General features: G+C 37.4%; 4 protein-coding genes, 2 long non-coding RNA genes and 1 pseudogene across 14 annotated transcripts; 3 read left to right on the top strand and 4 right to left on the bottom strand.

Annotated features, from left to right (window-relative positions):
* Positions 1–87396: 87396 nt before the first annotated feature.
* Positions 87397–187288, top strand: RBL15 (RHOMBOID-like protein 15). Of its 4 annotated transcripts, none has more exons than XM_082892076.1 (13): positions 87397–87526; positions 122578–122743; positions 148796–149099; positions 149365–149397; positions 149502–149593; positions 149715–149788; positions 158906–159000; positions 159083–159152; positions 169471–169646; positions 186320–186377; positions 186485–186541; positions 186834–186908; positions 187025–187288. In XM_082892076.1, the coding sequence occupies exons 1-13, from the start codon at positions 87503–87505 to the stop codon at positions 187028–187030; spliced, it is 1230 nt and encodes a 409-aa protein (XP_082748202.1). In that variant the 5' UTR covers positions 87397–87502; the 3' UTR covers positions 187031–187288. The 4 variants fall into 4 exon arrangements, with proteins under 4 accessions (XP_082748202.1, XP_082748204.1, XP_082748201.1 ...); XM_082892075.1 differs by lacking the exon at positions 87397–87526 and adding an exon at positions 120318–120508; XM_082892078.1 differs by lacking the exons at positions 186320–186377; positions 186485–186541; positions 186834–186908; positions 187025–187288 and adding an exon at positions 176249–176455 and having other exon boundaries at positions 87421–87526.
* On the bottom strand, positions 98985–101112 carry LOC145801272 (uncharacterized). Its single transcript, XR_014342476.1, has 3 exons — positions 100984–101112; positions 100016–100068; positions 98985–99250 (listed from the first exon to the last, which is right to left on the bottom strand). It is a non-coding gene; the product is annotated as an uncharacterized LOC145801272 (long non-coding RNA).
* LOC145801270 (uncharacterized) lies at positions 106173–107644 on the bottom strand. The gene is made up of 3 exons (XR_014342471.1): positions 107081–107644; positions 106816–106887; positions 106173–106332 (listed from the first exon to the last, which is right to left on the bottom strand). It is a non-coding gene; the product is annotated as an uncharacterized LOC145801270 (long non-coding RNA).
* A 15699-nt stretch (positions 187289–202987) lies between the features above and the next one.
* On the bottom strand, positions 202988–225080 carry LOC114318322 (uncharacterized). 5 transcript variants are annotated; one of them, XM_082892069.1, is made up of 10 exons: positions 224891–225080; positions 223822–223874; positions 222689–222752; positions 212120–212182; positions 208126–208472; positions 207894–208030; positions 206350–206702; positions 205047–205143; positions 204673–204960; positions 202988–204299 (listed from the first exon to the last, which is right to left on the bottom strand). In XM_082892069.1, exons 5-10 carry the CDS (start codon positions 208268–208270, stop codon positions 203322–203324), a joined length of 1998 nt encoding a protein of 665 aa, XP_082748195.1. In that variant the 5' UTR covers positions 208271–208472; positions 212120–212182; positions 222689–222752; positions 223822–223874; positions 224891–225080; the 3' UTR covers positions 202988–203321. The 5 variants fall into 5 exon arrangements, with proteins under 5 accessions (XP_082748195.1, XP_082748198.1, XP_082748199.1 ...); XM_082892072.1 differs by lacking the exons at positions 222689–222752; positions 223822–223874; positions 224891–225080 and adding an exon at positions 209442–209626 and having other exon boundaries at positions 212120–212177; XM_082892073.1 differs by lacking the exons at positions 212120–212182; positions 222689–222752; positions 223822–223874; positions 224891–225080 and adding exons at positions 209442–209626; positions 209800–209885.
* On the top strand, positions 210538–221149 carry LOC145800639 (putative thimet oligopeptidase). The gene is given in 13 exon segments (XM_082890355.1): positions 210538–210661; positions 210791–210912; positions 211135–211190; positions 211684–211794; positions 213341–213584; positions 213766–213846; positions 214528–214605; positions 218902–218994; positions 219490–219814; positions 219903–220023; positions 220130–220199; positions 220669–220773; positions 220984–221149. Coding segments are annotated over 13 exon segments (1581 nt in total). The 3' UTR covers positions 221035–221149.
* A 27026-nt stretch (positions 225081–252106) lies between the features above and the next one.
* On the bottom strand, positions 252107–262242 carry LOC114314582 (uncharacterized; annotated as a pseudogene). Its single transcript, XR_014342475.1, has 5 exons — positions 261953–262242; positions 261724–261860; positions 260475–260827; positions 252638–252734; positions 252107–252551 (listed from the first exon to the last, which is right to left on the bottom strand). The product of XR_014342475.1 is annotated as an uncharacterized LOC114314582 (transcript).
* Positions 262243–268469: 6227 nt separating this feature from the next.
* Positions 268470–273880, top strand: LOC114318338 (putative thimet oligopeptidase). The gene is made up of 8 exons (XM_082890354.1): positions 268470–268490; positions 271768–271860; positions 272356–272436; positions 272518–272680; positions 272770–272800; positions 272996–273065; positions 273536–273619; positions 273830–273880. Exons 1-8 carry the CDS (start codon positions 268470–268472, stop codon positions 273878–273880), a joined length of 594 nt encoding a protein of 197 aa, XP_082746480.1.
* Positions 273881–288358: the final 14478 nt, after the last annotated feature.

Below are 288358 nucleotides of genomic sequence, written 5' to 3'. Positions count from 1 at the left end.
TTGAGCCTTGGCCTCATCTGTCTTGAGTTTTGCAGCCCCCGCCTTTCTCAGCAGAGCCCCTGTTAAGGTGCTTACCTCCATTTGAGCGGAGCATAACCCCCTCAGCAGTTCAGCCTCATTGAATCTGGCTGCTGAGCGTAAGGCTGTGTCTTCCACAATCCCCACAAGGTGATCTGCTCCTGCCCTGGCAGGGCCCTCTTCTCCCTCTAGTCGCCCAGCCACTGCGCAAGCGTGGTATATCGCAGTCGTCAGACTGACCCCCTCTCCTTGGGGCGCAAGACCGCCTTGGGACTGTTCTCCTCCCCTTGGCTCAGGGCCTGTTGCCCCACCTTCTGCTTGCCCTTCGGGGGCGACTTTCGCGACCCCTGAGGCGATCACCACTGCTGGGGCGACCTCCACAACCTCCAATGCTAGGGTGACCTCCACCACTTCTTGGCCAGCCACCCTTCCTGGGGTCTCCTCCACTGCCCCCTTCTCTGCCTCCTTGACCATAGGGGTGTCTTCCCCCCCAGCCTTCGCCTTCTTCGATCCAGGCGTATCTGCAGCCCCCTTAGGGGCACTCATCTTCTTCTTTTTCTTCTTCTTCTTCTTCTTCAGAGCCTCCCCTTCCTTGTTCGCTTGCTACTTCACAGGATCTACTGGGGGCGGTCGTGGCACAAAACTGCCTAAGTCCTTCCCCCCGAGCGGCTTGGGGCGCTGTCGGATCCTCTCCCGCACGATCGGTTTAAGCGGTCGGTCTTCCTGTGCCTTCTTAAATTTCGTGGCCTTGGCCAGCATGGCCCTATCCTCAGCCTCCTGCACTTTCCTCCTTGCCTCCAGTTCAGCTCGCCCCACATCTCCCCCGCTCGGCTGAGGACCCAACCCCGCTGCAAACAAGGCTGAAGGTTGAACGAGTTCGTCCCACCTGATCCCCTCCTTCTCCCGCCACGCCTTCGCTCTCTTTATTCTCTCCTCTGCTGCTGCTCCCAGCTTTGGCTCCACAGACTTGGTGGGCACTTTCCAAATGGTGCGCACTCTAACCCCTCCACTGGCGAACACATAGAACCACCGTGGTCTCCACCCCTTGATTGATGACGGCAGCCCCGCCACCAGCCCTTTCCTTGCTGCTGCCTGCAGAGTGACCCAAGTCTCTTGCTGCCCCGAGGCCTTGTAACATACGAAGAATTCGTCTACTATCATGGTCGCCCCTTCGTTCGCCTTCGGCCGCGCACTTGCACAGGCCAGTACGATCTTCTACGCATTGGGTATTAGTTGGCTTGGCGCTACCTCCAAATGATTCAGGACATCTACCACCACCTGCGGTCGGGGCAGCCTCAATCCTCCCTTCAATGCTTCCTCATAAAGGGCAAACTCCACTGGCCTGATGTCGGATGGCCTCTCCGTCGACATCGGCAACAATAACTCTATTTCAGCAGGCATCTGGTATTTTTCGCGAATAGCCTCCAAATCCGCTGCAATAACCGTTGATTTGTCAGCCTTCCTGTGCCAGTGATCCGGTTCCACCTGGTTGATTAGCTTCGGAGCTGCCATTATGGTGGAGACATGAGATCGTACCACTGGCTCACCCACCCTCTCCGTTTGCCTCTCCGTCCTATACAGCTCCGCTAACTCCACTGCATCGTTATCACCAAGCGGATCCACCCTGGTATTCGCAGCTTCTTCTTGGGCCATTTCTATGGTATGTTTGTGAATCGCTTCAGATGCGGGTACAAGGAAATCGAAAAAGTGTTGCAGAGGTGTATCGTGAGCAACAAAGGAGTTAACACTTAGGATGTTTTGATTTTTTGCAAACAAGTAGGTAAATCTAATAATCCCAAAAGCCCAAGGCTTACCCGTATTCTAAGGGTCACAATTAATTTTTGCTAGTTTGAAAATTTTTCAAAACATTCGCCAAAACTGTCTTTTCAACACCCATAATGACCTATCATTTCATTTCTGATCCAACGCCTAATCTCCCCCCCTCCCCGCGGGATGTTGCCACGTGTACGACCACGATCCACTGTCTCCTCCCCTTACCCTGTCTTTTCCACTTCAAATCACCACGTGACACGCCGCCTCTCGAGCCCCACGCCCCTCCACCTCACCCTTTGCGGTCGACCATCCTCGTGGTCGACCTTCCCACTCGGTCACCCCTCGCGGTCGGCCCTCCTTGTGGTCGACCCCCCCACTCGGCCAACCTTCACGCTCGGCCCTCTTCGTGGTCTGCCCTCTCACTCGGTCACCCCTCGCGCTCAGTCCTCCTCGTGGTCGCCCCTCCCACTCGGCCAACCGTCGCGGTCGGCCCTCTTCACACTCGGCCCTCCTCGTGGTCGACCCTCCCACTCGACCAACCTTCGCGGTCGGCCCTCCTCGTGGTCGGCCCTTCCACTCGGTCACCCTGCACGATTGGAGCACCTCCAGGTCGGTTCACCCTCTCGGTCACCCCTGCCAGTCGACCTCCATCCTGCCAATCCCTAACACCCTCATCTTTTTCATTAGTATTCCCTTCGTTGGACTAAAGCTGCACTCGAGAATGGGGGACTACTGACGTGTATAAGCCCATAAAGGCCATGAATCACTATAAACGACCCAAGCCCATCACTTGGAGCCCAATACATAACCCAGCTGGTGAGGTCCAGAATAGATGGAATCCAACATGGCATAAAGAGCCAATGACATTCAGACACATGGCAGGTGAAGGGCGAGCCACATCAGCAGACAAAAATCTGCAAAGTTATTGCCACTGCACATCACCATTAATGCAGCCCATCACAGCATTTATTACGACAATACCTCTCCGTTGGAACAGGACCCCCTTACCCTGAACAAGATAAGCTACAGTATAGACTTTCGGCGAAGAGGGCAGGTCGGAAGGGACAGCGAAATGATTATCAAAGGATATAAGCAAACGTTGAAGATAAGAAGAAGATTAAGCTTCCTACCTCTGATCTCTCTCTACACCCTACTTCTCTTTCTGACTTGTTTGTTGGAGGGTTCGCTGGGGGACTACCCCGTTCCCTGTTGGACTTGTTTGCAGGTTATTCGGTGGGCTTGATCATTTGGACGTGGGCCTGAGGAGCGTGGACCTGTCCGATCCATTCACTGGAACAAACTGTATCATCAAAATATATATTGGATTAATCACTCGTATACCCATCAACAATTAGTACATATGAGTTTATCCCCTTCAAGATTTTGTATATTTTTTACTACTTCAACTACATTATTTTCCATCCTTCTAAAAAAGGGCGTTTGTATGATTTTTATTTTATTGACTCTCAATATTTCTACAATATATATGACATGGTCACCAATTATTTTACCTGATACGTAATAGCATCAAAATTTATTTATTTGAAAAAAAAAAATGCGTTATAACATGTTAACCAGTCATATCATGGAAACAAACAACAAAAATAAATAAATAAATAAGTAAAAGCTAAAAAGTAAATCAGACTACCACCTAATAACCACACTATTCCACTTAAGAGTGTATAAAATATCGCTCAATTTGCTAAAATCGCTCAATCTTCACCGATTCATTTATTAATTGTGAATTAAATTTTGAAATTTATAATACGTCTTTGAAATCGCTCCATTTCACTATAGTTATACATATATTTTTTTAACCTTTAATGAAATATCAAAATAAAAATGAGTGTGAAAGAGATTGAAAATGTGAAATTTGTTATAAATTAATAGTTATATATATATATATATATATATATATAATATTATACAAATTATTGTTATACATTATAGAAATGCTTGATAACTGTTTAAGAATATTATATTATTCAATCAACTAGTAAATTGAAACTGCCCTAAATTATTCAAATCACGATTTGATTATTTGTTAATTTGACATTTACGATTTGATTTATAATTTTACTTTCAAACCGTCCTACTCACATTGTGCACAGCCTAAGTTCACCAACCACTTCTTTGACTTTTAACAGGGGAAATTACATAAACATCATTCTACAAGTTTATATAAGAGTTTAAGAGCACTAACCATTTGTTTGCTAGTTATGGTCCAAAATACCATTATAATCTTAAAAATCCTAATCTTACGCGTTATTTCTCTCTCATGTGGCTTTTTGTCACTGTTTGTTTTGGAAGAACACTAATATAGAAAATTGTATTTATTGGAATAATCTCCTGTGTAAAATAAATAATTTAAAACAAATCAAGCAAAAATAAATAAATTACTTACAAAATTTATTACTAATACAACTTTTAGATCAAGTCGAGTGTATGATACTCTGTTCTTAAAATAGATTCGCACTGCTACGATACTTACGGATAAATAGCGTCTATTTCCCAAGATACAATGATCTTCACAAATTGTAGTAGCACTCCAAACAATTTATACGGTAAACCAAACTTGTGTTCTATACTCTCCAATATTTCTCAAAAAAACGACAATGAAGAATAATGCAAAGAGAGAGCAAAACCGGGAAGATAAAATGAAATTTTTAGATCTAAAATCTGTTGGAATGTTGTAGTATTTATAGGCAGATTGGTGACTTTCAGATCTATCTGAACAGGTGCAAAAAGAACTGAGCAGATCTGTTATTTGAATTGAAAAGGTAGGTTTTTGAATTGAACAGATACAAACTATTTTAAACAGATAACTGCTGCAATTTTAAATCTGTGTACCTGCTGGCAGTTTTGAGCATTTTCAAATAGTTAATCTGTTGGAAATTTTGGACTGGAGAAGGCACACATTTGGACAAAAAATTTGAATTCAAAATTAGCACAAAATTTGAATTAATTTCACTCAGAAAAATTAATTTTCCTACAAGAAATTTTGAAAAAATTCAAGATAAATTTTGTCCAAAAATTAATATTAGAATCGACCCACAACCCACGCTAGCGCCCGGCACGACTCGGATTGGTTGGACGGACGATGGCGGCGGCGTGCGCGCATGTGTGGTGGTTTGAGCTAAGGTTCACTTTGTCCATAACTCTTCCATTCTACAAACTTAGGGTGCCCCTCGAAACTCAACCCAAGTGTTGCTACCTAGAACTTATATACACACATAAGTTCTTTTAAATTTTCAAGGTGGGATAACGATTTCAAGGAAACCCACAATTTACTAATTTGAGATGAGTTAATATGCGCTAGTTTTTTTTTATTGTTTTACACTGGTTAAAAATATTATGTTTGAAATAAATTTTGATTTTTTTTATAATTGATTTGATGATTAAAAAAAAAAGAAAGTAAAATGATTATGATTTGAATGTAACATTTTATCTTAATAATAAAATTAGTTTGTTTTGTCTTTATTAGTTAATTTAGTCAAAATAATTTATGCCAAATAAGGCCTTAATTACCCAATTTATTATTGTTATTATTCTTTAATAACTGGATTTTTCCTTTAATATTACTGAGTTGAATTTAAATTTTAATAATTTATTATTATACACTATTAGTTTATTTAAAATAAAATTTGTTTATATTTGTTTGTTTATTTGTTTTTTTTTTTCGTTTTTTTTTTTAATTTTTAAATTTTTTTTTTTTTATGCAGCCAAAACTAACCGGACAGCCTGCATTGATGCACAACTCCCACGACACACGGAGACAAGAATTTGGGTAACAGACAAATTACCAGGCGTGGCTTTGCATGTGAGCTCAGTTGTTGCAAAACCGACGACGTGAACCTCTTCAAGCTCTTTCCTTCGCCATTTACGGCTCTCTAACGTTGCGATTGGTTGAAAGATTTGAGGAGAAATTTTTTAAAAAAAAAGAAAAAATTAAATAAAATATAAATAAAATATATTTATATTTTACTTAATTTCACATACATTTTTTCTTTTCTTTTTCAAATATCTTCCTAAATCTCTCAATCAAATACAATATAAAAGAAACATGTTAATTATTATAGTTAATTTTGTCTTATTTTATTCTTTTTAATAGCCTAGTTCCACAATAGATTGATATTTTAATAAAATTCTTTTAAATTAGTTACATTTGAGAAGTTTTGAAAGATATTTTAAACCATTTGTGCAGATAAATAAGAGTAGCGTTGAAATATATAAATAAAAAATTAATTAGGTAAAATAAAAAATATACATTTTTTATACTTTAACTAGTAAAAATTGAAGAATAGCATAGGAGTTGCTCTTACACTATTAGTTTATGAAGTTTAAAGTGCTATTTTCATTCTTGTAATTTAAATTTTATATTTTTAATTTTAGGATAAATTACAATTCTCCATGAGATTTTCTAACAATTATAAGAATTTCTCATGTGATTTCAATAATTATAGAAATTTTTCTTACTTTTAAAACTATTATTAAGACTACCACGGTTAATCTTATGTTAATTCATTTAATAGAATACACTGATCTCATGTATTATAAGTAAAAAAAACTCAAGATTATACTTATATATTGAAATAGTAAATATTACTTATCCCTCCTGAGGCTTAAATTAACAAAGACCCATGCATTATTTTAGTAATGGTGAACAAAACTATTAAATTTTATACAATATTAAAAAAATTCTAAATTGTTAAAATATTATAAAAATATTTAACCCAAAGAAATATAATTTTCATTGATAAAATACTTTAAAGGAAATCATATCTCTAAATTTAATATTATTATACATAATACCTTAGTAATTTCACATCAAATTTATTTCACAACATAAAATTATCATTTGAACTAACGTATTTATTGTTTGAACTTCTTTTTTTTTTTTAAAAAAAAAAGAAGTTAAAACAAATTAACCTCTTTGTTTTTTATTTTTTAAACAAAGTGAACTCCTTGGATCCATGGAGGAATCCTTGAATATTGCATATATTTGTAATTTGGTCATTATTTTACTCTATAATTTGGATATGTTTTTAATGCTATATGCTTTATGTGATGTCTCAGGTCTTGGACTTGATTGGTATTGAGTAGTAAGATAGTGTGCATTACTTTCGGCATTTTGTTTATCGTTTTGGGTCATTGAGGTTTCTTTTATTCCCTTACTTAACCTCTCTTAACTTTGTGGGGTTAAAAATTTTGAGTTTTGAGTATTGGAACTTGTATTGGAATGTAAAATTAATTTCTGAGTTTTCTGGGTAAAACTGCTCGCACGGATTTGGCAACCACTCGAGCGCATTCACGCAGGGATTTCTGGATTTTCTGGGCAGAAAATCGCTCATGTGAATTCTGTATTCCACTTGAGCAGATTTTGGGAAAATTTATGGGTTCTTCTCTGGAGCAAACCGCCTGTAGAGGCATTAGAATCCGCTCGTGCGGATTGGGATTCCACTCACGCGGAATTCAAACTACTCGTGCAGATTTCGGCGCGTCTGTCTAAAATTTTGTGCTCTTTTCCTCAAAGCTGATGCCAAAAACGTGTTTGACTCACTTTTTCACTTCTCTCTCTCTCTCTCTCTCTATATATATATACATATATATATATATATATATATATATATATATTCATCTTTTCTCCCCTTTCTCTCTATAAACACACCTAAATCCAAACTTCTCTCTAAGATTTAGCACAAATCTTCAAGAATTTGAGGGGGCATTTTACACCAAATCAAAGAAGGTGACGAGGGCTACCTTTACACCAATTGAATCGAGTTTTCATTGTCGTTGAGTCTTAGGATTTTCATCTCCTTCCCCTTCCAAGCTTGAGGTAGGGATAATCTTTGAGTTATATATATGTTTTTGCAAGTCTATGCTTGTTTGGTATATTTCATACATGTTTGGATCATGATTTTGGGTTGATGAACCCTAGATGATATAAAAAGTGGATTTTCTCTAATTTTTTTTCCCAAGCTTTTGAAAGTATGAGTTATGTTTTAAAGTGTGGGTGTTGTTTTGGAAAAATCTTTTCAAAAATTGAACAAAAATCTAGTTTTGGTGGAAACCCTAGAATTTGGAGATTTGGGGAAAAAGTTGAGATATTGTGAAATTTATGCTCAATGAATTGTTATGTGAAGAAATGATGGAGAAATTTCTATAATTATATCAAATGAGGAAATTTCATGCAGGAATGAAAATTGTTGATTTTGAAGCTTATTGTTGGTTTGTCTAGGAAACCAAGTTTAGAAAATGATGATTAATATGTGGAGAATACATGTATGTTGTTATTGTTATATTATCTCTTGAAAATATATTATGATGTTATATTGATAAGAGATATGGGAATTTGATCACAATGGGGGATTGTGTGGTGTAATTGAAAAAAAAAATGGAATTATATTAATGCATTTTTGCATTTTGTATTGTCATTCTATTTAATCATTGTTGAAATTGATTTTGAATCTTGCATTGGAAAATTATTGCTTTGAGAAAGGAATTATTTTTTGAAACAAGATCATTTTGATTTGTTTTGGGATAAATACGTTGATAAGTCCGAATAGGGGTGTAGTTGATATTGGTTAAGTTGGGTTGAGTATCCATTGCGAAAAACTGAAAACATGCGCGGAAGAGGTACCTGTAGACACTCCATTTTTTACCGCTCTTACGGCTCAGGCACCATCACTTGCACACCCAATGATGAATGTGTATGCTTGTCAAGTGCTCGAAAGTCTTCAACAAAATGCCACAGCTCTGAGCCTCAAAACCCTACAAACCTTGTGCCTTGTTTTTTGCACCAAAACCTCAGGCTTTCAAACCTAAGAAACTTGGGACCTACAGGCCCATTTGGGTGGGCTGCCGACGACCCTTTTTGGCTGTCGGGCACCCTTATGCCTTGTCGACCAGAATTGATGGCCTGCCGGCCACAAGTGGTTTTTACAGATATTTTCTGCCAGCTGTGCCAATTGTTTGCACAGATGCTTGCATGTGCTCCCATATGTATAGATGGGTGTTTCTGAGGGAGTGGCTTATTTTTTTTATAAATATAGGACCTCCTCTCCCATTTTTGGCGGTTAGAAAAATTGGAGCAAAAATTCCCCCCTCTCTCTCTCTCTACAATTCTCTTTCTTTCTTGAAATTTCGTAGCTTTTTGGAAGCTTTTGCCTATACACTCTAAATCAAACCTTACTATCTTTGAGTTGAGGTACTTTTGGGCCTAGTTTGAGCTCTTGAGGGTGTGTTTTCCTTGATTTGTTGCCTAGAATTGGTTCTCCTCTTCAAGAGATATAAAGCTTTGCTTCTCTTCTTGCTTTATTTACTCTTTTTCCTACTATTTTTTCACTATTTTTGGGCTATATAAACTCTGTATTTTTTGGCTGAAATTTGTGGTTTAAGGCCAATAAGGGTTGAGGGGTGGTCCACTATTCTTCATACCTTGCTTTTAAGGCCTTTACCCTTGTGTTTCCCACCTTTTACATTATCTTCTTTTGAGTTTTTAAATACTGATTTTCAGAGTTATTTCAGTGGCTAAAAGCATGTTTTGAAGTCTAAAATTGAAGGAGTTAACCTCCATTCCTTGTGTCTTGTTCACTAGCCTAGTATGCTCCATGTTTTAGCTTATTATTTTAGCTTTTGTTAGTTTAATTCCAGCATGTTTTAGGACTTATCTAGCATTGTTTTAAAATTGTTTTTGAGTGTTCATTGCATTTGAGCCTTGTATTGTATGTTTGTAGTTTAATTGTCCTCATAGGTTTGGTGGTTTAGGCCTTAGCTACCATTCTATTTGAATTGATATTGTTTATTTATGGCTTTCCATACTTGTGATCACTCTTAATCACTTCTGCAACCTCCCACCTTTTTTGACTTTTGCTTTGCTTTGAGATTTGTTTCAAACCTATTGTTCTTTTAAGCTTGAGATTGAGATTGACATGGTTAATAGTTTAATCCCTTCTAGGGATTCATTATCAATGGCATGACATCGCTCTCATGCCTTAAGCCAACTCTTGGTTTGACACTTCTTTCCATTAGAGGACTTAAACTCACTTTTGGACTTAATTGATTAAAGAATTGAAAGGTAACTAAAATGGAGTAATAAAATTGGTGACTAAAAAAATGTGCAAGATAATAATTTGGTTGGGTTCAATCGGACGTTAATTGAATCCTTGAGTCTTGGGTCGTTTCATACTCATTAGTGATGAAAACGTTTCTAGATTCATTGTCAACTACTTCCTTTGATCATTCATAATAGGGAGGTGGTTTTGAGAGTCTTGCTTTGTTGCATTCATTAAACTTGCACCCTTTTGTTCATATGTCATCATGCAATGAAATTGCACTTGTTGATGGTTTGTGAACCGAGTTTACTACTCCTTTAAGCTGTTCAAATGATAAGGAGAGATAAACTGTGCAAACAAACCCTTGAGAATACCCTGTTCCTGCTCTGTTTGTTCTCTGTTACAGCAGGAGAATCCAGTCATCAGTCGTTGGCAAGCCACTATTGCCACCTTTTGTGGGCGGCAGGCCACCGGTGTAAAATCCAACAGTGTACCTTTAAAGCAAAACAGAGTTGTTTTGAGTTAAAAAAAATAGTGCAAATATTCTACTGTGCAACAGAGATATCTGGCAACAGGACATTGGTCTTTTCGGGTGGAAATCCGTGCATGCATGAGCACTTCTCATTTCTCGAGGCAGAGTAATTAGAATAATTCATTTAGTACTTTTTTCTTATTTCACTAGTTAATTTGTAATTAATTAGTTTGTTTTGATTTGTAATGAATTAATTAGGTAGTTCATTATCTTAGTTCTAATTTGTTGTAATAATTAGTTAAGTAGCTTACCTAATTTATTCATTTCGGTTTGTAATAGTTAATTAATTAGCTTAGCTTTAATTAGATAGCTAGTTTATTCATTCGTACCCTCCTGTGCGAGGGCGCAATGTTGAAATTCAAAAAACAATTCTAGGGACCATTAGGCCATGTTTGTTTAGGCGGACTGGATTAGCATTCCCATGACTAATAATCCTAGGATTACGAATCCGTTGGATTATGCATCCTATCTTAACTAAGAGCTCGTTTGTTTTGAAGGATAACTCATGGGATTGGACTATTAATTCGGAGGGATTAATAGTCCGTTGTTTGGTATGGATTTTTTGGTCCGGATTAATAATCCCTCCGGACTATTAATCCGGAATTCACTGGCTTATTGTATCCCTGGGGGGGGCCTAGGACAGAATCTATGGGATAATGTATCCCATGGGATTGGCTAGCTTTATTACATCTTTGACCCTCTCATCTTTCTCTTAGCTTGTCCAAATTCAAAATTTTACTCTGTATGAAAGTAAAACTATACTCTGTATGAAAGTAAAATTTTACTCTGTATAAAAGTAAAATTTTACATTCTGAAACTAAAAGTAAAATTTTGCTATGTATTAAAGTAAAATTTTACATTCTGAAACTAAAAGTAAAATTTTACTCTGTATAAAAGTAAAATTTTACATTCTGAAACTAAAAGTAAAATTTTACTCTGTATAAAAGTAAAATTTTACTCTGAATAAGAGTAAAATATTACACTCTGAAACTAAAAGTAAAATTTTACATTCTAAAACTAAAAGTAAAATTTTACTCTGTATGAAAGTAAAATTTTACTCTGTATGAAAGTAAAATTTTACATTCTGAAACTAAAAGTAAAATTTTACTCTGTATGAAAGTAAAATTTTACTCTGAATAAGAGTAAAATGTTACACTCTGAAACTAAAAGTAAAATTTTACTCTGTATAAAAGTAAAATTTTACATTCTGAAACTAAAAGTAAAATTTTACTCTGTATGAAAGTAAAATTTTACTCTGTATTAAAGTAAAATTTTACTCTGTATTAAAGTAAAAATTTTACATTCTGAAACTAAAAGTAAAATTTTACTCTGTATAAAAGTAAAATTTTACTCTGAATAAGAGTAAAATATTACACTCTGAAACTAAAAGTAAAATTTTACATTCTAAAACTAAAAGTAAAATTTTACTCTGTATGAAAGTAAAATTTTACTCTGTATGAAAGTAAAATTTTACATTCTGAAACTAAAAGTAAAATTTTACTCTGTATGAAAGTAAAATTTTACTCTGAATAAGAGTAAAATGTTACACTCTGAAACTAAAAGTAAAATTTTACTCTGTATAAAAGTAAAATTTTACATTCTGAAACTAAAAGTAAAATTTTACTCTGTATGAAAGTAAAATTTTACTCTGTATTAAAGTAAAATTTTACTCTGTATTAAAGTAAAAATTTTACATTCTGAAACTAAAAGTAAAATTTTACTCTGTATGAAAGAAAAATTTTACTCTGTATAAAAGTAAAATTTTACATTCTGAAACTAAAAGTAAAATTTTACTCTGTATGAAAGTAAAATTTTACTCTGAATAAGAGTAAAATATTACACTCTGAAACTAAAAGTAAAATTTTACATTCTGAAACTAAAAGTAAAATTTTACTCTGTATGAAAGTAAAATTTTACTCTGAATACGAGTAAAATATTACACTCTGAAACTAAAAGTAAAATTTTATATTCTGAAACTAAAAGTAAAATTTTACTCTCTATGAAAGTAAACTTTTACTCTGTATGAAAGTAAAATTTTACACTCTGAAACTAAAAGTAAAATTTTACTCTGTATGAAAGTAAAATTTTACTCTGAATAAGAGTAAAATATTACACTCTGAAACTAAAAGTAAAATTTTACTCTGTATAAAAGTAAAATTTTAGATTTAATATTCTTATTATTTAGTAAGTAATTCAAAAGGGCAAAATAGTCTTTTGAACATTTATCCTTCTCCATAATATCCCAAACAAACATGGGATTCAATAGAATAGTCCAATCCAGACCTCTAATCCCATGACTAAACAAACATAGAATACAAATCTAGTCCGACCAAATAGTCCAGGGACAATGTATCCCAAGACTAACAGTCCGATGGATTACAATCCCTCCTTATCCAGTCCGTCCAAACAAACGCACCCTAATAGTCAAGTTTAAAATAATTAGTCCGTACTTCAATTGTTTAACCAAACATCGGATTAATAATTTTATTGGACTATTAGTCCAATCCTAAGCTCATGTCCATCCAAACAAACATAGCCTTAGTGTAATGAATAAATTACATTGGTGGTGAAATTCCACTTTGATACCTCTAATTTTGTAAGTGATTTTTTTCTATTTAAGATTCTCATGGTATATAGTGGAGGCATCGGATTGAAACAAAATTTCAAATTGAAACTAGGAGAACCAAAGTGAAAGTTCACTGGCAGTGGAGGGACCAATAGTGTAATTTACCTATTTATTAAATTATATATATATATATATATAATGTGCTTTTTTATTGTAAAATTTTAAAATGTTTTTCACAATTATTTTATTTTTTAAATTGATCTTGATTCGATATATTTAAAAATTAAAATATTAGAAATTTATTAAAGACAAAAGAATTCGAAGACACAAAATCAGAAATAAATTTAAAAAATTAAAACAAGCAGGATGGTGGTGTTGATTGGGTGCTACTTAGGAATTTCTATTTTAATAGCTTTTATTATTATTTTTTTGAAAAAATTGATATCTTTAGAAAATATTAAAACGTTATTTTTCTGATAAGTTGATTTATTTATTTATTTATTGGTGTCTTTACCCAAGATCTCATTACATCATAATAAGAATAAGTTGATATTAAAGATCCACAATTTAAAATATGATAATATTAGGGATATTAAATTTTCTATCAAATAAATGATCAAATGTCTCGCATGAGTGTGAGGTTTGTAATTGTGCGGATCCCACATACTCATGTGAGACATTTGATCATTTATTTGTTAGAAAATTTGAGATCTATAAAATTTTCTTTTAAAATATGACAAAGGAATTAGATCTTATATGACAAATCAAAATTTGATAACTAATTTATTATAAATTGTTGGAATTTGGGTTGAATTTTGACCCGACTCATTACTCATGGAGCGTCCACATGAGTTGTTGATAATTCACATATTTAATAAATAAAATAATTAAGATATTATCTTTTGGGAGATGTTTGAGTTGTGAGAGATTACAACTCCACCCCTATCAAGAGAGAATCTTTATATATTTGATACGGAGAAAAACAATTATATTATATGTATTAATGGTGTGTGAGCTTACTTGAAAATCTCTTCCAAAAAAATTTCTCTCTGTTCTTCTCTCTTAGGTAGCCATAGTTAAAGCTAAGAATTTGAAATGTGGATATAATATTGAAAAAGACTAACAGTTTCTCAATTGACAAAAAAAAATTTCAGACGAGACTCGTAATTATAGGCAATATGACTACTCGCAGATTTTCCTTCATGAATAAAATTAGCAAAGAATTTTGTTATAGGTCTCGGTCACTCTTTTCTCAAGAAAGGATTTGGAAGTGCAAGTGAGTGTGCGTCGCTCTTTTCCTATATCTATATATATATAAGAGACGTTTAGCTGCTTGAGATTTTTTTTTTCTCCCCTCTAATTTTACCTTTTTATTTTAAATAATTTATTAATATTGACTTATATGTTGAGTGAAATTTTTTTCATAATTTCACAAACATTCTTGGTCAATTATACAATAGGTTTTTTCGTAATTATGTAAACATTCTTGGTCAATTATGAAACATAAATATTTTACTTTTTGATAAATTACAAATACATTCATAAAGTTTGTTTAAAATATGAATTGGTCCTATAATATTAGAAAGTACGACTATCGCTTGTTATAAATTTTAATTTAATACAATACACAAGGAAAAAAAATATATTATTCTCCTATGTAATAATAAATTATCAAAATTATTTATTGAAAAATATTTCTCATATCATTAAAAAATGTTAATTGACTCAATGATTTATTTATTAACAAAAGGGTTAATTGAAATTTTTTTTACTTATCATTAAAAATTGTTAATTTACTTAATGATTTACTTATTAATAAAATTGATCATTCACTACAAGAAAAAGCACCTTTGGCGACTAAATTTTTAATCGCCAAAAATCGATTTTTTAGTTTCCCCGACTAAATTTTTTAGTCGCCGGATTTGTCGCGAAAACACGGTCGGGGAAGGTATTGGCAACTAAAAAACTTTTAGTCGCCAAAAACGAAGTCTGTAGCGACTAAAACTTTGGTCGCCAAAGCTCAATTATATTTTTTAAATTATACATTTGACGACTAAATTTTTGGTTGCCAATAGTGAATTATTTTTTTTTTAATTTATACATTTGCCGACTATTTTTTTCGTCGCCAATACTCAAGCTTTTGGCGACCACACATTTTAGTCGCCAAAAGCTTATTTCAGAAAAAAAAAAATAATTTAGTCCCCAAAAGTCCATTTTCAGTCGCCAAAAGTCGACTTTTTAGTTTCCCTGACTAAATTTTTTAGTCGCCGGATTTGTCGTGAAAACACGGTCGGGGAAGGTATTGGCGACTAAAAAACTTTTAGTCGCCAAAAACGAAGTCTGTAGCGACTAAAACTTTGGTCGCCAAAGCTCAATTATATTTTTTAAATTATACATTTGGCGACTAAATTTTTAGCTGCCAATAGTGAATTATTTTTTTTTAATTTATACATTTGCCGACTATTTTTTTCGTCGCCAATACTCAAGCTTTTGGCGACCACACATTTTAGTCGCCAAAAGCTTATTTCAGAAAAAAAAAATAATTACCCTCTACTCTTCCAAAGTTTCAAACCACTAACCTCTCACATTCTAAACCTTTAGTACCACACTCTCTCCACTATGCCACTACAACACCACATGAATATATATGCAACATATATTATTTATATAATATATTGACCCGTATTAATATAAAACTATATATATATATATATACATAATTATTTTTATTCAATATAATTTATGTAAAAAATAAATTATTTACTAAAAAAAATAGGAGACCACTTTTGGCGACTAAAATAGATTTAGTCGCCAATTCTATACCTTTTGGCTACTAATTATTTTTCAGTCGCTAAAAAAATAAATTCCCGCTTAAAACCTCTACTTTTGGCGACTAAACTGAATTTTAGTCGCCAAAACCCTCCACTTTGGGCGACTAAACTGAATTTTAGTCGCCAATTGTTGACTTTTAGCTACAAAATTTTTTTTAGTAGCCAAAAAGCTTCACTTTTGGCTACGAAATTTTTTTTGTCCGTAAAACACGTATAATTGGCGACCAAACTATTTTTTAGTCGTCAAAACCTATACTTTTGGCTACCAAATGTTTTTAGTCGCCAAAAATCTTTACTTTTGGCTACTAAAATTTTTTTAGTAGCTAAAACCCATATAATCGGCGACTAAACTGATTTTTAGTCACCAATAACTATACATTTGGCTACTAAACTGTTTTAGTAGCTAATTCCATTTTAGTCGCCAATTCTGCTACTTTCAGCGACGAAAATTTGAATTTTAGTTGCCAATTCTGCTTTTTCTTGTAGTGATTTGTTATGCGAGTATGATTTATATATTAATAAAATTAGTCATTTGTATATATATGTATTTTCTTGTGCTCCTTTATTAGTTGAGTGACTTATCTTAGTTGTTTTTTTAGATAAAAGAATTATTTTAATATTTGTTTTATATTTATCTGTTGAGAAAAATTACACACCATAATGTTTTTTTTTTATAGATTCGAAAGAAATGTTAAAGACTCATAAATTCACCAAAAATAATATAATAATAGAATTGGAATCGACATCATTGGATATATAACAAATCAAAAAATATACATATCATACCACATAATTCTATATATATCTAATAATTTATTCTATTCAATTTCATATAACAATATTTAAATTTTTTTAAAATTATCAAAATGTAATTAAATTTAAACATACTATAATAATAGCTCTGCCATGCATGGACCTATGTAAACTAGTATAAATATAGAAACATAAGGTGAAAGATCATAGAAGATCTGAGGAGGATGGGCATGGAGAGAAAGACTTTCAGTTTCTTCCTGTTGTTGCTTATTCTCTTGTCATCTCGTAAAGACTCAGTCTCTCTCTTTCTACATGTTTAATCTTTTTTTCTTTTCTTTCTTTCCTATGTAGTGTACGTAGTGTAGTCTAAGAAGGATTCCATATGATATTATTAACTTTTCATAAGACGATTTGGAATTTCATTTCAATATAATAGAATATATAATTGATCATCACTAGATAGGCTTCTAGTTCTTCATAAATGCGTATTTCACTACATTTACATTTAGACTATGTTTGGATAATAGATATGAATAAAAGGTTTAGAAAAAAAAAAGGAAAAAAAAAAAAGAAAAAAAGAGAGAGAGGATGTGAATGAAATATGTAAGTTAAATAATTTTTTTTTCTTCATTTCTCCTTTTAAATTTTTATCAAAATCCATGATCTAAATACAGCTGCACTGGAAAAACAACCTACATATCTTGCTTTGTATTTTGTTTTGTTTCGGTTATTTTATTTGAAAAGCAGATGAGGGGAAGATTATGGAAGCAGTAGAGGGGAGAATTTGTGAGTCAAAGAGCCATGGGTTCAAGGGTCCGTGTGTGAGGGACCACAATTGTGCTCTGGTTTGAAGGAACGAAGGTTTTTCTGGTGGCAAATGCAGAGGCGTCCGTCACCGGTGCTTCTGCACCAAGCTATGTTGATTGATGCAATGCAACGCCTTGTCTCGTCTCGTCTACTACATAGACACCAACCAAAACAAATAAATATCTCTACTCTACCCTTTGGGGGGAGGAGAGAAAGCTAGCCTATAGCTAGGCTGTTTTGTTTGTTAAATCTCTTGTCTACTCTATGCAGGACTGTAACAGCTGTAGGAACAATCTTCTGTGTAAATAAAATAACTTGAAACCAATTCAAACAAAATAAATAAATAATATATCAGATTTATTTATCGAACCGAATTAAAATTAAGACCAAGTCGAGTGTGTGACACTCTGTCCTTAAGACAGATTCGCCCCGCTATGGTACTTACGGTTGAGTGGCGTCTATCTCCCAGGATACAATGATCTTCACAAATTGTAGTAGTACTCCAAACAACTTGTTCGGCGAACCAAACCTGTGTTCTAACTCTCTGAATATTTTTCCTAAAATTATAAATGAAGAATAAAAACAAATGCAGTATTTTTTTTTGGACAGCAAAAGGACCATAAACAGACTGAATTTTTCCCCGGGTTGAAAACTGTTGGACAGGTTGAATATAAATAAGGCCGAACCGATGTGAAACACACCTGAAACTCAAGCCGAACAGGTGCAACATTTCAAACAAATACCCAGCGTTTGAAAAATGAACCTCAATATTCAAATAGTGATTTGTCCGTTAGTGGACAAATAAAGAAACTGAGGCAACTTAACTTTATTTAATCCATTTCAAATATATATAAATATATATAACTAATGAAATAGTTAAATAAATAAATAAATAAATAAAGAGGTACAAACTTTTAGGAAACATTTAAGGAACCTAAAAATTTAAATTTAGAATTAAATTAAATTCTAAAATTACACATCTTAAAAAACCACTTAGGAACTCAAAATTTGAATTTAGAATTAAATTAAATTCCCACAATAATTTTTATTGAAAAAATTCAAAAGAATTTTATCTAAAAAATTAATGTTAAACCCGAAAACGACGTCAACTACCCATTCACTCATAAATGGTTTTGATGTTCTGTCTTCACCACTTCACCTCTTCGGACCCACCCCAAAAAACGTTTGGGGTCCACCCAAAAATGGGCTCAAAATTATGCCTATATAAAACCATTTTCCAACAATCCCCCACATGAATGGAATTTGACGGAGAGAAAATGCAACAACATGATCTAAATACAGAGAGTACAGAAATTGAAAATATTCTGCAAAGGATAGGTAGCTTTTGGCTTTGAACCTTCCCTTGTGAGACACTATCGGATTTACTAGCTAACCAGTGAACATGATGTCTTGAACTGTTCAGCCGTTTGTGTAAACCAAGACAATAGAACTCACACAGTATATTCCCAGACACAGTTTAGTTCTCACTATTGTGTTCATTTTGGCCCTGAACAACCTGGTCTTCATGAGTGCTTTAGAGAATTGTAGCCCTGAACAACCTGGTCTTCATAGAACCGGCCCAGTTCGTACTCATATAGGTAATTCTTATGAAAAGTATCCTGCCATACTCCACTAGGTTTACCTAGATATAAGAATCATTAAAAGTATTACTTAACCTAAATCGCTGCAGACATCACTTATTTCATCATAGAAATGGGTAGGAGTTGGACTCCACAGTGATCCTTCTGAGTCAATCACAACTCGGTTGTCCCTTTGAACCTAGATCTTGGGATCTCCAGCCAACTAGGTTGGGTTGCCGTTGTGGTAACTCTTATTTAATAGGCTTTAATCCCATTCCCCTCGATGAATTCTCAACTAACTCTCTTGCTAACCCTTTGGTTAGTGGATCCACTATGTTGTCTTTAGACTTAACATATTCTATGGAAATAATTCCATTAGAGAGTAGTTGTCTTACGGTGTTATGTCGACGACGAATGTGTCGTGACTTACCGTTATACATATGACTCTGTGCTCTACCAATTGCTAATTGACTATCACAATGTATGCATATAGCAGGCACCGGTTTTGGCCATATTGGAATATCTTCAAGGAAGTGGCGAAGCCATTCTGCCTCTTCCCCTGCTTTGTCTAAGGCTATGAATTCAGATTCCATAGTAGACCTAGCAATACAAGTCTGTTTGGAAGATTTCCAAGATACAGCCGCCCCACCAAGAGTAAAGACATACCCACTGGTCGACTTCGAGTCTCTAGTATCCGATATCCAATTTGCATCACAGTATCCTTCAAGTACTGCTGGATATCTAGTATAATTCAGCCCAATGTTACGAGTAAATCGGAGATATCTTAGAACCCTTATCATTGCTTTCCAGTGTTCTACTCCCAGATTACTCGTATATCTACTTAATTTACTTACTGCATAAGCTATATCTGGGCGGGTGCAGTTCATCAAGTACATTAAGCTTCCAATAATTTGGGCATACTCTAATTGAGAAATACTTTCCTGTACATTTTTAGAAAGATACAAATTAACATCTACAGGAGTTCTAGCAAGATGATCATCATCTTTGCTGAATTTGTCAAGTATTTTTCTCAATGTAATGAGATTGTGACAAAGCATATCCTTCTGATGTTTTGGTAATTTTCATACCAAGTATTACATCAGCAATGCCCATGTCCTTCATGTCAAAATGTTTATTCAACATTTTCTTGGTAGTTTTAATCATGTCATTATTACTACCAATGATGAGCATATCATCTACATAAAGACATACAATGACATAACCTTTATCTGTGTTTTTAATATAAACACATTTGTCACACTCATTAATTTTAAATCCATTTGACATCATTGCCTTGTCAAATTTCTCATGCCATTGCTTTGGCGCTTGTTTTAAACCATATAATGATTTAACCAATTTACACACTTTCTTTTCTTTCCCTGGAACAGAAAACCCTTCTGGTTGTTCCATGTAAATTTCTTCATTTAACTCACCATTTAAGAAAGCAGTTTTAACATCCATTTGATGAATTTCTAGATTGTATAGAGATGCAATGGCAATTAGCATTCTAATGGATGTGATTCTAGTAACCGGTGAGTATGTGTCAAAGTAATCTAGACCTTCTTTCTGTCTAAAACCTTTGACTACAAGTCTTGCCTTGTATTTATCTATTGATCCATCCGCTTTCAATTTTCTTTTGAAAATCCACTTGTACTCAAGAGGTTTACAACCTGGTGGCAAGTCCACTAATTCCCAAGTGTGATTTTGCAAGATGGATTCAACTTCACTGTTGACAGCTTCTTTCCATAAAGGAGCTTCAGGACTGGACATAGCCTCTTTAAAAGTTAAAGGCTCATTTTCTAACAAATATGTTAGAAAATCTGGACCAAAAGATTTTGAGGTTCTAGCACGTTTACTACGCCTAAGTTCCTCTTCCTCATTTTGATCTAACTCTTGTTCTTGATCATGTTCTTGATCCTGACTAGTAATAGCATCAAAAGATCTTTTATTAGTACTAGTCTCTTATCCAATCTTCTTTGGAAATACATGTTCAAAGAAAGATGCATTCCGAGATTCAATAATAGTATTTACATGCATTTCGGAATGTTCTGATTTATGAATCAAAAACCGATATGCACTACTATTCTTGGCATAACCGATGAAAATGCAATCAATGGTCTTAGGACCTATCTTAGTCTTTTTAGGACTAGGAATAGCCACTTTAGCCAAACACCCCCACACTTTTAAGTATTTGTAGGATGGTACTCTTCTATGCCACAATTCGTAAGGTGTTTGATTCACTTTCTTTCAGGGTACTTTATTAAGTATATAATTAGCAGAAAGTATTGCTTCCCCCCACAAGTTCTGAGGTAATCCAGAACTTATTAACATGGCATTCATCATTTCTTTTAAAGTCCTATTTTTCCTTTCAGCAATTCCATTTTGCTGAGGAGAGTAAGGAGCTGTGGTTTGATGAATTATTCCATGTTCTTTACAAAATTCACCAAAAGGTGATTCATATTCACCACCTCTATCACTTCTAAGTTTCTTGATTTTCTTACCAAGTTGATTTTCAACTTCATTCTTATATTGAATGAAAGTTTCCAAAGCTTCATCCTTGGTTCGAATTAAATAAATATAACTATATCTAGTATAGTCATCTATAAAAGTGATTACATACTTTTTCCCACCTCTAGTTTGAATTGATTTAAAATCACAAATGTCACTATGAATTAATTCAAGTGGTTCCGTACTTCTTTCAATTGAATGAAAAGGAGTTTTAGATAATTTTGCCTCAACGCAAACTTCACATTTATGATTTGAATCAATGTTAAATTTAGGTAAACATTCCATATTAATTAATCTACGCAAAGATCCATAATTAACATGTCCTAGTCTACCATGCCATAAATTTGAAGACTCAAGCAAGTAAGAAGAAGATGTAGTATTATTAATAACTGAGGGTACAACGGTCATTACATTTAACTTGAAAAGGCCATCAGACAAGTAACCTTTTCCTACATACATCCCATTCTTAGCAAGTACAAATTTATCACTTTCAAATACTAGCCTAAACCCATTCTTACTCAACAAAGATCCGGAAACAAGATTCTTGCGAATGTCCGGTACATGCAGCACATTGTTGAGGGTGAGTTCCTTTCCAGATGTCATCTTGAGTACAATCTTTCCTTGTCCTTCAACTTTGGAAGTTGAGGAGTTGCCCATAAAGAGTTGTTCATCATTATCCATTGAAGAATAAGATGTGAACATCTTTTTGTCGGCACAGATATGGCGAGTAGCACCAGTGTCCACCCACCATTCTTTAGGATTTCCGACAAGATTTTCCTCGGAAACAACTGTAGAAAGATTGATGTCATCGACACCATTGGAAATATTATCCACTTCGGTCATGTGGGCTTGAGCAGGCTTCTTGCTTGTTCTTCTTTTGTTTTTGCCTTTGCTACGGCAATCTTTGGCCCGATGTCCCTCTTTGTCACAGATGTAACATTTGCCATTAAACTTGTACTTTTTATTATCCCCCCCTTTAGAGCCTTGTGATGAACTTTCTCCAGAAGACTTTCGTTTCTTGGTTTTTGAAGCATGTTCCAGCACATTTGCCTTAGACTCCATAGGAAGCTTACCAGCCCGCTTTTCAGAATTGCGGTTGTCCTCCTCAATCCTCAAACGCACAATTAACTCATCCATAGAAATTTCTTTGCGCTTATGTTTGAGGTAGTTCTTGAATTCCTTCCAGCCTTTTGGTAATTTTTCAATTAAGGCTGCAACTTGAAAGGATTCACTAAGAGACATACCTTCTGCGTGAATGTCATGCAGAATGAGTTGGAAATCTTGAGCTTGGCTGATCACAGTTTTTGAATCAACCATTACAAAATCTAAGAATTTGCCAACCACAAATTTCTTTGAGCCGGCATCTTCCGTTTTGTACTTTTTCTCCAACGATTCCCAAAGTTCCTTTGCTGTTTTGATTGGACTGTAGACGTTGTACAATGTGTTGTCAAGTCCGTTCAAGACGTAATTCCGGCAAAGGAAATCGGCATGTTTCCAGGCATCAACCGCAGCAACCACTTGCCGATCGGTTTCATCCTCTTTCAGGATAGGAGCATCATCACGGAGGAAACGAGCCAGGTTCAGAGTTGTAAGATAGAACAACATTTTCTGTTGCCATCTTTTAAAATCAGTTCCTAAGAACTTCTCTGACTTTTCACCGTGATTTACCGGTACTGTTACAACAGGAGAGGGGGTTGGCGTCATTGCAGCCACCACAGTAGTACTTGTTTGGGCATTTGTTTCAGTAGCCATCAATTCTAATATATAAAACAAAATTATAATTAGAATTTACACTACACAGAAAATTAAACCAAATTCATAGAATTAAATTCTGTAAAAATAAAAGAAACAAGAATGTAACTTTTATTTTTCAATTAATTTGAAAATAAAATAAAATTTTATTTAAACAAATTAATTCCACACAGAAAATTAAATTCTGTAAAAATAAAAGAAATAAAAACTATAACTTTTATTTTTTCAATTAATTTGGAAATAAAATAAAATTTTATTTAACCAAAATAAAATAACACTTACAGAAATTAAATTTCTATAATACTTCAATAATTAAAATACTGAAACAGAATTTTAATTAAAGAAAACTCATAAAATAATTTCTAAAAACCAAAATTAGTTTTCTGACAAAATTCCACAAAAATATATTCTGAATTGTTAATGACACCAGTATCGTACTACTAGTTGTTGTCAAAGAAAAGAGACAGTATATTACTACTATCTGTCAAATAGCATATAATCACTATTTGTTTTTCCAACCAGAATATTATTTTGTAAATTCACAGAAAATAATTTTTCTTCCGAAATTATTTACGAAGAATGAAAAAGGGAAACAAACGAAAAATTCTGTAAACAGAATAATTCGATTCTGTCTTAAGATTGTAGGAACAATCTTCTGTGTAAATAAAATAATTTGAAACCAATTCAAACAAAATAAATAAATAACATACCAGATTTATTTATCGAACCGAATTAAAATTAAGACCAAGTCGAGTGTGTGACACTCTGTCCTTAAGACAGATTCGCCCCGCTATGGTACTTACGGTTGAGTGGCGTCTATCTCCCAGGATACAATGATCTTCACAAATTGTAGTAGTACTCCAAACAACTTGTTCGGCGAACCAAACCTGTGTTCTAACTCTCTGAATATTTTTCCTAAAATTATAAATGAAGAATAAAAACAAATGCAGTATTTTTTTTTGGACAGCAAAAGGACCATAAACAGACTGAATTTTTCCCCGGGTTGAAAACTGTTGGACAGGTTGAATATAAATAAGGCCGAACCGATGTGAAACACACCTGAAACTCAAGCCGAACAGGTGCAACATTTCAAACAAATACCCAGCGTTTGAAAAATGAACCTCAATATTCAAATAGTGATTTGTCCGTTAGTGGACAAATAAAGAAACTGAGGCAACTTAACTTTATTTAATCCATTTCAAATATATATAAATATATATAACTAATGAAATAGTTAAATAAATAAATAAATAAAGAGGTACAAACTTTTAGGAAACATTTAAGGAACTTAAAAATTTAAATTTAGAATTAAATTAAATTCTAAAATTACACATCTTAAAAAACCACTTAGGAACTCAAAATTTGAATTTAGAATTAAATTAAATTCCCACAATAATTTTTATTGAAAAAATTCAAAAGAATTTTATCTAAAAAATTAATGTTAAACCCGAAAACGACGTCAACTACCCATTTACTCATAAATGGTTTTGACGTTCTGTCTTCACCACTTCACCTCTTCGGACCCACCCCAAAAGACGTTTGGGGTCCACCCAAAAATGGACTCAAAATTATACCTATATAAAACCATTTTCCAACAACAGCTAGGGTGTTTGTTTAGTTTAGTCAAAACTCCAGTCAGGTCATTTCAGTCTTTGAATTTACCACTTTCAAATCCAAGTTGAACTAGTAGAGCTTTGGATAATGGTGGTGGTTTTCGTTTTAGTATTTGCTTTAATAATAATAATTAAGAAACGGATGGGAGAACTTACAGATCTTTCTATAATGCTATTATTGTGATGTGAATTGAGTTTTGCTATGCTAGTTTTATTTCTAATTTTAAAGCAGAAAAATGTTTGGTGGTTTGAATTTGTGTGGTCTGAATGGTTTGAATGTGTCAAAATAATGTTGTTTTACATCTAAAATGACGTTGTTTTGACACATTCAAACCATTCAAGCCAAGAAAATTCAAACCACCTAACATTAAAAATTCGGACCACCTAACATTGTTGTTTAAAGCATGAAAACCGAGCTACCATCTCATAATTTGTCAAGATGCTTTACTTGAACAAATTTCATCTTCAAATCGTCAGCCACTATTTATTTATTTATTATTTTTAATTATCTAAAAAATAAAATTGTCATTTGATTTCAGACAAAGTCACTTTACTATCATATATGGATGAAATTAGTAGGGGAGGCCAAGGGGCTAACGAGCCCCCTAAATTTTTCAAAAAATTGCAATCACATTTTCTAATTTATATGAATATTTATTTACTTAATGTATATAAAATAAGGACAATATCAGATAAGTCATAAGTCATATTTTTCTAATGAAATTTTTATTGGGTATTAACATTATGATGATGAAGGAGTTGATTTATGTGTTAATAGAATTTAATGGGAATTTCATTAGAAAAATAAGATTTATTTGATATTTTTCTTATAAAATAAACTTTTTAATAGTTATTAAATATATATATATATATATATATATATTGGATTAATTACCCACATACCCATCAACTATTAGTGCATATGAGTTTATCCCCTTCATTTAAGATTTTGTATATTTTTAACTACTTCAACTATATTATTTTCCATCCTTCTAAAAAAAGGCGTTCGTATGATTTTTATTTTATTGACTCTCAATATTTCTACAATATATATGACATGGTCACCAATTATTTTGCATGATACGTAGTAGCATCAAAATTTATTTATTTGAAAAAAAAAGAATTAGAAGTTATAACATATCAACCAGTCATATCGTGGAACAAACAACAAAAATAAATAAATAAATAAAAGCTAAAAATAAATCAGACTACATCCTAATAACCACACTATTCCACTTAAAGAGCGTATAAAATATCGCTAAATTTGTTAAAATTGTTCAATCCTCACTAATCCATTTACGTCGATTAAATTTTAAAGTTTATAATCTGTCTTTAAAATCATTCCATTTCGCTATAGTTATACATATATTTTTTTAACCTCTAATGAAATATCAAAGTAAAAAAGATGTAAAAGAGATTTAAAATATGAAATTTGTTATAAATTAATTGTTATATATATGAAAAATATTATACAAATTAGTACTATATATTATAGAATGCTTGATAATTGTTTAAGAATATTATATTATTCAATCAACTAGCAAATTGAAACCATCCTAAACCATTCAAATTACGGTTTGATTATTTGTCAATCTGTCATTTACGATTTGGTTTATAATTTTAGTTTCAAATCGGCTAAATTACATCGTGCACACCCTAATTCCACCAATCACTTCTTTGATTTCTAATAGGGGAAATTACATAAAATCAAGCTACAAGTTTATGTTAGAATTTAAGGACACCAGCAATTTGTTTGCTAGTTATGATCCAAAATACTATCATAATGTTAAAAATCCTAAGCTTTCACGTTATTTCTCTCATAACGATGTTTGTCTCTCATGTGACTTTTTGTCACCCTGTGTTTTGGAGGAACACTAACATAAAAATTTGTATTATCCTTATTCTTCTGAAAAAATATTATTACAAATCTTTAAAAATATATATATATATATATAACTCTTTAATAGCTTGGAAAAGCAGCTAACATTCTGTCCAAATTTCTACTCGAAGCAAGCCGTTGCGAACTTCGCACTGCATTGCTATGAGGCATGCCCTTAGCTTCAATCGGATACATGACTTGGACTACCATCATGCAATTTGTGTGTTTTCTATTACAACTTAGCCCTTGTTTTGAGATGAGTTCATTTAGGTTAGTTTTTTTGACAATTTTACAGTGGCTAAAAATATTATGTATGAAATAAATTTTGATTTTTTTTATAATTAATTTGATGATTATGAGAAAAAAATAAAATAATTATAATTTGAATGTAACATTTTATCTTATTGATTAAATTAGGTTATTTTGTCTTTATTAGTTAATTTGGTCAAAATAGTTCATGTCAAACAATGTCTTAACTATCTAATTTATTATTGTTTTTATTTTTATTTTTAGTAACTGAATTTTTCCTATTATTTAATATTAGTGAGTTGAATTTAAATTTTAATAATTTACTATTATACACTATATTAGTTTATTAAAAAAATTATTTCCTTGGTTAGGTTTTTTAAAAAACACTTTTTTAGAAAATTTTACTTTCTTGTTTTTCTTGTTTTTTTGTTTTTACTGAATTTTTTAATATTGTAAGAATTTTTTTTGGTACTTTTTAGACATAGCTAACATAAATATACCTAAAAAATAAAAAATTTGTGAAAAAAAAACATTTTAAAAATTCACTAAATACCAAAAATACAAAAAAAAAAATGAGAATTCAGTACATTTTTTGTGTTTTTATGTATTTTTAAAATTTTTAAAATATTTTTTCACAATTTTTTTACTTTTCTGATACATCTAAGTAAGGTGCATCTAAAAAACTAAAAAAAAATTAAAAATTTAAAAATATTCACTAAAAACAAAAAAATACAAAAACTAAACACACTGATTTGTATTTGTTTTTTTTTTTTTTTCAAAAAAAAATTATTATGCAGCCAAGACTAACCGGACAGCCTGCACTGATGCACAACTTCCCGTGACACATGGAGACAAGAATTTGGGTAACAGACAAAGAGAAATGATTTTTTCCCCGAAAAATCATTCCCCCGAATCTAAAGAAATCGAAGGCAAGAGAGAGAGAGGAAGAAAGAGAGAGGAGAGGAGAGAGGGAAACAGAGGGAGCGAAGAGAGAAGAGGGAATAGAGAGAGAGAGAGAGAGGGCCCCTCCTTCGCCACCGCCGCTGCCGATCGATGATAGATCAACCGGCCGATCGTCACAGCCCGCCGCAGACCGCCGTAGCCTCCGGCCCCGCCTCTGCCTCCAGCCCGATTTTGTTGGCCCCATCCCCTCAAGTTCTTCTTCTTCTTCTTCTCCTTCTTCTTCCTCCTTCTTCCTCTAATTTTTTTCTTTTGAAAAAAAAAAAAATAAATAAATTCAAAAACGACGTCATTTTTTGAATTCGGGGAGCTCAAATTCGAGCTACCGATCACTACTCAACAGACAAATTACCAGACGTGGCATTGCACGTGAGCTCACTTCTTGCAAAACCGACGACGTGAACCTCTTCATGCTCTTTCCTTCGCCATTTACTATATTAGAGCCTTAGAGGCTTTTTAAAAGTGGTGATACTGGTTGCTTTAGATGGAACGGGTCAGACTGATCCACGCTTCTCAAGTCGTTGTCGAAGCGTCGAGCTCACAGAGAAACTTACACAAGAGTTCAACGGGGAACGGGGAGTCCCTCAACGAACCCTCCGACGATCAAATTAGAATAGGGAGAGGGTGATGCAATATAGAGATGGGGTTAGAGAACTTAACATTTTCTTTGTCTTAGGAGCCTACTTATATCCTTTACTCATCATTTCCTTGTTCACTCCGGGCTGACATGTTGGCCGAAAGTCTATATTCTAGCTTGCCTTGTTCATGGTGAAGCTGTTCCGTTCTGACGTGAAGGGTTCTCGTAATAAATGCTGCAGAGAAGCTCATTAATGGTTGATGTGTGGTGCAATAACTCTGCAGGATCTTTATTTGCTTATGTGGCTGGCTCTTTACTTGCCAAGTGTTTAGATGTCATTGGTGCTTGGTGTAACGTTAGGTTTTAGGAATGTTGGGCTTTAGTATTTGAATCATGGATTGAGCCTTAAATGGTGGGTCATATCCTTTATGGGCTTATCCATGTCAGTAGTCCCCCATTCTCAAGTACCGTTTTAGTCCAACGAAGGGAATAAGGAAGTAAACAGGGGTGGTGAGATGTCGACAAAAAGAGGACCGACCGGGAGGTGGGCCGACCGCGAAGGGTGGTCAAGCAGAAAGACCGACCGTGAGGAGGGCCGACCACGAAGGGTGGCTGAGAGGATGGGCCGACCGTGAGGAAGGCCGACCGCGAAAGGTGGCCGAGCAGAGAGACCTACCGCGACTAGGGCCGACCGCAAAGGGTGGCCGAGCGAAGGGACCTACCACGAGGATGGCCGATCACGAAGGGTGGCCGAGGAGAGGGGCCGACCGTGAGGAGGGTCGACCACGAAGGGTGGCCGAGGAGATGGGCCAGCCGTGAGGAGGGCCAACCGCAAAAGGTGGCCGAGAGAAGGGACTGACCGTGACTAGGGCCGACCGCGAAGGATAGCCGAGTGGAGGGACCTACCGCGAGGAGGGCCAACTACGAAGGGTGGCCGAGGAGAGGGGGAAGTGGCGGTGTGCGGGGCTCGAGGAACGGCGGGGCACGTGGTGAAGTGAAGTGGAATAAACAGGGGAGGAGAAGAGAGTAGTGAATCGTGGTCGTACACGTGGCAGTATCCTTGAATGGGGGGAAGTGACGCGTTAGTAAGAAGTGAAGGGACAGGGTGATATAAGGCAGTGAAAAGGCAGGGGCGGGAGTTTTTTGAAATTGTTCAAACTGGCGAAATTTAACCTTGACCCTTGGAATATAAGGAAACCGTGGACATTTGGGGTTATCCGCTTTACCTACCTTTTTGCAAAAAACCAATACGTCCCAAAAATAAACTCATTTGTTTCGAGTGATACTCCTCTGCAACATTTTGCAAATTTCCTCGTACCAGCCCTTGAAACTATACGCAGATACATAGGAGAGATGGCTCGAGATGAAGTGCCCACCATGAGACTAGATTCATTGGGGGACGACGACACGGTGTAGTTGGCGGAGCAATACAAGGTAGAGAAGCGGGCATGAAATGAGGCGGACCCCGCGGGACGACCCCGTCCGTCCATGCTAATAGCGGCTGTGATGCCAATTAGTCAAGTAGAATCGGACCATTGGCACACGAAAGCCGACAAATCGACGTTTACAGCGGAGGAGTTGGAGGTGGTGCGTGAGAAGTATCAGATTCCCGCAGAGATAGAGTTAAAATTGCCGATGTCGAAAGAGAGGCCATCTGACGCCCGACCGATGGAGCTTGCCCTTTATGAAGAGGCGTTAAAGGTGGGTTTGAGGTTACCGCTCCCACAGATAGTAGTAGATGTGCCAAACCGGCTGGGGGTGGCGCCGAGTCAGCTGATGCCTAATACGTAGAAAATATTAATAGCTTGCGTGAGTGCGTGGCCACGGGCGAATGAGAGGGCTGCGATGACAATGGATGAGTTTTTCGCCTACTACAAGGCTTCGGGCCAACAAAAAACTTAGGTAGCTTTATAGGTGGTGGCAGGTAAGGGCCTGGTGGCGGGGTTGCCCTCGTCAGCGAAAAGTTGGAGGCCACGGTGGTTTTACGTGTCAGCAAATGGGGGGTGAGAGTGCACACAATGTAGAGGGTTCCAACCAAGTCAGTGGAGCCAAGGCTGGAGGGAGAGGCAGAGGAGAGGGTGAAGAAGGTGAATACGTAGAGGGAGAAGGAGGGCGCCAAGTGGGACGATTTTGTTCAGCCCTTAGCCTTGTTTGCCTCGAGGTTGGGACCGCAGCCGACCGGCGGGGACCTTGCGCCTGCAGAATTAGAGGCAATGAGGAAGAAGCAAGAGGCGGAGGATAGAACGACCTTCGCCAAGGCTGATAAATACAAAAAGTCCGAGTTAGGCCGTCTGCCTAAACCGGTGATGAGGGAGCGAATCCGACAGCGCCCCAAGCCACTGGGGGATAAGGACTTGGGCGGTTTTGAGCCACTACCGCCTCCAGTGGATCCATTGAAGGAAAAAAACAAGAATGAGGTGGAGGTTGTGTTAAAGAAGAAGAAGAAGAAGAGGGCAGAGAAAGGGGGAGAAAAGGCCAGTGTTGAAAAGGATAAAGGAGGAAATGGCCCCAGAGGTGACCCCAGAGGTGGAGTTAGGGGAAACAATGAAGGGGGTAGAAGGTGGCACAACTGGGTCCTAACAGGGGGCGGAGCAACCGCCCAAGGAGGGTCTTATGCCTCAAGGAGAATGAGGGGAGGCCAGGTTGAAGACCGCCATATACTATGTGCGAGTAGCGTCTGGTTGATTGGTGGGAGAAGAAGGAGAATCCAGAACTGCCGCAGACCAGATCTTGGGAGTAGTGGAGGATGCGGCCGTGCACTCGATGGCGAGGTTTACAGAGGCCAAATTGCTAAGGGGACTCTGCTCAGCCCAGATAGAGGCGACGACTTTGGTAGAGGCCTTGCTGAGCAAAGTGGCGTGTGCAAAAGGGGAGGTAAAGCCACTGAAGGCCCAGCTAGGGGAGGTGAAGGCGCAACTGGAAAGTTTAAGGGCGGAGACAAGGGGTTGGAGGAAAACCGCGAGAAGTGAGTGTGCTAAGGGGCTGGAGTATGTCCAGAAGGCAAAGCAGATGGAAGTGCTGGCGATGGTGCAGGGCCATGTGGCAGAGTGTGCTAGTGCTAAGCTCCGCGCGACCAAGTCAGAGCTAGAAACGGAACGCCGCAAGGTGGTATCATTGGGGTTCGAGCTGGTGGATGAGAAAAAGCAACTAGAGTTGGTTCGACAAGCCTACATCACCGCCAATGAGAGGTGGGAGGAGGCAATGACCAATAATGAGGATCTGCGAGCTCAGTCGTTGAAGGAAAATGAAGAAGCAGATCAACGGATTGTTGAATTGGAGAAGGCGCTGGTAGAGGAAAGGGCCAGACTGGCGTCTGAGAGAGCGGCATACCCCGACCTGTGCAAGGCAGTGGTGGAGCAATTCAAAGAGTCTTCTGAATTCCAGCTAGCCATCGATGCCGCAGTTTCCAGGGGCTTAGCAAGGGAGGGGGATAGGGGGGCTGGGCCATTGGGAGCGGCCACTGGAAGTAGGAGTGAAGAAGAAGTGATCCAGAGCTTCCAGCGGTCGGACTTCTACAAGTATGAGATGGCTGAATTTTGGGACAGCGGCTGGAAGACCTTTAAACATAAAGCGGAGGAGCTGTTCCCAGACGTGGACTTCATCCGCGTGAAGATAGACGAAGACGATGTTTCCTAGACCCCCTTGGACGAGGGGATTGAGGAGGAGGACCTGGTCTCTAGTGAGGAGGAGTGATCTATGTAGAAAATTGTACTTTTGTTGTTTTGTTTTGTGTTTATTTGTTTCTTTTTTTTTTTTTTGTAATTTCTGCAACAAGTTGTATGTAACTGTAAATTTTATGAATAAAACAACGAGTTTTCTGTTGTATCATTGGTCTCCTTATTTCTTCTGGGTTGTAAAAATAATGAAAATGGCAGAGCAGAATTTAATGAAGAATGGTTGCAAAAGTAAGACGTGTGTATGAATTGTGAAACTTGTTAGTAGGTTGTGATGTAAAAATTTTACAAATGGGCAATAAGTTTGACTTGTGAGAAAACTATGGTGCACAAAATGTCAAAAGTGAGCGCGCATGAGAATGTTAAGAGTGTTAGAAAGGAAAAGTAAGCTTGGACGACTATGGGTTTGGATTTTAAATGAATTAGAACTGTAAAGTTAAAATTGTCAAGAATGTTAAAAGACATCGTAGTATGGACTTGGATTTGAACTGAATATGGTAACCATGCTGTAACATGAAATTACGAAAATGGACCGACTGACCTCTTCATTCGTGCTCAGTCTGGCTGAGGCTTTAATTAACTCAGTCTGGCTGAGTCCTTCATGCTTAGTCTGGCTGAGGCTTTAATTAACTCAGTATAGCTGAGCCCTTCGAGCTCAGTCTGGCTGAGGCTTTGATTAACTCAGTCTGGCTGAGCCCTTCGTGCTCAGTCTGGTTGAGGCTTTGATTAACTCTGTCTGGCTGAGCCCTTCATGCTCAGTCTGATTGAGGCTTTAATTAACTCTGTTGAACAAGTCATTATTAAAGCACAACACAGATAGCGGAGATACAATGTCATTGTCATTTAAGGTGTAGCCTATTGATCAGAAATTTACATCATGTATGAAAAGGACAAAAATAACCAAGTGTGTAGAGTGTCATACAACAATTGATCAATACAACAATAGGACATGGCACTTTACTGGAAGTAACGCTTCAAGTGTTCGGCGTTCCACGAGTGTAAAAGGTCTCGGCCTTCCATGTCTTGGAGTCGGTAAGTGCCTGGGCGAGATCTAGCCTTAACAATGTAAGGTCCTTTCCACTTGGCTGCCAGCTTGCCCTCGGCAGGATTTTTGGTGGCGAGAGTTGCTTCGCGCAACACTAGGTCCCCAACGGCGAACTCCCTCGGTCGAACTTTGCGATTATAGTGTGCTCTCATTTTCTGTTGATACGAGGTCCGTCTGACAGCAGTGGTCTCTCAGAGCTCTTCGATCAGGTCTAAGTTAACCCGACATAATTCTTCGGTGAGTTCAGGATTCGGGTTCAATTCCCATAGACGGCGCCAACTGATGATACTGGTTGCTCCAGAAGGAACGGGTCGGACTGATTCACGCTTCCCAAGTCATTGATGAAGCGTCGAGCTCGCAGAGAAACCTGCACAAGAGTTCAACGGGGAACGGGGAGTCCCCCAGCGAACCCTCTGACGATCAAGTTAGAATAGGGAGAGGATGATGGAATGTAGAGATGGGGTTAGAGAACTTAACATTTTCTTTGTCTTAGGAGCCTGCTTATATCCTTTGCTCATCATTTCCTTATCCACTCCGAGCTGACATGTTGGCTGAAAGTCTATGTTCTAGCTTGCCTTGTTCATGGTGAGGCTGTTCCATTCCGACGTGAAGGGTTATCGTAATAAATACTGCAGAGAACCTCATTAATGGCTGATGTATGGTGCAATAACTCTACAGGATCTTTGTCTGCCGATGTGGCTGGCTCTTTACTTGCCAAGTGTTTAGATGTATTGGTGCTTTGTGTAACGTTAGGTTTTAGGAATGTTGGGCTTTAGTATTTGAATCATGAATTGGGCCTTAAGTGGTGGGCCATATCTTTTATGGGCTTACCCATGTCAAAAAGAAACATGTTGGTTATTATAGTTAATTTTATCTTATTTTATTCTTTTTAATAGCCTAGTTCCACAATAGATTGATATTTTAATAAAAATTTTCTAAATTAGTTACATCTGAGGAGTTTTAGAAGACATTTTACACCATTTGTGTGAATAGATGAGAGTAGCGTTTGAGTATATAAATGAAAAATTAGTTAGATAAAATAAAAAATATATACATTTTTATACTTTAACTAGTAAAAAATGAATAGTAGCATTGTAATTGCTCTTATACTATGTGGGAGCCGAATAAATGCAATTCAAACTGGTCCTGACCTTTGGGCCATATAAGGTCAAAGCCCGATGGGCTAGTGATAGGTTGCCGAATAGTCATGGAGACCCATATGAGACCGAGCATTCAAGCCATATACAAAAGCCGAGTAGCCTAGGGAAAACGGAAGGGTCCTGTTGGGCCAAACTGTTGGCCCATCTCATAAAAGCATAATGACAAGAAAGAGATTATAAAAGGAGGAGATGAGCCTCAAAATCGAGGGAGAAAAGAAAAGAGAAGAGAAAGAATTTAGATCCTAAGAAAGATAAAATATCAACTATCAAAACATATAACTGACTAAATCGTCAGAATGTTATTTCCAGCATCACCGACCGAAATTGTTTATCTATTTCAGGTAACATCGAAATGATCTTTCAGGCTTGTCTGGATCTAAGGAGTATTTTCGAAATCCACTTCACCACAATTGGCGTCATCTGTGGGAACACTCAAACTCGTCAATAGCAAAACCAGTGCGGGATCATTCGCTTATCGATGACGATGTTGTACCTGGAATAGTCTTCGGTCTGGCAAACACTCTTGCGCGAAGATCCTTGAACTTTGACCTAGTAACTCCTATGCCTTCAACCTTAGTGGAGGACACCATGTAGATGTTGATAGTCCAAGCAAGACAAAATGAATAGCGGCTGGATAATATAGCAGCTAATAACGAACGTCTACACCAGGAGTTGGCAAAGTCCCAACAGAATACATCTTATAAAGACCGAAGCCGATCACTGGAGAAGAAAATTACGAAACAATGACGGCATCGAGAACATGACATTAACAGTACGTTAGAATCATCACCTGAAGAGCCCAGAAAAAGGGCCGAATGGGTACTTTCAGCTCATCCGAAGGAAGTCCTTATGTTCAGTGTGGGCATAAGAAATGAGGCGACGATTCGAAGTTAAACAACAAACACGATCCTTTTGTGTGATGTATTGCCAAAGCTATCTTACATAAAAAAGTTCAAATCACTCACGTTTACTCTATATGATGGCAATTCGGATCTTACAGGCCACATTCATCACTACAAACAAGCAATGACATTACATGCAGATGATGAAGCACTCATGTGCCGAATATTTCCGAACAGCTTAGGACCGAGATTCATCACTAATGAGATCCAGCCAAAGCAAGCAAATTCGCTATGGGCAATGAAAATCAAGCCAGATGAAACTTTGCGTAAATATTCAACACGCTATTGGGAGTGCTTTAACCTGGTCGATGATGACAGTAATGATTCCATGGCCATCACTGCTTTTAAGCTAGGGTTGCACCCTGACAGCCCACTCGAAAATTCATTAACTAGACGACCTCCCAAGACAGTCTGGGACTTGATGAAGAAAGTTAAAAAGTATGGCAAAGTGGAAGATGATGCAATCTGAATGAAGGTTGGCCAATAAGTCGTGGAAACGGCAATACCTGGGGTGTAAAAATAGCCGGCCCGCGGGCGGCCCGAAGCTCGCACCATGGCTCGAGGTGAACCCGATCCGTTTCAGTCTAGTTAGGCCCAGGCTCGAGCCTAGTCCAGTACCTTGGGCCTAGGCCTTCCATTTTTGGCCCAGCCCGAAGTCCGCCCATGGCTCGAGGTGAGCCCGACCCATTTCGGTCTAGTTAGGCCTGGGCTCGAGCCCAATCTAGTACCTTTGGCCTGGGCCTTCCATTTTTGGCCCAGCTTGGCCTGTTGGCCCGACCCAACCCAAAAAATTTCAAGCCCTGCAGCCAGCCCAGCCTGACCTTCTCTCTACCAATGGTCAAATTTCAAAAAATAAAAATAAAAGACAACTTGCAACAGTCAAATAATTAAAAAAATAAAAAATATAAACAAATAAAATAAATAAAAGATTGATCTTGCCAAAATTTAAAAAATAAAAAAAAAATTATTAATATTATTATTTTATTAATTTAATATATTTATACATCACTTAATACATTCCTTAACATATTCATTACACCACCACCCACTTTGTAAAATCAACAAATTCATAACACACCTTAACACACATTTTTAGGCCCCATTTTTAGCACTTTTTGTCATATAACACACTATTTTTTAGTCACTCCATTGTGGATGCTCTTGCAATGAATGAATTGAAATATATATATATATATATATAAATTCAAATGGTTAGTTGGTGTGCATTGTACTAGCCTGCTTGCTCCGCCCTTAGCCTACTCTGTTCATTGTTGCATCTCAATCTCATTAATCACTCAAGTCTTCATTCAATGAATGAAAAATAATAAAAATAAATAAATAAATTTCAAAATGGTCATAAATTAGTAGAAACGGTAAAAATTCAAACAATCATAAAAATTCAAACATCCTATGACAAACGGTAATATATATATATATATTCATAAATTTATTTCACTCTTTCAAACTACTATAAATATCTTTCATTTTTCAAAATAAATCTCACAAATAATTCTCTCTCTCTCTCTCTCTCTCTCTCTCTCTCTCTTTCTTAAACTCTCTCAATCTCTCTCAACTCTCAATTAATTTTGAAGTGCCATCCCTAAGTGACAATTGCAATTGTGCAACAAGAAACTTTTATCAGAAGAAGCTAATTTCTGTATTGCATTCGCTAGTTGGTAATATTAATTAGTTTAATTAAATTTATTAGCTACTCATTTTTTTTTATTAATTATTTGTGCACATATATTAATTATTATTTTTTACTCATTGCATTTACACATTATTTAAATTAATTGTTAATTCTTATATATTATTTTACTTACATTATTATGGATCCTAATATTCCTAATATTTATGTCGATGTTGATATATATACTACACAACATGAATCTGTTGATTCTTCTTCTAATATTCCTCTTCCAATAGTTGAATCATCATCTAGGAGCAGGAGTAGTAGTGTTTGGGAACATTTTGAAAAAATATCTATAAATAATCCTAATGGTACAGTTACATTTAAAGCAAAATGTAAATATTATGCACATTTACTTAGTGATGCATCTGCAGGGGATACTAGTCATCTAAAAATGCACGCTACAAACATTTACAAAGTCAACAACTTGATATTCGAAAATTAAATGTAATTAGGGACTTCATCGACTGGTAATTTGTAAAAATTTAAATATGATCTTATACGTACACAAAATTCTGTAGTTAATTATATTATTAAAAAAGAACAACCTTTCACTACTAGTGAATGTCCGCGATTTTATCGAAATGATTCACGAAAGTTTTGCACCGTAATATCAAAGTTTTTCAAGAAATACTACTAGAAACAAGATTTTAGAGAAATTTGAGGATGTTAGGAGTGAATTATTTGACATATTTAAGAATTTGAATAGAAGAATTTGTTTAACATTTGATCTGTTGTCAAATAATGGTTTTGAATATCAATGTACATTTTATTGATAATGATTGAAAATTAAATAAAAGAATTATTTCATTTAAATTAATTGAATTTTCATACATTGGTTATTCGCTTGGTGTAGAAATAAAAAATGTATTATATGAGTGGGTTTTACAAAATAAAATATTTACAATTAGTTTAAATAATGTAGCATATTATAATCAAACTATACCCCATTTAAAATGAACTTTACAATTACTTGTTGATGATGATTTATTTCATGTTCATTGTTGTGTCCATATTTTAAATTTGATTCTTACAGAAGCTATACATGTATACAAGACTTCTGTACTTGTAATAAAAAATGTAATTGTTTTTATTATGTCTTTTGCTAATCAAATTTCAGAATATAGAAAAATTCGTTAACGAGAAACTATGTCATTTAGAAAATTAATTTTAGGTGTAGATAGTAGGTGGAATTCAACATATAATATGTTAAAAATAGCTTATAAACAAAGAAGAGCAATAGATTTTTTTTTTTTTGTAACAACATCAATAGGAGGAGTACTGACTCCCACAAAACTTAATTGGCACCAAGTAGCCTTGTATAAAGATTTTTTTTAAGTTTTCGATACTTCAACAAAATTATTTTCTTATATATATATATATATATTACTACTTCACTATTTGTTTTACATATACTAGCAGAAATAATTAAAGTTTTCGTAAAATATATAAGTAATGAACATTATATAACCATTATTACTTCAATGAAAGTAAAATTTGATAAATATTTTGATTATTTACCTCATCTATTAGGTTTAGCCATAATAATTGATCCTAGGTGTAAAGAAATTGGTTTACAAGAATTTTTAGAGTGTCTTTTCATTGATCAAACACAGTTTGCCCCTATTATGTAAACATGCAACAGATTATTTGAAGAATACAGGGCAACTACATCTGTAAATACACCAACACACACTACACTAGCAGTCTCATCTCGAGGCGGGAGATTAAGTGTTTTTTCAGCAATAAAAAGTAGACGAATATCTCAACATACAAGTGTAAGTAGTTCTGAACTACAACGTTATTTGGAAAACCCATCAATGGATGATTCTGATGATTTTGACATTTTGGAATAGTGGAAACAAAATGAAACTATGTGGCCTGTGGTTCCAAAGATGTTCCCGTGATATACTAACCGTTTCTATTTCTACAGTTGCTTCAGAAATAATTTTTAGTGCAGGTACACGGGTGCTAAGCGATTACCAGAGCAGGCTTTTGCCCCAAATGGTTGAGGCACTAATGATATGCAGAGATCATATGCATATGCTTACAAGAAGACAAAATTATAGTGACAATAAGCGAATTCAAAATGATTTGGATGACATCCTCGGGCAAAGCAACTGAACTGTCTGTCTCCTCCGATAATTGATCAACAATTTGTTTTGTACTATTTCATTTCATTTCATTTTTCCTTTTTCATTTTTCATTTTTCATTTTTTATTTTTTGTTTTTTGTATTAGATTATTGAGGTAGAGTATAATGCAAATGATTGGTAGGCTAGTAGGTGTCAACCTAGTTAGGATGTACTTGACCTATAGTGATGCAATTGCTCTACATCATCAATAATCTACACCTATTTTATTTAATAATATCAATTTTTGTAATATTTTATTTTATTTTGAAATAAAAATTATTCATTCAATAAATGTAATATAAATAATTTAATATTGTAATATTGAAAGTTTCATTTTTATATATATAAAATTATTCATTTCGAAAAAAAAAATTACATAATTGCATATTTTTTTAGTTATAAGTTCATAATTAAAAAAATATAGGTCATACATAATTAAATTTAAATATCACCATGAAACATAACAAAACAAAACATCTCACTAATCTAAACTAAAATACTCTAGTATAATTTTTCTTTCATTTTTTATTCCTAATAAAAATGAAAATAAAAAAGGCCCGACTAGGCCCAGCCCGCAGCCCAGGGCCTATGGCCCAGGCCCTAGGCCTTAGGCCCGGTTATGAGTGAGCTTGGGCTTGGGCCCCATTTTTTGGCCCATGGGCGGCCCTACCAGCTAGCTAAAAAGGAAGGAGTTCGCAAGGCTCAGCCCATTCGAGCCCGGGCTCGAGCCGGGCCATTATTACGTCCCTAGCAATACCTACTCTAGTATAACCATTGAGTATTGTGCCTCCAGAAAGAACGAGAAGTCCGGACTCAAGAGGTCAACCAAGAAGGGACAGTCGTCGAGAATCTTGTCAGCAGAGTGAACAATATTAGGTGGAAGGCAGGAGCCTAAGGCAATCAGACAAGAAATACGTGGAACTATCGGAGTTGATCAATAAGATCCTGTCCAAAATCCAGCCCCTACTGTTCTTCAAATAGCCGGCTAAGATGATCGGACCTCTTGACACGAGACGTAAGGATCGGAGGTGTGAGTACCACAAAGATCATGGACATGAGACTGATAAATGCTATACCTTAAAGGATCACCTGGAAGAATTAGGCTAAGATGGCCGACTGCGTGAATATGTCAGCATCAAAAATAGTCTGTCAAACACAGTGGCCCTAAGCCCAGATTCGCCTCCACTCGGCGTAATCCGTATGATATATAGCTTACTGCATCCAAACAGGGTAAACACAACCTAGCTACAAGAGTCAACCCCACCTAAGCCACACATGTTGGCCAAATGGCCTTGACTGATGAACGAGATTAGTTTCTCTAATGCCGACCTCGAAAGAGTGACCCTCCCACACGATGATACCCTTGTGATTAAATTACGAGTGACTAAGTTCGCCATCGAATGCGTCCTGATTGATCAAGAAAGCACTTCTAAGATAATGTATTATAGGACCTTCCACAAACTTGGCCTCAATGATTCAAATCTTTACCTAGCTGATTATCCTCTATTCAGCTTCAACGCCAATCCTGAGTACCCCTTGGGAAGATTACATTACCAGTGAGTGCATCTACCAAAACACTGGATGTGGAATTCCTGGTCGTTAAGCTTCCATCACCTTACAACATGATCGTGGGATGAACCTGGCTGCATGCGATGTAAGCCATACCAAGCACTTACCATCAGCTTTTTCGTTTCCCAACTCAGCATGGAATCAACCAGATTCATGGCTCTCATAAAGCATCAAAGGATTGTTATTTTATCACTTCAGTGAAGAAGCCTAGGGAACTGGAAGTAAACTCAATCAAAGTCTTTGACTGAAAGAGCCTGGAGGATGTAGGTAAGACCCCAGCCTAGAAGGCAACAGAGGAGTTGGGCCGAATCAACATCAATGATAACCTAGAAAAGTTTTTCCTGGTCGGCACCTGTCTTAGTACAGCCGAGCAACAAGAGTTGGTCTTCTTTTTGCTCGCCAACATCAATATTTTTGCATGAACACCTTATGAGATGCCAAGGGTGGACCCCGATGTAGCCATGTGCAGCTTGCATATTGACCTGAAAACCAAACTAGTGGTTCAGAAGAGCCATCGATCGGCTACAAAGCATACCTCGACCATAAGTGACGAAGTGGACAAACTCTTGGAAGCTGGGACAATTCGGGAGGTAACCTATCCTACATGGTTGTCCAACACAGTGGTAGTGAAGAAAAAAAAAATGGATCATGGCGTGTTTATATGGACTTCACTGATCTAAACAAAGTCTGTCTCATGGATTGCTTCATTCTGCCTTGACTTGACCAACTCGTAGATGCAAGCACCCAACATCAGCAAATAAGCTTTCTAGATGTTTATCAGGGCTATCACCAAATTTCCATGGATCTTGCTATGCCCTTTAGACTGAAAAAATACTGGGGCAACATATCAACGACTGGTCACCACCGTGTTCAAAGAACAAATTGGTCGAACCATGGAAGTGTACATCGACGATATGATCGTAACATCCAAAGAGAAAAATGCCCACCTAGCTGACTTAGCAGCGACCTTCGGTATCCTCTAGAAATACAAAATAAAGCTCAGCGCTTCAAAGTGTGCATTTGGTATCGGCTCCAAAAAATTTCTCGGTTATATCGTACATCATCGTGGGATAGAGGCCAATCCAAAGCAAACAAAGGCCATCCTAGAACTCGGCTCACCAGAATCAGCTAAGGGGTATAGAAATTGATGGGGATGCCTGCAGCTGTTAATAGGTTCATCAGCCGTTCGTCGAACCAATGTAAACCATTTTTTCACACACTTTAGTAGGTAAAAGCATTTGAATGGACCCTCGAATGCCAGGCTGCTCTGGACGAATTGAAAACATACCTCAGCTTTGTCCCACTTTTGGCAACACCATCTCCAAGCGATGTGCTCATTCTGTATCTGGTAGTGTCCGAGTAAACAGTAAACGTCATGTCACTAAAGGAGGAACTCGGCGAACAGAAGCCTATCTTCTATATTAGCAAGGTAATGGTAGATGCTGAGACTTGATACTTACCCCTGGCTCTTGTAATAGCTACCAGGAAACTGATGCATTATTTTCACGCTCATACTATCGAAGTACCGACCAATTTTCCTTTTCGTTTAGTACTCCGTAGTGCAGAGTCGTCAGGGCGAGTGTCAAAATAGGCATTAGAGCTCGGCCAATATGATCTTCAGTTTTCAACAAGAATGGCCATTAAAGAGCAAGCGTTGGCCAACTTTGTTGCCGAATTCATAAGGTGCCATGACGAACCAGATCTTGATCGTTCTGCTTTCAGACCTTAGCAAAACTAGAGAACGTATGTTAGGGATATATGGCAGATGTATTGTGATGGGTCATCTAATCGGTGTGGCAGTGGAGCAGGAGTCATAATTATGACACCTGAGGGAGTAATACTCGAATAATCGGTCAAATTGGGTTTTGACGCCTCAAACAATGAGGCCGAATATGAGGATCTGATAATCGGCCTTCGAAACGCATTATGACTGAGAGCAACGTGGTTACAGGTTTTCTGCGATTCTAAATTGGTCATCAACCAATTAAAAGGGGAGTATGCAGCCAAGAATGATCGCATGGCAGCCTATATGAAGTTGGTGAGCTCTTTACTTGCGAAATTTAACAATCATGAACTGAATCAGATTACCAGTGACCAAAACATACACGTAGATGCTCTTGTCTATTTGGCTTCAGCTATAAACTCAGAAATTAAGCGAACTATTAAAACGGGCTTCATTCTAAAACCAAGCATCAACATCCCTAATCCCACTGTTGTGAATGCCATCGAAGCCGAGTTAGATGTATCCAATTATTGCGTTTCTCTCTTCAGAACAGCTGCCAAAGGACAAAAAGGATGCCCACAAGCTGTGAAACAAAGCTTTGCGATATTACTTGGCCCCCATAACAAACTTTATAAGAAATCTCTCTGGACCTTATTTGGAATGTGTATATCCAGATCTAGTTGAAGATTTCTTAGCTAAGATACATTAAGGCAACTGTGGTGCCCATACTGAAGGACTGTCCTTGGCCCATCGAGCCGTTACTCAGGGATACTGGTGGTCAACTGTACGAATCGATGCCGAGACCTACGTAAAGAAATGTGAACAAGGCCAAAAGATCTCCCCTTTGACCTATTTGCCCACCGAATAATTGAATTCGGTGACCAGTCCTTGGTCCTTTACTCAATGGGGCCTGGACATAGTCGGCTCGTTGCCAAGGGCACTAGGAAACAAATGGTAATTGTTGCAACAGATTATTTCACAAAATGGGTCGAGACCAAACCATTGTGTAGACACCCCATTTTGACCGCCCTTAAGACTTGGGCACCTCATGTTGAACACTCAATGATGAATTATTTTGCTATACAAATCGTTCAATTTCTTTAGCAAAAGGCTTCAGTTTCAAGCTTTAAAACCTAAACCTTGTACCCCCCTTTGGACCAAAACCTAATTTTTTCTAACCTGACCACTCAAAGACCTGCTGGCCAACAAGTGGCCGGCAGACCATTTTTAGTTGGCTAGTTGTCGCCATTCATGACTGGCCGGCCATGTTTCCCGACAAACAAATATTTTTGGCTGCCAGCTGTCCCCAAGTGCATGTCTTGCACCTGCTGTCTCATTACAGATATTTCTAACATGAGGACCTGTTTTTCTATAAATACATGACCTCGCCTCATGGTTTTGGGTTAGAAAAATTCTCTAAGTGCCTATAGCTTGCTCAACACACTACCTCTCTCTCTTTCAATGTACATACACTTCCTAAGCTTAAATTTAAGGCCTCCTGCTGAGATTCTTGAACACAAATTTCAGCTCTTGAGAGTGTTCAACTTATGGTTTGTGAACTAGAAGAGCATCCTTTCTTTAAAAGGTAATCTCTGAGCTTTTGTACCATCTTTTTCTATTTCTTTTCTTTGATTTTTCACATTGTTTTTTAGAGTTTTTTAAGCTTAAAAATGTGATTTTAAGTCACAAAAAAGAGGAGGGGCTAGCCACCTTCTTTGGCTTGCTTACTAGGCTTATTTCCTTCCAATTTTGTTTAAGTTTTCTAGCATTTTCAAAATGATTTTCAGCACTGATTTGTGCTATTTAGGGGTTGTTTAGTGTGTTTATTTAGTTTATGCTTTGAATACTATGCCTGTGTTGTTGTAAGTCCTCATGGATTTGGGTGTTTAGGTCATAGCCACCAATCTATTTGAGTTGATAGCTTTCTTTATATAGTTTTCATGCAAATATTCACACTTGTAATAATCACCTTTGCATAATCATCTCTGCAATCTCACTCCTTTCTTTATGTCTTTGATTAAGAGTTTTATCAAATAAAAGATTGTTGATCAAGGCATAAGAAAGAGACCTTCTATGCTTAATGGTTTAATCTCTTCAGAGGTTTATTACCATGGCATTACATCTCTCTTATGCTAAGCATAACCTCTTGTTTGACATTTCTCTTTACCACCGGTGTATTTACTTCTAAGGGACTAACTTGCTAGTTTAGACCCTTGGAAATCATAAAGGAAGGTTTTATTATAGCTTGTTATTGGGTTTGGATTTAGGGTCATTATCGCTTTTTTCGAGTTTGACTCCGAATTCATTATCGCTCGTAAATGAGTTTGATTCCTCCTTTATAATTTCTCTCGTAAAAAAAGGCTTGAAAAGCTCATTTCTCAGGTTAAGTCAATGCTTGATACTCTTTATCATTTTTTGGACTTAGTGGACGTAATTATCACTTTTGAATAAAAAAGGGAAAGAAAAGATAAGAATTGGAAAGGAAATGTAAAAAGAGGCTAATAAAATTGGAGTAAAAAAGGTAATAAAATTGAGTCGGGTTCAATCGGACGTTATATTGAACCTATTACGTCTTGACTCGTTTCATACTCATTAGTGATGTTTAATGATTCAAGAAGCAATGTCTACCTCTTCCCTTGAGGTAACTCCATGATAGGGAGGAGATGTTGTTGGTCTTTCATTTCCTTTTATTGAGCTTTTATCCTATCGATTCTGAGATCATCACGCAACAAACTTGCGAAATTGATGATTTGTGAACCGAATCTCCTCCTCCCTTGATCACCTTCATAATAGGGAAGGGCAGAGAGGACAAACATCTCCGAGAAACACTCTGTTTTGCTTTGTGACGCCCCGGTTCTACACCATTGGTTGCAGTCAAGGGAGAGTCACTAATGAGTCCTATGGTCAATAACCAGTAAGATCCCAGATTGCCGGAGGAGTCAGATTAGCCTCCCTTCTAAGTCCAACTTTCTTAGGCAGCGCACTACCCTTTTGACAGATCTTAAGAGGTATTGACACAAGGTCTCATAAGCAACGATAAGGTTCATACATAGAATATAAATACATAACAACCACAATTATACTTGATTCAAAAGATTGTTCCATTACATTACATCCCAAAAAGAAAGTTTTAAACTTCAAATGAGTCTTACAAAATATCCAAAAGGCAACTTCTAATATTCTAGGATAGCCAAAAGTCTTCAAAGGTTTTAGGTTCGACGTCTCCAGCTATGAGTTCCTCTTCGTCACCTGGCATGATACGCCGTGAGCTTTGAATGCCCAGTAAACACACACACACACCCGTCCCTTTTTTCCAGTCCAATACACAATCACAATTATAACATCAAGTAGTAAAGAATGGTATTCAAATAAATAAGTAAAGAGTTAGGTCAGATGTTAGTAAACTAGAAATCCCCCAAAGAGATTTCGTCCTCCCAACCACAAGAATCGGACGCGGATTATTCGGTATGCCACCTCTTTTGCTGCTTTGTTGCAGAACTAACCTCGGATGCCTACCAACGGTTATATACCGCGTAGCGCCAACCGCAGGGCCTCAAAAGAGACGGTAAAAATAGGGCCTTGCCCGAATCCCTCCTTACACCAAGCTACCTAGGGTCCGAATACAACCGCTCCATTCAAGGGTTCCGAAAACCACTCGCACAAGACTTTAACTTTCGAATAGGGAACGCATCCCAACAGTCCATATATCACATTTTCTCATCTTTTCATTACTCAAGTGTTCGAAAACCCAATACCCACCCAATTAGGTTTCCCGTTGAATTAGGTGTTTTAAGTCAAGGTTAGTTCAACTAAACGATAAAATAAAATTCACAAAAGCATGCCTCCTCAAGATAAGAAGATAAATGACATAACATACCCATACAACATTATGCCAAGATATGATAATAAGCCATTAAACATTTTCACGAATACAAGGGTATAAAACATCCAAACATAACAAATTTCCAGATTTAACATCACATGAAGGTTAATATGGAAGGACTACTTAGGTTCATCCACCGGACTCGGTTTTCCTATGATTCGTAGAGAATTTGATCTAGTTCCTAGAACATTTTTCGGAAATGGGATTGCTTTTCCCGATTTTAAGTTATTTAGGAAATAGTCCAGCACTGTTCCAGAATCTGTCCAGAATCTGCCCAGATCTATCGACTGTTACGAAAACTTGATTTTCTTGCAAACCACTCAATGTTTTTCGATGAAACCAATTTTAGTTGAAAGCTAACTCCTTAAGGAAGGTTTTGACATAAAATAGAGGTTCAGAATATTTTTGTACATTTTTATGGAATTTTTGAAAGTTGACTGAAAAAAACAGGTTTTAAGGTAGAGTGCCCAAAACAAGGAAATTTATAAAAAGGGGGTTCCACCATGGGAAAGTTTCATTTCTTTTGTGAGGAAAATATGCTAACTATCACATGTTTAACTCAGAAAATTTTTTTGAAAGAGTGCCCTTGAAAAGTTGAGAGATTTGTACAAAAAGAAGATGGTTTGTGCCAAAATGAGGAAAATACAAGAGAGATGGAAACAATACTCAAATCTTGGTATTTTTAACATAAGAATGTGATAATAATAGATCTGAAACATCACTTAAAATCTTTAAAAGGACATGCATTGGAAAAGAAAATGAAGAGAAGGTTGTGTTGGTGGCTTACCTTCTAGCTTTGCACAAGAAAATCTCTTCTTATTCCCTCTCCTCCTCTAGACTCCTCTTCCTTTCTCTCCTCTCTCTCTCTAACCAAAATGTGTGTGTGAGTGAGTGTGTTGTGTGAGTTTGTAAGCTAGGGGGTGTGGTATATATATAGGCAAATAGGGGGTAAAAGGACATAAAAGCCCTTTAGTTGGAATTGGATGGAAAGTTAGGATTTTGCTTGAATTCTAAAGGAATGGAAGGGACTTAGGAGGTGTGTTCCATTGGTTTAGGCCACATCTAGTTGTAATAAAACTAATTCTTGGATTTTGTATCCTAGGTAGGTCACTAGGTTGTATACTTTCCTAGAATCTCATGATTGTATTTCTTGGAATTTGATTTCTCACATTCTCCAAGGAAGGGCAACCATAGGGAAGTGTGGAGGGCAAAGTCTTTATTATTTTATGTCCTAGGGTACACTCTTCAAGATGTATACATATATTTATATTACATGATTGATGGTACTTCAAGGTACAAGGTACAAGTACTAGTTTTGGGGTAAGTTTAGAATTTAAATAAAGAAGTGAGGGTTTGGGATTAAACTCATGTATTGGAACCTTACTTATGTATAATTAAATTAAATTAGGCTAAGGAACCTAATTAGGCTAGGATATTCTGGTTCAGATAAAAATTAAAAATGCTAACTGACAAGATTCGAAATAATTTAAGAAACTCAGGAGCTTTAAGGAAATAATTCCAATACATTTTTCCGGGGCTTCACATTAAATGTAATGAAATGAGGAGGATTAGAACCTTAATCATGTATTTAATTATGATCTAGTTAGGTCTAGGACTAATGTAAATATCTTCTAGTTAGAAGTACACACATATATATAGCAAATCTTTATAGATACCAAAGTTATTATTGCTCCAAGATTTCAAGAGATTTTAAAGTACAATGATTATAGTCTAGGGGGGGTATGATGGCTAGCCATGTGATGGTGAATTGATGGACATGTTATATATATATTTTTGTACAAATCTTGGAAATTGTAAAATATATTATTAAAAAAGATTTAAGTGTATATATATAAATATATAATAGTACTTGTTTGGGGTCAATTTGTGATTTAATAAAAAATGTGCGGGCTTGGGTTCAATTAAAGTATCTATTTTAAGTGTAAAATAATTCAGTTTGTATTATCTTGCTTTGAATTTAAAGGTAAATAACCGAACGATGACTGTAAAAATTGAAAGTTAAGGTTTAGAGCGATTAATCTAAAATTTGAGAGTTAAGTAATTAATATTAGGGTGTTAGAAGTGATTTCTAAGCTTCCAGGATCGATTAGGGTTTGTACGGATTCGCCTGTGATGCGTTTTCAGTCCTAGGGCTTAATTTGTGATTAATCGACGAACTAAGGGCTTTATTATAATAATTCAAAATTTAGGGATCTAATAAGGTTTAAAAAAAAAGTCAAGGGCCTCACAACCTATCCCCTTTAAATAAATTTCGTCCTCGAAATTGTTGTGGGAAATTATGTCCTAGTGCTGGCAACGTGTTTTTAAATCATTCAGATCATCTTCTCTTTTTATGCTATTCTTCGTTCTGTCTAGAGTCGCCATTGGTCTTTCTAATAATAGCGTCTTGAATCGAATTCCTCCCTGATTAATGACTAAGGAGATAAGCTAATCTCCGAGCTTCTTGAATTGTTGACTACAAGGGTAATGACGCTGCTGTTGCTGCTTCCGCGTGAGGGCTTGTTTTGCCAATTTCTTGATGTGGCGATCTACACTTCCCATTGTGTTGGTTGATTTGTTGCATCATTAGTCTATCCCCCTTAAATAATAAATGCATTCTGTTGGATGGGTAAGAAATGTGCTGACTTAGTGAGGCGGTCCACTATTACCCATATAGCATCGCGCCCTCTAGGTGACTTAGGCAACCCTGTCACAAAATCCATCGTCATGTATTCCCACTTCCATTCGACTATCAGTAGAGGTTGCAACATTCCTCCTGGTTTTTGATGTTCCGCCTTTTTTTGTTGGCATGTCAGACATCATGCTACAAATTTAGCCACTTCCATCTTCATCCATTCCACCAATATTGCCTCTTCAAATCTTGGTTCATTTTAGTCCCTCTTGGATGTACCGCAGATGCAGAATGATGGCATTCCTTCAGTACCTTTTCTCTAAATAACTCGTCGCTTGGTACAAGCAATCTGCCTTGGTATCTAAAACTCCCATCGGGGTGAATTACCCAACCGGGCATGGGTTCTCCTGACTCCAGACGTCCCTTGATGTAGGCTACCTCTTGATCATGCTTCTGGGCCTCCACGACCTCATTCATCAACTTAGGCATCACCTTCTGCGTATCAAGACATGCTTTTGTAATTTGGGATTCCACTTGAATCCTAAACTCATTGAGTGTCTTAACCATATCCTATCCCTTGACGGAGATCTTAGCCAACATCCCTTTGCTCTTACGACTTAGAGCATCTGCTACTACATTGGCCTTACCGGGGTGATATGAGAAAGTGAACTGGAAATCCTCAAATACTCCATTCATCGTCTCTGTCTCAAGTTAAGGTCCTTCTGTGTGAATAGATACTTCAGACTCTTGTGATCAGTGAAAATCTCAAATTGTTCCCCATACAGGTAATGTTGCCATTGCTTTAGGGCAAAAACTACGGCTGCTAGCTCCAAGTTATGTGTGGGGTAGTTGCGCTCGTGAGGTTTTAACTGCCTGGATCCATAGGCGACCACCTTTCCATTTTGCATGAGCGCACAACCTAATCCTTCTTTAGACGCATCGCAATACACAGTGTAACCCTCTTCTCGTTCTAGGATGGTCAAAATTGGTGCACTAGTTAACCTCTTCTTTAGTTCTTGGAAGGATTTTTTTGTCCCACTCACACATTACTCATTTTTTTGTCAAACGAGTCATTGGTTTAGCTAGTTTGGAGAAATCTTGGATGAACCTCCGGTAATAACCGGCCAATCCTAAGAAGCTGCGGATTTCTAACACGATTTTTAGTTGTCTCCAATCTAATACTGCCTCCACCTTGGTTGGATCTACCGCAATCCCATTCCTTGATACCATGTGTCCTAAGAATTTTACTTCATTTAACCAGGATTCACATTTACTCGCCTTGGCATATAGTCGATTATCCTTAAGAACTTGGAGGATAGTCCTTAAATGTTGCTCATGCTCTTCTTCAGACCTTGAATATACCAAGATGTCATCAATGAATACTACTACAAACTGGTCAAGTATAGTCTAAAGATCTTATTCATCAAACACATGAATACTGCCGGTGCATTAGTTAGTCCGAAGGGCATTACTACAAACTCATAGTGGCCACATCTAGTACGAAAGTCAGTTTTTGGTATATCCTCCTCCTTGACTCGTAGTTGATGGTAACCTGACCTGAGATCGATCTTTGAATAGCACCTTGAGCCTCTAAGTTGGTCAAAAGATCATCAATCCTCGGGAATGGGTATTGGTTTTTAATTATGACTCGATTGAGTTGACGATAATCGATGCATAGCCTCAACAACCCATCTTTCTTTTTAGCAAACAACACGGGTGCTCCTTATGGCAAAGTACTTGGCCTAACGAATCCTTTCTTGAGCAATTCCTGTAGTTGTGTCTTCAATTCTTGTAGTTCTGCTGGTGCCATGCGATACGGAGCCATGGATATTGAAGTAGTTCCAGGTTGTAGCTCGATGCCAAAGTCTACTTCTCGGGTTGGTGGCAATCCTGGTAACTCCATAGGAAATACATCTGCATAATCGCATACTATGCGCGGAAGTTCTATTTCCCCTCGACCTTCCTCATTTAAAATCAGGCTTGCTATCCTACCGGCAAGTTGATCGCGCCACTGCGCCCGATGTTTTGTTGAAACCATGGGGTCTTGTCTATCCCCCTTAAACTGGAAACATGTTCCATCTTATGTATGAGCTACCACTTTCTTCTGTCGACAGTCGATCACTACTCGGTGGGCGGACAACCAGTCCATGCCCAAGATGATATCGAAGTCCAACATTTCCATGACACGAAGGTCGCAAGTTAAGCATAGGTTCGACATTCCAATTTTACAATCTTTACAGATCAATCCTACCCGAGTGCATCCTCCCATAGGTGACATTACACTTAAGGCAGTTTCTAAAGGTTCACATTCAAGTTCTAATGACTTAGCACAAGCAGAGGATATGAAAGAATGTGATGCACCAGTATCAAATAAAACATGCACCCAAGAATTGTGTAGTACTAAATTACAGACGGGTCCGCTTCTTCCTCTTGCAAGGCGAAGATTCTGCCGGTTGCTCATTTCTGGTCCTTTATGAAGTTGGGTCTCCTTTCCACAAGCTCCAAGTCCTCTTGGATTCTACCTCCCTTCATTTTGAGGTCAATGTTGTGCCGATTATTTCCACAAAGATGGTAAGACTCTTCCAAAATTTGATTCTTGATAGGGTTCAGGGTTTTAGCCACGCTTGCTAGTCCATTCTTAAGGTTTCAATTTCCTGGTACCTCATTTCTATTGTTGCTTGCAAGCTTATGCTATTACTTGTCTTGAAGTATGGTCCACCATTTGTTTTTCTATGAATGAGGTGAGGTGTAAGCCAAATTCTAACTACAGAGGCAATTCCTTATAGGTAAGCAACTAATCTTAAGTTAGAGTTTGATTATCCTAGGGTGTTCACACAGCACAACTTCATGTACATAATAAGATCCACAAAATTGAATTGAAGTGGAGATGAAGAATACGAAGCAGTTATGGTGATAACATCAGGATTGTCTGAGATATGGATGAATGGTATGATGTTATGGTTTCAAACTTCAATGTGATCAAGGTTATAGATGTGGTGACTAAACTAGATATTTAACTTGAAACTGCGTTGGCCATTCGTGTTTCAAACTGAATATCCAAGATTCATCACTGAGCAAAGAAAATGAAATTATTTACAAGAAGCCTTGAGCTAAACAAAATATTCAAGGGTCAAGGAGGTCAAATTTACAAATAGTGGTATATAAAACAAGACTAGATGGACAAGACTAAGTTTTGGGAAAGGGTGACATTGAATAAAGGCTACGAATACAAGATGAGGGTACGACAATCGATAGAAGACGCGTAGAACTAATAGTACCCCCCTACTGCGCGATGAGGCCGCACTCAAAGTTAAAACCATTTCACGATCCTGAAATAGGCCCTTATGAGTTGATGGTTGCGTGCCAGAAATTCGAAGAAATTTCCTAAGATAGGTCAAGAAATATTCTATTTTCGATGTCCTTGATAGAATAGGTAGTATAATAATATAACATAGTCTGGGCAAGGTAGTCTCTAACCGCAGGTCGAAACGCGTGGGTAAGGGTTGAACCTAGGCTCTGATACCATATTGTGACGCCCCGGTTCTACACCATTGGTTGCAGTCAAGGGAGAGTCACTAATGAGTCCTATGGTCAATAACCAGTAAGATCCCAGATTGCTGGAGGAGTCAGATTAGCCTCCCTTCTAAGTCCAACTTTCTTAGGCAGCGCACTACCCTTTTGACAGATCTTAAAAGGTATTGACACAAGGTCTCATAAGCAACGATAAGGTTCATACATAGAATATAAATACATAACAACCACAATTATACTTGATTCAAAAGATTGTTCCATTACATTACATCCCAAAAAGAAAGTTTTAAACTTCAAATGAGTCTTACAAAATATCCAAAAGGAAACGTCTAATATTCTAGGATAGCCAAAAGTCTTCAAAGGTTTTAGGTTCGACGTCTCCAGCTATGAGTTCCTCTTCGTCACCTGGCATGATATGCCGTGAGCTTTGAATGCCCAGTAAACACACACACACACACCGTCCCTTTTTTCCAGTCCAATACATAATCACAATTATAACATCAAGTAGTAAAGAATGGTATTCAAATAAATAAGTAAAGAGTTAGGTCAGATGTTAGTAAACTAGAAATCCCCCAAAGAGATTTCGTCCTCCCAACCACAAGAATCGGACGCGGATTATTCGGTATGCCCCCTCTTTTGCTGCTTTGTTGCAGAACTAACCTCAGATGCCTACCAACGGTTATATACCGCGTAGCGCCAACCGCAGGGCCTCAAAAGAGACGGTAAAAATAGGGCCTTGCCCGAATCCCTCCTTACACCAAGCTACCTAGGGTCCGAATACAACCACTCCGTTCAAGGGTTCCGAAAACCACTCGCACAAGACTTTAACTTTCGAATAGGGAACGCATCCCAACAGTCCATATATCACATTTTCTCATCTTTTCATTACTCAAGTGTTCGAAAACCCAATACCCACCCAATTAGGTTTCCCGTTGAATTAGGTGTTTTAAGTCAAGGTTAGTTCAACTAAACGATAAAATAAAATTCACAAAAGCATGCCTCCTCAAGATAAGAAGATAAATGACATAACATACCCATACAACATTATGCCAAGATATGATAATAAGCCATTAAACATTTTCACGAATACAAGGGTATAAAACATCCAAACATAACAAATTTCTAGATTTAACATCACATGAAGGTTAATATGGAAGGACTACTTAGGTTCATCCACCGGACTCGGTTTTCCTATGGTTCGTAGAGAATTTGATCTAGTTCCTAGAACATTTTTCGAAAATGGGATTGCTTTTCCCGATTTTAAGTTATTTAGGAAATAGTCCAGCACTGTTCCAGAATCTGTCCAGAATCTGCCCAGATCTGTCGACTGTTACGAAAACTTGATTTTCTTGCAAACCACTCAATGTTTTTTGATGAAACCAATTTTAGTTGAACGCTAACTCCTTAAGGAAGGGTTTTACATAAAATAGAGGTTCAGAAAATTTTTGTACATTTTTCTGGAATTTTTGAAAGTTGACTGAAAAAAACAGGTTTTAAGGTAGAGTGCCCAAAACAAGGAAATTTATAAAAAGGGGGTTCCACCATGGGAAAGTTTCATTTATTTTGTGAGGAAAATATGCTAACTATCACATGTTTAACTGATAAAATTTGTTTGAAAGAGTGCCCTTGAAAAGTTGAGAGATTTGTACAAAAAGAAGATGGTTTGTGCCAAAATGAGGAAAATACAAGAGAGATGGAAACAATACTCAAATCTTGGTATTTTTAACATAAGAACATGATAATAACAGATCTGAAACATCACTTAAAATCTTTAAAAGGACATGCATTAGAAAAGAAAATGAAGAGAAGGTTGTGTTGGTGGCTTACCTTTTAGCTTTGCACAAGAAAATCTCTTCTTATTCCCTCTCCTCCTCTAGACTCCTCTTCCTTTCTCTCCTCTCTCTCTCTAACCAAAATGTGTGTGTGAGTGAGTGTGTTGTGTGAGTTTGTAAGCTAGGGGGTGTGGTATATATATAGGCAAATAGGGGGTAAAAGGACATAAAAGCCCTTTAGTTGGAATTGGATGGAAAGTTAGGATTTTGCTTGAATTCTAAAGGAATGGAAGGGACTTAGGAGGTGTGTTCCATTGGTTTAGGCCACATCTAGTTGTAATAAAACTAATTCTTGGATTTTGTATCCTAGGTAGGTCACTAGGTTGTATACTTTCCTAGAATCTCATGATGGTATTTCTTGGAATTTGATTTCTCACATTCTCCAAGGAAGGGCAACCATAGGGAAGTGTGGAGGGCAAAGTCTTTATTATTTTATGTCCTAGGGTACACTCTTCAAGATGTATACATATATTTATATTACATGATTGATGGTACTTCAAGGTACAAGGTACAAGTACTAATTTTGGGGTAAGTTTAGAATTTAAATAAAGAAGTGAGGGCTTGGAATTAAACTCATGTATTGGAACCTTACTTATGTATAATTAAATTAAATTAGGCTAAGGAACCTAATTAGGCTAGGATATTCTTGTTCCGATAAAAATTAAAAATGCTAACTGACAAGATTCGAAATAATTTAAGAAACTCAGGAGCTTTAAAGAAATAATTCCAATACATTTTTCTGGGGCTTCACATTAAATGTAATGAAATGAGGAGGATTAGAACCTTAATCATGTATTTAATTATGATCTAGTTAGGTCTAGGACTAATGTAAATATCTTCTAGTTAGAAGTACACACATATATATAGCAAATCTTTATAGGTACCGAAGTTATTATTGCTCCATGATTTCAAGAGATTTTAAAGTACAATGATTATAGTCTAGGGGGGGTATGATGGCTAGCCATGTGATGGTGAATTGATGGACATGTTATATATATATTTTTGTACAAATCTTGGAAATTGTAAAATATATTATTAAAAAAGATTTAAGAGTATATATATAAATATATAATAGTACTTGTTTGGGGTCAATTTGTGATTTAATAAAAAATGTACGGGCTTGGGTTCAATTAAAGTATCTATTTTAAGTGTAAAATAATTCAGTTTGTATTATCTTGCTTTGAATTTAAAGGTAAATAACCGAACGATGACTGTAAAAATCGAAAGTTAAGGTTTAGAGTGATTAATCTAAAATTTGAGAGTTAAGTAATTAATATTAGAGTGTTAGAAGTGATTTCTAAGCTTCCAGGATCGATTAGGGTTTGTACGGATTCGCCTGTGATGCGTTTTCAGTCCTAGGGCTTAATTTGCGATTAATCGACGAACTAAGGGCTTTATTATAATAATTCAAAATTTAGGGACCTAATAAGGTTTTTAAAAAAAAAGTCAGGGGCCTCACATGCTTTGTTTCAACTCTGTTGCAGCAGGGTAATCCCCAGAAAACAGTAGCCGGCCGGCCGACCACCATTCTGTACGGCCAACCACTTCTCAAGGCCAGCCAGCCACCCATTTTTGTATAGGCAGTGGCATTTTTGTGGTAGAATAGAGAAGAACTTGAGGCAAAAACAAAATAATTTTCTGACTGCCAACAAAGCAGAATCTGGCAGTAAACAAAAAGGTTTCTAAGAGGATGTTCTCCGTTGTGCGCATGAGGCTCCTCGCCTTCCGTTCGATTAAATTAGCGCTTTAATATTAGTATAGTGTAATTAATTAGTTGGCTTCATTTGAATTTGTAATCGCTAGTTGATTTAGTTAATTCATTTGGTGTTGTAATAATTGGTTTAAATTAAGACATTCATTCATGCGAGGGCAAATTTATAACGCTTGTAGTATTTTGTATGTCTTTCAACCCCCATTCTTTCTCCCTTTTATTTACTTCCTTATTATGGTTTCATATAGTATCATATTTTTGGTCTCATATCATTACCATGACTTGCATCCATTTTTGTATACATTAGGATTTGGCTCATCGCACTTGATAAACATCGATTATTTCTTGCTTGAATACATGCGCTACCATATGCCTTAAATTGATCCATATGTCATGTTAATAAACCAAATCCGATAGTTACATTTTGTATGTGTTGCATTAGTCACTTGCATATTAGAGCATGCATTGTTCTAATTATTTTCTTCCATTTGGCTTGCCTCAATTGAGTACTAGGTAAGTATTTCTTGTTTTAGCATATTGCATGTGTGTTTGTGTTGCCATATCAAGCATACTACCATGAGGCTAAGTGCTTATTCGATATATCTCTTTGAATGCCGGTGGATAAAGGCTATTTTGCTTAAGTTGAGATGATTTTGATTAAATGTACATATGAGCTCGCTTTTTCAAGTAGCACAGATTAAAAATTCTTTTCAAACGAACATGAAATCAAAGCATTCCAAAGTGGGTGACGTAGTCTATACTTGTGTGCCTCACATAGTAAGTTAGCATAATAATCAGAACAAAAGCATATAATGTACATAAAAATCACATCATGATTAATTGAGGCCAATCTTTGATCGGGTGAGTGTGGTGCTCAATTCATGACCTTATTATCTCATACCTAAGTTCCAGAGCCAAGATACTTTGGTTATGACAGACAAGTGGCCTTTGGCACGAGTCACGGGTTTCCTAAATTTCCTAAAAATATTTAGGTGACGACTTTGAAATCTAGCAATGTAGTCCATTTCTAGCATCTTTGATGATTAATAAATTTTCTAAAGATTTTTCAGATTTGGACTCTTATTTGAGTTTTTCTATTTCACATTGCACTTGTGAAACCAGATTCAGAACCATGGGAGTCTGAATTGTAGGGTTATCGTATCTGAGGAGACTAAACCCCTCCGAGGAGCACGAAAAACCAGCTACACAATGGCATACATACGGGATGTGGATGTTAAATGTTTTGTATGAAGAAGTATTATTACCCGATTCGGCATATCTAGAGCACTTATTTTTTATAATGGAACTCAGTTTGATTGCGGCGTATATCGGGAATTATGTGACTTGTATGGTATATGGCCCTATTTCTCCTCTCTGGCTTATCCACAAAGCAACGGTCAAGTAACAGTCTCTAATAAGGTGGTCCTAGATGGTATTAAGAAGCGTTTGGAAAAAGCCAAAGGCAAATCGGTTGAGGAATTACCGAGTGTACGACGGGCTCATCGCACCACCCCAAGACGATCTACTGGGGAGAAATCGTTCGCTTTTTGTTTTGGCACTAAAGCCATCATCCCTTTGGAAAATGGCTTGCCAACCCTTAAATCGAAAGCTTTTGATACTAGTCGAAATGACATGATACTGGCCTTGCATCTAAATTTACTTGAGGAACGCCAGTACTAGGCCCTCGTAACTATGGGATGGTATTAGCAACAACTTGCCAGGTCATATAATCAGTGAGTGTAGCTACGTCGATACACCCTTGGAGAGCTAGTCCTTAAGAAAGTATTACCCACAACCAAGGATCCTGCCAATAGTAAACTCGACCCCAGCTGGGACGGCCCCTATCAAATTGATTCAATTGCTGGCGCAAGGGCGTACCGACTCTTAGACATGAACGACAAAAGATTGCCCAGATCGTGGAATTTGACTCATTTACACAAGTTTTACTATTAATGTGTTCCTTAACGATATCTTTCTTAACCCAGCTGCACATTTGGTTTCATTGCTCTAACTTGCATGTATAACATCTTTGAGCAATACAACTCACCATATCACTTCGCATCATTTTCTTTTTGAATGACGTTTCTTTTTTCAACTTGTTGATCACCCTTCGTGCTCGGCATGATTGGCCACAAGCCTCCAGATTTGGAGCATCCTTCGTGCTCGACACGATTGGCCACAAGTTTCCAAATTCGAAGCGCCCTCATGTTCGACACAATTAGCCATAAGCCTCCAAATTCAGAGAGCCTTTCGTACTTGGCATGATTGGCTAAAAGCCTATAGTTGGAAAGATTGTTTGGAATGAACAAACAATTAAATGCCTATACTTGGAATGGCTTGTTTTTATTAAAAGAAAATATCATTACAACTTCAGCCGAATTACAATTACAATTACAGTTTTATTTTTCCAAATAGATTAAAAACATGGGATTTTGAGCCTTTAGGCTTTCTCAAAGTTCGATGCCTCCTCTTTATCATCTGTCTTCTCGGCATCATAGACTCTAAACGGCATTACAAAATTTTGGTATAAGGAAGATGCCGAATCCACCCTGCTGCTTTCAGGGCTTGGATCCATCAGTGTTTAAAACCATGGTTCTTACATCAGCAAAAGTCATCTATCAACTTTTCTCTTGTCCTTTCAATACCAATTGTTCAGCCTTCAAAGAATCCTTGTTGTAAGCTCTGGTCTCTATTACTTCCTTAGCGAAAATATTAGCAGCGCCACGATTGGCTATTGCATGGTCTATTAGACGTCATGTGACTGCATCTCTCACAATTGAGTCTGTCGCCCCTGCTGACTAGACCTTAGCCGCCTTGGCTTTCTGCGCTTCATTTTTCGATCGCTCCTTTGCTACGTCCAGTCGGCGTTTTAGATTCCGAATCCAGCCATCTTTATGCTGTATCTCTTTCTAAGCAGCGCTAAGGCGCATGCCGACTTCATATGAACTATAAAGTCCCTTGATCGCTCTATGGATTCCCCCCCTGAAGACTTCATAGTCGCCTCGATTAAACATTGATTGCTGAACTTCCAGCGGGAAAATTTGCCGCGTAAACTCAACCGCTATGTTTGGATCACGGACAATTGAGTCGGCCTCAATCATGGGTTGGTTCCTAATAAGGACTAAAAAGCTTAAGGGACGCGGCGTTTTGCTCAGCTCATTTTGCACAGGAATCTACACACTAGCAGCACGTGTGTTTCCTTTTTTCTAACCCATATTAATGGGTGACCTACTTCGATGCCTAGGTAATCGACGTCTCTTCACTCCTCTGACACCACATTTCCTGTTCATATCGAATCAACTCTACGATGTATTTCTATATCTAGCTCTGCCAAACTCTTCTCCTCTCCTCTGCTGTTAAAGAATAACTTTCCCGACATATGACCTTGCTCACCTCGACGACGAAACAAGCCCCTCAACTCACTAAAAACTAGCATGACTTTTTTCGCGAATGTCTCTTCGTCATTCGTGCAGTATCTATTTAAAGACCTTAGGCCATAAATGCATGGTTACACTATTCATTACTTACCGATGCACCCTTCATGATGCGCCTATGGTCGTCGTTGGCCCTGTATTTACTCGGCTCCGTATGTCTACGTCTCAACTGGGGCAAGGGTAGACCTATGAATTTATTCAGCATGGTTCATATTGTTATCAGTTACTTGGCTTTGTACGTCTATGTCTCAACTGGGGCAAAGGCAGATATATGAATCTATTCGGCATCATTGATGAACATCCACACATGAGGCCAAAGTGCTATATTATACCCCACTTGAGAACATGGTTTGCATTGTTATCAGTTATTCAGCTTTGTACGTCTATGTCTCAACTGGGGTATGGGCAGATATATGAATCTACTTGACACCTTGATGAACATCCAATACGAGGCCGAAGTGCCATATTATATGAATCTACTCGACACCATTGATAAGCATCCAGATGAACATCTACATATGAGGTCGAAGTGCCATATTATACCCCACATGAGAAAATGGTTTGCATTGTTATCATTTATTTAGCTTTGTGCGTCTACGTCTCAACTGGGGCAGAGATAGATATATGAATCTACTCGGCACCATTGATGAACATCCAAATATGAAGCCGAAGTGCCGTATTATATGAATCTACTGGGCACCATTGATGAATGTTCAAATGGGGATGTACCGACTTTACGCTTCAGTCCTTTGCCAACTTGACTATCGGCGCAATGTCCCAAGAGACATCTCATTTACTCAAAGTAACAAACTGCAGGTTATAGGAAGCATGCAAGAAGATTATTGAAAAATACTTGAACAACTGTATTCACACAACATTATCTATATTCAATAGGAACATTTTCATTGATAAATTGAATGAGTACAAGTATTTCACTTTATACCTGAAAACGTACCTATTACAACATTTGCTAAAAACAAAACAAAAACAAACAACTAAGACATAATGCAATAGGCACACAAAAAACAAACAAAATTTCGCTTAGTTACAAAATAAGGTTAGTTCCCATCGGGCCCATCGCTCCATTCGACTTCAGGTTTCCTTAGGGTCTGATTCCAATGGCTCCACTTCTAGTTGCTCATATGGAATTGGTACATCAAGCGTCACCTTTGCAGCCACCAAAGCTTTGAGCCAGCCATGTTTAAAGCCTTAATTTTTGAATTTCAAGGCTTCATCAACGTACTTCTCCATGGTTGACATTTCTCTAGTATCAAATGCTTTGAATGACTCTGATTCTGCTTGCTCCTTCGCCTTATTAGCCACCTGGAGATCAGCCCTAAGTTTTTCTATCTGTTCTTTCGCCGTTGCCAGAACGACGTCAGTTATACTGGCCCTTTCTTCAGCAGCCCTTCGAAGTAGGTCCACATGTTCTTTTTCTCCTCTTCGGCAACAACCTTTGCATGATCTTCATCAGCCCTCATTGCCTTGGCCTCGGCTTTTTTGGTCGCCACCGCCAAGTCGGCAATAGCTAACTTGGTCTTCATCTTCTCTATTTCCATTGTCGCCTTGAGCGAGTCGATTAATTCCACGGCATCATGACGATGACCTCCAATTTCGGTGATCCGTTCTGCCACCTAAAGCAAAAGTGAAAAGGCAAGTGTAAGTATGCATACAACAGAAGTGGTAATATAGTACACTTAACACTTAAGTCAAGTGAGCACTTTAAACAAATGCAACTCACCAAAATAGCCGATTGATCCGCCAGGGCAATCAAAATTACATCAGGCTCTGCGCGAAATGCTACCTTATTTGCATGGTAAGTAATTGCCGACACAACACTCAGCGCAACAAAAGGATCCTTAGAGGCCAAAGCACCAGTTGGGACTAGAGCACCCTTTATTCTCGGTTATATCATAAATGGTGCAGAAAGATCAAGAGAAGGAGAAACTCTTGGCCGTTTATCTGTCGGTTGCTTTGTCGATTTGACGGTGACCTCTGAGGATTCAGCTAGTTGTTTTGCCCCCTTGGTTCAGTTTATGTTTCTTCAATTGTTGATTCCTGGAGTTTGGCCATTTCTTCAACAATCAAGTCAGTAATAATTGACTGATCAACCACTGGAGGAACCTCCTCACTTCCACTAGCACCCATCGTTCTCTTCTTTGCCGTCATCTTTTCAGTATTCATGTGCCTCACAAATTGGGCAAGTGATTCGCCGACCATATTTTTAGATCATGACCTAGGCAAATCCTCCAGGTCAATAAAAATGTGCTCTTCTCGGGAGGACAAGTTTGTTCGGCTGAATGAAGGTAGGCTATTTATTACGTCAAGACCGATTTGGGTGAAAGCTAGACTAACTTCTCTAGTTAGCTCTTGTTCTTCTTCTAGGTGGACATCTAATTCGGTGGAGACATCTGAATCAACACGATCTGGTTAGACCTCTTCAATACCCTATTCGACGTCTCATTCGCCTTGTGCACTGATTTCGCCTCCTCGTTCGCCAGTTAGAGACCCTCTGAGACCAATATCTCTAAGGTTGGAAAGGCTAAGGAATATCAGTGTCGTGAGTTGCTGTTTGCAATAAAAGACCTATTCGGCCACCTGGTTCACCCTTCCATCTAGGCATTGGGTCAAGGCACTCTTCTTCTTTGCCGAATTCTTAATTGCCTTGAATAGCGACCATGACATCGTCAACCCTCTTGCCAAAGCTGGCAAGCATCGTTACTAAGTGGTGCTCTATATCCTTAGCTCTTAAAAAATATCGGCCTTGCTGACTAGATGATTTGGTAAAGACATAACAGTGCCGCACCACAGGAATTCCTAGGTTGGGCTCAAGTCGGCGGTTTAGTTCGATTACACCCATTATTATTTGATAGAAGTTTATGTCATGTTGGGAGGGCATCAAACCCCAGTAATGAAGAACGGATCTAAGAAAGGGGTGGAGGGGGAAACGGACTCCACCCTCAGTGATTGATAGTAAAGGAAAAACAATCGTGTTCGCGTTTGCTCTTTCCAAATAAACACATCATCCCCAACAAGGGTCAGTCGAACATCATCTGAGATTGAGAAATGACGGCGAAAAGAGGTGACTCGATCCTCAGAAAGGAGAGCTTTTAAGTATTTCGCCATGGCAGCAAAATGGGAAGGCCAGAATGAAAGCATGAAGAAATAGGAGATGAGTGGATTGAAACTATTCAAGAAAAAATAAAGGAAGAGGCTTAGAAGACTTATAGAGTAAGATGAAAGAGACACGAGCTACGGATGGCAGAATAAACACGAGGAATGTTGAAGATGAGGAGTTGCAAAGATGAACCAAGTATAAAGATCTTTCAGAAAAATAGAAGGGCGGAGAGTTTCAAATCACATTAAATGAATGACAAGCACGAAGGGGTGGGAAGCTGCAATCGTTTCATATCATATCTCTGACATGTCAACAATGAAAGGGGCGCGTGCGCCATATCCTCGAATTTCAAGGCGACTTGTAACTTTTAGCCGAACGAGATTCAATCAGTGGCCGAGAATGCCAACTACCCCAGATCGTCGAATACTCGGGGGGCAATTGTGGAAGCTGAATAAATGTAATTCAAACTAGTCCTGTCCATTAAGTCGTACAAGGTCAAAGCCCAATGGGATAGGGGTAAGTTGCTGAATAGTCATAGAGGCCCATATGAGATTGAGCATTCAGGCCATATGCAAAAGCCAAGTAGCCCAGGGGAAACAGAAGGGTCCTGTTGGGCTAAACTCCTGGCCCATCCAATAGAAGCATGACGACAAAGAAAAGACTATAAAAGGAGGAGAGGAGCCTCAAAATCGGGAGAGAAAAGAAAAAGAGAAGAGAATGAACTTAGACCCCAAGAAAGATAAAATATCAACTACCCAAACATATAACTGACTAAACCGTCAGAATGTTATTTCTGACATCACCGGCTGGAGTTGTTTATTTATTTCAGGTAACATCGAAAGGATCTTTCAGGCTCGTCTGGATCTGAGGAGTATTTCCAAAATCCACTTCACAGCACACTATTAGTTTCTGAAGTTTAAAGTGTTATTTTCATTTTTTTTAATTTAAATTTTATATTTTTAATTTTAGGATAAATTACACTTACCTTCCATGAGATTTCTAACAATTATATGAATCTCTCATGTGATTTCAATAATTATAGAAACTTTTCTTATTTTTGAAGCTATTATTAAGACTACCCACCATTAATCTTATGTTAATTCATTTAATAGAATACACTTAAGTCATGTATTATAAGTAAAAAGTCTCAAGATTGTCTTTATATATTCAAATAGTAAATTTTACTTACCTCTCCCGAGGTTTAAATTAACAAAGACTCATGCATTATTTTAGTAATGTTGAACAAAATTATTAAATTTTATACAATATTAAAAAAATTCTAACTTGTTAAAATATTATAAAAATATTTAACCCAAAAAAATATAATTTTCATTGACAAAATACTTAAAAAGAAACCATATCTCAAAAATTAATATTATTATAGATAATACCTTAGTAATTTCATATTAGATTTATTTCAGAACATAAAATTTATCATTTGAACTAATGTATTTTTTTCTTTTTCTTTATTTTTATTAAAAAAAAAGTTAAACAAATTAACTTCTATATTTTTTATTTTTTATTTTTTAAACAAAGTGAACACCTTGGATACATAGAGGAATCCTTGAATATTGCATATATTTGTAATTTGGTCATTAGTTTACTCTATAATTTGGATATGTTTTCAATACTATATGCTTTACTCTATAATGTAAGAGAATCTTAAATCTCTCGTATTCGGTTCATCAATATAGATAAATCTATACTAACAATAAAAAAAAATTAGAGATTAACGTATTATGTATTATATGTATTATTAAAACCTAACTTAGATCAATAAATGTGTTTAAAAAATAAATAAAAATTTAATGTATTGTAAAAAAGGAGTCATTACTCATTTCATTACCAAGAATCAAATCCCTTATATGACAAGCATATATATAGTAGAATAACTACACACTGAGAGACCTTATACTAAATTAAATAAAATCATTTATTTGAAAATTACAAAACAAAATATAAAAGATATCAATTTATATTTTTTAAAAATAAAATCAATTTATATTTTATGCATAGAAATAATTAGTAATAAAAAATTTATTCAAAAAATACCTATTTTGAGATATTAGAGTTTGAATAAAATTTTGAAAAGATATATTTTTTTAATAAAAAATTTTAAAAATACATATAGGTATTTGATTTTTTATTTTTATTTTTATGAATACTTATTTTGAGAAATTAGAGATTGAATAAAAATTTAAAGATACATATAGGTATTTAATTATTTTTATTTTTTTTTTTGTTTTTTTGTTTTTTGGGTATGAAAAATACCTATTTGGAGAAATTAGAGTTTTTATAAAATTTTAAAAATACTTATATTTAATTTTAAAAAAAAATCTTAAAAATACATATTGCTATTTTGAACTTTGTTTATGAAACATACTTATTTTGAGAAATAATTAGTAATAAATTTTTTTTGAATTGGTAAAGGTAAAAATATAGAGAAGATGAGAGGAGTAAATTACAATTACATCCTGTAAGTTTTCTAACAATTAAAGGAAGCTCCCATGTGGTTTCATGCTTAGACCAGAGGGTAATATGGTCATTTTATAAACCCAAGTAACGTCATTTGTGCTAATTTAACGGATTGGGGAAATCTTGATAATGTTAACAAAAACAAGAGAGGTTTCTATAATTATTAAAACCATAAGAGAAGTCTCTCTAATTGTCAAAAACCTCAAGGGAGGAAAGGGTAATTTACCTTTAATTTTATTATAGTATGATCCACATGTTATATGTCATTAATATTTTAAACAAAAAAATCACGCAAAAAATTAGATAGATCAAAGTAAAACTTCAAACAAAATTATAAGGACAGTAAGTGCAAGTGAATCTTGTTCTCCCTATCCATGAAAATGGTGTTCGCGAATAGGAACAACAAGAAACCCCGAACATACTAGGCAATGAGAGATGACATGCTGGCGAACACGTAAGTCATCCTAGAACCACTAATAGTGTGCAAGTTCGGTAGTGGTACGAATAGGGGCCAATCCGAGGAGATATCACAGAGCATCTGCCAGATGTGTAAATATCATATCAAATGGAATGGGCTCCCCACCAACTGCTAGCCCTGTTAACATAGATAAGTCCTCAGGGCATGACCGGTCGTGGCCTACAAAGCCTTAGCTCAAAGCATACGCAAGCCTAAACATGAAACCATAATCATATAAAATAAAAGCAATAGTTGACATAAATAAGCCAAAATACAATCTAATCATATTTCACAAGTGTAACCTAGGCAAAACCATTCCCGACCAACTCCATTTATATACCAAGTGAGACACAAACAACCAATGCAACAAAATAATCCTAAATGAATCTCAACCAAAATGTATGCACAAAATCGGCATAACTAGCTAAAAATAAATATAAAAAAATGTTCTAGAGGTATATTAGGGCATGTAAAGAGGTTTTGCCCTCAGTTGGGTGGCACTCCTGGTGCGTCCGGTTCGAGACAGACATAAAGCCATCAACCTGCCCAGTTAGTATTGGCCTCGAAGGCTAACCAAAGAGCTTTTTCGGCTCAGTCAGTGCATCAGACTTATGCTCCAAGGGTTGAGCAGGTAGAGTAGAGACCTATAGGACGTGTGTATGTTGTTACCACACCGGACTTAGTGCTAGCGCCTTCAGTTGTGAGAGGTACTTTCTTGTTATGCAATTCTATTGCCAATGTGTTGATTGATATGGGTGCATCTCATTCTTTTATCTCGTCTGTATTTGCATCGGCATTGGAGTTAGAAGTAGCTCAATTAACATCTCTACTCAAGGTAGAATCACCAGTAGGTGGTGAAGTTATTTTAGATTAGGGGTGTCGGGGTTGTGATATAGAGGTTGCCGGTCGCCAACTTCCTTTTTCATTTGTATATTGATTGATATGTCGAGCTTTGATGCCATCCTGGGCATGGATTGGTTGTCCTCGTAATAGGCCATCATAGATTGTTACTGTTAGAGGGTCACTGTATGCACCTCGAGTAGCGATTGTTTTGATTTTCTGGGGGATTGAGCTAGTAGAGTTTTGTCGTCGGTGTGTGATCCACATGGTCGGAGTGAGCTTAGTTGTCTTCTTGCAACCTTCTTGGGTAGTGAGTGTGATGAAGTCCGAGTTGATTTGCTAAGGGTAGTTTGTGAATACTCGGATGTTTTTCCAGAGAATTTCACTAGTTTACCACCTTACTATGAGATTGAGTTCTCTATTGACTTAGTGCCTGACACGACACCAATTTCTATGGCACCGTATAGGTTTGCAGTCACTGAGTTAAGTGAGTTGAAGATTCAACTCTAAGAATTGTTAGATAAGGGTTTTATTCGCCCTAGTACATTGCCTTAGAGAGCACCGACTCTCTTTGCTAAGAAAAAGGATGGCACGTTGCGACTTTGTATTGATTACCGAAAGTTGAACTAGGTAACTGTTAAGAACAAGTACCCATTGCCTCATATAGATGATTTGTTTGACCAATTGAAAGGGTCTTGTTTCTTTTCTAAGATAGACTTGAGATTGGGTTATCACTAATTGAGAGTGAAGGGGAAGGATATCTAGAAAACGACATTCCGTACGCGGTATGGCCATTAGAAATTCCTAGTGATGCCTTTTGGGCTAACCAATGCACCGGCTTTGTTTATGAATTTGATGAATCGGATCTTTCGTGAGTTCCTTGACCATTTTGTGGTTGTTTTCATTGATGACATCTTGATTTACTCACCCTCTGATGAGGAGCACGAGGAACACTTGCAGGCTGTACTTGAGTTGCTTAAAGCCCACAAGTTGTATGCTAAGTTCAGGAAGTGTGAGTTCTGGTTGAAAAAAGTGAAGTTCCTAGGCCATGTGGTATCTAAGGAAGGAGTGACTGTAGATTTTTCCAAAATAGAGGCAGTACAAGATTGGGAACAACCTAAGAACGCCTTTGAGATTCGTAGTTTCTTGGAGTTAGCCAGGTATTACCAGCGATTTGCGAACGATTTCTCTAGATTAGCCTCACCATTGACTAGGCTTACAAGGAAAACATCCCCTGAGAATGCTCTGTTTCTACTCTATTTGTTTTCTATTGCAGCAGGAGAAACCCAACATTAGTGGCCGGCAGGCCACCTTTACTGTGACAAGCCACTATCAGTGGGCGGCCGGCTACCATTTCTGGTCTGCCGGTTACCTTTTTCAGGCAGGCAGTACCATTTTTTTTACATAGCAGAGTAGAGGCAGAGGTGAAAAATAATGCAGAGGCGTTCTCGGAGGAGAAATTCATGTCATGCATAAGCCATTTCCTTGCTCCTCGGGGCCCGTTAGATTTGTTTTTGTCGATAGTAGTATGGTGTTAGGGAGCTTGTAATTAATTACTTAGTTAATTAATTCCGTTAATTAGTTAGAGTGTGTTGTAATTACTAATTAGCTAGAATAGTTAGTTAAATTCGTTGTTGTAATAATTAGTTAAGCAGCTTAGCTAATTCATTCATTCGAACCCTCTTGCATGAGGGCAAATATGTAATAATGCATGTATGTCTTCCAACCTCACATCTTTCTCTCTTTTATTTACCTGCTTCTGATGGATAGTTTAGAGTATCACATTTCGTTTAGCCTTTTCCATGATTCGCATCCATGCGTCTTGCATGCATGAGGTTCGGCTCCTCATTCTAATAAGCATTGTCATTTAAATACTTCTTTGAAAACGTGCTTAAAACTACATACTATCAAATTGATTCATATGCTATGCTAGTAGCCGGACTTCTAATTGCATATTGCATGTGTTGCATTAGGCATATTTCATTAGTTAGGATCATTCATTTTTTCAACTATTTTCTCTTTTTTGGCTCACCTCGGGAATTAGGGTAAGCTTTACTGCTTTAACATATCGCATGAGTGTGATTGTTGCTATGTCGAGCATGATTACCATGATTCTAAGTGCTTAAATGCTATATCTATCTGAATACCTATGGATGAAGGCTGATTGCTTAAATTAGGATAATTTGAGTAATGTGTATATGAGGTCGCTTTTTCAAGTGGTACATATTCGAAACAATTTTCAAGCAAACATGAAAATCAAAATGTTCTAACTTTTGCAAATTAGTCTATACTTGTGTGCAACACATAGTAAAATAGCCTAAAAACCGGAACAAGAGCATATAATGTAAATAAGAATCATATCATGATTAGTAGAGGCCGATCTTTGATCAGGCGAGTGGGGTGCTCAATTCATGACATTTCCCTCTTGTACGTAAGTTCCCGAGCTGAGACACTTTCGTGATAACGGATAAGTGGCCTTTGGCACGAGTCCCAGGTTTCCTAAATTTCGCAAAAATATTTAGGTGGCTACTTTGTAATCTAGCAAAATAGTCCATTTTTGACATTTTGATTCAAAATCAATTTCCAAAAGATTTGCTGAATTTAGACTCTTTTGTGTTTATCTATTTCACGTTGCACTTGTGAGATCAGATTCAGAACTACGGGAGTCCAAACTGTAGGGCTATCGTATCCGAAAGAAGCACAAAAAACAAGCTATACTCTCTAAAACTCATATTTTACCTTTAAATGCACCTTGATCCATTGATCTCTACACCTTAGTTCCTTTGATAAAAAGGTAGAGCTTATCTAGAGTTTCCATTTGATAAAAGCAAAGTTTGTTTTCGGCTTCGTCGAGTTTCAACCCTTGTTCTTCTTCGTCCTTGTCTTTGATGTAGGGATTTCCCCATACTTTAGTATAATTTTTAACTTAGTTATTTGCTTTTCAAAATAAGATTGTGATTTGTGAATTTTTCGATAAACCTAGGGTTTGGTTTTGAAATCAAAAGAGGGGTTTTCAAAATGGTTTCTTAGAAACGATTGTAAGGTTGTAAAAGTGGTTGAGTTGTCATAATGTGGTGAATTTTATCCTTGGAATTGATTTATAAATAAAGGGGATTTTGCCTAAAATATGAATATTTGATTTTGTAAAGAGAAAGTGGAAATGATGTTGGATTTTATGAAATTGGAATGATGATGATGATGATGATGATGATGATGATGATGGTGGTGGAGTTAGATATGCATTATCACTTCCATCTTGAAATTTTGGAAAGTGTATCTTTGTTGGAATTATCTATCTGTTTTGGGCTATCGGTGGAGGATAGGTGTGATTGTTGTAGAAATTGTATGAGAATTAGGAGAATTGAAACTAATTTCACATCCATTTGCATTGAGCATCGTGCATACTTAACACATTAAAAATGTATAATATTTTGAGAAAAATAGGTGAATACCTTGGTGAATCTGGGTAGGGGGTGTGGTTATGGCATTATTGTTGGCCTGTGTGTCCTTGATAAAAGTCTAAAAACCCCTGCGATTGGATGCCGAGTCTTTCGGTTAGTACCAATAAAAATGGCAATTGGTAGTGCTTGTATAACCTATTTGTAGACACGTACGTAGAGATTCCTAGTATTGTATCCACTACCCTGTTTTCTATTTTAAAGAAACTGATTTCATGAATTGTGATATAATCTAGCATTGTATGGTCTTTGGAAAGAGATGTAAACCATTTTGACATGAGCATCGCGTATGCATTTACCTTATAGCTTTGTTAAGATCCATACACTATCTTAGAGTATCTCTACTGGGCTTTGGCTCACCCTATGTGGAAAACCATTTTTGGGTGCTAATGATATGTCTCTGTCAAGGTCGTAGCTTAGGAGGACTTGGAGCCAAGAGCTTCTTTTGTTATTGTTGTAATTATTTTTGTTCAAGCCTTGGGCTTTATTTGTATTGAGTTTCCAACTCACTTTTGTTGTAACTAAGTATCATCTTGGAAAGTTGTAGCCAAAAGAGCATTACTTTATTTGTCTAACTTTTATTTCATATTGTTTACTTATGGCACATGCTATAGATTCAGGATTAAGACTTATGAATGTATAACTGCGTGTGTTACCTTTTGTACAATGGAAACATGTGAATGGAAGGATACTATATTCAGAATTGTGTTGTTATTTAATAATTGTTATGGGTTGAATTATTGTTATATTTTTGGGGCGTTACAACTTGGTATCAGAGCTATCGGGTTTGAATACTTTTGGGTCTTGGGATGTGGTTTTTGCCACAATGGGTTATCTCGCTAGTTAAAATTAGAAATAACCTGGTATGCTTTGTGATAGCATGCTTATGTGACTAAGTGGGTATGGAATTTAATTTCTAAGATATTGATTGGGTCTACGAGTTTCTAGAAGTCCTGTTAGAAGAACACTTGATCACTGCTATTTCTAAATGGAACTCTGGCAAAGTCACGGGATGATTATTTTCTAGAAAGGAAATTTGTATGTGTTTATGTGACTACGTGCTTTTGTGGAGTGAATTTGCCCACCACATTAGGATATGAGTGAGTTAGCTTCGGCACATTTATGTATGTGCTAATCTCTTGTGTTATCTTCATTAGGATGTCAGGACATGGACGTGGTGGTGGTAGGCGTGGTAGGCCTAGACGGCAGGAGGTGCCGTTACCAGATGATATTCCTGCACAAGAGGAAGGGGTTGGTTAGGCTAATGTGACCATAGTAGCTGGTCAGCAAGCCATGGGCACTTTGGCTCGTGAAATGGGTGGAGCTTTACGGGAATCCATGGATATTCTCAAAGCTGAGAATCAAGTCCAAGCCCACGTTGCTGAGATGGCCGTCATTTCTGAAGAGGGAGTTCTTCCAGTCTAATCCGGATGAGTTTTTGGGGGATTCAAAAGAGCCACTGAAAGCAAATGAGTGGCTAAAGCAGTGAAGACATTCGAGATGCTTGGCATCAAGGATGATGGGCTAAGAGTGACCTTGGCATCCTTCCAACTAAAAGGAGATGCGAGTTAGTGGTGAAAGTACATGCGTGGGTGAACAAGGGTTACTTGGGAGGCCTTTGTCAATGCCTTCCAGGATAAGTTTTTAACTCCTCCTGCTAGGGAGAAATTGAGAGAGCAGTTTCTGAAGCTTAAGCAGCTTAACACGCCAGTGGCCGAGGTTTGAGGCTACCTTTACTAGTTTATCGAGGTTTGCACCGAAACTCGTCGCAATGGAGGAACGTCATTGTTTGGAGTTTGAGAAGAGGTTGAGGACCGGACTCCTTTTCAAGGTGGCCACATCCATGATTAAGGATTACAAACGTCTTGTAGAGGTGGCGGCTCACTTAGAGACCGTGATTCAAACTGGGGATAAAAGGAAAAGGGGCTCCAAGCAAAGGAGTTAGGAGGTTCAGGGGAGACTTGGGACAACAAGAGACAGAGGGGTTCCACCCCACAGCAGTTCTAGGAAGCTCAGTCTAGATCCACTTTTCTGGTGCTGAGTTCGGGTTATGGGAGAGGTGGTCAGGGAGGGATCACTTGTTTCAACTGTGGTCAGCTAGGCCACAAGTCTATAGTTTGCCTCAAGAGAGGAGGAGGGCAACAGTTTGCATCGTCTGTGACTCGTCCTTAGAGCCAGAGTTAGGGGAGAGGACAGCCGCCTACTTGTTATCAGTGTGGGCAGTTGGGGCACTTGAGAAGGTTTTGCCCTCAGGCATGTGGCACATCTGGTGCGTCTGGCTTGAGGTAGACACAGAGCCATTAGCCTACACCAGCTTAGGCCTTGAGGCCAATCAAGAAGCCTCTTCAACTAAGTTAGTGTATCAGACTTATGCTTTGAGGGGTAAGCAGGTAGAGCAAAGACCCACGGGGCGTGTGTATGCTGTTACCACCCCAGATTTGTTGCCAGCACCTTCGATAGTGAGAGATAACTTCTTGTTGCGTAATTCTATTGTTAATGTATTGATTGATACTGGTGCTTCACATTCTTTTATTTCGTTTGCATTCGCATCGAAATTGGGGTTAGAAATGGCTCAGTTAGCATCTCCAATTAGGGTAGAGTCACTTGTTGGTGGTGAGGTTGCATTAGACCAAGGGTGCCGAGGTTGTGAGATAGAGGTTGCCAGTCGCTGACTTTCTTTTGCTTTTGTATTAATTGATATGTTGACTTTTGACGTCATTTTGGGCATATATTGGTTGTTATCCTATCGAGCCATTATAGACTATTACCATTAGAGAGTTACGGTATGCACCTCGAGTGGTATTTGTTTTATTTCTTGGGAGACTAAGTCGATAGAGCCTTGTTGCCAGTGTGTGCTCCATGTGGTCGGGGCGAGCTTAATCTTCTTCTTGCTACTTTCTTGAGTGTTGAGAGTGATATGGTCCGAGTTGAGTTGCCGAGGGTAATTTGTGAATACCCGGACATCTTCCCCGAAGATCTCACTAGTTTGCCACCTCACCGTGAGATTGAGTTCTCTATTAACTTAGCGCCTGGCACGGCACCGATTTCCATGGCTCTGTATAGATTTGCACTCGCTGAGTTGAAGATTCAACTCCAAGAATTGCTAAATAAGGGCTTTATCTGCCCTAGTACTTCACCTTAGAGAGCACCGACTTCCTTTGCCAAGAAGAAGGATGGAACCTTGTGACTTTGTATTGATTACAGAAAATTGAACTGGGTAACTGTTAAGAACAAGTACCCACTACCTTATATAGATGACTTGTTTGACCAGTTGAAAGGGTCTTGTTCCTTTTCTAAGATAAACTTGAGATCAGGTTATCGCCAATTGAGAGTGAAGGAGGAGGATATCCAGAAAATGGCATTCCGTTCGCGATATGGCCATTATGAGTTCTTAGTGATACCTTTTGGGTTAACCAACGCACCGGCTTTGTTTTATGGATTTGATGAATCAAATCTTTCATAACTTCTTAGACCATTTTGTGGTTGTCTTTGTTGACAACATTTTAATCTACTCACACTCTGAGGAGGAACACAGGAAACACTTGCGGATTATACTTAAGTTGCTTAGAGCCCACAAATTGTATGCTATGTTTGGAAAATGTGAGTTCTGGTTGAAGGAGGCAAAATTCTTAAGCCGTGTGGTATTTGGGGAAGGGGTAACCGTAGACTCTTCTAAGATAGAGGGAGTGCAAGATTGGAAAAAACCTAAGAATGCCTTTGAGATTCGAAGTTTCTTAGGGTTAGCCGGGTATTACCATCATTTTGTAAAGGATTTCTCCAGATTAGCCTAACTATTGACTAGACTGACAAGGAAGAAAATTAAGTTTGTGTGGAATGAGATTTGTGAGAATTCATTTCAAGAGCTTCAAGTTAGACTTAACACTGCTCCAGTGTTTATTATTCCGGAGAGAGGTTTGGGCTCTTCAGTGTATTGTGATACGTCTCAGGAAGGTTTGGGTTATGTCTTGACGCAAGAGGGGAAAGTACTAGCTTATGGCTCACATCAATTGAAAACACATGAGAGAAACTATCCTACGCACCACTTAGAACTAGCAACAGTGATTTTTGCTTTGAAAATCTAAAGACATTATCTTTATGGTGAAAGGTTTGAGGTATTTTTGGATTATAAGAGTCTGAAGTATCTGTTCTCACATAAAAATTTGAATCTGAGAAGGTAGATGGAATTTATGGAGGATTACGACTTTGAATTGCATTATCATCTCGAGAAGGCCAATGTAGTGGCCGATGCCTTCAGTAGGAAGTCCATTAGTAGTGTAGCTAGTATTGCCAGCAGGAAATGAGAGATATTGGCGAGTTTGATTTGCATATTGACGAGTCCGTTGAGTCTACAACTTTGTTTACTATGATTGTATAACCTACACTTGTGGGCCGAGTTATAGAAGCACATCGGGGTGATCACGAGGTAGAAATCCTCCCAGAGAAGATATCTAGTGGGAAGATTGAGAAGGGCTTGAACATGTATTCTGACTCGATTGTTAGATATCTTAACCATCTTTTCGTGCCAAAGTCTTTTAAAAAGGAGGTACTCTAAGAGTTTCACCATTCGCGCCTTATAGTACATCCGGGAGGCATAAAGATATATCACGACCTTAGTAGTTAGTTTTGGTGGAAAGGAATGAACAGAGACGTAGCCTTGTTTGTTTCGAGGTGCCTTATTTGTCAACATGTGAAGGTCGAGCATTAGAGATCTGCGGGTTTGTTGCAACCCTTGCCTATAGCCAAATTGAAGTGGGAGTATGTCACGATGGATTTTGTTGTAGGTCTTCCAAGAACTCAACGGGGTAACGATGCCGTGTGGGTGATAGTCGATTGGTAAACTAAGTCGGCACATTTTGTAACTATGCGCACGAGTGACTCGGTAGATTACCTTGCCAACCTTTATGTTAGGGACATAGTTTAACTTCATGGGGTGTAGCTGGTTTTTCGTGCTCCTCGGAGGGGTTAATCTCCTTAAGTACAATAGCCCTATAGTTCGGACTCTCGTAGTTTTGAATTTGGTTTTACAAGTGCAATGTGAAATAGAAAAAATAAATGAGTGTCCAAATCCGACAAATCTTAGAAAATCCACTAATCATCAGAGATGCCAAAAATGGACTGCATTACCAGATTTCAGAGTCGCCACCTAAATATTTTTGAAAAATTTAGGAAACCCGTGACTCGTACCAAAGGCCACTTGTCCGTCATAACCAAACTGTCTTGGCTCGGGAACTTAGGTATGAGAGGGGAAGGTTATAAATTGAGCACCCCGCCCACCCAATCAAAGATCGGCCTCTACTAATCATGATGCGAATTTTATAGACATTATCTACTCATGTTCTGATTATTAATAATGCTAACATTACTATGTGAAGCAAACAAGTATGGACCACGTCATTTACTTTGGAATGCTTTGATTTCACGTTTGTTTGAAAAGTGTTTTGAATACATGCAACTCAAAGGAAAAGTTAGCTCATATGTAAAATAATCAAAGTTATTCCGACTTAAGGGAAACAGCCTTCATCCGCAGGCATTCAAAGAGATATTTCAAGTAAGCGAGTAACCTTATGGTAGTATGCTTGACATGGCAACACAAATAAACATGTAATATGCTAAAGCAATGCTTACCTAGTACTCAACCGAGGCAAGCCAAAGAAAAGAATATAGTTAGAAAAATACATGATCCTATATGCAAAATGGCTAATGCAACACATATAAGAATGCAACTATCAGGTTCGGCTTATTACATGTCATATGGATTAACTCAAAGCACATGGTAACACACGTATTCAAGCAAGTAGGAAATGACAATGATATTCAAAAATGATGAATCGAACCTTAATGCATGCAATAATAGATGCAAAGCATGGCAATGATATGTAACAAATGATACTATATACAACCACGGTAAGAATGTAAGTAAAAGGGAGAAAGAAATGAGAATTGAAAGACATACAAATATTACAAATTTGCCATCGCACAAGAGGGTTCGAATGGCCTAATTAACTAATTATTACAATCCCAAATGAATGAAAACACAATACAAATATCAAAGCTACTACGCTAATAGACTTGAATGAGCAGCAAGTCACATGCACACAAGCGAGAACATCCTCCAGAAACCTCTTTGTTTGCTGTCGGAACCTACTCTGTTTACAGTCAGAAAATTGTTTTATTTTGGCCTCAAGATCTGTTCTGTTCTACTGCAAAATCACCATTGCCGTATAAAAAATGGTGGTCGGCTAGCCTGATGAAGTGGTCAGCCGTATAGAATGATGGCCGGCCGACTACTGTTTCTGTGGAATTCCCTGCTGCAGCAGAACTGGAATAGACCAAAATAGAGGGTTTCCGAAAGCTGTTTATCCTTCCTGCTCCCTCCTATCATGAGGATTTTCAAGGAGAAAGTAGATTTGCTTCCCAAATCATCAATCATTGCAAAACAAAACAATTTTATTCTCCTTACCTCCTTCCTGTCATGAAATTGGTCAAGGAAAAGATAGGCATACTTAACTCATAAATCATCAAGTCACAATATAGTACATGATGATCATACAGCAACCAAAATGAACAAAAATATTAACTCAAAAAGTGTTGTTAACTCATCTCTCTACTCATGGAATAAGGATGAAATATCCCTTTCCATGCTTCAAAGTGGAACTAAGAGAGAGTTTTCAACACTTCTTGATAAAGAGCTATTTAGGAGTAATAAAACAAGTAAGGGAATAAAACAAAAAATAAACTATCTATTAAAACTTAAACACACAACTAGCCAAAGTTGTTAATAACTCCTCTTTTCATGGAACAATAATGAGACATCCATTTTCATGTGTTGAAAAAGATCGATAAGAGAGTTTTTCAACACTTTGAACACAGAAGCTACTACCTAGCTTCAAGGTAAACAACAATAATATAAAAGCAAGAAATTTACACTAGATAAGTAAACTTGTGGCGGGGTGGCTAAGCCTAAGCTCTAATCCTCCCATGACCACAAGGTTCCAAGAGACATAATGAAAGCTAAAAATGATTAACTCAATGGATTGGCCGCTACATCCTAAACACACCAAATTCGAGAGGACATACAACAACATAAATATGATATTTAAAGCATAGGAAGTAAGAGCACAAGTAGTACAGAGGACTAGGACCCTTTTGTAAGCCCATATTCAATTCATATCACACATAAACAACCCAAAAATAATACTAAAAAGGTACTAAAATTTACCAAAAAAAGTGAAAAGAAAGCAAACAAAAAAAATGAAAGAAAAATAAAGGGGTGCACAACTAGTGAGCTAGCCAATGAAAGGGTGGCTAGCTCACTCACTTTTAACAAAGCTTTAATAACATTTTAAGCTTAAAAAAAACTCTGAAATCACTATGTAAATACAAGAAAAAGAGAGAGAAAAGATGATGGAAGAGTTCAAAGATCACCTCTTGAAAGAGACGAAGAGCTTCCTAGTTCACAAACTACAAACTAAACACTCTCAAGGAGCTGAAATTGTGTTCAAGAATCTCAACAAAAGCTTCAAGTTTAAGCTTGTAAGGTGTATGTATATTGCAAGAGGGTAGAGAAGATGGTTGGTCAAGCTTTGGGCTCTTGGGGAATTTTTCTTACCCCAAACCATGAAGGGGGGTGTTGTATTTATAGAAAAATAACTTCTCACGTCGAAAATATCTGTAAAAGAGACAACTGGTCCAAAGCATGTGCTTGGGAGCATCTAGCAGCTGTAAAATATCTACTTCATTGAACATGGCCGGCTGGCCAATGAATGTACGGCTGGCCCAAAAAAGTGGCATGTCGGTCACTTTTTGGTCTTGCTACCATTGAGAGCTAGCCGGGCCTAAATACCCACGGTCGGGTCCTAATTTTTGAAAAGAGGTTTTTTAGGGTCTAAAATATTTTGGTCAAAATGGAGTGTAAGGTTGGGATTAGAAGTTCAAAATTGAATTCTTTTGTTGAAGATTCGAAAGATTTACACAGTATAACATTTCATCATCGAGCATTTAGAGTGAAGTGCCCAAGTCTTAAGAGCGGTCAAAATGGGGTGTCTACAGTTGTCCTTCTTTGACAGAACTCGAAGTCATGAAATGACGTGAGTAAATGTTAAAGCCCAAAGACGACCCATTTGAAGAGGCCGTAAGACTTGGGCAAACAAACAAAATGCGAATGCAATTGGTTGAACCCGAGGGTTGCCTACATATCCCTTTGCAAGGAATTAAACTAGCGTAGTTCTGGGATATAATGCAAATGATACACAATCTAATGCATCAATCAAAACCACGAGCAGTGATTACCACACAAATATCATAAGGGAATGGGGGTGCAAATCAAATTACGTTTTATATAGAAAATAACTAGGCACGAGCCAAATGACGCCTAACAAAGGCTAAGTGCCTACACCCTCAATACTGACCTCAGCGCAGCATGGGTGCTTACACATAACAAAACCATGTTTTAACACAAAAGAAGTGTGAGCACATGCAAAACTAGGTCTTTCGTAGAAAGAGTACAAGCGATTGGGTGGTATGATATAGGTGAGGAATGATTTGCTTGGTAATGATCTACTAGAAAATAACAATGCTGGGAAATAATAATGCAATGGGATAATAATGATCCTAAATGCGTTTACGCGAAAATGACGAATGCAACAAGATAGAGTACGATGTAATAGATGTAATGGATAAAATGGATAAAAATGGATAGGTTAACATACTCCAACCACGTTGGAATCATGAGAGGATGAAGAACAAGCACCACGCTCAAATAGTGTGAAGATGAAGAGACTCCAACCACGCTAGAATTGTGAGAAGAGGAAGAACACTCTAACTATGCTGAAATCGTAAGAAAAGGTTCTGAACAGCTCAAGATCGTGTTCCTACATGCCGAGAGATAAAAACTGCCCGGGAACGCGTCTCACATGTCTCGAGAAAACTGTTTAGGATACTCTAACTACGCTGAAATCGTAAAGAAAAGGAAATGAAAAAAAAAACGCTCAAGGTCGTGTTCCTGCACGCCCTAAGATACTCTAACTATGATGAAATCGTGAGAAAAGGAAATGAAAAAACTACTCAGGTTTGTGTTCTTGCACACCCTAAGATACTCTAAACACGCTGAAATCGTGAGAAGAGAAAATGAAAAAATCACTCAAGGTCGTGTTCCTGCATACCCTGAGATACTCTAGCCACGCTAAAATCGTGAGAAGAGGAAATGAAAAAACTGCTTACGGTCGTGTTCCTGCACGTCTTGAGATACTCGAACCACGCTGAAATTATGAGAAGAGGAAAAACAAGTGATGATGTGATAGATGCAAAGAGTATGATGAGATTGTGCGATAGATGTACATGAACGATCTAATCATGCGATAGATGCATGATAACGGTTTAATTGTGTGATAGATGCATGATAACGATTTGATCGTGTGATAGATGCCCAATAACGATTTGGTATGTGTGACATGCAATGTAGTGGATGATATTTAGGAAATGCAATAAACAAACAAAGTGGCGCTTTAGAAAGCACCTCACGGGGTGAGTGGCAATGAACCGCTTCACTCGGACAAGAATCTCCCCTTTTGTGTTTTTCTATCTTCTACCTTTAATTCACAATTCAAAGGTCCTCAAATGTTGACAAGAAGTAAAATTTGCACACGGAAGCCACGGATGCTGCTTTTCTCCATGATCATACTTACAACTTTTCATATTCTCTAATGACGTGACAGACCAGGTTGATTCAATATCCAGAATTAAGGCGTATACAAGCTACCTCAACCTATGGGGTTGCCATACATATTTCAAGCCGATACACCCCTGGGTATTTAAACTAGACTTTAGTCTTGGAAATTCTGAACTTTTATGTTCTAGGCATCGCCATTCGAACTCTAGTTTCCACTGTCGTAATTGGTCTTCAAAGAACTCATTACAAACACAACCAAGACTTCTCGGTGGGGAATGGTATTCAAGAAGAGCACTTTTGATCACCATTCTGACTAAGCAGGCTTGAGCTCAAGGTCGAGGTACACTCATACTTCGAAGAAATGGCGAGACCTAAGAAGGCGCATCCGGAATGTAGTTTCGAAATTTGCTGAAGTTGAAACAAACTCAAATGCTCTAATTTTCCCTTTTCGCTTTTGTTTTGTAGTCCAAAACCTATGTAGCTTCAAATAGGTCCTTGTTTTTTTTTTTGTTCTCTTCCTTCATCGGGTTTGGACCTAACAGTTTATGAAAAAAAGAATTATGTTTTGCACATCACGTTGGGAATGGCACAACACTCTAAGCACAAAAATGATTTATTTTAAAAATGAAACCGAGAATGAGTTCCTAACTGGGTATTGAGCCTATGACCGGCCAAAATACAAAATATGGCTCAACAAAGGAAAAACAAAGCAAAAACGACCTAAACACACCTATTTACACCCATCAAAATCAAAATGACTCAACACAAGAATCAAAACAAACAAAACAACAACAAACACAACACTTGGATGTTTGCTTCTGGCAAGAGACCTCTCAATTCACGGTGAGCCGGTTTCTTTAGGTATTGTTTCCGACCCTTTCTCATTTATGATTCCCACATCACTAGGGTACTTAATCTCTGTTTTCTTTAAAAAGTCATTTCCTAACTTTTTCTCTCAGCGCACATCTCTTTATTCTTTAATCTCTCTTATTGTTTTATCTCTTTCCAGGTATGGCTGATGGATAAGCTGGAAGTTGTGGACCCTATGAGGGGGTCAAATATCCAGCTTTATTTCTAGTTCGTGCTTCGTACTTGGCAAGATACCTCACTGCTTGGAGGAGGAAAGAGTTTTTGGTCACTACAGCTAACTTCAGTTGTGGCCTTCCTGGCAAGTGTGTTGACAATGGGAAAAAGACAGAAAACTTGACTCGACTATGCCCCTTGTTCGTCACTTTGACCATATTTTTTTGTTTTGGCAAAAATAATTTTGACCAACATGAGAGTTTAGATTAACATGCTTATTCTACTTTTTTGTTTTGAAATTATGTAAGTCAAGCTGTAAGCACTAAAAATTTTCCTTTTTTGGGTCCAAGAAATGTTTTGGTTTTGGAAAAAATGGAATAAGTTTCAAGAAAAGTAGTCAACGTCACTAAAAATCCTAAAAAATTATTTTTGCAAATGGCCACTACCTGACCAACGTGGAATTAACTCTCAAGATGCACGATCTTAAATCTGAACTTGATATGTCTTGCAGCTGCATCTTTTAATAGAATAGGATAATCGAATTTGAACAAAGATGGGCTAATTTGGCTATGGATAGGATAGCCAAGTTGAATAAGGATAAGCCAATCAAATGGAGGAGACAAGCAGGCTGAAATGGTTGAGGCCGAACTTCAGGATGAAGTTGTCTATGTATCCCAAAGATGGGAATCAAGCCTTACGTAGTTCCCGGGTAAAATGCACTCGGGTATTAACTCTCTCTCCTTTTGCGCTCTAACTTTTGCCAAAGTCACCCTTTTGGTTTTTCGACCTTGCACACTCTATTTTTTCTTTTTCTTTCTTCTTTTTTTTTTCATTTTTTATTTTTTTTTCTTGCTCTAACTTTTGCCTAGGTCGCCCTTTCGGGTTCTCGGCCCAACGAGCCTCTCAAGGATAGAAAATTTAACTTGTCCATGTTGATTAGTTGTGAGATCTCTAAGCCATTTGAATCCATGAGAACAAATGCTATTCCTAACCAAATAATCTCTGATGATGTAAGGGCCCATCCAATTGGGTCTGAATTTACCCCTAGTGTGGTAGATAGGAACTCGATTGTCATTCAGCAATAAATTTTCTTCTCTCAGATTCTAGGATTTGGCTTTCTTGTTAGTCTCCATTGGCTTGAGAAATGACCCATTTTTGAATCTCTAATCACATCTGACATTTTTTGCCTATAGTTCAAGAGCTGCTTCTAATCCAGTTATGTAAGCTTCTTTTGATCACATCCGACCTTATTGCCTCTAATTCAAAGGTTGCTTCCAATCCGGCCAGCAAGCCTCATATTGTGATTGATCGTTGAACATTTTGAATTAAGGTTTGAAAGCAAAAGGGTTGAGTCTCAAGGCCGAGAGTAATCCTATGTTATCAATCTCAAGATCGATTCTAGGCATGTCTTTATGGGACCACGCAAAAATATTTTTGAAATATTTTAATAAAGCGATACGTCGCTCGTGCTCCTCTGAAGACAACGCAGAACCAATCTGGACCAAGCTAGGATCCTTCTCAATACCCACATTAACAGACATGATCTCATTCATTAAGGGCTTAGCATACCCCTTTTCCTCTTAGTCGATCAAATTTTACAAATCCTGAGAAATTCCTCCCTATTTGATTTCACCACATTTTTGGAAATAGTTTTAAAAAACTTTGGTCAATGCAATAATTTAAAGGCACAGAGAAATATGTGAAAAGTACTACAATTTTATTCAGAACTTCTGGCTCAACTAGATAGAAACAGACTCAAAAGAAAGAGTGAAAAGACAAACAAAAACAAGACAATGATGTCTGAGTTAACACTCCCAAAATCACCAAACTTTGATGCAACAAGACTGACTCAACACCCAATTCAGAAAATAAAATAAAAAACATTCTCAATTTGTTGAAATCAGTGCGTGCCAACACCATACCTGGAGTAAAATGCATGCCATCAGTAGGTGGTTCATTCCCGATCACAGAACCAGTCACATTATCTCCCAAGTTCAATGATTCAGTGCCGATAGACTTTGTAAGACCTAGTGAGGTGATGACCTTGTTGTCAATCAGGTCTTGAACTTCATGGTGAAGACAAAAACAACGGTGTCATGGCCAGGTTGTTATGGAAGGCGCAATACTAGGCAGCATCATGCCTGGCTGGAAGGCGATTATGGAGAGGCAGAGGGTTAAGGGGTTTGAGATGGCCTTGTCCTATGAGAATTTGGAGAGTTTTGGGCAAGGTCATGTAAAAGGGATTGAAGATGCGACCACCAGTCTTGGAAGTATTAACAGAGGGGTCGGCAGGGGTTGACTAGGTTTAGAGACCTCCTCCTACAAATGTAGGATTGGAACTAAAAAGGGTGTTTCTAGTACGGTATCCTTTTTCATGGCTTACCCCCTAGTTTAAAATGTCCCCAACTTGAGCAACAAAAGTGTCATCCACAGTCTTTGCAACAACTACAAGCACTTGCTGTTTGTTCAACCCTTTGACCTTTAAAGTCTCAGTAGCCCACCGAAGATGTGCATAGGGATCAATACTTGCCCCAACCTTGTCTTGCTACTTACTTCAATTTTGCCAAGGGATTGGGTGGCTATATGGGAGCGAGGCCCATTTGTTGTTAGCATGTCATTATCCAGACCTGAGATAGCTTCAGGTTGGCCATTTCCAACTGTAGCTCACCCCAAGATTAGGGAGCTTTTTGACGTGAAATTCCTAGCATGTGATGTAGTCGATAATGGAGCCAAGATCCAAAAGGCTAAATCTAGCACAATTCTCTAAAGATCTTTAATCATGCTCAATAGCTCAGAAGTAGTGGGTTCGGCCATTGGTGCCTATGGTGTATTTGATGAGATTTGAGATGATTGGGGTTCAAGTGCATCCATCATACACAAGTCTGTGCTTTTTGGAATGAATATCTCAAGCTTGGGTAAATGGGCTAGGGTAATGTGTATGCTGGGATTGTAAGTGGATGGCAATGTATGGATTAGGTTGATGTGTGGAGGTAATGGGTTAGTAGTGGTATGAGGTCTTTTTGGGGGAGCTATGATCTCGTAGTCAATAAGATCTTGAATCTTATGAAGGAGACGAATGCAACGGTTTGTATCATGACTAGGTTGTTGATGATAGGCACAGTATTTAGCGGGGTCATGACTTAGGACTAGGGGTTTTAGGAGCTCTAGGTGCCCTTTTCCTTGTAGAATTTTCAAGGCTTGAGAGAGATCCATGTAAAAAGGATGGAAATTTTAGGCTTGGGGCCAAATTGAAGTGGTTGGCTTTAGGCTATTACCAGCAAAAAGGTTTTTGATGGAACTGGTGGCAGTGTTTACTTCTAAGAATTTTGCAGCTGTGCTACCATTGGTAGTAGCATTGGAACTGCGAGCAACAATTTTCTTTATAGGCTCATTACCTTCCACAATGATCCCTTGTCTGATGGTATCCTCGATTTGAATCCCAATTTCATGGAGGTCTTTAAAGTTGAATAGTGGGAGGATTATCATTTTCTGCAGTAGTCTTTTAAATTTCTAACAATTATACAGACTTGTTCTTTCTTTGGAGGCCTGTTTGCCATCATAGCCGCCTTTGCTTTCCATTGAGTAACAAACTCTAAAAAGCCCTCCTTTGGTTCTTGACGCATTGTCTCAAGATCATGAGTTGTGACCTCGATTTGTGTGTTATAAGAATATTGGACAATAAAAGATTCAGCCAACTCCTCCCAGCTCTATTTCACAGAGTCCTCTAATTTAGCGTACTAGATGGCAGCTATGCCAGACATGGTCCTGCCAAATAGTGACAACTTCTGAATTTTGGTCAAACCCATTGGTCTCATAATATCGGAAAAAAGGCGCAGATGCACCATTGGATCTCCAAAGCCATCGAAACAGTTAATATGCGGCATTTTGAACTACTTCGACAAAGTAACAGCAGACTTAGTACACCCATCCTCAATATCCGGAATAGCGGTAACCCCGTATGCCTTCTTGAATAGTTTTTGAAGTTTGTTAACTTTGAGTAGGGTTGGTTCGAACTCGAACTCAAACGGTGCCTTAGTTTGGTAAACTGGAGCTCTAGACATATGAACCGGGATCGGATCTGCCTAGATAGGAAGAATAGAAACCCCTTTGGGCGATAAATCCTTAGTTGTAGTAGCATTGGCAGTGGTACTGGGCATATGAGTAGCCACGTTAGGTGTATGAGAAATAGAAGCCACAGACGGCTGCTGTTGATGTTGTTGCAACCTATTCGTGACCTCAATTTGACGGGCCAGGTCATGCTAGAACGAGCCAACAGATTGCTACAATGGATTAGTAAGTCCTCTAGATTTGATGATGGATATTGTGACATTCCAAGAATAGGTGACTGTGCTTGGGGTGAACTGAATATAGGTGATCTGAGGGGTGATTGCCAAAACAACAAAACTGGTGAACCCCATTTGACCTTTCTTCGCCTTGTAATTGGTGACACTGAAGCAAATATTGGATGCCTCTGAACTAAATCTCTGACCTGACAAAATTTATTAACATGAGTCCAAAGCACCTAGGGGATGTTAGAGCCTTTTGAAGCTATGGTTACTACTTAGCAAAAGAGAAGACATACAACACCTCAGCCTAATTTCACTAGAATAGATATGATCACAGTTGAAGGACTATACTCTCCACTGAATTCTCCCCCACAAATTAATATAATTGAACCCACACGATATGAAGCACCCATGTACAGATCCACTACAAAGAACATAGAAGATAAAGAGAGCAAAAACACCCCTATAAGGAGGTAGGGTTACCCTGTCCTAGTTTTGGCATGATCTAGAGTTTCACTACTTCAAACAAGTGGTTTCATAATATCTCGCATGAGGGCGAGCATCTTGTCCTATGTTGGAACAATCACTAGTGCTTACTACATGCGCTAGGACAATTGGTCAAAAGGGATACCTCAACAAGGTTACTTAATATACCTCCCACACCTAACACCAAAAAGTGAAAGGAGGATCAAACGGTACAGCGGTAACCCAGATCTAAGGGTTGTGTTCCCAACATGACATTGCCTACGTCCAACCAGCCTTTTGGCAAGCTTTTGGCAAGCCTCAGGCAAGTCATCCAAGATATCAGATGGTAAACACAATGACTTATAAGCACCATACAAATGTAATGCAATGAACATATATATGTAAATAAAATATCACATTATGAAGTCCAAGTCAAGTTCTCTAAATCCCCAACAGAGTTACCAGAAACTGTAACTGGTTATTTGCATTCCTCGGAGGGGTTAATCTCCTCAGTATGATAACCCTACAATTTGAATTCCCGTGATTCTAAATCTAGTTTCACAAGTGCAATGTGAAACAGAAAAATAAATAAGAGTCCAAATCCGACAAATCTTAGAAAATCCATTAATCATCAAAGATGCCAGAAATGGACTGCATTGCCAAATTTCAAAGTTGTTACCTAAACATTTTGGAAAAATTTAGGAAATCTGTGACTCGTGCCAAAGGCCACTTGTTCGTCATAACCAAAGTGTCTCAGCTCGGGAACTTAGGTATAAGAGGGGAAGGTCATGAATTGAGCACTCCACCCACTCGATCACAGATCGGCCTCTACTAATCATTATGTGAATTTTATAGACATTATATCATCATGTTCTGATTATTAATAATGCTAACATTATTATGTGAAGCAAACTAGTATAGACCACGTCACTTACTTTGGAATGCTTTGATTTCATGTTTGTTTGAAAAGCGTTTTGAATACGTGCAACTCAAAGGAAAAGTTAGCTCATATGTACAATAATCAAAGTTATTCCAACTTAAGTGAAATAGCCTTCATCCGCAGGCATTCAAAGAGATATTTCAAGTAAGCGAGTAGCCTTATGGTAGTATGCTTGACATGACAAACACAAACACACATGCAATATACTAAAGCAAAAATGCTCACCTAGTATTTAACCGAGACAAATCAAAGAAAAGAATATAGTTAGAAAAATACATGATCCTATATGCAAAATGGCTAATGCAACACATACAAGAATGCAACTACCAGGTTCAGCTTATTATATGTCATATGGATTAACTCAAAGCACGTGGTAATGCACGTTTTCAAATAAGTTAAGAAATGACAATGATATTAAAAAATGATGAACCGAACCTTAATGCATGCAAAAATGGATGCAAAGCATGTCAATGATATGAAACGAAAACATGATACTACATACAACCACGGTAAGCATGTAAGTAAAAGAGAGAAAGAAATGAGAATCGGAAGACATACAAATATTACAAATTTTCCATCGCACAAGAGGGTCCGAATGACCTAATTAACTAATTATTACAAACTCAAATGAATGAACTAATTAATTAACTAATTATTACACAATACAAATACCAAAGCTACTAATCTAATGGACTTGAATGAGCGGTGAGTGTTTGTTCGGGTTTTCACTTGTTTTAGTGATTTTGTTTTTCATATTTTAGTTAATATATATATATATATATATTTATATTTTAAAACTTTTTCGATGTATATAATCATAATGTATCTATAAAATAAAATAAAATAAAAATTGACTAAAATATTAAAAAAAATTCAATAAAAACAAACGAAACCATTTAAAAATAATTTATGAGAATTGTAACCAAACACATTTTTTCTAACAAGATCAGGGTAGAAAATTGCTAGGAACCCATTCTTACGGATCCCAAATTTACTTTGAGTGTGTTTGTGTGGTGGATATTGAATTGATGAAATGTGGGATTCATACATAAAATAAATATGAGCCATTGATTTTTTATCTTTTTTATTTTCATAAATAAATTCTGAATTGATAAAAGTAGATTTGTAATATTGTTGATCAGGGTTGGATAAGGTACGGTAAGGTCGAGTTGGGCTAGATTAGATCGTGTAGGTATGTACAAGGAAGAAAGAACTAGAACCCCAAAGAAAAAAAAAACAAGACAAATGCACATTATCCGATTCGGTAGTTGGGCCCGAGTCTAAAACAAGATCCAGAGGGATCGAGAGAACCCCGAGAGAGATGTTATATGATGTTTGGCTACATATAACAACAAATTTGAGACATGTTCAAAGCACATAGTGAAGAAGACGCAGAGAAAAATGAGACCCAACATTGTTTCTGAGGTAAATCCTCTAAAGAACTATTTTATTCTTCATAAATTTTCACTTATGTATGTGTGTGTGTGTGTGTGTGTACACTCGAGCGAACCCACTTTTTCTCAGTCTTCCGCTCGAGCGACCGTCGAGTATCCATCGAGCAGAAAATTCATGCAACTAGTACTTTTGCAGAGTTTGTAGACTGCTTGAGCGATAGAAGTTGCGCTCAAGCAACCACCCTTATTTTGAACCCCCGCTCGAGTGAAGGAAACTACGCTTGAGCGGAGGCCCTATTTTCACAAAGTTTTGCCTAACTCTTTTAAGTGCATACTTGCATCCGCATGTCATTTCAAGTACTCTGAGGTACCAATTAAGCTCATAAAAACATGGAATGAGTTGGAAACACATGAGAAAAATTTAATTAAAGCAAAATGGTTATCGAATGGTACTCCAATTGTATTTTTGTTATGTGTTTTGTATAGGTGAACGTCCAAGGCCTAGTGACAACGTAACCTACTGTGAGTAATAACTCTATAAAGATATGTTCAAGTTATATTTATTTTTGAAAATGTTATTGTTACCGAAATTGATATATGAATGATTGATTGGCTTATTGAATCAAATTGTTTATTAAACACTAGTTTCTTATGAATGAATGAAGTTCCCTTATGAGAGTGTATTCGTGACATCCTTTAGTGAGGCCCTTACCTGGGGGATATAATACCATGGCCCATTGCTTAATAAGCCCTTGCCTAGGGGATATAACACCATGGCCCATTGCTTAATAGGCCCTCGCCTGGGGGATATAATACCATCGCCCATTGATAAAGAGGCCCTACCTGGGGGAAATTAATACCATGGCCCATTAGCCCTCGCTTGAGAGGGAAACAATACCATGGCCCATTGGATATTTGAAACACAGAGATCTCTGATGTTAGACCTTCATGGTCACATTGAATATTGAACATTGATTTACCGTTGAGGTCCCATTGTTGATGATAAATGGTTACTCTATTGGATGTGCCACATGAATTGAATGAAATGGTTATTAATGTTAAGATTGACTAGAAATGTGAAACTGATATTCGTGATGGCATTGAACTTTATTCATATAATCTCTTTATTCTGTTATTACTCATTAGGCGTTAGCTCACTATTTATGTGTATATATGTAGGTGAGCAAGATAGGCATCAAGGATAGAGAGTGCCTCGGAGGCACCTAGTGGTCAACCTTTTGTGGAGCTCCTATGATGGAGCCAACTTGGACTCATGTGGAGCCAAGCAAAGTCTAAACCCCTTTTTTGATTTTAAACTCTTGGTTTGGTTTTTGGATAAGGGTTTTGCTTATGTAAGACTTGACAAGTTTGTAATTATGGACTGAATGTTGTTGTTTTCTTTTTTCTTTTAAATCTTTTGTGGTGTATGCACTTACCTATAGAACGGTTACAGTGTTCATGCGAACTCTTTTCATATATGCACAGCTCAATGTATTATTTCTGTATTTTAATTTGTTTCCGCTAAGCCCCATAATTCATGTTAATTTGATTTTGTTAATAGAGGTCATAGGTAATCTAAGATTACTGGCCGGTAATGATGCTAAACCTATAGGGGCAGGTTTGGGTCGTGACAGAGTGGTATCAAAGCATGAGTTATATCTCACTCACTGGTACATTGAGCTATAGAGAGTCTAGAAGTGACTTTAGGATTGCATTCATGTGCATTTGAAATTTTGAGTGAGATGATTTCGTGATTACATATGTAATTGTGTGCATGAATGTATATTATGTTTGTCATAATACAAGTTTCATATAGAAAATGGTGAGAACAAGAGGTGATGAGCTAGAGGAAGCAACCCCCTCAAGATTGGATAGAATGGAACGAATGATGTAGGACATGGCTGAAGCCATAAAACAAAAACAACAGTGGCAACAACAGCAACAACTGCCACCTCCACCTCCAATGCCTATACCACCACCAGCCCTAGGGTGTCAGACGGGGGACTGCATTGTTTCTTTGACTAGAGAATTCAAAAAGATGAAGCCACCAGTGTTCCATGGCAGAATTGAACCGTTGAAGGCCGAAGCTTGGTTCTTAGGGATTGAGAAGTTGTTTGAAGTATTCCCATGTACTGAAGCTTAGAGGATACAACTAGCTACATTCACATTAGAAGATGATGCAAGGTGTTGGTGGATGTTGGTTCGAGATGAGAATAAGGATGTTACTTGGGCTTGTTTTCTAGAGATCTTTTACGAGAAATACTTCCCGCAATGTGTACGGGGACAGAAAAGTGTCTGAATTCATGGAACTCAAACAGGAAAACAAATCAGTAGCTAAGTATGAAACTCAGTTTGCAGAGTTAGCCGGTTTCGCACCTCACATGATAGATACAGACTACAAGAAAGCTAGACAATTTGAGGGAGGTTTACGTGACCCAATCCTAGACAGAGTCAATGTACTTAAATTACCAACATATGTGGATTTGCTTGATAGGGCACTAACAGCAGAGGGAAATGTGGCCAACCGTAAACAGAATTTTGAATGGAGGGGCATGAGACAGAATTTTAATAAGGGGACAACATCAACAAATAAGAAGTTGAACTCTGGAAATTCCAGTAATTCGGGGTCAACCCAAAGTGGCAACTCAGTACCTACTTGCACTATTTGTGGGAAGAAGCACCGGGGTGTTTGCTATCACACTACGGGGGCTTACTATGAGTGTGGAAAGATGGGGCATATGGCGAAAGATTGTATACAGTCATGTCAGGGTAGTAATCAAGGTGCCACAAAATTGATTGGATCAGTTCCCACAACAAAACCAGCTGCAACATCATCTACCACAATAAATGAACAGAGACAAGGAAGAGTCTTTGCATTGATCCCGGGGGGCACTCAAAATATTGAAATAGTAGTGTCAGGTCCATTTTGTGGCAAATCTGCGTATGCTTTAATTGATTTAGGGTCTACACATTCGTTTGTTTCTATGGTTTTTGCTAAATAGACCTATGGAAACATTGAGTTATATATTATGTGTTGCATCACCTACGGGGGAATCCATGTTATGTTCAACTATATTTGCTGTATGTGAATCATTTCTCGGGAATGCTATTTTGTATGCTGATTTGATACCTTTAGACATGAGACATTTTGATGTTGTTTTGGGTATGGATTGGCTAGATAAATACTATGCAACTATTGATTGTGCTTTGAAACGAGTGATGTTCCGACCTCTCGGACAAGATGAATTTTATTTTGAGAGAATAGGGGTAGTTTCACCACCATACCTTATATCTGCTATGAAAGCCCGAAAACTAATAATGAGTAAGGGTTGTCAAGGGTATTTGTGTAGTGTAATAACTGAACTAACCATGGACATTACTCTAGACAATATACCAGTGGTGAGAGATTTTCCCGATGTGTTTCCGGATGAATTATCTGGCCAACTTGTTGATAGAGAGATTAAGTTTACAATTGATGTAATACCAAGCACACAACCTATTTCTAAAACTTCCTACCTTATGTCCATTATTGAAATGAAAGAATTGAAGACTCAGTTGCAGGAATTGCTTGAGAAGTGATTTATTCGTCCAAGTACATCGCTGTTGGGAACGCCGGTTCTTTTTGTAAAGAAGAAAGATACGACCCTCAGATTATGTATAGATTACTGAGAACTCAATTAGGTAATGGTGAAGAATAAATATCCATTGCTGCATATTAATGATTTATTTGACCGGTTGCAGGGGGCTCGGGTATTTTCAAAAATTGACTTGAGATCAAGGTATCATCAATTGAAAGTGAGGGCTAAAGATATTGAAAAGATTGCTTTCTGCATTATGGGTTTTTAGTCATGCCTTTCGGAGTCACTAATGCGCCCGCAGCATTTATGGATTTGATAAACAAAATTTTCAAACCTTTTCTAGATGACTTTGTTATTATATTCATTGATGACATTTTGATTTATTCGAAAAGTAAAGATGAGCATGAACAACACTTGAGAATGACTCTTTAAACACTTAGGGAAAAGAAATTGTATGGAAAATTAAAGAAGTGTGAGTTTTGGCTTGATGAAATAATGTTTTTGGGGAATGTTATTAATAGAAATGGTATCTCAGTTGACCCTCAGAAAATCAAAGTGATTATTGATTGGCCTACTCCGACTAATGTAACAGAAGTTCATAGTTTTATGGGATTGGCTAGTTATTATCGAAGGTTTGTTAAAGACTTCTCAAAGATTGCGGTGCCATTGACTCAATTGACTCGAAAGGGGGAACCATTTGAATGGACCAACAAAGAGAATCTGCATTTCAAGAACTAAAGACAAGATTGACCACAGCTCCAATCCACACTATACCCTTAGGTACGGAAGGATTTAAGATTTATAATGATGCATCCTGTAAGGGTTTGGGTTGTGTTTTAATGCAGAATGGCAGGGTGATTGCTTATGCCTCCCGACAACTGAGACCACATGAGAAAAACTATACACATGAGAAAAACTATCTAACACACGACCTAAAACTTGCCGCAGTTGTGTTTGCATTGAAAATATGGCGTCACTACCTATATAGAACCAAATGTGAAGTGTACACTGATTATAAAAGTTTAACGTACCTTTTCACCCAAAAGGAGTCGAACATGCGTCAAAGGCGATGGCTAGAATTAATCAAGGACTATGATTTGCAAATCCATTATCATTCGGGCAAAGCCAATACTGTGGTAGATGCTCTTAGCAGATAAAATGTGGAGAATCTTGCCTGTTTACTCACAGATCAGAGAGAGAGTTGCTACTAGAGTTTGAAAAACTCAAAATTGAGGTGGTGCCGTTTGAATAAGATGGCTTGATAGCTGCAATGTCTGCACAGCCTGCCATTATTGAAGAAATCAAGCAAAAACAAACGAATGATGAGCTTTTGAAGAAGATTTGTGATAAGCTTGACACCAAGCCTAAACCGAGATTCATAATTAAAGACTCCGTGTTGAAATTTCAAGAGAGATTGTGTATTCCAAATGATGCAGATTTGAAAAGGAAAATTTTGGAGGAAGTTCACAAGTCAGTGTTTGCTATGCACCCACGAAACACCAAAATATATGAAGATTTGAAGTTAGTGTATTGGTGGCCCAACATGAAAAGAGTGATTGTCGACTTTAACTCTAAATGTTTACAATGCCAACAAGTAAAAGCGGAACATCAGAAACCAGTAGGGTTGCTTCAATCTCTTCCTATCCTGGAATGGAAATGGGAACATATCACCATGGACTTTGTTGTTGGCCTACCTCGAACGCTTAGAGGTATGGACTCTCTTTGGGTTATAGTTGATAGACTAACTAAGTCTGCTCATTTTCTTGCTGTAAAGACTTCTTTTACTGCATATAAACTTGTTACTATCTACATTAATGAAATTATTCGATTGCATGGGTTCTAGTGTCTCTTGTATCAGATAGGGATCCTAAATTTGTTTCTAGATTTTGGCATAGTCTATAGGATGCAATAGGAACATAATTGAGATTTAGTACAACATTTCATCCATAAACTGATGAGCAAACCGAGAGGGCTATTCAGACCTTAGAAGACATGCTTCGTAAGTGGCAGTTGGGAAACGCATTTGCCATTGGCCAAGTGTGCTTATAACAATTGTTTTCATGCTAGCATTAGCATGGCACCATATGAGGCACTATATAGAAGAAAGTGTAGATTGCCAATTTGTTGGACAGAGGTTGGTGATAGGGCTATTTATGGAACCAAACTTGTGCAAGAAACAATCAAAAAGATCAAAATCATTCAGCAAAGGCTTAAGACTGCACAAAGCTGACGGAAAAGTTATGCGGACTACCAAAGAAGAGACTTAGAATATGAATTGGGGATCATGTATTTATCAAAGTTACACCGATGAAAGGACAAATGAGATTTGGCAAGAAGGGAAAACTGACTCCTCGTTATGTTGGACCGTTTCAAATTCTTGAAAGGTTGGGTCCTATTGCTTACCGTATCGTTTTGCCACCTGGGATGGAACAAATGCATAATGTTTTCCATGTATCCATGCTTCATGGGTACCTTAGAGATCCGTTTCATGTGATTGACCGCCATTGGATTACTTTAGATGAGAATATGATTTATGAAGAACTATCCCTATGGTGAGATCATTGATCGACAAGTAAAGCAATTGAGAAACATTGATCGACAAGTAAAGCAATTGAGAAACAAAACTATCCCTATGGTGAAAACCAAGTGGAAAGAACATTATGGGAAAGAGGCCACTTAGGAAAAAGATGATGAGATACGGCAACGATATCCGCATTTATTTTAATTCGAAGGTAACTTAAGTTTGGAGGACCAAACTTTCTAAGGGGAAGAGACTGTGACAACCCCGGCCTCTGAACTATTATATTATATTTTTTCAATAAACTTAATTGCATGATTGTGTGTTTAATTATGTGATTATATACTTAATTTTGTAGTTATCTGTTATTACGTGGAATATCTGTTCACTTATCGACTTAGAATCAGAAATTGAAAGCCCAAACAATTTCACAAGCCAAAATTGACTAGCCCAATAGGCTAATTAGAATATTTAGAATTTTATGGCATCTTTGGGCAAATTTTTATTTGAACCAAAATAGTTAGAATAAAATAATTAAAATGAATTAAATTGAGTAGGATTGATCATCCATAAGCAAGCTTAATTAGCATTAGTTAATCACACCCTATATAAGACCCTAATTAAGTCTTGAGCTCATAATATAGACATATGGGCTGAGATCTTGAGAGTGAATGAAGGTGAGCTCAAGAATTCTAGAGAGAGGAAGGAGAATTTGAAGAAATTGTGGAGGACTAGGGGAATTACACTTGAATTCACACATTAGGTATGAAATCCATCCTAAATTCTTGGAATTGAGTCATGTAGAAACTAAGTTCATGGAGTTATAGGATCATTTGCTTGAAATTGAGTACGTTGAGCATGAATTACCATGAATATTATGAATTTGAGTTGAATTATGCACATGCATGCTTGATCTTTCATTTTGGAGTTAAGATTTCTTCAAATTCATACATGCATGAAGCTTAGGAGGCATGAACTTGAAGATCATCCATGGATTCATGCATTTCATGTCACTTTGTAGTGTTTTGAAAGGAAGAGGACTCAATCCATAACATGCATGGTTTCAACTTGATATTATAAGCTTGAATTTGGACAATTGGAGCATGATTTTGAATCAATGGTTTCAAATTGGAAGTGTTTCCATGTTATACAACGTTTTTCCAAGTTTTTGTACAAAAAATACAAGTTTTGGACCTTTGAATATCTAGTTTGGACTTCAAACACAATTCTAGAAATTCCATAATTCGACCAGTTCACTCAAGTGGGGAAAGCTTCGCTCGAGCGTAAAATTCATGCTCCCAGCATTTTTGCAGACATTTGCATAGTAGCTCGAGCGACAGAATGCACGCTCGAGCGAACCCACTTTTTCTCAGTCTTCCGCTCGAGCGACCATCAAGCGTCCATCGAGCAGAAAATTCATGTAACCAGTACTTTTGTAGAGTTTGCAGACCACTCAAGCGATAGAAGTTGCACTCGAGTAACCACCCTTATTTTTGAACCCCCGCTCGAGCGAAGGAAGCTACGCTCAAGCGGACACCCTATTTTTAGCAAGTTTTGCCTAACTCTTTTAAGTGCATACTTGCATCCTCATGTCATTTCAAGTATTCTTAGGTGCCAATTGAGCTCATAGAAACATGGAATGAGTTGGAAACACGTGAGGAAATTTTAATCAAAGCAGAATGGTTATCGAACAGTACACCAATTGCATTTTTGTTATGTGTTTTGTATAGGTGAACGTCTGAGGCCTAGTGACAATGTAACCCACTGTGAGTAATAACTCTATAAAGATATGTTCGAGTTATAATTATTTTTGAAAATGTTATTGTTACTAAAATTGATGTATGAATGACTTATTGATATATCAAATGGCTTATTGAATGTTGGTTTCTTATGAATGAATGAAGTTCCCTTCTAAAAGTGTATTCGTGGAATCTTATGAACGAATGAAGTTCCCTTCTAAAAGTGTATTCGTGGAATCTTTTAGTAAGGCCCTCGCCTGGGGGATATAATACCATGGCCCATTGATAAAGAGGCCCTGCTTGGGGGAAATTAATACCATGGCCCATTGGCCCTCGCCCGAGAGAAACAATACCATGGCCCATTGGATATTTGAAACACAAAGATCTCTAATGTTAGACCTTCGTGGTGACATTGAATATTGAACATTGATTTACCCTTGAGGTCCCATTGTTAATGATACATGGTTACTCTATTGGATGTGCCACATTAATTGAATGAAATGGTTAGTAATGTTAAGATTGACTAGAAATGTGAAACTGATATTCGTGATGGCATTGAACTTCATTCATATAATCTCTTTATTCTGTTATTACTCATTGGGCATTAACTCACTATTTATGTATGTATATATATATCTAGGTGAGAAAAATGGGCATCAAGGATAGAGAGTGCCTCGTAGTCACTAAGTTGTCAGCCTTTTGTGGAGCTCCTGTGAAGGAGCCAACTTGGACTCGTGTGGAGCCAAGCAAAATCTAAACCCCTTTTTGATTTTAAACTCTTGGTTTGGTTTTTGGATAAGGGTTTTGCTTATGTAAGACTTGACAAGTTCATAATTAAGGGTTGAATATTGTTGTTTTCTTTTTCTTTTCTTTTTTTAAAAAATCTTTTGTGGTGTATGCACTTACCTATAGAACGGTTGTGCAGTGTTCATGCGAACTCTTTTCATATATGCACAACTCAATAGACTACTTCTATATTTTAATTTGCTTACGCTAAGCCCCATAATTCATGTTAATTTGATTTTGTTAATAGAGGCCGTAGATAATCTAAGATTATTGGTCGGTCATGATGCTAAACTTATAGGGGCGGCTTTGGGTCGTGACAGTGAGTTATTATAAAAGTGAAAAACTCTTGTTATGCGATGTATGCACAACTCATTGAACAATCCTTGCAAGTTCTTCTTTGACATTTTGGCCCCCTATTATTAAATATGATTTGATTTTTATCTCAAGTCATAGGTAATCTCATGATTACTGGTCGGTTATGATCCTAATCCATAAGGGCGGGTTCGAGTCATGACACATACACTGTGTTAGAGTATATTTACTGGGCTTTGGCTCACTTTATATGGAAACCCATTTTTAGGTGCTGATGATATGCCTCCACCAAGGTAATAGCTTGTGAGGACTTGGAGCCAAGAGCTTCTATTTTTGTCATTTGTTGTATTTATTTTGTACAAGCCTAGGGTTTTATTTGTACTGAGTTTAAACTCACTTTTGTTGTAACCAACCACCGTCTTGAAAAAGTTGTAGGTAATAGGGCATTATATATCTGCTTAACTTTTGTTTCATATCTTTTGTTCATAACACGTGCTATAGATTCAGAGTTAGGGCTTATGAATGTATAAATGCATGTGTCACTCTTTTCTACACTTGAAGTATATGAATGAAAAGACTTTATTCTTGGATTATGGTGTTGTTTAATAAATCATTAGTCTCAGTTTATTGTAATGATTTCGGGGTGTTGAGCGTGCGCGCTCTCGCGCGCGCGCGCGCACACACACACACACACTACCTACTTATCTATTCGCAACGAGTGGCACACACTTGTCATAGTTGCAATCACCGTTCCCTAATGGAGTCACACCTTGGTATGTTAGATTGTTCATCACGAGTAACACATACTCACCACACTTTTGTTAGTTGTCGATCATAATTGGTACATACTTGTTTATCCCTTAGTTATTGTTTATAAGTGGAACATTTATCACATGTTGTGCTTTCCATACTTTATTTGCGGATGAGTATGATCAAGTGTTGGTTTTTCATACACTATCTATAGATGAGTATGATCAAGTGTCGATTTTCTATGCTTTGTCTAAGGATAAGCATGACCGAGTGTTAGTTTCCATGTCGCATTTGAGGATAAGCATGATTACGCATCAGTTTCCATGTTTCATTTGTGAATAAACGTGACGAGTTTTTGCTTCCCGTGTATTATTTACAGATAATCATGATTAGGTGTCAGATTATTTTTCATACTTTATTTACGGATAAGTATGATCAGGTATCTATTTCCATGCCTCATTTGAGGATGAGCATGACTAGGTGTCGGTTTCCATATTTCATTTGAGGATGAAACTGATTAATTTGTTATTTCCCCATGTTTTATTTGCGAATGATCATGACTAGGTGTCAAGCCATTTCTACTGAGTATTTACAGATGAGTTGATAAATGTCACATTTTTCTAACTATACTACAATGTACATGTTATCTCTAGTTGCTGTTTTTTCTATGTGCATTTTGCAAATGCACATGACCAGGTGTCGAATTGATCTCATTTCTCTCATTACCTAGATGAGGATGACAAGTATTATTCTCCATTGTCTTCAATTTCTTAGATGTATTGCATGCTTCGTGATTGTTTACATGTTTTTTTGCTAAGCACTCTACTCACGCACAAATATAGTTGTTGCACATCACTTGTCCCAGAACTATACTGACCTAATTCCTTATAATGACAATATGCATGCCTGTTTGTCACTGTTTTACGTCTTATGGTCCTACCAAATGGGTTGATCTTAGATATTTAACATTCACTCTCATTACCTATTACTGCTTGAGTTATATCAAAGAGGGACAACTGTAGACACTTCATTTTGATCGACCATAAAGATTTAGGCACTTGAATGCTTCCCGTTGGTGAAAGTGTTAAACTTTGACTTTAGAGATGTATTTGACATTCACTGTCGTTGTATCACCTTTTTATATCCAAAAAAACATAATTTTTCCAAAATGACCATTTTACTGCTGAAACTCGTTTTATTCAAAACCTAACATTTTGGCCTCTTTTAGAGGGAAAGGGATGGAGGTCTATTTAAGTTCGAGTTGATGAGTTTTTTCAAAAGTGTTAGCTGAATTGTTATAAAAAAACATAAATTAGGAGTTAATTAGGCTTTCTTAGACAACACATTAGCCAAGGAGTAGAACACTGGACTTAGGACAAAGTGGGCCAGTGGGTTGACCAACATAAAACTATATTTGAGAAGTCAACCTATACCAACATATCATTAGCCATGCATTGTATTCCTGACTACACAAAGGGCTAGGTGTAGTCTCACGTGTGTTTGATTGGGATAAACTCCTAGTTTGTTTGGGATTACTGATCAATTTAAGCGGGAGGTGCCGCAAGAAATAGATAAGGCAACCCTAGAACACCTAGGATTAAACCCTATGGTTTCTTATGCTTATAACTACACCCCATTGCTTCATTTTTTGAGGATCTTAAGAGTTTTGTTGAAATGCAAGTATAAAATGAGCTTGAAGCTTGATAGTTGTCACACCCCAAATCCGGGCATGACCGGCCGTGGCCCACAGGGACTTAGCCCAAGGCACACGTAAGCCTAAACACGAATCCAATCACATTGAACAACTGAACAATAGTCCAATAATAAATAACCAAAACTCAATCCAGACATGCCACAATTATAAATGGCAAAATCAACCGTAATCAAAAGCCATCCAAACTTATGGGATATAAACAACCCACATATCAAAAATAATCCTAAATGAACTTCGATAAGAATAAATATAAATATGCACAAACTTGACATAACACTCTAAACTAAAGGAATGCCCTAGAGGTCCATGCAATTGAGTCCCCGCTACGCCATGAGTCCACTCTAAGTCCTTCTAACACCTGGAAATGGTAAACAACTAAGTCAGCTGATAGCTCAGTGAGTAGCAACATGGATAGTAAATACAGTTTTGAAAACAGGGTTCAATTCCAAAATAAGATATATATCACAGAAACTAGATTGGCATACAGTTTGGTAAATACAATCTGTTTCAAAAAGAAGGTTCCACAATTCAACACTTAAAATACTCATATCTCACAAAAACATGATAAACGACATTTTTCACTTAAAACAGATTATAACATGAACACCAATAATTTTCTGGGTACCAATAAAAACAAATAATCTGCCACACATTTCTCAGGCTATAAGCCCCGTTGGATCCAATACCGAACTAAGAGTCATCCTCAGGGTGGCACCTGGGCCTTTTCTCAAAGACGATCCGATTGAAGGTCACCTAGTTGTTTTTAAAGGTCTTTTCCTTACAATCGTTGAGCACTAGAGTCATCACGGCCCAACCCGGATCTATTCCCTAGTGGCCAGAGTCACCACGCACAGTGGAATAATTTCCCTGGACTAAATACACACATGGTCCCAATAATCAATACACATCAGTTTCGCAAAACATGGTAGTTCATCATTATAAACATGAGACCAAAACAAATAGTTTACAGTATGCCAAGTTCACACATGTTTTAGAAATAATTTGATTCAATTGATACTATAATAATTTATCAAAGCAGTTTAGTCTTGAAACAACAATTTAATTTTCCAACAGTTCAGGGTAGGGGAACATTTATAAAAATATGTAGCATGAAACTACTCACCTGAAACGCAATAATATAATCCTCGAATAGAGTGTAAAAGTCCAACTAGTGGCCTGAACCAAGTATAAAAACTACACGTCACAACTAATTTAAAAATACTAAAAAAAATAGGAACTAAGTAACCTCAAACTAAAGCGCACTAACACGGCTCAACCCAACTCACCGTTACTCTTAAATATTACCTAAGTTCATATTATTCAAGGTCTAAAATCACCCAAGACATAGATTCCGATCGAAACTTAACTAAAAATAACTTTAAGATGAAACAGTGTTTTAAACAAGTTTTCCCAATCTATTCGCTAACTTTGAAAATTACAAAACCCACTCCACGCTATTCGAAAAATTCCAATAACCTTCAGATATGATCTAATATATCCTAAGTTTCAAACCCAATTGGTTTCACTTGATTTGCTTATCAAAATAATTTTCTACAATTTATTATATCCAAACAGGTTGTTTTCTGCAGCACTTTGAAGAAATTGACGGTTCTCTTAATATACAAGAGCAATCAATGCAAGGCCAAAAACATACGAAACTAGTCTCGTAACCGGTTCTAATGACACTAATTTGATAATTTTTGGATTTATACCCAAAGAGAACAACAATCCCGAATTTACTGTTTCGGACTGGTTTCCTGGACAGATTTGAATACCTCAATTCATATGGATTTCGACTCCCAAAAATTATGAAAAAATTCAGATATGCAATTCAATGTGTAATTGATCTACTGTAAAAATTTCAGATTAAAATTCATCCGTTTGATATGGTTTCTTGATTTTTAAAGTTAGCGATTATGTGCAGAATTTTTGGACTAAGATTCACACCGATTCTTTATACATGAATTTAACTCCTTAGATTTCTTAACAGCATATATATATACACAAAATACATACACCTACAATCTCTCCATCAATGAATTAAATAACAATATTATTAGGATAAAGAACAAAGAAAGAAGAGAAGAAAACCTAGGAAGCCACACAGCACAACACACCCAAAGCTCTCCTTCTTGGCTACAACAATAATCTTGATGATTGAAAAACCCCTCTCTTTTCTTCATAAACCCACGGCTGCTAGGGCTGCTAGTGTTGTGGAAAACAATTATAACAAGAGTTAGGGTTTGTGTTTATTTTATTTTATACTAGTGGTGGGCACACTTAGGTCAAATAGATAGATAAATATACAAAATACATATATAAGTTACATGCAATTCAAATGGTAAGAGTCTAACTTATTAATTTTGTGGTCTAGAGTTCAAGTCACACCTTCTTCTCTATTTTTTTTTAATAATAAATCTTGCTTCTCAATCAATGACTTTCACCATAAATTTATTTTAGGTTTAAAATTAATTAAAAGATCCTCCAATAATATTTAATTTGCACTTAAAGATTCATAATAAAATATATGAGATTTGTAAAATTATTATTTAATTATTTACTTAATTTTTATATTCGGGTTCTCACATTCTCCCCCACTAAAAAAAAAGTTTCGTCCTCGAAACTAACCTGAGTAAATCATGAGAATAGATGTGGGTACTTCTCGCGCATCTCGTCCTCGCGTTCCCAAGTCGCCTCTTCTACTAGATGATTATGCCACAGTACCTTAACCAATTTAATGACCTTTGTACACAACCTTTTCTCTTTCGAATCCAAAATCTGAATAGGTATCTCCACATACGAAAAATCCTCTCTAATCTGAAGCGGCTCATAATCTATCACATGCAACGGACTGTGCACATATTTCCTCAGCCTAGACACGTGAAACACATTATGCACTCCTGCCAACCTAGGGGGTAAAACAACACGGTACACAACTTCACTAACCTTCTCTAATACCTCAAATGGTCCAATGTATCTAGAACTCAACTTTCCTTCATTTCCAAACCTGATGACTCCTTTCCATGGTGATACTTTCAAGAATACCATATCCCCCACATGAAACTCTAAATCTCTCCTACGATGATCAACATAACTTTTTTGTTTACTCTGAGCAATCAATAATCTCTCTCTAATGGTGATAATTTTATGTGTAGCATCCTCCACCAAATCAAGTCCCAACATTTGCCTCTTACCAACCTCATACCAGCACAAATGAGACCTACACTTCCTCACATACAAAGCCTCATAAGGCGTTACTCCCAAACTAGAATGATAACTATTATTATACGCAAACTCCATGAGCGGCAAATAATCATCCCAATTACCTCTCCACTCCAAAGCATAAGCCCTCAACATATCCTCACGGATTTGAATAGTCTTCTCCAATACCCCATCTGTCTAAGGGTGATAAGCTGAACTAAAATTTAACCAAGTACCCATAACTGACTGTAACGCACCCCAAAACTTAGACACAAAACGAGGGTCCCGACCTGACACTATTGACACAGGTGCACCATGCAATCTAACAATCTCTTCACATAAAACTGTGCAAATCGAGCTAGAGAATAGTTCATCCGAACTGCAATAAAATGTGCTGACTTGGTTAATCTATCAACAACAACCCAAACTGCATCGTGATTACTACTAGTACAAGGTAAACCACACACAAAGTCCATGGTATCATGATCCCACTTCCACTCTGGTATAGGTAAGGGTTGTAGTTTCCCCGCAGGTTTCTAATATTCTACTTTAACTTGTTAACACACCAAACACTGAGCCACAAATTCTGCAATATCTCCCTTTATACCATTCCACCAAAAATGTTCATAAAGATCCCGATACATCTTAGTACTGCCAAGATGAATGCTATAACTATAACTAGAACTATGTGCCTCTACCATAATCTCCTTCCTCAAATCACAACCAACAAAAACACAAATTCGGTTACGGAATCTAAGCAACCCGTCATCACTAACCACAAAGTCTACATTCTTACCCTCTGTCATCTCTCCTTTAATACGCTCACACTGGTGGTCAATCTCCTGTGCTAAACGAATCCGTTCTCTAAAGGTTGGCTGAACTGTCAATTGACTACAATAAGCCCTATCACTAGGCGTAACAACCTCAAGCCTCAAACGTCTCATGTCTTCCACAAAACAACTCTCAATAGAAAAAGCTGCTACATCTCCAACTGCGACCTTCCTACTCAAGGCATCTGCTACCACATTTGCCTTCCCCGGATGATATAAAATATTCACATCGAAATCTTTTAGTAACTTAAGCCATCTTCTTTGCCTCAAATTTAGTTTCTTCTGTGTGAAAATATACTTCAAACTCTTATGATCAGTGTAAATCTCACATGACTCTCCATACAAATAATGTTGCCAGATGTTAAAAGTGAAAATCATTGCTACTAACTCCAAGTCGTGCGTAGGATAATTTCTCTCATGTACTTTCAACTATCGTGACGCATAAGCAATCGCCTTCCCATGTTGCATGAGCACACATCCTAAACCCTGTCGTGAAACATCACTATAAATCACAAAACTACCACCACCTGTACGAAAGGCAAGGATTGGAGCTAATATCAACCTTTGTTTAAACTCTTGGAAGCTACACTCACAATCATCATTCCACTCAAACTTTACCTCTTTCCTAGTGAGATTTATAAATGGCAAAGCAATACGGGAGAATCCTTCCACAAACTGCCTGTAATATCCAGCAAGCCCTAAAAAGCTACGTACCTCTGTCACAGAAGTAGGTCGTGGCCAATCAACAATTGCTGCCACTTTCGTGCTATCCACAAATACCCCATCTTTACTCACTACATGACCCAAAAAGGATACACTGCTCAACCAAAATTCACACTTCTTAAATTTTGCATACAGTCTCTTCTCCCTAAGGATCTAAAATGCTACCCTCAAATACTGCTCATGCTCCTCTTTACTCCTCGAATAAATTAGGATATCATCAATAAACACTACCACAAATTTTATCCAGTTGGGGTTTAAATACTCTGTTCATTAAATCCATGAATGTGGCTGGTGCATTTGTGAGACCAAAAGGTATCACCAAGAACTCATAATGCTTATAACGGGTTCTAAAAGCGGTCTTAGGAACATCCTCATCCCTTACTTTCAACTGGTGATAGCTTGACCTCAAGTCCATCTTAGAGAATATCTAAGCTCCCTGCAATTGGTCAAATAGGTCATCAATACATGGCAAAGGACACCTATTTCTCATTGTGACTTTGTTCGGTTCCCCATAATCAATACACAATCTCGTAGACCCATCATTCTTCTTCACGAACAACACATGTGCTCTCCAAGTTGAAACACTAGGCTTAATAAAACATTTCTCTAACAACTTCTATAACTAAGTTTGAAACTCCCTCAACTCCAATGGTGCCATTATATAGGGGACTTTAGAAATAAGTGTTGTGTTGGGACCAAGTTAATGAAAAATTCTACCTCGCGATCTAGAGGAAGTCCAGGTAGATCCTTTGGAAAAACATCAACACAATCACTCACTACAGGCAACTCCTCTAACTTCTATTCTGACAGTTCAATACTCACCACATAAGCTAAATAATCATTACACCCTTTACTTAACATTCGATTAGCCTAAAAGGAAGAAGTAAAACAGATAGAAGACCCTTTCCTATCCCCCTGGAAGAAAAACTCAAGTTGTCCCAGCATAGCAAAAACTACTCCCATTCTAAAACAATCAATAGAAGCATGATGCTTCGTCAACAAATCCATCTCCAAAATCACATCAAAATCCTTCATCTCTAAAGAAATCAAATCCACTAGAAAAATCCTACCATCCATCTTTATCTAACAAGATCTACAGACATCTCTTAACACTACTGTTTCTCCTAATGGATTACACACGGTAATACAAACATCAAAGGCTCACAAAGAATCAAAAATCCGTGTAAATATCTAGGTACCAACGCTTAACTTTCAAAATGAAATCAAGAAAGATTCAACACAAGTTTAAACAGAACTAACTTAACCAAACACTACTAAGGACTATAAGGACTCGGACCTCGTCTAAATGATGAAATGCAAGATATGTAACTCGATAAATCTACAGCTCTGATACCACAATTGTCTCACCCCAAATCCGGGCATGACCGGCCGTGGCCCACAAGGACTTAGCCCAAGGCACACGTAAGCCTAAACACGAATCCAATCACATTGAACAACTGAACAATAGTCCAATAATAAATAACCAAAACTCAATCCAGACATGCCACAATTATAAATGGCAAAATCAACCGTAATCAAAAGCCATCCAAACTTATGGGATATAAACAACCCACATATCAAAAATAATCCTAAATGAACTTCGATAAGAATAAATATAAATATGCACAAACTTGACATAACACTCTAAACTAAAGGAATGCCCTAGAGGTTCATGCAATTGAGTCCCCGCTACGCCATGAGTCCACTCAAAGTCCTTCTAACACCTGGAAATGGTAAACAACTAAGTCAGCTGATAGCTCAGTGAGTAGCAACATGGATAGTAAATACAGTTTTGAAAACAGGGTTCAATTCCAAAATAAGATATATATCACAGAAACTAGATTGGCATACAGTTTGGTAAATACAATCTGTTTCAAAAAGAAGGTTCCACAATTCAACACTTAAAATACTCATATCTCACAAGAACATGATAAACGACATTTTTCACTTAAAACAGATTATAACATGAACACCAATAATTTTCTGGGTACCAATAAAAACAAATAATCTGCCACACATTTCTCAGGCTATAAGCCCTGTTGGATCCAATACCGAACTAAGAGTCATCCTCAGGGTGGCACCTGGGCCTTTTCTCAAAGACGATCCGATTGAAGGTCACCTAGTTGTTTTTAAAGGTCTTTTCCTTACAATCGTTGAGCACTAGCACTACTAAAAAAAACACTTTTTGCGACCGTCACATGCCGTCGCAAATAATAAAAATACAGTCGCAAAAGACTTTTTGCGACGGCCTATGCGACCGCACAAGAGGGACGCAAATGTGGGGGTGGCAAATACTTTTTGCGACGGCAAAACAACGGTCGCAAATAATTTGCGCCCGCCCAAACTACTTTTTGCGACAACCATTTTGCCGTCGCAAAAAAATTAAAAAAATTAAAAGCACTTTTAGCGACCATAGTTCCACTGTCGCAAATAATTATTTATTAAAAAAAATCATATATGGATTTGCTACAACAAAAAAATCAATTACAACCACCAAACAATTTTTTGGAAATGAAAATAACAAAATTAACAAATTAATTAAATTTATAATATCCATTAACCATCCTTAAATACACTGTACTAAAAAATTCAAGTCTTCAAAAAAAAAAAAAAAAAAAAAAAGCAACATAATATTTGGCTCCCAACATCAACCGCTCGATCATATCAACTATTCCCTCAACAAAATCTGCAAAAACATAAATCAAACTTGACTTGAAAATTTAATGCACTCCAATGTGTTAGTTTAGCTTGAAATAATCAAAATAAAACTATGCCAGTGACCTCTCTCTATGGCAGATCAGTGATTTGCAACAAGAGTTTCAATTACCTTGAAAGCAACTACAGGCTTAACTATGGGATCACTTAATCATGGCGTTCGAAATTATATAACATCTACCCATATGCATAATCATGTGCCTATATTCCAAATAGCAGAAAAATCAAGAGAAAATTCAGATAACCTTCCATATTGTGAATACATATGGTCCTAAATTTCAAGGACTAGAAATATAAAAGAAAAACTAAGACAACTGTCAATCATTTTTTTTTTTTTTCCCGCATAGTTTGAGATCATGAAGCATTTGTTAAGTAACATTCTGAAAAGCACTGTAACACAGGCAAATAAATAGGAAAACGGAAAACAGGTAGAAAGTTTGAATTACAAACATACCTGCAGGGTCTGATGAATCAACAATAATTGCATCATACTTTCCTTTAGGTACATTCCGTAAAAATTCAACAGCTGCCACAAAAATGAAAAGAAGATCAACAAGAAAGTCTAGCTATATAATCAGCTATACAATTAGGGGCGTTAATTACGTAAAATTATTAATAACCTAGATTAATGGATCCATATAAAATGGATAATAAGATTTCAGATGCACATATTCACTAAACTGCAAGTAAAAAATAATTAGAACATCTTTTCCACATACCATCAGCAATATGCAGTTGCACACGAGGATCCTCAAAGCCAAACAGTGGGGAATATGGGCACCTATAGACCCTGTTCCTCGACAACAATCCCTAAGGAAGAAGTCTCGTCACACTTCCACTGTACTCCTCAAACCTCAAACCTCTTGGTAGATTGATAATCAAAGAGAGTATATTTTTTTCACCATAACAATCATGTGTAGTTGGACATTTAACTTCAAATGTATCTCTAAGTACATATGCCTATTAAAGTTCAACTAGAATAAAAGAAAAGAAAAAAAGAAGCTGCTATGGATTCAAAAGGTTCCTCACACTTAATTGCATTATAATTTCAATAATCTAAGTATAGCTATATGTCATTTGAAATTAAATTTGAATAAAAATAGAAACAGTAAACTCATCATGAACTATGGAACCCATGATTTATGAAAATTACAGTTTTGGTTTTGGGGGGATTGAATTGAACAAAGGGTAAGATAAGTTATCATCTCCTGATAGACACATTCATCTTTCTCAGTCAACTGAACAATGACATCAAGCACAAGAACTTTCCCATATGTTGAGGACTGCAAATAAAGAACCAGTATCAGCAGGAAATTCATAAATAAGACAATAAATGGCAGAAAAACAGAAAGCAAGTCATCACTACAAAGACAATCTACTGCATGGGAAAATAATATAATCCCAAAACTAAACAATCCTAGAATGCTAATCCAAACTAATCCAATTCGTCCAAAAAAAAAAACCTCACTGTCCAAGTGCATTGACCTCAGAAATTACCTCATAAATTCAATGATGTATTGATTGTTTAATGTAAAACCTTCATGAGAAATATATTCCCAAACAAGGTAAGCTCAACTTCCAAAGACAGTTTTCTCACTAGTGTTCTGAAGAAGAATTTACTAAGGCTACATTTCCCATTTTATAGATGGCCAGCATCTTGGCATGAAAACTGGTTATAACCTTCTCCTAAACCTTCACAAAAGATGACCATTTTTTTATCAGCAAAGCGCCAACTTACTTAAACCCTAACCCTACTCCAATGACTATGCCCAAGCAAATTCATAGACAGCACAAATTACTCAAATAGGACTCAGTTTCTTTAACCAAGATCCAACCCACCACCACCTCAGCAAACTAGAGCCTCTAACAGCATTTTCCAATAACCACTCCGGTCTAATGCTAAAGTTAAAAAACATTTCATCCCTAGCTTCTCAATAGTTAACTTTTTCCCACTTATTTAAGTCTATTTATCGTCTTGTAAACTGTACCCAAAAGCCTGCCGACACAAACTCCAAAAAATAAAATAAAACTATAAACATCACCTAACGGGGCAATAAGTGCCAAAGCTATGTGAATAACTGACCACCTCAGCAAACTATAAACATCACAAACAGAATTACCATCCCTACCAACAGTCACCAACATCAGACATTCAACCTTAATCTCCCCATGGACCTCATTGCTCCCATTACTCAAAAAAGGTACGATGCAACTAAAAATAGGTTCTAACTATTTCTAAAGCCGCATACAAGATTAATATTCAATCTAGGTTTTCCAACCCTCTTAATAAACAGCACAGATCAAGGACTAGGAGGAATAACCCAAATATAGATTTACATATATATCTATGCATACGCTTACAAGATCTAAGCCTCTAAAGATCCTGACAAAACTTATACAGATTAATTTACTTACGGGGATTTCTTTTCCACTCCTTTTCTAGGGACAGATCACTCTGTTCGTCATACAAAAAAAAGCAAAGCAACTGCTCCAAAGTCAAATCACATAGGATTTCTGTGCTTCAATTCCACGGATGTACTGTATTATTTGGGCCAATTGCTCCTTCAATATCAAACACTTAAACTGAGGTTAAACGAGAAAAAGAAATGACAACAGAAAAAAAAGGAGAAAAAATTTAGCTGTACAATGATCGGCAATCAAAATTCCAGAACCCCTTACCAGCACGAATGCTAACATCAGTCGCATTACACTGAGATAACCTGCTGCTCGGAAAAAGAACTAGTGCATATAATAACCATGAAGTTATGTACCAAAACTGCCCTTGATAACGACAATGCCTTGTGTTGGAGAGAATCATCACAAATGGCAGAAGCAGAAGCAACAGTTTCCGATCCTCTTGACTGCTCACAGCCATCATGTTAGAAGTTCACTCGGAATCTACAGACAATGATGAAAAAGCCACCACCATTGACAAAAGCAAAAACCAGAGCCAATCTAGCTAAAAAACAATGTCAACTCAAAAACCTATATGAACTCTCAGGCCGCAGAAATGTCATTCACTCGATCTCATTTCAACTAAAATCATCCTACACATCGCCATTTGAATCCTCAGAAGCAGCTTTGATTGCCTCAGCAGTCATGAGCGCAACCACAGCTTTGTGAATTGCCAGGTCTGCCCTGTAAAGCAATCTCTGAGCATTTTCCCTCTTGAGCTTAGCCATGTTAAGTGCATGTTGAGCTGCACCAGATGCGTCTCGCAACCTGAACTCATCAAGGTCTGAACCATCCAATTGTTCAACGCCATGCCTTAGAGAGCCCTCCGATTGATATTGAAAACCAGATCATACTTCTGAGCTTCATCAAACTAAATTGATATTGAAAACTGTAGAGAGAGCTTGAAATCAAAATTAAATGGAGCAATATAGAAATCACTACTGAGTTCTCCAATTAATGTTTATCATCTAAGTAAACCAAAATAAGACAGTAAACTTTACCTGAGTGCAAACCATAGTAAAGGCCTCACACTGAGTAGGGTTCACTTTCCCCTGAAATAGAGTGCTCAAACAAAATAAGATTTATCAAGTGGAGGAATAGGACTTCAATCCTAAAGCAGTGTGCAAACTATTGTCTTAATCTAGCTTAACTTAAATTCTTTAGATTCTAAAATCTCTCTCCACAATTCTAGATTAAAGTTTACTCCTCTTATGTCATCAACTAAAACTATATTGTCTACAAATAATACGACATCCTCTTGAATGTTCCTAATGGATTCATTTATAACTAACGCAAAAAGAGATAAGAACTTAGATTAATTGAAAAAAAAAAGAGCCTAATTAGGTATCCAAAACACAAAGCAAAGCACTAATTCAACATAAACAATAAACAATTCATCACAACCAACAACACACAAGCCTAATTTATACTAAATTGAAGAAAAGAGACATCAGTGGAATGGCCAAAAACCTAATAGCCTAAATTGAAGGATACATATGCTGAGGCAATGTGTACTTTTCAAGAGATTGATTAAGAAGGCAAATGAGAAAGAGATGATGATGATCCTATTATTACCTCTAATGAAAGATTCAGCAGTGTTAGTTAACTCTCATCAAAGACCTCGTGCAAAACGAGTGAGAAAGAAAAATCCACGAAACATTAGTCAACAAACCCTCAGCTATTATTCCATCTTCTATTGATCTATAACACACTTAAAAATCCCCAAATTTGTCAAATTAAAATCAACAGTGACTCAATGCTTAACACAAAAACACACACACACATATATATATATATATAGATTGAAGCAAAATTGCAAACCAAAGAAATATGAGATTGTCGGAGTCGAAGAGTTCAAGATCTTGAGGAAGTCGAGGACGTCTACTTCGATTCTTGCTCGGACCTCAACAGAATAAATTCAATTTCAAACATTGATATTCACAACACATACATAATATATAGAGGTGCATATACATGTGTAGTAGAGGTGCTAATTTGAGAAGATCAAAGGAGAGAGAGCACGAGATTGAGAGAAAGAGAGAAAGCGAGATTGAGGGGGAGAGAGAGAGGGAGAGAGAGAGAGAGAGATTCATACCAGTCGTATTACTGTGAGACCGATAGAGAGAGAGAGAGAGCGAGAGAAAGAGAACAATCGGTGTCTGTGGAGGGGCTAGGGCAAGTATAAAGAAAAGGGGAAAATAAATAGAAGAAAATAAAGGGGTAAATTGATTATTTGCGACGGCTAATCAGATGGTCGCAAATTATACAGTAGCAAAAGGTCAGTTTTTTAGTAGTGGTAGGATCTTACATTGCTCAGGTCACCCATTTACTAGATCAACCGTCGTTGTAGTAACTTTGACACTTGATCAAAAAATATGAGAGAAAATCTTGCATCCACAATCAACAGTTGACTCATATTATGAGAGAAAATCCTGCATCCACAATCAACAGTCTACTCATATTTTGCGCTTTCCATCAACTGTTATATCACGATTATAAAAGAGAACTCCAAGTATATCCAAACATAATGGAACAATTTCAAGACAAGTTTTCCCTCATTTTAGTAGGATAGAAGTTAAACAAATGCTCGATCCCGGATCAATGGCTTTAGAGCTGACGTGGCCTGACTAAACTAAACAAGATGACATTGTCAAAGCAAAGGAAGTAAATATTATCTTTATAGATAATTTGCAAGCCGACTTTGCAAAAGAAACAAACTGTAATTTTCGAGGCTAACTCAACTTTTGTCCATATAGATGAAGAATATCTTCACCCAATGACAAGTTTGGCAAATGAATAAAGCCCCATTGAATAGCATTTTTAAAGTACTTTTCAGGTTTCATAAAAAGAAAGGCATTAAATCAGAGAACTCTGTTTAGCTATGGACTTTCCAAGAATCATGCAAGCAAAAGGCAAAAATGTTGATTTCATCACCTACCACCACCACTAGCAGCAAAGTTGTGTCACCATTTTCAAGCTTTAGAACCTCAAATTATAGAATTCTTATAAAAAAAAAAAAACAACAAAACCCAGAAACCACATCAACCCAAATCAAAACAAGCCATTTTTCAAACCTATATCTTCACCTTCGCAGATCTAGCTAAAAGCATCATATACAAAGTTCAGGTACTTTGTACGTCATTCATCAAAACCCATACTCAATTTTAAATTAAAGAAGAAATGAAGGTCAATATATATATATATAGTTTCAAATTTATAGATAACATTGAATTCATAAACAAAACAAAAAAAAATCAAACCAAGCTAATTCTGACCCAGTTGCTTGAATTGAGTATGGTTTAATATATATGTACCAATTAGTTCGGTTTTAGGATAATTTGATCAAATGATCGAAAATCTAAAATAAATAACAAATAAATATAGTTTTTTTTTGTTAGCATGACCAATTCAAAAGTCCAAATCTTAGATTTAATTTAACATAGCAAAAAATTCATTCAAATTTTCAGCAGGTATTAAAACAGACGAAAATTTTCAGCAGGTATTAAAACAGAGCACATGCTGATCCAATTACTATACATGCAAAACCACATAAATCTATCACCGATCATGACTATTGAACTTACAATAAAGATATATAGACAAAACTTAAAAGTAGATCAGAAAGATATGTGAATCTCAGTATAAATCAAAGTTACTTAGCAATGAATGAACACAGATATATATATATATATATAACAAATTTTCATGTACTGTTAGCTGCAAAGAGAAGAAAGTGTACATGCTTAAGATGAATCACAAACAATCTACCAATTCTTCCAACACAGATAGCTTATTCACTAAAAAAAAAATCAGGAAATCATAGCATTAAGGCCTAGTTAAAGAGATAACAGTATAAGTAAAATGAAGATTCAAAGGCCTCTCAAAGTCATCATATAATGGAAGTGCCTGATGCCAAATGGAACTTGTGCCGCCCATGTTAAATTAACATTTTCAAATCTAATGAGAGCATGTTGTATCAATTTGATTGCCTCATTCAAAAATGCCCAAAGGCTCAGTATATATTTATTTTTTAGTTAAGTATATTGAAGGCTTAATTTATTGCCAAGGGAATAATCATTTTCCCAAAAATTCCAACTAAACTGGTAGATACTAAGAAAAAAACAGCACACAAAAATGTTTCCTGCAAAATTCATGACATATTGACATGTTATTCAAGAACACAATTGGAACAAGAATTACATCCTCCCTGCTATGGAATTTCAAAATTAATTGCAATCCAAACAAACAGAGCTTCAACTTATCTCATCACCACCAAACAGAAACACAATTGAACTTTACTATCATAAACAAAAAGAACAAAAATGTAAAAGAAAAGAGAGACATAATAAAATTGAAAGTATAACATAAAAGCAACAAGCAGGTAAACAAAATTAAATTAAAATAAAATAAATCCAAATAATGTTACTCCAAATTCCCAGCAAAACAAAAAAAAAAATGTGAACTAAGCATCTACCAGAACGATCTCAAGTAGGCTAAGAATTTCTTATTTCATTAAAATTGAACAAAATTAAATTAAAGTATATGAGTAGTAATTGTAACACATTAGTGTAGAAAACACAGAATCATGCTTAAATCACATGGATCAAACTCCATTATGCGCAGAAAATTAATAATTTCAATTTCAATAAATATATATGCATAAAATGTTGCAAAATACAAAGAATATATATATATATATATAGAGAGAGAGAGAGAGAAAGGGGGGGAAAACATGCCAGAGATTAATCGAGAGAAATACCTAAAAATGTTGATTTTGTGTTGCCCTAGAGAGATTATTTTGGACAATCCAAGGGACAATCTGAGTGATAATGAATGAAAAATATAGATTTCAAAAGAACCATAAAGAGAGAGTAGGAGATTGAGAAACAGAGAGAGAAAACAAGATTAACAGAGACAAAGAGAGATATAGAACGAGATTGAGAGGTCGAGAGAGTTCGTAATGCCATTTCCTTGTTTAATCTCAAAAGTGAGCTGTGGAGAAGATGTTAAAGTTGGATTTGACGGTGAAGATAACAGAATCGGGGCTGGCATCTCGAGGTCTGAATGCGGATGATCTCTATTGGTTTCTGATCATCAAACCCTAGTAGCTCCGGCGTTGTTGTCTGTTGCTTCTCATCACAATCTTAGAGAGAGAGAGAGAGAGAGCGCGACCATGGCGAGCGAAAGTAACAGAGATCTCTGTTTGTGAATTGTCGAGAAAGTCACAGTGAAAAGGATTAGGGCATAGGAATAAGAAAAATGCAAAATAAATAGTAAAAGAAAAAAACCTACGGTGGCAAATATTATTTTTTGCGACGGTAAAATAATCCGTCGCAAAAAGCTAGTCGCAAAAAACCACTTTTCTAGTAGTGTAGAGTCATCACGGCCCAACCCGGATCTGTTCCCTAGTGGCCAGAGTCACCACGCACAGTGGAATAATTTCCCTGGACTAAATACACACATGGTCCCAATAATCAATACACATCAGTTTCGGAAAACATGGTAGTTCATCATTATAAACATGAGACCAAAACAAATAGTTTACAGTATGCCAAGTTCACACATGTTTTAGAAATAATTTGATTCAATTGATAATATAATAATTTATCAAAGCAGTTTAGTCTTGAAACAACAATTTAATTTTCCAACAGTTCAGGGTAGGGGAACATTTATAAAAATATGTAGCATGAAACTACTCACCTGAAACGCAATAATATAATCCTCGAATAGAGTGTAAAAGTCCAACTAGTGGCCTGAACCAAGTATAAAAACTACACGTCACAACTAATTTAAAAATACTAAAAAAAAATAGGAACTAAGTAACCTCAAACTAAAGCGCACTAGCACGGCTCAACCCAACTCACCGTTACTCTTAAATATTACCTAAGTTCATATTCTTCAAGGTCTAAAATCACCCAAGACATAGATTCCGATCGAAACTTAACTAAAAATAACTTTAAGATGAAACAGTGTTTTAAACAAGTTTTCCCAATCTATTCGCTAACTTTGAAAATTACAAAACCCACTCCACGCTATTCGAAAAATTCCAATAACCTTCAGATATGATCTAATATATCCTAAGTTTCAAACCCAATTGGTTTCACTTGGTTTGCTTATCAAAATAATTTTCTACAATTTATTATATCTAAACAGGTTGTTTTCTGCAGCACTTTGAAGAAATTGACGGTTCTCTTAATATACAAGAGCAATCAATGCAAGGCCAAAAACATACGAAACTAGTCTCGTAACCGGTTCTAATGACACTAATTTGATAATTTTTAGATTTATACCCAAAGAGAACAACAATCCCGAATTTACTGTTTCGGACTGGTTTCCTGGACAGATTTGAATACCTCAATTCATATGGATTTCGACTCCCAAAAATTATGAAAAAATTCAGATATGCAATTCAATGTGTAATTGATCTACTGTAAAAATTTCAGATTAAAATTCATCCGTTTGATATGATTTCTTGATTTTTAAAGTTAGCGATTATGTGCAGAATTTTTGGACTAAGATTCACACCGATTCTTTATACATGAATTTAACTCCTTAGATTTCTTAACAGCATATATATATACACAAAATACATACACCTACAATCTCTTCATCAATGAATTAAATAACAATATTATTAGGATAAAGAACAAAGAAAGAAGAGAAGAAAACCTAGGAAGCCACACAGCACAACACACCCAAAACTCTCCTTCTTGGCTACAACAATAATCTTGATGATTGAAAAACCCCTCTCTTTTCTTCATAAACCCACGGCTGCTAGGGCTGCTAGTGTTGTGGAAAACAATTATAACAAGAGTTAGGGTTTGTGTTTATTTTATTTTATACTAGTGGTGGGCACACTTAGGTCAAATAGATAGATAAATATACAAAATATATAGATAAGTTACATGCAATTCAAATGGTAAGAGTCTAACTTATTAATTTTGTGGTCTAGAGTTCAAGTCACACCTTCTTCTCTATTTTTTTTTTAATAATAAATCTTGCTTCTCAATCAATGACTTTCACTATAAATTTATTTTAGGTTTAAAATTAATTAAAAGATCCTCCAATAATATTTAATTTGCACTTAAAGATTCATAATAAAATATATGAGATTTGTAAAATTATTATTTAATTATTTACTTAATTTTTATATTCGGGTTCTCACAATAGTTGAACCAATTAGCCTCAAATCCAAGATTCCAAACCCTAATACAACAGCTAATCAGCAACCTAAAGTAGATCTAAGGTCAAAGCAAGTTGATCAAAACAATATTGAAGCTTGAGGGAAGCTTTCAAGCACGATTTTTCACATTTTTGGTTGTGTTCCTCGGTGTGATATTCAAACCCCAGGTACTGATCTTATTCTCTTTTAATTTCAAGTATTTGTGTCATGTTTTTCATGTTTGATTGTGGTTAGTTACTTCTCATGTTAGTTTACATGTTAGCATAACATCATGTAATTTCATGTTAGTTAGATTTAGTTGGCTCAACGCATGTTTGTTATTATATTTTAGAATGATAAAACAACTATAAATCATGCATATCAGCCTAGTAAATTCATACATATCAATTTAGGTTTTGTTTAACATTTTATATGTTAAGTGTTGGTTTTGATGAACATATTACCTAACCAGGTTATAGGATCATATTGTGTGCATCAATTGTCATGTTTGGGATAATTGTATACTATGTCATGTTTTTATTTGTCGTGGTGCTGAGGAGTACTAGGCGAGTCCTTCTCTTTTTATAGTATGTTGCTTGTTTGATGCATTGTTTTTCAACAATACAATTTATATGTTTTATGTGGTTTAATAATTTGTTTTGGATGTTTTATGATACTACTTATATTTATGATCATGTGTGTTTAAGCCATACTTTTGAGTAAGAAAATTAGTTTGTTTTTGTGAAAATCATTGATTTGTGTGGTTATATTCATGTGTCCAACTTAGACGATATCTTGTTTATTCAATTACCTAGTTGATAGTTTAGTAAATATTTTAGGGTTAATAATTGAGTTCATGAGAGTCAATTGAATCATAAAATCTCATAAAGTAATGGATTAGTATAGGCAAGTCAATTGATTGGGCGGAAAGGGTGCTCATTTAATGACCTTTCCCTTTCGTACCTAAACTCACGGACCAAGATTTTTGATTATGATAGGTTAGTGCCTATATGGTTTTTAGAGTCAAATACGTTTCTTAATTCCCTAGAAAAAGACTAAGTGTCAGCTCTTTTCTATGAATTGGTTTATTGTGTGGGATAAACGATTATGGGATAACCAATTCATTACCGTTATGCATCATATGATTCACACTCAATGTGGGATATAGATGGAAAAGTTTTGAGTTAGGCATGACATGTGGGTGCGTTGAAAGACATGGTATCCACAATAATTATAATTAAAGTAATATAAAATACTACAATGATAAAATAAGGTTTAAGTTGTTATAGAAATAAATTTTTAGACAGAAATCGTGAAATGAAAATATTTTTATTTATCAAAATTTAAAATAGAGACATCTAATAATTTAATATAATTATAAAATGTGGGTTCTCACACTACAGTTGAAAGGATATTTTCGTTATAAAGGTTTAGATTGGAAAAAAAAAAATAGTAGATGAAGGGGTTAAGTGTTTCAATTTTTAATAGAAAAATTTAGTGTAAATTTTTAAAAATAATTTCCAAGCAATGGTAAACTTTAGGGTTATTTACACGGAGACTCCCAACACTTGAGAAGTATACCTTTGACGCTCTAAACTGTCAAAGTATAAAAATGGATCCCCTAAATTATTGAGTAGTATCACTTTGACACTCTAAAAACTACAAAAGCATACAAATGGACCTCCTGGCGTGTTTCACTTTGACCCTTTCTATTACTACATTGTGAGTTAAACCAAGCGCTTCTAATATTTTTGAGATGAAAATTCCCTTTAACACTCTATATATTTACAATTCCATTATTATGGTTTTTTTTAATTTTTTTTAAGTATAAGTATTCATCCATTATTATTTTTTAAAATATTCTTATTATTTTTTAAATATCCTTTGTAAATATATTTTTGCAGAAAGAACATTTAAAAAAACAATAAAACAAAAAAGGGGAAAAAAATTGAGATGAAGTGTTGCTGGCCATGTAATATAGAGTGTTGTAGGGTATTTTCATCTAAAAAATGTCAAAATTTTGGTTTAACTCACGGTGCAATAACAGAATGGGTAAAAATGAAACACGATAATAGTTTAGGGAATCTAGTTGTACGCTTTTATAGTTTAGGGAGTTAAAATAATACTTCTCAATATTTTAGAGTGTCCATTTGTACGCTTTTTATAACTACTATTTCTCAATAGTTTGAGAGGTCTCTGTGTAAATAACCCTAAACTTTATAAACTTTAATAATTAAAATTTTAATTTTTTTCATAAATATATAATTATTTTGTGAAAATTCCGCTGAATTTTAATTTCTCAAATTTCAGTTAAGGATGGTAAAGTAATTCGTGACCATAGTTAACAGGATTAAAGTGTAATTTATCTAAAATAGTATGAACTGAATTTTTTTTGTGCTGCACAAACAGAATATTCACAATTTTTTCCCCCATGGAATTCACAATCTTTATTGGGAAAGAGCAAAGTAAGTAAAAACTCCAAGTAATTATTTTGTGTTCCGGAAATGTCACGGAAGAGCTTAAAGAATTACATAACTATATAAACAAATTAATAATGAAAAAAAAAAAAATGATACTATTGGATACATACATGGCCATGTGGTCCTCCTAACTATGTGATAATTTTATGTAAACTATGATTTCACATATTACTCTGCTTGATTTGATTTTTTAAAAATATTTTTTAAATGAGTTTTCATTTATTTTTAGTATTTTTTTAACATTTTAATCAATTCTTTATATTTTTTAGATGCATATAATTAGGATACATTTAAAATGTAAAATAAATTGGCTAAAATATTAAAAAAATCACTAAAAATATATGAAAATCTGAACGAAAATCTATATGTATTTTTGTTCTGATTTTCACTTGTTTTTAGTGATTTTGTTTTTCATATATTAGTTTTTTTTTTTTTTAATGTTTAGATGTATCTAATCTTAATGTATCTATAAAATAAAAAAATTGACTAACATATAAAAAAATTTCAATAAAAACAAATGAAATCGTTTAAAAATAATTTATGAGAATTGTAACCAAACACATTTTTTTTAACAAGATTAGGGTAGAAAATTGCTAGGAACTCACCTTTGCGGATCTTGAATTTACCCTGATGGTATGTTTGTTTGAACGGACTGGATAAAGGAGATTGTAATCCATTAGACTATTAGTCTTGGGATACATTATCCCCGGACTATTTAGTTGGACTGGATTTATATCCTATGTTTGTTTAGTCATGGGATTAGATGTTTAGATTGGACTATTTTTAGTGAATCAAATATTTGGTTGAACGGACTAGATAAGGATAAATGTTCAAAAGACTATTTTACCCTTGTAATTTATAATTTTTATTTAATATATAATTTTTTTAATTTATAATTTAACAACACTAAAAAAGTTTAATTTATAAGGCCATAATTTTTAATTTATTATTTTCAATTAAATTAAATTTATAATTTATATTTTTTATTTAATATATAATTTTAAATTAACAACACTAAAAAAAAAATTTTAATATATAAATTTAATTTTTTAACAACACTAAAAAAATTTAGTTTATAAGGACATAATTTTTAATTTATTATTTTTAATTAAATTAAATTTATAATTTATAATTTTTATTTATATTTAATATATAATTTTAAATTAACAATACTAAAAAAATAATTTTATTTAGTATATAAATTTAATTTTTTAACAACACTAAAAAAATTATAAGGCCATAATTTTAAATTTATTATTTTTAATTAAATTAAATTTATAATTTATATTTTTTTTAATATATAATTTTAAATTAACAACACTAAAAAAATAATTTATAAATGTTTAAAAGACTATTTTACACTTTTTCAATTATTTATTAAGTAATAGCATGATAGTAAAATACACATTTTACACATTAGTCCCATGGTATACCAATCCCATGAAAATAATCTCACCTTACCCCCTAGGATACAATAATTTCTCATATGAGGGACTAATAGTCCGGAGGAACTATTAATCCGAAGCAAAAAAATTGAACTAAACAATAGACTATTAGTTCAATTAGACTAATAGTCCAATCTAATGGAATAATTCCTCAAAACAAACACTCTGAGTGTGTTTGTATGGTGGATATTGAATTAATAAAATGTGAGATTTACACCTGAAATTAATTTGAGTTATTAATTATTTTTTTTGAATAAATTTTGAATTGATAAGGTTAGATTTGTAGTATTGTTGATCAGGGTCGGATAGGTTGCGGTAGGGTCGGGTCGGGTCAGGGTATGGCCAGGTGTGGTCGGGCTGGATTGGATCATGTAGGTACGTACAAGGACAAAAGCACTAGAACCACAAAAAAAAAAAAAAAAAAAAAAAAAAAACCCGATTCGGTTGTTGGGCCCGAGTCTAAAACAAGATCCAGAGGGATCGAGAAAAGCCCGAGAGACATGTTATATGATGTTTGGCTACACATAACAACCAATTTGAGACATGTTCAAAGCACACATAGCGAAGAAGACGCAGAGAAAAATGAGACCCAACATTGTTTCCGAGGTAAATCCTCTAAAGATCTGTTGTATTCTTCATAAATTTTCGCGCATATATATATATATGTGAGTGTGTATATAAGCAACAACACTACCACCAACAAATGGGGTTCACTATGTGAACTTCACACATCCAAATCTGATATTAGGGTTACTGATTTTGATGTGGGATATAGTTGAATAGATTTACGGTCTCGAGGGAATTTGAAACCCTAGCTTTTCACTTTTGATAAGTTGATTTCTTGGTTTCTTTGTCAGTACTTGGTTTTGTCATATATACAGAGGAATCCGGTTCATGATAACCTGATAATTACATTGAAATCTTTAATGGGTCGAGCGTGGTATGAATATGCATATAATGTTGAGTTTGTTTGTTTGAAGTGGTTGATTTGATTTTTCTTATTCACGGTAGGTGCAGGAAAATTTATTGGTAAATTACATTCGATCTCCTTGGCTGTTCAGAAAAAATCCCCGCAAATTTGGCATAATTACATTGGGTTTCCGTAATGTTTTATGTCATGTAACACATGACCCCATTTTAATCAGTAATTCATTATTCACATGGATAGAAAAATTTCCATCTCTTTTACATTAAAATATATATTTTATTTTCTTTATCATTGTGTTTTCTCTCTATTTGTATAATTTTTTGTTCCTTTAACTTTACTAAAAGGGATGTTGGTGTAATTATGCTAAAATTGTGGGGTTTGTTTTAGTTTCTTCAAATTTTAGAGGAGGTCAATGTAATTTATCCGAAATTTATTTAAGCAGTTAATGTTGCACATAGGTACGGTTTCTTACCAGCTAGCTTTGGGAGTGCCCTATATAGCGGAGATAAAGATGGGAGCTTCTGTTTCCACACAGGACGTTGTCTTAGTTCACACACTATTTGATTTGGATATCAACTTTCTAACAAAATTACATGGTTTGGAAATCAACTTCTAGACAACACCTTATAATTTGGCTGTATCTTTGGTTTGGAAGTTTATGGGATCCGAGAGAGAGAATATCTGTAATCAATCAATTATCATATATCAAAGTTAGTTACAAAATGGTCACAACTTCTCTAGATATAGGCTATCAATTAACTGTCCACTAACTAGTCACATGCTAGGCACATGATGTCCTAGGAACATTAGAATTTGATTTCCAAGCCATGTAGTTTTGTTTTGTTTGGAAATCAACTTCCGAATGAAAATTGTGTGAATTGAGAGAAAGTTGTGTGTGAAAATTGAAGCTTTCAATAAATTTATAATTGTGTTGATATATGATTGTAGAATTACTGTTAATGGTTTGGTCCAAACCTAAGAAGCATGGACACAGATACGGATGTGGACACGGACACGGGATACGGCGATTTCAAAAAAATAGGGGAACGGACATGGCGGGGACACGCTAATAAAATATGTTTTCATATATTTTTATTTGTTATCTACATTAATATTACATTCACAAACAATCAATATTAACAAAAATTAACTTTAATTCTATTTTTCTTAATAAAAAAAGCACTTTTAAATTAACACTTACAGTTATATCTTTTTTTATGGATAATCTATTAAGTATTTAAATCTAAGAAAAAAATAATTAACATTCAATATTCATCAAAAGCACTAAATAAAATGGGAAAAAAGACAACTTGGCAAGTGCCGAGTGTATCCCCGAAGTGCTCTTGGCATGTCTCTTGAAAATAAATTAATTAAATAATGGAACACGCCATGTGGTGTGTCCCATTCGTGTCCCCAAGTTGCCCATGTGTCCCCGAAGTGTCGACACGGATACGACACTCGTTTTGAAGTGTCGGTGCTTCATAGGTCCAAACAATAAAAAGAAAGGACAGGTGAATTATCATTTATAGCCTAGTAAAATTTTCTTTTTCAATACTCACTGCTTATAATGACCTCTGAATTGTAATCTCTCTCTCTTTCTCTCTCTCTCTCTCTCTCTCTCCCTCTCTCTCCATCTTAAAATGAAGAAAGGCATGCAAATTGAATAGGTAAAGTTTCTTTTTAACCGTATTCATTCCACTAATTATATCATCCTTGGTTATGGGTTGGACTTCCATGATCCGTATAGGCACGATTGCCTACTAGGTTGGGGCAATGGTGGGAAGGAATTCCGTTCCTTACTTCATCAGTGGTTATTGTTTGTGGGGCAATTTACTTGGTTTGTCTTTTAGTTGGATACGACTCCTTTGCTGAAGTGTGCTTCTGGCCCTCGGTAGTTATTTCGCGGTTTCAAGGTACATTATCTTAATTTTTATGCATTCTTATCAAAAGAGGAAAAACATTTAATTGCATTTATGTTTTTATCAACTTAAGGTTGTAGTCAATAGTCAATAAAATCTTCTTGTTGCTCTTTACAAATTGTATGCTTGAGGAATTTAGGACACTCTTCAATAAAGTAAAATAGTTTCATATCAACAATTTGGACGTGTTTCTAAAGATGTATGTCTTTAGCCCGGTTTTCTTTTCTTGGTTAAAATTTTTGTTGTTTCCTCCCTCCCATCTAATTTATAACACATTTGCTGATTTGTGTTTCATGAATTGTTTCCCCCGGTCACTCAAACATTTCCTTCTAAAATCTGAATTGTTTAAGTGCGCAAACTGTTGAATTCTATCCTTGTCACCATGCACAGATATCATCAATTTGTTTGTTTTCGAGTGTTATAGTTTTTTGATCTTTGTTGTTTTTCTTCGTTGTTGTTAATAAATGCATATGATACTTGCAATCAGATCGTTTTGGTATGTAGAAAGGGAATGTGATGTGATACATTACATTCCTTAAAATTTAGTATGGTAAAGGGTAAACTTGTATAGATTACCATCTTAGAATTCTTTTAACAATTAGGTATCAAATAAAATATAGTACAATGTGATGGAGTTAGAATTAGAATGGTTATTATCTAAGAAGCACAAACACTTCTAAAATGGTGGCATGTTGGTGGCGGACACCGACACTCGTCGACAAGGTTTTAAAAAGTGGCCGCAACCGTTACGTAATTGTGGTGGTTACCGCCACCCGTTACGGAGTGTGATTGAGATTCACAGGTGTGTCGGCCGTAGCGGCTGCCGTAGTGGTTGTAACGATGCCGTAAAAGCCTGTTACGCACTGTTACATAATGGTTCCAAACTCTTCTTTCGACAAAAAAAAAAAAAAAAAAAAAAAAATGAAAATGGGGAAAGAGGGATAGAGAGAGAAGAGGGAAGATAAAAGAGGGAAGATGGAGGAGCAAGAGATAGAGAGAGAGAAGAGGTAAGATGAAGAACATGTTATTGATTTGTTAAAGCTGTAAGACCTATGCTATTCTATTCAGCTGCTATCACTTAACTATTTTGTTTGTGTGTCTATCTATATATTGTTTGATAATAATAATAATAATAATAATAATAATAATAATAAGTGTGGTCATTATCTATTTGGCTTGATTAAAATATATATATATATATATTTACGCTCTTATTTATTCTCTTACTTTTGTCATTGTTTATCTTATATATAATAGTTAGTGATGATTTTTTGTATAATATAAAATCATTAATTATTAAAATAAAATATAAAAAACTCAGTTTATAGTGATTTAAAAATATGAAATATATTGGATCATACTTAAAAATTTACAAAAATTGATCAATATTTATTTTAAAACCCAATAAATATGATCATAGAAAAAAAATATGCGTATCGGTAAGTTTTTTTCAAATTGTGCTAAAAATAAAAAAATTCACGGTTCCAGTTACCGCAACCGTTACACTACAACCTTTACACCCCGCAACCGCACCACCGCCACCGGTACGGCGACCGCAACCGCTTTTCAGAACCTTGCTCGTTGAACACTTTCCCGACACATGTCCGACACTCATCCAAACCTGTAATATTTTAAAAAAAAAAAAAATTAGACTTTGACACTCTTTGGACACTTAGAGGACACACGTATCCATTGTTTAAACATGTGTCTATTAATTTAACACGCACAAAACTAATTAGAAGTTTAAACAAAATAACTTAAAATACAATAATAAAAGAAAAATAATATCAATATATAGAAATTAGTGTTATATTGTATTTATTTATTGTATTAAAATGATATATTCATATCATGACATAATAAATATATAAAATTATATGTTCTGTGCATGTTCCTCATGTGTCGTGTCTTGTAATTTTTGAGAATTGTCGTGTTGGCATGTCTGTGTCGTATTTGTGTCATGTCACGTGTCCGTGCTACTTAGGATATTATGTTTCTAGTGCCATAAGAGTTGTGTCTTTTATCCTATAAATAGGTGGTTAGGCCTCTTTATTATTTAGTTTATGATATTGTAGATTGAATAATTCTTATTTTCTTCAATTCAGATTCTTTGTTCCTATTTGTGTGACGATTGCATGAATTGGAATTCACTCGGTTCGTAGCTCAAACATGGTTGATAATTTGCAGTAGCACAACCCCTAATTTGCCTTATGTCTGTGTTTATCAAACACCTTGAATTTGATTCAAAACTTGTTGCGATTGCGATTCTAGTATGGGATCGACTTAGATTTAGTGCCTAAGATACTTTGCAGAGCTTAATAGATCTCTCGTTGACTTTGACTCCATCGCCAACTTTTGTGAATCGCCATAGCAATCAGTGTTTTAAAAGGTGCTTGCTTAGGTGTGAGGCACACCGAGGCACGCCTAAGGCACTTCAAACAACTTGAGGTGAGGGGTTGTAGGAAAGGTGCATCTAAAGTGCTTGAGGTGCGTGCCTTAGGCTTAGGCTTGAAGCGCACACCTCGTGTGCTTCATTTGAATTTTTGCTCTTGCCTTATTCTGTGTATAGCTATAGGAAATTACTACCCCTTTAATATACAATGCAAACACCAACTTTGAGCCGCAATTTTCATATAAAAAAGCCCTAGTCACTAAGCAAAAGCTCTGGAATTGCAATATGAATATATGATTTTGAGATTCCTTTAAATATAGTGAATTATGATAGTTTTGGGCTAATGATTGAAGCTATTGGGCAATTTAGTCCCGGTTTAAAATTAAAACTACTAAGTTACCATATGGTGCGAGTTTCTTATCTAAAAAAAAAAAAAATGATTCATTTCAATAAATTGATGAAGGTAGACAAATAGTATTGGGTGAAGGTTGATTGGTATTTTTGAAGATTTTTTATAATGTTAAATGTTATCTCTATGATTTTTGAAATTCTAGAAATATTTGCTTATGTTGAAAACTGTACTAATATTGAAATTTTACTTATCTTCTACAACTTATACATTGCTTTTGTGAAGCGGGCACCTCACCTTACGCCTTATGCCTCACGCTTAGGCTCCAGGAGACCTTAGTGCCTCGATAGTCCGAGAGCTTTTAGAACACTGATTGCGATCACCTAGATTTAGTTTTGAGATTTTGATTTTGTAAATCTGATTCATGACCTGAGAATACCTGTTTTGCAAGCATCGCTACTCTAGATCGACCTCAATCTAACATCATAGTTGAGTTGCGATCTCAATTCAATTGTTTCTTTGCCAAGATCCGAACTTGAATTGAACTCTAGGTTGAAGATTCGAACTTGATCCGACACCAAGTTGAAGATCTGAGACGCTCTGTTGAGATTTGAATTCAAATTAATCCTTTGGTTGAGATCCGAAACTGATGTGAAGCCCTAGATTTGATATCGCTAACTGAAGTCCTCTCTATGATTCAACAGTATGACTCGACCCGAAACCCAGATTTGGATCTTGGACATCAATCTGACTTCACAATGGGTGTGGAGATTTGATTTCGCATGCTTCCACTTGATCGGGGAGTGTTGCTTCAATCTCGACTTTAGTTTTGAGATCAACTTTTGATCGAACTGTTGCAACTGCGATCTAGCACTTTTTTAGTTCGATCTTGATTGAACCTCGGTTTTAAGTTTTTGTGACCCAATCTACTATGATTGGAATCTTCGATCTTGATTTGCTTTGTTTTCTTCTTGAGTTCAACTCTTTGTAGTTCACGTCTGTGGTTGATTTCGATTGTTGATTCTCTCATTTTGATTCAACTTTTTGGCTCTCGATTTGAGTCTTGGTGCAATGATTTGTGATTTCGATTGGAGTGGATCTTTGACTGGATTGTATCTCATGTTTGTTGGCTGGTTGATTTGGAACAAAGTGGCCTTTGATTCTTGTGTTCTGATTTTGTCTGAGGTTCGACTTGTTTGTCTTGGATGTGATTGACAATTGACTGTACTGGGTAGTGTTATCATTAATCAAGAGCTGATTTCATTGTGAGAATTGTTTCCTTTGCTTGGCCACTATTGTGTGTTTGTTGCAAACAAAAGTTTTCCCTTTTGGTTGATTTCAGCTTTGATTTGATGGCTCAATAGGGGTTAAAAGTGGATGATGTAGAGCATCTGCTACGAATTTGGAAGACAAAATTCCAGATGAATCCTTATTTGAAAGGAACAATGGTAAACCAAAATCAACGGAATGAGATTGAAGAGTTGAGTTCTCAAGTGGCTACCTTGGTTGGAAGAGTAAAATGCTTGCAACTTCTTTCCAAAGGTAGTAATGGTTCCAAGGATCATCAACTTGATGATTACTTTGGTGCTCCCCATAGGCGTAAAGCATACTCACATGGGTTTGATTCTAAGTGGAATGACAATGTCAAGGACTCTGTGTTTCCCTGAATTCCATGGAAACTGGTTGGTTTGGCATAAACTAAATAATACAAAAAGTCAAAAAGTCACTATCCTATTTAAGTCACATCATCTTATTTAAATCACATCACCTCTCTGACACATCACATCAAACCCAACCCATATAAGCTAATAAGTCAGAAAGTGTACTTTTTTAGAACGTCTCAAACCAACCATTCAGACGTGTTTGACGAATGGTTGAAACCCATAGAGTCATTTGAAATGTTATGCTATGCTAGAAGAAAGGAAGGTGAAATTGGTGTCTCGAAGCCTCAAGGGTAGTGCCTTTGATTGGTGGAAACACTTACTAGTTGGTAGGTAACGAAAAGGCAAAGGAAAGATTAGAGTAGGGGAAGATGAGAAAGAAGCTTTGTGACCTTTCACTCACATAGAATCCTTCTTGGGAGACGATCAACAAAGGAATAGTGCTTCCAAATTCGGGCATCGATACCAAGGCATCTTTGACTTTGGCCAACTCAACTATCCTATAACCATGTCCAAGATGGTCCTTGGACTAGTGTTGAAAGAGCAAGCCTTTTGATGGTGGAAGTCATAGGTTACTCTTTCATAAGGAGGTGGCTGTACCAAGCTATGATGTTGAAGCGTTCATCTTCAGTGAAGAAGATATGGAAGAAGATTTTGATCAAGAGCAAGGTTGGGATCAAGATGTTCCTGTCTTTGACAAGGAACAATGATATGATGAAGATGCTTCCATCTTTGATGAACCAATGAGTGGGGCGTTGGATTAGGATTAAGTTAATGTTCATGAATATGAAGAGAAAGTTGATGTTGTGAATACGGAGTTCCAATCTTTGGCCACTATGATGATGAAGATGATCTTGTAGGTGTCCTTTGAAGATGAAGAAAGCTTTTTAGATGAAGCAATTTTTGCTCTGCACATTGCTTCCCTTGAAGGAAGTAGTGGCAATCCCACCTTCTATCCCTTTCCTAGATTCCAAGAAAATTATAGTGGAGAGTCATGAAGTTGAGGTATCATGGGTGTTGGGTGATCTTTGCTTTCGAGAAATGCCTCTTATGCTATCTTCAAAGCCATATATTGCTTGACCCGGCTTCGTGAAGGAAGGATGCATTTATTTTGGGAATATGCAAGAAGAGTTATTTTGATGACATCTTGCTTCCAGAACAACATGCTACATGGGTGGTCTATCCACAACAACATGGCTTCAGTTGACATGCAAAAGTGAGAACTCATTTTGATGAAGGGATATTTGCTAGGGTGATCTTGAATAAGGACTTGTAACTGTCTTGTTCGCTGTTGTATGTCCATTATGCTTTCATAAGTCATTGTTTTGAGTCTTTTTGTTGATGTCGGTCTTGAGTTATTTTGTTGCAGTCACAACTTGAGGATAAGTTGTTCTCTTTAGAGGGGGAGTCTAGTGTAGTTATAATTAGTATGGTTGTTATATTTCTAGTGCCACAAGTGTGTGCTGTGTCTTTTATTTTATCCTATAAATTGGTAGTTAGGTCCGTCTAGTATTTAGTTTATGATATTTTAGATATTGAATATTTCAGAGCTTGAGAGCTCTTGTATTTCTAATTGAGATTTTTCTCTCTCTAATGAAATCCATTTCTTGATTTGGCTCTATCACAATTTACATATAATATATATATATATATATATTCAAATTGATAATGTAAAAACACATTTGTAAGAGTATTATGGCCCTTCCAAAACTCCAATCTTCCTAGATTTTAGTACATTATATTTGATTTTTTGGTAAATTACAATTTGCCCCTTTTATGTTTAGCCATTTTCCCACTTTGGCCCTTTCATTTCCCCCCCCCCCCTTCTCATTTTAGCCTTTCATGTTTCAAGTTTTTCCCTATTTACTTAAAAAGCTAACTTATGTCCAAATTAGACAGAAAATGACACATTGACAAGTATGTGGTATAAAAATATTTTATTATATATAATTTACATTTGACATTAACCCCGAACCCTAATATAATAATATATTTTTTATATCATGTGGTAGCTGATGTGGCATTTTTTTTAATCAAATTTTGAAAAGAAGTTAGCTTTAAGAGTAAATTGAGAAAAAATTGAAACATGAAGAGTAAATTGGGAAAAAATTGAAACATGACGGGCCAAAGTGAGGGGGGAAAAAACTTAAAAAGGCCGAAGTGAGAAAATGGTCAAACATAAAGGGGGCAAATAGTAATTTACCCTTGATTTTTTTTCCCTCGAAAGGAAACCTTCAAGGAAATAAATCGGAAACTTTTTTTAGATCATTTTGTGTAGCTAAATTCATCGTTTTAGAGCTGAAGTATACCATATTTCAAAATGTTCTTATGAAAACATAAATCACTAGGGTATTATTGTTTTCTCTAGTAGTGTTGATCAATGCTTTAATGAAGTAATAGTTACTTGCAGGAAAAAAATAAATTGTCAGAAGGTATAGAAAAAGTTGGCTTGTGTTGATTTACTAATATTTGTCTGACATATCTTTAATGTATCACATTTGAGATTTAGGAAATTGTTAGTTGCCAAAATTTGTATTTTGTGCTATGTTTTGGGTCAATTGGTTGGAAAGGAATGCTAGGTTTTCTAAGAAAGTGTGAAGGTCTTGGTGGATTATGGGATAAGATGTGTTGTTTGTCTAACTTTTGGGCTTTGTTCTCTCCTCCTTTCAAAGGGATTCTTTTGTTTTTAGTTTCTAGTGATTGGAGTGCTGGTTGTGATTTGGTAAATCTTTCTCATTTTGTTTGGACTTCTTGTCCTTCTTAATCCATACACACCTCTTTCCCTTTATAAAATAAAAAAAGTTTTATTGCTTTAAAATATATATATATATATATATTCTCCCCTCTTGTAGTTACCTCAAAATGTATGTTACATGGACCTATCAACAAGTGTAGGTGTGTGTCTAGGCGTCGAACCACTCCAAGCCCTAGATCTTAGGTATGGGGTTTTTTTTATATATCCCATACCCTTGGTCTTGTATCTGGTGGACATGGTTATTGTCACGATCCTAACCCGCCCCTATATGTTAGAGCGGTGACCGGCTAGTAATCATAGATTACTTACAGCCTAACGTGACAAAATACAAAATATTTAATATAATGGGGCCTAAAGCGGATGTAGACAAACAGTAATATAGTCCATTGATCAGTGCATAAATGATATAGACAAAACACACAACCATTTCATTGAACCAAAACTTAGATAATATACAATAAATACAAAGACAAACATTAATACATTAAGTACCAAAAACGTGACTTTACATAAGCTTGACAAAAGCAAATACAAAAGCCTCAACTCGGAGGCGCGACAACATAGGCTTCTCAAAAAGGAAGACTTCCAAGCTAACTCTATGGCTATTCTCCATGTTGCTCACCTACATACATATAGGGGAAGGGGTGAGCTAAAGCCCAATGAGTAATACTAGTATAAAGTGTTAGCATATTATATTAGCCGAAAGTGTTTGGCATATTATATTAGCCGAAAGTGAGTAGGGTCTGTAATCATTTTATTCCCTCAGGGATCATCTTGTAATTGTTTTTTGTAAACCCTAATCTTCATTTATAAATAAGGGGTGATCTTCTATCATACCCTAAGCTGGTTACCCAAGCTTCATGGTATCAGAGCTACACCTATAGGGTTAGGGTTCAAAAACGTACCTAGTTGGATCATCTACTGGGTCGATCTTCAGTCACTGTTGTCACGCTGCTTCGTCTTCATCAACCGGTTGGACCATCTGCTTCGTCTTCGTTCTTCGTTCGTCACGCTGCAATACTCTGCTCGTCGATCTCCTCAGCTCCTCAGCTCGTCGTCGTCTTCCTCAGCTCCTCAGCCCCTCTGCTCGTCACTCGTCCAGCTCCTCCAGACGTTCGTCACTCGTCTTCCTCACCCCTCATCGTCGTCGTCACTCATCCTCACTGTGGTATGATCTCAGACCTAGTGTATATATAAATAGATATATATATTAATATATATATAAAACTAGCCTGATATATATATATATTTATATTTATATATAAATCCATGTATATATACTGATATCAATTTATATATAAAAAAAAACAAACAAAAAAACAAACAAAAAAAAAAAACAAAAAAAAAAAAAACCGAAAAAAAAAAAAAAAAAAAAATGGTTTCTTAAATTTTGTTATATCTTTATAGTGGTCATTGTGCCTGTTATATCATTACCACCTTCCAGGTTTGTGATTGCTACTAGTTTTGTTGCGGGTTCGGTAGTATTGTCTCCATGACAGATTCCACCAGTGCGTCCCCTTCTTCTCAAACACCAAAGAGTGAAAGTCCCATTCTACCTACTACCATGACTGAGAACCCCAACCCTAGTCTGAAAATCACCACCTCTCTACTTAATGGTCAAAACTACCTAGCATGGTCTCAAAGCTTGACTATGTTTTTGAAGAGCAGAGGGAAGATGGGATATGTTGATGGCAGGATACAGGCACCTAGTACCACTGACTCAGGTTATGACCAATGGGAGATTACCAACTCTTTAATTATGAGTTGGCTTATCCATTCGATGGTTCCAGAACTTGGTGAGGGCTACTTATCTATGGAGACTGCCCAGGACGTTTGGGAGGCTGTGGCTGCTACCTATTCCCGCAAAGGGAATTTTTCACAGGCATTTGAGTTGCGCCGCTCTATTGAGAGCTCACTTCAGGGGGAGCAGACTGTTCTTCAGTACTTCACTTTCCTCACCAACGGCTGGAAACGCCTTGATCACCTGGAAGACTATAAGCCCGTTTGCCTTACTGATTCTGTCGGGTACAAGAAGTTCATCTCACGGGAACGGGTCTTTAAATTTTTGGCCGGCCTAAATGTAGAGTATGATCCAATTAGGGGTCGAGTTCTGAGTATGGATACTCTTCCTTCACTTCAGGAGGCCTTTTCTTATGTACAAAATGAGGAGAGTCGCCGGTCTGCTATGATGTCCCCTGTCTCTACTGACCGTTCCGCATTACTGTCTACTCCTCGAGATGGCCTCAGCCTGCCTCATCCGTCTGCTGCTAAGGAGTCTGTATTCTGTGATTATTGCAAGAAGCCGCGGCATACTCGTGAGACGTGTTGGAAGCTTCATGGGACTCCATCTGGGGGTCGCGGTGATCGGTCTGGTTCTCGAGGAGGTCGGTCAGGTCAATCTAGGGGCCGTAGTTCCTATTCCCGGGCTCATCAGTCTAGTGCCGTTGATACCCTTGATTCTAATTCTACTTCTGATACTGAGCTGGAGGATGCTTTGCGCCAATTGTTGGACCGCCGATCTTCTACTGCTCTCAGTACCGCTTCCTCGTCCTTTGCCCGCTCAGGTAACTTAGCATCTTCTCCTTGTGCTTTCCTGTGTCATCCATCTTTGCCGTGGATTATTGATTCTGGTGCCTCAGATCATATGTCTGGCTCCTCTGATCTTTTCTCTGTCTATAAGCCCTCTTCAGGTCAGGACAAAGTTAGGATTGCCGATGGAACTGTTTCTTCCATTTCTGGAAAAGGTTTAGTCCAAGTCACTCCTACCATACATCTATCTTCTGTTCTCCATGTTCCCAAGTTTTCTGTCAATCTGTTATCCTTAAGTCGTCTTACCCAGGATTTGAATTGTCGTGTGACGTTTTTTCCTGATCATTGTCTTTTTCAGGACCTTGTCACGGGGAGGACGATTGGCAGTGGTAGTGCATAAAATGGTCTCTACTTCCTAGATCAACCGGACAAACTTGCTTATTCTACCACTACGTCTTCTACTACCTCCGCTGATGTATGGCTATGGCATCGGCGTCTTGGGCATCCCTCATTTCATTTACTTAAGCATTTATTTCCTTCTAGTTTCGCAAATCATCATGTGTCTGACTTTCTTTGTGAGTCTTGTCAACTTGGAAAACAACATAGAGCTTCTTTTGCTCCCAGTTTGAATAAAAGCTTAGTTCCTTTTTCATTAATACATTCTGATGTTTGGGGTCCCTCTCGTGTTCTGTCTGTGAACGGTCATCGCTGGTTTGTTACATTTATTGATGTTTTTTCTCGTGCTACTTGGGTGTATCTCATGAAAGATAAGAGTGAGGTTTTCTCTGTGTTTCGCACTTTTCATAAGATGATTTGTACTCAGTTTGGGGCCACTATCAAAACATTTCGTTCTGATAATGGCGGGGAATACATCGCTTCTGGGTTAGGACAATATTTCTCTACTCATGGCATTATCCATCAGACCTCTTGCACCAATACCCCCCAACAAAATGGGGTAGCCGAACGCAAGAATCGGCATCTTCTTGACATGGCTCGGTGCATGTGTTTTTTTATGCATGTGCCTCGACTCTATTGGGGCGACGCTGTTCTCACCGCTGCCCATCTTATTAATCGTCTCCCTACCCAGGTCTTGGACAAACAGGCTCCGCTTCACGTCCTCCTCGGTTCTCAGTCCTTGTTTTCTATTCCTCCCAAAATATTTGGTTGTGTCTGTTTTGTCCATAATCACTCTCCCTCTCGTGGTAAGTTGGACCCTCGCTCCCTCAAGTGTGTTTTCCTTGGTTACTCTCCTACTCAAAAGGGGTATAAATGTTACCACCCTTCTTCTCGTAAGTGGTTTGTGTCCATGGATGTCACTTTCTTTGAATCTCAGTCCTATTTCTTGTCATCTCCGGTGTCACCGTCCTCATTTCCGGGGGAGCCTTGGTGTGAAGTGAGCCCTGTGCCTCATATGGAAGAACCAGTTGCTCTTGCACCACCCTCTACTACTGTGCTTCCTATGGTGGAACCAGTTGTTCGTGCACCTCCCTCTACTGAAACTATAGAACCCACTGTCACCAAGAATAAGGACGAGAATGTTTATGTCCGGGACATAGACAGAAAACAAGTTAACTGGATACACGGGACCGTTTCTGCTACTCCACTGCCATCTCCTGCTTCTGATGAGAGTCTAGGTAACTTTGAATCTCGTGAGACCATTGATCTTGATGTTCCTATTGCCAAGAGGAAGGGTGTGAGATCTTGTACTCAACATCCTATCTCACAATTTGTATCATACTCTCATTTGTCATCCTCATATAGAGCGTTTGTGTCCAATATTTCCTCTGTTAGCATTCCTAACCATTTTCAGGATGCTCTTGCTACCTCTGAGTGGAAACTAGCCATGATTGAGGAAATGAAAGCACTTAGGAAGAATGGCACTTGGGAATTGACTGAGTTACCTACGGGCAAACGACCTGTGGGATGTAAATGGGTATATACTGTGAAACACAAAGCAGATGGGTCTATTGAGCGTTACAAGGCAAGACTTGTGGCAAAAGGGTTTACTCAGACATATGGCATTGATTATCAGGAGACCTTCGCACCCGTGGCTAAAATGAATTCAGTCAGAGTACTTCTCTCTCTAGCAGCTAATCTAGATTGGCCGCTTTATCAGTTTGATGTCAAGAATGCTTTTCTCCATGGTGACCTCGAAGAAGAAGTATATATGGACATTCCTCCGGGTTTTGAGGATCATCAAACAGAAGGCAAAGTATGCAAACTTCGGAAGTCATTATATGGTCTCAAACAGTCTCCAAGGGCTTGGTTTGAGAGATTCACTCAGGCTATGTTGAAATTTGGCTTCAAACAAAGTCAGGCAGATCACACATTGTTTGTGAAACATTCCTCACGTGGTAAGACTACAGCACTTATTGTTTATGTAGATGACATAGTTCTTACAGGCAATGATAGTGGGGAAATACCTCTGTTGAAGAAATATTTAGCCAACGAGTTTGAAATCAAAGACTTGGGAAGCTTGAAGTATTTTCTGGGAATTGAAGTTGCTCGCTCTAAAGATGGGATATTTATCTCACAGAGAAAATATGTGCTTGACCTGTTGAAGGAAACTGGGATGCTTGGCTGCAAGGCATGTGCCACTCCACTGGAACCAAATCAGAAATTGGGGGATGCTGAAGGAGGAGAAGTTGTGGATAGGGGGAGCTATCAACGATTAGTGGGTAAGCTCATTTACCTATCTCACTCCCGTCCTGATATTGCTGTTGCTGTCAGTATAGTTAGTCAGTTTATGCATGCTTCTCATCAGATTCACTATGAGGCTGTCATGAGAATCTTGAGGTATTTGAAGTCTGCTCCTGGTAAGGGTCTGTATTTTTCAAAGTATGATCATCTTCGTGTAGAGGCCTATACAGATGCTGACTGGGCTGGGTCAGTAACTGATAGGAGATCAACTTCAGGGTATTGCACATTTGTTGGCGGTAACCTAGTTACTTGGAGGAGTAAGAAACAGAATGTGGTTGCCAGGTCAAGTGCAGAAGCTGAGTTTAGAGCTATGGCACAAGGTGTGTGTGAACTTTTATGGATCAAATTATTGTTAAGTGATCTAGGTATTGATCAGACGGACTCCATGCGGTTATACTGTGATAATAAGGCCGCCATCAACATCGCTCACAATCCCGTTCAACATGACAGGACAAAACATGTTGAGATTGATCGCCACTTCATTAAGGAGAAACTCACTAGTGGTACCATTTGTACTCCTTTTGTCCAGTCTGGTGAACAACTTGCTGACATTCTCACCAAGGGAATTGGGAATAAACCATTTCATGACATATTAGGCAAGCTGGGCATGAGAGATATCTTCGCACCAACTTGAGGGGGAGTGTTAGCATATTATATTAGCCGAAAGTGTTTGGCATATTATATTAGCCGAAAGTGAGTAGGGTCTGTAATCATTTTATTCCCTCAGGGATCATCTTGTAATTGTTTTTTGTAAACCCTAATCTTCATTTATAAATAAGGGGTGATCTTCTATCATACCCTAAGCTGGTTACCCAAGCTTCATAAAGAGGTTAGTGAATGATTTCCATCGCATAATTCGAAACATTTCAAACAATTTCATATCATATCACATATCAAAGATCATCGAATAGCTTATTTAAAACGTTCAGAATTAATTAGAATATGTGGTACATCCATTAGCACTAAGCAGAACAACCTTCTCAGTCCATAATATACGGAACGACCATTTAGGTCTAGAACAATCACAATAGATCGAAAACCGAACGGAGATCTCCAGAGGCCAAGCCATATAAACGTCCCCAAAGGCTAAGATTCGTTAGAGGATGCCACAATAGATAACCAAAATCGAAAAGCTCATTCATTCAATCCAAAATATCATTTCATAAAACACATCATATCATAATATTTAAGAAAATAACTTTTACGAACATATCTTTATAAAGACATTACTCACATATGGCTTGATTCCGAATATTTTCGTCAAAATTCCGACCTACACAGCACATAATTCCGATAAATCGAATATACATAATTAAATTAACTTCCATTTTTCTTTATTGATTCAGATTATTTAAAGTCGGTCTCTGTGTATCTTTTAATTTTCGATTACTCTTAATACACGCATAGGAATGTCTGGAAGGTCAAAAAAGTCGAAAGAAAAACAAATTATAAAACTCTATGTTCTGCACTTGCAGAAGCCCAAGCTGCACGTGCGGAAGGTTGTTGCATGCGGGCTGCACATGCAGTTATTTCAGTAGCTGTGGCTTTGTTTTGGGTCGACGGCCGCATGTGTGGGGCTCTCAGCCACACGTGCGGTTCTGGGCAAAGATGAGTAGTCCAAAAATTGAACATGTTTAAAGCTTCCAAACTCAATTTCGTTGCCAAAACTCTTGCAAAACTCATCCAATTTATGAAAATAATATGAAAACAAGATCAATCATCTATTAATTTGAATCAAAACTTCATTTAATTCAAGATTATATTCAAAATCATCAAGAACACAATGTTTTCAAAACTTTTTCTTTCTCTTCTTCAAAATACAAAATTGAATGACTCAATGTCTTTCAAAATTCATAATGCATGCAAACATACAACTCAAATATATTAAGGTTTCCAAACTCAAGCTCAATTTGAAGAAAAATTAAAATTATTTTCCATCTTTATTAATTTAGCTCATGATCTTCAATATACTCTTCAATTCATTCAAATTATAAAGTCTTGAACCTAGATTTCCTTTAATTCCAAGTAATAGATGGATTATTAACTTGAATTGAGCTAGAAATCCAGGCCTAGAGTCTTCAATTGATGAGTTTCTTTGATGATTTCCCTCAATTCTTCTTCTCTACACTTTCTCCCTTATTCTTCCGTAGGTTCTTTCTCTTCAAGTCTTAGTTGAGTTCTCCAGCAAATGAAATGAGCTCTCCCTTTCTATCTCGAAATTTCTAGAATATAAGCTCTCTCAACTCTTCTTTTATTTAATTAGATGAATGGGATTAATTATTTGGTAAGCTTGTATTAGTTTACTTAATCAACTCTGTCCTAATTAATTATGATTAATTCATTACTCAATTAATTCTTTTTAATCTAAATTAAGGCTTAATTAACCATTTTTAATTTATACTACTCACAATTAATTTTCAATTAACTTCTCATAAGGCTCTATACATTAGACTAAACTTATTAAGCTCGCCACTTAAGAATTTCTAAGTCTTCTAGGCATTCAATTTTTGATTCAAACACAATCTCCTAACAAATATCACACACTACACAAATCTCAACATATAATGTAATCAAAATTAAAAATTCCTACAATTAAGTGAATGCAAAAATGATATGCATGTCTTGGTTATCACAGTTTTACTAAGGAGAATTGAAGGGCCCATTTAATTCTACTGCCGAACATCAGCATTTGAGTCCCAATAGTCATGATTTTGTTAAAGGAATCGTTTTTGAGATTTGCACCTTTTTAAGACCGAACTTTACTTTAAAGAATTCAACAAATTTAGACAATCGTGGTGCCATTTTGTAACCCTACTGTGCCATGCAATGACTCCAAATATATTGTTGGGACAGTGAACAAAGAGGCAATCTCCATTTCAGATATGCTTGTTAGTTGTTGATTATGAATTTTCATTTTCTAGAGATGAATATTTCAACCGTAACATTTTCTCCAATCACACTAGGCACCAGCAGATGTACTTCAGCATTAACATGCTGTTATGGATTTATTTAGTGGTATGATCCTTCAGGAGTTGTGTGACGAACTATAGTCACACTAGACACCAGCAGATCTACTTCAGAAGTAACATGCTGTTATGGATGTATCGAGTGGTGAAAAGTTGGACAATAGTTTGTTGCCTTGTGGTAACTTGGGGTCACCCTGAAGTTGATTCCACAAATGATTCTCTTTCAATTACTAGAGTCGAGCTTGAATCAGGTGACTAAAGGAGAACAAGGGAGGTCCTCTCTTGGGTTGTCTTTCCCTTAGTGAAAAGGAGTTATGAAGGGCCTCTCGTAGTTCATGTCAATTTATTACATTTTATTATTATTTTTGCATTAGTAATTCCCTTTCCATTTTATTGATTTTTTGCCTTATTGGTAGCCATCCGAATGTGATTTATTTATTTTTTTTGCAAAGAATAAGAAAAAGAAGAATATTGAAAAGGTATAGATGTCTTTTTATAACTAGTGTTGAATAGCACTTCAGTCCAAAACCACATGAGGGGGTCTTTCGATATTTTTAAATGTGAGGGTGTTGAAAGTGCTCCGGAACCATACCACATGGGGTGTAGTGAATTTTCTTTTATCATATAATTTTGAGTTTTACCACCATACTACAAACAACATTTTATCATAAAGTTCTGAGTTTTGGCCATAAGACATCAGTTAAGGTAGCAGCTAGTGACCAATTTTTTGTTGGAAAATCCACTTGGGGTTTACGACTCCAATTTCATCTGTAGTCAATTTACTTGATTGGTCTAGACCATTTGCTTGTTTCAAAAGTGTTTAGGTCATGATAAATATACATTTTTGTATACGTTTTCCTCCTCCTTACTCTTTATCCCCTTTCTTAATAAATTTAGACCGTCACACCCCGGATTTCCCGAATCTGACCGACGAGGAATAATCATAAAGAATAAAAGAAAAGACAATATTAAACATAATCAAGGGATTCTCTCATAAATGTATATCTATATCTGTTACATGAGATTGTCCAATTACATACATTCTATATTCAACATCTACGTGGAGTGAATATACAGTATGTAAAGCAAAAGCAGTAATTAAAAACTATGTTACATGGACTCAAGTACGAGTATTGGGTGCGGGTGTGTATTCAAGCATCAAACCTGCATAAATTTAAATCTTAGGATCTTGGGGTTTGTATCCAAAATTGGATATGCGTACGAGAACACGTCATATGCACATATATATTGCATATTATATAATATTCTTGGATGGGATATTGTAAATTATGTAGAAATATACTAGAAATTAAATAGGATTCAGGAAAAATATGAAATTTCTGTATCTAATTCATGTGAGCCTAAAAATATTGCTTGACTAACAAATGTGAGTTTGTTCTTTTTCATGTATTGTCACAAATTAAAGGATCTGAGTATCTAAATTGGGTACAAGAGTCGAGCACATATCCCATACCCTTACTCATGTCATATCTGGTGGACACGGGTATCATGGGGGAAATAAAGAGTCCATGTAACATAGATTAAAAAGCTCTTAGGTGTACATCAAGTAAAAGGATTTAACCCTTACTAAAAAATGGCCCTCAGCCTACGGATCAAAAGAGCTCTCCTAGCTCATGCACATCCCAATGCCTCGCCTTAAGGTTGGGGCACGCCATCAACACTTGAAAAAGATTTCAGCCATGTAGGGTGAACATATAGTACATATACATAATCATGATGCTATAAATATGTATAAGATGCTCAAAATGTTTTGTTTAATTCAACATTTTCCATTACCATTAATTGTGTCCCAAGTTGCATTTTAATATCTTTCCTATACTATGACATGGAATTTTAATACACGTTACTATCACACCAACCTAATCTAATTTAGTTTTCTACATATGTGGAGTAACATACTATTATTGCGCTTATTGAATTTCTACACTTTCATAAAGGTCCATCCAAACCAGGAAAAAAGTAATATGCTAAGGGACGAACCTCGTTAGAGGATTCTCTTCTTAGGAGGTCGATCATTTGAATTGGAAGAAGGCAACGTAGATCCAATTGGACGTTAGCGCTTGGCGATTGTGGAGCGCGGGCAAGGTCTTCGTAGAGCGATTATCCTTTGCGGTTACGAGGTATGATGGTGCTGTGAAAAGTTTCGACGGGCCTCGCGGGAACCAGGTCGTCTGAAGTACTTGGGTCGTCTGATTGGTGGGCGTCGGAGTGGTGGTGTGGATTCGAAGAGAGGAGGATGGCAGGTCATTGGCTCAGATTGTGGCTACGACGGGTAGCAAACGTGAACAGATTTTTGTGCTAGAATCTAACTTTGAGGGTGGCTGGGAGGGGATTGCGTTAGTCATGGAGGGATTTGCTTTTGGGGATGGTTGGACCACACGACCGAAATGTCCCCCGAGTTTGTGTGTTTCTCAAGAGTGACTGTTGGCGCTTGACGGGGGGTGGAGTCGTGGGAGACGTTGTGGTTAAGGAAGGTACTGAAGGGGAGTGGTTTCAACAGTTGGACAGAGCAGTCGTAGGGAGGGTGGGGTTTCAGGGAGAAAACGGTTTGGACACTAGGGTTGTCACCGATTGGGTGCATCGCTGGTGGAAGTCGTCGGGTGAAGTAAAGGTTTTTCGAATTGGCGGTCAATTTTACCTATTTGTCTTTCGGTCGAGGCGAGAGGCGGAGGTGGTGGTGCGTCGGAGGTGGACAATTGCTCGTCACGACATGTTTCTCACCTGGTGGTCGCCAGATTCACTTTGTGCTGATGGAAGGGTATCGGTTTTGGTTCGAAGCAACTGGATACAGGTTTTGGGCCTCCCGATCCATCTTTGAGGCATTGAGATGTACTGAGCGATTGGAGATCGCTGCGGAGGCTTTATGGCAGTCGACGAGTCGATGGATTTGCTCAGCTGTGTTTGGCTGAAGGTTAGAGGCCTAATTAGTGGGATTCCATCTCAGATTTCAATTCAATGGCGTTCATGGTGTTACATGTTTCCTATCTGGTCGGAATTTGGGCCGATGGTGGTTTCTGCTCTGACGCCAGTTGCTACGTGGATTGAGAATCGACTGGGTTTGGTAGGTGCGAAATTAGGGCCACATAAGTGGCGGAAATGGTGGAGGCTAGCTGATTCTCAGAGATTGGGGGAACCATGGCGATCTCGCCCTAATTTTCAGCGATTAGGGGATAATAAGGGTGGTGGTCAACGGAGGTTTGGGTTTAAAGGGCAGGGGCTTTGTGTTTTTGCGAGACCACAGACCCGGAGGCAAATGGGCCAAGTGGGTCCACAGAAGAGGACTCTGGCCCAAATCGAGCCACATAGGGAGGTTGAGGCCATTGGGCATGTGGGCCTGTCTGTAGGGGGCCTAATAGGTGCTCTACATGATTCTACTAATGGGTCAAGGCTATAGTGATGGGCTGGGCATCAATTCAACTGAACCAAAATTGAAGCAGTCGGGTAAAATTTATGACTCGCCTATGACACGGGTTTTCGATCTTCTATGACGCAGTGTGGGCCCCAGTTTCCCCGAGGTGTCTTTGCCGACGGGTACGGAGCAACATTTGCTGGTGACGGAGCTCCAATCACCGACACATCGTGCTAGCCCCTCTATTCACGTGTCACACCTTGATTCTGAGCTTGGTTTGGGAGCGGACAACATAGGGTCGCGGTCACTATCGGCGCCTAATCAGTTGTTGGATCTGTAGATTGAAGCTTGCAGCGAGGAGGGGGAGAGGTTGGACCGTTTCGTTGACCCTGACTTTGGGCTGGGTTGTGGCGTTACAGGTGGTCGTTTGGCAGATGAGGGCGAAAATCTATCATTGGCTCTATGTCCGTTGGCAATGGAGACGGAGCCAGTTGTTGCAACTGGGTTTGAGACTATTAGCGAGACCATGGGGAATGGTTTTGAGGGAGAGGAATCGCTTGGTCCGGGAGAGGTGTCTGATTGGGTGCTGTCGCAAATTCAGGAGGTGAGTTGTTTGCTTGGGGTATCATTTGTTGGGCATGAGGACGAAGCAATGAAGTTGTTTTCGGCTATTGAGGCATCTTGGAGGGGGAGTGCTCCTTTGGGGAAACAGTTGCAGGTTGTTGGGCACAAAGGTAAGGGTGCTAAGGCGTTGAGGAATCTAGAGTGTACTGTTAATTATGATAGGCGCTCACAAGAAGGCGAGCGGACTGTGAGGAAGGACCATGCAAGCCAATCTTTGTTGCCATGCGTTTAAAAATTTTATCTGGGAATGTGCGTGGTTTGAATGATCGAGAGAAGAAGGGGATGTTGAAAGCCGTTTTGAGGAAGGCAAAAGCAGATGTTGTCTGTCTCCAGGAGACCAAAATGGTACATGTCGATAAAGAGGTGGTTAGAGAGGTGTGGGGGGGTCGTCATGTGGATTGGACATATTTATCGTCTGCTGGGGTGGCTGGGGGAGTTCTTGTATGTTGGGATCGGAGGGTGGTTGAAAAAGAAGAGGAGGTGGGTGAGTTTTCTATATCTTGTCTTTTTCGTTGTATTAGGGACGACTTTCGGTAGGTGTTTACGAGAGTTTATGGTCCGGTGAGGGGGTCCGAGCGGCCTTTCTTTTGGGAAGAGCTTCAGAGTATTGCTTTTCGGTGGTCGGCGCCTTGGTGTGTAGGAGGTGATTTTAATGTGGTGCGTCGGTCGGAGGAGAAATTGGGATTGAGTCCTTCAGTAGGCTCTATGCGGGCTTTTTCTTCGTTGATTGATGAGTTGGCATTGATTGATTTGCCGATGTAGGGAGGGAGCTTCGCTTGGTCTGGAGGCCAGGTGTTTTCTCGTCTTGATCGTTTTTTGATTTCTGGAGATTGGGAGGAGCACTTTTCTCAGGTAGCTCAGCAGCGTTCGGAGCGCCCTGTTTCAAATCATTGGCTGGTGTTGTTGGACAGTGGTGCGATTCGGAGTGGTCCGGTGCCATTCCGATTTGAGAATATCTGGTTGTAGTCAGAAGGTTTTGTGGATACAATTCGGTTGTGGTGGGATGGTTACTCCGTGATGGGAGATCCTAGTTGTCGGTTGGCTCATAAATTAAAGCTTCTTAAGTCTGATTTGCGGAGGTGGAACAATGAGGTTTTTGGTAGGTTGGAGACTCAAAAGACAAATATTTTGGCGGTGCTGCGTGGGTTAGATGAGAAGGAGCTTGAGGGTAGCTTGTTCGAGGAGGATTTGGCGGCCCGGGAAGGGGCAAGAAAGACTTTGGTCATGTGGCTCACATGGAGGAGGTTAGTTGCCGACAGAGATCCAGATGTTTGTGGCTGAAAGAAGGGGATCGAAATACAAAATTTTTTCATCATATGGCAAATGCTGATCGTCGGGTGAATCAGATTGGGGAGATGTGAGTCAATGGTGTGGTGTTATCGTTGGAGGAAGAGGTGAGGGATGGCATCGTGAGTTTCTATGAGTGCTTATTTCGAGGGAAAGGAGAGACTTGGAGGCCGAGGCTGGATGGTGTTCAGTTTGATGCTATTTCAGAGGCAGATATGTAGATGTTGGAACGGCCATTTTCAGGAAGAGGTTTTCGGGGCGTTGCAGAAGATGTCTGGGGACAAAGCGCCAGGGCCTGATGGTTATACTATGCTTTTCTTTCAGTTGTGTTGGGAAGTTGTGAAGACAGACGTGTTGGCTATGTTCGCTCAGTTTTATCAGATAGGGCAGTTTGAGAGGAGTCTTAATGCTACTTTCATAGCCTTAATTCCAAAAAAAGGAAGGGCGGAAGATATTACGGATTTTCGACCCATTAGTTTGTTAGGGAGTGTGTACACGCTTTTGGCAAAAGTCTTGGCTAACAGATTGTGAGGGGTTTTGGAGGGGGTGGCGTCAGAGTCCCAAAATGCCTTTGTAAGTGGTTGTCAGATTTTGGATGCTGTGTTGGTAGCTAATGAGTGTGTTGATTCGTGGATTCGACAGGGGTATCCAGGGTTTATTTGCAAGTTAGATATCGAAAAGGCGTATGATAATATGAATTGGAGGGTCTTGATGAATATGTTAAAAAGGATGGGGTTTGGGGTGGTGTGGAGGAGGTGGATTCTGTTTTGTATATCTACTGTTTGAATGTCTATCCTCCTGAATGGGATGCCAGCAAGTTTCTTCTTGATGTATGGAGGTTTGCGGCAGGGAGATCCTTTGTCTCCGTTATTGTTTATCTTGATTATGGAGGCTTTGGGCCGTTTGTTATCCAGGGCGGTTCAGAGAGGCTTGTTGACAGGCTTCGAGGTGGGAATGGCACAACATACTGGCTTGGTGGTATCTCATTTGTTTTATGCAGATGATGCCCTTATTTTTTGTGGAGCGGAGGAGACTCAGATTGGTTATTTGAGATGTGTTCTTTTATGCTTTGAGGCGGTTTTGGGGCTTCGAGTGAATTTGGGAAAATCCGAGATGATTAAGGTTGGTGTAGTTACCCCTGTATTGATTTTGGCTGCCATTTTGGGGTGCAAGGTGGCTGCATTGCCCACATCTTATTTGGGGTTACCTTTGGGTGCTTCATATAAGGTGAAAGGGGTGTGGGATGGGGTGGTGGGCAGGGTGCCGCGTCGTCTGGCCGACTGGAAGCGTCAATACCTTTCGAAAGGGGGGCGAGTGTCTTTGATAAAGAGTGCTCTCGAGCATACCGACTTATTTTATGTCTGTTTATGCCATCCCTGTATCTGTTGCTAAGCAATTAGAGAAGTTACAGGGGGATTTCTTACGGGGTGGTGGTTCTGAGTCTTTTCATTACCATTTAGTCACTTGGGATCAGATTTGTTCTCCTAAGATGATAGGGGGTTTGGGGATTCGGAGTTTGGTTTTGTTCAATTTGGCCCTTCTGGGGAAGTGGTTATGGCGGTTTGGGGTCGAAAGGGAGCGGTTGTGGAGGACAGTAGTGGAAGTTAAATATGGTTTGAGATGGGGGGGATTGGAGTACTGGGGAGGTTACACAGTTGCATGGACGGAGTTTATGGAAAGGTATTTGTTTGGGCCGGGAGGAGTTTTTGAAAAGGGTTAGTTTTAAGGTTGGAATGGGGGATTGAGTTCGGTTTTGGAGGGATAGGTGGTGTAATGAGATGGTTTTGGAGGTAATGTTCCCGTTGATTTTTCGCGGGATGTGCAGGATTGCAAGGTGGACCAGTTGTTGGATTTGTTGGGCTTTTTGTATGGGCTCTAGTTTTGGGGGGGTTGGGGAGGATTCTTTGAGATGGGATGGGTCCAAGTCCAAAGGGGTATTTTCTGTGTCTTCTTTTTACCATTCGCTTTCGGGAAGGGATGGGATGCCATTCCCATGGAAGACTGTTTGGGTCGTGGGTTGTCCGTCCAAAGTTACTTTTTTTGGCTGGACAGCAGTTTTGGGGCGTATTCTGACGATTGATAATTTGGTTCGTCGCAGGCATATTTTAGTAAACTAGTGTAACGTGTTGTCGGGATGCGGAAATGGTGGATCACTTGCTGATTTGCTGTCCGGTTGCATCTCGTCTTTGGATGGTTATTGTTGCTATCTTCGATTTGGCTGGGTTTTAACCTGGGACAGTGCGGATGGTGTTACATAGTTAGGCTGGGGGAAGGGTTGGGAAGCGTCATCGGAAGGCTTGGAAATTGGCTAGTCATTGTCTATTGTGGCTCGTTTGGTTGGAGCGTAATAGGCGAGTATTTTTGGGGGAGATGCGTTCGATGGCATGGTTGGAGAGGCGTTTGTTCATTGTGTTGCATAGTTGGTTATCATTACCAGTGGACCCGGAAATTTTGACCTTTGTTGATTTTGTCAAGGAGTTGATTTAGTTGTTTTTTGCTATTTAGTGCTGTTTTGTTTATATTTGCTGTTAGTTGGTAGGTTTAATATTGCATTCTTTGCATCGGCTTGATGCTTTTAATAAAGTCTGCTTATTTATCAAAAAAAAAAAAAAAAATCTTCTCGAGTACATGTATCTGCTAAGCGCCACCTAATCTAGTGCACTATTTGAAGCTACATTCTGCCAGTCAGTGACCATCGCCAAATGTCACCTAAACCCACCAAATTTATTGGTTGCTACCCGGAAGGACCTGACACCTACACCGTGCAGGTTTTTGGTCTTTTACCATGGACTATCAAGCCAAATTAATCTCAATCTCATCTATACATGACCCGGATTCACCACTAGCAACCAATTAAAACCATGATGTTTTAATGTAACCAATGCAACAATGCAATGTTCAATTCTCGTAAAATGTGCTCCGTGCACTTCCGTTCAACAATGGGGTTTCATTCTCTTAAAATCAACAATTCAATAATATCAAAAGTGTGGGTTTTCAACATCCTATTATATTAATATCAACAACAATTCAATTCCCAACAATGGCCTAACAATTGTCTCTAACAAAAAAAGAATTTGAAATTATATTCATAAATTCCCAATTTCGATATGCATCTCAAATTTTAGTTTGACACCATAAAATTTAACATAACATCACCAATTTCGATATTTCAATACTAATTTCTCAATTTATGAAATCTCAACAGTTACAATTTTAAGTACCCACATGCAATTTTGTATTGTGAAAATAGATAGATAACAAAAATATATAGAATCATTCAATCAATTCGATCAATCGAACTTCTCATGCTATTTTCCCAAAAATCAACAACTCAAATGCTTTGTATAAAATTACCACAAATATATCCATAAACCCATATTGAGCTAGTGAAATAGAATCCTACCTCTTGCAGAGGAGGAGAAGACAACTCTCAAAACGATGACTGAAATGACTTTTGGCTCGGATGAAATCGAAGCTCTCGTCAAGCTCTACAATGTTAAAGTTATAATCTCGGAGAGACTTTCACTCTAAAATTCTCAATCTCGAGTTTGAATGATAGAGTTATGGTAGAGAGAGAGAGAGAGTAAATGAGGGAAGAGGCAGCTGGATCAGAAATATCAAAAAAGGGGTCCCAAAATACTAGGTTGATGTGCAGCCACGTCTCCTGTCCCAGGCACTGGCCGCTCGTGCAGCGCCTGGTCCAACCCTCACTGCATCTCGGTAGCTCGTGCTGCCAATATCTGGGTAGGTTTGGTTTTAAATGTGTTTCTACGCCTCCGTTGTTCATTCTTACGCTTGAAACAAAATTTATTCAAGGCAATATGAACTAAACATCCATGATATCAATTCAACCAACTAAACAACAATATAATCCATCAATTCATAAGCCCGAAAGTGTGTTGGGGCATCCGTACCCATGGGTTCAAGTCCGGTTTTAGACCCAGGACTCTACATAGACCGTAACCAGTCTGCATGAAAAGAATTATTATTCAATTTGATCTGCTTGCTACTTTGTATGATAACCTAGGCAGTTTGTGTTCAGTTTGGCTTTAGGCACTGTATGGGTTGCCTCCCTTAAGTACTTTGCTCATATGGCTACTCATTCAAGTTTCCTGATTAAATTTGGCATCAGGATTTGGTTGCAAGTTTGGATGTATGCTCAGACTGTTGCAGGTATACTAGTGCTTCTAGATATAGTGGGCCATGGCATATCTAGGCCATGATCAGGTCAAGGTATCAAGTGAAATGCAGTGTTAACCATATTAGCAGATTCAAGCTAGTTATTATTGTAGGCTGAAGCTATATTTTAGAAAATTAAATCAATTCCATACTGGCTCCTAAATTAGAGAAATGTTATGGTAAAACTTCATTTGGAAGGGAAAAATCTATCCTGTGTTGCATGCTATTGCCTATGAAGTGCAGACACAGACATGGACATGGGACACGATTATTTCAAAAAAATGAGGATATGGACACGGCAGGAGACATGGCAAATTATTATTATTTTTATTATATATTTTTGCTATGTAGATTAACGTTAGGTTACCAAATAATCAAAATTAATAAAAACTAACATTAATTTAATATATTAAGCAAATTAATAGATTATCCATATTTGAACATGTGTGTCCCCTGCGAAAAAAATAAAATAAAATTAAAGGTACACTCCATTTGGCGTGTACCTGCCGTCTCCTCAGCGTGTCCCTTAAAAAAAAAATAATAATAATAAAATTAAAGGGAAACGCCATTTGGTGTGTCCCCTACGTGTCCCTACTGTGCCCCCTGTGTCCAGCACCACTACGGCGGCTATTTTGAAGTGTCCGTGCTTCAGCATTGCTTTTTCTTTTTCATTGAGAAAGATATTTTGTACATGGTTGGGTGGAACACACTTCTAGTAATATATTTCTCATGCACAGAACATGATATTGTATTGGAGTTTGGAAATTCTTATATAAAAGAAGATTCTGTTCCAATCTGAACTGTTCTTTGATCCCCAAAAGAACTAATTCTTAAATCTGCCGTTAAGATTCAGCCTGTGCTCAGCATGAACTACTTTTTGGGTGCCCAAGTCTTGAGCCTAGCTAAGGCCATGTAGAGTTCAGGGTTGTCTAGTCTGCCTTGGATCATGCCAGCCCATATTCCATCTTTAGATTCAGATTACATGGTTGCTCAATTTTAGTTTTTGTGGCTCAGCATTTGTAAATTATCTTTTTCAAGGCACCAACTGGTTCTGATTTGATTAGAAGTCTATTTCAGGGAAAGGAAGAATACACTAGATGCCTGTTCCTCGCCATCTCGTATTTATGTTTTTGTATGATGCATGTTATCTGTTTAGAACAACATTTGTGTCAATTTTATAAAGCTCTTATGCCAGTTTTATGATGGCAAACCTTGATTTTGTCGCCTTTTGCAGTTTACAGGATTTATACATCTATTATTTTTCATGGTTCTCTGCTACATGTTCTATTCAATATGATGGCTTTGGTTCCTTTGGGCTCTGAGCTGGAGAGAGTTATGGGCTCCGTCCGCTTGTTGTACATGATAATCCTATTGGCTAGTAGCAATGCCATATTTCATCTTCTTATTGCGTTGTTGGTATCTTTTAATCCCTTTCACCCTATTCAGTATATCATGAATGAGTGTGCAATAGGCTTCTCAGGAATCTTATTCTCTATGATCGTTATAGAGACAAGTTTAAGTGGAGTCCAATATAGAAGGTTTGTTTTCCTAACACTGAAATTTTGATTTATGTGATTACAGTTATTTCTCTCTCTCTCTCTCTCTCTCTCTCTCTCTCTCTCTGTACATATAAAACCTGTCAATTTCTCCATCCACCTTCTTGTGCACATGCATTGACACTGGTTCCTTGAGGAATCTACTGCTTATTGAAACCATTGTAGTTTGCTTTCAACTATCTGTATGCACTTCGTAACTTCTTATATTATATGGGGGTTTACTGATTGATGTCTTATTTGTCTGCAGTGTGTTTGGACTATTTAATGTGCCTGCTAAATGGTAAATGATGTAACAATCTTGGTGATGTAATTTGATTTCTTATTTCTTTTCATCTGTTAGAATATCTCCACCATCTCCAATGTGACTTTCAATGACACTGTCAGGTATGCATGGATCTTACTGGTAGTTTTCCAGCTTCTCATGACAAATGTCTCTTTACTTGGCCACCTTTGTGGAATTTTGTCTGGATTTGCATGTATGTTTCTCCATTCCTTTCCAAGATCTAGTACTAGCTTTCCAACTCTGTATACATATTTCCCTGGCTACTGTGATCTTTTAGGAAGTGATTTGACATACTTAATTCTTTCTGTTATCAGATACGTATGGGTTATTCAATTTTCTACTACCTGGATCATCCTTCTATTCTTCCATTGAATCCTCCTCATGGCTTGTAAGTAATCTTCGAATAATGTTCTTTTTTGATTGATTGAGTTGCCCTCTTTCTTCTTCGTGCAATTTTCAGCTTTTTTATTTTATAAATTTGTATGCATTTCTTATCTTTGGATATAGATAAAAATATGTGATGTGCCTTGCCGTTGACCTTACCTTTTTGTGATTGTTGAGGCACGCACTAGCATTTGTGACAATTTGCTGTGATTTTTCCTATGCGGTTTCTTTTGCCAGAATAATAATGCAATTTTCAGTCTGTTAAGTGCCATGGAAAGTGAACTGCAGTTGACCAAAAACAATAAAATAAAAAATGAACTGCTTCTTTTTGTTTTACATCACATATGGAGGTGCAAAGTTTATCTCTTTGAGTGGAATCATAAATTGTGCGATTGGAAAATTTGACATTAATAATTCTGGGATGATCTGTTATTGTAAATATTAGTAAATATTCCTGTGAATATATTTTACATATGGAATGGTTCAAATGCTACTGGAAAGGTTCATTTTCTAGAAGGTGCGTTGAGATGTAATCAATGGACCTACCTAGTTGTTTTAGTGATAAATGTCATATTTATAACAAATTGTACTTAGTAATGGCCCTTTATGAGTTCTTTAGTGAAGTTAGATGTTATAAAAGACAACTGTTATACAATTACGTAAATTGGGTGAATTTTTTTTAATAAATTGTAATAGATGGAATTATGTAGTTGAAATTTTTAGGGTAAATTACAAATACACCTTCTGAGGTTTGCTTAAAATACGAATTGCCCCCTGTGGGTTTGAAAAATTGCAAATACCTTATTGTCAGAATTTTTTATTTGAAAAAGTGAAATTTACCTAAACAATAATAGAATTATTTGAATTATTAATTGAAATAAAATTTTAATATTATTAAAAACTGTCAATTAACTTTATGATTTATTAACAAAAGGACTTATTTGTTATAAAATTAGAAACCTTAGGGGCATAATGTAATTTCTAGAACCACAAGGGGTAATTTGTAATTTAAGTAAACCTCAGAAGGTGTGTTTGTAGTTTACCCAAATTTTTAATAAAGTGGGCGAAAAAAGTTTAATAAATTGTATAGATGAAATCATGTTGTTGAAATTATAACATGAAGTTCCAAAGTTGTTCCACCGTGGATGATTCACTTGTCCATTTTGCTAAGAAGCATGGCACGGGACACATACAATTTTTGAAAAATACAGGACACCACAAGTGCGGACACATGCAAAATTTGTAGTATTATATATTTATTATGTTATATATACGAATATCTCATTCAAAGATTAAAAAAAAGAAGCACAACATAACACTAATTTCTGAAGTTGAAAGGAGGGAGAATTAAGAAGTTAAATTTACATATTTTGGGAAGGTTGTCTGATTGCCAGAAACCTCCAAATGGTTGGAATTCCCTCCTCTCTTTCTCCTCTGTCCATTATCTGTTACTCCCCCTCCTCTCTGTTGGTGTATGAGTTTGGTTGTTTGCTCTATTGCTTGGCTGAGATATTTTGTTTGTTATTATTTGGAAGATTGTTTCCCGCTGGTTTTTTGGGTTTTTGCTTCATCTATAACTTTCTGCATCTATAAATCATGCCTCACAAATGCTACACTAGGGCTGCATGAGCTTCTGTCTGACAGTGTATTAAAAGTGGGAGGGGTGGGTGTATGCAAGGCGCGACATTCCTATATGTAAAAAATAATGTATAGAGAAAGAGAGAGAATAAATTGTATGTATTATTATTGATTGATATATTGATATTTATTACAATGATTCATGATTCCTATATATAGAAGAGGGTGAGTGTGTAGTAGGTAAGGAGTAGGTGAAGTGGAGGTGGTAGTGGTGTAGTGGGTTAGGTTTAGTGGAGTAGGTGAGGTGGTAGTGGTGTAGTGGGTTAGGTTTAGTGGAGTAGGTTTAAGTGGGTTAGGTTTAGTGGAGTAGGTGAGGTGGTAGTGGTGTAGTGGGTTAGGTTTAGTGGAGTAGGTTTAAGTGGGTGAAGTAGGTGGAGAGTAGTTGGATTTTAACACTATATTACCTTGGGTGCTAGGTGCCACACGAGGTGCACCAAGAAGAGAACCAAGAAAACTGATAATCAAGTCTTCAGGAAAGGCAGAGAAAATAGAAATTTGCTTTAGAAAACTCTTAATCAAAAACTCAAAATCAAGAGGGAGGGAAAGAGAATTGCAGAATGATTTCTGAATTTTTGGATGGTTAGAATGGCTTGATTCGTAACCTATATAATAGGCTTAGATGCACTTGTTTGGATGAGTCTTGTCCCTCGATCACATTTGATTAGATCTTATCGTTGGATCTATTATCTATGGTGCAGATTTGTTTCACACCAGAGGGTTACCTTGACTGGACAAACCCGATTGTGCTCCATGCAGAGCTGATTGTGCTCCATGTCACCCTTGCCATGTTGGATCCATGTTATCATCCCAACCTTCCCGTAGCAAATAGGAAAGCGCCTCCATGGTGCCTCACACCAATGCATCCATGCTAAGTGCAAAGTGCACCCCCATCAAAGCACCTCACAACCCATTGCCTACGCCACGTGCATGTGCTTGCATGTGTGGACGGTACACCATCTTATCCTTATTGTGATGTCCTGAGGTCTTTTTAAAATAAATTTAGTATTTCAATCAAAAATTTTCATTTCCTTTTGATCATCCTTGCTACTTTGGAGCCTTGTGAGTCTCTTATTGTTGTCAATCATTTTCTCTAAAGTTATTCGAATGCATCCTAGTGTTCCGGGGTGTTGTTTGCATTCGTGGGGGTTGGAGTGATTCCGGGAATGGTGGAAATGCATTTTGGTGTCTAATGCCTCTGTTCTGAGTTGGGATCGCTCGAGTAGTACTTTTATCGCTCTAGCGATAACGACGTCCTTCCAGTATTTCACCTTGCAGTCTGAATTTCTGGGAGTGTGTATTCTTCGCTCGAGCGAAGGTTTGATCACTTGTGTGGTTTTTTTGCAAGGAGAGATTTTGGGAGTTGGCATTTTTCACTCGAGCGCAGGATTGTTCGCTCGAGCGGTCTTAGAATTTGAATTGATCGCTCGAGCGCAAGATTGTTCGCTTTAGTGGTCTTAGAATTTGAATTGACTGCTCGAGTGCAGGATTGTTTGCTTGAGCGGTCTGTCCACAGGCTGTTCTGAAAAATGTGTCCAATCACTTAAAAGTTGAACCCCTTACACACCTTTATTTCACTTTTCACTTCACTCTCTCTCTCTCTCTCTCTCTCTCTCTCTCCGCATTAACTCTCACTCTCTTTTCTCTCATCTCTCTCTCTAGAAACCCTCCACCCACCTCATTTACTTCCTTGATTTCTCCATTTTCATTGAGATTTTGACCCTAGTGCCTTCTTTAATTTTGGAGAGCTCATCAAGGGGTACATTGTGTACGATGAAGATTGGATTTCGATGCTGTTAATTTCGAAGCTTTTCATCTTTTCTTCTCAAATCTAGAGGTAGGGAGTTTCTTTGAATAATATATGATTTTGGTATGTTCTATCCATCTTACTATGATTTCTAGTTTGGGATTTGAGTTTTAAAGTGTTGGGTTTAGAAAATGTTAGAGAATATTTCTTATGATTTTGGTCCAAGATAAATTATTTTGTGAACTATGAACCACTTAAAGGTATATGCAAGAAAAAAATATTTTGAAAACGAAGGAAAACCCCTCTTTTGGTCAAACCCTAGGTTTTGGGGCAATTTGGGGGAAAAGTGAAATTTGTGAAATATCCATGAAATTGTTGATTATTCCTTGAGAAAATGAAGAAATCTTCCTCTTGTTATTATGTTGTTGAGAAACTCATGAAAGGGATGAGAGTTGTTGAGAAATTATGATAACATGTTGTGTATATGTTTAGAATATGAAAATGAAAACGAATGTTGATTGTGAATATGAAGCAATGTCATGTCACACGGGTATGGAATTTATATGAATTTTTGGAGTATGAACATATATAGATATTGAATATCATATTTTTTGTTCCTTGAGCAAATGTTGAGAATTGTGGAGGAATCATGTAAATCGAAACTAAAATATTGCATTTCAATTCATTCATTTTACATAGTTTCAAAATATGGTTTAACTATGGCTATGCCCTGGAAATGCTTTTGTTGCTTGAGAAAAACAATTGTTATTGAAATGTTTTTTAGATAAATACGGTGGGAAATCCGGTTAAAGGGTGTAGTTTGAGAATTAAGTTAGCCTGAGTCCTTGGTGTAAGACCAGAAGCAAGCGCGTGTGGGTGCCTAAGCCCTCCGGTTAGAAGCCGGTGAGGTAGGATTTGATAGTGCTTGATATGCTTACTTGCAGACACTAGCGTTGGGAATTTTCTTGAATTGTATTTACCACCTCGTCTTAAATTTTGAAATTTTTGAGATGATTAAGTAATTCCTTAAAGGATCATGGCATCTGATTTTCTTTAAAAAGAAAACGAAGTTTTTAACTTTGTAGCATGGCATAACATTGCATCCACACACACACACACACACACACATATATATATAAGACTACTTAAACATATATACTTTGTGAAGATACCTCTGTTGGGTTTTGTGATCACCCCTAGTGGATTTGTGCAGTAAAAAATGTGGTGATCCCGCCTAGCTAAGGGCGTGGAAAGTCTTTTGAGAGCAAGAAACTCTTTTCTTTTGTGATTATTTTTTGACAAGTCAAAGGCTTAAATTGTATGAGTTAATTAACTACTTTTGTGTAACTAGGCGTGAGCCTCGGAACTTGTAGCTCTTGAGGCATTCCTTTGTTGTTTATTTCTTGTTATTATATGGTCGTACATGCTGTGGATTCAACTTACAAGGGTTTGAATGTGTAATGTATGTGGATCTCTTTTGTAAATCTCTTACATGAAAGAAATAATGTATGTGGATCTCTTTTGTAAATCTCTTACATGAAAGAAATACGGATTTAGAGATTTGATTAACCAAATTGGAATTGTTTAATGAATGGGATAATCGGTAATTTTTATGTCAATTATTTGAGGACGTTGCAACTTGGTATCAGAGTTACTGGGTTTGAATACTTAGGTTTCGCGGGAAGTGGTTTTATCACAATGAGTTCATTTAGCTAAATTAGGAGATGTTCCATGTTTTAATTGTTATGCGATAACATGTTTACTTGACTAGATGGGTATGAGACTAAACTTTGAGGATATTGCTTGCGTCTATTAAATCCCTTGATGTCTCATTAGAAGGGCACCTGACCAACGCTCATTCTAATGGGAACTCGCATTATTTTGTGGGACAAACATTATCTTGAATGAGTAATCCGTATGTGTTTATGTGACTAAGTGCTGACGTGGAGTTGCCTCGTTTGGGAATAGGCTATTTTAGTAACTTCTTGACTTTTTATAAAAATAAGTGCGCAAAAGTAGAGAGTGATTTGACTACTTATAGTGATTTTTTGGTTTTTTGGCTAAAATACTTAGTCCCCAAATGTGGCCCAGTGTGAATTAAAAGCTTATTAATTATTGTGATTGGACACGTGAGATTCAGTTGCAAGCACATGTGTGACTATGTGCTAAATTGTTTGTTTTTGTCCTTAATTAGGATGTCAGGATGAGGACAGACTCGCGGTGGTAGAGGCGGAAGGCAGGGTAGGCCTTGCCAAGGAGTTTATGAGGTACCGGTTAATGAGGTTCTGGTGCAAGAGAAGGGGTTCGGCTAAAGTAATGTTGCCGAGCAAGTAGCCCTAGCAAATGCGGCCGAACAAGTGGGACAAGCGGGAGTCCTGGAACAAGCGAGTCATGCCGCTATGGGGGCCTTAGCCAAAGAGATGGCGGAGGTTTTAAGAGAGTCTATGAGTATCTTGAGGGTAGAGAATCACGCCTGAGAGAATGCCGTGGAGACTAGGGTTGCTTTCCTTACCTGAGAATTCTTGCGGGCTAAGTCGGATGAGTTTCACGGTGGTCTGGAGCCCAAGAAGGCGGATGAATGGTTGGAGCAAACTGTGAAGACATTTGGGATGCTTCACATCGAGGATGGTGAGCTTAGGGTGACCCTAGCAAGTTATTACCTGAAATGGGACGCGGACCAATGGTGGAAATATGCCAAAGGCCTAGTCGGGCCGACGTGGGAAGCTTTTGTTGTTGCTTTCCAAGATAAGTACCTACCTTCCATTGCTAGGGAGAGACTGAGGCAAGAGGCTCAAACAACTGAACACGACGGTGGCCGAATTTGAAGCAGCCTTTACCAATTTGTCCTGGTTTGCATTGGAATTGGTGGCGACGGAGGAATGCCATTGCATTGAATTTGATAAGAGACTTAGAACCAAGATTTTGTTTAAGGTGGTTGGAAACATAATCGGAACTATGATCGATTTGTGGAGGCAGTAGCACACGTGGAGATTATTGTGCAGGCCGAAGAGGAGAGGATTAGGGGTTCGAGATCTAGAGGGCATGCTAGGTATTTTAAGAGTAATGCTAACACGTGGAGATTCTTGTGCAGGCCGAAGAGGAGAGGATTAGGGGTTTGAGATCTAGAGGGCATGCTAGGTATTTTAAGAGTAATGCTTACACGTGTATTTTAAGAGTAATGCTAGGTATCATGAAAAAAAAAAAATATCATTAAATGCTTAATGAAGATTTTTCATCATTTGATTAGTGTGCGGTATTTTATTATGCCCATAAGGATATATTTCTACACAATGGACTAAACTACCCCCATATATTTAAAACCATATCTCGTCTCATATACCATTAAACCCGTCTCTCTCTCTAAATCACCTTTCTGTTTCTCTCTCTCTCTCTCTCTCCTCTCTGTTTCCCTAGCCCTAGATCTCCCTCCTCAACACCCTCTTTGCTCTGCTACCACTACCACCACTGTCGAAAACCTAATTTTCTCCGCTGCTTCGCATCCTCCTCCTTTGATAAGCACCTCTTCATACCCTAGCCCCTCTCTCTCCTCCTTTTCTCACCAACTTCCTCTCTCTTCATCTTCTCTCTCTCACAGATTTGACTTCATGAAGCTTTAAGACCCTCGAGAAGTTGGTGAACCATCGGATTAGGTCTGGAATCGTTGGACTACGTTGTCGGAACCGTCAATGCCGATTCGGTGTTCAAAGTTGGGGTTTTAGATTTGTAGATCCAGATCTCTCTAATGGTGAAGGAGAGATGCAGCGGGGAGGCTACGTTAGGGTTGCGTCAGGCTCTGAGCGGATAACAAAGCCAACAGTGCTGACAACGTCCAAGTCGCAAAAGAAGTTGGCCAAAGTACCAGCGACCGATAAGTTTTTTGACGATGCTGACATTATGTTCGAGAACGAGATCAAAAACACCCAAGGTGGTGATGAAAAGAGGGCTCAAGATTCAGATCCAATGAGTTTTTTGACGCCAATATGCTCACGAGCCCCTTTAACTTGCCGGAAATGAACGGGTGTTGACAGGGCTTGATCTCCGGCGAGGTTAATCTACTTGGAAAGCAAAACCATTCAAGATCTATCTTCTCACAAGGTCAGGTATTATATAGATCTATCCATAGAATACTCATGAAGAACTCAGTCTCCTCTCTTCTCTACAGCCTCATGAAAAACTCAGTCTCCTCTCTTCTCTATAGCCATGTGTTGCATCAAGGGGAAATGGAATGGGAAAGTACCAATCTGTTTGGTTGCTAAGAAAGTTGAAGTGGAAAGGGAGAATTTCACACAAATAGATTCACACAGATAAATTCAATGGTGAATTTCAAGGGATATATTAAAATATTAAAATTATTTGGCAGATAAGAAAAAAATCCAATTTTGTATATGTTGAAACACTATTCCCATTTTTGTATATGTTGTTTGTGATTGTAATTTGTGTATTACAAGAGAGAGATGGATGGAGAGAGAGGAGGAGACGGATAGAGAGCGTTGGAGGAAAAGAGAGAGAGAGAGAGAGAGAGAGAGAGAGAGCAGTGGCTGTGAATGTTTAAACAAATAGTTAAAAAAGTTGAACAAATAGATATAAATTTAAACAGAGAAAAAAAATTTGAACAGATAGAATAGAATAAAAATAGGACAAGAATTTCAACAGATATAATTTTATACAGATGTATTTTCAACAGATAGAATAAAAAATAGGTTCAGCAGATAGAATAAAAATTTCAACAAGTAGAAATAAAAATTTCAACAGATAGAAGAGTGAAATTGAAAACAAAATGTCTTTAAAAATAAAGCGTGGACTTCTCACCAATAAAAAATATTTATTGGACCTAATGCCTTAGGCAATTGTTCGATTGGACTTTGAACAATTTTCTCACATCCTAATTAGGTTTTTTTTTTTTTTAAAATATTATTATTTGATCTCCAAGTATACTTGGTGACGAAGACTAGTACTACCCTAGTTAATTAGTTTTTTGTTTTACCTGGTCTCAAAGTTTGCTTGGCGACCAAGACTTTATCTAGTATAAATAGTTATGTAAGCTTAGAGGCAAAGACATTCTCTATCAATATAATTTTCAAATTACTCTATTTTCCTTGTAGATTCAAGGGTTTCTTCGTTTACTTGATAGATATCTAGTTTCGTGGGTATTTCCCTGTGTCACAATACATTTCATAGAAAGTCTCCCAACTTGGATCATTTTGTTGATTCTGTAGATTATCTTCATCTATAGGAATTTTTCGGCCTTTTTTATCATTTGAGCGTACAGGTCTCTTTTTTTAGTTTAGGTTATTATGGTTTAATCTTTGTACATGGGAAGCATCCCCTCTTTGATTCTAGTTTAGTAATATATGTTCTACTTATTAAAACAAAACAAAATAATAATAATAATACAATAATAATATTACGGTTCAATGTACAGTGATTCAGGCAGTGATAGGACCTTCACTCAGCATGCAATCAACTGACCTCTTGATAGCCTATGGTTCTATAGTTTGCACTGTGAAGTATTCTTCTATTGCTGTTTCACATATATTAGTTTACACTGTTGCTTTTCTGGTTTCCTTTTAAAAAATCTTAGTAACCACATCCCATTTATTTCACAGTGATTGGGAAAATAAATGCATATATGATACTTGCCTCTTTCTTCTTCTTCTTCTTCTTCTTCTTAAATTTTTTTATTTTACCCTACATGAAAAGAATATTATGCTTTACAAGTTTTTAAATGTTGATTTTCAGTCAGCTTGCGTGAGGCGACCGAAGTTTATATTGTGCACTGGTGGCAACCCTTCAGGCCACATTCCCACTCATTTGAATCAATATACAACATCCAGGTTGATTCTGCTTTTCTGCACTCCCTTTATCCCCTTAAATAATGCCCAATATGATTTTTTATATTTTTTATTTACTGAACAGAGGCTTGCTATCTGGAGATATATGGAGGCGGCTTTCTTCATGGATGCCACAAAGGGAGACATCTGCTCAGGTATTCCAATCTCATTGGTAGAATCTTTTAAGTTATAACAATGTTTAGAGTGGCTGTTCTAGATGCATGTGTTGCCAACATGTTAAAAGGCTTCATGGATGTCACAAAGAGAGGCGTCTGCTCACAAGTAATCATCAACACATAATACCCATGGCCTATTCATTAACAATTAGCAACATACAGTTACCGAATAAAACAATACGATTCTCATAATGTTCCGCACTTCCAATATCATTAACACAATCTTGATTATACATCAACAATCAAAACAATATACGACTCCCATAACGAATTTCCATAGATCTCAAACTCTCAACAAAACCTGAGTTTTCATCTCTTCTAAGTCACATTCTTAGGTCACATTCTTAACTTACAAAAGAATCCATCTAACTCAAAAGAAACATCAAGGGTCTCATTGTTCAACATTATCGAATAATTAAAATTAGAGCTTTTGATTTAATCTCCTTGAACATGTTATTTGTTTATTTACTAATTTAATTCACATTATAGCACAAACCCGTTTCATAAAAATCTTCTTACATGTATTTTTCATTTACATTAATTAAATTAGTTCAATAAATCATGAATCAACCACAAGTTTATTCCTCCAAAATTATTAAATTAACCAAACAATTGGGGCTTTTTATTCAAACCATCAAAATCATGTTCCATTAACTTCAAGTTCTCAAAATCAACATTAAAAGTAAGATTTGCTTTTTGGATTCAAACCCTAACTCACATCTATACGCCTTTCGACAATCTCTTCTCAAAATCATAATTTTATGCAATAGGAAAATACCACAAGTCCATCTATAGCAAGGTATTGGAGAGAAACGAGGAAATCCCTACCTCTTGAAGCAAAGAGGAGAACCCAGAAAACTCAACGGCAATGAAATCACGAACTTCTTGGATCAGAAGAAAGCTATTGACGAGATCTTCAATCTATCTCAAAGGACCAAGGTGAGGAGAGGGCCCGAAGTGCGTAGATCTAGAGATTTAAGTGAAAAAATTGGAGTTTAGAGAGAGAGAGAAGAGAGATCACGGCATAGAAAGAGAAAAGAGAGAGAAAGAATAAAAATGAGGAAAGAGAGTGTTTGAGGGCCTGTTTATAGTGCTAGGGAAATAATAGAATATCAGCCCCAAAGTCAACCAAAATAATAAGTCAAAACCCCAAAAAGTAAGGCCCAATCCACTGTCAAAATTCTGAAATTTTCTGTTGAGGGTCAACACCAAGAGGAGGGGTGTTAACACCGAAAAGCAGTGGGGTTTCAATTATGTTTAAAACAGGCCGCCACCAAGCCCTGGTGTCGACACTAGAAAGCAGTCCCAAAATTCTATTACATAGGTCCAGCAGGGTCGACACCGGAAAAGAATGGTGTCGATCCCAGAAAGCAGAAACGAGAGGGAAGGAAGAAATTCTGGTGTTGACCCTGGGAAGGCTACATAACCAAGCGCAAAGGAACAATTCTATCAAAGTTTAGATTGAATTTTAGCCCAACCAAAACAACAATACACCTCCCAAAGGATCTCAATAACAAAAGAAATGGAATCAAATGCAATTTCCAATGGTTTAAAGGACATAAGTGTTACAGAAACTTCTAACCCAGGGAAGTTTTTATTTTTCTATGTACTGATATTGGCTTGTTAAAGTTCACCTGCTTATGATAGTTTATACATCCATAATGTCCACTATAAAATTAAATGTAATATGATGACTAATGATCACTGATTTTAGATGCATGAATTAAAGTATCTTGGATATTTTTATTATTTCATACATCCAAAACACCCTAAGCTCAGGGCACTGTTATACTACATTTCTTTGTTTGGATTTTTGGATGAGGTCGTGAATGATAATCAAATAACATATTCTGTAATTTAAAATTTATATGCTTGTGCGAGTTTTACCTTGTGGATATGGCTACTTGTTACGCATGTCCTTTTAAAAATATTTGTTGCCTAAGTTTACATGGCTTCCATTGAATTTTTCCATATATACTATACCCCACATTACATGTTATTTATGCTATGGAATCTCATTGGCATTTGTATGTCTGTTGACTTGCCTTAATATTGAATCTCAGCTCAAATCAAGTCAATTCAATGACTCTGCATGATTACGAGTATTGATCAACTTAATTGGTTATTTATTTTTGTAACAATTGCCACAACTTTATTGTGCATTGTAAAACACATTTGCTTGTAAAATAAATTGAAGAAGAAAAGTGTGTAAAAATTATCAGAACACTGGAAAATGAAACAGAAAACAAGCAAGGTTAAACTTCAGACTATTGAAGTAAGAAGCACGGACACGTGACACGACACAGACAAGCAGACATATAAATTTTCAAAAAATGCAAGACACGTCAAGTTGAGGACACGTTCAAAGCATATATTTTTATATTTTTATTATATATATGTTTTTAAATATTTAATATATATTTTATGTCAAATATTTAATTTTATCAAATTTATCAATTTTATCAAATTTATCAATTTTAGTATGCTATTTTAGTAAAAAAATTAAATTTTTTTTTTTTGAAAGAAATAGTACTCAGGTGTCCCTAACGTGTCCCTAGGTGTGTCCTCAGCGTGTCTCTAGTGTGTGCTCAACGTGTCCCTTGCGTGTCCTTAACGTGTCCGAAGCGTGGCGAAAGTGTCCTAGCGTGTCCAACTCTTTCTAGCGTGTCCAACACGTGTCCGTGACTGTGTCGAACACCTGTATGTGCTTCATAGCTATTGAGCATGAAATAGATACAAATCTAGCGTTGGTAGATATATTTTGAGTAATGATATACAAACAAAATATTCGTACATAATTTACATACATAATGATGTGGCTCAATGTGGACCTTCCATTTTAAAACAAAGCACTCACGGAAATAAGTTTATTTACAAAAATGGCATTGCCTTATTATTCTTGTGGAATTTTTCATATGAATGGAGTTTTCCTTTTAGGATATAGCATTTCCATACCCTCACATTGATTAATAAATTGTAGAAACCCATGGTTACTTTAATGTAATAATTTCATCCAAGTTCGCACAATAAAGAGTAACATGCAAAAGTGGGCAGGTACATGTATTAAAAAACTATAGAATATATTAGTTATTACAGTCACATCTCATAGGTTGGTTCTTTACTTTCAAATGCCAAATTTTGTTAATTTTTTTGAAATCGAAATTTGTCCACCTTTCCAAAAAAATTGAAAGGCTATGATGGTAAAACTTTTAATAAAGTGTATTTAATAAATAGTATCAAGTTCTTTGCATTGTATCCAAGGAACAAAAAGTCATTTGGTTTCCATTAAAGCACCTATAACATTTCCATTTCTTGGGAAATTGACATGAAACACTCAAGGACAATTGAAATTTAAGTGTTTTGACGAAGGGTTTGGATTCTCTCAAGTTGGCCATCCAATTTGAGAGTAAAGTTTGGCCTTGGTGGGCCTATTTTGAGGCCGACTTCAATAATCCAAACCATTTACTTTTTAGGATTCATTAAGTAAAATATTTATGCAAAAAATTAAGATAGATCAAATATCGGTGGATATATGTTTGAATCACATTTGCATTACAAACAATAGATTACTATTCTTGAAATTATATTTGTTGCCTATTTTTCTAAGACAAGTGTGATTCAAACATATAGCTATTGATGTCCGATCATTATGATTTTTTACTTGAATATTCTACTCAAAAAGTCCTAAAAAGTAAATAGTTTGAATCACTAAGGTCGGTCCCAAAATGGGTTCACTAAGCCCAATGGCTTTCTCAAGTTTTTAAACCCTTGACGAAAGAGCGTTGAGACACATAATATCAATTTAACACTACAAAACTAATTGAATTGTTTTGTTACTCTTTAGGAATGTCTACAATTTGTTTTGGTTCCTTATTTTTGTAAGAAGAACAAGTTAAAACGATTGAGAAGAAAACACCTCGATAATATGACAAATATAACTGCAACTAGTAAAAATGCAAGTGAAAGGTTTCAAAAGTTTTCTCTCAAAAGCTCTGCATTAAGTATAGAAGATTTTTATACCCCAGGCAATTGCCAAAGCAGTTATAGAGAGGGCATTTAGGCACCAACGTGAGAGGTTTTTTAGGTTTGAGTTTATGAAGAGCTGTTGACTTACATTGTAACTTAACTCTTAACATATTAACTGCTATAAAAAAGATCTAGAAACTAACCCAATTTCAATTGTCATAACATGCTTGCGCCTCTTTCCTAAAACTATAATGCACAACCATGGCCACATATTTTTGTATGAATTAGTTCAATTACTCTAATCATTAGAAGATGAAACTTAGTACATGATCCCATATTATGGCTGCAGTACACATTGATATAGTGTCAAAACTGACTTCTGTTTTTTTGTTTTTTTATTTTATTTATTTTTTAAAGAAGAGGGAATCCAACAATAAGATAAAGGAAAATGATATACAATAGCACTACTCTAAGATAAGTAGAAGTATCTCAAATTCAAAAATAATCACATTCTATTCTTAAGTGTAAAAGCTAATCTCATACAGGCCTTGCTAGTCTCACAGCATGTTATGTAACTTAATTATACTTGACCCTCCAAACTTCTCATGTTTTACTCATAAGTTTTGCTAAGACTTCAAATATCACTCATAAATTCATCTACAATGACGTGTGACAGTGACTGTTGTTTGATTCTTGAACAAATCGATAATTAATATGTAACCATCCGCATCATTTAGGGTAAACTTAGGAATGAGATTTTAGGGATCTCAATCTTTTTTTGTTACTCATATGTCATATTTAAATACACAGAGTCCCTCAAAAGGTTTTTTTTAATAATTAATTATTTTTCCTTCCCATTGTTGTTATGTTATTAATATTAAAATATTACAAACTATTCTGTTGATAAAAGTTATGAACTATGTGATTTTATTGTAAATTAATGTGATGTAGTTTTAATAGAGCATATGGTATACATTGTTTTATACAGTATGATCTGTAATCCATTACTTGGCTCCACCCATAATTTGATGTATAAAGCATGGAAAGTAAAGTCATGAAAAGAATTTGTTACATTCAATCCCGTAATAATGTAAACCAAACCAAACCAAACCAAGCCTTAAGTCCCATCAAATGGGGTCGGTTACATTAATCCTTCTTCTCCACGCGACCCTATCAAAGGCCATTTCGTTAGTCAAATCAACGCTAGCCAACGTTAATTTAGGCCTATCATGTCCCCTAACACTCCCATCTACTGTTACAGTATCGTATCTCTTCACTAGTGCCTCTGTTGGTCTCCATTCAATGTGACCAAACCATCTCAATCGATTCTCTCTCAACTTATCTTCTATTGGTGCTATTCCTACCCATTCCCGAATACATTCCTTCCTAATTCTGTCTTGTCTAGTCTTGCCACACATCCACCTTAGCATCATTATTTCAGCCACACTCATCTTATCTACATATTGTTTCTTGGTTGCCCAACACTCCATCCCATACAACATTGTTGGTCTAATAGCCGTTCTATAGAACTTACTTTTTAGTCTAGTGGGTATTCGTTTATCGCACAGTACCCTAGATGCACTTCTCCACTTACACCATTCCGCCTTAATTCTATGGGCCATATACGCATTAATCTCCCCCACTGTTGTGATGATTAACCCTAAATAACGAAAATGTCCACTCTTAGGCAGTTTTTGGTTTTCAATCTTCACTTCTCCTCTGCTTTCATTGTTACTGTTACTAAATTTACACTCCATGTACTCTGTCTTAGTTCTGCTTATCCGGAATCCTTTAGATTGAAGAGTTTTTCTCCAAATCTCCAACTTTGTGTTAACTCCTTCTCTAGTCTCATCCACTAGCACAATATCGTCTACAAAAAGCATACACCATTGCACGTCATCCTGAATATTTCTCGTTAACTCATCCATAACTAAAGCAAAAGATAAGGACTTAAGGTAGATCCTTGGTGTAACCCTACAATGTTAGGAAATTCATTTGTCTCTCCAGCAGGCGATCTAATAGTGATCATCACCCCTTCATACATGTCCCAAATCACATCAATGTAACATTTTGTCACCCCTTTCTTCTCTAACACCCATCATATTATATCCCGGGGTACTCTATCATATGCTTTATCAAGGTCGATAAACACCATATGAATGTCTCTTTTCTTTTCTCTATACTTTTCTATTACTCTCCTCAAAAGATAAATCGCCTCCATTGTTGACCTGCCATCTCGCAATCGGCGTTCCATCACCCCCCCCCCCCCCCCCCCCACACACACACACACTTTCATTATATGACACAAATGTGTGGTTGAGTAGAAGAGTGACACATGTTTTATTGTCTAACAAGCAATTAACAGAGAACACCACGATATTTCTCTTTTATTTTTTTTTATCTCACCACCTTTTCATCTTTTCTCTCCCTCTTCCTCTCCCTCTCACACTCTCCTCTGCTCCTCTTCTCTGTTATCTCACGTTTTGTTTCTTTCTCTACCAACAACAAAAACAGAGGATGCAACCATCAGAAATGGCCACCTCCTTAATCTCTCAACCAAGATGATCCAGATTGACATCAATACCAGCCTAATTGTTTGACCATCTCCATTTCAGCCTTCAAACCCAAAAAATACCAAATCACCCAATGTCATTTCTTCTGTTACTACCACATCCTCCTCTCCTTTATCACATTAACACCAACGATCAACTGACCAAACATCCACCATGATTTCTGACCATCTCCATATTACATTGTTCTTTTTACTTTTTACTTTTTCTTTTTTCATAACCATGCTTTTTCCTTTTTTATTTATTTATATATATATATATATATATTATATTTTTTTATTTCACAATTCATCATGCCACGACCACACTTGTATATTCAACAAATGCGACAATGGTATTAATTGAGGTAGTTTCTGCATTTGATTTTTTGGTCAGATTTTGCAATCTGTGAATCTAATATCAGCAACTGAATGGAATATTGTTGCAGGATTGCATTGCGTTACCAATCGAAAAAAGAGTGAGACCAAGAAAAAAAAGAAGATAAAAATAATGGAGAGATGAGGTAGAGAGAAAAAAATATTAAAGAAAGAGGATAGAGAGGACAGAAGAAGAGAGTGGGAAAGAGGACTACAAAATAGGGAGAAAGAAAAAGGACAAGCTCAAACCAATTAGTGGATTCATGATTGGAGACTTGGAGATATATAATGTAGTCTATAATTGCAACCTCATACTTCCATCTAGTCAAAACCCAAGTTTCGTAGAGTGAAACAAGGGAAAAAAGCCTCCAATATCAGCAAATTATGATAATTCTGATGCTCTGAACGAACAAGTTAACCAAAAGTAAATTTTGATTAATAAATTAGAAGTCCCTATGAAGGTTTCATATTTGATATGTATAAGTTAAGAAGCATGGATACTTCTCAATCACTGACACGACAGGATATAACACTTATTAGACACATGTCCAAACATGTCCTATTGTTTGGGGGGAAAAAAAGAAAAAAAAAAGAGTCGAATAGGATTAGTACACATGAGATAAATGTGGGTCCCATACAATTATTAGATTGGTTTATACATGTATTCGGGTTAGGATAATAAAATTCGAAATCTACTGGGAAACCTAATATATGTAAGATTTGGTTACCTAATTGTATGGAACTAGAATTCTGACGGTTATACTATTATAAATAGTTATGTGGACTTCTAAGGTTTTCTTGAGAGATTAAGAGAGTGGTGAGGGAAAAAAAATGGAGATGTAAGGGGTGTGAGAAAATATCGTGAGGGCATCGCGGTGAACAAGGGCTCATCCACCTTTGAGCATGGGGTTTGGGTAGTGGTGTAGGTTGAGTGTTTTGGCCATCTCACATGTATTCTCTATTTTATTTATAGTAGAAGCTCTCTCTCGTGGATATAGGCAATTTGAGCCAAATCACATAAATATGTGTGATTGTTTCTCTTTGGTGTGTGGTTATCATTGTGCTTGAGTTCGCGTTGGTGGAATGTGGTATAAATCCCAACAAGTGGTATAAAAGCTAAAGGTTATTGATTGCGGTTGGCAAAGGCACGATCTGAGCAGTGGAGTTCACGGCTCGAGAAAAAATCACTGTGATGGCGAAAGAAAAAAATTGTGAAAAACCAGATTGAAGAAGACCGCATATGTACAGTTAAAGTTGGTATAATGACTAGTAGGTTGATGTATGTTTTCTCTTTGCCCAAAAGTAAAGACAATGAGAAGACATGGATTATTGCTTTGGGTTGCAATGGGTTGTGATCCAATGCAACTGGAATGTCACAAAATTAATGGTGTAGAATTTTTTCTATTAGATCAGTGTATGTTTAACAAAAAAAATTCAAGGCAAGGGTACTCTCTAGGGTTTTCAGGCGTTGCAGATTCATCGGTACAATCAAAATTTTTAGATTCGGAACAGTTTGAAGGGATTGGGCATATTCAAGGGCGATCAAATGTGATTGCATGTGATCTAGTTGATCCAGGAGTAATCTGATTCAATCAACAAGGAAGTCCTGTCATTGCGGGGGGTAAATTAGACTGTGTTTTTTTCTTATTTGACATCATGATTGGCAGCTTGTATAGGCTCATGGAGTACGTTTTGACAAGAAGGGAACTGTTGTCAAGCATGAGACGAGGTGAGTGTACAAGTGCATGGGTAATGTGCAGGAGTTTTTGGTGGCCACCAAGAGAAAGACAATGGGTTACTAGATGTTCACAGAAGGAAGCTTCGGGCATAGAACTTGAGACGGTTTTGCGACAAGGTGTATGATGAAGGAAGTCGAGTCTCTTGGTTATGAAGTTTTGGTTCGTGGTAGAGGAGACACCTCATGGAGGTGCATGCGGGTCTCATGCGCTTGAGCATGAGGACAAAGGAAGTCGCGAAGGACATGTTTGAGCACTATTGCATGAGGTGAAAATAATGTGGGCACTTGATTAAGGGGTGCAATATCTTTTAGGTGAAGGTGGAGTGTCACACAAACTAGGACATCTAGGTTGGAGGGTGCATGTAACATTTACCGCAATATCTTTTGGTGTTTTGGCCATCTCACATATATTCTGTATTTTATTCATAGTGGAAGCTATCTCGCCTGTGGATGTAAGAAATTTGTGCTGAACTACGTACATGTGTGATTGTTTTTCTCTTTGGTGTGTGTTCTTGGGCGTGCTTTCATTCGCATTGGTGGGATGTGGTATAAATCCTAACGCGAATATGCTTCAGACACTTGGGGAACACGTTTGTATTGCTTTAACACAAAAACATTACAAGTTTGAATTAATAATTTGGAATCCAATGATAAATTTGCGTCTATTCTCTATTTTTAGACTTAAAAAGTTATTATCTTTAAATTAAACATTCATGTATATATACATATAATAATTGTTTATCTTTACACGTTATATAATAAATATGTAAAACTATATATTTGTGTATACCCCCCCATGCATCATGTCTTACATTTTTCTGAAATTTATGTATTAGGGTGTTCATGTTGTTCACATGTCCGTGTTTGTGCTTCTTAGTTGACTTAACCTTCTAAAATTTTTTAGTAACAACTGGCATGTGAATGTGTCTTTTGTATGTTTTGTATGCACATGATTCAAGAAGCTATGCACATAGGTGATTGCCAACGTTGTGATTTGATGGTTCCCCTGTTCCGTTTACCTATCATTTCTTATTTGAAATGACATTATTAAAATACTAGTATACAAATTTTAGTTGGTTGAAGATATAAGGGTAAATTACACTGACCTCTCTTAAAGATTTGGAGAAAATATAGTAAGCCCTACAAGTTTGGCATAATTACATTGGGTTCCCTTGAGATTTTTATTCACATAACACTTAGCCCCATTTTTATCATTAATTCATTAGTCGTATGGATGAAAAAATGATATTGTCATCTCTTTTACATTGAAATGTATATTTTACCTTGGTTATCTCTATGTCTTCATTCCATTTGCATTAGTTTTGGTCTCTTTAATCTTAGTAAAAGGGAGATCGGTGTAATTATGTCAAAACTGTGAGGCTTGCTGTATTTTTTCCAAACCTCAAGGGAGGTCATTGTTATTTACCCAAGATATAATCTGCTAGTGTTCTAGAGTTCTAGTGTATATTGTACTTCACGTCAAACTAGATGGTGGTCCAAAGATCAATCTCATGCTCTTCATTTTTATAGATTAATGAAATTCAACTCTTACATTCCTTGAGCATGATGAATCCTGTATCTTCAAACATTTGCTTTAACTATCATAAGACTTTTTAAATTTATGTATCTCTTATTATGCTTCTACAAATCTTAATTGCTATGTGCAGTCAGCAGAAGACAGTAACATGTTTCCTGGGAGAGGAAGAACACTTGGTTCTGGTCGAAGTCAAACAGTTTCCACTGTAAGTTCTGATTCAAGCCTAGAGGCTAGACTGTTGGATAATGGTGGCAGCCCCAACCATCCACCAGCAACTGGTGCAGACCAGCAGATTGTAAATGGAAGGTATTACTATTAGAAAGAGTTCCTTGGTATGTATCAATTAATTGATTTTCATAGTTCAACAGCACCTTGATCTTTGGTTGAATGATAATGTGGATTATGAACTGAAGCTATAGTTCGGCCTGTAGTTTTCAAACTCAATGTGTCATTGCTTTAGGAATCTTACCCAAGTCTTTCAAGAATATAATAGAATGAATTTTATCCCTCTGATGAATGTTAGGTATTGTTTGAATGTGTTTCTATCCTCGTACATTTGAAGGATAAAGGCTTAGACATTCATAGAAATTTTTTGAGGTCGGATGTTTGCCTCTAAGGTTCAGTCCACCACACCAGTTTTGAAAAATAAAAAAAAAGGAATGTGAAGAGAAAATTATCAGAAACTATGTTTTGTGCAAGAAAGTCGAGTTCCTACTCTGAACATGACCCCCTGATGATGGGGAACGGAAAGGTGTTGGATAAAGGATTCAAATTTAAAATTTTGTAATTTTATGGTTGTGTTTTAAAATTTAATTTAAAATTTATTGAGGTGTCCTATGTTGCCTATATATATGGCTTTATGTAATAGTTTTAGGTTAGCTTTGGAATATTGATATTTAAGGCTGTGGCTGTTTTGTGAAATGAGGTTTTGATCTGATGTAGTTAAAACTAGTATGGTTGTTATGTTTAACACCATAAGAGTTAGTTAGATTTAGTTGGGTCTTTATCCTATAAATAGGTAGTTAGGCCCCTCTAGTATTCAGTATATGATATATTGACATTGAATATTTCTGAGCTTGAGAGCTCTTGTCCTCATTTTGGGATTTTTTCTCTCTAATGAAATCTCTTTCTTGATTTGGTTCCATCATTTTGGTATCAGAGCATCAGATTTGGATCTTAATATCTCATATTCTGATTGATTCATCACCTAATTCAATACCATGAAACGCATATACCTTTGGAGCCTTCGTTGTTGTTGAAAGTTGGGTTTAGAGATTCAAGATCGACTCTCAGATTCAATATTGACTCTCCTTGGTTTACGAAGCTTCCTCTTGATTCACGAAGTTTCCTCTCCTTGATTCTAGTTCGCAGGACAATCTGGGTTCTTGATTTGACTTCGTGGGTCGACTTCGAATTCGAAGATCAAGTTTCAACTTCACAAATCAAGCTTCGACTTTGTGGGTCTAGCGATTTGGCCCTATGATTTGATTTCGCAATCGAAATCATATTTGGGGTTGTTCTTGTGAATCGATATTGGACCTGGGTGCATATTGCAATTCTAGTTCATAGCTAATTTGAGCATCATGCGCCCGAGTATCCATTGGAACTGGTTCCGACTCTTCGCATGCCCTGATCGAAGGAGACTTCTGGTCGTCTTCGCAAGACTGGTTTGAAGTCACCTTGATGCTTGAATCTGGTTCCTTGAATCTGACGAACCCAGACTCTGCGAAGGATGATCCAAGCTTCGTGGACCCATCGCGATTTGAAGACCCATTGCACATTCAAAATTGTTGGAGTTCATCGCGATTGCGACCTAACTTTTGATTCAAGTTTTTGAGTCGAGTTTGCAGGAACTCTGGATTTCGAGTTCAAACTCTACTTGTGATTTTAGTTTGCATCTGGCTTGAAGGTCGCGACCTTTGAGCTTGAACCTGGACTTCTTGATCTGACTTTGAAGTCATCTGCGACCCACGATCGAACCAGTTTTGCTGCTTTCTGCGAAACTTTGAAATCAATTTGTGACCCGGAGTGGAACAGATTCAGAATGTTGTGTTTTGGTATTGATTTTTGGTCTGCGACTCTGATCTGGGTGGGTTTTGATCTTTCACTCTCTTGTTCATGATTTGTGAATGCTGTTTTGAGTCTTATCTTTGATTTTGCTATATGGTGCTTTGCCTTCAGTTTCTGCACATTCTGAAATTCTGAACTGGTTTTTTTACATTTTGAATTAGGTCTTGATTTTGTAATTTGGGCGTTTGGTGTTTTTGTTCTTTGATAACAATTGCTTGTGCTCTTTGATACGCTGTTGAGAATCACTTTCAATTGGGTTGCTGCAATCTGTGAAGTTGTTTTTATGTTTGTGTTTATAAACTGAAATCGCTAATCGGGGGCAAGGTGGTCGGGGTGGTCGTGGTAAGGCTTATGTCTCGGATTTGGGTGATGATGCGGAGGTTAATGGGGTTCCATATCAAAGAGATGAAATAACTGAGATGAGAAGGCAAATTGCCACTTTAACGGAGACGGTGCAACGTCTCCTACCTCCTACATCCTATTGAAGGTAGTAATGGTTCCAAGGATTATCAACTTGATGATTCCTTTGATGCTCTACATAGGTGTAAAGCATGTTCACATGGGTTTGGTTCTACGTGGAATGACACCATAAAGGATTCCGAGCTTCCCGAATTCCATGGAAGCTACATTTTGGATGTGTTCAAAAAGTGATTGAATACAATTGAGAGTCATTTGGATTGTTATGATGTGCTAGAAGCGAGAAAGGCAAAATTGGTTTCTCAAAGCCTCAAAAGTCGTGCCTCTGCTTCGTGGAATCAACTACAAATTGGTAGGCCAAGGAAAGGTTAAAGAGTTGAGGAAGATGAGGAAGAAGCTCAAGGAGCACTGCTTGCCTTCTAATTGCATGCCACCTTCGTGTTGGAATAGAAAATAATATTTAATATTGGTTGTATTTTATTTTATTTTTATTTTACTTGATTGGCGAAATGGGCTGATCCATAAATTATGTCTTATGGCACTCCTATAATTACTTATTATTATCAATATAAAAGGGGATGAGGTCTAAATTCCCATCTCTTTCTCTTCTCTAAACCTACATAGTATCAGAGCCATGCCCTAACTCCCTAGCCCAGCCGACACTACTATTCGTATTTGCCTCCCCAGCACCCGAAACAACCCTGTAACTCACCTAGACTAGTCGACAGCCTCTCTACATCACCCCACCAGTGCCGACAACCCTCCTACACCACTCCACCAGAGGCGACAGCCCCACTACACCACAGCACCAGCACTGACAGCCTCTCTTCATCTTCCCGCCAGCGTTGCTAGCCTTTTTTCCTTCTTCTCTTTCCCACGGCAGGCTCCTCCAGGCCCTGTTGAGGGTCTTCCTCATGACGCCCAGCCTCCTTGCTGGTTGGGTGTCGTTCGATTGTCTCTTCAAGGGTCGTCAGTGGTTGTTGGGCATGGCGTAAGGGTTCTTCAGCGTCGTCTCTAGTTCTGGTCTCTTCTTGTCTCTATTCTATTTATGTATTACGTGTATAAAAAAAAAAAAATTTAAAAAAAAAAAAAAGAAGTAAAATTATGCATTTTTAATTATTTAATATTCTTCATGGTTATTGTGCTTGTATCCCTCTATCATCTTCCGGGTTTTTGATTGGTCCTAGTTTTTTGTGGGTTGTATAGTAGTGTCTCCATGGCAGATTCCACCAATGTGTCCACTACTTCTTAGACACCCAGGAGTGAAAGTTGCATTATACCTACTACTATGACTGATAACTCTAACCCTAGCCTTAAAATCACTGCCTCTCTATTCAATGGTCAGAACTATCTAGCGCGGTCGCAGAGTTTGACTATTTTTTTAAAAAGCAGAGGATGGGGTATATCGATGGCAGGATACAGGCATCCAGCACTATAGACCCTAGTTATGATCAGTGGGAGGTCACTAACTCCCTCATTATGGGTTGGTTGATCCACTCTATGGTCTCTGAGATTGGAGAGGGCTATTCGTCTATGGACACTGCCTAGGATATCTGGGAGGCTGTAGCTACTACTTCTAGAAGGGGAACTTCTCTCAGGCTTTTGAGTTACGTCGCTCCATTGAAAGGTTGGTACAAGGTGAGATGACTATCCTTCAGTATTTGACCTTCCTTACCAATGGGTGGAAGCGACTTGATCACCTTAAGGATTACAAACCTCTCTGTCCCGTTGATTCTGTTGGTTGCTGGAAGTTTGTGGCACAAGAGCAGGTCTTCAAGTTCTTGGAAGGCTTAAATGTGGAGTATGATCCGGTTCAGAGCAGGTACTTGGCATGGATGTGCTTCCTTCTCTTCAGGAAGCCTTTGCTTTTGTGCAGAATAAGGAGAGTCGCTGCTGTGCAATGCTTCCTTCTGCTATTACTGATCGCTCGGCCTTGGTTTTTGCATCTCCTTGTTATGGTGACCGTGTGACTCGTGGTTCTCGTCCTTCCTTTAAGAAGGATAATCTTTATTGTAACTACTGTCGTAGACCTCGCCATACACGAGAGACTTGTTGGAAGCTGCATGGCACCCCCTCTAGTGGCCGAGGAGACCATCCTGGTACTCGAAGGGGTCAGTCTGGTCTAGAGGTTGAGGGGCCAATGCACGGGCACATCTTTCAGACATTATTGAGACATCATCCTCATCTCCGGTTATCTCCCCTGCTGCTGATGTTTCAGGGTTATCTGCCTCTGATTTTGAGATTGCTCTTCGCTACTTGCTAGACCGTCGAGCCTCCACTTCTACTACAGGTGCACCCCCTTCTTCCTTTACCAATTCAGGTAACTTGGCTTCTTCCCTATATGCATTTCTCTCTTGTACGACTGTCCCATGGATTATTGATTCTGGTGCTCTTCCGACCATATGTCTGGCTCCTTTAATGTATTTTCAAAGTATAACCCCTCCTCAGGTCAGGAAAAACTGTGAATTGCAAATGGTACTATTTCATCTGTGTCAGAGAAAGGTTTACTTCATGTCACCTTTTCCCTTCATTTGTCTTCTGTCCTCCATGTTTCCAATTTTAGTGTTTATCTTTGAGTCGTATTACCCGTGGCTTAAATTGTAGCGTGACATTTTTTCCTGATCATTGTCTTTTTCAGTACCTTATCTCGAGGAAGATGATTAGCAGTGGCAGAGAGGAACATGGGCTCTACATTCTGGATCAGACCAACTAGTTGGCTCATTCATCTATTTAGTTAACCATCTACCAAGGAAGACATTTGGCGGTGGCACCGTTGCTTAGGACATCCCTTTTTTTTATTACTTAAGCATTTATTTTCCTCTATTTTTTAGAAAAATAATGTGTCAAATTTTCAATGAGAGTCTTGTCAACTTAGAAAACAACACAGAGCCTCTTTTGCTCCTTCTATTAATAAAAGCTTAGTTCCCTTTTCTTTGATTCATTCTGATTTATGGGGTTCCTCCCGTTTTGTGTCTTTAACCGGTCACAAATGGTTTATTACCTTCATAGATGATTGTTCTAGGGCCACTTGGGTATATTTGCTTAAAGATAAACGTGAGGTGTTTTTTGTGTTTCAAAGCTTCCATAAAATGGTTTGTACTTAGTTTGGGGCGGTGGTCAAAATTCTACGTTTTGATAATGAGGGGAATATATTGACTCTGGTCTTGCCACTTACTTTGCCACTCACTTTGCCACTCATGGCATTCTTTACCAGACTTCCTGCACTAATATCTCTCAACAAAACGGTTTTGCAGAATGCAAAAATCGTCATCTCCTTGATGTTGTCCGTTATCTCCTTTGAGATGCAGGTTCCTCAATCCTATTAGGGGGAAGCGGTTCTCACTGCCGCTTATTTGATTAATCGTCTTCCTACCTAAGTTCTTCAAAAAACAAACACCTCTTTAAGTTTTGTTCGGGTCTACCTCTTCTGGGTTCTCTTTTTCTCCTAAGACCTTTGGATGTATTTGCTTTGTCCATAATCATTCACCCCCTCGTGGTAAATTAGATCCTCAGTCTTTTAAGTGTGTCTTCTTGGGTTATTCTGCCACCAAAAAGAGTTATAAGCATTATCATCCTCCCACTCGCAAATGGTTTGTCTCAATGGATGTTACTTTCTTTGAGTCTTAACCTTATTTTTTGACCTCCCCGGTATCACAGTCCTCCCTTCAGAGGGAGCCTTGGTGTGAAGAGATTCTTGTTCCACTTTTGCCAGGGGTTTGCACCAATAGGGGATGATAAGCCAGCAGTTGTTGAGGAAAAGGATGCAAGCAAAGTTTACATCCGGGACAAGGACAGACATCAAGTCACTTGGATGCAAGAGCCTAGTTTCTCTCCGTTCCTGCCAACTTCTTTTCCGGATGAGTGTCCAGAGTCAACCCCCTCTCATTAGAATCCAGGTAATTCTGATTCTAGTGCTCATATTCCTGATTTTTCAAATCTTGATGTTCCCATTGCTAATAGGAAGGATGTTAGGTCATGAACTTAGCATCATATTACTAATCACGTCTCTTATGCTAATCTGTCTTTGTCATATAAAGCCTTTATGTCTAAAGTGTCTTTTGTGAGTCTACCTACCAGTTTTCAGGATGCTCTCTCTATTCCTGAATGGAAGCATGACATGATGGAAGAGATGAGAGCTCTCAACAAAAGTGGCACTTGGGAGTTAGTGGAGTTACCTAGAGGCAAACATCTAGTTGGGTGTAAGTAGGTGTACACGGTAAAATACAAAACAGATGGTTCCATACAACGATAGAAAGCAAGATTGGTTTCTAAGGGCTTCACTCAAACTTATGTGATAGATCACCATGAGACATTTGCACCGGTTGCTAAGATGAACTCTTTGAGAATCTTATTTTCTCTTGTTGCAAATTTGAATTGGTCACTTCATCAATTTGATGTTAAGAATGTCTTCCTACATGCAGATCTAGCAGAAGAGGTCTATATGGAAATTCTCCCTGGTTTTACGGATGCTAAGTCCAAAAGTAAAGTATGCAGGCTCCGAAAGTCACTTTACGGACTAAAACAGTCTCCTAGGACTTGGTTTGAAAGATTTGCTAAAGCTATGCTGAAATATGGGTTCAAACAGTGTCAAGCTAATCACACCTTGTTTGTGAAACACTCCTTACAGGGTAAGATTACAGCTTTTATTGTTTATGTTGATGATATTGTTTTGACAGGGGATGGTATTGAGGAGATCTTTCTGTTGAAAGAATACTTAGCCAAGGAGTTTAAAATCAAAGATTTGGGTAGTTTAAAGTATTTCTTGCGTATTGAAGTAACTAGGAGCAAGGATGGCATCTTCATATGTCAGAGAAAGTATGTACTTGACTTGGTAAAAGAAACTGGACTGCTTGGAGGTAAACCATGCGATACACCTCGAGAACCAGGCCAGAAACTAAATAAGGATCAAGAGGGAGCGACAGTGGACAAGGAAAGATACCAGAGACTAGTGGGCAAACTTATATACTTATCCCACTCACGTCTAGGCATTGCCATTGCCGTGAGCATGGTTAGCCAGTTTATGCATGCTCCTAGAACTTCCCACTTAGAGGCAATTATGAGAATCCTGAGATACCTGAAGTCTTCTCTTGGGAAGAGTTTATTTCTCAAAACATTGCCATTTTGGTGTGGAGACATTTACTGATGCAGATTGGGTTGGATCAGTCACTAACAGACGATCAACTTCCGGATACTGCACATTTGTTGGTGGCAACCTAGTTACATGGCGAAGTAAGAAATAGAATGTGGTTACTAGATCTAGTGCTGAGGCAGAATTTAGGGTGTGTGTGAGTTGCTATGGATTAAACTATTGTTAGGTGATTTGGGGATCCATCAGACCAACTCCATGAGACTATACTGTGACAACAAGGCAGCAATCAACATAGCTCATAATCTAGTTCAACATGATAGAACTAAGCATGTTGAGATTGATAGGCACTTTATCAAGGAAAAACTCACTAGTGGCACCGTATGTATTCCATTTGTGAAGACGGGGGACCAACTAGCGGATGTTCTCACCAAGGGACTAGGGAGCAAACCATTTCCTAGCATTCTCAACAAGTTAGGCATAAGAGATATATTCGCACCAGCTTGAGGGGGAGTGTTAGAATAGGAAATAATATTTAATATTGGTTGTATTTTATTTTATTCTTATTTTACTTCCTTGATTGGTGTAATGTGTAATGGGCTGGCTCATTAATTATGCCTTATGGTACTCCTGTAATTACTCATTATTATCAATACAAAAAGGGATGAGGTCTAACTCAATCCATATCTCTTTCTTTTCTGCAAACCTACACTTTGTTAGTTGGGAAGCAACAAAAGAAGGGTATTTCAAGTTCTGGACATCAATACCAAAGCGGCCTTGCAATCAGACGACCATTCTATGACTATATCCAAGTTGGTTACTCAACTAGTGTAGGAATGAAAGAGACTTTTGATGATGGATGTCAATTGTGGCCAAAAGCAAGATTGTGGTCAAGCTCTTTCCATTTGTGATGAAGATATTCCCATCTTTGATCAAGATGTGGAACAAGATTATGATCAACATGTTGCCATTTTCGACGACGATAATGAAGCGTTGGCTTATGTGGAAGTTGATGTTTGTGAACATGAAGAGGAAGTAATGTTTGTATGAAGGAGTTCCAATCTTTGACCACTATAATGATGACGACTTTCTTGTAGAGAGTGAAGGTGTCCTTAGAAATGAAGAAAGTTTTGTAGATGAAGCAAGTTTTGCTCTTACATTGCTTCCCATGAAGGAAGTGATTGCAATCCCACCTTCTATCCCTTTTCTAGATTCCAAAAAATTATTGTGGAGATTCTTGACATCGAAGTTTCATGGATGTTGAATGAACTTTGCTTTCGAGAAATCCCTCTTATGCTATCCTCAAAGCCATTAGTTTCATTGTGTTGATTTAGCACCCGACCTGGTTTCTTGGAGGAAGGATGCATTTATTTTGGGCCCATGCGAGAAGTGTTACTTTGATGACATCTTGCTTACAAAATGACATGCTACATGGGTGGCCTATTCACACCTCGACATGGCTTCGGTTGATGTCCATAAACGATGTTGAATGTATAGATGATGAAAAAGAAGAAGAATGAGAGGGATAGAAAAATGGCTGCTAAAATATTATTGAATCAAAACATAGGGTTCTCCCCTTATACACGCAACTATTTATAATAATAATAGGTGGGCAAATTACATAACTACCCTAACACTTAACACTCCTCAAGTTGGTGCAAATATATTTCTCATGCCTAACTTGCAACAAATAGGATGAAAGATCTTATTATTAAGACCTTTAGTAAACACATCAGCCTATTGATTTTCAGACTTCACAAAAGACATACATATCAATCCTTTTATTCAATTTCTCCTTAATAAAATGTCTATCTATCTCAATATGCTTGGTTCGATCATTCTGGACTGGATTGTGGGCAATGTTGATGACAGCTTTGTTATCACAATACAGAGTCATTGGTTCTTGGCAAATGATTCCTATATCCTCCAACAAGGAATGAAGCCACATAAGCTCACATGTGCCATAGCTCAATATTCTGCCTCTGCACTAGACCTGGATACCACTGCTTGTTTCTTGCTACCCCAGGTAACCAAATTTCCCCCACAAAGCCGCAGTAACTAGATGTAGACCGTCAGTCATCCACAGAACTTGCCTGATTTGCATCTGTAAATGTCTCCAACCTTAAGTGGCCATGATTAGAGAACAAAATTTCTTTTCCCGAAGCTAATTTAAAATACCTCAAAATGCGATATACAACATCCAAATGTGTTGTATAAGGATCATGCATAAACTGACTTACGACCCCAACTACATAGGCAAGATCTGGCCAAGTGTGAGATAGATATATAAGCCTTCCCACAAGTCTCTGGTATCTTTCCTTCTCCACAAGCTTACCAATACCATTGTAAAGATGATAATTGGCTTCAATAGGCGAATCAGCAAGTCTACAGCCCAACATGCTAGTTTCCTCAAGAAGATCAAGAATGTACTTCATTTGAGAAATAAAGATGCCTTTATCAGATCTGACAACTTCAATCCCAAAAAAGTACCTCAATGGATTAAGATCTTTGATCTCAAACTCCTTGGCCAACTGAATCTTAAGATATGTCACTTCTTCCTTATCATTCCCTGTTACAACTATGTCATCCACATATACAATAAATATAGTTACTTTGTTTGCATTATGTTTGACAAACATGGTGTGATCGGCATTGCTTTGCTTATATCCAAATCTTAACATAGCTTTCAAAAATCTGTCAAACTAGGCTTAGGGCAATTGTGTTAACTGTTTCAGAATCTTGGTGGCACATCCATATATACTTCCTTCTCCAAATTACCATAGAGAAATGCATTCTTCACATCTAGTTGTAAAGACCTACCCAAATTAGTAACACATGAAAGAAGGGCTCGAATGGAATTCATCTTTGCTATAGGAGCAAATGTTTCTTGATATCCAATTCCATGTCTTCCTTGGCCACTAATCTTGCTTTGTACTGTTCAATTGTCCCATCTCCTTTTTGCTCAATTGTGAACTCCCATTTACACCCCACTGGTTCTTTTTTTTGTTTTTTCCCATTAGGTAGAGGAACCAACTCCCAAGCATTATTCTTGTTATTCTTGTTGAAAGTCTTCATCTCTTCTACCATAACCGCTTTCCACTTAGGATTATGGATAGTTTTTTTTCCAACCTTGTGGGATACACACAGAAGACAAAGACGAGACAAAAACACGATATATAGGAGACAATTAATCATATGACACATTTAGAAATGGGGTGTTGAGTACATGCCTTAACCCCCCTTCCTAAGAGCAATAGGAAGACTTGAATCATCAACAACTGGACTATCATCTATAGAAGGAATATCATCTACTGAAGGAATGATAGATTGAGGTGCATTACTTGTAGAGTCAGTCGAAATTGGATTTGGAACCAGCATAGAGGATGATGATTGACCTGATGGCACAAGAGGAGTCTCTATTTGACGCCGTGAATAAGTCTTAAGATCAACCTTGTCTAAACGGCCACCTATGCTAGGCTCTCCATCAACAGAACTCTTGGGCTCCCCCTCACCACAAATAACAGCCCGTTGACTAGGAATGAAGAAAGATAGGTCATGCTAATATGACATCATCTCATCCATAATACTCTCCTCCTAAGGAGATGGTAGAGGAGAAAAGAAGGATTCAAATTAACGAAATGTGACATCCATAGTAACATACACCTTGCGAGTTTAAGGATCATAGCGTTTGTCACCTTTTTGAGTAGCGGAATATCTAATAAAAGCACAACGCACAACCTTAGAGTCAAGCTGCCCACAAGTACAAGGTTGAAGATGAACAAAACAGACACATCCAAAAATCCGAGGAGGAATAGAAGCAGTATGATAAGTCATAGGGAGAAGTTCAATAGGAACTTGGAATTGAAGGACACTAAAAGGCATATGGTTAATAAGGTAAGCAGCGGTGAGAACAGCATCCCCCCACAAGACTTGGGAACATTCATAGTAAACAAGAAAGAGCGAGCAACTTTAAGGAGATGGCCATTCTTGCGTTCAGTAACTCCATTATGGTGAGTACCAACACAACTAGTTTAATAAAGAATGCTCCTCAAGGTATGCCCGAAAACTACTATCGACATACTTAGTCCTATTGTCAATCCGAAGAATTTTGATGTTAGCATTAAAAATCCGAGGAGGAAGAGAAGCAAAATGATAAGTCACAGGGAGAAGTTCAATAGGAATTTGGAATTGAAGGACACTAGAAGGCATATGGTTAATAAGGTAAGCAGCAGTGAGAACAACATTCCCCCAAGAAACTTGGGAGCAACTTTAAAGAGATGGCCATTCTTGTGTTTAGTAACTCCATTTTGGTGAGGAGTACCAACACAACTCGTCTGATAAAAAATCCCATGCTCCTCAAGGTATGCCCGAAAACTATTGTCTTCATACTCAATCACATTGTCACTTCGAAGAATTTTGATGTTAGCATTAAAGAGATTGGTCACCATTTTATAAAAAGTCTAAAGCAAGAAAAAACCTTATTTTTAGTCCAAAGCAGGTAAATCCAAGTCACACGGGAATAACAATCAATAAAAGTAACAAACCACCGATACCTAGAAATATAAACCATAGGGAAAGGCCCCACACATCAGTATAAACAAGCATAAAAGAAAAAGTACTTTTATTAATTGGTGGATAACAAGTACGTTAATGCTTAGCAAGTTCACAAGTATCACAAACAAAATTATTCCTAGGACAATCTCAAACTAATGATGCGAAAAGCTTTTTTAAAATACTAAAGGAAGGATGACCCAATCAACGATGCCATTGATAAAGAAAATGGAGGGAGGAGCCGGTAGTGCATTGAAGAGCTTGAGTCGAGTACAAAGGGAATGTTGGAGGGACAACGTCCCAAAAGTATAGTCCATTTTGTGCTTTACCACTACGGTACTACCAATCATTTTTTCCGTAGTCAGTTCTAGAAAGACACAATGAGTTGAAAAAAAGGTCACAGAACAATTTAGAGATGTATGTAGAAAGGCTACTAACAGAAAGTAAGTAGAAAAATTAGGAACATAAAGAATAGATGAAAGAGAAAGCAAAAAGGAACAATGAACCAAGCCCTCGCCGGAGACTGAGGATAATATGCTGTCAGCCACTCTAACCTCATCTCGACCAGAACAAGGAGAATAATAATAGAAAAGATTAGGGGCACCTGTTATGTGGTCGGTAGCACCGGAATCAATAATCCAAGAAGGCGATGAGGATGTACTAGGGGCATTAGCAAGGATACCTGTGAGCAAAATTTGGAGAAGCAAAAGTGGAAGGGGCTATGGTAGACGGAGAATCAAGTCGAGCCATCAAACGCCTGAGAGTGTGGAGCTCATCCTGAGAAAGTGTGCTACCATCAAAAGTAGTAGTAGTGATCTCTAACATGTGCTTGGGAACGACAAGCACCACCGCGGCCACGACCTCTAGTAGAATGACCATTTAACTTCTAACAATTCTCTTTATCATGCCTATCTTTTCCACAATAATCACACTTCAACCAATCTCGATCAACCAGTGTACCCTTACTCCCAAGTTGAACCGGACTAGGCTTAACATCCCAGTTGGTAGAAGCAACAACCAAAATAGAACGATCCTGAATAGAGGGATAGACCATAGCACTCCGCCGACTCTCCTTTTGCTGAACTAGAGCATAAGCCTCGTGTAAGGTAGGAAACGGAGAACGACCTAACACCTGAACCCGAATCGGATCATACTCCAAATTAAGGTTAGAAAGAAAGTCATACACAAACTTTTTCTCCACAGATTGGTGAAACAAAGTAGCATTCTGAGAACAAACAGCTTGGAAACTATGATAATAATCAAGTTCCTACCATAGACTACTAAGCTCGGCATAGTACACAACAAGTGATCTGTCCTTCTTATCCAAGCCCTGAATCTTCTTCCTCAACTCATGCCTGGGCATCATTACCCTACTGTAAGTACATTTGTTTGGCAGCGGTCCAAATCTTATGAGTCGTATCCAAAAGGAGAAAAGTCTGACTAATAGTGGGCTGCATGGAGTTAATCAGCCAAGTGATAACCAAAACATTTTCAGAAATCCATTGAGTACGCGAATCACCATCAACATTAGGTTGTTGGAGGGTACCGATAATGTAGCTAGTCAAACGTTGGGCAGCAATAGCAAGACTACATGAGCGTGGCTAAATCAGGTAACTAGTACCATCAAGTTTCACATGACTGATTTGAAGAGAGCAGTGCTGTGAAAAGCGCGCCTAGGCGCCAAGCGAGGCGAGGCGCACCCTTTGCACCTGTACAGGTCCCAGGCGAGGCGACTTGAGCCAGGCAACAGAGGAGCAAGGCGCACGACTAGGCGCGCTTGATGTATTAGCAGCTTGATCTGATCTAACGACTTCGACTGTGGACCTCAATTCCTCGATTCGACTTCGATTCCTCGATTCGACTTCGACTTCGCAGCGACTTCGACTGTGGACCTCGATTCGACTTCGTTTTTTTTTTTTTTTTTTGCTTCGACTTCTTCTGGTCTTCTTCTGATCTCACCTATGAAGCATGGGTACTTCGAAAAACATGCCGTACTCGTACCGGGTACTTACCGGCGTACCGTACCTCGTATGGTACTTCTGCATAAGTACCGGGTACATGAAACACGCACCCAAGTTTTTTCTTCTTAATTTTTGACGTACCCAGACGTACCTAGTATATATCCAAGTCGTACCGTACCTCAGTTGAAACAATATTTTCCTTCTACTACAGAGATAAAACTCATTTCACTAGATTTCTTTTTTAGTTTTTGTTTTATGCTTAGCATGATTTTAAAATTAAACTATGGTTTGTAAGTTGTTTAATATATTGACATTTAATTTTGATTTATACTTTTCCTTTTGGCATTAAATGTTAATTATAGGTTGGACCTTAACAAATTAAACTATTTAATTATTTTTTACATTATTTTAAATTAAAAATAAATATTTTTTTACAAGCGTAACAAGCCGTATGGCTTCCAAATTAAACTATTTAATCATAGGATCTCTCTCTCTCTCCCCTTCTTCTTCTTCTTCTTCGTATGGCTTCCATTCGACTCTGTTTTATTTTATTTTTTTATTTTATTTTTATTTATTTTTTTCAATTATGTTAGGAAAAAAAATAAATAAATAAATACAAATACAAAATAAATAAATATAAATACAAATACAAATTAATAAATAAATAAATAAATACAATGCTACTGGTCTTTTTTTCCCTTTTATCTGTTAGGGGAAAAAAATAAATTCTGTATTTATTAAATTCTGTAGTTATCAATATTTAATAAATTTTGTATTTAATAAATTCTGTATTTATCTGTTAGGGGAAAAAAATAAATTCTGTATTTATTAATTCTGTATTTATCTGTATTTAATAAATTCTGTATTAAATGTGGATTATTTTATTTTTTAAATTCTGTCTTTTCTTATTTTTATTTTTATTTTATTGAATGTGGATTATTATATCTTTGAAAATTGAAATGTTATGTAATATGCACTTTCATGGCTTTGAAAATTATCCTATATTTTGTCTTGAATCTTGATTATTTTTTATTTTTTATTTTAAAAAAAATTGTCTTAGTACTATGAATGATTATTGTATGTTAATTTTTCTATTTTTTACTAAAACTATGTGCCTTACGTCAATAAAGCCCGCGCCTCGCCTTGCGCCTTGCGCCTAGGCTCCAAGAGACCTTCAGCGCCTTAGTACACTTGAGCCTTTAAAAACATTGGAAGAAAGGGACTATCAGTAAGGGTCATAACATGATGCAATCCACTCTCTCCATTGACCTTTGGATCCTTAGCCTCAGCCTCAGTCATTTAAAATAAAAAAACAAACACCAAACAACAACCTAGCAGTACCACAACAGCAAAACCAAGGGAGACAAATTTAAAAACCAACCTTAGAACCAAAAACAATACCAAAACACACCCAGATGACCTCTAGGCACATAAAGCAGTACCGAAACACAGCCAAATCACACCCAGATGAGCTGAAACTGACATAAATCAAGACAAAGCTCAACAAACCTTCAAAACAAGGACACTCGAGGCCTCCAAGGTGTCAGTCGGCCCCCAAAGATTAGGTTAGGAGAGAAGAAATCAGCCTGATGAGGCACGAAACAAAGTTTCTAGGAAATCACCCATTTTCCCAAAAAATAAAGAAACAATGGAAAAACAATCAACAAATGACCAAAAAATAAAACAAAAATCAGAGTCATATTGAGAACCCTTAATCGATCATGATGGGATTTATTTATTTGTTCATTTTTATTTTTTATTTTTTAGACTGTGATAAAAGAAAAATACAAAAAATTGACGAAAAAAAGAAGAAAAGAGCAAAAATATCTTCAAGGAGGAAGATGTGGCTCTGATATCATGTTGAATGTGTAGAGGATGAAGAAGACGAAGAATGAGAGAGAAAAACAACTACTAAAATATTCTTGAATTAACATTTACCAATCAAAAAAATATATATATATATTCTTGAATTAAAACATAGGGTTCTCCGCTTACACACACTACTATTTATAATATAATAGGTAGACACAAATCACATAACTACCCTAACACTTAACAAATGAGAACTTGTTTTAATTGGAGGATGTTTTGCTAGGATGATCTTGAATAAGGACTTGCGCCTACTTAGTCTTGTTTGCATTGCATGTTCATCATACTCCCATGAGTCATTGTTTTGAGTCATTTTGTTGATTTTGTTGTCTTGAGTCATTTTGTTGTAGTCCCAACCTGAGGATAAGTTATTTTCTTTGGAGGGGAAGTCTGACTTAGTTAGAACTAGTATGGTGGTTATGTTTAGAACCATAAGAGTTACTTAGAGTTAGTTGGGTCTGTCCTATAAATAGGTGGTTAGTCCTCACTAGTATTCAGTTTATGATATTTTGATATTGAATATTTTAGAGGTTGAGAGCTCTTGTACCCATTTTGGGATTTTCTCTCTAATGAGATCTCTTTCTTGATTTGGTTCCATCAGTTTTGGCCCTTGTGTTATTCGTGTTGCTTCTTTTTAAATTTTTTTGTCTTTTCTTTGGATCAATCCTCCATAATTTATGGTTTTGGGACCAATTAGTTTGTTGAACAGATTTCTTGACAGCAATTTGGCATCATCCCCTAAGTACCTCTGAATTTTTTTCACTGAATTCTCTTTTCTGTCATTTGAGTATATGCATAGAAATTGTATTCATCCAGGTAGGCTTTGTCAAAGTTAATCCTAAGTTCATTAGTTACACTAGTCATCATGCTTCAGTGCATCCTCACATTATGTTTTTCTTTGACATGCTTCAGTGTATGTGTGGTTGGTAGCTGTAGATTGATGCTTTGTAATGAATGGTAGGTGTCTTCGCTTCTATGCAGTGGAAGGTTTGTTTATCTGGTTTATTCTTTTTTTGACTTGTTAGGCAGTCTGCCTTTGATGGTGCCACAGCCGCAGCTGCTGGAGTCCTTGCACACCATCAGGTTTCTCTCTTTCTGACATGAGTTGAACCCTCTTCTTGTTTTTATGCTTTCAGTTAATTTGGATTTTTTTTTTTTTTTTTTTTTTTTTTTTGGTCTATGGAATGTAGGGCTCAGTCGTCTCAGAAGAAGAGATCCAAAATCTTGTAGCAATGGGTTTTGAAAGGGTAACGTTACTTTTACTGCCTAATAATATGAATTTAGCTTCTTTTTTTTTTGAACTGATGAATTTAGTTTATTTTTTTATTTTTTATTTTTTTTTTCATGTTAAATCTGGATAGCCTAAAGTATGAATTTAAGAAAATTGTTTGAACAATATGTTTACCACTGCATTGTTTTACAAGTAACATCATAGGAAATTGTGTGATCAATCCTGATGCTTAGATAATGTGTGTTATATGAATCAAAGTGAATTGGTGGTGGGGAATTCTGACAGCAGTTGCACTTGTTTTATTTCAGACACAGGTAGAAGTTGCAGTGGCAGCTGCAGATGGGGATTTAAATGTAGCGGTGGAAATTCTAATGTCCCAACTGGTGTGTATTTTTTTTTTTTTACTCTAATTTGTTATATCCGGTGGGGTGGTACTCTGGTGATTGGTTTTCATTGATTTTTTTTTTTTTTTTTCTTGTCTTGGATTTATGATGTGCAGGGGTAAAATTCTAAAGGACTGCTCTACCATTTGCATAGGAAATCCCATGAGCTGGAAGTACTATGTATTTCATGTTTTGTCTCTTCTGCTCGTGGCAGGTCTCTGCCTGAATTTCCTTGTGGGTTATAGTATATTCTTTGACAGCCTAACATATTCTCTTTTGGTGGTTTGTTTGAGAGAGAGAGAGAGAGAGAGAGAGAGATGATGTGTAATCATGTGCACTAAATTCCTTAGAAAGAAGAGAAGATGGTTTTTACAGTGCTACAGCAATCTCACTCCCCCTCCCCCTCCCCCTCTCCCTCTTTAAAGAGAAAATAAACTTAGAAGAATCAATTTTCAAGTGTATATATTATATATATATTGAGGTAAATTACACCGACAACCCCTTGAAATCACAGTCACCCCCTCTATTTTTTGAATGAAAAATGTTTGGTAACTCGAATTTGTGTGGTCCGAATCCTCCGCCGCCGGGAAGAGAAGGAAGTGGGAGGACTAGGAGCTTCCTTGCTACATTACCAGCTTTCTATCGTCATCTGCGGATTCGGCTTCAACTCCAAGACCGATCTCACCATCGAGTCGTGGGCTCACCACAAAGCCCTCGACCAAATGAAGTTCTCTGCCTCGTCTAATGAATCTGACTGAGTCCTCTCTCTGATCTTTAGAGTGGTGCCGCTCTCATGGTTCCCGCGGCGTCCAGTTTGCATCACCGTAGAGGGAGAGAGTCCTTGGCCTCTTCGTCGTGTTCGGCGGCGTCATGGGAAGTACTGAGGCCTCTGATCGTCTTTGGCATCGTGGCCCCTTCGATCTGTTTCACAACCTCGCTGACGTCCCCTTTGCCGCTGACTCCAGCGATCCATGGCCATGGCAGTCGATCCCTCCTTCTCTGACTCCTCCTCCACCGCCCTAAACATCTCACTTTTCACCCTCTCTTTCTTTTTTTTTTTTAATATTGCCATCCCTATTTTATCATTCCCATAAAGCCGCTGTCTGATCCCACCGCCCATCACCGATATATTTTTTCTTATTTTATTTTATTTTCAACCCCTCATCATATTTTATCATCATCCTTTTAATCCCATCATTATATTCTTCCCCATATATATATATATATATATATATATATATATATATATATATATATATATATATATCTTTTTTTATTATTGTCTTTTATTTTATTGTTTTTGTTTTGTAAAGAGGGGCACACGTCCAATCCAAAAAAAAAAAAAAAAAAAAAACAAACAATTTCCTAATTTGCCCAACACTCATATTTTATTCATATCAGGGGCTCACCCCGATCACCATTTTACATCAAAAAAAAAAAAAAAAAAAAAAAAAAAAAAAAAAACAACAACCACAACAAACAAAACAATTTGTTTTCTTTTCTGCAGCCGGCCACCAACCGACCTCACTTCTTCGCCTATTCCGCCGGTCTTTTCTTCTTGCCTCTGTCCTGGGCGGCCCTTGCCGGTGTTGCCTCCGTATTTCCCACTCCACTGGGCACGATCACTACTCTCTGCTCCTCCACTGCGGCATATGGCGGCCCTCCAAATCGGAACATCACGGTGGCCTTCCGCTTCAGCTCCTTGTTTTCTGCCTTTAGCACGCTTATCTCTGCTCGCGCATCCTTATACATGCGTTGGAGCAGAGCCAGCTGAGAGTTTAACTGCTGCACCTCATTTGCCCTACTCTGCAGCCGGTTCGACAGGTTTGTCACCGCAGTCATGGTTTCCACACATGACTTCAAAGTATACTGATTAGCCTCCACATCCGTCTGCACTGCCATTCTTTGCTCCACAGACCGCATAGGAAAGTTCAACGGAGCAAACTCCGGGGCACTTGGTTGAGGTTCCAGTGCCACCGCACCAGTTATCTCTCTTGTTGACTCGTTGAGGTCGGGAAAGAGAGTGAGCAGACCGCGGGAAGACGAGGCCATTTTCTGGGCAACCGAGTATTACAGACTATCTCTCGCAACAGAGTGTTACAGACTCTCTCTCTCAGCAACCGAGTATTACAGACTATCTCTCGCAACAGTGTTACAGACTCTCTCTCTCAGCACAACGCAGAGTTTTTCAGAGAAGGGTTGGTTTCAGAGGTTTCAGAATGGTATGCCTCAGCCTCAGCCTTCGTCTTGGTTAAATAGCCAAGGCAGCCACGCGCATCGCGCGCCTCTTGCCACCAGCCAACAAACGGGCACGCAAGCCAAGACGCCCACGTGCCTCGCTATCATGTTCGGCACACCTTTTGATGAATTGGGCACGCCTTTTGATGGCACGCCTTTTGACAACATTGGGCACACCTTTTGAGGGTGCAACCTTTTACAACGGTCCGACATGACCCTATAAACTGTCCCGACATTTGATTCCGGTTAGCTTTTTCAAGGGTCCGACAAGACTCTGTAAACTGTCCCGACATTAATTCCGGTTAGCTCCTTTTAAGGGTCCGACAAGACTCTGTAAACTGTCCCGACATTGATTCCGGTTAGCTCCTTCAAGGGTCCGACAAGACTCTGTAAACTGTCCCGACATTGATTCCGGTTAGCTCCTTCATGGGTCCGACAAGACTCCGTAAACTGTCCCAACAACTGTCCCAACATTGTCTGCTACAACGGTCCGACATGACCCCATAAACTGTCTTCTACATCGGTCTGACACCACCATACAGTGTCCTCTACCACGTTATGACACCACCATACAGTGTCCTCTACAACGTTATGACACCCCCATACAGTGTCCTCTACAACGTTATGACACCCCCATACAGTGTCTTTCCCAATGGTCTGACACGACCATACAGTGTCTCCTATCTTTTTTTATTTTTATGTATTTTCTTGTTTTGCTCCTCTCTCCAAACTCAAGTTGGTTAGTTTCTATCCTCCTTGAGTTTGCGGGGGGCTGTTAAAATATATCATCACCTACCACCTCCACTCAACTCACCTACCACACACACTCACCTACTCCCCAATCCTCTCCTATATAATGAGTACCTCACCATCTGTAATTTACACATCAGACATCAATCAGACATCAATCAATAATACATAAATTCTTACAGTTCGAATGTATCAAAATGACACATTCGTACCATTCGGACCATAAAAATTCGGACTACCAAGCATTGTTGATTTCGAAATACCAGTGACCTCCCTTGCATTAAAAACTATTGTAACACTAGAGTCCTTCCATCAATCAACTGTTTACTAACCTAATGGAAATAGTCAATGTCAGCAAAATTTTATTCTAAAATATCTATTTTACCCTCATTAAAATCAATTTCTTCATATAAATAATACAAAAATCAATTTCGCTCCATATCTAACATAACAGCAGCCCTCATCATCTCCGACCCACCCAATTCTAGTCACTCTCAAAACCAAAACCAAAACCATTACCAGCTAATTCTACCTCCACTGAATTTAAGCCATTTTGCTACAATTACCCTGATTTAAGAATGAAGTCAAAATTAACATAAGAATAAATGCAACAGTGGAAATTTGCTGGTGTATTTTGTGAACCAAATTTTGAATAAAACTTCTATAACTACACCTATTATGGATCACAAAAACAAAAAAGATGCATAGGCATACTGCGCCTTAATCCAACCTTCATTGAGGACTTTCATCAAACACTTGGCATGCAAATACAAATCCATTACTTTCATGCAAAATCTACATTCACAGGAGGCTGCTGTGGTGGTGGGCTACTATTGAAGGCTGATTAGGAGCTGGGATTGATGGGTTGATGAGGGGCCTGTGGATGGAGGATGGGGTTGTGGATCTCAATCAGTGATTAGAAGATCGTTGGGTTCTGGCGGTACTGTTGGCTCATCTCTTCTCCCATGACTCACTTTTCTCTCCTCTTTTCTTTTGTAGGAATGGCAGAGGGGATGGTGTAACATGGGGATGGATGGTTGGGTATTGATGGTAGCGGCATTCTCAGGTAGAAGGGGAAGATATTGGTTATAGTGGCGTCTCCCTTTGATACCTCTGTCATGGTGGTGGAAGGAGCAATCATGATTGTAATGTCGTTGATGATGGGCAATTGTGGGCTGGGTTTTCTGAGGGTGGAAATGGGTAGGTATGGTGGTTGGTGGAGGCTGACGTGGTGGTGGTAGAGGAGATGGGTAGAGTGGTGGTGGATTAATGGTTTCTATTTGGGGAAAGTGGGTTTGGTGGGGTGGTGTTTTTGATAGATGGGAAGAGATAGAAACAGATGAGACAAAAAGCATATGAGAGAAGAAAAAAAGAAAAAGAAAATAATAATTTTTTTTTCTTTTGTTAACAAGGATAGTATAGTAAGTTTAACATTTAGTTAATAGAGTTGACCGGTGGGAGAGGTAAGTGATATTTTAGGGAGCAAGAGGAATGACAGTGTGATTCTAAAGAAATGCAGGAACTGTCAGTGTAATTTACCCTATCTATTATGGACAAAACAGTAGCAATACAGATTCATTAATGATTGAATATTGTGCTAGGTGCATTAGCAATTTAAATCTTCGCAACGATAATTTAAAAACTTCTAATGATATGTGTGATGGATGTTCAATATTGGATTCTCGTGAATAATGGGATAATAGTACTCAACATATTTTAGTGTTATTGTTTTCAGGATAAACTGATGCTCAATTTTAATTGATTGGATTTTGCTGCTTTTGCCAATTATCATTTTAATGATAATAATAAAGATAACTTTTCTTGCTATTATTATGACAAAGTTTTAATTAATGACATTTTGAGGACAAAATTGTTTCCACTTTCCATAAAAGACAACCCTCGGCTGGTTCAATCTGGAAATGGAAGAATAAGTCCCCATACCCGAATTTTCAGAAATGAACCTGTATTTTGAATTTTTGCTTTATCAAGATTAAAAAACAAGGGGGAGTTACCTGCCGGTGGTGTTGGGAGAAAAGAATCACAGAATAGTGGGTGACTTTTTGAAATTTTAACAGGAAAAAAAGACGAGTAATTCTACTTACACCATACTTCTAACTCTTTACACCCTTTTATTTTATCTTATTTTTATTATATTTCAGTTCCTACCTAAAATTATCAAAAAGACCTCACATCCCAAATTCAAGTTGCACCTCCCACAAATTGGAGTTGCACCCCTACACATATAGACAAGTTCGAGTTGCACCCCGCACAGATTGGAATTGCACCTGTGCAAAGGTTGGAGTTGCACCTCGCACAAATTGGAGTTGCACCCATGTATAGGTTGTAGTTACACTCGACATAAATTGGACTTGCACCCCGTGTAGATTGGAGTTACACCATGCGCAGGTTGGAGTTGCATCCACACAAATTGGTTGCACCTATACACGTGTTATGTAACAACCCACATTTATGGTTTAGTCATGTTCATGTGCATTCACATCATGTGGTCTTGTTAAGTTTGCATTCATGAATCTTGCCTTGTTTTATGCTCATGTGATATGTCCAAGTGTTGTATGCATGCTATGTTCCTTCCTTGGTGTCTCAAGCCTAAGTTATGTTAAGCCTAGATCATTCCAAGCCAAGGTCATCTTCAGTCTAGAATTGTCTTGGAACCACTTTGTTTGAACTTCATCTTCGCCCTGACATATTGGCCGAGATGTCATTATCTAGGCCGAGATGTTCATCACCAAGGCCGAGATGTGTATTATCTAGCCCGAGATGTTACCTTTGCACCTAAGTGATCTTATCCTAGAGTGGTATGACCTAGACCAAGGTGTGGCGCATCTAGGCCAAGGTGTGGCACAGCTTAGTCAAGTGTTGTCCTTCCTAGCCGAGGTCATTGTTACCTTAGTTGTCGAAGCTTTGTCCTTAGCCGATGTCATCACTTGCCGGAGTGCCTTGCCGGGTAGCTTGTTAGATGCGCTTTGCCTTACACATATCTTGTCAATCCATCACCTTTTTTAGGAAAACCAACCAATCGTTGCCACGTGTCCGAGCTGAGTGTTAAGTCAACCGGCAGAGAGAGAAACCTATCATTTGTTATATCCTTGTTTTGAAGAAGAGAGAGAAGCTCTAGAAGAGGGAGAGGAGTTCTTGAGGGAGAGTAGATTTCCAAGCTTGATCCCTAGAGATCGAACCGTTAGATCCGTGTTCTAAGGTTAGATTCTTGATCTGCTCATATTGTTCTTTAGGTTCATGTTATTGCATTACATGATTGAATATGATTTATAAGCCATGCATTGCTTTGAAGTTCGATTTTAGAAAGAGAAAATAGTATTCATGTGTTCTTCAAGAAAAGTCATGTTTTGATCCGAAAGCTCATGCCTAGATCCATGTTTTTGTATTTGTTTCCATATGATCTTCAAGTATGGGTACCCAGGTCCATGTTTTCGAACTCATAGCATGAAATCCCAAATTTTGTAATAAAGAAGTTATGATTTTAGCATTCATGTTCTTTATGATCTTCATGTTCATGTTCTTCCTGTTCTTCACGGGTGGAAAACCCAGATCTCCAGACCTCACTTCCCTAAGTGTAGTCACCGAGCTCACTCTTACCTAGACCTCACACTTAGGCCAAGCATCGTATCTCACCTTGGCCTACCTTGCATGATCACTTACACCTTTAGTTTGTCTTGTGCGCACCTCGGCATGCAGCCGCACGCCGAAGCCTAGGTAGCCACACCTCAGCCAGGAGGTGTGGGACCTCGGCAAAGACCTGGTTGGTACCCAGCATGTCTTCCTGACATGTAAAACAGTGTTTTGACTTCCAGCATGTTTTCCCGAGATCATTTGCATGCATGTAAGACTTGTTTTGAGAAGTACGTTCAGTAGACTTTGCCATGTGTTTGTAGGACTTGGACCTTTGCCTTGATCCCGACGTCCGAAGAGCTATGTGAGTGGTATTTTTAATAAAGTTATGTTATAAAGATTTGATAAAGCCTTGTTTCGTTTTGATAAAAGCATTTGATCAAGCATGAATGATTACTCCTATTTTTATGTATCAAGTAAGCTTTGTTTTGATAACATTCTCGAAAAGTCCCTTGTGCTGGAGAACTCTAAACTTTCGCAGTACTAATGTCCCTTGTGCTGGAGGACTCTAAACTTTCGCAGTACTGAGTATGAGAGATCTCTGCCATCGACGGTCTATGAACGGATGGCCCCACCGACGGCCTTGTGCGGGTGGTTTGTCTAATCGATTCCGGGTCGATTATTCCCTTGTTTTGCCACTGACGGTTTACCGCGTGGGTCTTGTAAGTCCGGAATGTCATCCCTTGTATTATGTAGATGCTATTAACATCCAAAGTAAGTGAGTAAGTAAGTTTTGTAAGATCAAGTTGATGAACTAGATTCATCCCACGTTTTGTACAAGCTATGATATGTATGTTTTGCAAAGACCTCGGTTATCATTCATTTAAAACCTTTATTACTTGTACCATTCACTGAGTATCGAAGCTCACCCTCCCTATGTATATATGTAGGTAGCAACCAAGAAGTCAGCTACGCCGAAATGTGTGTTTTGTATGTATGTTATGTCGGCAGTGAGGATGTCGGCAATCTGGAAGATTATGTTTCTTGACCTGTAGTTCATGTGTTTTGTGCATGTCGGCTTGACAGGCCTTCGACAAAGATGTAATATGTATTTTTGTACTTCATTTTATTTGTATTCAAGTTGTAAAGCTATGTAAAGTTGTATGCCATTCCATTTGACTTATGCACAGCTCTTATGGACTAATTAGATTTGTATATATATCGCTTCCGCACTTGTGAGCCCCATATATTTATACTCTGATTGTGTGTGAATTTTGTAAGTGGCCTTCGGTAATCTCGGATTACTGGCCATCACGGCATCATCCTACTAGGGGCGGTTTGAGGTCATGACAGAATGGTATCAGAGCACGCGTTCCTTATAGTACGTTATTCACACACTTTGAGTCTTAAAGAGCATAGGATGTCCCTTAGAATGATGTTAGGATTGCATCATGTTGCTTGCTACTTGACAAGGTGTGCATCATCTCGGCATGATCATTTATTACTTGCATGCATGTTTACTTGCTCATTTTGTTTAAGAGTCACATTTTGCATACCTCTAGCATCATGAGAAGGGATAGACCTCCAGTTGGCCGAGATCATTTCGAGGACAGAATAGACAGATTAGAAAGATTGGTCGAAGGATTGGTCTGTGAGTTGAGACAACCTAGGCCACAAGACACAGGTACCACTTCCACTCAGGCCGAGCACACAGATGGCCGACATGCGGTTCCACCTCCACCCCCTCCAGTACCATAAGTGCAGCAGCAGCCAGCTTTGTATAGAGATGACACCTTGACCTTGATTAAAGAATTCAAGAAGATGAAACCGCCGAAGTTCCATGGAGGTATAGAACCGATGAAGGCAGAAGCGTGGGTTCTCGAAATGGAGAAGTCGTTCGAGGTTTTTCCTAGCACCGACACCCAGAAGGTGTCACTGGCAGCATTTACATTGGAAGACGACGCTCGTAGATGGTGGATGATGATCCGAGAAGGTAATCTAGACTCGAGTTGGGCCAGATTTTTGGAGCTGTTCTATGACAGGCATTTCCCACTCAGTGTCCGAGATCGCAAGACCACAGAATTTCAGATGTTGACACAGGGTAGCAAAACAGTAGCAGAGTATGATCGTGCTTTCACCGAGTTGGCAAGGTATGCACCTCACATGGTCGACAACGAATACAGGAAAGCTAGGAAATTTGAGAGTGGTCTTCAAGGGCCAATACAAGATCAGGTTAATTTGCTCAACATGCCGACGTATGCTGGAGTGTTAGATAAAGCCATCCTTGCAGAAGCCAGCCTGAATAGAAGTCAAAGTTCGAGGAAGAATCAGAAGAAGAGGCAGACCTATGACAATCACGAAGAAGAGGCAGGCCTGAATGATGCCGAGGAGAAGACAAAGGAGGATAGTCCCAACAACGCGAATCCGGAAGGTGGCACTTGGCCAACATGTGCAAGTTGCGGGAAGCTGCATTTTGGAGTTTGTCTTCGGGCAACTGGAGCATGTTTCGGATGCGGTGAGAGAGGTCATCGTATTAAGGATTGTCCCAAGGTAAAAGCTAGAGATGATAAGAAGAGATGAGAACTTGACATCCGGAGTCGTTTTGGGAACAAGGTAAGTGAAGTTTGGGGACCAAACTTCTTTAAGAAGGGAAGGATGTAACAACCCACATTTATGGCTTAGTCATGTTCATGTGCATTCACATCATGTGGTCTTGTTAAGTTTGCATTCATGAATCTTGCCTTGTTTTATGCTCATGTGATTTGTCCAAGTGTTGTATGCATGCTATGTTCCTTCCTTGGTGTCTCAAGCCTAAGTTAAGTTAAGCCTAGATCATTCCAAGCCAAGGTCATCTTCAGTCTAGAATTGTCTTGGAACCACTTTGTTTGATCTCCATCTTCGCCTTGACATATTGGCCGAGATGTCATTATCTAGGCCGAGGTGTTCATCACCAAGGCCGAGATGTGTATTATCTATGCCGAGATGTTACCTTTGCACCTAAGTGATCTTGTCCTAGAGTGGTATGACCTAGACCGAGGTGTGGCGCATCTAGGCCAAGGTGTGGCACAGCTTAGTCAAGTGTTGTCCTTCATAGCCGAGGTCATTGTCACCTTAGTTGCCAAAGCTTTGTCCTTAGCCGATGTCATCACTTGCCGGAGTGCCTTGCCGGGTAGCTTGTTAGATACGCTTTGCCTTACACATATCTTGTCAATCTATCACCTTTTTGAGGAAAACCAACCAGCCGTTGCCATGTGTCCGAGCTGAGTGTTAAGTCAGCCGGCAGAGAGAGAAACCTATCATTTGTTATATCCTTGTTTTGAAGAAGAGAGAGAAGCTCTAGAAGAGGGAGAGGAGTTCTTGAGGGAGAGTAGATTTCCAAGCTTGATCCCTAGAGATCGAACCGTTAGATCCGTGTTCTAAGGTTAGATTCTTGATCTGCTCATGTTGTTCTTTAGGTTCATGTTATTGCATTGCATGATTGAATATGATTTGTAAGCCATGCATTGCTTTGAAGTTCGGTTTTAGAAAGAGAAAATAGTATTCATGTGTTCTTCAAGAAAAGTCATGTTTTGATCCGAAAGCTCATGCCTAGATCCATGTTTTTGTATTTGTTTCCATATGATCTTCAAGTATGGGTACCCAGGTCCATGTTTTCGAACTCATAGCATGAAATCCCAGATTTTGTAATAAAGAAGTTATGATTTTAGCATTCATGTTCTTCATGTTCTTCATGTTCATGTTCTTCTTGTTCTTCACGGGTGGAAACCCAGATCTCCAAACCTCACTTCCCTAAGTGTAGTCGCCGAGCTCACTCTTACCTAGACCTCACACTTAGGCCAAGCATCGTATCTCACCTTGGCCTACCTTGCATGATCACTTACACTTTTAGTTTGTCTTGTGCGCACCTCGGCATGCAGCCGCACGCCGAAGCCTAGGTAGCCACACCTCGGCCAGGAGGTGTGAGACCTCGGCAAAGACCTGGTTGGTACCCAGCATGTCTTCCTGACATGTAAAACAGTGTTTTGACTTCCAGCATGTTTTCCCGAGGTCATTTGCATACAAGTAAGACTTGTTTTGAGAAGTACGTTCAGTAGACTTTGCCATGTGTTTGTAGGACTTGGACCTTTGCCTTGATCCCGACGTCCGAAGAGCTATGTGAGTGGTATTTTTAATAAAGTTATGTTATAAAGATTTGATAAAGCCTTGTTTCGTTTTGATAAAAGCATTTGATCAAGCATGAATGATTACCCCTATTTTTATGTATCAAGTATGCTTTGTTTTGATGACATTCTCGGAAAGTCCCTTGTGCTGGAGAACTCTAAACTTTCGCAGTACTAAAGGTTCTTGTGCTGGAGGACTTTAAACTTTCGCAGTACTGAGTATGAGAGATCTTTGCCATCGACGGTCTATGAACGGATGGCCCCACCGACGGCCTTGTGCGGGTGGTTTGTCTAATCGATTCCGGGTCGATTATTCCCTTGTTTTGCCACTGACGGTTTACTGCGTGGGTCTTGTAAGTCCGGAATGTCATCCCTTGTATTATGTAGATGCTATTAACATCCAAAGTAAGTAAGTAAGTTTTGTAAGATCAAGTTGATGAACTAGATTCATCCCATGTTTTGTACAAGCTATGATATGTATGTTTTGCAAAGACCTCGGTTATCATTCATTTAAAACCTTTATTACTTGTACCATTCACTGAGTATCGAAGCTCACCCTCCCTATGTATATATGTAGGTAGCAAGCAAGAAGTCGGCCACGCCGAGATATGTGTTTTGTATGTATGTTATGTCGGCAGTGAGGATGTCGGCAATCTGGAAGATTATGTTTCTTGACCTGTAGTTCATGTGTTTTGTGCATGTCGGCTTGACAGGCCTTCGACAAAGATGTAATATGTATTTTTGTACTTCATTTTATTTGTATTCAAGTTGTAAAGCTATGTAAAGTTGTATGCCATTCCATTTGACTTATGCACAGTTCTTATGGACTAATTAGATTTGTATATATATCGCTTCCGCACTTGTGAGCCCCATATATTTATACTCTGATTGTGTGTGAATTTTGTAAGTGGCCTTCGGTAATCTCGGATTATTGGCCATCACGGCACCATCCTACTAGGGGCGGTTTGGGGTTGTGACATGTTAGACTTGCACCCATGAGTTGCACACCAACATAGATTGGAGTTGCACTAATATCTTTTGAACAATATTAATGAATATCAAACAATATCAAATAATTAGTTTGACAAAGATAAATATTTTTAAAAAAAAAATACTTGTGCATAGGTGCAATTTCAATTTGCACAGGGTGCAACTCTAATTTGTGTGGGGTGCAATTTCAACATGTGCATGGTGCAAGTCCAATATATATGGAGTGTAACTCTAACTTATGCATGTGCAACTCCAATTTGTGACGTATGATGTGTAATATATATTAATTTTATAAAAAATTGAATTTATATATTAAAAATTAGGACAAAATCTATTTTACCTGTGGTATGACTTGATAACATTTTATCCTTTTTTTTTAAAATAGCCATATACCCCCCACTGGTTTTAGACTAAAATACCCATTAACTATAGATGTGAAATGACTATAATACCCTCAAATTATATATTTTTTTATTATTTTCTATCTCTCTCATCTCTCATACACATAATTTTTAATGTCTTTCAACATGTCGGCAACACATGCGTCTAGAACAGCCATTCTAAACATTGTTATGAGGTTCTACCAATAAGATTGAAATACCTGAGCAGATGTCTCTCTTTGTGGCATCCATGAAGCCTTTTAACATGTTGGCAACACATACGTCTATAAAAGCCACTCTAAACATTGTTACAAGTCGTGTCATGTTGAGTAAATATTGTCGAAATAAAAAAAATTTAGCAGTAAACCGATCGAGTGGATGTTCTTGGGGATTGGGGGAGAGAATTACTGAGAAAAGGGATTTTGTGGAAGGTGTGGGATGGCAAATCAATTGACCCATTTGAAGATCAATGGATACCTAGGATGGATAATCTGTTAATCGGGAGAGGTGTTGGCAAATTGTTTTCATCATTCAGAGTTGCACACTCGATTGATTCTAAATATGGAGAGTGGAGAATTCCTTTGATTCGATCTTTGTTTCCACCAGAAATGGTGAATCATATCATCAATATCCATATCCATATCCATATCCGTATAGCAGGTTCTCCAGATCAAGTTATTTGGAAAGCAACAAAAGAAGGGTGTTATTCTGTTAAATCAGGGTATTTGGCAACTCTTGGGAACACAATTTAGCTGGAACATGCCACACTCACGCGATGGAAGGGTGTTTCTGTGGAAATTATTGCACAGAATTCTGCCTGTAAAAACAATTCTAATTCTGTGGAGTAGAGGAATCAATGTCAACCCACTTTGTCCTAGATGTTTTGGAACTGAGGAGACTCTTGAGCATCTTTGTTTTCAGTTCCCTTTTGCCAAACATATATGGAGAGGATCTATCTTGGGATTAAACTTTGATGAAGGTGAAGAACTGTCAGTGGCAGATTGGTTGAAACAATGGTTTGATCAAGCACCAGATGAGGGTTTTATCTTAGAAGCTGTTAAGGTGCTTTGGGGAATATGGTTGCATAGAAATAAAGAAGCTTATGATTCGTTTGTGGAAGATCCATCGCACACAATCAGTTTTATTAATCAGTTGGACTGGACTTCTAGAAATCTTAGTGAAGGAATTAATCAACCTCGGAACCTTCCACATCAGCTAATAAAAAATAGTTCTTGTAACTGTTCTTATGTTGTCACTGATAACTTGGATTGGTGTCCAGATTTATGTTTTGACAGGATATTGATAGATGGTGCATGGAGTGAACAAACAAGGAAAGCTGGAGCTGCATGGGTGGGTGTGGACGCTAAAGGAAATCAAATTGCAATGCCAAGTTTTGTTTCACATCACATTTTTATTTTTTTATAATAAATAAAAAAAATTAACTTATAAATCATATCTAAACGCAACGCTAATAATGAGGCAATCAAACATATAGCTTCAGGCATATTTTGAAAAGAGCAATATGCTATCTATCAAATATTGGCTTATCTGAATCGTTTAAATTTATACATATCGATCGTCCGATCGATCATCCAGTAACAAGAGTGATAAAGATTGTACCAGTCATTCGAATAAGCGTTTGAATAATCAATTGACATATACAAAGCGCAACGAATCATTTGTGTTGTGAAAATTTCCAATTTTAGTCATAAAAAAAAAATTTTAAAAAAAAAAAAAGTTACAGAAAAATCCAAACATGATCGTCATCCGGTTTAGACAAACTAGAGGCCATGTGAGTTTCTTGGCGTCTACGGCTAGTCAACCTAGAATAAAGCACAGCTCAGCTCATGAAAGGGTTGGCTTGGCTTTGAATACTGCTGAGGCAGGGAATCAAGATTCTCTCCTTCATGTTCTTACTTAATTTTTTACTTACTAGGTTATTGGGTTCATTTTTAGACCTAATTTCAATAATTCGAATTGTTATATTTAAAATTTGTTGAGTATATTATACTTGTAAATAATCAAGTTGATCGGATATCAGAAAGTATGTGTTCGGAAAACTATTTATTAATTTTTTTTAAAAAATAGTTTTTAGTTAGTTTTTCGAACACATACTTTCTGATATCCGATCAACTTGATTTTTTACAGGTATGAAGTATTCAACAAATCTTAAAATATGAACGGTTTGGATTATCGAAATTGAGCCTAAAAGTTGGCCCAATAGCCTAGCAAGTAGAAAGTCAAGTAGAAACCTCAAGGAGAGGATCCTGATTCCTGAGCAGGGGGTTAGTTTTTGGCTTTTTTTTTGAATTTTTTGAATTTTAGTTTGAGGTTAAAAAGTATGGTTTAGGAAGGGTTCTGATTTTTTTGACTTTTTTGAATTTTTTGTGAGAGAAAGAATGTAATAATTATGGGTTGGATATGATATTTTATCTTATTGAGCTAAAAAACCTATTTTATTTTTTGTAGCTATTTTAGCAAAAAAAAACCTCAAACCCAACTTCCCAAACATAGGCTAAATCTGTTTGGTTTTTATTATCAAAATTTATTTTTTAGAAAATTTTAATCTTTTATTTTTTGTATTTTTTTATTTTTACTGATTTTTTTTAATATTTTAAGTATTTTTTTAAAAAAATTTTAAACATGTCTAACATAAATACACTTACAAAATATAATATTTATAACATTTTTTTTAAAAAAATCATATAAAAAATATAAAAAAAAATAAGAAAATTCAGTATATTTTTCATAGTTTTATTTATTTATTAATTTTTTAAAATATTTTTTCACAAATATTTTACTATTTAGATACATCTAAGTAAAATACATCTAAAAAAATAAAAATAAAAAATTACTCAAAATTTTAAAAATATTCATTAATAACAAACAAATATGAGAAATTAAAAATTCAATTTTAAAAAAATTAAACCATCCATACACTTGTACTTATTTGAAGGCCGCTCTACTGTTCAACAGACCAACTTCAACCAACACCAACCTCACCGTTCAAAAAAAAAAAAAAAAAACCAACACCAACCTCGGCTCTCGCAGCTCATCAATAACTCGTTTTTTTTTAAAAAAAATTATATTAAAAAAGTTACTTTTCAAATCAATCTAATTTATAAGATTTAAAAAAAAAAAATTAAAAAAATTTAATTTTTTTTAAATGTTTTTTTAGTGAATCTTTTTTTTAAAATATTTATATTTATTTTTACTTTTACTTTTACGGTCCATTTAATATATTAGAACCTAAGATGATGATTATTTTTTTATAGTTTTATTTTTTAATTTTATTAAAGATGAAAAAAAAAAAAAAAACTCGTTGTAAATGTTACATTCTTTACTTTCTCACTATTCTCGACATTTTCCTTCAATAATTATTTGATATATATGATACGAATAGATTACCAATAATAAAAATTAGCCAAAATAAAACTCCAAACACACGCTTAAAAAAAATAATAATAAAAAAATTAGTTTGGTGTTGTATTTTGCGTCTATAGTATTTTCTTTTTAGGTAAAATGTATTGTTAATTGATTATGCAAAGCCCAACAATTCCACAGTTAAGATGTTGGAAATGTCATCAATCTTATATAGTTAAAAAAAAAACCTTAATGCTGTGTTTGGTTAGGGAATTTGAGGAGGGATTTAGAAAGAAAAATAGAAATGGTAGGTAAAATGTGAATAAAAAATATCTATATTTCACCTAATTTCACATATCTTTTTCCTTTCCCTTTCCAAATTCCTCCATAAATCCTCCAACCAAACAGAGCGTAATAGTAAGTCTCACCCCATAGCATAAAGTGAAATGCATAGCATATTCAACAGAATATTTGAAAAAAAGAAAAAGAAAAAGGGGAAAGGTTGGTTCATCAAAACTGATTGACCTACTGAGTTTAGTCACTGAACAAATTTCTATTTGCACATGTTGATACACAAAATCAAAAGGTTAAAAAGCAAAGAAACTCAAAATTATTACAAAAATTTGGAATCTTATTTCCCACACAGGTCTCCTAAGTTTCTCAAACTCTGACATTCACAAACTACCCAAGTTCGGTAAATAAGCTAAAAACCACAAATATTTGAGAAATAAAATTACAAATCACTCAATTTTGGTAAAAAATTGTAGTTTTGGTGCATCATATGGCCAGGTCTGAAGGTTTTGTATATGCTCAAAAGACAACATGAAGGCCAATGACAAGATCATCGAAATTTTAGTCCCTGATGACATCAAAAACAAAATGTTGTTCTCCTCAAAAACAAAAAAACAAAAAAGCGAAACAAACAATATTGTTCTATTCCTCGGTTAATTCCTTGACTTCTTCCTAGACGACTTGGAAGAAGGCTTGGATTGCTCTGCAACTGCATTCTGCGAAGAGGCTGCCTTCGCGTTGGTTGTTTGGTTTGATTTTGCATTAGCATTGACAGCCTCTTTCGCCACCGCACCCTGCGAACCTCTCACCTGAGCCGCTCTCTTATCCTTTCTCTTTGGCCTGTAACTCGACCTCTCCCTCTTAGGTAGCCACCGTTCTGGATCTGGTGGAGGACCTGGGTTTGCAGGGTCGAACCCTTTTGGATACTTTGGCTTTCTCTTCCTCTTCTTCTTCGCTTTTTCCTTACCCTTCACTTCAAATTGCTCGGTAGTCCCCCCATGAAGCACGCTTTCAACATGCTTTGCACCGGAAGTCTTCTCCAAACTATCGACATCAACGGACTTCAAACCAGGTAACGGCTTCAACTGCTTCTCATAAGCTTCCGCTTTATCAATATCTGAATGAGCAGTGGTCTTAATTAGTCCAACCAAAGCCTCAATACTTCCGTGGCTTTTGACGAGCTCTTCGTATAACCGGGCAGCCTCCTCCTTCCGACCGTGCTTGAGCTTAAATGATGCTGCCTCTTGCATAATGACATTGAGCTTGTTGTCTTCAGCCATGGCATTTGACCACCATTGGATCGCAGAATCAAACACAGCAATTGCACTGTTGATATCTCCTGCACGTTCTTTGAGAGATATGAGGGTGGCGACAGTGGCTGGCATGTGTTGAATGTCCGGTATCTTTGAGAGGGACTCAGCTGCGACTTGAGGGTGGCCAGCACTAGCAGCAACTTGCGCCCTTGCAAGGAGAACGACCTTCGACTTGTCGGGGAACTTCTCTGAAAATTGGCCTAGTATTTCTTCAGCTCGGCCAGCCTTGTTCTCTCTCACCAAAACTGCAGCTTGAAGCAGTACCGGCATCACACTATAAGGAAACATGTCTGGCAGTGCAGCAACAAGTTCTCGAGCCTGCAAATATACCGTCAATTTGAATAATAATTCAAATAAAACTAAAACAAACAAGGGAGAAAAGGAGACAGTTGCGTGGAGGATTTGTTTTAGTGTTGATCCTAATAAGTAGTGGACACTAACCAATCGACCGTGGATCTAACTGGACATATTGCTCTATTTCTATGTATTTATAGTGAAAACCGTAGTAGCCATAGACATTGATCTAGCTTGGGGTGAACCACATAAACACTTCATGTGTGCATGTCATTTATCCTTCTTGTGCGTTTGTCTGTTTCTGTGTTTCGAGTTTCACCAATCCTGGTTAAGTGTTACGGATTCCTAACAGCGTTGGGGTAGGGGTTTAGAAGAAGGTAAGAGAGAAATTTAAGACCTGATCAATCCGATTAGAGTGAAGAAGCAGAAGCACCCGATTGGCATATATTGCTTCCCTTTGTTTGGGTGAAAGCTTTAGGTCAAGTCCACGAGCAAGCTGGAAAATCTGTGGCCCGCTGCCTTTTTCTATTAATCGATCAAGTTTCCTTAGGCTATCAGAGATGTCTTTTGGACCCTTCAATGATATGAGGTTGTTTGATGCCACTGCAAGTGATGATTCATCTGCCAGATTTCGCTTTATAATGTCTGTGTAAGCTTCAATGGCTTCTTGTGTGTGTCCGAGGAGCTGAAAAAATAAGCCAATTTGGATAAAATGACAAATGAGCATTTGAAAAAGAAGAGACAAACATGTATGTAATGCCAATATCATACCTGTTGAACATGTGCCAACTGTACAGTTATGGGAGCCAATTCGATCTCTATGTCATCATCAGCCAAATTATCTTCCATTAGCGTTTCTTGACCAATTCTGTCAACAAAAAAAAAAAAAAAAATTCAAAGAATAGAGAAGAATATAAGTTTATCTTCTTCAAATATATGGGGAGATTTATGTTGTTTAAGAAGTGACGTAGTAAAACAGTAGGAAGTTAAACGAGAGAAAATATTGCATAACTGGCCAAAACGAGCAATGAAATCTACCCAACTTGGTAAGATGTTATTTTGATGAAATCAAATAACTTGCCATCATTGTGAAAATTCAAACTACTATTCGCTTCGTTATTTTGAAGCTTCAGATTTAAAGTGAATAAATATTCATTATTACAGGACATTCCTAAATACTGGTAAGAATAGTGCCTCTACTAATTACCAGATCACTGAATCTTCATCAAATATCACTCTTAAACAACGGGTAGAATGAACATGATGTCAATTTGGAAGGATACTACGCAATACTCTGGTAAGAGTCTTTTCTACTTTAAAACAACGACCATGGTTATTTTCCACACATCTGAAAAAATGTAAACTTTCTCAACAAAAACATGACTTTACCACACAAAGAGGGTGATAACCAGCTCTTATATGTTAACCCTACATTAGAAATTGGAAGCAAGTTTTTACAATTCAAAGTACAAGACAATGATGCCCTAAAAGCCATCTACTAGGTTATATGATGCATATCCGTTCCTGCCAAAGAAAATTCATTACGAGGAGTTATCGTCAGCAACACTTTATAGGTAGTTGTGTTCCTGCCAAAGAAAATTCATTACAAGGAGTTATGGTCGGCAACACTTTATAGGTAGTTGTGCGTGATAGACAGGGTCCTAAAGACATATCCATTCCGTTATTAGTCGTTGGTACCATGCAGACTACTCACAAGAGTCAGGGAACCAAACACAAATGAGAAAGTACCAACAAGATGACCAGGAAGAGAAAGCAATTTCATTTACACAAGAAGCAGTTTCCAAGCAACACTATTTTGCATACCTAGATATTAAATTTATGTGCTGACAACTCTTCTGAATAGTTCCATCAAAACAACAAATCTACGTAGTGTATATTTAATAGTAACAAAGTAGTGAACTTCTAAGTCTTAAAAACAAATAGCTATGGCAACAGTAGCAGCAGCAGAAGTAACACAATAAATCACAATAATGGTGTTTACAGTATCATTTATAGTAATTAGAAAGCAAATAGCTAGTTCTAATCAATTCTCACACACAACATTGTGGCTCACCTTCGAGCTGACAGTAGGAGTTGCTCTGCATCTGAATACTTCTTCCTTTCAATTAATGAACAGGCAGTGTTGTACGCCAACTCAAAGCTGCTAGTTGCTTTTACTCTGAGAGCCTCCATCACTCCTTGCACTTCGGAAGCCCTCCCAGCAGAAAGCAAACCAGCAATAAGATTTATCTCCAATGACTCTATCTTAGATTTCTGAAGCTTTTGATAAATATCCAAAGATGCATCCAATTTTCCCAAACGAAATAGAATCTGAGATTGTAACAACATAGCTGCAGAACTTCCCTCTTGGCCTTCCAATGATGCTAAAGCTTCGTTTAACTTATTTTGTCTGTAGAAGCAGTATGCCTATTTTGAAACAACAAAAGTTCAAACATACATATTAAGAGATTACTAGTGCTTGTTATAGAACAATTTATACAGATAAACCATAAGGAAAATAAACATTCACATTTAATTAAAAGAAAAAAAAATTCTAAAATGCATGAATCCTTTGAAACATCTGTTAACACATGATATGGTAACCAAATGTTTGTTTTTTTTTTTCGCTGGAAAATTTTCACCTCCAAGTTCCAACAATGACTTTGCACCTATTTTCTCACAATTATGTCAGTAATGATGCCAATTACCGACTCAATAGTTATAGCACTTTTGTCCAAAAAAGGCCAATAACTTCAGCGACAACATACAACCTGTCCTAAAACTCAACAAAGTTTTACTCTATGAAGAGAATAACATAATATCCATAATTTTTAACATATAGTGTCTCTCGTGTAGAAAGAGAGCAAAAATACAATCCTTTGACAATAAGCACATTTCTTTTTCTTTTTCTTTTTTGGATAGGCAAAAATCACTAAATCACTATAGTACTTAAAAAAACTAAAAGCGCCAAAAAGGACACAAACTCTGTACACAGGAAGTATACAACAGAAAACTAAAACCCGTCCACAAAATTAAGCTCTCCTATAAAGTCTATCAAAGAATACTAAGCCAAAATAAAATGCACAAACTAATGACAATTGCACATATATAAGCATAGTGAAAAATTGCAGCCAATTACCTTATAGGTGCCAATTTGTATACAAAGTGTTCCAAAAATCATCTTGCATGGTTAACTTAGTCGTATTATTAAGACTGGATTCTTTATAATACAGGGGAAAAAGAAAAAAATACTTGAAAAAAAAAAATTTAAGAAGAAAAACAATACAATGTGTTTAGCAAAAACTCATCCAATGAAGCAGAGATTTGCTAAACCTGCCCTACCAAATGGGATTATTTCAATCCTGAATACTAATAGGAGCTAAAAATAGATGAGGCAACCAACATACATTTGTTAAACCACATCAGTTTAATACCTAACTGCCTAGCATGCGCATAACAAAGAAATGCTAATGCCAATAATACGTCAACATAAATTCTTCAAATTGCTTTACACTCCATGATAACAAAAACTAATAATTTTGCACCAACAAACACATTTTAAAATCTTAAATCAACAGACACACCATTGAATCAGTGAACAAAGCTCATGTTTTTTACCTTGAAGAAACTGAAATCAATCGGAAGCCTTCGAGAAGACTCAATAGTCGAAAGAGCTTCATCGATGCTATCAGCCTTGATTAAAGCCACGATTTTGCAACGAATCGCGTCCTCATCGTTAGAGACAATTGACAGAACTGCAAAAAAAAAAAAAAAAAACACAGATTCGATCCAAATTTCCAAAAAAAACACAAACAAAATGAACTTCAATCATACAAACATGAATAATGACCTTGATCTGCGACTTTGACAGCTTGCTCGTACTCCGACCGTTGGATGTGTCGATTGAGAGTGGTGAATAGATCTTCAACGGCGATTACAGGCTTTGATGCTTGCGATTGCGAGGGTTTCGGCTTCTCTTTCGGCTTGGGAGCCATTGATGCTAGCTTCGATTCGGTGTGCAAATTCGGACCTTGCTCTTCTACGATTTGCAGGCGACGGCGTATGTATGTGAAGTTGTAGGGATTTGTTTACTAACGTGTGCTGTGATGTGTTTGTGGTTTGGCCTTTAATCAATGCTCCTCACTCTTCCTTACCTTTACGCGTATTGGCCCCGAGATAGCCCAGCCATTGCTGGATCTAGAAAACAACCAACAATTTGTTTGTTTATTTATTTATTTTTATCTTAACAATTTATTTATGAATGAGAATTACAATAAGGGGTGGTTTAAGGTTCGTTTATTAAGTGATTTTCTTTTTTTCTTTTTCTTTTTCTTTTTTTTTCTTTTGTTGTGAAACAACGTATAAAATAGCAGATAAGTGATGTTATAATTTGTAGTAAATAAATAAATCTTAAATTTTGAAACTCAATAATTAATCCTCTCGAAATATTATTTTATTACAATTAATTATTCTTGTTACGATTTTGTTAAAAATTTACAGAAAATTATATCATGTATAAAACATACGACACATTTATTAATTTTTTGCCACAATAATAAATTATAAAAAATTTAAAATATAAAAGGTCAAAATAAAAAAAAAAACTTAAAAAGCCCAAAGTAAAAAAAATGATTAGAGGCTCTTTTGAGAAGTGACTACTTCAATTGATTTTTTTTATTTTTTATAAAAATACATGTAAAAAAAAATGTGATATAATTTATAATGATTTTTGAACTATATTAATCAAAGGAAGAGACTTCTATTCAGTCCACTATATGGACTGATGGATTGGAGCGTACTGGTAGGCCGTGGCACCCACCATGGGTCCCATTTCGATGTTTCCGAACTGTTCAATGTGTAGAGCTTGTTGAGTATTTCATAATCGGATATCGGTGACCTCTTGATCGGAACACATTTTTGTTAACAATTTATTTTCAAAATCATATTTACTATCGACAAAAATGTGTTCCAATCAAATGGCTACTGATATCTGATCAACGTAATTTTTTGTAGGCATGAAATATTTAGCAAGCTCTACACATTGAACGGTTTGAATTATCGAAACGAAATTCGTGATGTATTCCACAAGTCTAATAGTATGGTATAATCTACACAGTAGACTGGAGATGAACCTCCCCTAGATCAAAAAGACATAGTGTAATTTACCCTTTTAAAAACACGAGAAGAGGGAGATTTCAATAATTGCCATACACCTTATAGAAAGTTTCCTAACTTAATTCACTGGGTCAAGCTTATCTTCAGTCTGAAATCGAATTAAAGCATATTGTTGGGTTCATTGGCTCACTACGGAATTTACATCGATAATCCGAAACCTTTTGAATATTTCAACCCTACAAAAAATCAAGTTTATAAGATATCGATAGTCACTTGATCATAATAAATTTGTATCAATGGTAACTATGATCTAAAAAAAAATTACTGACACAAATGTGTATGATCAAGTGTTTATTGATATTCGATTAATGTAACATTTTACAATAATAAAGTACTCAATAAATCTTACATATTCAATGCTTTTGATCGTTGATATAGACTTCGCAGTGAACCCACAAAAGCCCACAGTCTAGTTGGAAGTTATTTGGGATGAACTATATAAGTGTACTTTTTATCTAAAAAAGTAGAGGAAAAAAATGATTGTTTGGGATAATTTTTTGACTTTTTACGAAAAATGTATGTAGTAAAATATTGTATAAAATACCAAAATTACTTTCTTACCCCTTTCCGTACTGACATGTTTTTTGTGCATATCAGTACGGTTGCACAGTTGAAAGTTGTTATTGTTGTTTGCATGTCAACAAGGGTATTTTAGTCTTTTGACCCTCCGTGTATGCTGACTTTTTTTTTTTTTTTTTTCTATCCAATTGATTAGTGAATATTAATTTTTATATTTTTTTAATAATTTTTAGCTTTTTAACTTTTTTAGGGATTTCAAACAAACACTTGATTTCTAATTGAAGTGAGGCTTATCCCTAAATCATTTTATAGGGCTCCCAAACATCTTCCACTCTGGGATACAGATTTGGAGACACCCAAACAAACCTCTGACAGGTCTTTTCTCGCCCCCCCCCCCCCGCCCGTGGCTCAGTGTCAGTCCTCTCCTGTATATATTCACGTTTTTTAATTCGCAATTTTTTGTCATCATTAACACAAATATCCCTCGCATTTGCCGTTTGGTGAGAGAGAAAGAGAAAGAGATATTTGGTGAAGAAGTCACCGCCACCGCTAGAGAGAGGAAAAAAAAATGTCGAAGCAAAAGAGAGAGAATCGAAACACCAACCTCGTAGCCCTCTCCGACGGCGCCGCTCTCCTCGCCATCGCCGTTAACTTCGCCGTCAACGCCCTCAAGAAAAATCGCAAAAAGAAAGGTCCTATCTGTGTATATACATATTTATATGGTGTGATATTGTTCGATTCGTGTTCACTTGCTATTTTTGTATATGGGCTTAGCAGTTGATTCAGTTTTGTTTTTTTGTTTTTAATTTGTATTGTTCTAGATCTCCCGGGGTCTACAGTTCAGGTCAATCTTTCTCCGCCCGAGATTTTAAGATTAGCGAACCGCATCATTGCCAAATCGAAGGAGGCCCATGATTCAATTGCTTCAGTTCCTCTTGACAAGGTACTCTAATAATAGTTCCTATTGAAACTTAAATCTTTATAAATTTCATGAGTTTATTCTTAATTACTAATTTTGTCATTTCAGGACTCAATTTAATTAGAATTACTGCTTTTTATTTTTATTTTTTGTAGTGCTTGAATTGACGTGGGAGGGATTGGGAAACTTTTTGTCAAAACAGAACAGTTTACCTAAAATTGCCTAATTTTTTTATATGGGTTTTAGATAATTGTGATAATTCAAACTGAGGTTACTTTGGTTTTCGAGACTGGCAATGTGATGTGAGCTGAGGTTTAGGATTAGAGCAAGTTTACAAGTGGTGGGTGGCAGGGGTATTGCTATTGCTGATGGTTCACATGAATTTAAAGGTATGTGTGAGGGTAGACAATGCATTTCGGTTTTAAGCTTTGACTTTCTTTATGGCAAATACGGGGCTGTTAAGACTGCCAACATTTTGCTGCTGCACACAAAATACACAATTTAAATGCATCCCATTGAAGCCAGACTCAACTACTTGTTTCCAACACAATCATGTGCATATGCGATAACAAGTTGGTGATATGCATCTTAACCCCCTTGTGCAAAATACTCTACGTGGAGTTCTTATGGTTGGTTCTCTATCTAGGGAAAAATAATTTTTACCATTTTATTTAAGGATTATAAAGATGTCGAGTTACTACTAACTATATAGTTCCTATTGGTATATGTATATATTGTTGTTGTTGTTGTTTTTTTTTTTTTTTTTAATGATGTTGGGTCAATTAAAATATGCAGGTCACATATACAATCTTGTGTCTTCCCAAAATTAGTATCCACTTCTGAAGATGTGCGCAAAGCAAGCGCTGAAGCAGAGAGAAGAATAGATGCTCATGTTTCGAGTTGCAGGTTTTGCCTTCTTTTATTTATTTATTTAAAAGGGGTCCTGAAAGAGTTTCAATGAGTTTTTCATATATATATATATTTACAGTGCAATAAGTTTTTCAAATTTTAGTAAGCTATTCTCCAGGGAAAACCAGAAGACCAGCCTTTTGGCTTTGTCTCAGTCTTCTTGTGCTATCTTTTAATTCTTCTAGCATCATCTCTCAACAACCAGATTATCCCTCTTAATTTGGTGTGTGTTCTACATCATTATGTTAACTAATTGTTACATAAATGAATGTTTAATTTGTGTATTTCATGCAAATTGTTCAGTAAACGTGAAGATGTATACCGTGTCATCAAAGCTGTTGCAGCAAGGGGAGAATGGATGAACACTAAGGCCTAGTTTGGCAACCTGAGAAAAAGATAAAAAGCCAAAAAGTTACTAAAAAAACAAAAAAGTAAACACAATTCACAATATTTTAATGGTACAAAACAAAAATAAAAATATTATATCAGAACAGTACCCATCAAGGGTCCAAAGCAAAAAAAAATTTAAAAACAATTTTTTATATCATTGATGGAGACATGCATCACTGCCACACACGTCCAAACAAAATAAAAATAAAAAACAAATTTTCAAATATTGTACTAGACCACGGTGGAAAAGAACGGGAAGAAAAAAAAAATTCCAACTTTTTCCTGTACACAGATCCATACTGACATACACGCGGATTTATATGGGTAAAATTGTAATTTTACTAATTTATACAATATTTTAATACATTTTTTTTCATAAAAAATCAAAAAATTAACCCAAACAACCATCTTTTTTCCCTCAACTTTTTAGTCTAAAAAGTCAAAAAGTGCACTTATTTAAACGCTATACACAGTGTCTGATATGAATTTGAACCAAATTTTCCGTACCATTTGATATGATGATTTTCTTGAATAGTTTATATAGTCTTTTTGGTGTATACTCTCATTTTCATTGTTTTTGGATGGTTATTTGGGATCAAATTCTATACTTGTAACTTGTTAGTTGAGTGTTCCAAATGTGATTACTAGCATGAATTTTTTCTGTCACTTCCTTCTTTTCCCCCTTATATACTGCACTTTTACATGTGAAGTAAAGTGTGGTTGTGGTAGAAATGCTTATTATTTTTCTTGCATCATCTTAATGGCACTAGAGAGTTGAGACAACTAGGTCCTGCTGTGAGAGGTTGATATCTGGGGTCATGTTGACCAAATTTTGTTTTCTTTTTTTTGTATATTTCTTAGGAAAAGCTGGGAATTCATACATACAAACTTGTTTAATTTATTTTTGTAGATTGTTTAGTTTAACAAGTTCAAATTTTATAAACATTTATAGAAAAAGGCCTTTACCTAATATTGTTCAATCAATTTGAGTGTTGGTAGAATTAGATTCGGTTCAGAAGCCCGGTATGCTTGTGAATTTTATTTGTTATTATTTTGGAGGTATTTTTTCAACTTCCTCTTGTTTGTTGAATAGCAATATTTCCATCTGTATACTTGCTCTTTGTCATTGATGGATTGTCTTTCAAATTTGAAGAGGTTTCTTCTTGGCTGCATCAACTGTTGGGTTCATATACTTATTCTTAATTATTCAGTGGCAGGTCAGAGACTTTGAACGCAGTGGACTGAGCCTTACTTAAACGAAAAGAGAGGAATTGCAGCGATAAAGTGCTCAAATAGATGAGCTAAGTGGGCGATATATCCAAAATCTGAATGATGATAGTACGTCCCTTCTCGTAAGTGAGACACAGCTAGTTGGATTACCGCCAGAGTTCCTTGAGGTTAAAATGTTTATTTATATATTTTATTTGTTCAACACTTCAACTTAGATTTTCTACACATTATCTTTTTACTGTGCATTTTTATTTTATTTTATATATTTGCTGTGTGGATTCTGAATGAATCATTCTCATTTGTTACTGTTTTGTTTCACAATAAAATTTTGGATATGTTTGTTTGCAGAGCTTAGACAAAGCTGAAAATGGTAAATTTAAGGTCACCCTGAGAAGTCATCACGTTTCACCTATACTGGAGCTTTGTAAGGTACTACTATGTCTAGAGACTGTACGCACCCCCTCCCACAAACAAAGGAACATTAAATCTTTGCTACATCAGTAGACCTTAGTAGTTGCAGTTTTTGCTTTTTTAAGTTTATGTGAATTACGTGAGAAGGCATTTTAAGTGATTTAGCTAATGGTACATATACTGATGTACTTTTGGCAACTAGGCAATCTATATTGCCTGCTAATTTCAGATTGAAAATTTATACCATAAACAAGTGCCAGGTGGATGCACTTTATGGTTACACTTCAGTGACCATAGATAACATGTATTACCATTGTGTAGTTATGGTTTTGCTCATGAGAGCAAACCTTATTCCTTTTTTAGTTCATTATTCTACATATGACTTTAAATTTATTTTCTACATCCTTCCTTCATGGCTACATATCTTTCCGGCTAAGGAATGTGAAATCTTTCTCTTGTTACATGAATCCAATTTTCATTTCATCTGGGAAAAGCCATATTTTTTTCAACAATTTCTTTGCCGTTTGATACTATAGCCTTCCAGTAGATAGAAAGAGATTTGATAAGTATTGACAACTCTTGGATAGAGTACTAGAACGGAAAGATCCATTAGATAATGAACTATTGGTTCTAAGCCATCTGTGGCAATTAATCAACAATTTGAAGTGCTTAGTTACTTTATTCTTTAAACCTTTGAAGGTAGGTTTGACAAGGAGGATTGTAGCTGTGGCTTATGGACGGAGATGTGAAGTCAACCTTTCTATCTTGGAAAGTCTGGTAAGGCAAAGCACAAAGACACAACTTCTGCAACCCTTATCATGATTTTATGTAAACTAGTGTCATGTCATCGTACCATCACAATTTTGGAAGCTTCTTTTCCTTCATTGCTTCAGTCATGCAAACTCTCTCTCTCTCTCTCATTTGGTCAATGTGGTAATGCAACTATAGAATTACATTTTGGAAATAACCTCAGAAAGCATAAGAATATTGCAGCAACACAGTGCTTATTCCTTGCCATGGTTTGCCTAAGAAGTTACACATGCCATGGCCATGGAAATGCAATTATCTAGAAAGAGACTTTCAAACTAAAATGAATAATTGGTAACATATATGTCTGAAATTTCAGCATAGGAACACGTCAAATGAAAAGCATAGCTAAATAAACCTTCATTGAGTACATAATGAGATGAGAAGTTTACTTCCTTTAGATATATACCATCTGGTTATTGTTAAGACGATGTTTGAAATCATGATGCACTATGTTACTTTCATAAGTCCTCGAATCATGAAACTAAATCCGTGAAGAGAATAGATTTTATAACAATTTTCACCAATATTGCTGTAGTATAGGTAATACATTTATTTCTATTTGAAATCATGAAATAGCATATTCATCTAGTAGGTCATTTAGTGATTAGAAACTGCCGTTGACATTTTCTGGAGGTTTGATGAAATTGGTAGACGATGGAATTGGTAGATGTTATGATTACGAGGAGAGTTAGTACAGCTTGCATACAAGAAACTAAGTGGACGGAAGAGAAAGCTAAGGAAATTGAGGATACCGGTTTTAAACTATATTATAGTGGTAAGGATAGACGCAGGAATGGGGTAGGCATCATAATTGCCAAAGATCTTGTAAAGAGTGTAGTGGCGGTCACTAGGAAAAGGGATAGGATTATGCTAGTTAAACTAGTTATTAGAGAGAATATAGTGAACGTTATTAGCGCATACGCCCCTCAAGTAGGATTAGATGATCAGACTAAGAGGGATTTTTGGGAGCAAATGGATGAGATTTTACAAAAGATACCCGTAGGAGAGAACCTAGTTATAGGTGGAGATTTTAATGGCCATGTGGGCATAGATAAATTAAGCTATAAAAGGGTTCATGGTGGATACAGTTTTGGTGATAGAAATGAGGCTGAAGAGAGTATCTTAGGTTTTGCATTGGCTTCTGACCTGGTGGTGGCCAATACTATGTATAAGAAGTGAGAGGAGCATTTGATAACCTTTAAGAGTGGATTAGTTAAGAGCCAAATAGATTACTTCTTAGTGAGAAAAGTGGACCGCCTAAAATGCAATGATTGTAAGATGATTCCTGGAGAGAGCCTGGTCTCTCAACATAGGATTTTGGTACTAGATTTATGTTTTAGAGGGCAATACCAAGCTAGGAAGGATGGTGGGCGTCGTAGGACGAGATGGTGAGACCTAAAAGGGGATAAACTAGAAATGTTTAAGAATCGAATGGATAAGGAAGGTACCTAGGACTTAGAAGGTGATGCTAACACTATGGGAAACTCGATGGCCAATTGTATAAGGAGAATCTCAAGGAAAGTGCTTGGAGAGTCGAAAGGAACGGGACCCAGCTCTATAGAAACTTGATGGTGGAAAGAAGAGGTTCAAGCGGCAGTTAAGGCAAAAAAAAGAGTGCTTTAAAAAGTGACAAAAGGATAGAACTGAGAAAAACCTTAAGAGCTATAGATTGGCTAATAAGAAGGTCAAGAAAGTAGTGAGAGAAAGTAGGTTGAAAGCTTATGAAGACCTATACACTAGACTAAATAACAAGGAGGGAGAGAGGAGGGTATACAAACTTGCTAAGATACGGGAAAGGAAAACAAGAGATTTTAATCAAATAAAGTACATCAAGAGTGAGGATTCTAATGTATTGGTGAAGGATGAAGAGATTAAGGAAAGATGAAAGAATTATTTTGAGAAACTATTAAACGAAGAACATGGAGATACGGCAATAGGGGAAGAAATAACCAATAATACGATAAACCAAGACTATAGGTTCTATTGCAGGATTAGGAATTTTGAAGTAGAGATTGCACTTAAGAAGATGAAATCAAATAATGCTTTAGGACCCGATGATATCCCTATTAAAGCTTGGAAATGTTTGGGTAAAAAGGGAATTGCTTGGTTGACAAGATTGTTTAGCAAAATTTTGCTGACTAGGAATATGCTAGATGAGTAGAGGAAGAGTATTTTAGTGCCAATCTATAAGAATAAAGGTGATGTCCAGAATTGCAACAACTACAGAGGAATCAAGCTAACGTGTCATATAATGAAAGTGTGGGAGAGTGTGATTGCGAGATATAACGGAAGTGTCAGAGAATCAATTTGGATTTATGCCTGGTAGGTCAACAATGGAAGCGATCTATCTTTTGAGGAGAGTAATAGAAAAGTATAAAGAAAATAAAAGATACATTCATATGGTGTTTATCGACCTTGAGAAAGTATATGATAAAGTGTCTCGGGATATAATATGGTGAGTATTAGAGAAGAAAGGGGTGACAAAAGGTTACATTGACGTGATTAGGAACATGTATGAAGGGGTGGTGACCACTATTAGATTGCCAACTAGAAAGACAAATGAATTTCCTATCACTGTAGGGTTACACCAAAGATCTACCTTAAGTCCTTATCTTTTTGCTTTAGTTATGGACGAGTTGACGAGAAACATTCAGAATGACGTGCCATGGTGTATACTTTTTGCAGACGATATTGTGCTAGTAGATGAGACTAGAGAAGGAGTTAATACAAAGTTGGAGATTTAGAGATTTGGAGAAAAGCTCTTGAATCTAAAGGATTCCGGATAAGCAAAACTAAGGCAGAGTACATGGAGTGTAAATTTAGTAACAATAATAATGAAAGCAGAGGAGACGTGAAGATTGAGAACCAAGAACTGTCTAATAGTAAATATTTTCGTTATTTATGGTCAATTATCACAACAGCGGGAGAGATTGATGCAGATGTGGCCCATAGGATTAAGGCGGGATGGTGTAAGTGGAGAAGTGCGTCTGGGGTATTGTGCGATAAACGAATACCCACTAGACTAAAAGTAAGTTCTATAGAACGACTATTAGACCAGCAATGTTGTATGGGACGAAGTGTCGGGCAACCAAAAAACAACATGTAGATAAGATGAGTGTGGCTGAGATGAGGATGCTAAGGTGGATGTGTGGTAAGACTAGACAAGACAGAATTAGGAATGAGTGTATTCGAGAATGGATAGGAGTAGCACTGATAGAAGATAAGTTGAGAGAGAATCGATTGAGATGGTTTGGTCATATTCAACAGAGACCAACAGAGGCAGTAATGAAGAGATGCAATGCTGTAACGGTAGATAGAAGTGTTAGGGGACAAGGTAGGCCTAGATTAACGTTGGCTAGAGTTATAAATAGAGATATGAATGTACTTAATTTGACTAATGAAATGGCATTTGATAGGGCCGCGTGGAGGAGAAGGATTCATGTAACCGACCCTATTTGATGGGACTTAAGGCTTCGTTTGGTTTGGTTTGATGAATTCCAGATGAACACAAGTAAGATCAATGCTCTTATATTTAGTTGATTAAAGAATCCTTCAATGGCAGAAGAAAAAGGAGAAGCTGAATTTTCGTTAATTTTGAACTTGATTTATGGTTCTGTTCTACTTGTTTTTATTTTTTTCTAATTTTTTTTTGGCATTATAAAAGCAAAAAAATGTGGGGGACATCCTGATCTGTCTATTCAAATTGATTCGGCATTCCCACATTTAGCATTAGTTTTCTAGTTTGTATTGCTGACGAGATTTTATATATTATTACATGCTCAAAGATAAAGCTATAATTCAATTGACAACTCAGGGAAGTCAGGCATTGAAATATGTTATTGTAAATAAATGATATCTTAGAGTATGTATAGAAAAAGAAATGCATAGAAGCAATAGATCTCGATTTATTCATATGCAAATTTAAGCCATTTACTATTTGTACTTGTTGTCCATATTACCACATTTCAAATGGGAGAGTCGGAAAAGCCATGGTTTAAAAAAAAAAATGCCCAATTAGTACACATTAATATATGTTTGGGAAGGAAAAAATTGAGTACACACCTAACCTTTGGCATAATGCACAAAGTGGTGGCCTCAAGACTTGAACCCATAACCTTAAGATTATTAGGCCAAGTCTTAACCATTGGAAAAGCCATGGATTACTTTACAAAGATCATATTTTATACTTTTTCTGGCTGTTATGCTCTTGCTTGTTTCTGCCTGAAAGCCTGTTGGCATTGGTCTTGTTCTTGTATTATTTAGGTTCAGTTGCGCCATAAATCTGTTGGATTGTTTGGCTACTCAAACTACGCAGACTATGCTGTTAATCATAGAATGGCAAACTCATCCTCAAAGGTTTGTACATGTTTATATGATTTCCTGATGTATTATCTTGTACTAAACAGCATTTTTGATGATTTATTCTCTAATTAAATGTTTATTATGTAATTGTAATTTCATCTACGTGCTTTCGCCCATGCTTTCTTTGATAATACAATTATTGGTAACGATTATTTTTCAGATTAGCTGATTAGATAATCATGCTCATTGGTATTATTGTACTTTCCTAGGTAATTGAAGACTTTTGTGTTGTTTAGTGAAGCAATTCATTTATTTGTTGAACTGAGAATGGCCTACAGATTGGTTATATACTTCTTCCTTCAGTTTACAGTGGTACATAAATTGCTGAAAAATGATCAAGGAAAATATCTTATTGCTATTAACTTCCCGACCAAATTACTGATTTCTCATTTTGAATCATCATTCCATTACTGTTTGTTTGTAATATTTTCCTACCAATCCTTTCATAAAGCTGATTTTTCCTGATGAGCATGATGCTGTTGTTTTCAGGTATTTGAGTTCTTGGAGGAACTCTCTGCCAGTTTAACTGACTTGGCCACCAGAGAACTTAGTATGTTAAAAGACTTGAAGGTTAGTTTTTGCTTAGTCTATATCGTGTTATGCCAAAGTGTGTTTTATGTCTTTATAGTCTGTGTTTTTCTGGTACATCAGAAAAAAGCGGAAGGAGATTTTCCTTTTGGAATTGAGGATCTGTTGTACTACGTGAAGAGAATTGAGGAACAACAATTTAATCTGGACGTTGGAGCTCTTAAACAATACTTTCCATTCAATTTGGTCATGTTAGGGATCTTGAAAATATGCCATGACCTTTTTGGTAATTTCATGATGTTTCCATTTCTTGACTTAGTATTTTGCTTGGCTAATTCATCTACTAAGCTCTCATCTTCCTTTGCTTCATGCAGGTTTAAGATTTGAAGAAATTGCAGATGCTGAGGTTTGGCACTCTGATGTTCACCTTTATTCAGTCTATGACTTATCTTCTAGTGAACTTTTGGGCTATTTCTACCTTGATATGTTCTCTAGGTTCATTTATTACTCATGGTTTTATTAATTCTAGTGGACATCAATTTATGGGTGGTTCACATATATGATTTAGAATGAAATGAACTTACGTTGTATCTTCAAACAGGGAGGGAAAATATGGTCACACCTGTGTTGTGGCTCTTCAGAATGGTTCTTTTGTCAATGGTGCACGAAAGGTGATTGTAATACGCTATTAAGTTTGAGTTTTCTAAACTTATTGTTGTTGTGATGTTGAACTCAAATTTTGGGTACCTGCAAAGCATTTTATTTTGAGATACATTCTATTTTGTTTAGTAAGGACAAGATCAAATGCATAAAGCATGTTTGATTAGCATGGTAGAATTACATTTTTTTTTAGTTTTCAATAGAAAAAAGGCAAAAATTTATGTTGCCTGATGTATATCTGCTTTGTGTTGGATTCCCTTGCCACCATGAGAGTTTGTTTTGTACTTGAAAATTCTTCTCAAGGTTCAGTTGGATGCCATTATGTCTCTAGTACTATAGGTGTTGGTTTTTTTGATATAAATGTTATACATGGTTGGGCAGTAGAAGACATAGTCCACAATTTCTCATATATGTTAAAAGTATCGTAAGCTGATCATAATTTTAATATGTTACTGATTTATCCTCAATTTCTATATGTAGATTCCTGTGGCATTACTTACTTCTCAGCTTCAAAAGGAAGTTGGTCATACTGCGTTGTTGAGATTCTCTGAAGTGGTTAATCTTTTCCATGAATTTGGCCATGTGGTATGTCAATATCTGCCTTTTGAATGGTTTCTATGGAATCAAACTCAAAATTCTATTTCCCTTCTATTTAGTGCTATTATTAAATTCTTACACTATTAGATATGCTTTATAGTTTCTTGCTTGTGTGAACCATTTTTTTATTTGTCTGAGTCTAATGTTTGTATTGTTACCTGTTTCCTTTGATTCTAATACATTCTTATTCTATTCCAGTTTGTTTTTCCACTGTGCCTGGTTAGCCATGTTTGTTGGAAACGGGACTAAACCACCTAGTTGGTCAATGGTCTGTAAATGTCATTTTGGTTGAATAATTTTACTATAAATGTTTCTCTATACCAATTTGCATATGAAAAACTAAAATTCCTTTTCATCTAAACTTCTATAAATTAGCCCTCACTACAAGAAAATTAACTATTTACGGCATCATGTTTACGGCATGCATTAAATGCATGTCATAGTTAGTACATTCTACGACATTTTTTTTTTTGCAAGCCGTTAATGTTTTGTCAATAACAACTTTTTTGCAAGCCGTTAATGTTTTGTCAATAACAGCTAGGGATGGCAATGGGGGTTAATGGGGTGGATATTAATTCCCCATCCCCATTCCCCTATAATAAATTTTCCCCATTCCCTAAGGGTATCACCCTCCCCATCTTCTAATGGGTTTGGATTTTCCCCAACCCACCTTAATCCCCATTTTTATTTATTTTTTATTTTTTATATTTAATGTTAACAGCCGCCTTCTTCTTTCTTCTTCTTCTTCTTTTTTTTTTTTTTTTTTTTTTAAAGGTTCACAACAAAAGCTAAATATATCTTCAATCTTTTTTCTTTCTTCTTTAATATATTTAATGTTAACAACTTATTTTTTTTTATTTTTTTGTTTTTTTTTAAAGGTTCACAACAAAAGCTAAATATAAATTACTCTTATTTTATTTTATTTGATTCAACAACAAAATCAAATACACATTAATTAATTAATTAAAAAGTTTGTTTTATAATAATCAAATATATAATTTTGAGGCAATCAAATAAGTTTTAGTAATTGAAAAAAAATGTGGAAGAACGTGGAAAATTAAAAAAAAAAATTACAACCATCTCTCTCTTTCTCTCTCACTCTCACCCTCTCCCCTACAATGTTATAAGAACTTGTTTACAATGTTATAAGAGCCTGTTTGAATAAATAAAATGTAAAAAAACATGTTTGAAGAAAGTGTTATAAGACAGAATCATCTACATCAAGGACATTTTGATTTGGGAGGGGAGGTTGTGATGGTAGAGAGGTCTCACTCTCAACCGATATTGATGGTAACCATCAACAGGTACTTGAGAGTTTGCTTGGGAGTTTGCTCCAACTTCAGACATTATCAATGGTTAAAAATCCTGAAGAACATAAATAAATAAATAACCCATTTCAAAAAAGAAATGATAGCATTTAACTCTGTCCAATGATATTAGAAAATTGCACAAGCTAGGAGATACTGTACACTATGTTTTTTTAACATTTTGCCAATAAGGTTAATCTTAATCAAGTAAATATGTAACCCATAAGATATTACAACCCATAGCAACACAGAAATCAGACCACTAAGCTGAGAACAAAAACAGGGAGTTGATAATTGCTTATGCATCCAATTCCAGTTGATAATTGCTCTTTACAGTTGATAATTGCTTATACATCCAATTCCAGTGTACATCACAAGTATAAATCATTCAAAATATATTTAGTTTAATAAGGATCCAAACTACTAATAGAATTACTATCTTTTGAATATATATATATATATATATATATATATGTATATAAACTATGAATATAAAGTCCTTGTCTAATGTTGTAGCTATGGAAAAAAAAAAGGGTTATACAATTCTGAAAACAAAAAAAGCATCAATGGAGCACATGAACTTGTAATGTAGATACCTGTAGGCGGAAGGACGTTGTCAACAAATATGAAGATTGCTTTCTCAGCACTCAGTTTAATTCTCTTCCGGATCACATACACAAATTGTCCCACAGTCAGGTCAGCTGGAACAAGGTATCTGGAATTATCTTATTCAAGTGAGTGGAAAAAATTCAATACTTTTTAAGAAAACAAATGCTAATAGTTGCTGCTTTTTCAGCATTCACGTCAATTGCCTTCTGGATTAATAAAAGCTTTCCCTACCATTAAAAGACTTGACCCACATCAGGTCAGCCTGGAAAATCACGTCCCTAACAATCTTATTCAAATCAATCAAAAGGATTTCAATACTAGTAAAGCAAATAAACACTAAAATAATCACTGTCCCTGAGCCATAGACTTTGCATCATTCAGGAGGGAGTTCTTGGGGTCAACCCTTCAAATTGAGCAAGCAACTTAGAGAGATACGTGGAAGGAGTTACACAAAACAACTGCATCCCACCTTCCCTTCCAAAAAAACGAGAGGCATGTAATAGCCAATACCACATACATGTGATGCGGACCTGAAAGGCTTTGGATGACAACAATTGAAAAATAAAGGAATTTTATTTTATTTTCTTTATTAGGATTATTTCTAGTTTTTATTAAATTATTTGCAAGGGTTTTATTTTTGGTAACTTGAATTTGATTTTGAGACTAGACTTGATGAATATTGAACAATTGATTATTGAGAGTTGTTTTGGAATTGTAATTCCCAATTTATTCTTCTTCCTAGTGCTGCATCAACATGACTGCAAATTTTTCCATTTGTTCATTTTCTTCAATTTCAATCTTATCTTCAGCCTTCATGCAGTTATATATATACATAGATAGAAAAAGAGAAAGGAAAAAACATGAAGGAGCTATTCAAGGCATAGTAAAGAATACTCCACACATATATTACATTTCGAGACGAGTATTGCAGGTCCTGTCCGTTATTAATTTCTAGGTGATGAGAAAGGTGTGCAAATTTCCATGCCAAAGTTGGACAACGTGTAAGTCACTTGTGGTAACTATGGTTGGCATAAGGGTGATAAACAAACAAAGGATAAATACTTCCAAAATAATTAGCTAGACAGAAATTTGCTATCAAGTTGAAAATAACTTCACTTACTTTTTCTTGTCGATGTTAGGAATATCACTTCTCTCAGCCTTCTCCACAATCACCTTTAGAGCAAGAGGCAAACATCAAAAGAAGCATGTATTTATTTATTTACTGAGATAATGATTTATGTAAACCAATGAGAAGAATAGTCCTATGAATCTCACATACTATGGATATAACAAGAACAACAACCACCCACTCTACCCCTCCCAAACCACCATCCAATGGGGACTAAATTGGGTATACTTTTTAGCATCAACAATAATTTGGACAAATCATAATTGGTTAATCTTATTATTTCTTTTCTTCATTATTTTATTTTATTTTTTCAGATCTTAGGAGAATGGATCCATTCTTTTATTAGTTTTACATGAACAGAGGAGCATTAGCCAATTCAACAGCTGATCAACACAACAAAGTGAAAATTCAACAGTATTGATCAATAATTGATGAAAGTAAAATTGAAAGATTGGATTAGTACCTGAAACGATCCCTAAAATCCCAAGACTTTCTCTCTCTAAAAACCCCTATTTCTGTCTCTACAAGCTAAAAGGGATCAACTTTCCACCCAACATTCTCTTCTCTCTCTCTCTCTCTCTTCTTATTCAATGGAAATGTTAAAACACTCATTTTAGTTTGACTATATAAAGCAACCAATCATCAAAACAGAGATGACCTATTTGCTTAAAAACTTAAGGAGTAGCTATATTGATCTTGATCATTTGCAGAGGGAATTGCCATTTTTGTAACAAAGCTTTTATGCAATCCATTTTGACCCTACACCCTTTTAACATAACATAACATAACATAGCAAAGTCCCAAGAAAATAAATAGCCGGTAAATCAATTTCATCTTCCACATGAGAAATCAAAGCTAACAATTCCAAATGCATCAGAATTCACAACTGATTTAAATCCATAGCTTTAAACAACATTGAGTTAAAATTTCCATGAATCAAACCAACAACTCTGTGAAGCAACAACTCTGTTTGGAAGTTGAGAAAGTGACTAATAGATGAATTTGTAAACACACACAGAACAAGAGAGAGAGAACGAGAGAACGAGATAGAGAAACTCACCACACCGGAGAACCACCGTGGTAACACCGACGGAGATCGCCGCCGCTAGATCGTTGCCTTTGCAAAACCTATGGAGATCGTTGCCTCCGCTGCTGTGAGAATGAGAATGAGAAACCGTGAGGGCGAGATTGAGAATGAGAACCCTAACATATGGGAAACGGGCGGGTACCCAATCCCCGACCCATATCCTATGGATATTTCAAAAAAACCCACATAATTAATCTTATGGGTACAAAAGAGGAGAAAAATCTATGTACTTGGTTTGGATCTGCATATTCATGGGATAGGATTTTCATCGTTATCCCTAATAATAGCATACATACTATATAAGTCGTTAATTCATATATTTATAGCATGTAAAAGTATGTCGTAAAAAATATAAATATTTACGACTTACAAAAATATGTCATAAAATATTTGTACTTAAGACGACATATATTTTATGTTGTAAAATATAACTTTACACGACATGCTAATGAATGTCGTGAAAACTTGTACAAAAAAAAAAATGCAATTTGATCTTTTTATGACATGTAAAAGTAGGGTCATTTCCCTAAATAAGTCAAATTATCAATTCAATTCCCAAATTAAGCTTAGTTTTGAAAGAATTCTCAAAATAGGCTAAAGCGTGATTCACAACCACGCTTTCAACGTTTGTCCCGTGAAAATGGCGAAATCGTAAAAACGTGGTTACAAATCACGCTTTTAATTAAGAAAGCGTTGTTCCTAATCACGCTTTTAAATAATTTTTTTTAAAAAAAAAACACGTGATTTCTAACCACGCTTTTAAAGAATTTTTTTTTAAAAAAAAGCGTAATTTCTAATTACGCTTTTAAATAAAACTGTATTGTAAAGAAAGCGTAATTATAAACCACACTTTCAACGTTCACAACCCACGCACTCACTCACAGCCACACCACACACTCTCTCTCCCTCTCTCTGACACAGCACTCACACACAACTCACATAAAAATAAATATAAATAAATTTTAAGAATTAAATAAATATAAATAAATAATATTTAAAAATAAATAAATTTTAAAAATTAAACCCTAAATCTTAAAATAAAAAAAAAATTATCCCTAAATAATAAAGTAATGTTTAATAACGTTTACGTTTTTAGTTTATGTTTACAAAAATTTTATAAACTGATTTTTGTTTATTTTTAGAAAAACATAAATTACAAATGCATTTAGTTTGAACAAAATATTTTAAAAAATTTAAAAACATAAACTAAAAAATATGTTTTTTCAAGCTTAAAATATTTATATTTATATTTATTATTTATGACAATGGGATCACACATATTATAATTGAAAAAAAAATTAATTAAAAAAAATAATTGAAAAAAATTTAATTGGAAAAAAATAATATTTGAAAAAAATATATATTTCAAATAATTTTTTTTCAATTATTTGAAATATATTTTTTTCCAATTAAATTATTTGAAAAAAAATATTATTTTAAAATTAGGCCAAATTTTAATTGAAAAAAAAATAATTGAAAAAAATATATATTTGAAAAAAAAAATAATTAAAAAAAATATTTGAAAAAAAAAATTAATTAAAAAAATAAATGAAAAAAAATTATTTGAAAAAAAAATTTATTTGAACAAAAAATAATATTTGAAAAAAAATATATTTCAAATAATTTATTTCCAAATAATAATTTTTTTTTCAAATAATGTAATTGGAAAAAAATATATTTCAAATAATTGAAAAAAATTTATTTGAAATATATTTTTTTTCCAAATATTATTATTTTTTTCAATTAAATTGTTTTCCAATTAAATTTTTTTTAATTATTTTTGTAAACATAAACTAAAAACGTAAACGTTACTTTATTGTTTAGAGATAAAATTTATTTTTTTTTATTTTAAGATTTAGGGTTTAATTCTTACAATTTATTTATTTTTAAATATTATTTATTTATTTATATTTATTTAATTCTTAAAATTAATTTATATTTATTTTGATGCGAGTTGTGTGTGAGTGTGAGTTGTGTGTGAGTGATGTGTCAGAGAGAGGGAGAGAGAGTGTGTGGTGTGGCTGTGAGTGAGTGCGTGGGTTGTGAGTGTTGAAACGTGGTTTCTAATCACGCTTTTTTTATAACACAGTTTTGTTTAAAAGCGTGGTTAGAAATTACGTTTTTTGAAGAAAAAAAAATTTCTTTAAAAGCGTGGCTAGAAATTACGTTTTTTGAAAGAAAAAAAATTTATTTAAAAGCGTGATTAGGAACAACGCTTTCTTAATTAAAAGTGTGATTTGTAACCATGCTTTTACAATTTCGCCATTTTCACGAGACAAACGTTGAAAGCGTGGTTGTGAACCACGTTTTAGCCTATTTTGGAAATTCTTTCAAAACTAAACTTAGTTTGAGAATTGAATTGATAATTTGGCTTATTTAGGGAAATGGCCCTACAAAAGTATGTTGTAAAAAATGTATATTTTTACGGCATACAAAAAGTGCAGAAAATGCATGACGTAATTTATGAGCTCATCACATTCTTCTACGGCTTTATGTTTACGACATGCATTAAATGCATGTCGTAATTAATTGCTTTTCGATTTTTTTTATTTGTATTAATATTTTTTATTTTAATTATTTTTTTACTTTTTAAATATACTTTAAAAAATATGTTTTTAAAAAAATCTAACAAAATTCACTAAATATGAAAAATTAAAAAAAATACTTTTTTTTCCAAAAAAAAAATTCACTAAATATGAAAAAGAACAAATATATTTGGATTTAGCTAAAAAAATAGGTTTTGTCAAAAATATTTTACTTTTTAAATTGAAATATTTTAAGTAAATTTAGAAAGTAAAAAAAAAATTAACATGAAAACATTTACTAAAACATAAGAAAAAAAAAAACTTAACAGTTTTTGAATTTCAAAACCAAATTGAGTTGTACGTAAATTAAAAATTTTAGCATTTATTCAAAATGATAGGGTATTTAGGTGTTGTTTGGCATGTGTTATTTTAGCACATTATTTTGTTTGGAACACATCATTTTTTTATCACATCATTTTAATCTCAACAAACATTTTACATTTTATTTATAAAAAATCAAAAATTGACAATTCCCAAACAATCCCTTGTTATCATTTTAACTCATAATCGTTTCTTATTTTCCATACTTCATATTTGCTAGGTATTTATTTATTTAGTTAAAAGGACGTGAGAGTCCCTATCTTCATTGTCGAAAACAAAAGCCCTAGCTCTCGCTCTCAATCTTTCTCGCCGAGCTCTCTAAAATTCCATGGCTATCCCTGCCTCTCACATTACGTTGAAGATGGATGATGAAGTTATCGCAGATGACTTCTCTTTCGGGAGCTTCTTCTCTTGAGAGCTGTGTCTTAGAAGGTGTGCCATCTCTATCTCTATCGCACAAGCGTTGCCCTCTCTATCTAAGATCTGAATCTGATTTTCATTTTTAATCTGATTTGCTTTTGTATTTGATTTTCATTTTTGGTCTGATTGACATTTGTTTTTTATTTTAATTTTTCATAAAGTTTAAATTTGAAGGGTTCATGCCCTAGCTCTGTAGAATTGCCTTTGCATTGATTGAGCTATTGATTGAGATATTGATTCAATTTTGGGATTGGCATTGATTAAGAAGAAGTCGACGAACAACGACGCGATGACGAACAATTCATCACTGACCTGCTCTGGTTCTCCCTTAATCTCTCCGTCGTAGGGTTTTGACTCGATCTTTCTTTACATTGTAAGATAAGTTTTTCTCTATTGCATATATGTAAGTTTTAGTTCATGGTTATTTACATATTTCTTTAGACAAAAGCAATTAGATAACAAGCTCCATTACATGATGAATATTTTCTTTCTGCATCCAAATTTGGCAGTTGAATGTCCATTCTAGCCTTCGTCCTTCAATTAATCTTTCCTATAATAAGGACAAAAATTCAACATTTTTGAATGCTTTTGTCTACTTTGAAAGGTAACAGAAACACCTCAACTGAAGCTAAAAAATTGAACAGTACGTCAAAGGTTTTTATTTCTGTTTTAAACCCTTAGTTAATGACTTTGGAAGAACGAATTTTAAACCAATTTTATTTCTGTCTTCATTCTTCATGGGTTTGCTATGTTAAAAAAAAAACACAGACAAAGCATCGATCGGACGAATTGGGGCAACGATTACACTGAAAATCTCCTCAAATCAGGTCCATTTCTCTCTCTAATGCTCAATATGCTTATTGGGTTTTCACAAAGCCATAATTTGCTCAGTAGACTCTTATTCTTTGTACTGTACTATGGTTTAGATCATTTCTTATGCCTTATTAACTAAAAGCATGAGAATGATATGGCCAATAAGAAGATGATAAAATTCTTTTTTCGTGGCTTTTTGAGACAATTAACCCATTGCTATTTTATATATTACATTTTCACAATGAGTTCTGCAAATTACCACATCCAAACAGGCATAAATTGCACATTCTTCTAAGCCATCATGCTTTTCAATACTTGCACAATAACTAATGAACATGTACTTGAATATTGTCACCTCTAGGATGCTTTCGAGCTCCCTTCTCTGGGACATTGACTACTTGGACAGAAAACTCCATAAATCAAAATATAATGTCATGACCCGAACCCGCCCCGTGGGTTGAGGACATAACCGGCCAGTAATCATGAGATTACCTACGGCCTCTAACTAAACCAAATGTATATTAACAAAGTTAATGGGGCCAAACAGAAGTAGTTTAAAACTTTGTTCATAGAGCTGTGCTTACATGGCACATCATAACAAACCATACATATGCATATTAATAGCTCACAACAAAATATGTACTACATTAGGTTTTGTACATACAGGATCATATAAGTCTAAGTCAACCTAAGAAAACTATATACAACATATTCAAAGATTTCGCCCACATGACAAAATAAAACAAAATGACAAAAGGCGAAGACGGGTCTCGTGCGTGAGACGTAAGGGCTGACTCTTCAAAACCTTTGTTGTTCCTCATAGACTTCGTTGGAGCTGGGTTTGGACTTCTCTTGGCTCACCTACAAACACATGAATGAGCGTGAGAGAAAGTCTAGTGAATAATATCAAATAAAGGAGTTATACAAACAGTATGTAGAACAACATGCTTCAAACGATCTTGGGCCCAATTCATATTTTCATTTATGTCAAACTGGCCTTTGGCCCACTCATTTATTTGTATCAAACTGGCCTCTGGCCCATTCATTCATTCGTGTCAAAACGGTCTTTGGCCTATTTATTCATGTCAAAACGGTCTCTGGCCCATTCATTCATTCATTCGTGTCAAAACGGCCTTTGGCCCATTCATTCATGTCAAAACGGCCTCTGGCCCATTCATTTATTCGTGTCAAAACAACCTTTGGCCCATTTATTCATGTCAAAACGGCCTCTGGCCCATTCATTTGGTCATAATAACATTGTCCACCAATCGATTCAACGAACTTATAAAACTTACATAGAAGTAAGTAATTTGGACAACAACATATTTCAGATATCTTTGTTAAGATATTACTCACAGTGATCGGTTGGTTAGTTTGCCCTGGAGCTCGACCCTACACATTCCATGAACACAAAAGGGTCACAAACAACTCAATCCGTTCTAAATTCACATTTTCCTCTTTAGGCTTCATTGTTATCTCTTTAACTCAATTACAATGCTCAATGCATGCCTAAGAGTACTTAGAAGTGAAAGAGGACGGAAAACAAAACTCAGAATGCCTTTTCAAAATTTCAGAAGATAGGGTCCCCGCTCGAGGGTGGACTTCCCCGCCCGAGTGGACCCATGAGGTCTGCAAAAGTGTTGGACGCATCAAAATTCCGCTCGAGCGTGAAGTCTGGCCCTTGAGCTGAAGGTCTGTCTACATAGCTCCCCGCTCAAGCGTGAACTTCCCCGCTCGAGCAGACATCCAAGTCTACAAAAATACTGGGAGCACGAAATTCACGCTCAAGCGGCGGTTTCCCCGCTCGAGCGGACATCAAATTTTATGGGTTTTCCAGCTATGTTCTTGAGCTTCAACTTGACATTCCATCCAACATTTCTTGCATGCAATAGCTCAAACTTCAAATACACTTATACTAACATGGTATAAACCCCAGATTATAACTCAATGAAGCTCAATTTCATGAATCAAACACATGCATGTCCCAAATTGACTCAAACTCATCACCAACACACTAAATTCAAACATTCAAGGTTCATACTTCCATGATTTGCACTTGCATGTGGAATATACACAATATCCTCAACTTAATTGGTGAAAAGATGATCAAATATATGGACTTAAACCAAAAATTCAACATGGATCATACACATTGTGCTCAAATATGGAAATTCATAGTAATTTCCTACATGCATGCATCTATTGACTTTAAATTCAACAAATACAACTGAATTTCCTTATAATCAAACTAATTCATGTTCTTAACCATTAATCAAACTTTGAATTCACAATTTACAACATTAAATTCATGAATTCACTTACCTAGAGGCTCAATTCTTCCAATCTATGGTCAAATCTAGAGTTGGCCTTCAAATATTTAAGCTTCAATGATCAACTTCAACCCTCTCCCTCTCGGCCCTCTCTTCTCTCTTAAGGTTAGAATCAGCCAAAATGAAGCTAAAAGGGAAATTTGAGGGTGTAGTGCCTTATTACAACAAATCCCACTAATTCCAATTTAATAATAATAAATAATTAGACACTAATTCATCAATTAAATCAATTAATTATGATCCGAATCAATTTTTCAATTAAACTTCACCGTAGGCTCTAAAAATTATGCAATCACAATGGCGTGACCAATTTCGGTTTCGGTGGCCGATAGGGCCTTCAATTTAATTTCCAAAGTAGACAATCAAACAGATATTCCTACGGTGAACAGATAGAAATTCAAAACCACATATTTTCACATAATGGCACACAAAATCATATTAAACACAGAATCGCATTCATGTTAAGGACCAATTAACATATTACGGAATAGGGATATCACATATAAGGAATTAACTATTCAATCATTATAATAGCAAACCTTTCGTGGAAAAGAAGACTCCACTCTTCCAACTAATTTTGAGCTTGATGAATCAATATATAAATTGCCAAGTTGAAATAATCAGCAATCCAATGCAGTAGCCAAAATAAGTGCATAAAACTAGTTATAACGGGACCAAAAATAGGAGTTTCGTGAATTTTTTTTCTTCTTCTCCTTTTCTATTCATTTTATACTAGTCTAGTAGCCTTCTTTCTTTGCCAGGAGGATTTTTTATTTATTTATTTCCTTTCTGACAAGTACAGAGTACATTTATTAAAAGGCATCAAGGCGGTGCCACCAGTATACAAAGCTAGAATAACCAGAAATAAAACACCTCTACATTGAAACTGTTAAAAAAACACCTATACATATAAAAAAAAATATTCAAGAATCTCTACAAAATCCAAAAATTAGTTCAACGAGGGGTCAAACATTACCCAAGAACCAACTTTAGAATCATGAAGCCAATAACTTACAAATTCAAAATAATTTCAAGGAAATTCACGAAGACTAACTCCAGCAAACATCTCAATTTAAATTTATAAAAAAAAAATTGGACAAATCATCAATAGAAGGGTCCTAAGAATGCTGCAACAGATGCACTTCCTCCATGGGGATTGAAAAGTATTCATCATTTAACATTTTCGAGGTGAACCAAGTAGAAGATGTATTTACCGTTCCTTCCAGCATTTTAAGTAATGCTTGCTGGCCACCCTCCCCTGAAACATCTCATGTCATGTTTGAATCAAGCTTGAATTTTGAAATTGCTTAAAAGATTTCCTATGGCCTATGTTTTTGGTTGAAGAGAAGCAAAGGAAGGGGAATTAAACACCCTAAATATGTTTATGTCTTGTTTTTTTCTTTCCTATATTTGTTTGGTACATTGAGTTACCTAAGAATTGGTTGGTCATTATATCTCAACCTTGTTGTTTTAACCTCTAACATAGCAACTAAAATTGACATGAAACAATTTTATCATGGATAGCACATGCACAATGATATTTTCTTTTTTGGTTCTTTGCATCTTTTATATCCTTTTTCTTTAAACCAGAGTAGAGCATACAAAATAACATACTCATGTTTTGTGGATATAGCTTTAATTTTGTTAGAAAGCATAGTGCTTCAAGATTCTATATAGAGGAATACTTGCCAACAATTTGTCATAACCCCTCTCTTGGTAGCAGCTACGAAGTTTATCCCCGGAGGATATGCTACACTACTCTTCTCTAAATTTTCTCAATTCGATATCTTCCACAACTTCATCTCTCGATCATGCCTGACATGGATATGCTACACTATTTCATCTCTAAATTTTTGTTTTAGTTTTTTTTTTAATTTTCTAACGATTTAATACCTCCTAGCTTTTTAGCATACCTCACTATTTTCTATAAATTTATGAATTGACAATATTTTTTTCTGTCAAGTCTTTGCTATTTTTTTGTTAGTTCATTTGGTATTGTGGTCATATTTGGAATTGTAATATGGTTTGCTTGTGGCCGTTAATTCTATAAAGAGTCAGTATCTTTCAAATTTGATGGAAATTGTAGTTCGTATATATGAAAAGGTAAACAATATGAATACAACTTAATTAGAGATCCTCTTCCTTGTATATTTGATTAATTAGTGTCATTCTATCTAAAATTTTCTTGTTTGATGGCTTCACAGCATTCCACGTGTACGAGAAAGAAATAAACCTTCTCGTATAATCTTGTTGATCAAGTCTGCGCTCCTCCAAACGTTGTCGCTTTACTACCTGAAAACACAAGCGTGAGCTAGCCGGCAGGTGTGTGCCAGAAACCCCTCCGATGCCTAAGTCAGCAAAAATAGACAAGTAGACAAGAGCTCTGTGTATTCAAGAATCAAAGTTATGTGTTACCTCTCCAAAGGTGATGTTTGTGAGCTTTTATAGGTTCCGTGTGGCAGAATCCAAGTAGGACTCTTACTCCTCCATGTAGAGTCCTCCTAGGATTCATACTCCTGAAGGATAATGCTTATCCTTCAACACCCCCCTCACTGCTTAAACCAAGTGAGATGGTTATACCATGGCCGGGCTACCATACAACCGAAATAACATTACCATGCTAGACTGACTGGCGTAACCGATCTAACTGTTAGTTCAGCTATTCTTTGCTTTTCCCCTACCTCGACTTCACATGCCAAAATCGAGCTATCCAGAGAAGAGCCTACGCCGAACTAACCCAAAACCAAATCCTGAAGAGGGCTCAGTATACTTCCTCACGTCCACCTCGGCTTTGGATGCTATGACCAAACTAACCAATTTGGCCGTGGTGACCGAGATAACAACAAGGCCTTCTTGGACCGAGCTAATAAAAAAAACCATTTTACTCCGCCTTTTTTACTACGGCCTAAAGCGGCCCATCACCCAATCTCGGCCCAATTTATTCATACAAATTACCCTCTCAATTGCCCCTTAATTCCATTTGCGCAACATGATGGGATTACCTTGTCTTCCAGCCGAGCTAAAAAATTTTAACCTTACTACCGAACTAAGCCTCTTAGCCTTTTCAGCCGAGTTAGGCTCACACCGGTCTGTACCTGTCCGGTTCAAACGTCTCTTCAATCACAGCAACTGAATCGTTTCTCATTCCCATGACACGTGGCACGCCCTTATTAGCCTATTGCAGCTGTCACACCGTTCTCGTACTTCGCATAATTTGAACAGTTCCTGCCTTTTGCCCCTTCTCTCTCCACAAAACAACCCTTTGCTTCTGAATCACTTACACCATTCACTATTTCTTCTCTCATTTTGCCTCCATTGTTCTCTATCCTTTGCAACTTCTCTTCACCTGGTAAGTTTTTCAAACCTGTTTTGCTTTTGTGGTCTTTGCATTCGCTTTCTTTCATTCTTGGCACACTGTTTCTATTTTTGCAAAACATATTTTCTTGCTCTACCTTGCGTTTTCTGGGAAAAACTTCATAAGAATCCCATGAACTTCATGAAGCTGTCTGCAGAACACTTAGTTTAATCCAAAATTACAATATAACCGAACTAAAAAGTAGTTTGTAGTCGATGTCATTCTATCAGACTACTTAACCGAACTAGCACTCCATGTTGGTACCAGTAGTTTCAATAAGTCAAACCACTTCTTGATAGACCTTAGCCGAGGTATCCAACTGAACCAAGTCTGCACTTAGCATACTGGAAAACCTTAATTTCCATCGATCTAGGTCTTTGGGGCTAAACCAGCTTTCTTAGTTTTTAGACCGAACTCAGAAAGCTGCCCCTAGGCGCTCAACCGGTCTAACATTACCTACTAATCCATCTGAGCTACCAAGCACCTTGTTGAAACCGAGATAGAACCTGTAACATCCTACATAGCCGAAGTAGGACATCTTTTTTCTTGCTTCTTATTTTGTAGCACGGTCCAGCAAACTGTGCTTAACACCTTTGTTTTTCACTTTGCAGACTTAGGTTGCCCAGATACTCCTTTGGGCGCTCAACCGAGCTACACAGCACCAGTCTTCGACCGGGCTAACACAACTTTTAATTTATTCATAACTTAAAAAATAAATGGGGAAGTATAGGTTTTTAATAAACACTCCGGGTGGCTTGGCCGAATTCCGAAGGGATTATAACATCCCTGACGTGTCCACCTAACCTTAGTCGAAAAAGATGTTATACCTTGGGGAAACCAGGGCTTTGTACCCTTTACCCTTTTATCAATAATAGAAATCGGACTAAGATTTCCAGTCCAACCCTTAATTTGTGAATTCCTTAGGCAAACGAGAATATACCCAACCCAGCTTTCCACCAACTCATACCACATTATAATGGGCATATCCGAGCTAAACCGCCGAGCTGGCATTAACCTTGGCTTAGCCAAAATCTTCCACCAGTACTCCATAGGGTCAAAAGAAGACGGCTGGGTTTACTACCTTAAAATACGCCGCCGCCGAGAAAAAATAATAAAAAACACACCGGACAAAGACTTGCATGATGATGACTTTTTCTGGGTGTCTGGCAATTTTGAAGACCAGCAAGCCCAGATCCCTGGCAGAAGTATAAACTGGAATAAAGGCGAACCTGGTATAATTTACTTCGGTTTGTTGGCATGCTTTGTTTTATTTCGGTTACCTATTCCTGAACCGAACTAACAGTTTGTCTTCTTTATGCAGATTCAGCCCATCTTCAATCCTTGTACAGTTACCCCAATCTGAACACTATCCGCGCCGCACTTCGTTTTCCAAAAAGAAGTTGGGCCAAACTTCTTAATTTTGAGTCGACATACCGTTACAGCGGTCACCGAAAAGCTAGAGTAACTGACTTTCTGTTGGAGGACGCCCCCGAACCAGACCCAACCTTGCCACAAATTAAACTAATCCCACTGACCGCTGAAGAAGAAATGGCCAAGAGAAACAGAGTTAGGGCCCTCTTGACCGAGACAAACAGGGCCGAGGTACCATCACCAAGCCAAACGCAACAGGCAGTTGTGGTCCTTCATTCTCAACAGCCTTCTTCATCTTGGGTGAATAAGCGTGCCCGGACTAGCTAACCGAGCAGCGCCTTGTGGAAGATGAGACCATTCTTCCGCCACCAAGCCTTCCACCGAGCCCTCAGCTGGAGCGATCCGACCAATCTAGCTCTTCCAAGTGGGCACCCAAGCTCACTTTCCAGAACCGAGATATCCAGGACACCGACTCGGTGGTCGCAGAGAAGGATCACGTACTGGCCTTCAAACTGGCCAAGAGTGTGTGTCTTCCAAAAGACATGGAGCACCACCACAACCAACTGAACACCGAACTGAAGTCCATCCGGTCTTCAACGAAATCAATGATTCTGGTAAGTAGGTTTTTTCAATCTTTCTAATTCTTCCAAGTTTTAGCTCGGTTAAAAAGAAACAATTCTTTTGCAGGCCATTCAGAAAAACAATATCACTCACAGGCGAGTGTTGGAGCTAAGGAAAACAACTAGGCAAGCCATGGCAGAAGCCAAAGCCAAGACTGCCAAACTAAATCAATCCCAACAGAGGACGGTCGAGCTGGAGGCCAAGATAACTCATCTAACCGGACTAGTTACCTCGGCTAATACCGACAAACAAAGAGCGCTAACCGAGATGAAAGAAGTATTTATGGGAACTGGCGAAACTTGAGGGTGTTAAGGACGCCAAAATAAAAGTTTTGAAGAAGAAAGCTGAAGATGCCGACCTGAAGGGCTTCAAGGAAGGCAAAGCTGCATACATCTAGCAGTGTGAAGCTGCGAAGGACTTGTTCTTCAAGTGCGGCTGGAGGGGGGCCGTGGAGCAGCTCGGTTGCGGTCCCGACACCGAGGTCTACAATGCTCCTCAGTATTTTATTCCGGCCTCACTGGCGGAGTATGCAGCCAATCTTCAGAAGCAATTCCTTGAAGCGTCTGATGACGACGATGAAGAGAATGAGCCAACTGACACTCTGGTTGACAATGTTCCAGCTAACCAATCAGTTCGGGCGGAGCCTGCGGTAGAAGATCTGACCATCGAGCAACCTGCTGAAACCGAGCTCCAGGCCGAGACCGAGCTCCCAACTCAGACTGTAATTCCATCTGAAACCGGACTTCGGGTTGATGCCGAGCTGGATGTCGAAATAGATGACCTTTTTAGCTGATTTTGTATTTTTTCTTTTTCTTCTTTTTGCTTCGACTTGTAACCGGGCTGGGAGCCCCTCCCTTGTAATCGCTTTGAACTTGATTAATGAGAATCATCTTCTTTTACACTAACTGTTATTCCGGTTTAAATACTTTATTCCGGTCCTAGCTTATCAATCTGACTAGGCTGACTTGCCCACCACTCTTTAGCTGATATAAATACTGCGGCTGAAGAGTACAAAGAGTTGGTTTAATCCCGCCAACCACTTCTTCAGCCCAAACCCTTATTTCGGCTGAAGAGTAATAAGAGTTGGTTTAATCCAGCCAACCACTCTTCAGCCATATCCTTACTTCGGCTGAAGAGTAATAAAAGCTGGTTTAATCCAGCCAACCACTTATTCAGCCCATAACCTTACTTCGGCTGAAGAGTAACAAAAGTTAGTTCAATCCAGCCAACCATGTCTTCAGCCATACCCTTACTTTGGCTGAAGAGTAACAAAAGTTGGTTTAATCTAGCCAACCACGTCTTCAGCCATACCCTTACTTTGGCTGAAGAGTAACAAAAGTTGGTTTTAATCCAGCCAACCACTCTTCAACCATACCCTTACTTCGGCTGAAGAGTAACAAAAGTTGGTTCAATCCAGCCAACCACGTCTTCAGCCATACCCTTACTTTGGCTGAAGAGTAACAAATATTGGTTTAATCCAGCCAACCTCTAAGTTAGTTTTTCCAGCCAACTTAGAATAAAATGTTTGGTTATTCCGACCAAACGTCCTGCTGCCTGGATCCTTATCCTGGGCTTAGGAAGGGTGTTGGTTTTTCTAGCCAACCTTTAGATTGGTTTTTCCAGCCAACCTAAAGTAAAGTGTTTGGTTATTCCGACCAAATGTCCTGCAGCCTGGATCCTTATCCTGGGCTTAGGAAAGGTGTTGGTTTAATCCAGCCAACCTCTAAGTTGATTTTTTCAGCCAGCTTAGAATAAAATGTTTGCAATGTTCCTAACTTCACTAAAACTAACTTTTACAGAAAACAACTATGCTGAAAAGAATCGACTTATTTTATTGAGGAAAGAGAAAATTACACATGTTTGTAAGGGGAAAGCTAAAAATAAAATAACTTGAGATTGGCGGTGTTCCATGGCCTGGGGATTGCTTTGCCGTCCTTGTCTTCTAGGTGGTATGCCCCTTTGCCTGCTAACCCAACCACTTTGTAAGGACCTTCCCAATTAGGCCCTAGCTTGCCATCTCCTGGCACCAGGGTGTTTCCCTTTACTTTGCGTAGCACCCAATCTCCGATTTTGAATTGCCTTGGATGCACTGTTTTGTTGTATTTCCTAGATAACTCTTGTTGATATGAGGCAATGTGGACTAGTGCTTTTTCTCTTCTTTCTTCGGCGAGGTCGAGCTCCAATGCTATGGCTTCTCCATTCAGGTCTGGATCAAAATTTTCACTTCGAATTGTGGGGAGGCCAACTTCCAGTGGGATTACTGCTTCCATGCCGTAGGCTAAGGAGAATGGTGTTTTTTCTGTTGATCGTTGAGGTGTGGTGCGGTAAGCCCGTAAAACATGAGGAAGTTCCTCCGCCCATTTGCCTTTTGCCTTCGCTAACCTTTTCTTCAGTCCATCCAAGACAACCTTGTTTGATGCTTCTGCTTGGCCATTTGCTTGAGGATATGCTGGTGTACAATTGTAGAATTCGATCTTATATTCTTCACAAAAGCCTCTAAAGATTCTGCCATCAAACTGGGTGCTATTGTCTGATATTAGGGCTTTAGGTATGTCGAATCGAGTAATGATATTCTGCCAGACGAACTTCTTCACATCTTTTTCTTTGATTGATGCCAATGCTTCTGCTTCCACCCACTTTGTGAAGTAGTCTGTTGCTGCGAGAAAGAACTTTCTGTTTCCGGGTGCTGTTGGAAATGGTCCCACTATGTCCAAGCCCCACATTGGAAAGGGCCATGGGCTGGTCAATGGTTGGAGTTCTCTGGCCGGCTGATGTATTTGATGTGCGAACTTCTGACATTTCTCGCACTTCTTCACATACTTCTCGGAGTCTCCTTGCATGTATGGCCAACAGTATCTTTGTGAAATGGCTCTGTAAGTTAATGATCTTCCTCTTTGGTGGCTTCCGCACACCCCCTCATGTATTTCGAACAAGAATGCTTCTACTTTACTGGGGTGGACACACTTTAGATAAGGTCCTGAGAAAGATTTTTTGTACAATGCCATCGATGGGGAGAGCCAAAATCGCTGCGACTTTGCTCTAATTTTGTTGGCTTCTTTCTTTTCTTCCGGTAAGATGCCGTCTTTTAAGAACAGTATAATGGGATCCGTCCATGAGGGGCCTAATTCAGCGCAACATACCTCTTCTACTTCAGGGTCTTCAATGCGTGGCCTTGGTAGGTAGTCAATTAGTAGTGGGTGAGGGATGGATGTATCTGCCATTGACGCAAAGCCTGCTAGTTCGTCTGCTCTGCTGTTTTCCTCCCTGCCAATCTGTTCTATCCTTACTACTTCAAATTTCTTGATCTCTGTTCTGACCAATTCTTGGTACTTGGCCATCCTGTCATCCTTTGCTTCATAGTCGCCAGAAATTTGGTTTACCACCAGCTGTGAGTCACTGTAGACCATTAATTCGGTGGCCTTCATGTAGAACGCTGATTTGAGTCCTGCAAGAAGTGCTTCATGCTCTGCCTCATTGTTTGATGTTGGGAAGCCAAGGTTGATTGCTTGCTCCACAACCAGGCCGTCTGGTGAGATGAGGACTATGCCAAGTCCTGCACCATGCCGGTTGGATGCTCCATCCACAAAGAGCTTCTACATCTCACCAACGAACAACTTCCAGCAAGTGGAGGGGTCAGATGATGTCGTGGGGTCAAGAATGTTGCTGGTGTTTTCTTCAAGGTCCATGCTTGCTGTCTGCCCCTCGCTATCTGATTGTACCAAGTCTTTATTTGTTGGTGAGTCTTGGCTTGGTGTAGCATGGTTTGCTTCTTCCTTGCTGTCTTTACTCTGGTCTGCCATGGGGTCTGACTGAATATCCTGCACCAGGGGTTACGCTATTCCGGCGTCAATTTCTATTCCTGGTTTGGTTGTATCAGTCAGGTCGACTGGGTAGATATGATGACTTCCTGGCGTGAATTCTGCGACAAAATCCGCTAATGCTTGAGCTTTTATTGCGGTCCTGGGTTGGAACTTGATGTCGTATTGCCCCAACTCTACTGCCCACTTCAGAATTCGCCCAGAAAAGTTCGTCCTTTCAAACAAAGCTTTAATAGGAAGGCTGTGAAGACAACTATGGTATGGGCATGAAAGTAGTGCGACAACTTCCTTAAGGCCATCATCAAGACCAGAGCCAGTTTTTCCAGTGGTAGGTACCTCGTTTCGGCTCCCAACAATGTTTTGCTGACATAATAGATGGGCAGATGTTGAATTCCTTCCGCACGGACCAACACTGCGCTAATTGCGTGCTGAAAGACTGCCAGGTACAGGAAGAGTTCTTCTCCAGGTATTGGGGTGACCAGCAATGGTGGAGAAAACATGTATTCTTTCAAGCTTTCCAGAGGTTGGTCGCATTCTTCATCCCATTCGAACTTGGCTTTTAGTGCATGGAAGAATGGTCGTAGTCTGTCCGATGACCGGCTTATGAACCGATTGAGCACAGCTGCCATGCCGGTGAGATGCTGCACTTCTTTTACTGAGTTTGGTCTCTCCAAATCCTGGATTGCTTTGATCTGGAAGGGGTCTGCTTCTATACCCCGGTTGGTCACAAGGAAGCCCAGGAATTTGCCAGATCCTACTCCGAATGCACACTTGGATGCATTGAGGCGCAACTTGTGCTTCTTCAGGATTTCAAACATCTTGCCTAGGTCCTTGAGATGGTCAGTCTCATCCTTGCTCTTGACCACCATGTCGTCGATGTAAGCCTCTATTGTTCTGCCTAACAATGGTTCAAACATCTTGGTGACCATTCGTTGGAATGTTGCCCCTGCGTTCTTTAGGCCAAAGGGCATGACCTTGTAACAGTATAGTCCTCTTGGAGTTGTAAAGGATGTGACCTCCTGGTCTGGTTCATGCATGGCGATTTGGTGGTAGCCTCTGTATGCATCCAGAAAGCTAAGTCGGTTGTGCCCCGCTGTTAGGTCTACCAGTTGATCTATCCGTGGTAGAGGAAAGCTGTCTTTCGGACATGCCTTGTTGACTGTTTTGTAGTCGACACAGACACGCTACTTGCCATTCTTCTTTGGCACCACGACTGTGTTGGAGATCCATCTTAGGTAGTGCACCTCTCTAATTGCTCCTGCCTCCAACAAGTTTCCTACTTCTTCAGCCACTATCTCGGCATGGTGGAGTGCCGATCTACGGGTGCGTTGAATGATTGGTCTGGCGGATGGGTGGACATTGAGTTGGTGACAGATGAAGTTGGGATCAATGCCTGGCATGTCGTATGGTGTCTAGGCAAACACTTCGATATTAGAGGTTAAAAATTCCAAGACCTCTAATCTCTCAATGCTGGACAATGATGAACTGAGCAAAAAGAACTTATCCGGGTTCTTTTCATCTATTCTTACCTCTACCAAGTCTTCCACCGCTTTCTGATTAGCTGCTTTGCCTACATCTGTGAACAATTCATCTTAGGTTCTTCTATCGAATGAACGTATCCTTTGGCAGCGCCTGCCATTCACCGTGATAAAGCATTGCTTGGACATAATCTGATCTCCATAGACCTCTTCAATTACACCGGTATCGTTGGGGAACCGCATTACTTGGTGGTAGGATGACGCCACCAATCGCATGGCATGCAGCCATGTTCTGCCCAAGATGATGTTATAAGTGGAGGGGACCTTTAATACCCAGAACTCCACTTGTTTCGTCACGCTTCCTGCCTTGACTGGGAGGATTATTTTGCTAACGGGCCATTCTGGCATGAAGTTGAATCCAATCAGGGGAGATACGACAGGTACCAAGTCTTTATCTTGTAACTTCAACTGTTTAAAGGTGTCGTAGTACATTATTTCACATGAACTGCCTTGGTCTATCAAAATCTGCTTGACGTCAAAATCCTTGACTCGGAGAGTGACAACCAAGGCATCATTGTGAGGGCAATATATCCTTGCCAAGTCCTTATCCGAAAAAGACATGATGTTCGTGGCCTCTGTCTTCCCCTTCTTGATGGCAGGTTGGGCACTTTGTACCTCTCTTAAATGCTCAGCCTTTTTGATTGATCCTCTGAGCTCGCATAGACACTCAGGTTTGAAAACTCCATGTATCACATTGATAACACCTTGAGGTGGGGCGTCGATTGGCATTCCGTTGGGGTTGTTATGGTCCTGGGGGGCTGGTTGGGCCCCTCCTCCAATGTATTTATCCAGGTGACCTGCTGCCACCAACTCCTCCAGGTGCTGTCTCAATGGCGTGCAATTTTCAGTGCGGTGCCCCTTTTCTTTGTAGAAGGTGCACCGTGATCTTTCGTCATAGTCCTTCTGAGCTTCCCCAAGCTTAGCTGGCCATCTGACGAAAGGCTCATCCCGTATTTCACTTAAAATTCGGTAGATCGGTTTCTTGAAGACCGTGGTTATGGCAGTGCGGACTCTCAACCATCTTTTATCCTGGTCCTCTCCGTTGTCTCGCCTGCCTCGTCCGTTTCTGCTTGGACGATCTACCGCGTTGACCTTTGTCGAGGCCTTTTTCTCTGGCACTGCGGTGGTGCCAGATTTTGTTTTGGCACGAGCATTATCCTCTTCCACCCTGATGTGCTGATGCACTCTTTCCATCAAGGCTTCCATGGTGAGGGGTGGTGTCATGGTGATCGAGTCCCTTAGTCTATTCCCGACTGGAAGGCCTCTTTTGTACTGTGCGATGGCGAGATTGGTGGGGCAGTCCCCAATCTAGTTGAATGTCTCCCAGTAGCGACTATTGTAGGACCTTAGCGTCTCTTTTTCACCCATGTCGATGGAGAGCAACTGGTCAATCTCCACCAGGGTTTTGGTGTTTGTTCTGAACCTTGTGACAAACGCCTCCGCCAATTGCGCCCAGGAGGCTATGCTGCCTTCTGGAAGTTTTTCAAACCAAGTCAAGCCTAGATCGCACAGGCTTGACGGGAAGAGGATGCACATTAGAGCCTCGTTTCGCCGATATACTGCCATAACCTGGCGGAAGTGGCTTAGGTGAATGTAGGGGTCCGTTTTCCCCTCGTACGTAGTGAATTTGGGCTGAAGGAAGCCTGTAGGTAGGGGCGCATTTTCAATTGCCGAAACGAACGGCGAGGTCTGCAGCCTTGCTAATGCTTTGTCCGTCGGTTCGTAGGTAAGGCGTGGTAATGGCATTCTAACCTTGACGCTTCCATGCGATCGAGGAACCAATCGTTGAAGGGCAGAAACTCTGCGAGGGTCGTGCGCCTTGGTGTCCTCCTTCCATCGTGCCTTTTCTTCCAGCATGATCCACAAATCGGATGATCTTGGCAATACCGTCCGCTTGGATGATGTTTGGTGCGAGTGCGAGGGTCTGTAGGTACTTCCCTCTGTGTAAGACCTCAATGATCTCGTTCTCTCAGACCTGGAGTAACGAGTTCTGGAGGTTCTAGACTGAGTATCGCCTGTCCTGAGGCTTCTATTCTCTGCTTGTGATGGTGTTGAATGCCTTCCACAGTCTTCTGAGCGGCGAGGGGGCGTCTTGTTTTTGCCCCCTCTCCTGTCACCACTTCCTTTCCCTTCATCTAGCGCTTTATAATCTCCATGTCCGCCGCCATCCGTCGTATCAATTCGTCTTGTTCCTTCACGCGGTCCTCCAGAGCTTGAGGATCAACCCTCCGCCTTTGTCTATTAGGACTTTGGGAACGAGAGTGAGGAGGGCTGTTATTCCGCCTCCCCCTAGTATCCCTCTTGGGGTTATGCCGTTGGGGCTCCAAGTCTACCATGGGAGGGATAGAAGGTAGTCCTTCACGCCTTGTACCCCCATCTGGTGTTTGCCCGTCGATGGCGGACTGCGGTAAATCTTCATTGTGCGTCATTGTTCCTAAAGAGGTAAAGCTTGATCAAGAGGTTTTGTCCTGTCTGTTTTTCCCACAGACGGCGCCAATTGTACGAGAAAGAAATAAACCTTCTCGTATAATCCTGTTGATCAAGTCTGCGCTCCTCCAAACGTCATCGCTTTACTACCTGAAAACACAAACGTGAGCTAGCCGGCGGGTGTGTGCTGGAAACCCCTTCAATGCCTAAGTCAGCAAAAATAGACAAGTAGACAAGAGCTCTGTGTATTCAAGAATCAAAGTTATGTGTTACCTCTCCAAATGTGATGTTTGTGAGCTTTTATAGGTTCTGTGTGGCACAATCCAAGTAGGACTCTTACTCCTCCATGTAGAGTCCTCCTAGGATTCATACTCCTGAAGGATAATGCTTATCCTTCAACACCCCCCTCACTGCTTAAACCAAGTGAGATGGTTATACCATGGCTGGGCTACCATACAACCGAAATAACATTGCCATGCTAGACTGACTGGCGTAACCGATCTAACTGTTAGTTCGGCTATTCTTTGCTTTTCCCCTACCTCGGCTTCACATGCCAAAACCGAGCTATCCAGAGAAGAGCCTACGCCGAACTAACCCAAAACCAAATCCTGAAGAGGGCTTAGTATACTTCCTCACGTCCACCTCGGCTTTGCATGCCATGACCGAACTAACCAATTTGGCCGTGGCGACCGAGATAACAACAAGGCCTTCTTGGACCGAGCTAATAAAAAAAACCATTTTACTCCGCCTTTCTTACTACGGCCCAAAGCGGCCCATCACCCAATCTCGGTCCAATTTATTCATACAAATTACCCTCTCACCACGTATATAACATTCCTAAATCTTTCCTGTGGATTTCCAATTGAAAGTACAATCATGGTTGTTAAAATCGCGATCCGAATCATGTATGATCCTACTTTGCCAAAATGATCTAGATCGTTGTAGGATCGATGTTATAATAGGATCGCAAGTAGGATCGCATGGGATCATGTAGGATCGTATGGGATCATATAGGATCGCAAGTAGGATCGTAGATTTTATGATTTTTCACTTTATTTTTAATATGCATCATTTTAATTTTAATTTTTATCTTTTTTTTTAATAGAAAGTAGGATCTTACGATCCTCGATCCAATCCACCAGAACCTCTCACCGATCCTACTTAGGATCCCGATTTTAACAACCTTGAGTACAATACTTTAGTGGTATCCTCACAATTACAAAGGAGAACCATTTTGTTGTGATAAGCAATTTCCTCTTCCAAAAAGAAAGTAGGGAGATGGGTAGTTCTATAAGGTGATATTTTGTGGAAAGTAGGCTAATGTTTGGCACCTTATAAAGTGCAACTCACTCATAACCTCTTTTACAATTCTGTTTGTGAAAGTTTTATTCTTTTAGCTAGTGGAAAATTCTTTAAGGTATGCCCATGCCATACAAGTTTTGTCTTAATTGTTTGCTTTTATAATACATTCTCACTCTTTTGTTGCACGATATATATATATACATGTGAATAGTCCTGACTCCTGACATATAAATTGTTTTTATTTCTCAATTTTGAATTTGCTGAGTGATGCAGAGTGTATAAAACTGTTATGACCCTACAACTATTATATATTTTCCAAAAAAAATCATAAGTTTGCAAGCTTTGAAGAAGAGATTTCCTCTTAAGATGGATTTATTTTTCTGCAGGTTGTTGAGTTTGCCCTGGCTTTGCAGAAAGTTGGGTGTTTTTCTGTTGTTTTGGAATGTGTGCTTGCACCGTTGATGCTGTTGCAACATTTGCTCTTCGAATCCCTACAATTGGTATTAGGGTAAGGCCTTTCTATATTGGCCAAGTTAATTGATTCTTTAGCTCTCTCTACTACTTCTAATGACGAATTACATTTGACTGGCTTGTGTTGTGTATAATTTTTTTGCTTTCACTTGTACATATAATTTGCTATCTAATCTTGTAATTTGCTTTTCAAGTACTAAAGTGGGCATTTTAGTGATATCATGTGTTCATATATTGAACTTTGCATTTGCTTTTCTTCTCTCTCTCTCTCTCTCTCTCTATATATATATATATATATATATATATATATTAAAAATAACCTTCTACGGCATACAAAATTATGTTGTGAAAAGTGTAATAATTTATGACATGCTAGAAAATGTTGTAAAAGATTATATACGGCATACAAAATATGTCATAAATATACTAAAAATAACTTTTTACGGCATATAAAATTATGTTGTGAAAAGTGTAATGATTTATGACATGCAAGAAAATGTCGTAAAAGATTATATATGGCATACATAGTATGCCATAAATATATTTAAAATAACCTTCTACGGCATGCAAAATTATGCCATAGAAAGTATAATGATTTATGGCATGATAAAAATGTCGTAAAAAATTATATACGACATACAAATTATGCCATTAATGCTTAATTTATTACTTTTTACAAATTTACCGGCATGTCGTAAATGACGCTCAACTTTCTACGGCATGTCATATAACGGCATTTGTGCGCATGCCGTGAAAGAGTTTTTACGGCATGCAATGCAAGCCGTAAAAATTCAATTTTGTTGTAGTGCGTGTTTGTGTTCTTGGACATTGGAACTGGAAAAATTTGACACTTAAGATTCATATCCACATTCAGTACCCATACATGAGTCCATGCAACATAGGAAATAGATTTGTGTCATGTTATTTAATTTTATCTTCTGACAACTATCAAGATTTTTTATAAAGCTATGAATTCTGTTATGGTTTGATGTCTGTAGTGAGTGACATGATTTTTCATCTATGGTCACTACAACAAAATTGAATTTTTACGACTTGCGATGTATGCCGTAAAAACTCTTTCACAGCATGCACACAAATGCCGTTATATGACATGCCGTGGAAAGTTGAGCATCATTTACGGCATGCAGGTAAAGTTGTAAAAAGTAATAAATTAAACATTAATGACATACTTTGTATGTCGTATATAATTTTTAACGACATTTTTGTCATGCCATAAATCATCATACTTTTCGTGGCATAATTTTGCATGCCGTAGAAGGTTATTTTAAAAAATTAATGGCATACTTTGTATGTCGTGTATAATATTTTACGGCATTTTCTTGCATGTCATAAATCATCACACTGTTCACGACATAATTTTGTATGCCGTAGAAGGTCATTTTTAATATATTTATGACATACTTTGTACGCTGTATATAATCTTTTACAACATTTTCTTACATGCCATAAATCATTACACTTTTCACGAGGAAGTTATTTTTAATATAATATATATATATATATATATATATATATAAGAATATGACCTTGCCTAACCGTATGTAGACAGTAGCTTATAAAATGCAACCTGTTACAAACCATTACTTTGATCCTACAAAAATTAAGAGTATATAAGCATACTGTATAACATTCATCCCATTTACAAAGTATTAGTTCAACAAAGGAAATGAAAGTGTCAAAAAGCTTCAACGAGAACTCACTTATATATGTCATCAATGTCAATGTCAGAAAAGAAAATTTCAACCTGATGAATACATATTTTGAGGTGGTCACACTTATGAGTCTACTCAACCTAATGAATTTATAAAAACTAAATGGACATTCTAATTCAAGTGGATCTCTAATAAGTCCCTCAGTATTTCACTAAAGAACACAAGAAGATGATTTTGGAGTCCTCATTATGAACTATATGAACTTCATGAATCTATGATTGTTAAGTAGAGAGGCAAATCAAATAAGCTACCTAGTACTAGAGCATCATCTCACATAAAACATATGTTTTGCAACTAAAAAATGGGGAAGACAATAATGTAAATTTTGTAATTAATTAAGCTACTTAGTACTGATTGTATACATTAAAAATGTTTTTTGTTTTTAAGAAAGATTCTCATAAAAAAGCACAAAACTAGTGAAATAAGATGCATAGTTTATCATAAAACTTCATTAATTAGTGAACATGAAATAGGAAACAGAGAAACAGAGAATTTGTCTATAAGATGCAAGTTTTGAAGACTTAAAACTTCATTAATTAAGTCTTACTTCATTAATTCAATTGACAACTCAGGGAAGTCAGGCATTGCAATATGTTATTGTTAATAAATGATATCTTAGAGTATGTATAGAAAAAGAAATGCATAGAAGCAATAGATCTCGATTTATTCATATGCAAATTTAAGCCATTTACTATTAACTTATTTGTACTTGCTGTCCATATTACCACATTTCAAATGGGAGAGTCGGAAAAGCCATGGTTTAAAAAAAAAAAAGCCCAATTAGTACACATTAATGTGTGTTTGAGAAGGGAAAGATTGAGTACATACCTAACATTTGGCATAATGCACAAAGTGGTGGCCTCAAGACTTGAACCCATAACTTTAAGGTTATTAGGCCAAGTCTTAACCTTTGGAAAAGCCATGGTTTACTTTGCAAAAATCATATTTTATACTTTTTCTGGCTGTTATGCTCTTGCTTGTTTCTGCCTAAAAGCCTGTTGGCATTGGTTTTGTTCTTGTATTATTTAGGTTCAGTTGCGCCATAAATTTGCAAGATTGCTTGGCTACTCAAACTACGCAGACTATGCTGTTAATCATAGAATGGCAAACTCATCCTCAAAGGTTCGTACATGTTTATATCATTTCCTAATGTATTATCTTGTACTAAACAACATTTTTGATGATTTATTCTCTAATTAAATGTTTATTATGTAATTGTAATTTCATCTACGTGCTTTCACCCATGCTTTCTTTGATAATACAATTATTGGTAAAGATTATTTTTCAAATCAACTGATTAGACAATCATACTCATTGGTATTATTGTACTTTCCTAGGTAACTGAAGACTTTTGTGTTGTTTAGTGAAGCAATTCATTTATTTGTTGAACTGAGAATGACCTACAGATTGGTTATATACTTATTTCTTCAGTTTACCATGGTACATAAATTGCTGAAAAATGATCAAGGAAAATATCTTATTGCTATTAACTTCCCGACCAAATTACTGATTTCTCATTTTGAATCATCATTCCATTACTATTTGTTTGTAATATTTTCCTACCAATCCTTTCATAAAGCTGATTTTTCCTGATGAGAATGATGCTATTGTTTTCAGGTATATGAGTTCTTGGAGGAACTCTCTGCCAGTTTAGCTGACTTGGCCACTAGAGAACTTAGTATATTAAAAGACTTGAAGGTTAGTTTTTGTTTAGTCTATGTCTTGTTATGCCAAAGTGTGTTTTATGTCTTTATAGTCTGTGTTTTTCTGGTACATCAGAAAAAAGAGGAAGGAGATTTTCCTTTTGGAATTGAGGATCTGCTGTACTACGTGAAGAGAATTGAGGAACAACAATTTAATCTGGACGTTGAAGCTCTTAAACAATATTTTCCGTTCAATTTAGTCATGTCAAGGATCTTGAAAATATGCCAAGACCTTTTTGGTAATTTCATGATGTTTCCATTTCTTGACTTAAGTATTTTGCTTGGCTAATTCATCTACTAAGCTCTCATCTTCCTTTGCTTCATGCAAGTTTAAGATTTGAAGAAATTGCAGATGTTGAGGTTTGGCACTCTGATGTTCACCTTTATTCAGTCTATGACTTATCTTCTAGTGAACTTTTGGGCTATTTCTACCTTGATATGTTCTCCGGGTTCATTTATTACTCATGGTTTTATTAATTCTAGTGGACATCAATTTATGGGTGGTTCACATATATGATTTAGAATGAAATGAACTTACGTTGTATCTTCAAACAGGGAGGGAAAATATGGTCACACCTGTGTTGTGGCTCTTTAGAATGGTTCTTTTGTCAATGGTGCACAAAAGGTGATTGTAATACGCTATTAAGTTTGAGTTTTCTAAACTTATTGTTGTTATGATGTTGAACTCAAATTTTGGGTACCTGCAATGCATTTTATTTTGGGATACATTCTATTTTGTTTAGTAAGGACAGGATCAAATGCATAAAGCATGTTTGATTAGCATGGTAGAATTACATTTTTTTTAGCTTTCAATAGAAAAAAGGCAAAAATTTATGTTGCCTGATGTATATCTGCTTTGTGTTGGATTCCCTTGCCACTATGAGAGTTTGTTTTGAACTTGAAAATTCTTCTCAAGGTTCAGATGGATGCAATTATGTCTCTAGTAATATATGTGTTGGTTTTTTTGATATAAATGGAATACATTGTTGGGCAGTAGAAGACATAGTCCACAACTTCTCGTATATGTTAAAAGTATCGTAAGCTGATCATAATTTAATATGTTACTGATTTATCCTCAATTTCTATATGTAGATTCCTGTGGCATTACTTACTTCTCATACTGCATTGTCGAGATTCTCTGAAGTGGTTAATCTTTTCCATGAATTTGGCCATGTGGTATGTCGATATCTGCCTTTTGAATGGTTTCTGTGGAATCAAACTCAAAATTCTATTTCCCTTCTATTTAGTGCTATTATTAAATTCTTACACTATTAGATATGCTTTATAGTTTCTTGCATGTGTGAACCATTTTTTTATTTGTCTGAGTCTTATGTTTGTATTGTTACCTGTTTCCTTTGATTCTAATACATTCTTATTTTATTCTAGTTTGTTTTTCCACTGTGCCTGGTTAGCCATGTTTGTTGGAAACGGGACAAAACCACTTAGTTGATCAATGGTCTGTAAATGTCATTTTGGTTGAGTAATTTTACTGTAAATGTTTCTCTATACCAATTTGCATATGAAAAACTAAAATTCCTTTTCATCTAAACTTCTATAAATTTGCCGTATTTGTGTTCTTGGACATTGGAACTGGAAAAATTTGACACTTAAGATTCATATCCACATTCAGCACCCATACATGAGTCCATGCAACATAGGAAATAGATTTGTGTCATGTTATTTAATTTTATCTTTTGACAAGTATCAAGATTGTTTATAAAGCTATGAATTCTATTATGGTTTGATGTCTGTAGTGAGTGACATGATTTCTCATCTATGGTGAGCTTGTTGTCATAATGACATTGAGCTTGTTGTCATCAGCCATGGCGTTTGACCACCATTGGATCGCAGAATCAAACACAGCAATTGCACCGTCGATATCTCCTGCACATTCTTTGAGAGATATGAGGGTGGCGACAATGGCTGGCATGTGTTGAATGTCCGATATCTTTTAGAGGGACTCGGCTGCAACTTGAGGGTGGCCAGCACTAGCAGCAACTTGCGCCCTTGCAAGGAGAACGACATTCGACTTGTCGGGGAACTTCTCTGAAAATTGGCCTAGTATTTCTTCAGCTCGGCCAGCCTTGTTCTCTCTCACCAAAACTGCAGCTTAAAGCAGTACCGGCGTCACATTATCAGGAAACATGTCTGGCAGTGCACCAACAAGTTCTTGAGCCTGCAAATATACCCTAAATTTGAATAATAATTCAAATAAAACTAAAACAAACAAGGGAGAAAAGGAGACGATTGTGTGGAGTAGTGTTGATCCTAATAAGTAGTGGACACTAACCACTCGACCGTGGATCTAATTGGACATATTGTTCTATTTCTATGTATTTATAGTGAAAATCGTAGTAGCCATGGACATTGATCTAGCTTGGGGTGAACCACATAAACACTTCATGTGTGCATGTCATTTATCCTTCTTGTGCGTTTGTCTGTTTCTGTGTTTTGAGTTTCACTAATCCTGGTTAAGTGTTTCGAATTCCTAACAGCGTTGGAGAAGGGGTTTAGAAGAAGGTAAGAGAGAAATTTAAGACCTGATCAATCCGATTAGAGTGAAGAAGCAGAAGCACCCGATTGGCATATATTGCTTCCCTTTGTTTGGGTGAAAGCTTTAGGTCAAGTCCACGAGCAAGTTGGAAAATCTGTGGCCCGCTGCCTTTTTCTATTAATCGATCAAGTTTCCTTAGGCTATCAGAGACGTCTTTTAGACCCTTGAATGATACGAGGTTGTTTGATGCCATTGCAAGTGATGATTCATCTGCCAGATTTCGCTTTATAATGTTTGTGTAAGCTTCAATGGCTTCTTGTGTGTCCGAGGAGCTAAAAAAATAAGCCAATTTGGATAAAATAACAAATGAGCATTTGAAAAAGAAGAGACAAACATGTATGTAATGCCAATATCATACCTGTTGAACATGTGCCAACTATACAGTTATGGGAGCCAATTCGACCTTTATGTCATCATCAGCCAAATTATCTTCTATTAGCGTTTCTTGACCAATTCTGTCAAAAAAAAAAAAAAAAATCAACAAAAAGAAAAGAATATAAACTTATCTTCTTCCAATGTGTGGTGAGATTTATGTTGTTTGAGAAGTGACGTAGTAAAACATTAGGAAGTTAAACGAGAGAAAATATTGCATAATTGGCCAAAACGAGTAATTAAATCTACCCAACTTGGTAAGATGTTATTTTGATGAAATCAAATAACTTGCCATCATTGTGAAATTTCAAACTACTATTCGCTTTGTTATTTTGAAGCTTCAGATTTAAAGTGAATAAATATTCATTATTACAGGATGTTCCTAAATACTGGTAAGAATAGTGCCTCTACTAATTACCAGTTCACTGAATCTTCATCAAATATCAGTCTTAAACAACGGGTAGGGACTTTAATGAATGCATGCAAATAGTGGGTAATAGATTTGCGAGGCCTACGGACCCTCTCTCTCATTCGTTTCGGACAGTTTCAAATAATTGGTACATGCATCTGAGGAGATGAGAGAGTATAGGGAGCTATCCTCAGAATTGAGGATCGAACAAAAGATAATCATTATCCAAGTTGACGAGAGATCTAGAGGGAGTCTAGTAGAGATTATATAGAGGAATCGACTACAAAGCTTCTCTCTGAAGATAGATTTGGGAGGTGTAAGTTGGGCTGTGCAAGCTCTACAGCAAATGGGGAAACTTTACAAATGAGGCTCTTTCTTTAGCAATTACCATAGCAGTTCTGCTGTGTTTTGTTTACAGAAGTATGCCAATGGTAAGGGTGCTTTTATTGATTTGTCAAAATGGGAAAGAGGTGTCAAGAAATGCAACATTATCATTCCGGCGGGGAAAAATGGTAGTGGATGGATGGATACACCTACCATGCTTCGTAAAGTCATTTGCAATGAACCCAAGAGGAACACTATAGGTATGGATGCCGGGGTTAGAGTTACAGAAGGAGTTCAGAGCAAGGAGACAAAGGAGGAGGCTTGGGAAAGGAAAACAGGGGTGAACAGAGGAAGGAAGTTTGTTGATTTGTTCACTGAGAATCAAACGGGCAATTTAAGGGCTGATATGGAGCGGGCGGTAGTCCGTGTAAGATGTGATTTTTCAAGCAGTTGGGCTCAAATTGAAAAGGAATTAAGCAAATATTTAAAGAAGTGTATTGCATTTTGGCCATTTCAAATCAATAGAGCTCTATTTTGGGTAAGTAATAGAGAGGAAGCGAATTTGATTGGAAATAAGGGATTGAGGTTCTTCAATAAAGGTGCGGCAATCAGTTTGGAGAAGTGGTCAGAGGTGAAGCATGTTAAACCAGAGGTGATTGTCTTTTATGGAGGGTGGATTACAGTGTGTGACTTGCCATTTACCCTTTGGAATGAAAAGGTATTCCATTACTTAGGTAAAAAATATGGTGGTTTGTTGGAAGTGGATAGAAGAACTGTCTCTTTGGAAAATCTATTTGAAGTAAGATTGAAAGTCAGAGGCTTTGATAGTGGTTTTCTGCCAGTTTGTATGGAGATCAAGGAGGGAGATCGATCTTCTATGGTGCGTCTCAAGCCATTGTCCAAGTCAGTGGGACATAATGGGGAAGTTTGGCCAACGATCTTCCGGCAACAATTTTCTGGCGAATCTTTTGTTGGTGACGAGGAAGACGAAGAGGATGGATAGCTAGCGTGGACACGTGGCGGCTTCGATGGGAAAAATCGAAGAGGTGCAGAAGTCAAAAGGGCTGGGGTTAGCTCCCGTGTGGTGGCTGAGATGGAGGGTAGATCAAGGGATAAGGGGCTTAGGGAGGCTCCAACTAGGCCAGTGGGGCGTAGTGGGCCAAATTTTATTTTGGGCCCAAGCGATTTTTATAATAAGGGCCAGAGGTTTATGAATCAATGGCCCAGGTTGTTTTCTCCAAGAGCTGGGCCAATCTATAAGTAGCAAATGGATTGTAATGTTGGGCCTCAAAGTGTAGATGTGATCTATTCAACTGATTTGGGCCTAGTGGGTCAATTGAAAGGGGTTCATGGTTCGGAAGAGAGGATCTGTGATGCTGATCGACCCGATTTGCTTGTAGAGGAGACACGATCCATTGGGGAGGATGAGGCTTAGCATCGGCAGCCGTCTGGGGTACGAGAGGCTGTGGATGTAAATCGCGAGATGAATTCTTCGAGGACTAATCAATTTCGACTAATGAGGGACGAGATTCAGCTAGGATTAGCCGATTTCATGAATGGATTTGTCGAGGATTTGCAGAAAAACAGAGGGGAATATGGAGGGTGGGTTGATGAAAGGATAGAGGATGTGAACGATGCTAATTTGTTGAGTCGTAAGGTTGATGATGAATGTTTCGAGCTTCACGAAGTACTGCAAGCTTTGGAAATGTATGGGTCTGAGACAAGCTCTGAGTTTGTTTCTGGTTCAGAAGGCAATGAAGGTGATCAACAAGAGTATGATTTCCAGCTGTGTAATCTCTTTAAGGAACAAGGCACTGTTGAGAATGAGGAGGTCGAGGGTGTCTCTAAAACAATGGATCATGTTAGTGACACTGCTATCCAAGATACCACAGCTCCAGCATCTAAGAGGGGTAACACTGCTAGTCAAATCTTTTCTTCTCTTAGGAATGAGGTAGGGGGATCTCAGAGTCAGGGTCTGAATGGTTCTGTTAAAGGAATGGATGATCAAGGAGTCTTGTCGGATATTTCTAGAGCCATGATAACTGGCTCTACTATTAGTCCTGTGTTCTATAATGCTAACATTCCTGTAGGCCAAGTAAATGATGCTCAAGTAAGAGATTCTATTAATCATATGCCCAGGAAAAGCTGTGTTTTTAGTGGAGTGAGGGATAGTGAGGTTGAAACAGAGCATTGGTTGATGGAGTTAAGCAAGTATGCGTCTTGTCCTATTGAGGAAAATGAAATGCCTCTTTTCAAGCATTTGCTTCAAGTTATGGAGCTTTCGTTAGTAAGGTTAAATGGGAGAGAGGGGGTTAGTGGAAAAGAACTTAGTGTCTCTAGGGGGGGTGTTAGAAGGGGAGGGGCTTTGGTTAGAAAGGGGGCTAGGGAGTTAAGGAACTTGGTGAGAACAATTAATTATGATAGGAGACATGAGGAGGTTAGGGGTGACAATGTTTCTCAATGAAGATTGTTAGTTGGAATGTGAGGGGTTTGGGTTCCCGGAAGAAGAATGGGATTACTAGGGATTTTTCGAGGAAGCATCAACCTAATATAGTCATTTTTCAGGAAACTAAAGTGGAAGCTTGTAATAGGAATTTCATTAAAAGTGTTTGGGGAGTTAGGCATAAAAAGTGGGCTTTTGTACCATCAGTGGGAAGGTCTGGAGGTCTTTTATGTATTTGGGATAAGAGAGTGGTTTTTGAGTGTGACTCATTAGTTGGAGAGTTTTCATTATCAGTTAGGTTCAAGAATCTAGATAATAGTGAGTGGTGGTTGTCGGGGGTATATGGCCCGAATTGCCCCGCTAAAAGAGAGGCTTTGTGGGAGGAGTTAGGTGGGTTATATGGATTATGCTACCCTAACTGGTGTCTGGAGGGGATTTCAATGTGGTTAAGAAGGTTTCAGAGAAGCTTAATGGTGGTTGAATCAATAGGAGTATAAGAGATTTTGATGGGTTCATTAGAGGATGCGAGTTGTGGATCCTCCTTTATTTAATGCATGATTCACATGGTTTAATCTAAGGGAAAGCAAGGTATGTTCTAGACTGGATATATTTTTATTTTCTTTAGGTTGAGAGGGGGTTTTCCCCAATGTGAGACAAGAGGCGTTTCCAAGATTGGTGTCCCATCATTGTCCTATTATGATCAAGAGTTGTCTTTTTAGGTGGGGTCCCATTTAGGTTTGAGAATATATGGTTGGATCATCCTTTATTTAAGTAGAACTTTGCGGGGTGGTGGAATAATGCTAGATGTCACGGGTGGGAGGGTTTTAAATTCATGAGAAAGTTGAAGGTCATTAAAGAGCGAGTGAAGCTTTGGAATATGGAGGTGTTTGGAAATTTGGAATCATCTAAACTTCAAGTTATGGGTAGAATAGAGGAGATAGATTCTTTGGAGATGCAGGGGAGTGAGGTCGAGGATTTGAGGAGAGAGAGGAGGGAGCTAGGCGTGAAGTTGGAAGAGTTGACTCTTAGAGAGCAGATTTTTTGGGCACAAAAGCAAAGGTGAAGTGGTTAAAGAAGGGGATGTTAGTTCAAAATTCTTTCATAGGGTTACGGATGGAAAAAGGAAGAAAAAGTTCATTAAGAGATTAGAAGTAAGGCGAGGGGTAGTGGTGGACTTAGAAGAGCAAATAGTCCAAAGGATTTTTGATTTTTACTCAAAATTGTTTTCGAAGGATGAGCTAGTCAGGCCTGGGATAGAAGGGATTGAGTGGAGGCCTATTGATCAGGAAAGTGCCATCTGGTTAGAGAGGCCTTTTGAGAAATTGGAGATTAAGGATGCAGTTTTTGAGTGCGAGAGGGACAAGGCTCCAGGCCCTGACGGGTTTTCAATGGCAGTTTTTCAAGATTGTTAGGAGGTGGTGAAGGGGGATTTGGTGAAGGTTTTCATGGAATTTTATAAGACAGAGGTGGTTCATTTATGTGCTAATGCCACATTTATCTGTTTGATTCCTAAGAGGGATGGAGCCATCCGTATTGGTGATTTTAGACCAATTAGTTTGGGGACATCACTCTACAAGATTTTGGGAAAGGTTTTGTCAAAAAGATTGAGGGCTTCTTTAGGGGGATACAATCTCTTCAACTCAAGGGGCTTTTGTGCAAGGTAGACAGATTCTAGATGTGGTTCTGGTGGCGAATGAGGTGGTTGAGGAGTGTAGAAAGTCTGAAAAGAGAGGTTTGTGTTTAATGCAGTTTTTGAGAAAGCGTATGATCATGTAGATTGGCATTTTTTGGATTTTGTGATGGATAAGAAAGGGTATGGTGAGAGATAGAGGTCCTGGATTAGGGGATGTTTGGCGTCTTGCAATATGTTAGTGATAGTCAATGGTAAACCAAAGCAGACTTTTAAGGCATCTCGAGGGTTGAGACAGGCGATCCTTTATCTTCTTTTCTCTTCATCATGGTAGCGGATGTGTTAGGAAGGATGGTGGATAGGGCTAAAGAGGTTGGCCTGTTTGAAGGCTTACAGGTCGGTAGAGATAAGACTTGTGTGACACATTTACAGTTTGCAGATGACACTATTTTCTTATCTGAGGAGGACGAGAGCCAAATGGTGAATCTCTTTTCGATGGTTAGGCTTTTTGGGGTGCTCTCTGGTGTCAAGGAAAATTTAGAGAAGAGTAGGGTTGCGGGTATTAATATTGATTCAAGTTTGATTCAAAGAGTGGCTGAGTTACTTAGGTGTGGTATAAAGACATTTCCGATGAAGTATTTGGGGCTTCCGCTAGGAGGTAACCCAAGGGATGAAGTGTTTTGGAATCCGGTTATGGAAAAGATAGGAAAGAGGTTAGAAGGGTGGAGTAGGGCTTTACTATCTCGTGGGGGTAGGTACACTCTGGTTAAGACAGTGCTAAGTGGAATTTCAATTTATTTCATGTCTGTGTTTAAGATTCCAGTCAAGGTAGAAAAATCTATTCAAAAGTTAATGAGGGATTTTCTATAGGAAGGGAAAGATGAGGGAAGGAAGGATCATTTGGTGAATTGGGAAACAGTGTCCTTATCTAAGGAGAAGGGGGGTTTGGCCATTGGTAATATAGTGACTAGAAACATGGCTCTGCTGGGCAAGTGGTTATGGCGATTCCCCAATGAGTGTGGTTTATTATGGCATGCAGTTATTAAAATTAAATATGGGATTCAGGTTAATGGTAGGGACTCTCAAGTGGTCTCGAGGGGTAGCGGACGTGCTCCTTGGAAGTCCATTTATCAGATTTATCCAGTTTGGTCCCGATTCATTTCTGTGAGGGTGGGTAATGGGGAAATGGTCAAATTTTGAGAGGATGTTTGGGAGGGTTCGACGTCCTTCGCTGAGTCCTATCTACTTCTGTATGGCGTTTTTTAATCTCATAATTGTTCTGTTGCGTCTGTGGCGGGTTCTTTGGTGGTTCCTTTATCTTGGAATTTTAATTTTCGTCGGAATCTTCATGACAGGAAAGTTTCAGAATTGATTTCTCTTTTGTCAAGGCTTGAAAATGTTTCTTTGTCTCCAATGTTGAAGGATAGGTTGGTTTAGAATATTCATTCGTCGGATTCTTTTACTTGTAAGTCCTTTCTTGATAAAATCATTGATACTTCTCATGTTCCTTAGTTTCTATTTCATAACAAGATTTGGAAGGCATGTGCTCCTCTTAAGGTGAAAGTGTTCATGTGGATCTTGGTTCATGGGGGCACTCTGACAAATGATTCATTGCAAAAGAAGAGACCTTCGCGGTATCTTAATCCTCAATGGTGCATCATGTGTTGTAAAAGTGGAGAATCTTTGGATCATCTCTTTTTGCATTGCTCGGTGGCTAGGTGGTTATGGCATAGGGTGTTTGGATTGGGTAGTGTGATATGGGTGGCCCCAAAAGGATGTGCTCAAATGTTATTATTTGATTAGTTTTTGGAAGGTCGAAGAGGGCTAAAGTACTTTGGAGTGGTGTCGTCTTTGCAATTTTTTGGGTTGTTTGGTTGGAAAGAAATGCCTGTGTTTTCAAATGAGTTGCCCGGGATATAGACTACTTATGGGACAGGGTGAGATACTTGGCGTCTTTTTGGGTCTCGGCGAGCTCAATATTCCGAGGGATTTCGCTTTTTTTGCTTGCTACCAATTGGGTGTCAGTTTGTTCTGTGTAGTAGTTTTTGAGTTTGGTATTTTTGTATTTTCTTTTTTCTCTTTTTGGTTTTTCCATTTCTCTTGTAAGAGGATGCCTTATCTTCTTTTTTCTTGGGCTTGAGCCTTAATAAATCTTTGTTTGTTGCTGATAAAAAAAAAAAAAAACCGGGTAGAATGAACATGATGTCAATTTGGAAGGATACTACGCAATACCTTGGCAATAGTCTTTTCTACTTTAAAACAACAACCATGGATATTTTCCACATATCTGAAAAAAATTTAAACTTTCTTAACAAAAAACATGATTTTACCACACAAAGAGGGTCATAACCAGCTCTTATATGTTAACCCTACGTTAGAAGTTGGAATCAAGTTTTTACAATTCAAAGTACAAGACAATGATGCCCTAAAAGCCATCTATTAGGTTATATAATGCATATCTGTTCCTGCCAAAGAAAATTCATTACAAGGAGTTATGGTCGGCAACACTTTATAGGTAGTTGTGTTCCTGCCAAAGAAAATTCATTACGAGGAGTTATGGTCGGCAACACTTTATAGGTAGTTGTGCATGATAGACAGGGTCCTAAAGACATATATCCATTCCGTTATTAGTCGTTGGTACCATGCAGACTGCTAACAAGAGTCAGGGAACCAAACATAAATGAGAAAGTACCAACATGATGACTAGGAAGAGAAAGCAATTTCATTTACACAAGAAGCAATTTCCAAGCAACACTATTTTGCATACTCAGATATTAAATTTATGTGCTCACAACTCTTCTAAATAGTTCCATCAAAACAACAAATCTACGTGGTGTATATTTAATAGTAACAAAGTAGTGAACTTCTAAGTCTTAAAAACAAATAGCTATGGCAACAGTAGTAGCAGCAGAAGTAACACAATAAATCACAATAATGGTGTTTACAGTATCATTTATAGTAATCAGAAAGCAAATAGCTAGTTCTAATCAATTCTCACACACAACATTGTGGCTCACCTTCGAGCTGACAGTAGGAGTTGCTCTGCATCTGAATACTTCTTCCTTTCAATTAATGAACAAGCAGTGTTGTACGCCAACTCAAAGCTGCTAGTTGCTTTTACTCTGAGAGCCTCCATCACTCCTTGCACTTCGGAAGCCCTCCCAGCAGAAAGCAAACCAGCAATAAGATTTATCTCCAATGACTCTATCTTGGATTTCTGAAGTTTTTGATAAATATCCAAAGATGCATCCAATTTTCCCAAACGAAATAGAATCTGAGATTGTAACAGCATAGTTGCAGAACTTCCCTCTTGGCCTTCCAATGATACTAAAGCTTCATTTAACTTATTTTGTCTGTAGAAGCAGTATGCCTATTTTGAAACAACAAAAGTTCAAACATACGGATTAAGAGATTACTAATGCCTGTTATAGAACAATTTATACAGATAAATCATAAGGAAAATAAACATTCACATTTAATTCAAAGAAAAAAATCTAAAATGCATGAATCCTTCGAAACATATGTTAACACATGATACAGTAACCAAATGGTTTTCTTTTTCTTTTGGGTAGGTAAAAATCACTAAATCACCAAAGTACTTAAAAAAACTAAAAGCGCCAAAAAGGACACAAACTCTGTACACAGGAAGTATACAACAGAAAACTAAAACCCGTCCACCAAATTAAGCTCTCTTATAAAGTCTATCAAAGAATACTAAGCCAAAATAAAATGCACAAACTAATGACAATTGCACATATATAAGCATAGTGAAAAATTGCAGCTAATTACCTTATAGGTGCCAATTTGTATACAAAGTGTTCCAAAAATCATCTTGCATAGCTAACTTAGTTGTATTATTGAGACTGGATTCTCCATAATACAGGAGAAAAAGAAATAAATACTTGAAAAACAAATTTTAAGAAGAAAAACAATACAGTATGTTTAGTAAAAACTCATACAATGAAGCAGAGTTTTGCTAAACCTACCCTACCAAATGGGATTATTTCGATCATGAATACTAATAGGAGCTCAAAATAGATGAGGCAACCAGCATACATTTGTTAAACCACATCTGTTTAATACCTAACTGCCTAGCATGCGCTTAACAAAGAATGCTAAGGCCAATAATACATCAACATAAATTCTTCAAATTGCTTTACACTCCATGATAACAAAAACTAATAATTTTGCACCAACAAACACATTTTAAAATCTTAAATCAACAGACACACCATTGAATCAGTGAACAAAGCTCATGTTTTTTACCTTCAAGAAACTGAAACCAATCGGAAGCCTTCGAGAAGACTCAATAGTCGAAAGAGAGTCATCGATGCTATCAGCCTTGATTAAAGCCATGATTTTGCAACGAATCGCGTCCTCATCGTTAGAGACAATTGACAGAACTGCAAAAAAAAAAAAAACACAGATTCGATCCAAATTTCCAAAAAAAACACAAACAAAATGAACTTACAATCATACAAACATGAATAATGACCTTGATCTGCGACTTTGACGGCTTGCTCGTACTCCGATCGTTGGATGTGCCAATTGAGAGTGGTGAATAGATCTTCAACGGCGATTGCAGGCTTTGAAGCTTGCGATTGCGAGGATTTCGGCTTCTCTTTCGGCTTGGGAGCCATTGATGCTAGCTTCGATTCGGTGTGCAAATTTGGACCTTGCTCTTCTACGATTTGCAGGCGACGGCGTATGTATGCGAAGTTGCAGGGATTTGTTTGCTAACGTGCGTTGTGATGTGTTTGTGGTTTGGACTTTAATCAATGCTCCTCACTCTTCTTCACCTTTATACGTATTGGCCCCGAGATACCAAAACTGGCCCAGCCATTGTTGGGTCGTAAAAACAATCAACAATTTGTTTATTTATTTATTTTTATCTTAACAATTTATTTATGAATGAGAATTACCGACAATTTGTTTATTTATTTATTTTTATCTTAACAATTTATTTATGAATGAGAATTATAGTAAGGGATGGCTTAAGGTTTGTTTATTAAGTGATTTTCTTTTCTTTTTTTTTCTTTTTTTTTGTTGTTGTGAAACAACGTATAAAATCGTAGATAAGTGATATTATAATTTGTAGTAAATAAATAAATCTTAAAATTTGAAACTGAATAATTAATCCTCTCGAAATATTATTTTATTACAATTAATTATTTTTGTTACGATTTTGTTAAAAATTTACAGAAAATTATATCATGTATAAAACATTTGACACGTTTATTAATTTTTTTACCACAATAATAAATTATAAAAAATTAAAAATATAAAGGGTCAAAATAAAAAATAAAAATAAAAAAACTTAAAAAGCCCAAAGTAAAAAAAAAATGATTAAAACCTCTGTTGAGAAGTGACTACTTTAATTGATTTTTTTTAATTTTTTTATTATAAAAATATATGTAAAAAAAATGTGATATAATTTATAATGAGTTTTGAACTATATTAATCAAAGGAAGAGGCTTCGATTCAGTCCACTGTATGGACTGATGGATTAGAGCGTACTGGTAGGCCGCGTTTCGATGTTTCCGAACTGTTCAATGCGTAGAACTTGTTGAGTATTTCATGATCGGATATCGGTGACCCCTTGATCGGAACATATTTTTGTTAACAATTTATTTTTAAAATCATATTTACTATCGACAAAAACATGTTCCGATCAAAAGACTACTGATATCTGATCAACATGATTTTTTGTAGGCATAAAAAATTTAGCAAGCTCTACACATTGAACGGTTTGGATTATCGAAATGAAATTCATGATGGACTCCACAAGTCTAATAGTATGGTACAATCTACACAGTAGACTGGAGATGAACCTCCCCTGGATCAAAAACCAAAAAATACCTGAATATAAAAGAGATAGTGTAATTTACCCTTTTAAAAACAAGAGGGAGATTTCAATAATTATGATACACCTCATAGAAAGTTTCCTAACTTTCATTGGGTCAAGCTTATCTTCAGTTCGAAATCGAATTAATGCATATTGTTGGGTTCGTTGGCTTACTACGGAATTCACATCGATAATCCGAAACCTTTTAAATATTTCATCTCTACAAAAAATTACGTTTATAAGATATCAATAGTCACTTGATCATAATAAGTTTGTATCAATGGTAACTATGATTTAAGAAAAAAAATACTGACACAAATGTGTATGATCAAGTGTTTATTGATATTCGATTAATGTAATATTTTACAATAATAAAGTACCCAATAAATCTTACATATTTAATGCTTTTGATTATTGATATAGACTCCGCAGTGAATCCACAAAAGCCCACGGTCCAGTTGGAAGTTGTTTGGGATGAACTATATAAGTGTATTTTTTGACTTTTTATCTAAAAAAATAGAAGAAAAAAATGATTGTTTGGGATAACTTTTTAACTTTTTACGAAAAAATATATGTAGTAAAATATTGTATAAAATACTAAAATTACTTTCTTACCCCTTTGCGTACTGACATGTTTTTTGTGCATGTCAGTACGGTTGCACAGTTGAGAGTTGTTGTAGTTATTGTTGTTTGCATGTCAACAAGGGCATTTTAGTTTTTTTACCCTCTGTGTATGCTGACTTTTTTTTCTATCCAATTGATTAGTGAATATTAATTTTTTTAGTAATTGTTTAACATTTTATCCTTTTTAGGGATCCCAAACAAGCACTTGACTTCTAATTGAAGTGCGACTTATCCCTAAATCATTTTATAGGGCTCCCAAACATCTTCTACTCTGGGATACAGATTTGGAGTCACCCAAACAAACCTCTGACAGGTCTTTCCTCCTTCCCCGTGGCTTAGTGCCAGTCCTCTCCTGTGTATATTCACTTTTTTTAATTCGCAATTTTTTGTCATCATCAACACAAATTATAGGAGAAGAGTTAGTATAGCTTGTATATAAGAAACTAAGTGAACGGGAGAGAAAGCTAGGGAAATTGAGGATACCGGTTTTAAACTATATTATAATGGTAAGGATAGATGCAAGAATGAGGTAGGCATTTATAGACACCCCATTTTTGACCGTCCTCAAGACTTGGACGTCACCGCTTGGAACACTCGGTGACTATCCATGTTTGTGTTCGTTTGGAGTTCCCGGAAGTCTCGGCTCACGCGCCCTGCCTCAGTATCTCCGAACTTGACCGTTTAGTGTCTGGTTTCACACCGAACACTTGTGTTTTGCCTTGGAGGGGCAGGGAATGCCTTGTGAGGCATCCCCACACACCACCGGCAGTGGCTAGAGGCCACCGACTGGTTTTTTTTTCTGCCATCGGCACTATTTGTTGCCGGTCGGCACATTTTATTGCCGGTCGGCATAGTTTGTTGCCGGTCGGCACTTTTTTTTGTCGAAATAACATTTTTGGGCAGCCGACCACTGTTCATCTACTTTATGGAGATATTTTGTGCCAGCTGTGATAGCTGGCACCAACTCTGCCTCCCTCCATACACGTGTATGGAGGGATCTCCCTCTAAGCAAGCTTGTTGTATAAGCTTTGCAAGAGGGAGTCTTATAAGAGGAAGGCTCTCCTCTTGGCTCTAGGTTAGAGACTTAGAAGCAAAAACTAGAGCTTAGAGATATAGATACATTCTATCTCTATATCTCCCTCTCTCTCCTCCTTTGTGTGTGTTTCCTTGGCCTAAAGGTGGATTTTACCTTACTTTTGCACCATTACACACACTATTATACCTTGCTCCGAGATTGAGGGCCTTGGGGGGTTGATTCTTGAGTTTTTGGACTGATTTTGATCAAAAGAAGAGGGTTGGACCATTTGTTCTTCAAAGGTTCTTCAAGGGTGAGCATCTTGCTTTATATTCCCCAAACTTGCAATAGTCTTTTACCTATCTTGCTTGTTGATTTAGCTTTTGTGTATAACATAAAAAATGCTTATATTTTCATGCTTTAGAACTTTCATTAAGGTTGTTTTGTGTTTTGAGTGCAAACTCACCCTTTTAGGCCTTGTTTGGCCCCTTTTGTTGCCTTTTGGTAGGGTTTTGTTTACTTCAGTGTTTTGATCTCTTTACCACTGAAAACCAGTGTATTTTTAGTAGTAAAGAAGGTGGTTTGAAGTCTTTCATAGGGGAGGGACACCCCTCTCCCTTCATTGTCTTGTTTCCTTACATTTTGGCCTAAAAGGGTAGCATGTATGCTTGATCATCTTGAGCCTTATTTCAGAAGTTTTTTGGATGTTTTAGGTCATATGTAACCTCTTTTTTTGGCCGGATTTGTGCCTCCTTGTATGATTGTAGTACTTGCTTTGCATTGCTCCATTTAGCTTAGAAATGCATCTCATGATTAGGCCATGATTCTTGCATGTGTTGGCTTAGTTCCATGAAGTTTTTAGCATTGTTTTCCCATGCTTAAAGTCTGTTGGTTATCAATTTGGTCATGATTGACACGTTTGTTATGGTTGCTTTGCATTTTGGCTTGAAAGCTTTGAGCATGTTGACCTCTAGCATGCATGGTTGTGATCATCCTATTGATTTGGCATCATTTAGGGCCACATTTCAGTCCAAGGATCATGTTTGTATATGTGCATGTATGATCTCTCTTATGCCTTGAGGGTGTGCCCTCTTATGCCTAGGAATGAGCCTTGGTGCATATGCTTTTTTGGAAGCCACCTTAGATGCCATATTAGGAGGGTTTGGAGTCCCATTTTGCATGTAAAAATTCTGTTTTTACTTGTCTTAATCATGCCATGAGTGGTCATGTTGATGGGAGTAAGATGCTCCTTTGTTGTGCCTTAACTTTGGGTCTATTTGTGTGCATGCTCCCATGCTTGATTGTCCACCTTTTTAGCACCTTTTGGCCACTGTTTTGGGGTGGATCAAGATCTGTCCCTTTATGGCTTAATGCCCCATTGCATACTTGTTTCATGTTTGTTGCATGGTTGCTTTATTAAGCCTTGTAGTATGTTAATCCCATTGCCAAATTGGTCCATGTTCGCATCACATTTGCATCTTGCATGCTTAGTCTTGTATATTTGTCATGGTAGTTGTATGACATTTGCCATACTTTGCATATTTGGTATCGTGTTGCATTTGAGTCATGTTTGCATAACATGCACTGCATTACTTGACTTGGGGTGTCAAGCCAAGTGTGAGGGTCAAGGGACATTCATACTATGAGTGATGTAATGTGCCTTGATTCTCAGTTACCGAGGCCTTTGACACCAGCTTGATAAGGCTTCGGATCTCATTTGTATGTTGCATGCATCGTTACATTAAGTGGCAAATTTGATCCCTTGGGTTATCATGCACCATTGATGGCTCGAGGATCGAAGGTCATACTTCCTTGAGTTCAAAACATGATAGGAAGCATGACCATGCTCACATGTGCCTGAAAACCCCATGCCATGCACTGTCTGTTCTCTGTTTGCTGTCAAAACTGTCTTCTGCAGGAAGTTTCTGCCGACCGGAAGAATTAAGTGCCGGCCGGCAATCTTTGAAGTGCCGGCCGACAATCTTTGAATGGCCGGTAAATCAAAATAATGCCGATGGAAATCCTGGACTGTCGGTGGGAATTCTGCCTGGCCGGTGGTGCTCTGCAACATGCAAGGGACCTGTTCTGGAGTTTTGGCGATTTTCAGAGAGACAGGGCAGTACAGACAGAGGTGGCAGGGGTACGGTACGGGTTTTTCGGGCGAGCCGAGTTCCGAGCATGCATCATCTGCGCATCCCGAGGCAGAGGCTGCGGCCACCCTCTTCTTTCTTTTGCATTCTTTCTTTTAATTAATTAGAAATTCTGTAATAATTTTATTTGCTTATTATTTGGGACTGTAATATTTATTTGTACCCTCCGAGTGAGGGCAATTATGTAATAAGTGTGCGTGAGTGTGTGTATGTCTTCCAATCCCCACTTCTTTCTTCCCTTTTATTTACCTGCTTATGATGGTAGATTAGGACATGTTTAATTTAGCATACCTTATGCTATGCATGCGTGCATTCATGCATTTGTACTACATGCATTAGGCTCGGTACATCACGCTAACTGCATTTGTACTTCAATTTACAAATCGAATATGTGATAATTGATCGCATTACATATGCCATGCTTAGGTTAACCGAGCCTATCTAAATTGCATCCTGTATGTGTTGCATTAGGCAATTTAGCATGAACTAGGACACGCACGTTTTGCTAACTAGTTTACTGTTTTGGCACGGAGTACGATGTAAGTATTTATGCTTTAGCATCTCGCATGTGTGTGAATGTTAACATGACAGTATGCTTGCCATGCGGCTAAATGCTTATGTGTTAAACTGTTTGAATGCCTGTGGGTGAAGGTTGGATTGTTTGAGTTGGAACAACTCATTGAAATCCGCGTTTTAGCCTACTTGCGAGTAGCAAAATCCAAAGTATTTCCAAAGCAAACGGATATGCAATGTTTATTCCCAAATTAGGCAATCTAGTCTATACTTGTTTGCTGCGCGCATAACATAGTAATTCTAGGCTAATAAATGGAAAAAGAACACGTAATGTTTTCAAAATCGGATATCATGGTTAGTAGAGGCCGGTCTTCGGACTGGGCGAAAGGGGGTGCTCATAGCTGACCTTCCCCGATCGTACCCAAGCTCCCGAGCCGAGACAACTCCGGTGATGACGGACATGTGGCCTTCGGCACCGAGTCAGGGTTTCCTAAATTTCCCCATTTTAAAAATATTTAGGTGGCGACTCTGTATCTGGCAAAGCAGTCCATGTTTGGCACTACTTTTTCAAAAATCTGTTTCTCAAAACGATTTGCCAGATTTGGACTCTTTGGTTCAGATTAAGAACCGCGACAACAAAATCGCGAGTCCGAACTGTAGTAGCATAAGGCCCCCCCTCCGCGGGCGCGTCTACAGCATCATAATTGCCAAGGATCTTGTGGAGAGTGTAGTGGCAGTCACTAGGAAAGGGGATATGATTATGCTAGTTAAACTAGTTATTAGAGGGAATATAGTGAACGTTACTAGCGCATACGCCCCTCAAGTAGGATTAGATGATCAGATTAAGAGGGATTTTTGGGAGCAAATGGATGGGATCTTACAAGAGGTACCCGTAGGAGAGAACCTGGTTGTAGGTGGAGATTTTAATGGCCATATAGGCATAGATAAACTACGTTATGAAATATGATTTTGGTGACAGAAATGAGACTGGAGAGAGTATCTTAGATTTTGCATTGGCTTCTAACCTGGTGGTGGCCAATACTATGTATAAGAAGAGAGAAGAGCATTTGATAGCCTTTAAGAGTGGATTAGTTAAGATCCAAATAGATTACTTCTTAGTGAGAAAAGTGGACCGCCTAAAATGCAATGATTGTAAGGTGATTCTTGGAGAGAGCCTGGTCTCTCAACATAGGATTTTGGTACTAGATTTATGTCTTAGAGGGCAATACCAAGCTAGGAAGGATGGTGGGCATCGTAGGACGAGATGGTGGGACCTAAAAGGGGATAAACTAGAAATATTTAAGAATCGAATGGATAAGGAAGGTACTTGGGACTTAGAAGGTGATACTAACACTATGTGGAACTCGATGGCCAATTGTATGAGGAGAATCTCAAGGGAAGTGCTTGGAGAGTCGAAAGGAACGAGACCCAGCTCTAGGAAAACTTGGTGGTGGAGAGAAGAGGTTCAAGCGGTAGTTAAGGCAAAAAAAGAGTTCTTTAAATAGTGGCAGAATGATAGAACTGAGGAAAACCTTAAGAGCTATAGATTGGCTAATAAGGAGGTCAAGAAAGTAGTGAGAGAGACTAAGTTGAAAGCTTATGATGACCTATACACTAGACTAGATAGTAAGGAGAGAGAGAAGAGGGTATACAAATTTGCGAAGATACGGGAAAGGAAAACAAGAGATTTTAATCAAGTAAAGTGCATCAAGAGTGAGGATTCTAAGGTATTGGTGAATGATGAAAAGATTAAGGAAAGATGGAAGAATTATTTTGAGAAACTATTAAACGAGGAACATGGAGGTACGACAATAGGGGAAGAAATAGCCATTAATACGATAAACCAAGACTATAGGTTCTATCGCAGGATTAGGAATTTTGAAGTGGAGATTGCACTTAAGAAGATGAAATCAAATAAGGCTTTAGGACCCGATGATATCCCTATTGAAGCTTGGAAGTGTTTGGGTAAAAAGGGAATTGCTTGGTTGACTAGATTGTTTAGCAAAATTTTGCTGACTAGGAACATGCCAGATGAGTGGAGGAAGAGTATTTTAGTGCCAATCTATAAGAATAAAGGTGATGCCCAGAATTGTAACAGCTATAGAGGTATCAAGCTAATGTGTCATATAATGAAAGTATGGGAGAGGGTGATGGAACCGCGATTGCGAGATATAACGGAGGTGTCAGAGAATCAATTTGGGTTTATGCCTGGTAGGTCAACAATGGAAGCGATCTATCTTTTGAAGAGAGTAATAGAAAAGTATAAAGAAAAGAAAAGAAAAGAGACATTCATATGGTGTTTATTGACGTTAAGAAAGCATATGATAGAGTGCCTCGGAATATAATATGGTGGGTGTTAGAGAAGAAAGGGGTGACAAAGGGTTACATTGACGTAATTCGGAACATGTATGAAGGGGTGGTGACCACTATTAGATTGCCAGCTGGAGAGACAAATGAATTTCCTATCACTGTAGGGTTACATCAAAGATCTACCTTAAGTCCTTATCTTTTTGTTTTAGTTATAGACGAGTTGAAGAGAAATATTCAGGATGACATGCCATGGTGTATGCTTTTTGCAGACGATATTGTGCTAGTGGATGAGACTAGAAAATGAGTTAACACAAAGTTGAAGATTTGGAGAAAAACTCTTGAATCTAAAGGATTCCGAATAAGCAGAACTAAGACAGAGTTCATAGAGTGTAAATTTAGTAACAATAACAATAAAAGCAAAGGGGAAGTGAAGATTGAGAACCAAGAATTGCCTAAGAGTAAACATTTTCGTTATTTAGGATCGATTATCACAACAACGGGAGAGATTAATGCAGATGTGGCCCATAGGATTAAGGCGGGATGGTGTAAATGGAGAAGTGCGTCTGGGGTATTGTGCGATAAACGAATATCCACTAGACTAAAAGGTAAGTTCAATTGAACGACTATTAGACCAGCTATGTTGTATGGGACAGAGTGTTGGGCAACCAAGAAACAACATGTAGATAAGATAAAGTGTGGCTGAGGTGAGGATGCTAAGGTGGATGTGTGGTAAGACTAGACAAGACAGAATTAGGAATGAGTGTATTCGAGAATGGGTATAAGTAGTACCGATAGAAGATAAGTTGAGAGAGAATCGATTAAGATGGTTTGGTCATATTCAACAGAGACCAACAGAGGCAGTAATGAAGAGATGCAATGCTGTAACAGTAGATAGAAGTGTTAAGGGACAGGGTAGGCCTAGATTAACGTTGGCTAGAGTTATAAATAGAGATATGAATGTACTTAATTTGACTAATGAAATGGCCTTTGATAGGGCCGTGTAGAGAAGAAGGATTCATGTAGCTGACCCCATTTGATGGGACTTAAGGCTTGGTTTGGTTTGGTTTGGTTTGGTTTGACGAATTCCAGATGAACACAAGTAAGATCAATGCTCTTATATTTAGTTGATTAAAGAATCCTTCAATGCCAGAAGAAAAAGAAGCAGGATTTTTGTTAATTTTGAACTTGATTTATGGTTCTGTTCTACTTGTTTTTATTTTTCTAAATTTTTTTTGGCATTATAAAAGCAAAAAAATGTAGGGGACATCCTTATCTATCTATTCAAATTGATTCGGCATTCCCTAATTTAGCATTAATTTTCTAGTTTGTATTGCTGACGAGATTTTATATATTATTGCATGCTCAAAGATAAAGCAATAATTCAATTGACAACTCAGGGAAGTCCGACATTGTTATATGCTATTGTAAATAAATGATATCTTAGAGTATGTATAGAAAAAGAAATGCATAGAAGCAATAGATCTCGATTTATTCATATGCAAATTTAAGCCATTTACTATTAACTTATTTGTACTTGTTGTCCATATTACCACATTTCAAATGGAAGAGTCGGAAAAGCCATGGTTTAAAAAAAAAAAGCCCAATTAGTACACATTAATATGTGTTTGGGAAGGGAAAGATTGAGTACACACCTAACCTTTGGCATAATGCACAAAGTGGTGGCCTCAAGACTTGAACCCATAACCTTAAGATTATTAGGCCAAGTCTTAACCTTTGGAAAAGCCATGGTTTACTTTGCAAAGATCATATTTTATACTTTTTCTGGCTGTTATGCTCTTGCTTGTTTCTGTCTGAAAGCCTGTTGGCATTGGTCTTGTTCTTGTATTATTTAGGTTCAGTTGCGCCATAAATCTGCTAGATTGCTTGGCTACTCAAACTATGTAGACTATGCTGTTAATCATAGACTGGCAAACTCATCCTCAAAGGTTTGTACATGTTTATATCACTTCCTGATGTATTATCTTGTAGTAAACAACATTTTTGATGATTTATTCTCTAATTAAATGTTTATTATGTAATTGTAATTTCATTTACGTGCTTTCACCCATGCTTTCTTTGATAATACAATTATTGGTAAAGATTAATTTTCAGATCAACTGATTAGATAATCATACTCATTGGTATTATTGTACTTTCTTGGGTAATTGAAGACTTTTGTGTTGTTTAGTGAAGCAATTCATTTATTTTTTGAACTGAGAATGGCCTACAGATTGGTTATATACTTATTTCTTCAGTTTACAATGGTACATAAATTGCTGAAAAATGATCAAGGAAAATATCTTATTGTTATTAACTTCCCGACCAAATTACTGATTTCTCATTTTGAATCATCATTCCATTATTGTTTGTTTGTAATATTTTCCTACCAATCCTTTCATAAAGCTGATTTTTCTTGATGAGCATGATGCTGTTGTTTTCAGGTATATGAGTTCTTAGAGGAACTCTCTGCCAGTTTAACTGACTTGGCCACTAGAGAACTTAGTATGTTAAAAGACTTGAAGGTTAGTTTTTGCTTAGTCTATATCTTGTTATGCCAAAGTGTGTTTTATGTCTTTATAGTATGTGTTTTTCTGGTACATCAGAAAAAAGAGGAAGGAGATTTTCCTTTTGGAATTGAGGATTTGTTGTACTACGTGAAGAGAATTGAGGAACAACAATTTAATTTGGGCGTTGGAGCTCTTAAACAATACTTTCCGTTCAATTTGGTCATGTCAGGGATCTTGAAAATATGCCAAGACCTTTTTGGTAATTTCATGATGTTTCCATTTCTTGACTTAAGTACTTTGCTTGGCTAATTCATTTACTAAGTTCTTATCTTCCTTTGCTTCATGCAGGTTTAAGATTTGAGAAATTGCAGATACTGAGGTTTGGCACTCTGATGTTCACCTTTATTCAATCTATGACTTATCTTCTAGTGAACTTTTGGGCTATTTCTACCTTGATATGTTCTCTAGGTTCATTTATTACTCATGGTTTTATTAATTCTAGTGGACATCAATTTATGGGTGGTTCACATATATGATTTAGAATGAAATGAACTTACGTTGTATCTTCAAACAGGGAGGGAAAATATGGTCACACCTGTGTTGTGGCTCTTCAGAATGGTTCTTTTGTCAATGGTGCACGAAAGGTGATTGTAATACGCTATTAAGTTTGAGTTTTCTAAACTTATTGTTGTTGTGATGTTGAACTCAAATTTTGGGTACCTACAAAGCATTTTATTTTGGGATACATTCTATTTTGTTTAGTAAGGACAGGATCAAATGCATAAAGCAGGTTTGATTAGCATGGTAGAATTACATTTTTTTTTAGTTTTCAATAGAAAAAACGGCAAAAATTTATGTTGCCTGATGCATATCTGCTTTGTGTTGGATTTCTTTGCCACCATGAGAGTTTGTTTTGTACTTGAAAATTCTTCTCAAGGTTCAGTTGGATGCCATTATGTCTCTAGTAATATAGGTGTTGGTTTTTTTGATATAAATGTTATACATGGTTGGGTAGTAGAAGACATAGTCCACAACTTCTCATATATGTTAAAAGTATCGTAAGCTGATCATAATTTTAATATGTTACTGATTTATCCTCAATTTCTATATGTAGATTCCTGTGGCATTACTTACTTCTCATACTGCGTTGTCGAGATTCTCTGAAGTGGTTAATCTTTTCCATGAATTTGGCCATGCGGTATGTCAATATCTGCCTTTTGAATGGTTTCTGTGGAATCAAACTCAAAATTCTATTTCCCTTCTATTTAGCGCTATTATTAAATTCTTACACTATTAGATATGCTTTATAGTTTCTTGCTTGTGTGAACCATTTTTTTATTTGTCTGAGTCTTATGTTTGTATTGTTACCTGTTTCCTTTGATTCTAATACATTCTTATTCTATTCCAGCTTGTTTTTCCACTATGCCTGGTTAGCCATGTTTGTTGGAAACGGGACTAAACCACCTAGTTGATCAATAGTCTGTAAATGTCATTTTGGTTGAGTAATTTTACTATAAATGTTTCTCTATACCAATTTGCATATGAAAAACTAAAATTCCTTTTCATCTAAACTTCTATATATTAGCCGTGTTTGTGTTCTTGGACATTGGAACTGGAAAAATTTGACACTTAAGATTCATATCCACATTCAGCACCCATAAATGAGTCCATGCAATGCAACATAGGAAATAGATTTGTGTCATGTTATTTAATTTTTATCTTTTGACAAGTATCAAGATTGTTTATAAAGCTATGAATTCTGTTATGGTTTGATGTCTGTAGTGAGTGACATGATTTTTCATCTATGGTGAGCATGTTGTCATAATGACATTGAGCTTGTTGTCTTCAGCCATGGCATTTAACCGTCAATATCTCCTGTACGTTCTGTTATGATTTGTTGTCTTCAAACACAGCAATTGCACCGTCAATATCTCCTGTACGTTCTTTGAGAGATATAAGGGTGGCGATAGTGGCTGGCATGTGTTGAATGTTCGGTATCTTTGAGAGGGACTCAACTACAACTTGAGGGTGGCCAGCACCAGCAGCAACTTGCACCCTTGCAAGGAGAACAACCTTCGACTTGTCGAGGAACTTCTCTAAAAATTGGCCTAGTATTTTTTCAGCTCGGCCAGCCTTGTTCTCTCTCACCAAAACTACAGCTTGAAGAACTAACGGCATCACACTAAACAATTCCTAAGGCTGACTCTAAGGTTGGGCTCTCAAAAACAATTCCTAAGGCTGACTCTAAGGTTGGGCTCCATGCTATTGAACACCTACATATACATACATAATATAAAATAAGCAAAGCTCAATGAGTAATAATACAGTAAAGAGGTTTAAATGAATGAGCCCATTATCAAAGCAAATATATAACATCGTAAATTTGTAATCTTTTTCATGATCATAATTATAGAACGGCCTCAGGCCCAACATTTATCGGAACGACCTCAAGCCCACATATAGAAAGGGACAACAGAAATGCCTGAAAGAGGCTGAGTGAAAGGGCGGAAGACGCACTCCTCCATATGGTCAACATAGTCTGAAAAGGGCCTGTTGGTGCCAAGGCCAGACCACAGAGGGATGTGAGGGAGGGACTGACGCACTTGCCTCGTGACAGGCTGACCCTCTGCATCTAGAATAGTGTGGCCCTCTACATCAAAGACTTCATCAGTAAAGAAAGGCTCGTGTTCCTTAGGGATGGGGCCCATGGCAGGAAATCTCTCATAGAAAAAGGCAGCTAGGAACTGGGTATGCACAAAGCTCCACATGTCATAGCGGCCCATGGATCGCTCCATGTCCAAATAGATGAGGTCAAGACGAAAATATAAGTTACCTAGAAAGACGGGAGCCAGGGGAATTTGATTACCGCTGCAAAGCTTTACAGCTAAAGGAAATACCAGGGGATTGATGCTTTCGGCAGGGTTACTGGGTAGGACGGAGAATGAGATAAAATAGCTGATGAACGCCGCCAAATACAAGTCACCTCGGTAGCCCGGACCAACTACGAAGCTACGGCCCTCCTCAGTGATGTCCCCTACGACTGGTTACAAGTCCTTAAAGAAATGCTTCAGCCAAGAAAGATAGGTAATCTTATCTCTTTTGGGCCTCTCTTGGAGCAGTTCCTCGGTTCAAAGATCATACCAGGAACCAAACTTCCGCGCCTCCCAAAAGGCGGTTTGAAGAGCAGTGACATCGACTTGCTCTGCAGGGGTCAGAGACTTTGGGTCAAAGGGGAGGTCTTCACGGGTGCTGAGGCGCAAGAGGACACTGAGGCGCAAGAGGACGGCAACATCTTCCAAGGTTGGGGTTATCTCCCCCCCATGCTGAGGCAAAAGTGTAGGTGTCACGACTCCAATGGGAGACAATCATATCAATGTTGGTCAGCACTATGCGGACTGATAGCTCTTTCGAGATTAAAATGGCATTGAAAAGGCGAACATCACGCAGACGCTGCTCAAAGCCACCATAATGTCATCGACCCAAAGGGACCAATCTGTTGGAGGGCCCGAATGAGTACGATAGTAGATGTAAGAATGTGGAAAGTCGGCACACTCCACACGAAACCGTAGCAAAGAAACTGGGTTCACCATGTCCACGTCTTCCAAAGCAGCCTCCTCAAAAGGAAGTAGAGGCTCCTCTAGAGAAAGGGTGTCAAGAACAAAGGAATCAACCGCCTTCCAGAAGAGGTCGGCCAACCCTCCGAAGTAAGGGGCCCGCCTCCACTAGGTAGGGGGTGGGGCAGCCCTGTTAGCAAGAAACCTCGTGCTGGCCATGAAAGGGAGTACAGAAAGTCAAAAAGCTTTGGAAAGAGGGGACAAAGGAGATAAGAAGACAAATGAGACACAAAGGTGTGTTGGGAAGAAGTGGGGGACCGGTGGACCCAAGGGCATTATTTATAAAGAAAAATCAGCAAAGGGCGCTAGCACAATGCCCTAGGTCCATTATGACTTGGCAGACAAAAGGGTACCTTTTCAGAGCCGTCACAACTTCTAACCCAACCGACGCAACCCTTGGGCTACTCGCTGACGTCATGCACACGCAGGAAACAGGGAGCGTATCTTCCACGAGCCCAGGGAGCAAAATGTAGAGGGTCAAAAATTAAACCCCAAACTAAGTATGGACATAAGCACTAAGATTGCCCTAAGAAGGCGACCAGGGATAAGAAGGGAACGTGGACCAAAGCCCAACGGAAGCAGGCCAGCAAGTAAGCTGAGGGAGCTCCGACCCACCAAGGCTCCAATGGACTTTGCAAGGAGAAATGCCCAAGTCAAGTTGCAGAGGCAATACCTGCAGCAGTGAAGTTGTCGAGGGAACATGTGCAGCAGCAGAGTTACGGAGGTACTTTGCCTCAGAGCCGCCATTCCTATTAAATTCGGTTCCACCACCATTTGAAGTTATCGAGGGAACATATGGAGTGGCAGAGTGACAGAGTTGCTGAGGCATTTTGTCTCAGCGCCGCCATTCTAAGTATCTTCGGTGCCGCAACCATGCCAAGTAATGTCGGTGTCACAATCATCTGGAGTTGCCGAGGGAAAGAGAAGACCAAGGCAACTAAGTTACTGAGGAAATACTTGCAGTGCTCAAGTTGCGGAGGCATTCTATCGGCGCCACCATCTCTAATATCTTCGGTCATGCCGTTTGAACTTGCCGTGGGAAATGACTAGCGTAGCAACTACTATCGCAACAACTACTACTGCAACAACTAAGTTGTAGAGGGAATATCCTACCAAAGTGATAGCAGTCTTTGAGAAAGACTTCCCTCTGCAAGCAGAGGCTAATGCCTGGCGTTGACAGCAGGCCCCACAGTTCATTTAATTTGGCGCTGATAGTAGGCCCCAAGACTTGCTGGTTGGAACTGATAGCAGGCTCAGAGATACCAGTTTACTGTGGCAATCCGGCGAAGATGGGAGCAGGGCAGCCCGAGCATAAGGGACTCCCTTTCCATTACCCAGGTCATGGACCTACCTTGATCGCACAGGCAGGACTAAGGAAGCCCCCTTGGGCTTGGTACTAAAGCACAACATGGTTGATAGCAGGCTTAGCTGTGGCCTTTGCCTTAGGAAGCTAGGGAGTTTGTGGTTATGTGGCTAACAGTGGAGGCTTCGCTGAGGTGAGCACGAACATAATCGATAGCAGACTAATGGAGTCCTGAAAATGCATGTACTGGCCAAATAGAACTTAGAAGGCAAGTGCAGCGGCAAGGTTCACCACTACGAGTGCACTTGTTGAGGTTCAAGCTGAGAAGGCAAGTGCAGAGGCAAACACTCCTATCGCAACTGCACTTGCTGAGGCTCAAAAATGTAGTTGCGGAGGCAAACAGATAGTACATGGTATATGCAGAGGGACACGTGGCACCTTCAGCCTGGTGGCTCAAGGCAGAATATTCCGTGTGATCCTTTGGGACACATGTCTTCTCTTTATTTGGCCACTTGGTGTCCTCTTGGCACCAAGGAAAAGCCTATAAATAGGATCCATTTCCCAAGGTTCAACAGGAGGAGTTTTGGGGATTTGAGGGAGATGCTGCCTAATTTGGTACTGCCATACACTTCTTCTTGAGCCACTTGCTTCACCCTCACCCAGCTACACACTCTCCAATTCCCAGATAGTTGTTGTTGTTCATTCTCAAGCCACTTCCACCATCAGTGGACCATTAGCATAGTTTTGCCTCTCTAATCACCCCTCTAATCTTGAACCCCCTGCACATACATTTCACGCTCGAGCGAGTATCATGTCACTCGAGTGGAAGTACACGCATTCAGAGTGCTTCGCTCGAGCGTGAACTCCTATGCTCAAGCGTAGATTCAAATTTTAGAATTTCCAGATTTGATCTCCAAGCTTCAAACTCAAACCAAACACTTCAAAACTCATCCTCTTGGGCCAAAGTTCTGGAAAACATTTAGAAACTCACAAAACATCATGTTTTGAAGATTATTTCATGAAATCAAGGCCCAAAAGCATGCCAATTGTTCAAAAATTCAACTTAAACTTTATGAATGTTTCATGAACATAACATGCATGAATTTTCTTGATCTTGAGCTTCTCAAAACATGATCAAATGAACCTAATTGTTATAAGTTATGATGAATTCCCAAAATCAAGTGAAACTTAGTACATGCATGAGGAAATTCTTTTGCAACAAGAATAAAACTTCATGAAATGCACATGCATGCATGGGATGATCATCTTTCTTACTTCCTTAACTCAATTCTCATGTTTAACCACTTAATCTTTTGAATTCCTCCACTAATGTCTAGAATGCAAAGCTTAAGGACAAAATCCTCACCTAGAGTCTTTAATTCCTTGGGGTTTAATGACGATTTGAGCAATTCTCCAATTTCCAAGCAAGTTCCTACCAACTTCAAGGGTTCATCTCAATTCTTGTCCTCTTTATCTTTTTCCCACGTTTTTATCTCTTGGAGGCTTAAAGATGATATGAAAAAGAGGCTCAAGTGTGGTATATAAGCCTTATGTAGGCTTGAGTAGAAGTGTACTTAATTAAGGTCAAATATATGGACATTAAGTCAAACTAATTTAATCGTTCCAAATCGAATTTCAATTAAATCTACCATAAAATTCTAATTAACACATAAATCAAGTCAATTTCTAAGCCGAATGCCAATAAGGCCTTCAATTCGCAAAATATAGCAAAATCTCAAACAAATATTCCTACAATAAACAGATAGAAACACAAATAATGCACCACATATGTAATTAATTCAAAATCTGATCTTAATATCATATTAGGCATATTAAATCATGGATTATCTTTAATCTTGGGTCGGGTTTGTTACACTATTAGTGGTCAACAGACCACTAGTGGGGGACACATGGAAGGCCAAAACACTCAAAATGGCCAAATTTTGCACAACTGGCCAGCAGGCCACCCACTAAAAGTGGCTGGCCACTAAAATCTGCATCCAGGTCCGATTTCAAACGGGCATGTCTCCCTCATCTGAACTCGGTTTTAGGTCATTCGTGAGTCTAAATAGAAGCCCCACAAGTCTACTTTCCAATTGTAGCATCCTCACATCTAAATTCTAAGTGTGTAAAGAGATATGCCTATTTTAGTGAAGGTTGCTCATTTCTATCTTAACCGGATTGATGCCTAACTTCAAACGGCCATATCTCCCTCATCCGGACTCGGCTTTAGGAGATTCTTGAGTCTAAATTGAATTTTCGGAAGTCCAACTATCTAAAGTCTAAGTGTTAAAAGAGATAAAGCTGATTTAGTGAAGGCTGCTCGGTTCTCTCTCAACGGTTTCAAGCTCAACCATTTTCCCAACTAGTTTTCTTCCCTCTCCTCCAATTTTCTGCAACTTCAAACCTCTAAGTAAGATGTTTTTAAATATTTTTCAAAGAGTTCACCTCTCTTCCATTTATTTCCACTTTGTCCTTACTCGATTTACCGAAAAGTGCAATTTTTAACGAAATGCGAGCCTCGAAACATCATAGAAATATTTGGAAAAATATTTAAAAAAAGAGAATTTTAAGGTCTAAAATAGTTTTGGTCAAAATGAGGTGTAAGGTTGGGATTTAGAAGCTTTTCTTGCTGAAGAAATTGAGCGATTGGATAGCATAACTTTCATCATCGAGTGATCAACCTGTGGCCCCAAGTCTTAACAGCGGTCAAAAATGGGATGTCTACATCATTGTATCGGGCTGTCAGATTTTTACCCACAAAGGGTTACTGTATGTACCTTGAGCGGTGATTGCTTTTATTTCTTGGGAGACTGGGTTGATAGAGTCTTATCACCGGTGTATGATCCGCGTGGGTGGAGTGAACTTAGTTGTCTTTTTGCCAACTTTTTTGTCTTTTTGCCAACTTTTTGGGTAATAAGTGTGATGAAGTTCAAGTCGATTTGCCGAGGGTAGTTTGTAAATACCCGAATGTTTTTCTGAGGATCTCACTAGTTTACCACCTCACCATGACATTAAGCTCTCAATTGATTTAGTGCCTGGCACAACACCAATATCTATGGCACCATATAGATTTGCACCCGCCGAGTTGAGTGAGTTAAAGATTCAACTCCAAGAGTTGCTAGATAAGGGTTTTATTCGCCCTAGTACTGCACCTTAGGGAGCACCAACTCTCTTTGCTAAAAAGAAAGATGGTGCGTTGTGACTTTGTATCGATTACCGGAAACTAAACCGGGTAACTGTTAAGAATAAGTACCCAATGTCTCATATAGACAATTTGTTTGATCAATTGAAAGGGTCTTGTTACTTTTCTAAGATAGACCTGAGATCGGGTTATCACCAATTGAGAGTAAGAGAGGGGATATTCATAAAACGACATTCCGTATGCAGTATGGTCATTATGAGTTCTTAGTGATACCTTTTGGGCTAACCAATGCACCAGTCGTGTTTATGGATTTGATTAAATGGATTTTCCGTGAGTTCCTAGACCGTTTTGTGGTCATCTTTGTTAATGACATTTTGATCTACTCACCTTCTGAGGAGGAACACAAGGAACATTTGCAGGTAGTACTCAAGTTACTTAGAGCCCGCAAACTGTATGCTAAGTTTGGAAAGTGTGAATTTTGGTTGAGAAAGATTAAGTTCCTAGGCCATGTGGTATCCGGGGAAGGGGTGATTGTAGATTCATCTAAGATAGAGATTGTGCAAGATTGGGAACAACCTAAGAATGTGCAAAATTGGGAACAACCTAAGAATGTTTTTGAGATTCATAGTTTTTTGGGGTTGGCTGGGTATTATTGTTAGTTTGTGAAAGATTTCTCTAAATTAGCTCCACCGTTAACTAAACCGATAAGGAAAGGCATTAAGTTTGTATGGAACGAGACTTGCGAGAAGTCTTTTCAAGAGCTTAAGGTTAGGTTTACCACTTCTCTAGTATTGATTATTCCAGAGAGGGGTGTGGGTGTAGACGTCCCCGAACGCCCCGGGAGGAACGAGCTCCCGTTCCGTTCATTTGGGGTCACTACAGCTCAAGGACTCTCAAATTTGTCACGGTTCTAAGTCTGAACCAAAGAGTTCAAATCCGGCAAATCGTTTTGAGAAAACAGATTTTTGAAAGAAGTGCCAAACATGGACTGCTTTGCCAGATACAGAGTCGCAACCTAAATATTTTTTATGGGAGAATTTAGGAAACCCTGACTCGGTGCCGAAGGCCACATGTCCGTCATCACCGGAGTTGTCTCGGCTCGGGAGCTTGGGTACGATCGGGGAAGGTCAGCTATGAGCACCCCCTTTCGCCCGGTCCGAAGACCGGCCTCTACTAACCGTGATATCCGTTTTTGAAAACTTTATGTGTTCTTAAACCAATTATTAGCCTAGAATTACTATGTTATGCGCGCAGCAAACAAGTATAGACCAAATCGCCCAAATTGGAACAAAACATTTCATGTTTGCTTTGAAAATAGTTTGCTACTCGCAAGTAGGCTAAAACGCAGATTTTGCCACCCTCAAGTGGGCTTTTAGAAAAGATGATTTTGCCACTATCGAGTGGGCTTAAAACTTGCAATTTTAATGAATTATCCTAATTTAGGCAATTCGACCTTCATCCACAGGCATTCAAGCAGTTATGTCACGTAAGCATTTAGCCGCATGGCAAACATGCTGTCATGGCAACATTCACACGCATGCGAGATGCTAAAGCATAACTACTTACATTGTACTCCGTGCCAAAACAGTAAACTAGTTAGCAAACATGCATGCCCTAGTTCATGTTAAAGTGACTAATGCATCGCATGCAAAAATGTAATTAGAGTAGGCTCGGTTAACCTAAATATGGCATATGAGATGCAACCAATTGATTCACGTATTCAATTTGGAATTTGAAATACGAATGCAGTTAATATGATGTACCGAGCCTAATGCGTGTAATACAAATGCATGAATGCACGGATGCATAGCATAAGGTATGCTAATTTCAAAAAATGCCCTAGTCTACCATCATAAGCGGGTAAATAAAAGGGAAGAAAGAAATGGGGATTGGAAGACATACACACCACCCACACACACTTATTACATCTTTACCCTCACTCGGAGGGATCAAATAAATATTACAGTCCCAAAATAATAAACGAATAAAATTATTACAAGATTTCTAATTTAATTTAAAAGAAAAGATGGCAAAGGAAAGAAGAGGGCAGCCGCAGCTTTTGCCTCGGGACGTGCGAATGATGCATGCTCGAATCCGTCTCGCCCGGAAAACCCGTACTGTACTCCTGCCGCCTCTGTTTGTACTTCCTTGTCTTTCTGAAAATTTGCCCAAGTACTGGAGCAAGTTCCTTGCATCCTGCAGAGCACCACCGGCCGGACAGAATTCCCACCGGCACTTCCAAAATTCCCATCGGCACTTGTTGGATTCATCGGCACTCCATATATTGCCGGTCGGCACTAAATTCTGCCGGTCGGCAGAAACTTCCTGCAGAAGACAATTTGACAGCAAACAGAGAACAGGCAGTGCATGGCATGGGGGTCTCAGGTACATGTAGGCATGGTTGTGCTTCTTATCATATTTTAAACTCAAAGAAGCACGGCCTTCGATCTTTGAACCATCAATGGAGCATGATGACCCAAGGGATCAAATTCGCCACTCAATGTAAGGATGCATGCAACAAACAAAATGAGATCCGAAGCCTTATCATGTCGAAGTCAAAGGCCCCGGTGACCGAGAATCAAGGTACATTGCATCACTTGGAGTATGAATGTCCCTTGACCCTCATGTTTGGCTTGACACCCCAAGCCAAACGATGCAATGCATGTTATGCTCACAAGGCTCAAAATGCAACATGGTACCAAAATGTAAAGCACAACGAGTACTATGCAACCAACATGACAAATGTGTAATGCCAAGCATGCAAGATGCAAATGTGGTGCAAACATAGACCAATTTGGTAATGGGATTAGCATGCTATGAGGCTTAATGAAGCAATCATGCAACTTACATAAAACAAGCATGCAATGGAGCCTTTGGATCATAAAGGGACAGTCCTTAGTCCACCCCAAGACAGCACCAAAAAGTGCCCAAAATGATGGACAACAATTCATGCCAACATGCAAGCTAATGGTCCCAAAGTTAAGGCACAAAAAGGAGGCAACTTACTCCCATCAACATGACCTCTCATGGCATGATTAAAACAAGTAAAAAAAAAAGAATTTTTACATGCAAAATGGGACTCCAAAAACTCCTAAAATGGCAGCTACAATACCTCTCATGAAATGCTACCACCGAGACTCTTTCCTAGGCATAAGAGAGTACACCCTCAAGGCATGAAAGAGGTCAAGCATGCACACATGCAAACATGATTCTTGGACTAAAATAGCATGGCAAACAACTTCAACTCATTAAAGTGGATCAACTAAGGCATGCTAGTGATTCATGTACTTGAGGGCTCACAAGCCAAAATGCATGGCAACCATATCAAACATGTCAAACGTGACCAAATGGATAACCAACAGGTTTTAAGCATGAAAAAAAAGTGCTAACATCTTCATGGAACCAACCCAACACACACAAGAATCATGGCCTAATCATGAGATACACTTCTAAGCAAAATGGAGCAATACAAAGCAAGTATTACAAGCATACGAGGAGACATAAATCCAGCCAAAAACAGAGATCCCACATGACCTAAAAACACCCAAAAAGTTCTGAAATGAAGCAAAAACCAAGCAAGCATGCATGTCACCCTTTTGGGCCACAACTCAAGGAAACAAGACCATAAAGGGAGAGGGGTGTCCCTCCCCTATGCAAGACTTCAAACCGACTTTTTTAACACTAAAAATACACTGATTTTCAGTGATGAAGGGATCAAGATACAAAGATGACCAAAGCTTAACCAAAGAGGCAACAAAAGTGGCCAAACAAGGCCTAATAGAGTGAGTTTGCACCCAAAACACCAAACCACCTTAATGAAAGTTCTAAAGCATGAAAATATAAACCTTTTTTATGTTATACACAAGAGCTAAAACAGCAAGCAAGATAGGTAGAAAACTATTGCAAGTTTGGGGAATAAAAAGCAAGATGCTCACCCTTGAAGAACCCTTGAAGAACAAATGGTCTAGCCCTCTTCTTTTGATCAAAACCAGTCCAAAAACTCAAGAAACAAGCCCCCAAGTCCCTCAATCTCGGAGTAAGGTGTAATGGTGTGTGTAATGGTGCAAAAGTAAGGTAAAAATCACCTTTTGAGCTAAGAAACACACACAAAGGAGGAGAGAGAGGGAGGTATAGAGATAATATGTATCTATATCTCCAAGGTCTGGTTTTTGGTTGCAAGAGTGTAACCTAGATCAAAGAGGAAGGTCCTCCTCTTATAAGACTCCCTCTTGCAAAGCTTATTCAACAAGCTTGCCTAGAGGGAGATCCCTCCATACACGTGTATGGAGGGGGGAAGAGTTGGTGCCAGCTATCACAGCTGGCACAAAATATCTCCATAAAGTGGATGAACAGTGGTCGGCTGCCCAAAAATGCCTTTTCGGCAAAAAACAGTGCCGACCGGCAACAAATTATGCCGACCGGCAATAAAGTGTGCCGACCGGCAAACAAAAGTGCCGATGGCAGAAAAAGACCATCCGGTGGCCTCCAGCCACTGCCGGTGGTGTGTGGGGATGCCTCATAAGGCATTCCCTGCCCTTCCAAGGCAAAACATAAGTGTTCGGTGCAAAACCAGACACTAAACGGTCAAGTTCGGAGATCCTGAGGCAGGGCGCGCGAGCCGAGACCTCCGGGAACTCCAAACGAACACAAACATGGATGATCACCGAGTGTTCAAACGGTGACGTCCAAGTCTTGAGGACGGTCAAAAATGGGGTGTCTACAGTGGGCTATTCGGTGTCTTATGATGCTTCAAGGGAAAGTTTAGGTTGTGTATTGATGCAAGAGGGGAAGGCAGCAGCTTATGGCTCGTGGCAGTTGAAAACACACGAGAGGAACTACCCTCCTTATGAACTAGAGTTAGCGGCGGTGATCTTTGCCTTAAAGATTTGGAGGCATTATTTGTATGGCGAGAAGTTTGAAGTGTTTTCTGATCACAAGAGTCTGAAATATCTATTTGCACAGAAAGACTTGAATCTGAGATAGAGGAGATAGATGGAGTTTATAGAAGATTATGACTTTGAGTTGCATTATCATCCGAGGAAAGCCAATGTTGTGGTCGATGCTCTAAGTAGGAAATTCATTAGTAGTGTGGCTAGCATTTCCATTCGGGAATGGGAGATGTTGGGTGCTATTGGTGAGTTTGACTTGCATCTTGGCAAGTTCGTGGAGTCTGCAGCCTTGCTTTTGGTAGTTGCACAACCTACACTTGTGAACTGAGTGATAGAAGAGCAGAAAAGTGATCTTGAGGTAGAAATCCTTCGGGAAAAGATCTCTAGTGGAAAGATAGAGAAAGGCTTGAATGTGTATCCTGATTCGAGTGTTAGATACCATGACCATCTTTTTGTGACAAAGTCTTATCGAGAGGACGTACTCCGAGAGTTTCACCATTCACGCCTTGCTGTTCACCCGGGAAGCACAAAGATGTATCACAACCTTAGTCGCCAGTTTTGGTGGGGGTGAATGAAGAAGGATTTGGCCGTGTTTGTATTGAGGTTCCTTACTTGTCAGCAAGTGAAGGTCGAACATCAAGAGCCAGCGGGTTTGTTACAACCATTGCCTATAGCCGAGTGGAAGTGGAAGCATTTTATAATGGATTTTGTTGTGGGCCTTCTGAGGACTCAACTGGGTAGTGATGCAATTTGGGTGGTAGTTGAGCGGGTGACCAAGTCGGCGCACTTTATACCTATGCACGTGAGTGACTCGGTAGATTATCTTGCCGACCATTATATTAGGAATAGTGAGGTTACATGGGGTCCCTGTAATGATCGGTTCAGATAGAGATCTACATTTCATGGCTCGGTTGTGGCAGAGCGTACAGAGTGTCTTAGGCACAAGATTAACTTTTAGCACTGCGTATCATCCTCAGACTGATAAGCAGTCCGAGTGTACTATTCAGATCCTTGAGGATATGCTTCGGGGTTGTATTCTTGACTTTAAGTGGTCGTAGGAGAGGCACTTGCCCTTAGTGGAGTTTGCCTATAACAATAGCTTCCAATCGAGTATTGGCATGGCACCGTTTGAGGCCTTATATGGCCGACCGTGTAAATCCCCTATGTGTTGGGCCGAGGTGGATGATGCACCAATGTTAGGACTAGAGTTGGTCCAAGAAACGACGGAGAAAGTTACCCTTATCCGTAAGAGGTTGGTTACGACCCAGAGTTGCCAGAAAAGTTATACCGACCGTAGGAGTAGACCTTTGTCTTTTGAGATAGGAGATCATGTCTTCTTGAAGATATCATCTAGGCAGGATTTGTTGAGATTTGGGAAAAGTGGGAAGTTATCCTCTAGATTTATTGGACCTTTTAACAAGAAATAAACTAAGATAAAAAAAAAAATCATAGTGAGTTTAAGTTGCACACTAATTTTTCACTACAAATTTTTGTAATATATCTTATGTGCACTATAAAAAAAACCTATATCACAAACTGATATGGGAAGAAATGCAAATCAAAATAAGAGGTTGGCAGGTTAGATTGATCTAGAGACAAATTCATGAGATATAAATAAATAAGTATATATGTGCTTGCAACAAAATATGTATCATATGTATATATATATATATATATATATATATATATGTATGTATGTATGTATAGAACGCATATGTACACATGATGGATAAGAGAATGCATGTGTAAAACAAAACTTAACATAAAATAAACCTATGGAACTTAAACAAGTCATTAAAGAGACAAATGATACAGCCCCCTTTTTTTGGTGATTGGTAATTATTCACTAATTAATATCCTATTTAATTAGGTTCACCAACTTCCATTATTTAATATAAACATAAATAAATCACAATATTAACATCATCATCAAATCTCCAACGTTTGTACCTATTAAGCATCAAGAGATATACAAAAGAATATTCCACATGCTGTTATATATTCAACATTCTTAGAATATGAATATATAGCATATAGCAAGGAAGTTTAGTACGAATTAATGCCCTCAAGGGCAACAAATTCCAAGACTTAAGCCCGGTTACACAAAAGTGATTTCAAACCTATACACAAAGCCATTGGCTTGTCAAAAATAATTACAACAAAAGAAAAGACCATTGTGCTCTCAAAACATATCTCCACGCCTCTAACTTGGTGGGATCACCACCTCCTTTCCTGCACAAAATCCTATAGGGGTGAGCACAAGACCCAGTAGAAAAACCTTAACAAAGTATATACATTTTATACAATCTCATGGGATGAATGCATATGTCAAACCATGTTAAAAAACATATCTCTTTCTCTTTTGAAAACTTTGTGCACAATGCAATCTTAAAAATTTGACAATTTAATAATTTCAATTTAATTCAATGGAGCAATAAATACGACTCAGGTAATCCCTAAGTTGGTGTCTGCAAGTAGGCATAATAAGCACTACCAATCCCCACTTTACCGGTAGCTAATCGGAAGGCACATGGTACTTCCTCTGCGCGTGTTTTCGGTCTTTTACTCAGACCAACTTAACCAATACCAACTACACCCTCTATCCGGACTTTCCAACATATTTACCCCAAAACAAATCAATATGATCTTGTTTCACAAAACAATTTCCTTTCTCAAAACAGTATCTTTTCCCAAGCAATGTTCAAAATCAATTATGTCAATGACAAATGGAATGACTTTGGAAATGCCCAGTGCAATAATATGGTTTCATTTAAACATCTCAACAACGCCAACACTATCCATTTCTATATCAATGCCTTGAAAATTCTTAATTTATCCACACATTCCTCCATTGTGATCAAATTTCACATCTCTTATCAATGCAATATCAGATTGATGCTTTTCCAGAACCCATTCGTCAGGCATTCAATGAATGGCATACTGCATATAGCTATATTCCAGTATACAAGGATATTTCCATATCCAA

Source organism: Camellia sinensis, chromosome 10 (genome assembly GCF_055761805.1).
Source record: "Camellia sinensis isolate YWXY chromosome 10, ASM5576180v1, whole genome shotgun sequence".
Lineage (NCBI taxonomy): Eukaryota > Viridiplantae > Streptophyta > Magnoliopsida > Ericales > Theaceae > Camellia > Camellia sinensis.
This window is presented reverse-complemented; position numbering and strand designations above follow the sequence as displayed.

Coding starts and splice junctions, on each gene's coding strand:
- LOC114318322 (XM_082892069.1), bottom strand. CDS start 208,270: ATGGCTCCCAAGCCGAAAGAGAAGCCGAAACCCTCGCAATCGCAAGCA. Junction 208,031..208,125: donor TGTCAAAGTCGCAGATCAAG/GTCATTATTCAT, acceptor TTTTTTTTGCAG/TTCTGTCAATTGTCTCTAAC. Junction 204,961..205,046: donor AGTTGGCACATGTTCAACAG/GTATGATATTGG, acceptor TTATTTTTTCAG/CTCCTCGGACACACACAAGA.
- LOC114318338 (XM_082890354.1), top strand. CDS start 268,470: ATGGATGGGATCTTACAAGAG. Junction 271,861..272,355: donor TGGCAAACTCATCCTCAAAG/GTTTGTACATGT, acceptor TGTTGTTTTCAG/GTATATGAGTTCTTAGAGGA. Junction 272,681..272,769: donor AATATGCCAAGACCTTTTTG/GTAATTTCATGA, acceptor TGCTTCATGCAG/GTTTAAGATTTGAGAAATTG.
- RBL15 (XM_082892075.1), top strand. CDS start 120,446: ATGTTCAAAGCACACATAGCGAAGAAGACGCAGAGAAAAATGAGACCC. Junction 122,744..148,795: donor AGTTATTTCGCGGTTTCAAG/GTACATTATCTT, acceptor CGCCTTTTGCAG/TTTACAGGATTTATACATCT. Junction 149,398..149,501: donor TTTAATGTGCCTGCTAAATG/GTAAATGATGTA, acceptor TGACACTGTCAG/GTATGCATGGATCTTACTGG.